We start from the raw sequence: 250,290 nt of genomic DNA, 5'->3' as shown, positions 1-250,290 counted from the left end.
TCAAAGAACCTTCAGTGAAGCCCTGTATTACTTTAAAACGATTTGGAGAGGGGTTTCTGCTAAAATGTATGGAGCATTTAGCAATTCTCACCATCTCGTTGAATCCTGTGAATCAGAGGCTGGTAGTAACCTCATGTTACAGGACAAAAATGAGACTCTCAGAGAGGTTAGTACACTTGCCCAAGCTCCCACAGCCAGTTTAAGCGATAAAGCCTGTTGGAAACTCAGACGCTCGACTCCAAGGCCAAACACCTCTAGAGGAAAAACATTTCAGGGTTTCTTGAAATGCGCCCCCCCCCCCCGCCAATAGGAAAATCTTTGGCTTTGAACAGAGACCAACGGGGTCAAAGTCTGAAAAAGGTGAAAAACAGAGTATGCCATATTTATTCACCAAGGTTATTCTAGGATGTAATCCTTCAATTTGTTCTATACAACTGTCTTAATGTTTCCTGTTTCTTTGTAGCTTCATTACCTGATTAAACAAAATTAAAATAAATAGATACATACAAATAAAAAAAAGGCAACAAGTTGGGGTATGAGAATATGCACAGGAAACAGTGCTTCTGGACAGATGTGAGATCCATGTGACTTAGGACGAAGCTGGGAGCCCAGATAAGCGTTTCTAATATTGAGAATATGAGGATGCATGTGGCTTTCCAAAGGGATTCCTCAAGAACCTCAAGGATCTGCTTTAATTAGAGCTGCTTAAAAGGTCACCGGTTGCCCAGAGAAATAAAAGCATGGGTTCACACAAAAACCGGCACGTGGACGTTCGAAGCAGCTTTATTTGTAATTCCAGCTCTCCCCAAAAAGCTGGAATCTGTTCAGATGTCCTTCAGTGGGCAAAGGGTTAGATAAAGGGTGGTGCATCCATACTATGGAATATTCTCCAGCAATAAAAAGGAAGAAACTACAGGCATTTGGGTGGTTCCATCGGGTAAGCGGCCAACTCTGGATTTTAGCTCAGGTCACGATCCTGGGGTCCTGGGATTGAGCCTTGCATCCAACTCCATGCTGGGTGGGGAGTCTGCTTGATGGTTCTCTCTCTGCTTCTGTCCCTCCCCCCCACCAAATGCTTGCTTGCTTTCTCCAAAATAAATAAATAAATCTTAAAAAGAAAAAAGAACAAATTAATTGCAACTAATTGGATGAGTCTCCGGGAAAATATGATTCTTCATAGGTTCATAGGTCAGATCCCTGTTGTGCCAGAACTCTATCTGTACTGTGACGGCAGATACAGGGACCCACAAAGGTGTTGAAGCTGCACATGTACAGATATAAAGGGTAGGTAGAAATAGGGGGATTAAACAGATCATGGCTTGTATCGATGCCAGTGTCCCAGTTGTTCCATTAGACTATACTTCTGCAAAATGTTACCATTGCGGGAAACCAGGAAAAGCAGGGATCTCTCTCTATTGTTTGTTACAAATGCATGTAAATCTACTATTATGTCAATCAAAATCTCTTGTTTTTAGAGTTCCTGTGGCTCGATCTGTTAAGCATCCACCTTTGGCTCGGGTCATGATCCCAGGGTTCTAGGATGGGGCCCCATATCAGGCTCCCTGCATAGCAGAGAGCCTGCTTCTCCCTCCCTCTCTGCTGCTCCCCCTGCTTGCTCTCCTGCTCTCTCTCCATTAAATAAATAGTAAATAAATAATACTTTTTTTTTTTTTTTTTAATGGACCAGGTCCCTGTCACTGAAGTATTCAAGCTCTGGCTGACTGTTGTGATGCAGTTGTTGGAGGATGACAGCATTTGGTGGCCCCTCTGGCCTCCAACCCTCCAATTCCCCTGAGGTCTTATGGGGAGTGACACCCTTCAAGCTGAACGTTATGTGAAAATCCTCTTTCTGCTGCTCCCACAGGCGCAGAGTGAATCAAGGAGAACCAGAATGTCCTCCTCAAAGAGGCTCATTCTCTTGTTCCACGAGGAAGAGGTGATCTGAGCTGCTCTGAAGGCGTTTGGCAAGACCGCGTCTCTGTCACCATCTGCTTCTCCCTGAGGCGGGAGCTGCCCTGGGAGCTATAGGTTCAGGCCATTCCACTGACAGAAATAAAACATGAATTTTCACGCTGCTACTTAGAACCTGGAAACAACTTGGAAATCCTTCCCCAGGGCGACAAAGAGCAAACATGCTCCGAATAAAGGGACATCCCGGGCGTAAAGTGAACAGAAACATTTTGAGACCTAGGAAAGATCTTGGATGTTCAAAGAGGTAAAGGAGGGTTTTTGAACATGATTCTAGAGATGCACTGAAATGCCCCAGCTCCTAAGTGGAACATTTCCCTCCCAGATAATTTCATGACCAGGAAATTATCCTCATTTGGCTCTCTGAAACAGGGAAATGGAAAAATACGAGGTATCCTTGGGCCCCTCTTCCCCTATAGGATGAAGCCAAGGAGGCACCCCTTTGGCTGGCTTACGGATGTCCCTGAAGTTGGCCAAAACTGACCCGTACCGCCAGAGAGGGGCCCGTTGAACCTGGCCGTGTCTCAAGACTTCCTGGCCAAGGGAGCTTCCTTCACTGTATCTGGGATCCCCACTTACCATGTGTCCTGGGTCCTCACATCCAGGATTTGGCACAGCATGTGCGATGGCAGGCCCAATGTGCTCTGACCCAGGCACTGGCTTCTCAAGAGTAGCCTGAGTGCTGGGCCAACTCCAGGTGAGCCAGCTCTCACCAGACCCCAGCTGACAACCTTTGAAACTCACATGAATGGGGAAGTGACTGGTGATGACACAGGGTGCCTGCCCCTTGAGTGCCAACCGTGGGCCCTTTTCATCTCCCCTCCTTCGCATCTGCAGCCTTATCCTCCCAGCCACAGACTTCCCTTGGGGGTCTCCACAAACAGGTGGGCCCTGCCCTTGCAGAAGGCTTTGCCCACACAAAGGGACGTTGAGTTGAAGTTTTCAGGCCCCCTAACACGATGCTACCTGCGACTGTCTGCAAATCCATTTTTGAAAACTTTCCTAGCTAGGAAAGCTAAAGGAAGGGGAAAAGCAGGGCCCCGGTTCAGCCCCAGAGGCCTTATTGTTCTCTGGTTCTCTGGCTGCCACTTACCCAGAAGGCCCCCCACACCCCCCACCCCCTGGGGAATCAAATGAGATTGTTTTTCCCAAGATCCAGCTCTTCAGGTGTGAGCTGCCGTTCTTGGACAACAGTGACTGGGGCATTTCTGCAACAGGAAAGAGGAAGGAACTTGTGAACTGTGAGCCATGGCATCAACAATGTGCGCCCCCAACCAGCCGCCAGCAAAGAGGAAAAGAGCTCAGTTTCCATAGCGATAAATCACGAGGAAGCCAGTGAAGGAGAGTAGGGCAGGAGGAATTTTTTCCTTCCCCCAGTTCCCTGCAAACACGCTCCCAGCTCCTGAGCTGGTTGGATGCCTGGCGCCTCGCCAAGCTGAGCCTCCAGTACCACACAGGTAGAGGAAGCAAGAGGAGGTCTCTGCCAGATGGAAATCCACACCGAAAACCCTCTGCTCCTAAGAGCACTGGGGAAGGGGGTTGGGCTCTTCTTAAAGACCTTAACGGGTGTGTGGGCCACCCAGCAGGCCCAGCACAGTCTCACCCGTGGGTGGCTGGGCACCATCTTGAAGGCTCCTCAGTATACGACCTTCTGTCATGCCCTGCACGAAACCATGATAGTAACGGTGAAAATCAGCCTTTTTACAGCAGAAGAACAGGCCTGGTGAGGGAGAGAGACTGGCCAGAGATAACTTATCCAGTTAAAACAGTTGGCTGGAATGCCAACTTAACTGAATGTCCTGCTTTGGGTTTTTTGCTGAATTTCAGCTATATTTATATTTATGTACATATTTGCTCTATTTTCTAATAGGGAGAGTTGTGCAACTGCCATCATAATCTGGTCTTAAGAGGCTTCCAGAACCCCAAAAGATTCCTCTTGCCTATTTTCAGTCAATCCCCGATCCCTCCCCCAAGTCCCGGGCAACCACCCATCTGCATTCTGACTCTCTAGACTTAAGGGAGGCTGTTTTTCAGTGGAAGGACTCGGCGGCTCCACAACTTAGTTTAAAATCTAAGTATTTGCATGAAGAGTTTGGTTTCATTTTTCAAGTGAAACCACAGGAGAGACTGGCAGCCCACCGGGGGGTTTGGTTTGTCTTTTGTCCTCTGAGCAGCCTGTGGGTTACAGGTAATAGGTGTTCTGGAATCTGTCACTGTTTACAGACTGCATGGATCACGCAGGTCTGGTAAGGCTGAGGGCCTCCCGGCCTAGCGCCGAGAAGGCAGACACTTCCCAGGCCTGGCCAGGACAGGGCAGGGGGTTGGGAAGGGCTCTCAGGCAACCCTAGGGAGCTATTCAAGGACACTGCCTGCTACACCGGCCAAATGCTGGTCCTTGGCCACCTGGACCCTGTCATGGCATGACCTGACTGAAACATCATGGGTCAAGGTGCCTAACCTTTACGGCTGCTGCATAAATGGTAGCTGGAAAACAGCCTTCCGCGCGTGAAGTCAGAGTTCATTGGACACACAGAGCTGAGCATCTTGATCTGAGGACAAGCATGAAGGATGGCCCTGCTTTAAGAGAGTTAATTCTGCACTAGCTAACATTTACTGAGCACTAATTGTATGCCAGCATTTTCTAAGCGCTTTATTTGTGTTAATATTTAATTATCACAAACACTATAAGGCATATGCTGTTATTCTCCCCAGCTTGGATATGAGGAAGTGGAGGCTCAGAGAAGTAAGTCCCCCAAGGTCACATAGCTAGTCTGGGCCTAGAAGAGCCTTTTCTTACCACCACTGCATTGCCTACATGATATGGTATGTGTAGTAAGTTCTGTGGGAACCCAGAGAGCAAGTGTCTGAACCAATGAGAAGGAGGGGTCAGGCATCTGTACTGGGGAGTCCGCTGACCAAAGAATCAGGGAACAGCATTCCAAGCAGAGGGAATAGCATATGCAAAGGTAAGAGGTAAGAGAACACAGCACAATGAAGAGTGACCAATGAGGCTCAGGACAAATGACATTTCAAAAAACCTGGAATTTTCCTTGGGAAAAACTGTCTGATTTTGGCAAGGGGAATGAGTCTCTGATGAGAGCCCTGAAGACCTTAAATTTGAATTTCAGATAAGTAACAAATAATGTTTTTTAGTGTACGTATGCCCCAAATATTGCATGGAATACACTCACACCAAAAAAAAAAAAAAAAAAAAAAAAAGCTGTTTATCTGGAATTCAGATTTAACGGAGCATCCCATATTTTATCTGGCAATCCTAACTAAAAGTCATTGAAGTGTACATTTCTAATAGGTGAATTTTATGGCATGTAAATTACACTTCATTGAAAATTTAGCACAGGGCCTAGATAACATGACTGCTTAAAGAAAAATGAAGCTTTTCCTTCTGCACACTCTCTCCACTCTCTTTCTACACTGGCTCCTGGCAAAATACGATTATAAAAACCACCAGCAACCCAGGCACCCATAGAGGTCACCAGTGCAAATTCAAACCGTTGCCATGGGTTTGTTTTCTTGGGACTCAGGGCTTGCAGAGGACAGACCCCAAGGTCGGAAACACCACAATGCAAACGAGGGAGTTTGGAGCAGTCCTCGGTTTGCTAAGCGCTCCCAACACTAAAATCATCCCCGCCCTACCCGTTGCTAATTTCTGCCCTGCAGTTCAATTCTTATAGGGTGGGAGAGCTACAAATATGAGTCCATACTTCCCTGCTCCTAAGGAGGCACCATCTTTTTTTTTTTTTTAAGATTTTATTTATTTGACAGACAGAGATCACAAGTAGGCAGAGAGGCAGACAGAGAGAGAGAGAGAGAGAGAGAGAGAGGAGGAAGCAGGCTCCCTGCTGAGCAGAGAGCCCAATGTGGGGCTTGATCCCAGGACCCTGGGATCATGACCCGAGCTGAAGGCAGAGGCTTTAACCCACTGAGCCACCCAGGTGCCCCAAGGAAGCACCATCTTAAGAATGGCACACCTAGGGGTTGGTTAAGTGACTGCCTTCTGCTCAGGTCATGATCCTGGAGTCCTGGGACCAAATCCTGCATCAGGCTCCCTGCTCAGCAGGGAGTCTGCTTCTCCTTCAGACTCTCCCTCCCTTCATGCTCTCTCTCTCTCTTATTCTCTCTCTCTCTCTCAAATAAATAAATATGTTTTTAAAAATGGCACACATAGTTTATGCCCACCTGCCAACACACACACTCACACATCATCAGCACTGGATTCAAAAACAAAGGGAAAAATTCCTCCTCTGACCTTTCTACAGGAGAGAAACTTTTTCACCTCCTCCAATCAAATGAGCTTTCCTGTATCTGTGGAGTTCGCTCATAGAATTGCATTTTGTAATTAATGGTAGAATATTACCTTTTTAGAATTAGGAGAACGGCACTTGTGGTAAACACAAAACCACCTGCTGGGAAGCCTGGCTCTTGAGCCATCCAATTACCAAATTCTGACCCGCTGTCAAAATTCTGATAATCTGTTCTTTCCGTGCGCCTCATCTGAGATCTGCGAACTGATTTTCTTGAAGGAAAAGGACTTCTCAATATTCCACTCCGTACTCTTTACTTTCGTGGTAACATTTCCGTCCCAGAGGATTTCACAAAAACTGCCCCCAAACAGTGGGGCAGAGGCAATTTGTACACCGATAAACCTAAGAATCCCATTCCTTAGCTCACCAACTATATAAACAGGGTGATAGGCATTTTCAGTAGGAGAGGGAAGCTCTCGTGGGCATTCTCGTTATCCCGTGGCTGCCTGTGGATGAGGTGGTTCTTGCCGAAGAAACAGATGATAGTAACTGGCCTTTACGGGGGTGCGCTAAGTGGTTTTTCATGCACCGTGGCTCAGTCCTATGTCAGCGCAGCTACAGTAACTCGCCTGTGCTGCTATGGCTCGTCAGGGGCCAACCCCAGGACCTTTGTTTTTACCACACGGTTCAAGTTCCTTCTGCTTTTAGCTGGAGTTACATCAATTTAGCAAGGCTGTTCCTTGTCCATTAGGAACTTTAATCAGTCAAATCCATACACACATACATATAAAATAGAAAAATCATTAACGACTTCGTTAATGCTGTTTTGGGTAAAATTATCCCAATAGTGAGATTTGAGAAATAAGAATATTTGGAGGGATTGTTGATGGGTGAAAAGGTAGGAAACCCAGCCTGCTCAGAATTAAGAGAATTCTGAAGCAGCAAACAGCATTTTGCACTTCTGATAATAGGGTATGAGTGGTGAATTTTTACAGGACTGGGGGAGAGTAACTAGCTAGCTGCCTATTGTCAGTCTTTACATGTCTTTGGCTGTATTTTCCTTCTAATGACTAAATTCCTTTACTAAGCATTCATTTCATTTACCCCGGGGGCTTGAAATAGTAGGGTGTTTCTGAAGGGAGATTTAACTTGTCCCCTCACTCCCACCCCCACCCCATGACTTAAAAGAAAAGCAAACAGTAATAAAAACGATTGGTTACAGGCAGAAACAGTTAATGCGGTCCACCTGTCTATCCCCCGCCCGTTTGAAACTACAGAAATTTGACAATGGCGCCATCTAGTGAAATATTAGGTTAGCTACAAAATCTTTTCTTGCTTTCAAATTTATTCCCAGCAGCTTCTAAGGATCTCTGTATCAGCTTTGGACACCCCCGTTGCTTATTTCACTTTTGGTTGTTATTCCCACTAACAATATATCATTGATGTAAAAAATTATATGAAATATGTAGCGTGAAAATAGTATACAGAAGTGCCTGGCTGGCTCAGTTGGAGGAGCATGAGGCTCTTGGTCTCTGGGTAGTGATTTTGAGCGCTGCTCCCCTCCATGAGGTACAGAGATCACGTAAATAAAAATTTTTTTTTAAGATTTTTATTTATTTATTTGACAGACAAGAGATCACAATAGGCAGAGAGGCAGGCAGAGAGAGAGGAGAGGCTTTAACCCACTGAGCCACCCAGGCGCCCCACGTAAATAAAAATTTTAAAAAATAGCCTATAAAAACGTATTTAAAATAAAACTCCCAGGGGCACCTAGGTGGCTCAGTCAGTTAAGTGTCTGCCTTTGGCTCGGGTCATGATCCCAGGGTCTTGGGATTGAGCCCCACATAGGCTCCTTGTTCATCAGGGAGTCTGCTTCTCCCTCTCCCTCTGCCTGCCACTCCTTCTGCTTGTGCTCTTTGTCAAATGAATGAATAAAATCTTTAAAAAATAAAATAAGGGGCGCCTGGGTGGCTCAGTGGGTTAAAGCCTCTGCCTTTGGCTCAGGTCATGACCTCAGGGTCCTGGGATCGAGCCCCTCATCAGGCTCTCTTCTCAGTGGGGAGCCTGCTCCCCCCACCCCACCTGCCTCTCTGCCTACTTGTGATCTCTGTCAAATAAATAAATAAAATCTTAAAAAAATAAGTAAAATAAAATAAAATAAAACTTCCAGATATAGTACTCTATGCATATACAAGTAAATCGAATAAATACATAAACACAAATTTATAGAGAAATGTATGCTCATATATTCTGTTGTAAATAAATAGGATAATTTGTTATAAATTTCTGCAACGTGTTTTTTTGCACCTTTTGCCCCTCATGAATATATTTCCATTTACATAGAACCACCTTATTTAAAAAAATTTTTAATTAATTAATTAATTAGAGAGCACAGGGGGAGAGGAAAAGAGAGAGAGAATCTCTCAAGCAGACTCCATGCAGAGCACGCTGAGCATGGAGCCTGAGTCGGGCTCAGTCTCTTGACCCCGAGATCATAACTTGAGCTGAAATCAAGATTTGGACACTCAGATTTGAACCACCCAGGCGCCCCTAGCACTACCTCATTTTTATTTTTTTTAAAGATTTTTAAAGATTTTTTTTATTTATTTGAGAGAGAGACCACAGAAGGAGAGGGAGAGGAAGTAGCAGACCCCTCACTGAGTGGAGAGCCCAATGTGGGGCTCGATCCCAGAACCTTGAGATTATGACCTGAGCTGAAGACAGACGCTTAACCGACTGAGCCACCCAGGCGCCCCGAACTACCTCATTTTTTTAAAAATGTCTCCAAAAATTCTCATCATGTATGGGAATTATTCTCAGGGTAGTAAAATTGTTCTAAAGTTAGATTGTGGTGATGGTTGTAGAGCTTAGTGGTTATACTAAAAACCACCTAACTAGCATACTTTTAATTTTATGATATGTATATTTCAATAAAACTATTTAATAAAAGAACCAGATGTCAAAAGAATACCATTATAAGAAGTGCCTGAATTTAAATAACTAGTTTCCAATCGATGAGCACATAAGTATTTGCAGTTTTTTGTGATGACCAGCAAAAGAGCAGGGATGCCCTGTGCCTCTCTTTGCACACTTGTAGATCTAGAGGGAAAATTCCAGGTCTCGAAGACACAGCTCTGGATGCAGGGATTCTGACGTTAGCTGGTGTGGTAGAAGCCACTTCAAATTTCTTCCAAGAATTATAAAGCTTTTAACACATGCTAAAGTAAATTTTTGGTTGAAGGTGGACCTGTGTTCCCCAGTGATTGCAGGTAGCAGAGGAGGGAGATGTGGTTTCTTTTTCTCATGACAAGCTCCTATCGCTAGGTAGGGCTAGGCATCCTGGTTATCCCAGATCTGCTGTACATCAGCTGAATCCCTCTCTTTCCTTTGTTCCTTCCCTTGTCCTGCCCTACTTCTCAGGCCCTTTCCCTTCTCCTTCTGTCACTCCCCCATAGGTCATATACTCATGAAACTCATATGAGGCCCTGTGGCTTAGGAACCCATCCTCGGGCAGGTGGGGGGGGGTGTCTAACTCTTCAGAGTCATTTCTGGGTGATGTCATTAAGGATGTGAATCGTGCTGAAACCTTCATGTGTGTGCCCAAGGAATTCTGTTTTTACCACCTTTCATCAAATAAACATCAGAGACAGTTAAGTAAGTATCTCAAAACTTGGGAATGAAGATGGTGAAAACTGGAAGGTTCTTGGACCTGTGCAGGCTGGTAGTGCCTACAGCACAAACAATTTGGGAACTACGGAATCTTGCATATTCATGTTAACAGAGATGGTGAAGTCTTTGGAAAATGAGACCTTGTTGGGAGCTCTATCCTTAGTGATATTCTAACTGAGATACTACTTTTAGATTTACAAGATTAATTTGATGAAAGACAAATAGAAGATACTAGAGAAATGTAGAAAACATGGCACACCACCTGTGTGTGTGTACAAAACAAAATAAAGTATCGATTCCCAGAAGAAAATTGTGGTATTTTTTAAAAAAATTATTATATGAAAATGCATTTGCTGTCTGGGGGCAGAAGTGAAAATAAATGAATTCTACAGTCACTCAAATGTGTTGAATCCTGTTACTTTACCAAATGGTATTTGTAAAGTTCTATGGAAGGATAAATATTATACTAACAGATTAAATGACTTTTGTGATTTAGAAATATAAGATGATAGAAATACCAGATTTAGAAAAATTACAAACATTTTTATAAGGGCTGGAATGCTTTAAAATTTTGTAATTATTATTGCTCATTGACGGTTGAAGATTTAACACCACGAACAATGTTCTTTTAAAAAATTTTTATTTAGGGGTGCCTGGGTGGCTCAATGGGTTAAAGCCTCTGCCTTTGGCTCAGGTCATGATCCCAGGGAGCCTGCTTCTTTCTCTCTCTCTGCCTGCCTCTCTGCCTACTTGTGATCTCTGTCAAATAAATTTTTTTAAAAATCTTTAAAAATTTTTTTTAATTTAAACTCAGTTGGTAAAAATATAACGTTTTATTAGTTTCAGAGGTAGAGGTCAGTGATTCATCAGTCTTATATAACACCCAGTGCCCATTACATCAAGTGCCCTCCCCAATGTCCATCACCCAGTCACCCCATCCCTCCCACTCCCATCCCCTCCAGCAACCCTCAGTTTGTTTCCTATGAGTAAGAGTCTCTTATGGTTTGTGTCCTTCTCTGATTTTGTCTTGTTTTATTTTTTCCTCTTTCCCCTATGATCCTCTCTTTTGTTTCTTAAATTCCACATATGAGTGAAATCATATGACAATTTCTTTCTCTGATTGACTTAGTTTGCTCAGCATAATACCCTCTAGCTCCATCCACGTCGTTGCAAATGTCAAGATTTCATTTTTTTTTTAAGATTTTATTTATTTATTTGAGAGAGAGACAGTGAGAGAGAGCATGAGCGAGGAGAAGGTCAGAGGGAGAAGCAGACTCCCCATGGAGCTGGGAGCCTGATGTGGGACTCGATCCCGGGACCCCGGGACCATGACCTGAGCTGAAGGCAGTCGTCCAACCAACTGAGCCACCCAGGCATCCCAAGATTTCATTTTTTGATGGCTGAGTAATATTCCATTGTGTATATATACACCACATCTTCTTTATCCATTCTGTGGATGGACATCTGGGCTCTTTCCATAGTTTAGCTATCGTGGACATCGCTGCTATAAACATTGGGGTGCACATGCCCCTTCAGATCACTACATTTGTATCTTTGGGGTAAATACCTAGCAGTGCAATTGCTGGGTCATAGGGTAGCTCTATTTTCAACTTTTAGAGGAACCTCCATAGTGCTTTTCAGAGTGGCTGCACCAGCTTGTATTCCCACCAACAGTGTAGGAGGGTTCCCCTTTCTCTGCATCCTCGCCAACATCTGTCATTTCCTGACTTATTAATTTTAGCCATTCTGACTGGTGTGAGGTGGTATCCCATTGTGGTTTTGATTTGTATTTCCCTGATGCTGAGTGATGTTGAGCACTTTTTCATGTGTCTGTTGGCCATTTGGATGTTTTCTTTGGAGAAATGTCTACCATGAATAATATCCTTTTTTTTTTTTAAGATTTTATTTATTTATTTGACAGAGAGAGATCACAAGTAGACGGAAAGGCAGGCAGAGAGAGAGAGAGAGGGAAGCAGGCTCCCTGCTGAGCAGAGAGCCCAATGCGGGACTCGATCCCAGGACCCCGAGATCATGACCTGAGCTGAAGGCAGCAGCTTAACCCACTGAACCACCCAGGAGCCCCATGAACAATATTCTTGATGTGAAGAGAAATTCTCTATTTATCTGAGACTACACATTGTCCAAAGGCCATCTATTTCAAGGAATTCATTGGAAAAGATCAAGGTAGTTCCCCATATCAAGTCATCCCAGCGAGCTCTGTATCGAAAGACCACACCAACTATTTCTAAACATCAACAAAATTTTGGAAATTATGAGAATGATTTGTTTAACAACTGGCATACAAACTTACATCACTAGTTAAGTAGCTTAGTTTATTTAGAGATAAAAGAGGGGGTGGTGAAGGGATATATTTTTAAATTTTTGATCTGTGCATTGAGTTATGTATTTCCATTACTCTGCTGGTTGTTAGTTTTTTTTTTTCCCCTGTGTGTTTTGTTTTATTTGATTGTTAAATATTTTTAATACCTCTGCATACCTCATAGAGATTTTATAAGGATTAAATGAAATTATCAGTGTAAAGCTCTTAGACAACAGAAAGGAATATACTAACTTTACTTTAGTAAATGTGAGAGGTCCATGGATAAACTTTTCCTTTTTCCATTTGAGACTTCACTCTTGATTTATTCTGTAACCCTAGACAAATTACTTTCCTTTCCTGGGGCCCCACTAAAGCACTCCTAGCAACCAGTGTTTGCTAACAGCTGTAAGTAGCACTTCCTCTGGTTTCCTCAGCTGTCTTTGTGTCCAAGCTGTGGTCTATAAGTTTCCTGACCCAGCTGAGTTTCACATGGAGAAAATGCCCCCGACACATCAGCTTCTCTGAAAGTATCACCCCCTTCCCAGTTCCTCCTGGTCATGAAAGTTCCCAGGAATTAGCCCCACCACCCATACCCCCACCCCCAGGCCAGGCAAGGATGCATGAGATGTTGGTGGGAAAGTGTCAAAACAGCAATGCCTGTAAAAACTTCTGTAAAAACCCTTTGGCAAAAATTCTGACATAAAGGATCATCCCACCAGAGATTAAATTTGTGAGGTTCTTTCCCTCCCTCTCTTTAGTGAGAGAAATGACCACCAGTATCCCTAAATGGAAAATCACTGTCAGGCACTGAGGGTCATGTTTTTTTGAAGAGTAGGTGCTGAAGGAGTAACTTTTACTGTCAGAAGGGAATAAAGGCCTCCCAGGCACTGAGAGATAACTCATGTTGGCTTGCAGATGGTGGTGGCCAGGAGGCAGACCCTGGCTTTGCTCGGTCCCCCGGTGATGGCCAGGTGTGGGACCTGGAATGACTGACTGCCACTGGATGGGACCTGGGGAACCCAAGCAAGGATCACCTAGAGTGACTGAACACAGGAGTTTGGGCAGTGTCCCAGAAGAACGTGTACCTGGGCAGGGAACTGGCTTCCCCAAAGAGAGGGCCATTTGTCCACAGGAAAGTACCAGACCTATAGGGCAAGCCCGGTAGTGGCAAGAGAAATCACTACCAAAGGGGCCCGGCCAGGTCACAGCTCCATCCAGCTGGGAAGTCCCTCAACACTTCCCACTCCCCACCTCAGACTGGTGACACTGGAATATGGGGTTTTACTCCTGAGTCCAATTCACAGAGCCAGGAGAATTCTAGATCAAATCAAAGTGAGTCACAAGCTCCTCTGGGTTGTAAGATAGAGACTGTGAGACTGCTGGCCCTTCTAACTCAGAGGCCCAGGTTTTATCCCTAGGAAGTCTGGAGCAGGGCCCAGGGAATTAGCATGTAGCATAATCAGGCATTACTGATGCTTTTTTTGTGTGTATCTACCCCAGACAGAATATTTGCTTCCCAAGACTAAACCAAACTTCCATCAAATCCTTTTGCTGTAGGCCGAATCCAGAGAGAGAGAGATCAGGTGGGTTTTTGCAAAAACGAAATCATAATCATATTTTCCCTTTTCCTTCCCATTGTCCAGCTTCCCAGGCAGCCAGAGTTAGGGCGACCTGCCACATCATTCTCTTTGTACAAGAACTCATCTGGGAAACACAGTCACACCCACCAGTCCTATTCTCTCAAGCTCGTCCCAGCAATTCTAATTTCTCTAATTTGGTCAAAAAAAGGAGGAAGTCCCTAAATGACTCAGAGTTTCCATATGGGCAACACGCCTCCTTTGCCCTCCTTTCCGATTTCTTCTGAGAGAATGTGGAGACTTCTCAACAAACTGTTCTTTTGGGGCATTTTTTCTTCTCTGACATGTAAGGCTCATTCGCCATTCTGAAGCTTGCCTCTCCAAGCCAAAACATGATGTGGAAAAAGGGTTTTCTCACGTTCCTTTTCTCTCTTTCAGTACAAAAAGCTTCCCTGGATTGTGACAACAGAAGAACAAACAGTAAGTTTCATTTACTTCCTTCTCTCTTTTACCAAAGCCTTTTTTTTAACCGACACAGTGGGGATGGTCAGCTTTCAGCGCAACCGTTCAGGATCAAGTCTTTCTATGCCTTCAGATGAGCAACCAAAGAGTCAAGTCTTTGGTTTACAGTTTATAAAGTCTACAGTTTAAAATGAAGCCATGTGAGGCCTGGACTTGAAGCCTCTTTCCTGAGACTTAGAGATAAAATATTGAGATTCTTTTTACAATGAAAATTTTTTTTAAGATTTATTTATTTTAGAGAGAAAGTATATATGAACAGGGAGAGGGGCAGGAAGAGAGGGAGAGGAAGAATGTCAAGCAGACACCCTGCCCCACTGAGTGCAGAGCCAGCCGCAAGGCTCCATCCCAGGACCCCCAAGATCCTGACCTGAGCCAAAATCGAGAGTAAGCAGCTTAACCGACTGAGCCATTCAGGCGTTCCTGTTGCCTTTTATTTTTTTTTATGTAGAAAATCATTTACATAATGATTATAGAACAATTTAAGCAACAAAATAAAAATATATATTGAGAGGCAGTTTATTATCATAGAGCTAGACCTGCTAGGGTCATGGTCCTAACCCTGGTTCCTCTGTTTACCAGCAGACAGCTTGGGTACATGAAGAAACACCACTTAGTCTCTTGACACTTAATCTCTTTCCTCTGTGATGTGGGGATAATAAAAGCACCTACAGGGGTGGGGGACTTCTAATGAGGACTGAGTGAGACAAGCCATGTCCCTCAGCAGAGTGCCTGGAGTATGGAGAACCGTCAATAAATGCTAGGCCAGGTTATTTGGGGAGGAAAAAATGCCTTTTCTATGAAGTCCGAAGTACAATTTTTTTTTAAGATTTTATTTATTTATTTGACAGACAGAGATCACAAGTAGGCAGAGAGGCAGGCAGAGAGAGAGGTGGATGGGCGGGGGTGGAGGGAGAGCAGGCCCCCTGCTGAGCAGAGAGCCCCATGTGGGGCTCGATCCAAAGACCCTGGGATCATGACCAGAGCTGAAGGCAGAGGTTTTAACCCACTGAGCCACCCAGGCGCCCCGAAGTCCAATTTATCCAGTTAACCGACCCAGCCTAAGCCCATAAACAGACATAAGATCATCTAAACTTTTTCACAGAGGAAAAGCACTTGTCAGCTTTTGTTTGACCCAAATACCAGGATATAATGAATGATCTCTACCACTGTTACTACATGGAATAGGAAAGTGCTGTTATGCCCTCCAGTTCTCTTCCACTTCCATGAGCTATCAACAGCCGTTCTCTAGACGGTTCTAGAGTAAACAAACTCTTCCATAACTTGTCCTTTTTTTTTTTTTTTAGATAATAGTAATCACAGACATCCTTGTAAGCAGTAGATGCAGACCCTGTTCCCTTTTTATAACAGCTGCATGGTGTTGCCTAATATGGCTCAGCCGTGGTTCATGTAACCATCCCCTTTACTGACTGTTCCACTTTTTTCTTTGTAATGTAAACAACACTACTATAAACGTCCTTGCAGGAAACACTTGCGGATGCATGAAAGGTTGAGAGCATCTCTGGAGGATAAAATCCTAGAGGGCACCTGGGTGTCTCAGTCGGTTAAGTGCCTGCCTTCAGCTCAGGTCCTGATCCCAGGGTCCTGGGATGGAGCCCTGAATCGGGCTCCCTGCTTGGCAAAAAGCCTACTTCTCTCTCTCCCACTCTCCCTGCTTGTGTTCCCTCTCTCACTGTATCTCTTTTTGTCAAATAAATAAAATCTTTTAAAAATAAACAAATAAATAGAAGACAGAAGAAACATATCAACTAACTACAGTGGGCCATTTTGTATCCAAAAACAACAGCAACAGACAACTAGGGAAATTTGAACACTAATTAGATGTTTGATGACATTTTATTTTTAAAGACATTTTATTTATTTATATGAGAGAGAGAGAGAGAGCAGTGCAGGGGGAGCAGCAGAGGCAGAGGGAGAAGCAGACTCCTGCAGAGGAGGGAGCCCAATGTGGGGCTTGATCCCAAGATCATTTTAAAAACATTAATTTTTTGATGACATTTTAAAAACATTAATTTTTAGGTGTGATAAGGGTACTGTTATGTTAACCAAAAAAGCCTCATCTTTTAGAGATACAAGCCATCAATCACTATCTCTAAGTCAGCATAGCCAGGGTTAAGAGTGCACATCACTAAATTGTATATCTGAAACTAACATTACACTGTGTGTCAATTAACTTGAAATTAATTTGAAATAGGGAAAAAAAATCAGAGTGTCCTTTCAAGCTCTCAGGGGCAGAAGAAGTGGCAAGCATCAGAGAGCTTGTCAAGGCCCCCCGTGCATCACTGGAAGGAGCTTCTGTAGGTGCAGACGCCTCCTCACACACAGGTCGGCCTGGCTGTGCAGCAAGTAAGTTTTCCAGGAACCAGTGTCTCTACAACCTTGACCCACAAGCAGTGGCCAGATTACCGTTCAGTTATTAAGGGACATTCACAAAGGCTTTTTCTTGTTTTACTCTGTTTTCCAGAATTCCATTCTCCAAGTTTGGACTCAGAAACGAAAGTGGTCACGAGGGGTCAAAATGTATCCCTCACCTGTTCCAACCAGAATGAGTCACTACAGATCACCTATTTTTTGTTTCGGCGCGAAAAACACCTGAGAACCCATGCTGGAAAAGGTGAACCCATGATTTTTAACCTGAGCATCTCAGAAGCCCATGAGCTGGGCCCTTACAAATGCAAAGCCCAAGTTTCTAACTGTTCAATGGTCAAATACAGTCGCGAGTTCAACTTCACATTTGTGGGTAAGTAGAGCACTTGTTCCTGGGGGTCCCTGTGATTTGTGGGACTCTTTCCTGTTCTACAGTGGGCTCTCTGCTCCCCTGCAAATACTCAGGAGCCTGAAGAGTATGTCACTGAGATCTTTATTCTCTCTCTTTTTTTTAAATTTTAAAGATTTTATTTATTTATTTGACAGAGATCACAAGTAGGCAGAGAGGCAGGCAGAGAGAGAGGTGGGTGGGCGGGGCGGGGAGAGCAGGCCCCCTGCTGAGCAGAGAGGCTGATTCGGGGCTCCATCCCAGGACCCTGGGATCATGACCTGAGCCGAAGGCAGAGGCTTTAACTCACTGACTCTTAGTAAGTCCATTTTACTTTCTCTTCTAAAGACTTTTAAAAAATGATTAATAGAAGATTTATTTAAATAATAATACATAGAGTCATCATTGCCAGACTTAATATGAAACATTAAATGTCCATTCCAATTTTCCTTTCTGGATAAGTTGTTCCCCGCCCCCCTCTGTCAGTTTTAAAAACATAATACCAGAAGAAGAGGGGCCCGATTTCAAACAGAGCTCCAAAGAGTGAGGTCCTGGGAGGGGATTTGAAATTGAGATAGATATTTGCTGATCATGCATAGGTCTAACAAATCAAGGCAGGATGTTTGTGGAGCCCCCTGTGACTGGGGTTGTTGACTGAACCAAGTACTCCTGTTTAAGGGGAAAGGATCATGACCAACCGCTGAGCTTGTGCCTTCTCGGCTTCCAGAGATAAGTCGTATTCAGCTGGGTGCAGGGTAGCAGGTAGAGGGGCCAAACACAGTGGCTGGCACTTGAGGAACAACATCTTGGCAGTCCCGCATACCTCTTCCAAAGACTTCTCTCCCTATTTCAGATAAGAGTAGCCTGATTGCCTTAGACAAAAAGTTTTACACGAACAATTTGGGAAATTGTTGAGATCTTTTCTAGATCCTTTACTCTAGGATTCCCATCATGTAGGCAAAAATTACTTTTTCCTCTGAAGATTCAAGGAGTCTTAGAATCAGTAGTGGACACTGCAGCAAGGGTCTTCAAAGTGCCAGACCTTTCCCACCTTCTCCCTTCTGCAGGGACCACCTACCAGGTACCCTGTCAACCAGCACCCATCTTGCCTAACTACATCTTATTACGGCTATATTTTTCTCTCCCATCTTCCCACCCTAAGCCTCTCACAACCTAGCATTAATGGTCTCATTTTTAAAGGTGACCTTGATAGTGGATTCCTGGGAGAGGGAGAGAGGGTTTCCAGCTAATATGTGTGCACTGTACCTGGAGGCTTTTAAACACAGAAACTCTGACTTACTGATCAAATCTTTGACTGATCCCTGGGTCTGTGTTCTCTAGCATAGTAGCCACTACCCACATGGGGTTATTTACATTTAAATCCAAATTAATTAAAATTAAATGAAATAAAATCTTCAGTTCCTTAGTCTTACTAGTCACATTTCAAGTTTTCAATAGCCACAGCCGGCCAGTAGCTGCTGTTTTAGACAATGTAGACATAGAATATTTCCATCATTACAGAAAGTTCTATTGGGCACCACTGCTCTAGCTCAATGGTTCTTAGCTTTTTAGGTTATAACCATCTTAACCATCATTGATAGGGGAACCTAGGTGGCTCAGTCAGTTAAGCGCCTGCGTTTGGCTCAGGTCATAATCCCAGGGTCCCGGGATCGAGCCCCATGTCAGACTCCTTGCTCCACAGGGAACCTGCTTCTCCCTTTGTCCCCTGCTTGTGCTCGCTCTCTCGATCTCTCAAATAAATAAAATCTTTAAAAAAAATCAGTGATAGTCGGGGTGCCTGCGTGGGGCTCAGTCAGTTAAGTGTCCAACTATCCCCCAGCTGATAATATTCTCTTATGGTCAGTGTAGGCTGCCCCGGGCTGGACGGGGCAGCCTGATATTGCAGAAAGAGCAATGGGGTGAGCACTGGGGGACCTGTGTACCACGAGCTCCCTGTGCAACCTAAGACCTTCCCTTTGGCTACACCTTTGATATATCTCCAGTCCTCAATCCTTCAAATATGAGTTGAGAAGATAAGCAGTACAATCCTAACATTGGCTTTAACTCTACTGTGGGCAGAATGGGGTGAGGAGAGAAGGTACTCATTGGCAGGTAAAGCATCTGAATGCCCTTCAAATCACTGAGGTTCATTGTGAGAAAGGATGGCAAGACCCATCACTGGTGTAGGTTTCCTCTGTTTGAATAAGAGAGGCCTACGCTCCTGCAAGGAATAGGCCCTGTTGTAGATGACTGATGAACTCAATGGCTGAAGCCATTAATTAATGATTAAAAAACCCCAAGTCTTCATTTGCTGAGCTTCTGTCCCACAGAGGTGTATAAAATCTCCCCACATCCTGTCTTCCAAGTAGATGCACACGTTTCCTGCAACTTGTTACAGCAGTCACCCTGTCCTGTAGAACAGTTTTGACAGATTATAAAACTGTTTCCTCTTCACTTAGATCAGATTAGTAGGTATCTATCGAGTGCTTAGCCTGTACAAGTAATTATGTTGGGTGTTGCTGGATTTTCAGTGATGCCAAAGACATGTTCTTGTCCCCAGCCCAGCAGGGATTCAAATTCATTGATCGTTGGTTCACTCATCAAATATTAATGACATCCCAAATGGGCCAAGTCCTGGCTCTACACTCTGCCCTGGCAGAGCTTACAGTCTAGTTGGGGAGACACAAAACCCAAGTACCCAGACAAATTCATAATCACAAACTTTGTTGACTGTTATGAAGGAAAAACAAACTGGCCCAGTGAAGGACAGAAGAAGCAGGGGATGGTGGGGCATTCTGCTTAGGGTAGTTAGGTAAAGCTTTTCAAAGGGGATGATATTTAAGTAGAGCCCTGAAGAATGAGAAGGAATTAGCTAGGTGAGGAGACAGGGAAAGATGGCTCTAGTCAAGGGTCAATAGCCTGTGCGAGGGCTCCAACTTGGGAAAGAACTTGGCTGGTTGGGAAGGACCCAGCAGGAGGCTGGTATGGCTGATGGTCAGATGAGGGGACTATGTTCCCAGCTGAGACTGGAGAGGGAAGGGGCCAAGTCAGGCTGGGCCTGTGACCCAATCATCCTCTTCAAAGTTATTCCATTCTAGATGAGGTGGGACAAGAGTAAAAGTTGGGGATGGTTGGGAGGCTCTTGCAGTCATCTAGGAGACAATGGTGAGGATGGACAGAGGTGGGTGGATTCAAGATATATTTTGGAGGAAGAAAGAGCAGGACTTGTTAGATGATCAGATTTGGATTCAAAGTTCGTGAAGGTGAGGAAGGAATCAAGAATGACTTCCAGATATCTAATGTGATCAGCTGATGAGGAAAGGTAGGTTTATTGAGATGGGGAAAATTGGAGGAATGGGGAGTTGGAGAAAATGGAAAGTTGTTTAATGGGTATAAAGTTTTGGGTATGCCAGATGTGTAAGTTCTCCAGATCTTGCTGTACAACATTGTGCTTACAGTTAATTATACTGTATTGAGCACTTAAAATTTTAAGAAAACAGATCTCATGTTAACTCTTCTTACCATGATAAAATAAGTGAATGGTTGGGTGGATGGATGGAAGGACGAATGAAAATGTAAATAAAAACATTTCTTGAACAATGGGGTTTTACTATATGCTTATCTACCTATTGATTATTCAATAATTAGTAGAGTAGCTAGTGTTCAGTTTCAAACGGGTTCTATTTGAGGGCACCATGAGACATCCCGGTGGATCATATAATGAGGATGGGAGGCAGAAGAGGAAATGCATCAGTTTAGAGGATTTAGGAAAGGTCTTACGAGAAGGTGGCAGCTGAATGAGTCTTAAAAGGGATCTTTGAAATTTGTAAAAATATACCTGGTTTAGTGACAAGTAAGTACTCCCTTACTCTGATCACTGTGATGCTGTGATGCCCTTTACCAGTCTTTATACAGACTCTCAGGGAAGTGTGTATTTTCCCAATTGCTTGAGATACCAATCCTTGGTCTCGTTTGGATCATCCCATCTGAGAGAGGAATCTGTGCTCTCTGCCTCCTCATGAATGTTTCACCTGCCCCTTCCCAAAAATTACAGGGTAGAGTTCCATTGGAAGAATGTCCTGTTGGTGCTATTCCCCAGGTTGCTTTCTGAGGCCACCATTATTATTCCCAAAGTCGTTCTTGGAGGCCACTGTTCCAGGTGCTGCTCTGTGAAGGATGTTTCCCCAAGGATTCCTGCTCAGGGGTGGGAGGGTGGAGTAAGGAGACTCTAAACTATTTTCTATGATTTTACTCATACTTTGATCCCTGTATTTCACTGTTTCTGTTTAAACTGATACTGTTTAAAGAAAAAATCTGCTGGGGAGTTGGTCCAAGCCAACTGGATCCACTGTTAAGGAGCTGAGGGACCCTGGGCAAGCTTCTTAACCTCTCTGAATCACAGTTTGCTCATCTGTGGAATGGGCATGAAACTATCTTCCTTGTAGTACTATTGTCAAGTGAAATGAGGTAATGTGAATAGAAAGCCTGGCACATGAGGGATACTCAACAATTTTCCTTCCTTTCCTGTAGTTCTGCTTTATTAATGAATCAGTTCTTTTTTTATTTGAGAGTGAGTGAGTGAAAGGGTGAGAATGAGCAGGTGGGGGGGTGTGGGGAGGGGCAGAGGGAGAGGGAGAAGCAGTCTCCCCACTGAGCAGGAAGCCCACAAAGGGCTCAATCCCAGGACCCCGGAATCAGGACCTGAGCCAAAGACAGACACATAACCAACTGAGCCACTCAGGCCCCCTATTAATGAATTATAAAATACATAATATAGCTGGATTCTCCCACAAAATAGGGTATGACCTGACAGAATCTAGCAGGCCCACATACTTCCTGTTGAAAAGTTCCCTTGAATCTATTTATCAGGGTTACTTCCTGTTTATGGGAGGAAGTAGAAGATAATTGTACAGCTGAATTCTATAAATAAAAATATAGTTAGAAAAGATGATATTTTTAGATTTCTTTGATTTAAAAAAAAACCCACTGTAGTCTTATAAAGATTAGGAATAAAAGCACCTCCAAACTTCACACTTTGAACTAGATCTTTGATAAAATTATACTCATTCTCAACAATGACCAGAGTGTGACTTCTGATGAAAGGCAAGTTTGTGCTCTGATTCCTCAAAGCATAGAGACACCCTCCACCCTCTGGCATTCTCAGCACCTGGCTTGTGCCGCACTGAGTGGAGCTAACCACACACCATCGGTCTTTCTTAATAGGCTGCCAGCTTCTTGATGTCTCAAGACAGGTCTCATTCATCTTTGGGTCCACGGTTGGGAACAGAGTAGGGGTTCAATCCATGTTTGTGGACTGAGTGAGTGAATCCAATCTGCTTATCACATTAACACAAACATTCATTTTTCTAGACCCAGTGATCACACCAGTGTTGAGCATTCGTGTCGTTAACTCAGAAACAGACCAACATTTAATACTACGTTGTATCTCATTCAATGGCTCTTTGCCCATCAGTTATACTTTCTTTGAGAAAGATATTGCCATATCACCACCTATATCCAAGCATGTAAGGGAACCTGCTGAATTCAACATAACCAAGAACAGTGCTGGAGAAAGGGAAGAATATAGATGCAAAGCTAAAAACGAGTTGCTTGACCACGAAAGATACAGTCAGCCAGTCTCCATCAATCCCCCACCAGGTAAGGGCTACCTGAGCTTTTTCCACAGGCTTTGGATTTGCTTCCAGAAACTACAGCTTCTCCTCTGCCCACCTACTTCCCATGTTGGCCATCTGCATCCAAATGCCTTTCCTTTGGGAGATTCCACACAAACCCTGATGGGGTTTCTTTCTGCCAATAAAAGGAAGAAGACAAGCCTAGAAGCTAAGTCAGGAAGCGACCTTGTAGGGAGACTTCCTAACTTGACCCTTGTTCCTGCCTTGATTTTCCACTGCCCAGTTCTAAGCAATCACATCAGAATCCGCATCTCAGAGCTGCTGGGTTTTGATTCTCCCTTGCTTTTCCATTGACCTCTAACACCTGCGCCCACCTGTTTGGCTGTTTACTGCCCACTGCCAAAGGTTGGAGAGTGTAAACCTCCAGGATTCCCCTGGGGGTGAGAAGTGCTCCTGTCCCAATGTTGTTTTGGAGGGCACTGTTCTAGTGTTTGGGGACCGTGCAGCTTTCCATTGGCTGAGGAGTTCAGGGGGAAACATGAGAATGTCCCCACCTGGAGCCTATATTCCCACTTTCCTAAACCATATCCTGGGCACCTGGACCTGAATTCCCTACCCAATCAGGTGAGAACCCACCTTCCAGGGCCTACACAAATCTCATTCTCGGCTCATCCTCCCAAGGCTGTACCACAGAAAGGAACTGAGCATCCCCAGCCCCGAATGAAGGGGGCTGTTTGTGGGGGCATGGACAACGTTTGTACACGCAGGCTGGAGGGTCCGTGTGCACACAAGACCCCGTATGGTGCAGGTCAGAGCCTGAGTGGAAAGGTGGGTAGGGCTGGGGCTGGGACTGGGGCTGGCTTTCTCCATGCTGCCATGTTCTAGTGCAGAACTCTAAGGAGTTTGAGAATTCGAGATTCAAACCTACCTTTCCAGGTCTTTATGAAGAGACACTCGTTGAGGTAGGAGAAGGATAGAATGAAAAAGAGGTTAGCTAAGGCAGTAAAGCATGCTGGGCTGTGAACACTTCACCCAGCCTCATCCTCAGAACAGAGCCCACACCCTGGTGGTCAGTAAGTTCTAACAAATGAGGCAGCCTGTAAGACTCAGGCCCCAGAATCAAGCTTTTGCCTACAGTCACAGCCCTTCCATTTACTAGCTGTGTGACCGCAGGAAAGTCATTTAAGCCCTCTGAGCCTTACTTTACTCATCTGTAAAATGGGAGTGATAACAATGAGATAAATAAGGCAATGCATGTAAAGTGCTTAACACAGTGTCTGGGGTGTGGTTAATAATGAATGGTAGCTCTTTAGGGGACATAAATCATGCCAATGTGACTAAGGGCTTTGCCCAATAAATGACCAGGTTCTTCTGAGCCTTATGATCCTAACAATGCTGCCAGGAATCCATCTGTTAAATGCTGTGCTGTTTTTCTCTTCCTTGTATGACCCCGTGTGGAAGATGTACTTGGTCGTGACTTCCAGAACTTAGCACTAACAACTTAACTCTCAAGAGTGGCAGATGTCCATAGCAGTCTGGGGACTGGGGTGCACCGTACATTAGTTAGCTTGGGAGACAGTGGTGACTGCCTTTTCCAGAACATTCCAACAGTTCAATGTCATTGGAAAAGAAAGCTGGGTGGTGACCAGTGAATGTTGTCTTCTTCCAGGTGGAGAGAGCTGTCCTTTCTGCCTGCTGCTACTGCTTCTGGGGTTATTGCTGGTGCTAATTGTAATAATCTCAATTCTGGCATTTTGGATACTACCAAAGTACAAAGCAAGTAAGTTCTTCAGTGGCTTTTGCTTTGTTTGCTATGGGAGTTGGGTACAGAAAGCAGAAGAGAAGGTGAAGAAGAAGAAGGGAAAGGGAAATACAAAATGGGATATGAGGGAAACGAAGAGAGAAGGAAAAGATGCAAAGGGCGAAGGTAAATGAAACCAACTTCCTGCATGGCTTAAACCTAGGCTTGTTCTCATTTCTCTAGTGAAAGCCTTCTTGTTTTGATGGCTTGGAGGTATGTGACCTGTACGGTCACACAAGGCCCCTGCACTGAGAAGAGCCCTACACTGGGTTTTGTGCTCTGTTGTCACTGTCTTCCAAATCTGAATACTTTTTTTTTTTTACTCTCTTTAAAATTATTTTTTAATTTGTAAAATACACATACCAATATAATTTGCCCTCTTGACCACTGTCAAGTATACAGCTCAATGACATTGGGTGTGGCGTTGCCATGCAACTGTCCTCACCACCCACGCACGGACCTTTTCTTATCTTGCAAAACTGAAACTCTGTCCACATTAACCCTCCCCCATCAGTCCCCCCACCCCCTAGCCCCTGCCAACCTCTACTCTCCCTTCTGTCTCTATGAATTTGGCTACTAGGGGACCTTGATGATGGACTCCTACGGTATCTCCCCTTCTGTGACTGGCTCATATCACTCAGCAGAATGTCCTCGAGATTCATCCACGTTGGGCATGTGTCAGAATCTCTTCCATTTCTAGAGCTGAAGGATCTTCTGCTACAGACAGACCCATAGATACATACACTAAGTTTAACCGCTCATCTGGCAATACGCCCTTGGCTGGCTTCCACCTTTTGGCTACGGCAAATACTGCTGTCACGAACATGGGTGCACAGATCTTCATAATTTTTTAACAAGAGGCCCCGCATTTTCGCTGTGCACCTGGCCCTGCAAACGAGGTAGTGGGTTCTGAGTGCCAGCTCCGTAAAGGCTAGAGCCTTGCCTTATACTTGTCAATGTGCTGGCTGGCTCTGCCCCTCTGAGGAAGCTCAGTCAATGAAGGCCAACAAGAGCGCTACTGCCCTCTGCCTACCTTCAGGGCTGTATCACGTCTTACTTAGCCACTGCTCTTCGCTCTTCAACTCTTAAGATCACCTCTACTTAAGATTTCAAAATGGCCTTTTCAGTTGGCATGCAAGTGTGGAGGAATATCAAGATATGCATACATAACAGTGTGTCTCAGCACCAGCCCGCAGCAGTGAGCACCAGCCTCCTTCACTTGCCTGAGCCTCAGCATTCTGACCTGTAGAACGGGCAGATACTGTCATAGCTAGGGAGAGAACCAAGTGATACTCTTGAACTTCCTGTGCCTCCCCCCGGGGCCTCCTCTAAAGAGTTATCATTCAGAGAAGTCAGGAACTCAGTTGACACAAGACTGGAAAAGAGATGTCAAAATGTATATATCTTACACATTTTTTTTTTTTTTTAAAAACCTGTCTTCCCTCCCTACAAAAAGTCTTGCAAAAGTAGAATTAGTATTCTTGACTACTGGCCAGGGCTGAATAGAACTCAGTTGGGTAATTTACTGTCCTTTGCAGATATTACAAAGCTTTTTACAGACTGTTCTTTTCAGTGAAGGAAAGAAAATGTGTCTCTGGCCACCTCAAGTGTAATCTGATAAATAAAGGATGTTCCTCCCAGACCCAGAAAAATAAATCAGAAGGGCTTCTGGTTTGGAGAAGTGGGTGCTATGGATTCCTTGCTGAGTCCATGGTTTTCCTTCAGTGGACAACAGGCAGGCCATCCGAGCAGGGTACTCTTTGTTTCAGAACTTTGGGGGGGATTCCGCTCCTTGGCAGAGGAAATGAGAAAAAAGCGGTTGAATCGGTTTAATTTAATGAGTCTACATAAATGATTCCATTTATGTAGGAAAAGCTATGAGAAATAAGAGACCTGGAGACTATAGAAATATGGCCACGGAAGTTGGAATATATGCAAATATCTGTGAAAATCAAGCAGGTAAGAGAACTTGGTTGTGTATTTTGATTGGTGTGGTTGGTTGGTGTCCGGTTTTTGTCTATTTATTTATTTTTTAAGGTTGTACAGACACATGGGTAAAAAAAAAGAAAAGGAAGAAAAGGAATCAGAATACAATGTCTTCCTCCTACACCTGATATCCAGTCCCACGTTACAGGGGCAACAACCAGCTTTTTAAAATCCTCTCACAGATCGTCTGTGTGGAGACTAGCATCTGCACAAACAGTAGCAGGTCACAGATGCGCCATTCTACACTTTGATTTTTTTTACTTAACAATGTATCTTGGAGATTTTTAATGTCTGTTGGAACGATCACACTGTGTTCCAGAGCCTCTTAGGATCCCCTCTTAAGGCAGGCATCGTTCGCTCCTTTATGGTAAACAGACTTAGGGCCTTGATAACAATGAGAACAAACCCAGCCAACACTGACTAAGGGCCGGCCCTGTTCCCGGCATGGTGCCAAGCAATTTACCTGTCCTGTCCTACGCAAACACCACTAACTCCCAATTTATGTTGTTCCCATTTTACAGGTAAGGAATCTGTGCCAGGCTTGGAACCAAGGCAGTGTGTCCCCACAGCCCAAGATGGTAAGTGTGCTCTGTGAAGTCCAGAGGCTGCATACCAGATCAAGGGGGACTGGTAAACTAAACCACTGCCCTCAAGTGATCAGAGATTCAGATTATGGGCCCAGTAATTCTGTTGCTTGCTTTTTGCCCAGGAACCCAACACTCCCAGGAGATACAATATGCTACCCCTGTGTTCCAGAAGGGGGCACCAGGAGTTCATGGTGAGCCACACTTTGGGATAAAAGGACCCTATCAAAATGAGACCACGGTCCCTGTAAGGCCATCCTACTCTGGGGCTTTAGAAGCCTAAGGATGGGGTAGATGGAGGCAACATGCCCTCCCAAGGGAGCCAATAACAACCAATACCACAGCTCCTAACAAATCTCACCAGGAGATGGGGGAGGGTGGGAGGGAAGGATGTGACACTGAGAGTACTGTATTAAAAAAATCCAGAGAGGAGGAAGCAGAGGTACTTCGAAACCATTTTCGAGAATAAATTATTGGGGCACCTGGGTGCCCCAGTTAAGCGTCTACCTTCGGCTCAGGTCATGATCCCAGAGTCTTGGGATCAAGTCCTGCATTGGGCTCCCTGTTCAGCAGGGAGTCTGCTTCTTCCTCTCCCTCAGCCTCTCTCAACTGCTCATGCCCTCTCTTGCTTGCTCTAATAAATAAAAATCTTTAAAAAAATGATCTTTCCAAAAAAAGAATTATTCTTATATAGTCTAGGAAAAAAAAAAAACAAAACCCAGTTAATACATGGTTCTTTCAGACTACCCAGCTACTAAAATGAGTTTTTTGGGGGCGGGGGGTGGTTTTTAGAGTCTCTATGGATATATATCCTAATTTTACTGAATTATTTTCTCTCTTATATTTCAGAAGCCCGTAATGATTGTAAAACTGGATGTATCTATTCTGAACTCATCTTCTGAAATTTAAAGATACAAGCTACATCTCAAAGTAAGTTCCTTTTTATAAAGCTAATTTACATGAAGAAAAAGCAAATGTGATCAATACTTAAAAATATCTCACTGGCAACTTAAAGTGAATTACTGTTTTTCATGATTGAACACTATTCCTTTGGCCTATTTGGGTACATTCAATCCTGTCATCAGACAAGTTTTGTCACGTGGGATCCTGACTGGTGACAGTTTTTATAAATGCTTCTGCCATTTTTAGGCATGGACCAAAAGTTCAGAAGAAAAAAACCATGTCTAAAGTCTAAAACAAAAAGTGGTGAACTTGAAAATGTGTCTGAAGAAAAGAGTCCCTGTGGTTACTGAGAGAGGAAAGCAAAATTATTCACCAAGTACCCATTTATTATCCATTGTTGTTTCAATTTGCTCTCAGATTTAGGAAGTCTGCAAAAATATTTATATTGATTTTTGTGGATATTCTCAGTCCTCAAGATTTAGCCAATGTCAGAGGTGTGCCTTTATGTGCTGCATTTCCCATCAGTGTTCTGTAGAGAGAATACTGTTCTGTGGGAGTTAGGAAAATGGATTACTTGGACTGTCTTAACAAATCACCACAAATTGGTGGCTTAAGACAACATAGATCTATTTTCTCATAGTTCTGGAGGCCAGAAATCCAAAATCAAGATGTCAGCAGAGCTGTGCTCCCTCTGAAGACTGTAGGGGAGAATCCTTGCTTGTCTCTTTCAGTTTCTTTCCTGGCGTTCTTTGGTTTGTGGCAAGATCTCTCTAATTTCTGCCTCTGTCTTTATATGGCCTTCTCTTCCTTTGCCTTTCTCATATAAGGACATTGATCATTGGATTTAGGACCCCCCAGGATGACCTCATCTCAAGATCCTGAATTATATCTACAAAGACCCTTTTTTATTTTTGTTTTTTTTTTTTTAAGATTTTATTTATTTATTTGAGAGAGAGAGCAGGAAGAAGCAGAGGAGGAGGGAGAGGGACAAGAAGACTCCATGCTGAGCATGGAGCCTGACACAGGGCTTGATTCCAGCACCCCAAGATTGACCTGAGCGAAAACCAAGAGTCAGATGCCCAACCGATTGAGCCACCCAGTACCTCTTCTATATTTATTTCTTTCTCTTTCTGCCTGCCTTCCTTCCTTTCTTTCTTTCTGATTTATTTATGAGAGAGAGAGAGAGAGAGAGCGAGAGAGCACGTGAGTGAGCTGGGGGAGGGGCAGAGGGAGAGAGAGATAGTCCTCAAGCAGCCTCCCCACTGAATACAGAGCCTGACACAGGGCTCGATCCCAGGACCCTGAGATCATGACCTGAGCTGAAATCAAGAGTCAGCTATTTAATCAACTGAGCCACCTAGGTGCCCTGTGAAGACCATTTTTTAAAAAAATAAGGTGATGCTCAGGTTGCAGGAGTTAGGACGTGGACTAATCTTTTTGGGGAGCCATCATTCAGACCACTACAGGGGTGGGTCAAGATGATACCTGGTTTAAATCTCTCATCCTAGGCGTTATTAGTAAAGCCCAATAAAGCCAAGAGGCATTTGTAGGGTACTAGACAAACAAAACAACTTGACCAAAATTTTTCTGCTCTGTTCTTCTTCTGGGGGTTGTTTGAATCCCAGCCTTAATTGTTCCCAACAGTGGACCTCTGGCTAGAAAAATCATAGCTACCAGTTATTAGACACTAACTGTCTAGCATCCTACAAGGGTAATATTACTGGTTTGCTCTTACAGGTAAGGAAACGGACTTAGATGCGGTAAGTCATTTTACAAGGTCACTCATAGCTTAGCAGTGGTTGAACTGGGAGTTAAATCCTAGCAAAGATCAGCAGAAGCAGTGGTCATGGGAATGCCTCCCCAGTGTGGGAAGGGATGCTGCGCACACAAGTCCAGATTAATTTGAGGATTTTGTTGCCCTAAAGCAGCATTCATGAGCATAATTTCTGCCCTTTCTATGTTGACACTTTCATTCGGGGAGAAATCAGTGTGTCATAGAGGTTAAGAGAGTAAGTGTTCCAGAGTCAGACAGACTGAGCATAATTCAGGCTCAGTCGTGTCTTAACTGTGTGACTCTGGATAAGTTATGGGCTTCCGTTTTATTCACTTGGGGGGACAGAGAAAGGGAGGGGGCAAATAAGACCCACATTATGGAGCTGCCATGAGAATTAACTCAGGCAATGCATGTAAAGGGCTTGGAACAGGGCCAAGCATATGAGAACTCAAAAAAAAGTTAGCTATGAGGTATGATGCTTACTCGGAGTCCTACTAATTGGCTGCTCCCCTTAGAAATCTTTAAGTCTTTGAGGCCTTAAACTTGGTAACTTGGTCACCATTGGTTGCTGTTCTGTCTTGAGCTCCCTCCAGAAACAGAGCCTGAGACAAGGATTTGGATACAGGTAGCCTATATGGCAGGTGACCTCAGACAGCAGGAGTGAGGGAGCAGGGCAGAGAAACAGAGGAGGAAAAGTCAACACTGGGGTGTGGGGAGGGGCTAGCAAGCTCCAGACCATAATGATAATTGGATTTGATCCAGTTAAGATCTTCTGAAGTTTTGAAGTCCGGATTGCCTCTGGGTTTCACAGCGTGCCCTGAATCAATAGTCTCTCATTTTCTCCTTGCAAAGCTTTTAAAGCAGTTAGTAGAAGCCAACCAACAACACAATCCATATAATTACCATTGCCTGTGCCTTTCAAGCACTGCATAGCCTAGTGCTTCACTTTCTACCTCTGCCTCCTTCCCCACTGCAGAGGAAGGTCTGAATGACTGTACAGTAATTGTGAAGCTATGGTGTGTAAGGATTATCACCACCCTCCTTACCAATCCCTTACAACATCACCTGTTGCTATCCATCCAAGGAGTAATTTCATTTCCCAGGGCTGCTTTCTAGGGCCTTCTGACACCCTGTCTTTTCCTGGACTGGCCCTGAAAGCAGAGCCTGAGATAAAGATTCTAATTTATCTGGGAGGTGACCCAAGGGAACAAACATTAAGGGACCAGAGAAAAAGCGAGTACCAGCGTGTACTGTTGAGCTGGGCACTTCTATGGACAACTGGGGCTTGATTCTACTGGAACCTTCTGAGGAACAAGAAAATGTCCCTCAGAAATGTCTGCTTGAGGACCTATCAGTTGGCTTCTCTCCCTGATTGGCTGAGGGTTGTCCAAGGAGGTGATGCCTCCCTCCCCCACTTCGAGGCTATGCATGTGGACATTTCCAAGGGGGCTTCCACTGGCATCTCACCCAGGGCGCTGCAAAGCACCAGGGCAGAAAATGGGGGCACATGTTGTCCACTTGAAGCAAGACACTGTCGACACAAAGTGAATGGAGTCTCAGTGGCAGCTGGAATCAGAGGTGAGGCCCAGGGGATGTGACATAAGATATAGGAGTGATGGGTACGCCATCTCCCAAGAATTCCTGTCACAACAATAACTGCCACATGTGGCGCACGTACCAGGGCGCAGGTGCTGTGAAGGTCTTTGTCTGCTAAGGCTCAAGCAGTCCTCACAACTCCCTCCTCGCCCAGCTGCGACTTCCTGTGGCTTCTCTCTCTACCTGATGCCCCCCGCACAGATGTTCAGGCTTTCAGACTGGATTGTTCAGGAAGAGGAAAAGGAAAGGGAAAAGGTCTACTGAGTTTTCATTTCAATAGCTACATTTTTGTCATGTCTATTTCAGCTTCACTTTGGGTCTTTTTCAAATCCATAGATTCTTGACATTTTTTTGTTGTTGTGAAATAGAGCACACATTATAAGAAAATGCATTAAAATAGACATGTACAGGTTGGTAAGTTACACCGAGTGAACACTGCCCGCGGCACAGACGCCCTCTACATGCTTCTCCCCGCTCACAAACGCACCTCCCCGCCTTCACTACTCATTTAGGGGACTCAGTTCTTTGCTTTTCTTTATAGTTTTGCCACCAAGTTCGCATTCCTGAACAACATCTTTAGTTTTGCCTGGTTTGGAATTTCAAGTAAATAGAATCATATAGCATTTATTCTTGTGTCGGGTTTCTTTTGCTCAACATTACATTTGCGAGATTTATCCTTGTTGGTACATGTAGTTGTAATTACATCTTCTATTACTAAATAGTATTCCACTGTTTGAATATACCATAATTTATCCATTCTACAACTCACAGACATTTGGACTGTGGAAACTTTAGGGCTATTACAGTTATGCTGCTATGACCACTCTTAATGCTATGAACATGTCTGCTGCTTCCCAAGTGCATGCAATTATGTGAATATGTGTAGGGATACAATGACAGGGTCATGGAGTTGATCCCCAATCTAAGTAGACGATGCCATAATATTGTCCCAAGGGGTCCTATCCCCTCTTCATTCCCTTGAGCAGTGAGTTTCCATCCCCCTACATTCTCTCTCAACACTGGCACTGTCATTTTAATGTAACCATTCTTGTGGGCATATAGGATATCTCATTGTGATTTCAATTTGCACTTCCCTGAGACTAATAAGGTTGAACACATTTTCCTACATTTATAGATCATTTGGATTTCTTTTTTAATGAAATACCTGTTTGAGGCGCTCTGCCTGTTTTTCTAGGAGGTGTTTTGACTTTTTATTTATTAATAGTTGTTCTCGTACTCTGATACTTAATTTTTTACTGTCTTAATGTTGCCTTCTGATAAAAAGTAGTTTTAATTTTAAGAACTTAATTTGTCTACCTCTTCCTTTTGGTGTTTTTTTGGGTGTATGTGTGTCCAGGTGAAGAAATATTTCCTCAGCCTAAAGTCATATAAGTATTATCCTATATTACTATCTACTAAAGATTTTTCTCATTTACTTTTGTATTTTGGTTTACAATCACCCAGAATCATTTGTGTGTGTGGTATGAAATGAGCATCCTATCTCTCCCCACTCCCATGCATGAACATCACCAGCTCTAGCACTCTCTACTGAAAAGCTGTTCTTTCCCCCACTAAACTGCTATATCCTCTTTGTTACAAATCAAATGTCCATATACATGTGGGTTTCCTTCTGGGATTTAGATTCTGTTTCATTGTTCTACTTTTCTCTTTTGTGTCAGTAGCATACTCGTTTTAATAAGTTTTGATAACTGGAAAAGCAGATTTTCCAATCTTGTTCTTTTTAAGAATGTTTTAGCTATTCTTGATCTTTTGTATTTCCAGTTGAATTTTAGAGGCAGCTTAAAAAAAAAAGAGTCAGCTTGTTATTTTCTTAAAGAAAAAAAAAATCCTGAACATGATAGGGATATCAGTTGATTGATATTGCGCTGAATTTATAGATCAATTTGGGGAGTATTCCAAACAACAAATATCTCACTGTGTCTTCTTCAATTCTCTCAAGAGTGTTTTGTTATGGGGCGACTGGGTGGCTCAGGGGGTTAAGCCTCTGCCTTTGGCTCAGGTCATGAACTCAGGGTCCTGTGATCGAGCCCCACATTGGGCTCTCTCCTCAGCGGGGAGCCTGCTTCCCCTACTCTCTCTGCCTACTTGTGATTTCTCTCTGTCCATTAAATAAAATCTTTAAGAAAAAAAAAAAGAGTGTCTTGTTATTTCCTGCATGAACATCTCACACATCTTTTGTTAGATTTATTCCTAGGTCCTTGATAATTTGATGCCATGATAAGTTGTATTTTTATTTCATGTTGTTGATATACAGAAACAAAATCAATATTATTGTGTTTGATGTTATATCCCTTAGCGACCTTGCTAAACTCTCTCTTCAACTTTAATAATTTATCTGAAGATTTTCTTACAATCTGGAGACCAGAGGGCTACCACTGCTACTGTTACCATTGTCGCCTCTGCCACCAGAACCTCAGGCTCAAAACTGGAGGCCAGACACAGAACGTGGAACTCTCCCATGGAAGACACCTGCTTTTCAGCGACCATCAACACCTCCCTTTTACTTTCCAGATCCCGTGCACACGTATCTAACTGGAAGATATTCACCACCATACATTCCCCAGCAATAAGGGAACTGTAATGTTTTTAGGTTTCCAGCCCCACCATATAGGACAGAGGGTTATGATGAGGTTTAAGAGAGCCACTCAAAATATCTTCTACATGAGCCAAAATTTCAGTTGAGAGTGAGGGTGAAATAAAAACATTTTAGGACAAAGACGGAGAAAGAGGTTTTTCCATTTGCGTTTTCACTGAAAGAACTACACGATGTACTGAGAGAAGAAAAGTGAACTACAGATAAAGAGTGTAGGATTCAAGAAGCATATAGAAAATATAAATGACACAAGGTGGGGGAGAGGGAGAGGAATGTGTCCATAAGATTTGGAACCATTATAAAGCTAACATGATGTTTAAAGTGTGGTTAAACAAGTAGAACAATGGAATAGGACAGAAAGTCTAGCTATAAATCTGAACACACATGGGAATTCAGTATATGAAAAATACGGCATTTTAAACCAGTGGGGAGGGGCGCCTAGGTGCTCAGTGGGTTAAAGCCTTTGTCTTTGGCTCAGGTCATAATCTCAGTGTCCTGGGATCAAGCCCTGCATCAGGCTCTCTGCTCGGCAGGGATCCTGCTTTCCCCTTTCTCTCTGCCTGCCTCTCTGCCTACTTTTGATCTGTCAAATAAATTTAAAAAAATAAAATAAAATAAACCAGTGGGGAAAAGATGAATCATTCAATATATTGTAAAAATTGAGAATCACATTAAAAAAAGTTGGACCCCCTACTTTATTCTCTACAGTGAAATAAAGTCAGATAGGTCAAATGTTAAAATATCTCAAAATAAAGCCATAGAAGTGATAGAAGAAAATAGGAGGAACTTGAAAATAATCTTTAAAAATAATCTTTAAAAATAAAAAATAAACTTAAAAAAAAGAGGGGAAGGCTTTTCTAGGTATGACTCACAATTCAAAGACATCAAGGATTGTTAAATTTAATTAGATGACTCATTTTAAAATTACATTTAAAAATCGTAAGTTAAGCCAAAAGAATTAGTAGGGGAAATATTTTTAACCCACATCTCACATAAAGTTTGAAGTTCCATAATATATAACAAGCTCTTACAAATTATTGAAAAAGCAAACAAACAAACAAAAAACCCAAGCCACCAGTAACTCAATAGAAAACTGGGAAAAGGTGGTACCTGCAGGGTAACATGAGGCAGCACAAAGCCTTGCGGGGAGGACCAGCTGCCCCTTCTGCTCCCAGAGCTGATGGATTACAACCGAAGGAGACTGCCTTCTCTCAGCGATGCTTCTCAGGAAGGATGCAAAGGAGACCTAACCAGAGGAATGATCAACAGTTCTGTGATGCCTGAAACTCACTGTTTACTCATTTCTCCTTTTCACCCTCGAGGGACATGGACTATGCCCTCAGCCCTTCCCCGATACACCACACCAGAGGTTGTAACTGATTTACAGGTTAGAAAAATTAAACACCTAAGGACTACAATGATCTCCAAGCATGCCTCTGTGGCCCCTCAAACATCCTGGGGGGAAGGATGCAGATGGAGAAGGGCCAGAGTAAGATGCTCAAAGACCAGACCCAGTGCAGGGGCTCCTCTTGCTGGGTCTAAGAAGGGTACTGCGACCTATCTTGTCCTGGCTGCCATCACCTGTCAGAGCTCCTTAACAGGCCTCCCTGCTTGCCTTCTGTTCCTCTGCCTCCCATTCCCATGGTAATCTTTTCAAAATAACAGTATGTCCCTTCTCTACTCAAAACATTCTCTCCTGCCCCAGTGGCTTCCAGAAGACTTGCTGTGCCCACCATGGCTCTAAGTGATGTGGGTCCTGACCACCTCTCTGACCTCATCTTCTACTCATCTCCCCTCTGCTCACCTGCTCCAGCCCCCCACCCCCCGGCCTTTCTGCTCCTTGGTCACTCCACACCTTTTCCCTCCTAAGGGCCTTGGCACTTCTTGTCCCTCTGTCCAGGATGCTCTGCCCCAGATCTTAACACATCTGGCTCCTTTGTATCGTTCAGCCTCAATGTGAAGGTCACATGCTCTGAGCTTCCTGACCACTTAGGCAAAGCACACAATCTCAGCCATGATCTAGCACATCAACCTGTCTAGTACCTACAACACTATCACTATTTGAAATTACCTGAAATTGTCCATGTGCCTACCTGCTTAGTGTCTGTTCCCACCTATCTACCCCCTAGAAAGGCCTATCTTGTTCACCACTACATCCTCAGTACCTACAGTCCCTGGGACTTAGGTGCTCAAAAAGGCCTTTTGGAATGAACAAAATGAACAAATATATAACACATACAATAACAGGCCAGGAGCAGCTATCTGAAAGAAATTTCTCCCATGCTTCCTTACAGGAAGACGTGGTATATAACATAGCCACCAAATGCCTTCAAGAACTCTCTTGTGGTGGGGTGCCTGGGTGGCTCAGTCGGTAAAGCCTCCGACTCTTGGAGAGAAGAAAACTATCCTATATTTCTATATTTTGCTCATTAATGATCATTAATTATGTGGACAAGAGACAGAGAAGGAGGTGCCACCACAAATTCCCAAGAACAAAGGGCACAAGTCTGTTCTTTCTACTGTCTGTGTCTGAGGTACCATCCCTAAGACCCCCTATCAAAGAGTGAAAGGTAGCTACAGGGACTCGATTTGCTTCTGGACCTTTTCCAGAGCTTTTCTGTCCAGCTGCCCCTGATGAACGATGACAAGGCAAGCCAAGACCAAGGCAAGCCAAGACCAAGGCCACACCCACGACTGGTCCCTTCAAATTTTCAGAATTAAGTGTTGTTCCGTCAGAGCTGAGAGGCAGCTTTTGAATTCATTCCTCGTAGATGAGCTGCCTGTGATTTTCTCCACATACCTGGTCCACTCAGGGGTGGTTTTAGCCTGGGAACCAGAGCATGGCGCACATTCTCCTGCTGCCACAAACTCTCCACCGGCCAGCACGGCCAATCTGAGGTGCACACTGACAGCTTCTCCCTGCGCACAGGAGCCTCGGCTTGGCAGAGAGAGTAGGAGAAAGCGCAGAGCAGCCGCCAGAGGTGGCAGCCCTGGGGGCAGCCACGCCTCCCTCCGCGGGCAGGCACACAGCGCTCCCGGTCGCGCGGTCCGCACAGAGGGACTTGTGAGGCCGGTCTCGAGCTTTGCTTCCACTGCAGCCTCCAGGAAGTTCCAAGTCGGCGCAAAATGCTGAGCCTGCCCATCAGGGCAAAGGCATGACTGGGACATCCCCATGGCCACGGCAAGAAAAGCCAACACGCATTCGTTGGACTGGGCTGGGAACTCCCTTCTTCAGACCATGTGGCCCTCTGGAAAGGCCACGGGGCACACGGCTTAGCGCCCCGTCACTTCCGGGCTGTCCTGGCCGCCGCCATCTTGCCGGGTGGAGGATGCCCTCTACTTTTTAAAAAAATATTTTGTTTTAGAGAGAGCGAGCAAACGAGCGAGCGAGTGAGAGCCTGTGAGCAGGGGAGGGGGGTAAAGAGCAGAGGGAGAGGGACAAGCAGACTCCCCGCTGAGCGCACAGCCTGACACGGGGCTCCATCTCAGGACCCTGAGGATCACGACCGAGATGAAATCGAGTCCGATTCTTAACCGAGTCACCCAGGCACCCCTCAAATTTAAACCTTTCAGTAAGCATATGGTGGTCATACTGGTATGGCAATTCTGAGACTGCCATAATTAAAGTGAGATCAAGCAAATGAGCAGTTGTGGGGCGTGGCTTTCTAATTTTATTATTACCCTCAATTTTTTTTTTTTTTTTTTTTAAATTTGAGAGAGTGAGGTAATGAGAGAGCACAAGCAAGGGACAGCGGGAGGGAGATGCAGGCTCCTCACTGAGCAGGGAGCCCAATGTGAGGCTCAATACCAGGACCCCGGGATCATGAGCTAGCTGAAGGCAGAAGCTTAACTGACTGAGCCACCCAGATGGCCCAGCCTCCTCAGTATTCTTGAGAACTGGGATTTTGGAATATGATAAAAGGATTTCAGTAAAAACTCTGCAGTACTAAAAGGCACGAGGGGACATTTTTAGGGTGAAGGAAATGTTCTATATTGTCACTGTGGTGGTGGTTACACATTTACTAAAACTCATAATTTGTATTGTATGTAATTGTACTTGAAATAAATAAGTCTATTAAATATATCTCAAAGCTGATTCTCATACACATACTGCAGTGCTGAATTTAAATATAAAGTACTGATGTGAATTCATGACTTTTATTTTTTTAAGATTTTTATTTATTTATTTGACAGACAGAGATCACAAGTAGGCAGAGAGGCAGGCAGAGAGAGAGGAGGAAGCAGGCTCCCCGCTGAGCAGAGAGCCAGAAGCTGGGCTTGATCCCAGGAGCCCAGATCACGACCTGAGCAGAAGGCAGAGGCCCCAACCCACTGAGCCACCCAGGCGCCCCCATGACTTTTTTACTTTAGGGGAAAACACACACACACACACACACACACACATTTCCTAGTAGTAAACAATGAAGAGGCCTAGAAACAAAGAACACCTTCTAACAATAAGCATCCCCAATAGCCAATTCAGCTTCCAAATACTATTTTCCATTAAAAGGAATCAGGGCTTTTTACAGAAATTCTGAAATATGCAAACTCTGTTTCAGACATTAGATACAAAGGAACCTATTAAATATTCCTGAAGTGGGGCGCCTGGGTGGCTCAGTGGGTTAAATTAAAGCCTCTGCCTTCGGCTTGCGTCATGATCTCAGGGTCCTGGGATTGGGCCCCGCATCGGGTTCTCTGCTCGGTGGGGAGCCCGTTTCCCCCCTTCTCTCTCAGCCTACTTGTGATCTCTCTCTCTCAAATGAATAAATAAAATCTTAAAAAAAAAAATACTCCTGAAGTTGTGTCAAAAGAACTCCAGGCCAACTTGAAGAGGCTCCCACCAGCCAAAGATAGGACAATTTGAACATCAAAGAGAACAACTTTAAAGGGGACAAATCCGCATTTATCCTACCTCTCTCATACTTCTAAGCAAGCAATAGAGGTTTATAGAAATAGAAATACTCGGGGCACCTGGGTGGCTCAGTGGGTTAAGCCTCTGCCTTCGGCTCAGGTCGTAATCTCAGGGTCCTGGGATTGAGGCCCACATCAGGCTCTCTGCTCAGCAGGGAGCCTGCTTCCCCTCTCTCTCTCTGCCTGCCTCTCTGCCTACTTGTGATCTCTCTCTCTCTGTCAAATAAATAAATAAAATCTTAAAAAAAAAAAGAAATAGAAATACTCTAGCTAATGAATGAAGAAGAGAATCAGAATATTGCTGTTTTGTTACCTCTAAAGAACCGACTGACCTAAGCATGGTCAAGGGCTGCTGGCATCCCCAAAAGAGAAACCACCAGACATGACTGCCTCCTGATAGGAGAGCATAACCTAGGAAAAATCTTGTCCCCCACAATTAAACTTGAAACTGATTAAGCCTTTGGATTCTACTTCCAAATCCATAGGTAATTATATATAGAGAGGAACAGGTTAAACTATCATGGGGGTGCAAAAAGCAAAATCCAAACAGTGACAAACCCTATAATAAGCAACCCAATTTCTTAAAGAGAGAGAGACTAAAAGACCTAATGATCAACTTCAATCAATTTTATGAAATTATGAGACAATGGAAAACCAAGTAGATATCTGATATTAAAGAACTGTTTTTTAAAAACTTTTTATTATGAAAGTTCTCAAACATGCACAAAAATAAAAAGATAATACAATGAACCCTCATGTACCCATCACCCAGCTTCAACAACTCAGAAATACTATTGTTTTTTATCTATATTCCACCACTTTTTAAAAACTGGAGAATCTTAAGGTAAATCTCAGATATCATATAATTTCACTCAAAAATATTTACATATGGGGACACCTGGGTGGCTCAGTTGGTTAAGTGGCTGCCTTCGGCTTGGGTCATGAGCCCAGCGTCCTGGGATTGAGTCCCAAATCGGGCTCCTTGCTCCACAGGGAGCCTGCTTCTCCCTCTGCCTCTGCCTGCCACTCTGCCTGCCTGTACTCTCTCTCTCTGACAGATAAATACATAAAATCTTTAGAGAAAAAAATATTTACATATGTGTCTCTTTCAGATAAGGATTAAAAAAAAAAGCCATAATACCATTATCACACATCCAAGGAAATTGTCAATAATTCCTTAATATCATCTAGCGTTAATTGTTTTAGGTGTGATAGTGGTTAACAAAAGACACTTAACTAAAATACTTACAAATGAAATGAGAGCTGCAGTCTGCTTCAAACTGATAAGGAAGGATGGCTGTTGGGTGGATGAGGCAGGATGTCCACAGGTTGATGGTTACTGGTGCTAGGTGACAGCACTTGGTATTAATTACACTATTCTTCGTATGTTTGGAATTTTTGTCAGGTGAGTAATGATAGTATAATTAACACAAACATAAGCAGCACATAAAAGTTCAAAGATTTCTTTTAAATATACCTGTTAGAACCAGACACAAAATACACTGTAATAATGCCATTTAATATTTATTTTATCTTGTTTTTAAAAAAATCAATAAATGTTCTAATTTCTTAAAGTTTAGTTTTGGGTTAATCTTCAATATTTGACTGTACACATGTGGCAGATTCTAAAAAGACTCCATCTTTCCTGATAAGAAAACCCACTTCAGAAAGGGTTAAGACACTACCAAAGCCCTAAGGCATAAGCTGTGTTTGATCCAAATAAATCATGATATTCTCATTCCCTCAGGCAGTGACTGGCCTAGGGATAACCAGGTGACCCAGTTCTGACCAATGAAATGTGAACACATCTTCTGACTGGGATGACTGAGAAAGCTTTTAGTTTCCCAGTTAAAAAAGGAAGAGTTTTGGCCAGTTAACTCTTATCTCTTTGATTTTCTTCCTAACTAGAATGTGGACAAGAAGGCTAGAAATATAGCAACCACCTTGTGACTACAAAGCAGCAAGTATAAAAATAAAAGCCAACATACCCAAGATGGTAGAACAGAAAGATATCAAGAGCCTGGGTCCCTAACTATAGAGGAAACAATTATACCAGCTCTGGACAGTCTACGCCCACCCCTCTAAGACTTCTTGTTATGAGAAAAACAAATTACAATCTGCTTAATCCAATACAGTGGGATTTTTGTTTCTTGTAGCTGAACACATTTCTGATAGAATGGAATCCATTAAGAAATATAAATAATAAAAACTGAATTAAAAAAGCACCAAAAATGTTCACTTCGTAAGAATAAAGAGGCTAAAACAAATCTAACATAAAACAATCAAATTAGGAAAGGAGAATATTTATTAGACAAATATTAAAATCTATACATTCTTAGCTGATGATATATACTTGACCAAAAAATCTTTTACTTTGGATATATGCATCATTTCCTTCATTGTGGTGTCTCTACTTCTCAGATGTATTAACCCATTCTCCAAAGTAGCTTCAGTAATCAAAACTGTGAACAGGATACTCATTTCATCATATCTAAGGAAAAAAGTAGTTGAACAAAATACATGAGCACAAATATAAACTATAAAGTCACCATATTACCAGCTTCAATTACTTTAGAATCCAGCCACTTTCCAGAGTCATAAAACTCAAAAGCAGGGCTTGAGAGTTGGACCAAAACCACTTTTTAAAAGTATCTGAACCATATACAAACTAAATTTTTCAGAAAGTTTCTCTAACTTATTGTAATAAATGAAAAGTCACCTCAACACATAATTTGGGGTAAATTGTATTATATATAATATATATATATATATTTACATATATTTAGAAGAGATTTCTGTTACTCATAAAGAAACACACCACCAAAAACTCTGAACACATGGTTTTAGTGACAAGAAAGACAATCTTACTTTGAGTAAAGTTGCTCCAATGAGGACTGCACAGTTTCCAAATAACCAGGCCACACAGAAATTCCATTTTCTAGTAATTCATTAAATAACCCTTGACAGACCTAAGGAAAAAATACAAACAATTCAAATACGAATGAAGTAAAAGTAGCCAAAATGACTACCCTGTTTTGGGGAAACCACAAATCACCTTTTTCAGTCCTTAACACAGAGCATGAATTTTTTTTAGTTGTGTGATCATACTGTTTACAATTCATACACTGGATACTTACAAATAGCATACTTCCTCTAAAAATGAAGAAATTAAGCACTGCAAAGCTACTCTATGCAAATCTTCCCTAAGAGAAAATTTTATATAACAGATATAAGCATTTTTGTCATCATCATTACCCTTCAAAACTCAAACAAAACAGATTTCATCAGAGAAAAACACTAAGTGCAAAGGGCTGTGCTAACTGTGCACTCCTCTAAGAGCTGGCAGCTGAGCCCCAGGGTTACACCCCCAGTTGGGAAGAGAAGAGCCAGCCAGTAAAGGAAACAAAGGAGGAGTAGCCAGACAAGTAGGAGGAAAATGAGGAGAGTGGTGTTCCTGAAGCCAACTAAAGAAAACGTTTCCAGAGAATGGTTTGTTTCAGTGGGAATGCTGGACACAAAACCTGACCGGAAATACAGAATAATGAGTAATATTACACAATAAACTTTACTGTTTTCTTCACACGCAATGGTGAAGCAAAATGGCAAAAATTTTAAACACCCTTAACAACCCAGAGCTAAAAGTCTAGAGCAGGTTTTCTCCCCTTCTGCACTGCTGACGCTGGGATTTGTTTAGCAGCATCGTGGCCTCCCTGAGATGCCTACAGCACTCCCCTCCCCACCCCACCTCCCCACAAAAAATGTTTCCAGATGGCCCTGCAGGGGAGGGTTGCTCCAGTGGGTGGGGGAGGGTATGCCTGAGCTACAGCACTGTTTCTCAAACTTCAGAGAATATTGGAATCCCCTCCAGGGATTGTCAAACACAGGTTGCTCTGCTGCATTACCAGAGTTTCTGATCCAGCAGCTCTGGGGTGAGGACCAACAATGTGCATTTCTAACGAGTTCCCAGGGAAAGACCAATGGGTGTGAAGGGACTTGATATTTGGGGATAGTTGAGAATATAAATATTTACACAATAAACGTTTGGTTTATTATTATTATTAAAATCATTACTTTATTATATTATATATTTGGTTCATTAGAAATATTTTATATTTATTTTTATATTTATATGTAATATAAATATATATATTAATGTGTAAATATATATTTATATTATAAATATCTGCACAATAAACTATGGTTTATTATTCAAATTATTATTATATTATATTTTTATTATATTATATTTATTATTGTTATTAAAATTATTAACAGAGAAAAATAAACATCACTGTGGATTTTAAAAAGTTAGTGGGTGACAGCAAGAACATCTGCTCTTCCTACTGGAAGGCAGAAGAGAAGTAGCTCTGGCCCAAGTAAGGAAATGGGAACCCCTACACCACGAGAATACGAACAGGGGCAGCCAATCTGGAAACAATCTCACTGACAATAGTGAAATTTAGGATACGTGTCCATTTTATCCAGAAATACCACCTCCATGTATATAACCACCAAAACCCTTATATGGCCCAGAAGGTTCTGTCCTACTACTGAGGGGAGAAAAGCTAAAAATAGAATAAGATATATAACATACTCCCTTTTGGTAAATTAAAAACACCCAAGGAACAAAATACTATTATGTTCTTATACATAAATAAAACCAAAACAAGACCTGTAATTGCAATGACAAAAATTTAGGGAGTGGAGTTCTTTTTTATCCTTCAAGCAAAAACCCCACAAAACAACAACAACAAAACCCCCCAAGGACCTTCTACCTACAAGGGTCTTCAGGAGGCTGCCACAACCCTAGGGGGAAAAGTGGAAATTAAACCACCACCTTCCCTTCCCCTGAGTGCACTATCCCCACCTTCCCAGACCTCTCCACAGGAGCCTGAGGAAGAAAGTTGGGTAGATCTGGCTAGTATCCTCACTTAGGTGCTGGGTGGCTCTGAGTCACCCAGGACCCAGGCATGACTGCTGAAGGGGTTTCTGGAAAGAAACTAAAACCACCCTCTTGGCTTCCCAAGAGTGTTTAATTAGACCAGATAGATTAGAAGAACCAAAATAAGGTATCGATCTAGAACCTGTACTGATACCAATAAGTATCAAAAAAGTGTGAGGTTAAAAATGTAAGCGGGCAAGAAATAATTCACTAGACATTTGTACAAACACTTGGATTACCAAAACTCTGCGTACTCATTTGAAAAGGCAACTATGAGTAAGCATGACTTTAACAACAAAATCACTGAGCTGTATATAGCTTCTTTTATATACTATGCTTCATATAATCTACAATAAACCAGAGTATGTATCCATAGCTATTTAATTAAATTTTTTAAAAAGCAAACGAATCAAAATTTTACAAGGTAAGTTACCAATTTATTTGAAGTAATAGTTTTATTTATTTATTTAAAAATATTATTTATTTATTTGACAGAGATCACAAGTAGGCAGAGAGAGAGAGGAGGAAACAGGCTCCCTGCTGTGCAGAGAGCCCGATGTGGGGCTCGATCCCAGGACCCTGGGATCATGACCTGAGCCAAAGGCAGAGGCTTTAACCCACTGAGCCACCCAGGAGCCCCTAAGTAATGGTTTTATTTAAAATCATGATACTAAAACTCATTTGACCCACCTGTCTTAATTCCACCGTTGGGCCTCTTCCCACATCCAAAGCAACCTTAACAGGGGCTAAACAAGGGTGAAGTTTAAGTACCTAAAGCAATTTAAAGAGAGGGGGGAAAATGGATAGCACATCTTGTTTAAATCTAACACAGGCACTATCAAACATGGAGCTTTCTAAACTGTAAAAACTGCATGTGAAAACGGAAGCTAGCTGAGGTCATAAATCGTGTAATGATGTGTTCAGCTGGCTATATCCAGCTGCTCATTGATTTCTCCACTTAGATGTTCTGCAGAAGTAAGTTCACTTGATACTCTCTCATTTCCTGATGACTCCATTTTCCCTCAATCCAAACATCCCTTCCTGGTATCATTGCTTTCCCTACCCAGCCCTAGCCAAGGGACTCGTTATTCGAACTTTCTCTTGCCAAAACCTACCACTCTTCTTACTCATCCATCCACTCAACAACTGGGTGGCTTCTTGGTGCCAGAAACAGTTCTAGGTACTAGGTTCCTAACTCCTTGCTCCTCATGGTGGGGATGGGGAGATAATAAACAAGTAAATAATATGCTTGAAGGTGGTAAGTGGTTAAAAAAAAGGTTGGTGGGGGAGGAGACAGGAAATGCTGGAGGGGCGGGCTGGAGAGGTTTTTTTTGCAATTTTAAATAAGTTGGTAAAAGGTCTGAGGTTGACAGTTGAGCAAAGACTTGAGAGGTGGTTGTGGATCCTGGAGGAAGAGCATTTCAGACAAAGGGGAGAACCATGACAAAATTCTGAGCTGGAAGCATTACTGACATTTTCTAGAAACAGCAAAGGGGTCTGCGCTGTTGGAGCAGAGAGTAAGGTGGGGGCTGGAGGAGGAGGTCAAAAGGGAATGGTTTTGTAAAACACTTTAGGGGCTTTGCCTTTTCCTCTGAATCAAACAGGAACTCAGTGGAGTGTTCTAAGCAGGGGGGCAAAGTTACATGTACCTTTTAAAAGGGCCACTCAGTGCCAGTGGAGGGGATGGTGGTGGCATTGATTAGAGTGGAAGGAGGGCAAGTGGTAAAAAATGGTCAGATTCAGGATATATTTGAAGACAGAGTCAAGTGGTTTTTGCTGATGATTTGGATGTGGGGTGTAAGAAAAGAAAGGATCCCTCATTTGCTATATATCCTATAAACCCCAACCCTAGAACGATTCTATAATGTGACCTTCTTTATGGGCATATCAGGCTAAATGAACACTGCATGATAAACTACTCAGCTATGCAAAGTGGTACTACAAATTCATGGTTTCCAAACTCAACATGTTGAAACTTTTGATTCTGGGCAGCTCCCTTTCACATTCAGGGGAATATGAACACTCTAAATTCTGGCCACTTAAACCTCTATTCCTCCACATTTTAAGCTAATCATCCTGCTTTCTAATTCCCTAAGGAGATAGAGGATATGAGGAAAACTTCCTTCAAAGGCTAACCAGCCCTAGTAGTGTATTTATATCTACACCATCATTTCTCTTCTCTGTGCTTTCTCAAATAACTCCTTTTCAGGACCAATCCCTCCACTGGTGTTCTTATTCCTGTCTTGACCCTTCATGTCTCCTCTAAAATCTCGCTCCATTAGGCATTTATCTTCTTTCCTGTGGCTTCAGTCCCTCTTCTCTCTTGATTTTGAGCCCATAAACATGTCCTTGACTCAGGCCCCAAGACAGCTCCTGTGATCTAGTGAATAGCCACTTGGGGTCAGACTAGAAGCAGAGAGGTCAATACCACAGTCTTGGTAGTCTGACATATTCCTGCTTAACACTCTGATGCAAATAAATGGAAGCCACCGAGTGAAAGGCTCAGGGGCTAAGAATCAGAGATTGCTCTCTACCTGTCTGCCAGGATCAAAGAGAAATGCCTCTGGGATTACCCAATAGGAATATCTTGCTCTATTCTGTGAGAACCTGCTTATTACTCCCGTGGCCAGGTTCTAAAAAATGAAAAATGGTAAAAGAACCTGCACTGAAAGAAATTTATTATTCACAAGTTTGTGTTAAGAAACCAAGCCCACTAACGTACGAGGAAAAAACATCTTTTTAGCTTCCCAAGTTTATCTCTGAAAATCAAAAGCACCTTTCTCTGAAGATTCTTCTTCCTTGTAAAGGAGTTCTCTGTGAGCTGGAAAGAATCGTAGAGGTAAGCCAGCACACCTCGGTCCAGATTTCCAGTAACAGATAAAACATACGGAACCACATTTTTTCGTCCATCTCGGCCCTTCACAGAAAAGTAGAACAAATATAAAGACTGTTAGCAGAGCTCTCTCTTAAAACTACAGACTCACAGAATCAGAACACAAACTTACAAATTCATTCTACAAAGCCTTCACTCTGGGCCAACCTGTGCTAGGCAGTGGACCCACAAAAATGGGTCTGACATACTCCCTGCTCTCAGGGAGATTAGGGTGTAGATCAGTGAGTCTCAACTGGCTATGTATTAGAATTGCCTTGAGTTTTAAAATGTAAAGGTTTTATGCTTGGGCCCCATTCCTAGAAATTCTGAACTACCTGGATAGGAGTGGGACCTCAGCATCACTATTTTTCCAAAGGTCCCTAGGTTAATAAAGAGGATAATATTATAAGAGTTCAGCAGGGCCCTTAGAGAAAAAAACTGGTATGTTTAAGGATAGGAGTTTGGAGTATAATCTCTGGAAATATAAAGTTTTTATAATAAGCAAACCTCTTTTAAAAACCAGGTTTGGGGTATTTACTTTAAGGCTATAATTAAGAATATAAAATATACCATAATGCACAATGTAAAACAGGGATTGATAAAAACACTTATTACTGCCTTTCTTTTAAACTGATAATCACCTAAATTTTTTTCAATGTCAATCCTAAAAATTTAAAAGGTTTTGCATATAAACAGTTCTGTCTTCATTCTTTTTTTTACTGTTATCACAGTCATCTGAACATTCATGTAATTCTCTAATACTTAAAAAAAAATTTGTCAATCCTCAACTTCTATTAATTATCCGTGATTAAGCACAGTCTTCATTAACACATATGTATTGTTTTATTATTATTATTGTTATTAAAGATTTTATTTATTTGACAGAGGGAGACAGCAAGAGAGGGAAGAGGAAGAAGCAGGCTTCCCTCTGAGCATGAAACCAGACACGCGACTTGATCCCAGGACCCTGAGATCATGACCTGAGCCGAAGGCAGACGCTTAATGACTGAGCCACCCAGGTGCCCCTGTGTTGGCATTTTAAACCCATTTTAATGGCATATGGTACTGTAAAGATTAATGTGAATTTGTCCTCAAAAGGCAGTACTCTTAAAATAAGACAAAATCAGAAAAGTAGACAAACCATGAGAGACTCTTAAACTATTGGAAACAAACCGAGGGTTGCTGGAGGGGAGGTGGGTGGGGGGATGGGGTTACTGGGTGATGGGCATTAAGGAAGGCAGCGGGTGTTACATGCAACTCACGAATCACTAAATTCTACCTCTGAAACTAATAATAACTTTATGTTAATTGATTTTAAATTTTTTAAAAAGGCCGTAGGAGATCTGGTATCAGGGTTGATCTTTGCATGAGAATGGTAGGGAGTTTGGTTACATACAAGAAATGAAAAAATCAACATACTGAAGATACTGGGAGCCAGGTTTCGGTCAAAGAACAGAATTATAAATTTGGAAAGAGGTAAAACTAGAATAAACCCTGTGGCATTAGACTAGAACTTGAAGAACTGGTAGGAACTCCTAGTTTTTAATAATAGGTAAATATAGACACAGAGTTAAGTGTGTAAATATATACATATAAGCAATCGCCTCCAAATATTTCCTAGCTGTGTCCACAGAAAGGGCCCAGGAGCAATGATACCCAGTTGCAAAGAGTACACCTAGAAGCAAAATCTCAGATTTCAAATACATTTTCCTCTAATAAGAATTAAGGTTCCTTGGAGAAATGGCTGACTGCACAGCCAGTCCAAGAAACAAGATGATCTCGGAATAATGAGTTGCTGCAAAAGATAGAAGTGCTCAGAGAATGACCGGGATATGTCAAAAGGACACTGGCCAAGTTTAGGACAATTTTAGCATCAAAACAAAAAAATGCTAGTAACAGAGTCCAACTCATGGAGAAAAATAGGAATCTGTAAGCCCATAAAAAGAAAGAGAGTGAAAAGCTCACCCCCACAGTATACTGTTGATAAATAAATCTAAAAGAAATAATGAAGTAATAATAAAATTAATAATAATAGGGAACCTGGGTGGCTCAGTTGGTTAAGTGACTGCCTCTGACTCAGGTCATGATCCTAGAATCCCGGGATCGAGTCCCACATCGGGCTCCCTGATTGGTGGGGAGTCTGCTTCTCCCTCTGACCCTCTCCCCTTTCATGCTCTCTCTCTCTCAAATAAATAAATCAAATCTTTAAAGAAAAAAAAATTAATAATAATAAAAAAAAGATACCACTTGGCAACCCTCATAGTAATCACTGATCTGCCCAAGAATCACCAAGGTATGCTGCAACTGGTAAGTTAAAATGTGGTCAGAAACAAGTTATTTACCTAGTCTTAAAATGTTTGTCACAAAAGACTTACCAATTACTTACTAATTAATAAGTACAAAAATCTGTCAACTTTACATTGGAGAAACCTGGTAGCACTATCTTAACCAAGAGATAAAAGTGAACATTGCCAGTAACAAATATGGTATCATGTGCCTCCTGATATGATGCCTGAGAAGAGGACAACACCATTTCTATGGTATTCCTAGCAAAAATACATAAACCATAAGAATACATGACAGAAACTCAAACTGAGGGACATTCCACAAATTAAGAGCAAAGGCCTACATTGTTCAAAAATGTCAAAGTCATAGGTTGCCTGGCTGGCTCAGTTCATAGAGCAGGTGACTCTTGATCTCCAGCTTGTGAGTTCGAGCCTCACATTCGGTGTAGAGATTACTTTTTTTTTTTTTTTTTAAAGATTTTATTTATTTATTTGACAGAGAGAAGGATCACAAGTAGGCAGAGAAGCAGGCAGAGAGAGAGAGAGGGAAGCAGGCTCCCTGCTGTGCAGAGAGCCCGATGCGGGGCTCGACACCAGGACCCTGGGATCATGACCTGAGCCGAAGGCAGAGGCTTTAACCCACTGAGCCAGCCAGGCGCCCCCGGTGTAGAGATTACTTAAAAATAAAATCTTTAAAAAAGAAAGTCAAGGTCATGAAAGACAAGATAAAATGAACTATTCATTTGAAGGAGACTAGAGTTATGACAACTATGTGAAATCCTAAACTGGATAATGGACCTATGAAAGGCATTATTAGGATAATCGGTTACATCTGAAGGATTATATGGATTGGATGGTAATAATGGATGACTGGCACATTCTTGATTTTGATGGCTGTGTTGTGGTTACAAAGGTGATTGTCCTTGCACTTCAGAAATATATACTACAGTATTAAGAGGTCATGGGGCCCTGTGTCTGCAACCTGTTCTCAAATGGCTTCAGAAATGATCAGTTAGAGAATCTGGGTAAATGATGGATAGGAGCTCAAGGTAAAACATACGTGTAATTGAGACTCATTTCCAGGACACGTGTGTAAAAGTTCACGGTCTCCTAGATTCCACAGGGTCTCTATTGGCTCCTTTCCCCATGGGAAGTTGTAATAAAGTTGGTTTCCTTTTCGTCCCTCTTCGTCCTGACAATCACTGCTGCTGAAGTTAGACGGACTCATAGCAAACTGGAGAAGAAAGTTTGTTTTATTAATTTATGAAACTAAAGATTAAAAAAGTAAAGTTGCCTGAGACTTTTATGTGGCAACTGAATGAAACCAGTCAGATCCCATATAAAAACTATGAAGTTCAGTTAAATATGAGCAAATGCATTGCTAAAAACAGTTTTTAGCCTGGAAGAACTACAGAGAAAAACTATTGTGAGTGATCTAGCCTTTTTTGGGCCAGTTAATAAGAAGGGAAGGTGACCATAAACTAAGAGGGATAGAGAAGAAAGTGTATACTCACCATTCTTATCCTTGAATAGTGTGACTATTTGTAATTATTCTACTTAACTGAGTGGTTGTTTGAGGATTTTAGAATTGGAAAAAGGCAAGACAATGGTGAGCCACAAATACAATACGTATTTCAACTCTTTCTTCTTCAGCAAGTACTAAAACTTGAAAATAGATCACAGAACCATTTTCCAATACAGAGAATTCATGGACAGAGGCAGGGAGCAAAGGTTGAAGCTTTAAGGGTATGCAAAGGTCAAACTCTACACCTGCCAGGAATGCCAGGGGAGGCGGCTGAACTCTATCTCAACTCCAAAGGCTTATCCACAAAAGCTTTTGAATGAGAAAGACATCAACAGATATCTTTATATTTTTATTTTTAACTTTTTATATGGAACAAAGAAAATCATTACAAAGAGGCTTTTATTCATACTTATTGATTTACTAGAGCTGTCTCTTACAAACATAACATAGCCCCACATCAAATAAAATTTCATTTACTTATTAATTTATTTATGATTTTATTTATTTGACAGAGACAGAGAGAGAGAGAGCAAGAGCAGAGGGAGCAGCAGGCAGAGGGAGCAGTAGGCAGAGGGAGGAGAAGCAGGCTCCCTGCTGAGCAGGGAGCCTGATGTGGGACTGGATCCCAGGACCCTGGGATCATGACCTGAGCTGAAGGCAGACACTTAACCAACTGAATCGCCCAGGTGCCCCAAAATTTCATTTACTGTACAGAAGTATTATCTCTGACACACTAAGACGCTTCACCTATTAATTATTAAATTAAGGGTACCTTTCTCCACCACAGGAGTCGATGACGTAACCAGAAATCAAGCCACTGGCCTGCGGTTCTTGCTGAAGTAAACCAAACCAGTGAAGCCTCAGTCTTCTCACCGATTCTTTGGATATCAGAAATATCAGACAGTTACTTACTCAAAGATTATATAATTTATCCTAAAATGAAAGTGACTGGTTCTTGATTAAATACAAGGCCAAGTTATCTGCCATTTTTTGGTACCTTTTAACACCATCAGGTGTCTGCTTAGTATCAGAAACAGGATGAAAACACACTCCAATGTGGGCAAGGCCAAAAGGTAGTCTCTTGTTTACCAGATCCAGGCAATTAACATAGTGCTCCAAAGCACCTGTCAGAAGATAAATTTGTCACTATGTAAATCTATTCTATAAACCCAAGTCATAAGGGTCAGCTTATAAACAAATTAATATTATAATAATTAACACAGCAGTACAAGTAGCACAGAACTATTCAGGCAGATCTTCACTGATTACAACTTAGTTTCCCCACAACTTTTTAGTTTGATTTTCAAATCTACAAGAAAGTTGATAGTACATAAATACCTGTACTCTTCAGCTAGATTCACCAACTGTCAACATTCGCCACATTTTCTCCTTGTTCACCCCAAAACATTTCAGCATGTGTCTCCTAAAATTATTCTCTGCATACCATTACACCATAAAATTAATCATAATACTGTAATTTTATATAACATATGGTCGATATTCTATTTTCTCCAATTGTCTCCCAAATGTCATTTGTTGTTCTCTTTTTCCCTAATTAAGGCTCCTGCTCTGCATTTTGATTACTTCTCTTTAATTGCTTTTTTTTTTTTTTAAAGATTTTATTTCTCACACAGATAGACAACCAGAGAGGAAACACAAGCAGGGGGAATGGGACAGGGAGAAAACAGGCTTCCCACTGAGCAGGGAGCCCAATGTGGGGTTCAATCCCAGGACCCCGGGATCATGACCTGAGCATGGTTAAGACAGACACTTAACCGCTAAGCCACTGAGGTGTCCCATCTTTAATCTCTTATTCTGGAACATTGCCCCTGATTCCTCCCTCCTTTTCTAACTTTTAATGACTCTGACTTGTGGTTTCAGTCCAGAACAGTCATACTCAAGATTTGGCTGATTGTTTCACTCACTTGGGTAAATCATTTTTAGCAGAAATAAATACTACATAGTTGATGTGTTTGGATTCTAACAGGAGAAAAATAATATCAAATTATTGCATATTAATGAAACTAAATTTGATTACCTGGTTAGGTAGTGAATATCCATTCCCCAACAGTATCCTGCTCAACAATCTCCCACCCAACATTTTAGAATCCACTGATCATCCTGCTTGAATCAATTACTATACTGGGGATTACAAAATCACAAAATGGTGATTTTTCTCTCTTTCCTTCCACATTTATTACACAGCTTCTGTGAAAAAAATAAAACTTTCTCCACCTCATTCCCCTACCAGCAGCCTCAACTACTTACTTTTTTGATTAACACAATAAATTTTTAATTTTAATGTGTTATGATCCATTACCATTAATACTTAATATTCAGTTTGTCTCAAATTTAGCCGGTGGAAGTCTCCCTCAGGCCAGCATCTGTGTCCTTTCGACGTGACCTCACCAGTCTTCAAATGTTTCTTTGCTTTCTAACACCATAAAATTTCCAACACCATAAAACTCATCTTGTGCTTTCCCTGCCCCAGTCCTGGGATAAGCCATTTCCCCAAGCACTGGTTCATTTTAGAAATAAAAATGTGGGTACTAGGTGTGTTCACTGCTATTGTCATTACTTATAGGACCTTTCAATGAAGAAAGTTAAGAATAATGTTATTTTTTTAATTAGGAGGTCATACTGATATTGCTGATTCAAATTTAACATTGCAAAGTTTATCCTTGTCTTCCTTCATATTTGTATCTCTTTTTTCTCACAGTGAAAATTAATTCATTTTCATTAACATTAATCCATCTATTTGCTTTATTTTACAACATATTTGAAACAGCTTCAGAATTATAATTCCAACATTTCTATTTGGAATAAATCTAAGTTCAAGATTCCATTGTGTTTCTTATGCACTTAGATTACATCCCACTAAATGACAGCATTGTGTTTAAGTTACTTGAGATTTCTGCTTCTGGTAATAGTAGATCAGCAAGATAGGAAAAGGTGGTCAAGAAACTTAAAAAAAAAAAAAAAAAATCTGCTTCAAGCCTGAGCTATCTATCAAGGCAGTAAGGACTTGAGGGTCCAAAGTATGGAGAGAAGGGAGGAGCAGAGAGGTGAGCCCAACATTTAGTGCTGCTTTTCTAAATCTCAATTAGCAGAGCTGAGAAGCTTCGTGACATCTTAAGGGACTGGGAAGTACAAAAACTATAGTTCCTGACTCCTCAAGGAGGGACCCTGGTAAACACCCCAGCCTTTCACTAGGGACACTCAAAGGGCTACAATTTAGCAGTAGGGATGAAACCCCTGAAGACCAGTCTCCAATAAACTTAATCCCAATGCTCCCACTCTATGAGGCGTCTGGTGGCTCAGTCGGCTGGATGAGTGTCTGCCTTTGGCTCAGGTCATGATCTCAGTGTCCTGGGATTGAGCCTCACATGGAGTTCCCTGCTCAGTGGGAAGTCTGCTTCTCCTTCTCCCTCTGCTCCTCCCCACCACTTGTGCTCTCTCTCTCTCAAATAAATAAAATCTTAAAAAAAGATAGCTCCCACTCTAGCTGCCTGCCAAAAGCAAAAAGTAAATCCTCCCAGGAAGAATAAACCACCACCCAGAAGCTCAATTTATCTCTACAATTTATATACAAATAACACAGAAGAGCAGGAGAGAAGTCCAAATAACCAAAGGCCCAGAGAAAAACAGAAGTATCTGAGTTATTGGATGCAGATTCTTTAAAATGTGACTGTTCAAGAAAGTTTATGGCAAGATGGGGGAAAAGTCTAACATATGTAATTTGTCACACGACAAAGGAAAATGGGACAATAACTATATCTGGAAATATAATGGCTGAGAACTTTTTAAAAAACTATTCATAAGTACAGCTTATGAGTTCAGTAGTTCAGACATGAAATAAAGAGAGCAAGGGCCTTGGGAATAGAAAGTAGTAGCAAACTGGGTAATTCTAAGCTAAAAACACTACTTAACTCAAGGATTCTAAATAAGTGGTTTTGTGTTTCCTAAAGGAAAGAAAATGTCTAATATATCAATGTGTATTTTGATGAATGGACATCTAAGCAAGCTAAGTTTCATTTGCCCCCCCCCCCTTTTTAAAAAGATTTTACTTATTTATTTCAAACAGAGAGAGCACGAGGGGCGGGGGTTGTCAGTGGCAGGAGAAGCAGACTCCTCACTGAGTAGGCAGCCCAACATGGTGTTTGATCCCAGGACCCTGAGCTGAAGGCAGATGTTTAACTGACTGAGCCACCCAGGTGCCATTAAATTTCATTTTCTAATAGGGAGGAAAAGATAGATTTGTTTTGAACATGGTAAAAAGCAGTGATTTAACTTGCCTCAAATAAAGACATCATGGAATAATTAAAATAATACAAATCAAAACTGTCACAAATATTCACCAGTTTCCTTTATTAAGGAAATTTTTAAAGAGCTATAAAGTGGGTACTAATTTTCAGAGAACCATGGACATTGGTTAAATTAGTGCCATTTAATTAACACAGTAAGGATAGCATTTTGCAAAGATGAGATGCTGTGACGGCAAGTCTGTACTATAAAGAACTTGAATTTTTTTTTTTTCTTCAGAATCTCTGCGATCGTGTTCTATTTGACTTTAAAGGCAAATGATGGGGGTGCCTGGCTGGTTCAGAGGAGCAGGTGACACTTGATCTCAGGGTTGGGAGTTCCAGCCCCAACCCGAGTGCAGAGATTACAAAAATAAACTTTAAAGGCAAATGGTGCCCTGTAACTTTCTGTGTATTCACTCAAGAATCAGTTATAAAGCTTAATTAGTCCTTTTTTTTTTTTTTTAGTTGACACAAACATCACTTAAAGGGCTCTTCAAACAAGAGTGTAGATAGATAGGTTTTCAGTATGAAAAATTGGGGGAAGGGATTTTTTTTTGCTCTAGAAGAATGAGCTCTTGATTAGCCTATTGTGTGTAAAAATTAAAGAGTAACTGTGGAAGTATTTACCAACAAATGATTCACATGATTTAATTTACCCCTAATTCTAGGGCTGCTCAATGGAACTGCAGGTTTGCCCGATGAAATTAAGAGCGTCACCTGGTCCTTCAAGCCAGATTCTTTAAGGAACAGTAACTATTCCAGAGACTTTTCTCCTTGGTAGAAACACTGTCAATATACCCAACTACTTCAAAAAGATGAGAACCAGATTTCCTTTTTACGTGAATAAAGGACCAGTTACAATCCGCGAAATCTAGCAAGTCTGCCATTCCACCCCATCTATTTTGAAGCATGAAACCGTGAAGCATACCGTGAAGAAGGTTCTCCCGTAGTTTCCCAGAAGTTTTTAATAAGTTTTCAAGAAATGCTACTAGCTGTTCCTTACTCAGCTCTTTGTCTTGCAAGATCTCCCGTAGAGTTTCTGCTGAAACTAACCTGAAGGTACTGTCCCCAGGCAGCGTAGGGCCAGGCTCGTGATGGAGGGCATCTACAGGGAAGACCTGCTCCCTGAACACCACCACCGAGGACCACCATTCTGCTGCCAGGTTCTTCCGCAACTCAATGCCCAAGGGGCCAAAGCCGGGGTGGCACCCGCTCAGAAGAGAATGTCGGTTAAGCTGCCGCTTGCTGCCACTGAAGAAATGCCTTCTCTGACAGATCTCTACCAGCTCCTCGGTCCCCTCACTGGACTCGGGGGCTTCGATCGGCTCGCTCCCCCGAGGCAGCTCCGCGTGCGACCTCACGGGCCCTCCGAAGGAACTACTCCCTTCCATTAACGGCTCAGGCTGCCCCCCATCCACTCGACCTCCAAAGCCAGACAACAGGCACCTGCACACTTTCTGGCAGGCCCTGACTGCTGCGCCAGAACGCATCGCCCTCGGGAGTTAAACAACAGTCTTCCGCTAACTGGTTGATGCCGGGAAACCGCCACAGTCGCCCGGGAGGCAACTGCGCAGGCGCGACGGAAGTGACCAAGCGAGCGGCCGGCCACACCCACGGAAGCGCGTCACCGTGTTCCGGCTGCAGCCGTCGCGGGCCGGACCCAGTTGTTAAGGCTAAAGCCGACCTCCTACCGTTTCTACCCTCCATTAAGTTTGGCCCCTCTAATTGTTAGGACTTTAGCACCCGTTGAAGGTCATTCCCTTCTCCTTTTCACGGTCATGCTGTACTGGGAGTCAGCTCTGCTTCTCAATTTTTTGCAAATACTTAAAAATACTTAAGCGTTCCCCAAATCATTTAAATACACCTTTTCAAATTTAAGTGTTCGCGAAAATAAATCAGCTCCCACTAAAGTCTTAGCCCTTTGTGGTGGTTTAAAGACCCAGGCCTTAGCTGTACCTCATCATAAACGCTGCCGCCATGTTGCCTACCTACAGGAATAGGGATGGGGCTGTGGCTGTGTGACAGCAAACAGGGATGGGCTTTACAGCGTTCTCAGACAGCAGTGCTTCTACCGCACGCCCCCCCCCCCCGCCCCGAATATTTTTATAAAGGAACCCAAAGATTTTAAGCAAGCCGCCCAGGTGAATGTGGAGGCACGTTAATAATCTCTAACATAAAGGCAATTTTCCCTACCACAGAACCCTTCTACATGACAATGTGATTACCTGTTTTTAAGACAGATCCAGGATTACCTAAGCAGGCACTTGTGACCTCACAAATTTTCATTCACACTCAACCCTCAGAACTCCCCAATTAGTGGAAAATGGCACACCCCAGAGGAAAAGCCCATGATTCCTACTCCTAGCTCCCCTTAAAGTGGTTAGGGTAACCCTGAAAAATTAATGCAGATACAAGCTACTAGATTCATTTACCAACAAGCAGTTTATGGAGGACATTCATCAATTTTAACTACTGTTAATTCATTAAGTGTAACATGTTGCAGGACAGGCTACACAAGCACGTGTGCAGGAGTTTGTAAAACAAAACAAAAACCAAAAAAAAAAACAAAAAAACCCTTTAAGACCATTTTGCCAGAGAACAATTTTGTTAAAAAAACTCTAAGTTCTAGTAAAAGCTGGGCTCTATTATCGTGTTTTCCAATCAGGAAATACACACCAGGGATGAGGCCTATACACAAATAAATAAAAGCGAGAATGGGGAGAAAAATCACATTTATTAGTTCAGACAACCACAGGCTGGACACAACACACATGCTAAAAAGTGGACTGTCTTAAAACTTACTTCAAAGGTAAATAGGTAAATGTTTTCCACAGCCCCACAATCATTTCAATAAATGTTTACAAATTAAAAGGCCGTTAGACATTAAACAGTAAAATATGTAATAAATACTCCAACCTACCCCAAAAGCTTCTTATAAGTTAAAAGTCATAATGAATTTGACTAACCATGCTATTGAAAACTGTTCGAGTCACTGGAGAGACTGAAATCAGTTTTCAATGTATTAGTCCTAAAAATACCACTTCCCCATCCCCTACCCCAAGCAAATTCTAGTTTTACATTTTAGAGATAAGGCATTGACACCAATTAAAGCCTCAGTTTAATAATCAGAATGTAAATGAAGCCTCATGAAGACCTCTCCTCTCCTGACAAAAAGGAACATATACCAGACTCTCTGGGAAGACATCCAGACCTATTTCTAGTCATTACTGAAATGAAGTATTAGAAAGGTTGGTGAGCCAAAGTTAAATCGGAAACAACACCCCCTCTTCCCATGACCTTTCTAGCAATAAAAAACCATGTTGACCAAATAAGATGACTTGTACAATAGTCACTGTGCTTTTGGTTATGGTGCTTCCTCTTGGTTAAACATTAACTTCGACAGGATTTTGTTCGAATATGAATAGACCCTCCAGTTTGAAGTCCCCTAGAGTTCCCTGAATTATCATTAAGACATTCATGATTCCCAGTGTAACTACAGTTAAGTGCCCCAAGAGCCTGAAAACTACAATCTATACAGATTCAAACTTAGCTCTTGGCCGAAGATCTTAAAAGGTGTGAAGTCTTAGCTTTGTTCACCATTTTGGTAATTTACAGTAGAGCCAAAAGCAAGAATATAAACTATTCTGAAAAAGCAAGTTATTTGGAGCTTTAATGATAAAATTTTTTGCAAAGGAATAAAGTCCATCCATGTTGCTCTCACACTTGAGCAGTTTGAGGGTGGGGCTATACAGCTGATTTCCCTATTTTAATCTCACTTCACCATTCTGCTAACCATTAGGCTATTAAATGACTCACCTGATGAGGTACGGACAGAGAGCCTTAATGCAATTTAGCCTACAACTGTAAATTTACTTAATCTCATTTTAATCCTTGCAATATAAATAGATCATTCTAAGAAGTGCCTTCTGATCTCCCCACTTCCCAAACCTAAAATTATAGAAAGGAGCAGTCAATTTAGTTTTCATGGTTAAAAAAACAGACCATCTAAGCAAAATTTTACATGACATTATATATGTAAAATAAAGTACAATTTCCACTTAATTCAGTCTTCAAATATTTTTTATTGGAAGGCCATGCATTGCCTTCATTTATTGTATTTCAAATCACTGTACATTTACTTTTGTGAAAACACTGCCTGCATTTTCTAGTACAAAAAAAACCTAAAAATTGTTTCAGGAATGTAGAGAAATATCCAACTTAAATAGCGAAAAAGTGCACCATAATTACTGCTGCACTGCAGTCATTTCTGCATTTCTCATGTTTCTTAAATAACTATCTTGTCTGATAACACACAATATAAAGAGCAATTATGAAAAACAGACATTTACATATACTTCTAAAGTCTTATTGAGAATATCCTGTTGGCATTGGATAACCAATCATAGGCGCAGCTGCAGTAGCAGGATATGCATATGCCTGTTGGTTCATACCATTGTGCATATTTGGAACGTTACTTCCATATTGCTGAGTGCTATCGTAACCATTCTGGTAAGTCCCTGTTGGATTACCAGTCCTAAAACTGGTCTGTATACCAGCAGACACAAAATTACTTCCAAAGCTCCCATTGGTGTAATTTGCAGCACTGTAAACACCATTCTGAGTTTTTGCCCCAAAATCCCTCTTAAGCAGACTAGAGTAACCTCTGTCATAATTTTCCCTGTCTCTAAAAGTATTAAATCCACCCCTTTTGCCCGCAGAGTATCTGTCCCGACGGTCATCCTTCATGCCTCCTCTACCCCTGGAACGACCTGTCAAGAAAAAAAAATTGCAAGGTAATTATTTCCATGGCACAAATCATTACGAACACAGAAGGAATCAGGAAAGCTCTATTCACTCTACAGGTGAAATGTTTTCTCAGCTTCATATTGAAGATTTTACTCACCCGCCACTCCCATTTAAAGGATTCGTGCAAGCATGTGACCCCAAATCACCAACATTTCTTAATGAAGGTTGGTCTTACCTGAACCTCTGTCTTCGACCAACTGAAGCAACTTGGGATTAATTGCTTGATTAGCTTCACGAAGCACAGAGATAAGGTCGCTCACTTGCTTTATGTTATTAGGTGTAAAGAAAGTGTATGCTGTGCCTGTTTTGGTACTGCGAGCAGTTCTTCCAATTCGATGAATATAATCCTCTGAGGAGTTAGGGTAGTCATAATTGATGACAAATTTCACATCTTCCACATCTGTAAGGTGTTGCAGTGTGGCAAAATAGCAATGTATGGAGTTTTGCACACCACAACAGCCAGACCAAAAATAAAAAGTTAGACAATTGTATTCCCAAGAAGGTACGGGCTGCAAAAAATACAGTTAAAATGGTTATCCATTCTCTGTAGGAATACCATTGATGTTGGAAGGGGGGGGGGGGGGGAAAGCACATACCATCTACCTGTCTCATTACCCCACCCAATGATAAAGAGCCTGTCAAAAGGACGTGTGTTCTCTAACGTACTCCCAAACCAGCAAGTTCCCTTACAGATCATCAAGTGACATCTGAATGCTTCTGCGCAGTAGGGCCACTTAAAGGTTCACAGCAACCTCTTCATGTGCTCATTTTGAGGACCTTTAAACAAAAATGTACGCGGTCCTTTGCGTTACACACTCATCAGAAGTTCAAAATTCTGGCCACACTGCTTGTCTTGCCAAGACCTTACAACCGCAGCTGCAAGAAAAACATACCTGTCCCCCAAAAGTTGTTTTTATGCACTGTGTCTCGTCTAGGCAAGCGCTTCCAAGAAGCCAGGATTCACTTGAGAATGTGTCTCTCTCTGGCAGGTCTCGACATGACGACTACTGTGTAGGTGAGGGAGGAACTTTGAAAGCACTGCTTTCTTTTCCCACTAAGTGTGAGAAGTTGCTCCTGCTCTAGATCTCATGTGCCAGTACTCACCAATTTGTAAAAGGCTTAGTACCTTTTAAAGCTGCTCTCTCCATTTCAAACTTGAACAAAAATTTCATTGAACATTGAAGTTTGGAAATATTTCTTCAACATTTCAGCAAACTCACTGAAACTCAAAGACCCACAGATCACAGTAAACAGTTTGAAACAATGCTGTACCATGGCAGTCATGCAAAGCATGGGACAGAAGAAATACCACGGCAGTGAACTGTGAGGATAACTTCCATTTTTTTCCCCCGGAGAGAACAGTTTACGGGGCAGAGGTGGTATGTTCTGCCTTTTGAAGATTACTGGCACACTTTCAGCTTTTCACCTCTCTAATCGACTGGAAGCAGCCAGCCGATCACTAGTCCTCCATCCCCCTCGAGTCCTCCGATTGTCATGCCTAGGCCTTGCCACAAAGACTGCACCTTTATATGAAAAAAACTTAGAAAAAATGCAGAGGTTAAAGAAAGCAATAAACTTTCTTTAAAAAAGTTATATGGAGATCTTCTGGGAAACCAAGCCATGAATTCGAGTTTTTACTAACCTAGCCCTCTGGAGGCCACATCTGTAGCAATCAGAATAGGAGCTTTTCCATGTTTGAATTCTGTGAAAGAGAAAGGATCATAAATAATCTGAGAATTCCAGGCTTAGAGAAAAGAAATTTTTCATGTGACTAACCATTTAGAACCCAGTCACGCTCCTGTTGACTCTTGTCACCATGGATACCCATGGCAGGCCACCTACATTAAAGAGAAACCATTATTAGCGGGCTCATATTTGAAACCCCGTATGTTTTAGTCTACTGCCTATCTAGTCATCAATTCCTTTAATTTCACCTAATGTACACAGTTCTATTTATACCAGATAATGGTCTTCCAGGACATTCAAATCCGTTACTCTTTATCGGTTTGCCCCTCCCCCTAAACGCAGTTCTCATACACCTGCTTCAACGAAGAAGCCCACATACCCATCTCTCCTCATTTTCCTAGTAAGCTCATCACATCTTCTTTTGGTTTCAACAAAAACAATGGTTTTATTCTCCTTCTCACTCATGATCTCTTCCATTAGACGAATAAGTCTTGGGGGAAAAAAATTGTGAATTTTAGAAGTAGTCCATGGTTATGGCCACACATTTATGGTCACTGAAGCACGACCTTCAATTTGCATGACTACAAGTAAAAACACCTGCCATGAACATTATCAAGCAACCACCCTTGGTCTTTAAGCCACAAAGCACAGTCCTTCACCTAAAGAAATACTACGAATATAGTGATAACCAATTTTGTGAATAGAGAAAAACATTTTTTTCAGGAAGACAGACTAATTTTAAACGAACAAATTCACATCCCACCCAACTAAAAGTCACTTTTAAGATAATCTACGAAAGGGTAACTCCTAAGTACGTATGGTCAGTTTTTAGAATTAAAACTTCTATAGAAAACTCACTTTTCATCCTTTTCTACATCATGACATACATCCACAATCTGAAGAATGTTGTGGTTTGCACTCAGTTCTAGTGCACCAATGTTTATATGAATGTAGTCTTTCAGAAAATCTTCAGCAAGCTGTCTTACTTCTTTTGGCCAAGTTGCACTCCACATTAGGGTTTGCCTATCAGGCTAAAGAATTTGGGATTTAAAAAAAAAGCATTTTACTTCAAGAATAAATTGTGAGCTAACTTTGAAAATAAAACATTTTTAAAGGCACTTACTCTTATTTGATCCACAATCTTCCTTATTTGGGGTTCAAAGCCCATATCAAGCATTCTATCTGCTTCATCAAGAACAAGGTAGGTAGTTCTTCTCAGATTGGTTTTCCCACACTCTAAGAAGTCAATCAGTCTTCCAGGTGTTGCAATACAAATTTCCACACCTTCAATTAAACACATAGATGTAACTATGACATCTCAAACTTCCAGCACCAACTGTGACAAATAGAATTTTTGTTACATGCCTCTCTCCAAATCACGAATCTGTGGTCCCTTGGGAGCACCACCATAGATGCAAGTGGACTTCAATCGACATGCTCTACAGTATTCAGCAGCTACTTGCTGTACCTGTTGGGCCAGTTCCCGAGTTGGTGCCAGCACCAAACACTAGAGAGAAACAAAAAGTGGGACAGGTTTTAGCAGACTCCTGGATCCTAGTTTTAAACTGATTGGCATTACACCGGTAAATCATTGATTTTGCTGTCCAATAATAAAATATGATCAAGGTAGCTTTCTCTCCAGCTAAATTAACGTGAGACAACTAACATCTCCACATAAGACCACGAGAATTACTTTATGTACTCTACAAATCCCTGCATTGTGCCCCTCGACAAAAGTTAAGAAAAAAAACATACTTACAATAGGCCCATCACCTCTCTCTAGGAATGGCTGATGGTTAATGTGGACGATAGCAGGCAGCAAATACTATTTGGGGTGGGGGAACAAAAAGAATTAAGTTAAAAGTCTTCTGGTTTCTTTATATTCCTAACCCATTTTCTCTAGCACATAATCACAGATTCCAACTACAAAATTCTCCCATACTTACAGACAATGTTTTGCCAGATCCAGTCTGTGCTACTCCAACCATATCCAATCCACTTAGAGCAACGGGCCATCCCTGAGCCTGAATAGCAGTGGGTTCAGTAAAATTCTGTCTTGCAATTACATCCATGACATTTGCTGCAATTAGGAACAATTCAGTAAAATTTAGTGAAGCCAAGAGAAAGAAGAAAAACAAAGGGCGGGGATGGGGGGGTGGGGAGGGGGACTCAAAACTAGCACTTACCAGGGAAGTTTGCTTCATAAAAATTCAGAACTGGCTTTGGGCAGTTGTGACCTCTAACCGTAATTTCCTTACTCCTTCTGTATGTCTCCACCTCTTGCTATAAAACAGATTATAATAATCTAGTAAGTACCACAACAACCTTCACTAATATGCAGCCAGGAGGCCCCTATGTTTTAAATGGTTAGTAAACCTTTAAGTCTGTGTCAAACCTATATCCACCTATGGAAAACCCACACAGCACCAAGATCCACCAATTACTCTTAATACTTAACCATTCTGAGTAGAAAAATTCTAAGCCACCTGTTTCCAAAGTACCACCTCTTAACTATGAGAAAGCGTTAATTTCCCCTAAATTTGGTCATTTCCAAGATCTCTCTGTTCATATTTTTTTGTACTAGATAAAAACAGTTATTGAGTTACAACCCAATGAAGCTATGTGAAATTACTCACTGCTGTGCGCCTAGCCAAATCAGGGTGTTCTTGATAAAAATTCTTCTCAAATTTGGGCAGCTCATCGAGATTCCACTTCTTTTTAACTAGTTTCTCCCCAGGGTTTCCAAACTTCTTTCCAGACAGGGGCCCTGCCCTACTTCCCCCAAACCGAGGTGCACCAAACCTGAAATTAAAACAAAAAAGTTACTCGTATTTTCAAACGCTTACCAAGCAGTTTATATAGACTTACTGTCCCTTGGAACACACTGCAGGTAAATGAGAGACTTTGAGGTTTAAGGCTTAGCACTGTCCTTACTGACGGCCATGATCTCAAAAGCCACAATTAGCACCATCTCTCTCACTTCCCGTTGTCCCCAGTACACACTACTGAAGCCAAGTCAACAGCCTGGGATTTATCACGTCGGAAGCTGGCTCCCCAAACGCCTGAAGTTCAGATTACAAGGATAGGCAACCGCTTGTGGCCCCTAGTCTCTCCCGTGAGCTTAAGAACTAAATGTCTGGGAGATAGACAATACAAGGAAAATGCTTAACAGCGACGCTATTTATCAGCTGTTTTCAAGCAAAACAGCTTTGGTTTTAAAGAATAATGGGACAGCACCAGCAATAAGACCAGAACAAGGACGGTGGTCTCAAAGACACTTATGCAAGCCTATCGAATTGGGATCCCGCGGAAGCGCTCCCGATCAAGATAGCAAAATTATATAACGCAAAGAAAAAACGGAGGAGGAGCTGGCAACTACCGGGGGAGGAGTCCCGGACCGGGCGGCGTTCCCGCTGGGGCGGCGCTTCCCCCTTTGTCTCGCATTTCTCTCTGCGCCACATTTTCTCGACGCTGCCATTTTGAGCTCCTCCGCCGGGCGGGGTAACAAAGGCGCCGCCGCCATGTCCGACGCCGGCATTTTGTACCCGAGACTCAGCCACATGGCCGATTCCCGCGGTGCCGGCCGCCCTCCTGCCCCCGCCGCATCAATGGCTTCGGAGGCGACCCCCTCGGCTACCACAGAACTCCCGGGGCCCCTAAAACACCTCCCGAAAAGATGCACCGAACAGCGGTGACTTCGTTCTCCTGGAAGCGTCGTGCTTCCCTTCCCTCGAAATACGCTCCCCCGAGTTCTTTCCAACAGCTGCACTATCGTCGGGGGGGGGCGGGGGGCTTCGACACCCTCCCCCTCCCCCCCCGCCAACAAAAGGCGAGCTTGGAGACCGTTAACAGGAAAACATCCCTCACTCAGTTTTGGACAGGTATCAAAATGTCAAAAACCTTCGATTAATAAAGCCTAACAATAGACCAAAAAAGGCAAATTCCCGCCGCCCCCGCCCGCCCCCTTCATCGGCCTCCCATCCCCCACTGCCAGGCCTGACAAGTCCGTTCCCATACTCACCCTCGATCCCGGCCGCGGTCTCGGTCACTCGAATAACCCGACATGGCGTCAATGGTTGCGGTTGGTGGGGAACAAAGTGGAGAGAATCGGGTGCGACAAGTCGCTGCAGGTGGCTTTGGCGATGGCAAAGCCTTGCGGGGGAGGCAGCGGTGGAGGGGCAGCGATGACAGGAGCCGGAGCTGCTCGACAAGAGACCGGTGGAAATGAATGAGGTGCCGGCCGCGTCCCGGCAGCCGGTTTTATAGCCTGGACCGCCTCCTCCGCCGCAGAGAATGCTGGGAGCCGCTCTATGACCTAATCACCCCGCCCCTGCGCAGAGGCCGCAACGCCCGCCGGCGTTCAGGGATCCGCCATGTTCTCGCCCACCTCCCCTCCCCCTCCTTCAGAGTAGCCCGGTTTGAGGTCCCTTTCATAGCTGGGCCCACCTACATTGAGATGCCTCAGCCTACACACTCTTCTTCACCTTTTTTTCGTCTTTCCACCCCTCAAGGAAGCCACCCGCCCTTTCCCAGGTCCAGCCCAGCCGACAAAATGGCCAGCACAGGCCAACCCACTCTGCCCACTTGGAGATGTTTACGTCTCCAAAGAGCCTTCACGCCCCTAAGTGAGGCGGGAAGGCGGAGCCTGACATTGTCACGTGGCTGCTCCCGCCCATCGGCGAAGCGAACCGCACTACTTCGCCACTTGGCGTCGGCGGAGGAATACGAAACAAATAGCTCACCGGAAGTGCCGTACTAATGCCCCGGGGAGACCGCCCAGGGCTGCTGAGTGACCCGCACTGTCAAACCCACCCACCTGAGAATCCCTTAGCGGGATCTTGCCCGCGGAGAATGGTATCCAGAGCCCACAAACCGCCGCCTCGGCGCGAGCTGCGATAGGAAGTGTTCCCGTGATGACCAATCAGCAGCGACAAGCCGTTTTAACGTCCCTCCCCCTTTCACCCATTGCCCTTTAGTTTCATCCCCCTCCCCCCCCCTTAGCAGTGCGTCTGCGCTTTGAGGCCCTTCCGGGACTCCGTCCCCCGCGCGCCCAGCTTGGGGTCCGGCGGTGACCCGCCTCCATGACATGGCTGGCTCAGAGGCTGGTGAGTCTCGGCTCGGAGCCCCGGTGTGTGTGGACTGAAGCCGTTTAAGTCCCCGAACGTCCCTACCCCTTTTATATTGAGTCATCTGGCTGGACTTCCTGGAGTCTGGGCTGCCCGCGGGGCTGGTGACAGACACCCCGTCGTAGTGAGCGGCTTCTGTGGGTGTTTTAGCCTCACTGTCGCTCAGCTTAGAGGCTGTGGAGCGCGATTGTGGGGTGTGGAGAGAAGGACCCGGTGGCGAGGTGCGCACCGCGCCTACAACCTGGCTGCAAAAAGGGCAGTCAAAAAGCTTCTTCTTGGGACTTGTATTTCTCTGGGGAACGCAGCCGCTGTTAGCGCGCGCTCTGGTTCTTGAACTGTGGAGACTGAGGCCATACCTGCATGTGCATTGTGCATTGAACTTTTGGGGAACGGCAGTCTGAAGATCTGCCAACGCTCCTGCCAAAGTAGACTAGTGGTAGATTTTTCTCCTCAGTGCCCTCTGGAGTTACAGGCTTTGTCTAGCAACCGCTTTTGGAAGAGCGAGTGGGTTGGGTTGTCTGGGACGCTTTCCTTTCCTCAGGACACCGTTCAAACCGCTTGTCGTGGTTTGGTCAGCTGTGAGAACTGGGCCTGGGGAGAGGGAGATAGCGTGCCTTGACCCCACACATCGTTATTTCTAGAACATGCTGTATATGTCAAATATAGAATAAAAAGACTTTCTCCTTAATCGCCAGGTATATCAGGGATCGAATAAGTCAGACTTCCTAAATTACCTTAGTTTGAGAAAGTCTTGAAGTAACCTTGCTAATTCCTACCGTATCTGGGGTGAGGTGCGGTGGTACACAGGAAACTTCAATAGTGTTGGTAATGTGCTAGTTCTGAATTTAGGGGCGTTTTTATGCATGTTCTGTGTTTTATTTCTTATTCATTAAATGTAATTTTAAAAAAAACTAACATGTACTGTTGGTGTCATTATTTCAGATTTTAACAGCCTAAGTTAATCACCACCTATTTGGGCACCAGAGAAATTCAGATTTGTACGAGATAATTGGGTAAAAACATGACTAATACCATTGGGAATTTGAAGCAGCATCTACTAATTAGTGTCTGATAACCTCAGACTGTCGTTAACAAACTGTCTCGTTTATGACATATATTCCCGTTGACTTGTATGTTTTAAATAAAAACAGCTAGGTGTAGCTGGTAAAATAAGAAAAGCGGTAAAAATAAAGATCCAGTAAAAGCTGGACTTGCAGCATGGTTTTGACCACATTAAAATTCTGGTACTCTGGAAGTCATCCCAAGAAATTAAGTATTTTCAAAAATCGTGCCTCAGAGGGTCTTTGAACTTCTACAGTAATCAGATATTTTATCTTCTACGTCATTCAATGTCTATCTTCCTGGGGGTTGACTTTTTCTAGTGCTATTTAAGTCTGATCTTTTTCCTTTCCTGACAGAGTGGATAATCGTTGCCAATAACCTTCTTTTGAAATGTCATATACACCTAAGGATACGAGAACTAGAAGATTGTGATGCTAATGTTTTTATTGCCCTTTACCAATCCATTTTGGGAGAAAAGGTACCAGGTAAGGGTACTAAAAAGTGGGAGTAATAGTGACTGCATCTTGGGCCAGGAGTTTTGAGAGCCTTCAGTTAGATCTTATGGTAGTTCTAAAATCTTGAGTTTCTTTCTTTGTTTATATCTTTATTTCTAAATATTGCATTCATTACCTTAAGTACCTTAATGAGACCCAGACATAGTAATAGCCTTGGTCAAATCATGTTTGCGTGGTCTGGGTCATTTCTATTTAATTATGCCTAATACTTTATGAAAGTGACACATTTTCTGTAAATGTATCTTCAAAGGTTCTAAAATTGAGTGGAACTTGGAAACTTGTTGAGTCTTGTTATTTAACCAGTATTACAGATACAAATTGATGTTTGTCCTGCATCCCTGGTTAAGTATTCATCTTCCTCAATACTAGTGGAGAAATTCCAAATATAAGTTGATGTTAATATCTTTCCTCAGTGTGGTGTATACTGACCTTTTAAATCATTAGGCCGGTAATTCCTACTAGGCTGCTTTAACAAAATGTACAAGAACTCTCCTTTTGTACCTGTTGTGGGTTTTTTCTCTCTCATGAAAAGCAGCCCACGATTATGGGTTAAAGTCTCACTTCATGTATTGCTTCCCTTATTAGAGTATTAGCATCTCCTTGAATTTAGGGATCTCTTTATCTTTCTGTAGTTCGGTGCTTCTTGTAGAGCATGTTCATTTATATGTTGATTGACTAAGTATTCAGCTAAGAGAGGTACTATATAGATAGAAATCAGGCTCTGTTAGTTTTATCTGTACTTTATAAAAGCCTGTTCTGTTTGAGTGGAGCTTGCTCTTGTAGCAGTTAACCTCACTTAGAAGCCTGGTCAAAGACCATGACAACTTGGGCCCTCAGATGAAAAATTATGTAACTTTTTTTCCACAGACCTCATAGCTATTCCCAGGAGTCAAGAGGATGAAGCTCACAATGTACAAGCAGTAATTGATTCACTGGCCTTGGATTACCTACAAGTCAGCTTGTCTCACATAACAGGTTGGTATATACTTAACCATTAAATAATTTTGCATTTTACTAAAATAATTTATTAGGTAGAATTCTATACATGGTTTAGTTAACCAAATGAGTAAGCTTATAAAATAGACCAAATGGCAACACTGAGCCAAGACAATTGACTGGTAGAATTACGGCACCCATCCTTGAGAGTTTTTTTTAAGGACAGTCAAACATTGAGTTGTGATGGACCTGTGAGTACCCTAGCTGGTCATCTGAAGTATGTTTGTTGTTGTTGTTGTTTAAGATTTTATTTATTTGGGAGAGAGAGAGAGAGAACGTGAGAAGAGGGAGGGTCCGAGGGAGAAGCAAACTCCCTGCCAAGCAAGGAGCCTGATGCAGTCCTCTCGATCCTGGGACAAAGGCAGTTGCTTAACCTACTGAGCCACTGAGGCACCCCATTGTTTTGTTATTATATTTTTTTGTTTTGCTATTTCTTTTGGAGCCCAATGTGGGGCTTGAACTCATGACTCTGATATCAAGACCTGAGCTGAGATCAAGTTGGACTCTAAACTAACTGAGCCACCCAGGTGCCCTGTTATTTAGTTATTTTAAAGCTAATATGCTGCTTGTTTGTAGTAGGTAAAAATCAGCAACATCTAAATGTCCACTAAATAGGGACAGGTTAAATACGTTATGGTTGCTCCATACATGGAATTACACTGCCACTGTGAAAGATTTTTGATGATGCTATTATGTAAAATGTTCCATGTTAGTGCAACAGTTTTCAGTGTATATAGTGTCAGAAGAATGTGCAGAGTATGGTGCTACTTTAGAAAACAAAGGTGAGGAGAGTAAATATGCAGTTGATTGCTTGCAAAAGGACTCTTTCAAAGTGTGTGCAAGAAACCTATAATACTGATTGCTTCCAATAAGAGGAACTTCAGGGCTACAGGATGAGGGTGGGATGAGATTTCATTATATATCTTTTGCACTTTTGAATTTTAATTTTTGTTTTAGTTCATTTTTGCAAGAGACAAAAAATGTGTGCGTACAAATGCAAAGGAGGGGCAGAGGGAGAGGAGAGAAAGTCTTAAGCATGTTCCACGCCCAGTGTGGAGCCTGATGTGGAGCTTGATCTCAAAACCTGAGATCAGTACCTGAGCCAAAATCAGGAATCATGCTTAACTGACAGAGCCACCTAGACACCCTGCACTTTCTGAATTTTAAATCCCATTAATATATTGTCTATTCAAAATAAGTAAAACTAAATTGTGAACTTTTTTTCCAAAATAAAGGATATCATACTTGTGTTCTAAAGCCAAATTTACTAAATATATTTATAAATCTTTATATTTTATATAATAAGACAGGATTATTTCAGTAAATTATTCCAGGCTAAGGAAGAGAGGGAATCTGTGGGTTTGAAACTATATTTGAATCCCTAAGAGAAGGCTTACACTATTGGTTTGTTCTTTGACAGTTAAGAGAAATGTTAATCAGGATAGGTCATTTACATCTCTCAATTTAATATTGATGACGAACTTTTAGGAAAATACTCTGGCTTAAATTTTTGAGTGCAGTTCTGGGTGACTGTGGTAAATTTGTTTGGAGATAATTCATTTTGAAGGATAATCCAAGGGTTTTCCTGTTCTTTTGCAATTTGGAATTGCTTTATCACTTGAATAGGGCAATTTCTGGTATTTGTGCTTTTTAAACCTGCTGTAGCAAGGTTGTATCTGCATATATAACTTTTTAATGCAGAGCTACTCCTGACAACTCAAACCTGCCCCATGAAAAGTTGCAAAACTGCTTACCTCTTCTGGTATACGGCAAAGCATCTTTTTACTCCTTGTGTTCTGTTTAAAGCAATATCTCCTGTACCATGAAGCACTGCATTCTGGCGGGCGGTCTTAGTTGCTGGGTTGGCAGAGGATGCTCCCCATCCTGGCAACTGAGAAGTTCTGAGTGTGCCCTTGGGGTATACTTGTGTATCTTGTTAAGTCAGAAAAACATAAGGCTTAAGAACAAGATTTTTGTTTGCTTTAAACAGAAAAAAAAATTGTCAAATGTTGTCCATCTGTACTAGTAGTTTTGTTGACCATCACATTTCTGGTTTAGGTTTGTTTTGCATCATGAAGTTTTGAATGGCTAGATTCTCTCAAATGCCAAATTTCCATTTTGACTCTCCCTTTCTGGTTTGAACTTCTGGTTTGAACTGAGAATGCAGGCATGTTCTCCCGAAGGACAATCCAAGTGTCTCAAGTTAAATTCCGTCCATACCTTATGTTGATTAGAGTCCATTTTAGGTGACACTAAGCATGCCAGGTTTCCATGCTTTTACCAACCCTTTTCTTGTCAATATTTCAATTTAGCGTTTATTAAAAATTTATTATGGGTCAAGTATTGTGCTAAGGATTGTTTAAAGATTAACTTCTGGGTGTAAAGTGGATGTGGTGGGAGATTAGACTAGAGAAGTGGGGGGTGCGGTGAGATTGAAAAGGGTTTTATAGGGGCACCTGGGTGGCTCAGTGGGTTAAAAAGCCTCTGCCTTTGGCTCAGGTCATGATCTCAGGATCCTGGGATTGAGCCCTGCATTGGGCTCTCTGCTCAGTAGGGAGCCTGCTTCCTCCTCTCTGCCTGCCTCTCTGCCTACCTGTGATCTCTGTCTGTCAAATAAATAAAATCTTTTTTAAAAAAGGGTTTTATATGCATGGATAGTCTATTTATTATTGAAGTATTTGTTTCAGTATTATTATTGAAGTGTAGTTGACTTGCAAAGTTATGTTGGTTTCACGTGTACAACATAGTGATCCAACAGTTCTGTGTATTATACAGTATTCACTGTTGATTAGTGTAGTTACCATCTGTCACCATACAATGCTAATTACAGTATTATTGACATTATTTCCTTTGCATTACTTTTTCTCTGTGACTTGTTTTATAACTGGAAGTTACACAAACTGTATATAGAGTTATACAAACTGGAAGTTTGTATGCACTGGCAATTTCTAATTAAGAAAATGACATGATGCATACAAAATGAACAGAAGTTAACAAATAGAAAAAAATGAGGGATTCCTGGCAAAAGTATCCCAACAAGTTTTTTATATTACTCTGCTACTATTATCTTCAGAACAAGCTACCATCTAGAAGTAGGATCTCACAATCTGAAACTGTGTTCTCTCCTGGCATTTTTTTTTGCTAGCCTAATAAAGTTCTGCTTAGATGCTTTCTATATTGGTATAAATGTTACTAGGGGATGTTTTCTTAAGTCCACTTGCTTTGTTTTTTGATAAAGGAAAGGATATGCCAGTTATCAAAGGTTATATTCAAGGCTGCTTCTTTTGTTTCTTCAAATATAATCAGGCCTCAGAAAATTTATGTTTTTGGGTGCCTGGATGGCTCAATCAGTTAAGCGTCTTCCTTTGGCTCAGATCATGATACTAGGGTCCTGGGATAGAAGCCTACATCCCTCCATCAGCAAGGAGTCTGCTCCTCCCTCTGCCCCTCACCCTGCTTTTGTGCTCTCTTTCACTCTCTCAAGTGAGTAAATAAAATCTTCTAAAAAAAAAAAAAAAAAAGAAAAAGAAAATTCATGTTTTTATTATTTATATTATTGTTTTTCCTGACTTTATAATTCTTTTATCTTGAACAGTACATGGTGGTATATTCATTTCAAAATTATGAGGCTTTCAATTTCTTGGTTAATATTTTTAATTAGCTCTTTATCCTGTGTTTAGGAGAAAATATAGTGAGAGGAGATAAAGAATCTATTAAGAATCTGCTAGAAATATTTGATGGGTTGCTGGAGTATCTTACAGAACACATCAGTGAGATATCTCATGAGAAAAGTAAGTTTAAAAATAGAAATTTGATTTGGTTTATATTCTACATTCTACATCCTGTCCCTTTTTGCCTTTTTTCTTTTTGCCTGTTTTTCTTCATAGGAATTGGAAACACTGATGCGTATACCTGGTAAATTTAATCATAAATTAAATCTCAATCCTTACTGTTCTTTGTGGTTGAGAAAAACTCTCCTAGACTGCCACCATGTCCTTTGTCAATTTGGTTATTGCTTATAAATTACTTTAAAGCTAATCTATGGTAGCTAAATTCTGGCCAAAATTGCGTATTGTCCTATTATTGCATGACATTATTGACTATAATTTCTTCTGTCAGAACTGCTATTTTTGCTACAAATTTGGATTTTGCTAAAGCATTAGCAGGAATTTTAATGTGTGGTTTTTTGTTTTTGTTTTTGTTTTTGTCTTTAACCTATGTTTAGGTTTGTGACAGCCTGAACATTTTATTTTAGTCTTCCGGTAATCCAGTTTCCCAAATTGTAACAATTTGTTGTGTGAAGTTTTTATTTTATGGTTTTTAATGGTAATATAAAGATTAATAGTGCCATTTTATTTTCCAAAAGGCTTATGGTTATTTAAAGTGGATCAGCAATATATAAAAGCTCTTTATTATCTTTGGCTCAATTTATTTAATTCCTAAGAATTTATCCTAAGGAAGTATAATATAAAAGAAAGGTGCTTAAAGGTCTTTACTGCAATGTTAATGAAAAGAAAACAAAGAACCGTAGTGGTTTGAGATTGGTTGAGTGAAAAATGCTCTATCTCATCATTAGAGTAATATATGGCCCATGTAAGAATGGATTTATTATTTTGAAGTTATCCAGCATGTTTTCAGCAGCAGTAGCAACCAACATAAATTCTAATATGAATGAAGACAAAAATTTGGGTAGGCTTATCATTCTTCTCACATGGTTGATGGTGAGACTTGTACTGTGATTATAACATTTGAAATTAACCTTAAACTCTTTAGAGATAGTTTTCTACCTTTTATCTCTATTGCTGAAAAGATTTAAAAGTATATGTAGGAAGGAAAAATTGCCACACAAGATACTTATTTCAGAAACTTTGAGTGTTCTAAATGTGGAGTATTTTGAGTGTTTAATGTATGTTCAATATGTACCAGCCCACGTACTCTGGGAGGATTCAAAATTGCATGCCATGTGTATTGCTTTCAAACCTATACTCAAGTCAGGAAGACAGCCATAAATACATAGAATAGACCCCCCAGATTACTTTCTGCAGTTTCAGTTACTTGCAGTCATCTTCTGTCCAGAAGCAGATGATCCTCCTGACATATTGTCAGAAGGTCATAATAGCCAAATGCTGTATCGCAGTGCCTCGTCATTTACTCACTTCATCTCATCACGTAGGTATTTTATCATCCCACATCTTCACAAGAAGGGTGAGTACAGTACAATAAGATATTTTGACAGAGAGGCCACATTTTTTTTTTTTTTAAGAGACTGGAGAGTGAGAGCATGAGAGCAGAGAAGGTCAGAGGGAGAAGAAGACTCCCCACAGAGCTGGGAGCCCAATGCAGGACTTGATCTCAGGACTCGGAGATTATGACCTGAGCTGAAGGCAGTGGCTTAACCAACTGAGCCACCCAGGCGCCCGACATATTTTTTTTTTTTTTTAAGATTTTATTTATTCGTTTGACAGAGAGATCACAAGTAGGGAGAGCAGTAGGCAGAGAGAGAGGGGGGGAAACAGGCTCCCTGCTGAGCAGAGAGCCCGATGGGCTTGATCCCAGGACCCTGAGATCATGATCTGAGCCAAAGGCAAGGCTTAACCCACTGAGCCACTCAGGCACCCCAAGCGACCACATTTTTATAACTACTGTTGTAGTATATTGTTGTAATTGCTCTATTTTATTATTAGCTATTGTTTATCTTAATGTGCCTAATTTAGAAGCTAAACTTGTTACAGGTGCAGGAAAAAGTGTATATATAGTGTTCAGTACTATCCATGGTTTTGGCATTCTCTGGGGATCTTGGAACATATCCTCTATGGATAAATAGGGACTCTTCTACAATAAAAACATTATAGGAGAATTGAGGGAGAGTGAAAGACATGTGAAACTCACCTAATTCAAGGTTATCAATAGGTATTTTGATGCTCTGTGACTGTCATTTTAGCAGCAAGATTAAGAGGTAGAAAACTACCTTTAGGTGGAGATTAATTTAAAATTTTACACTGACAGCAGCAGTTTTTCCAATGCAGTACTTGATTGTAAGTAGGAGAGGGACGATAATGGCTTGGTCATGGATAGGGCTGTGGGGATGGAGAGAGGAGCACAGAACTGAAAGATACATGTGAATCTGGTAATAGTGAAATGCTGAGGCAGGGGGAGAGAAGGGATATTTCAAGGGGAGGTCAGTAGAATGCAGTGAACTTAGGGCTGCTAGGAGGGAGTTGCACAGATGGGGCCTCCCTGTGTGGTAGTACCTGAGTTGGGCAGTGTTTTCTAAAGTCTGATTCTCACCTTTGCAGGTCCAAGTTGATATGGCAATATTACCTAGAGCTGAGCAGATTCTTCAAAATGCCAGTTAATAATGGGAAGTAAATCTTTATTATCATGAGTCTCATCAGGTATACAGAGCAACTTTTTCCTGTTACCTGAGCTAGCATTATCGCTTACTTAAACTGTAAGGACAAAAAATTTGAAGGGAGGTCTTGAGTCAGTGCTGCATTATGCCCCTCATTGTTTGAAGCTCTCAAAGCCTCAGTTTTCTCATGTGAAATTCTTTCATGACTATAGTTGAAGATCGAATAAGTAGATATGCATAAATTTAGCCCTCAGTTTAGCACTGAGCCAAGCTTGAGTAATTGAGTAAATGCACAGTGAATGTTAACTAATATTATTAAAACGTTTGTTGAATATAGCAATAGAAAAAAATGAAGGTGGATGTTCAAAGAAGGAATCTCTAGAAATGTATCATAGGAGGTTCACCCACATACCTCCTGAAATTACCTTGCTAGTGAGTTCCTGCCACTGGTGAAAGTCTGTTTCCCTGATATGTTGGGGTAGAAGAAAAGAGTGATCATCTTAAGGAAAATTCTGTCAAATCCTTGAAGTAGTCTTACTCTTAGGTTAGGGGAGTGATAGTTTTGGAGCCCGAGGTAGGCTAACACAGTCATGTTGTTCTGAAGCCGCAACCTAGTCCTCTTACCTCAGACATTCCTTACTGATAGAAAGGTGTTTACAAACAATAGAGAGTGAACCTACCACCTAGCTTAAAAATAAAACACTGCTAATACAACTGCAGACCCTGCTTTTAAAGAAACACTTTTGTTGTTTCTTTGTTACCCAAGTAATATGCTCATCACAGGTGATGATTTGGTTCTTTCTAATTTCATGTTCACAAGAGCCCAGTTTACCAGGAGAGAATGAGGGTGCCTTACTGTTCTTACCTACCTACCGCAGTATAAAAATAGCATTATTAATTTGGGGGATTTTGATACTGTTTTTGTCTGTTCTAAACAGGTGAAACTGGACAGAGTTTTAAAGAATCCCATCAAGGAGAACTTTTGGAAGAGCCAGAAAGTACTAAAGAATCCAAGTCATCATGGAAAAGGGTTTCTTTTGAGAGGTAGCACTCAGTGTCTATGAATTTAATGATAGCAAATTATGCTTTTTTTCTACTAAGAATTGAAGTGGCACACAATATACCAGAATAGCAGCAACAAAACAAAAAACAAAAAACTAGTGTAAAAATTTTACTACCTTCTTATATTTTAAACCTTCCTGAGGGAGTTTTAAGAACCATGAGTTGTATGTACTTAATTCTCAGTATTAAGCACCTGCTTATTTTTAAATTTTTCCCTAGGTCATCAAAACAGTTTATGTTCCTTATAGAAAACTTGGAAAGTACAGAGAAATAAAAAACAAGCAGAAAAAAAAAAGATGAACTCTGCTATTCAAAACTGAATAAGTACTGTTGATGTTTTGTTATACTTTAGGTTTTGGTTTTTTTTTTACTATTTTGGGGTTTTTTTGGATTTAGTCATATTGTTTATATAATTTTTGCTTTTTGCATTTTAAAGTTTTACACATCAGTAGTCTTCAAGTTGTTAAAATTTTTGTAATAATTTTTGATCACCATATAACAGACCATTCATCTGTGTGCTTCATAATTGTCTAAAGCACTCCTCTAAATTGGAGGTAGTTGTTCCTGTGTTTTTTATGGTTTTTAAAAATGTGATACATACTTTTATCTATTCTGTAATCTATCTATTCTTTACTCTTCATGCTATTCTTTAAACTCAAAGAGAATGAATATTATAAGGCTATTAAAAGCAGTCGCTTTCCAGAATGTGATGGTTTATACACTCACTGGCAGTATAAAATTATTGGGTTACTGCACCCTCAAATCAGTATTGTTAACAAATATCAGAGTTTGTTTTATTTATTTATTCATTCATTTATTTATTTTTTAAGGTTTTATTTATTTGACATGGAGATAGAGAGTATAAGTAGGCAGGGCAGCAGGGAGAAGGAGAGGGAGAAGCAGGCTTGATCCCAGGACTCTGGAATCACGACTGGAGCCAAAAGCAGCCACTTAACCAACTGAGCCACCCATGCGCCCCAGCAAATATCAGTTTTAAAATTTCTGTGACTTTTATAGAAAAAATACAATGTCATTACAGGTTTGATGGTAGTTATAACTAGAGGTTGAATATGATGGTATGACTTTGTTTTAAATATCTGATTCTCCTTTTTTTTTTTTAATGGAGTTGCTCTGATTTGAAAATCACAGGCAGCACTTTCCTTTTACATATAGTACATTGTGGAAAATATGTCTTGAAGGAGACCACCAAAAGATGAATTTCCTGACTTTATTATTATTATTATTATTATTATTATTATTCTTAAAGATTTATTTATTTATTTATTTGACAGAAATCACAAGTAGGCAGAGAGGCAGGCAGAGAGAGAGGAGGAAGCAGGCTCCCTGCCAAGCAGAGAGCCCGATGCAGGACTCGATCCCAGGATCCTGAGATCATGACCTGAGCCAAAGGCAGAGGCTTAACCCACTGAGCCACCCAGGCACCCCTGACTTTATTTTTTATTATTAGATTTTTTAAAAAAAGTGCAAAAGTGAAACAACACAAGAATATTTAGTTCAAAATTAATACCCTACCCAGACTCCACTCCCACACCCCTAGAGTATCCAATACTTATTGTTCTGTGTGTGTGTGGATTCTCCTACACATTTAATCCTTGACACTTTTAATCCTTGACTGATATACGTCAAAACGAAACAGACAAGCAGCAAGAAGTGATAAGCAGTAGAAGAGCGTGTCTTGCCCTTCTGTACATAACAGTGAGCAGTCTAAACACCCGTAGGCAGACTGTTTGGAGGAGCTCTCGGGGTCCTTCTCGGGAGGGGCCCTCTGTGTTTAGGCTGGGCCCCAAGTAAGTAAGGGAACTCTTTCAGGTGCTCCTTGTCATCTGAGGCTTTGGGCCCCTCTTGGGATGGAGATGAAACAGAATCCACCGGTGAAATAATTAGACTGGGAGACACGGCACACACCTTTTCTCTCAGAAGTAATGGTAAGTTGTTAGATGACAGTTATTGTTACTCAACATATAACTATGAAAATATAAATAGTTATACTTAGGAATGTTTATAGTTGAGGAGAATAGAGAGAGCTGTAACTCGATAGAATTGAATTTCCAAGAGCATACCACCATTATCCTAACTGTGAGCGGTTACCTGAAATCAGTCAAGTAGGAGTCATAGGCACATGGGCAAACAGGTGGATGCAAGTTTGTCATGTAATATGTGGGACTTGATACTCTAGGAAGAGACTTCTGGATGCAACATTCAGATTACCTAAGTGTAGTTTCTTAAACTGGGTGACACACTCCTTTCATGGTTTCAGCCAGCAGGTCTGTATATCCGGCGGCAATTTTTCTGCCAGGCATCAGGCCACATTTCTAACAGTCTGCTGCTCGTATACAATAAATCTGAATATCTCTTAGACCCCTTTTGAGCCTCCCACTTTGCTGTCCTCACAACATTCCCTGTCCTGCCTACCTTAGTTGACATGCTCTTTTTCTGGCATCATTTTGTTTCTTCTACTGGGGTGCTCTTCCTTCCTTTCTATTCCTGGCAAATTCACCCTACAAAGCCCAGCCTCCCCCATGTGTCTCACTCAGGTTCTAAGGTTCTGTATTTCTACGGTGCGGCCCTGTGTCCTTATTTTGGTAATAGCATTCCCATGTTGCATTGTTAACTTTGAGTATGTATATTAGGTACACTGCGTTTCAGGGACAGTAGCCACATTATATTCATTTAGCAAATATTTAGTGCCTTCCCTGTGTTAGAGTGGTAACCAAAAGAGACACAAATCCCTTCCCTTGTGGAGCTTACATTCTACTTGTGAGGCAGCCAACAAATAAGACAAATAAGTGAAGTATATAGTAAAATCATTCATATTTATCTTAGTATTCCAAAACTTTGCAAAACACCAGGCACACAATAAGTTGGGGGGGGGTTTAATGGTAGAATAGGAATGCTAGAGAGGAACTAATTATATTAAGTTGGGAATCAAGTGGCCAAATTTTTATGCAGACTTTGCTACTGGCTGTGTGACTTTGGACAAGGCCCTTGTCTTTCTTGAGCCTTAGTTTCTTAATGTGTTAAATCAGAGAATTCAACAAACCATCTCTGAAATCCCTTTCAGCATTAATACTTTTATTCCAAAGAGTAAACACTGAATTCCAAGGAATCAATGCTCAAAGAACCTATGTCTGGAAGGTTAGACAGTAGACTAAAGACGTACTTGCTACTGGGAGGAGCAAAGTAAGGGAATGACCAGAGTGAAGTGTAGGTGATAATGTTTCTGGAAGGAAGAGAGTCCGATGGATTGACAGAAGGTGGAAGGGATGGTGATTTTAGAAATGGTGTGTTCTGTGATAGCAACTACCACATAAAAAGGTTGCATCTGTAAAAAGTGAATTATTTTCAGATTTTAACTATTCAGAGTATAATGCAATTAAGGCAAAAGGAAAGGGTGAAAGAAAAGCTAGGATAAGGTATTTGGGTTTGAGGTCATAAAGGGCTATGGTAACTTCCTCTTATATTTGGATCTAAGTTATCAGGTAACTGTCACCATATACATTCATGGGTGTCTATTTAGACTTCAATTCCTAGGCTGTGAATCATTTTTTTAATTCAGGTAAAATTGACATGTAACATTCTTAGTTTCAGATGTACAACCTGATGATTTTATGTTTACATATATTGTGAAGTGATCATGACATAGGTCTAGTTAACATTTGTCACCAGGGAGTTGAAATTCTTTTTTTCTTGAGATGATAACCTTTTTTTTTTTTTTAAAGATTTTATTTATTTATTTGTCAGAGAGAGAGAGCGCGAGAGTGAGAGCGAGCACAGGCAGACAGAGTGGCAGGCAGAGTCAGAGGGAGAAGCAGGCTCCCCGCCGAGCAAGGAGCCCGATGCGGGACTCGATCCCAGGACGGTGGGATCATGACCTGAGCCGAAGGCAGCTGCTTAACCAACTGAGCCACCCAGGCGTCCCGAGATGATAACTTTTAAGATCTGTCCTACTTGTATACTGTGTTCCCCTTACCTATTTAACTAGAAATTTGTACCTTTTGACCATCTTCAGCCATTTTTTCCTACCAGGGCCACCCCCCCCTTTTTAATGAAATGTTACATACATTTATCATATAGGTATACTTATATAATTGAATTTTATTAATGCTTACAGTAGACAAGTTCAGAATCTTCCCAGTAATAAAGCACTATGTCCTTAAAACAATCTAAAAATTATAGGGAGAGATTTGAGTGTGTCATTTTCAGTCTGACAAAAGTTGCAGATGGTAACTAAGCATGAGATTTTAGGAGAAATTTCATCAGAAATAAAGAGATTGAGTTTCTTGGTCATCCAAGAAACTAAAGAAAAAGTGGACCTAGGTAAGAGTGAATTAGCCTGGGGTCAAGCTGATGACAAATTCATTTTGGGTAGTAGAGAAATTGTGGACAATGTTAATGAATTTTGAACATTAGATCTCAGATGCTCTTCATGTGAAATAAGAAGTTATGGAGGGAGATGGACATATTTTAAACATTTTGATGTGAAAATGCCATGTTGCACTGGATTGTGGAAAAGCAAAGCCCAAAACGATGTCTTTGCTGGTTTTTAAAAGACAAAATGAATGTCAGAAATTTTAAAATACACAGTGTCTTGGAATAAATTGCATGGAGTTTGGGATCTGTGCAAGGTGAATATTTCTGTTTGTAGTGATTATGTCTGTTGTTCATTTGGTAACAGTGAGATTGGAGAGTACACATACCTTCAAAGTGAGGAATAAGTTTATGGTGAAGTCTTTCATTAAATTGAAGAAGACATAAATAGTCATTTGGAGAGGGGGCAGTCCTAAATCCATTTTGTTAGTGAAGAGTACGTGTACTGTATAGTTTCCGAAGGAACAAAGTGGATATTCAGAAATATTTTAATACAGCTCTGTGTGTAATACTATAAAGCTGATTAAAAATATTAAGCATTTAAAAATTAGACAAAACAATTTGACCTATAAATCTTTTTATGATGGTATCAGCCAAGATTCCTAGCTCAGAGATGTATTCCCCATAACAGTGTCCTGCAATTCTAGCACCTCTTTGTATGTGAGTGTGTTCCAGTAACGCTATTTACAGTGGTTCCTGACTGGCTCAGTCAGTAGTGTGTGTGACTCTTGATCTTGGGGTTGTGAGTTCAAGCCTCACATTGGATGTAGAGATTACTTAAAATCTTGAAACAACTTTTTTTTTTTTTTTTTTACAAAAACAGTTGGTGGGTCAGATTTGGACGTTGGCCCATGGTTTGCCAACCCCTGACCTACAGAAAACCACTGTTAACATTTTGATTTCTTTCCTTACAGATAAATAAATGTGTATCTCATGTGTGTATCTTTTCAAATGTAATCATAGAGTACATATTAGTAATTTTTTTTTAAAGATTTTATTTATTTATTTGACAGAGATCACAAGCAGGCAGAGAGGCAGGCAGAGAGAGAGGAGGAAGCAGACTCCCTGCTGAGCAGAGAGCCCGATGCGGGGCTCGATCCCAGGACCCTGAGATCATGACCTGAGCCGAAGGCAGAGGCTTAACCCACTGAGCCACTCAGGCGCCCCCATATTAGTAATTTTTTTAATTGAAGCATAGTTGACATACAGTATTACATTAGTTTCAGTTGTACAACATAGTGATTTGGCTACTACATGTTATGCTATTCTCACCACAAGTATAGCTACCATTTGTCATCACACATTATTATAATACCATTGACTATATTCCTTCTGTTGTACCTTTCATCCCTGTGACTTAGTCATTCCATAACTGGAAGCCTGTATACCTTTCACTCTACTTTACCCATTTACCCATTCTCCCTACTTCCTCCTGTATAGAAACCATCAGTTCTCTGTGTTTGTGGATCTGTTTCTTTTGTTGCTGTTGTTCATTTGCTTTGTTTTTTAGATTCCATATGTACGTGAAATTGTACTTGTCTTTCTCTGACTTATTTCACTTAGCATCATACTCCCTAAGTCTCTCCATGTTGTAAATGGCAAGGTCTCATTCTTTTCTATGATGAAGTAATATGTGTGTGTGTGTGTGTGTGTGTGTGCGCGCGCGTGTGCGCGCGTGCGTGTACGCATACGTGTACACCACATCTTCATTTATCAGTGGACACTTGGGTTATTTCCCTATCTTGGCTATTGTAAGTACTGCAATTGGGATGCACATGTCTTTTCAAATTAGTGGGGGTTTTTTTTTTTGGGTAAATACACAGTAGTGGAATTACTGAATCATGTGGTATTTCTATTTTTACTTTGTTGAGGAACCTTCATACTGTTTTCCGTAGTGGCTGTACCAATTTCCGTTTCCATCAACAGTGCACAAGAGTTCCTTTCTCTTTACATCTTTGTCAGTGCTTGTTATTTCTTGTCTTTGTCAGTATAGCCATTCTGACAGTTATAAGGTGGTATCTCATTGCGATTTTGATTTGCATTTCTCTTGATAATTAGTGATGTTGAGCACCTTTTCTTGTGTCTGTTGGCCATCTGTATGTTTTCTGTGGGAAAACGTCTATTCAGGGCCTGTGCCCATTTTTTAATCTGGGTTTTTCTGGTGTGTTGAGTTACATCATTTTTTTAAAAATATATTTTGGGTATTAATCCTTTATCAGACATATAACTCGCAAGTGTCTTCTTCTTTTCAGTAGTTTGCCTTTTCACTTTGTTGATGGTTTCCTTCGCTGTGCAGAAGCTTTTTATTTTGGTATAGTCTCAATAGTTTATTTTTGCTTTTGTTTTCCTTGCCTGAGGAGACCTGTCGGAAAAATGTTACTAAAGCTGATGTCAAAAAGATTACTTGCCTGTGTTTTCTTGGGGAAGTTTCATAATTTCATGTCTCACATTTAGTTGTATAATACATTTTGTGGTAATTTTTGTGTATGGTGTGTTGAAGTACTCCGGTTTCACTCTTTTGCATGTAGCTGTCTACTTTCCTACATCATTCATTGAAGAGACTCTTTTCCCATCGTATATTCTTACCTCCTTTGTTGTAGATTAATTGACCATATAAGCATGGGTTTATTTCTGGGCTCTCTGTTCCGTTCTTTTGATCTTTTTTCTGTTTTTGTGGCACTTGTTTTTCTAAAGAAAAGTAGTGTGATATGAATCTTCTAATTTGTATTAGTGGTTCTGGATCTTCCCTCTCATAGTTACTAAAAGTAATGGGTAGTTTGAGCAATCAGACACAGTTCAGTGATTGTCATTTGTGAGATTTTTATCCTCTGGGTACAGAACTCTTGGTTTTTAGTATAATAATTCAGCAACAAAAAAATTCTACCTTTAATATTTTCTTTTCTAGGTGCCGAAGGCCCTAATGAAATGCAGACCCAAAAATCCTCAGCCGTATCGTATGAAGAAGCGTTGCACCCTCCCTTATCTAGTTTTTTGTCCAAGAACAGAACATCCTTTGTTGAAGACAGTGAGTAGTAGTAGTGTGTTGTTAGTGAGTTAGAAACAATAGTTAGTTCCTGGAACAATTTCTGTTGCTATTAGCCTTTTTACAACTAAATGTTGTAAACATAAAAATGTTGTTGCTCTATACTTTATATGATTCTTTTTGGTTTTACATGATCATATCTGTAAATGTTTGCTATTAGTTATAAGCTCTGATTCCTTAAAATGTTTTTTGGTTGCATGTTTTACATACATTGTTTTATTATCTAATGTTTTCTTAAAGACTTTAGTACAGTATGAGTCTCTAATACATTAATATATGAGTTGGTGGTCTTCAGATTATTAAGGAATGATAAAATACAGTAATTTGAAAAATATTCTCATTTCTTACTGTTCTCTCTGGTATTTTACTTAGTATTACATAAAATCATTGTTAATGTCTAACAAGTTTTATAACCTTGGACGAACCATAATTTATGTAGCTATTCTTCAAATCAGTTAGGTTTTTAGTATCTATAGGTATGTGTATATATTAAATGATGTATTTATTAGAGTTTCATCTTATTGTCCACTTTATTTTTGCCAACCAGTGGAAATTCCTTCTGTGGATGTGATTCCAAGTGCTAGGAAGCTAGGGGAGCCTATTCGATCAGCTATTCCTTTACATCCACCCTACCACCCTTCAGAGCCTCGAGCACCCTGTCCCATAGGAAAGGAATACTTGCGTTCAAGTCACATCTTCCCTGCCATGAATTCTACTGGAGAGGACACAGCATTTTCTGTGGTAAGTGGAAAAGCTTGCTTATAATTAGATAGAAGTCTCTAGATTTAAGGAGGTCTCTGCTAGAATAGTAGTGAGGGATACCCCACTAATTAGAACACCGTACTTCTGAAATTTTACCTCTGCATATATCTACATGTTCTGACTCTAAGGCAGTAGGGATGATTGTATAAAAAGGCTAATATTAAAAGCTAATGTGCATTATGTGTTTATTTTGTGTCATGCACAGTTGCAGATATTATACAGGTATTAAATAATTTACTCCTCACAGTAGCTATGGGGTAGGTATGATTTTTATTTCCCATGGGCAAGTTGATATAAAGAGATTAAATATTTTGTCTCAGGTCGTACACAGCAACTGTAGAGTCAGGATTTGAACTTGGTATTCTGGTTTTAGAACCCATATTCTATGTCCTTAGTTAAATCACTTAAACTTTTGTAAGTATAAGAAACTATAGGGGCACCTGAATGGCTCAGTTGGTAAGTGTCTGCCTTCAGCTTGGGTCATAGTCTCAGAGTTCTGAGATCGAGCCCCATGTCCAGCTCCTTGTTCAGTGGAGAGTCTGCTTCTCCCTTTCTCTCTCCCTCTGCCTCTGTCCCTGCTTGTGCATTCTCTCTCTCTCTCAAATAAATAAATAAAATCTTTAAAAAAAAAAAAAAACAAGGGAAGGGATGCCTGGGTCAGTTAAGTGTCTGCCTTTGGTTCAGGTCATGATCCTAGGGTCCTCAGATCAAGTCCTGCGTCAGGCTCCTTGCCCAGCAGGGAGCCTGCTTCTCCCTCTGCCTGCTAATCCCCCCTGCTTGTGCACACGTACATACTCTGTCTCTGTCTCACCCTAACAAATAAATAAAATCTTAAGAAAAAAAAAGTATGAGGAACACTCATTCATATTCCTATTACAGTGTGGACTGCTATTAATACCTTAGCCTATTTGCTTCCACTATTCTTTGAAAAAAAAAAAAAAATCCCTTTTTGGTTTTTTTGTTTGTTTGTTTTGTATTGTTTTGTTTTTAAGATTTTATTTATTTATTTGACAGATAGAGAGTACAAGTAGTCAGAGCAGCAGGCAGAGGGAGAGGGAGAAGCAGACTCTCCGCTGAGCAGGGAGCCCTATGCGGGGCTCGATCCCAGGATCGTGACCCGAGCCGAAGGCAGCCGCATAACCAACTGAGCCACCCAGGCGCCCCAAAAATCCCTTTTTGTAAAGTTATCCTGTCCCTATCCTAGAAATGAACAGCTAGGGATATGCAAAAGGTAAATTTGTAAACAATAATACATTTGCGTTATTAAAAATTCAAACAGTGCATAAAAAGTGCAAAGATGAAATAAAGATCATTAGCATTAGGTGGCTATATTCTTTGAAACATTCTGTGCATCTATTTCAGATAGGAGGGTGGATAGATAAAAGGGATCATAGGTTAATGGTTACACTTGGGAGAGTTTTAGGGGAGGATGGTAGAGCTTTTGATTGCTGATAATATTCTATTTCCTAAACTGAGTGGCATGTAAGTGGGAATATTCATTTTGAAATAATACTTGACCAGGACATTTAAACTTCAATAAAAATTTTTAAAATGTGATTGTATTATAGTTGTTACTTACTAAAAAGTGTTTAATTTTACTTTGGTAGAAGAGAAACGTAAGTGAAATTGAGAGATTCTTAAACACCAAATGCTTCTTCATAAGATTTCCTCTGAGATTAAGAAATAAATTATTAAATGAGGCGCCTGGGTGGCTCGTCTGCCTTCAGTTCAGATCATCATCTTGGGGCCTAGGATCAAGCCCCACATTGGGCTCTGCACTCAGTGGGGAGTCTGCTTGGGGATTTCTCTCCCTTTCCCTCTGTCCCTTCCCCACTGCATCCCCCCACCCCCTGCACACTTGCACCCTGCTCTCTCTCAAATAAATAAATAAAATAAATTTTTGAAAAAGAAATTGTTAAAACCATTGAGTTTATATTCATATTTTAGAAGATTTTATCTTTATTTCAATTTTGGACAGTTTCTGCTGACTTCTTAATACCAAAGAGAATGATTTTAATACACTTGTGATTTATTCATTTTTTTCATTGTCCACGTGTAGCTGTAGCCCCTAAATTTTCATATTTGAGAACACCTCACCTGCCTTTATATTTGAATGGCTTCCTGACCCAAAGTTTTTAACTGAGTACAAGTTTAGAAACATTTCTCTTCCGTTCCTTTGGTATTAAGGATCAAGAGAGTATTTTGACAATTTTTTTTTTTTTTTTTTTTGAGAGCGAGTGAACATGAGCAAGGTGTGGAGGGGGAGGAGCAGAGGAAGAGGGAGAGAGAGCAGCTTAAGCAGGCTCCAGGCCCAGTGTGGAACCTAAAGCGGGGCTCAGTCTCCTGACCCTGAGATGATTTGAGCCAAAATCAAGAGTCAGACACCTAACCAACTGAGCCAAGCCAGGCACCCTGACAAATGTGTGTTTTTGTTTTTTTTTTAAGATTTTATTTATTTATTTGACAGACAGAGATCACAAGTAGAGAGGCAGGCAGAGAGACGGGGAGGCAGGCTCCCTGCTGAGCAGAGAGCCCGATGCAGGGCTTGATCCCAGGATCCTGGGATCATGACCTGAGCTGAAAGTAGAGGCCTTAACCCACTGAGCCACCCAGGCGCCCCACAAATGTGTTTTTAAAAAAGTAAAACAGGGGTGGAAGAGCATGCAACTCTTGATCTGAGTGTTGTGAGTTTGAGCCCTGCCTCAGGCTCAAATGTTGGGTGTAGAGATTACTTAAATAAATGAAAAAACTTAAAAAAAAAAAAAAAGTTAAACATGGAGAATAAAGGGACTGAGCTTTGTGCCACAGGTCCTCCACCCCCCCCAATGTTTCTATGTGCCATCTTTTGTAGCTTTTTCAAATCAACTCTCTTTTTTGTTTTTAATAGGAATCATATAATAAAGTTCTCTTAACTTCTAAGTTGCCTAAAGATAGCAAACAGGAAATGTGTTCAGCTCAGATCCAAGGCCCTAGGACAAGGAAGTTTCCCAAAGGAAAAAGGTAACATTATTGCAGTCTGTTTTCAGTCCCTTTGCAAAGGCATTTGAAGAAGGGAGTATACTCTCCAGATTTAGCTCTGAAGACCAGTATGAAATATTTGTTAAAAGCATGCATTACAGCACATTTGGCTACTTAAATGTCACATGGTCATTTTATTACAGATATGAAAGCAGACCTGCAGTCTCATCCTGGGATTCAGTCCTCTCCCAGAGGCCAAGAAAGAGGTTAACAGAACAAGAATTACATTCAGTTTCCGAGAAACTCTCTCAACGGCTCTCTGAACTAGATTGGGCAAGTCTTATTTTTTATCTATATTGAGTTTGCCATAGTTGGTGAATATTTAAGTGATCTAATTGAAGATGAACGCTAAGCTAAGGCACTAAAATTAGTTATGTCTTAGTTACTGTGAAATGTTCCATAAATCAGGCAGGTAGGACATAGGATGAGAAGTCATCTCTTACTTAGCCTTTCATGATATAACCAAATTTGGTATGGATTTATGCTGATTTTTACTTAATTCTGATGAAAACTAATCATTTAAGTGATTACATTAAAATCTTTATTTTAGATACACCTGAGACAGATTTGGTATAAAATTAGATTTTGTGTAAAATTAGATCTCTTGATCCTCACAAATCCAGTATTACAGTTTGGGGGTATCATTGAATAAATGTATTAAATCCTTTTGTGATTTACTATAAAGTTTATTGAAACTGAATAGTCATAACACTGATATATACCTTCAAAAACTAAATATGCATAAGCATCTGAAAGTTATTAGTACCTAATTATGAGAAGAAGCTTTTTAAAGATTCTACTTTTCCAACTTGTATTCTGCTGAAATCAGTGAAAGATGTTGAAAAGTATTTTCTCAATAGATGTTAAAAAGTGCCCTGGGTGATCGAATTAAAGATAAGACTGACTATGAAGAAGACGGTATTGGAAACGAAGAGATGGAGAGTAGGAAGGATGAAACCCTGTCTCAGCACAGTGACAGCATCATGGAGTATGGGCCGAAGAAGCGAAGGCCAGGTACTTATCCCAGAGAAGCCAGGATAAGGATGTCCGAGGGATCCGTTTAGGGACTTCTATTTGTTTATGACTGGGTTTCTTATTTTAAATATTTCAGAAATAAATAAAAGGTGCAAAAATAATACCTATATCTTCACCACCTAAAAGCAGATGCTAGTAATTATATATGCTTTACACCTTTTGAATTTAAAAATAAGAGTTGAAATCCCCTCTGTCCTCCCCACAGTCCATTTTTCCCCACCTTCAAAGAAACAACTCTCTCAAAGTTTATATCTTTTATCCCTGTTTTTATTTTGTTATTTTATTCAGATACAATTGACATACAACATCGTATTCACTGAAGGTGTACAGTATAATGATTTATTTATAGGTTGATTGATATTGATATAAATGATTGCCTCAGTACGTTAGTTAACATTTATCACTTCACATAGTTACAAATTTTTTTCTTAAAATTTTTAAGATGGGATTTTTTGCAACTTCCAAATATGCAATATGTTAACCATAGTCACCACACTGGATATTATATCCCCAGAACTTATTTATAATTGAAAGTTTGTACCTTTTGACCACTTTCACGCCCACCTCTGGCAACCACCAGTCTGTTCTCTGTATCTATGAGTTTGGTTTTTTTAGATTCCACATATATATGAGATCATACATTATTTGTCTTTTTCTGTCCAACTTAATGTCACTTAGCATAAGGCCCTCAAGGCCCATCCATATTGTCACAGATGGCAGGATTTCCTTTTTTTCCTATGGCTGAATAATATTCTTTTAAGTATTCTTCTTTATCCATTTATCTGTAGATGAGCATTTAGGCTGCTTCTCTATCTTGGCTATTGTAAATAATCCTGCAGTGAACATGGGGGTGCATGTATCTTTTAGAGGTAGTGATTTCTTTTCACTACTGGGTACCCAGAAGTAGTGTCACTGGATCTGTACTATACTACATAGTGGCTGCACCAATTTACATTCCCCCTACCAGTGCACAAGGGTTCCCTTTTCTCTCCATTCTCTCCAACTCTTGGTATCTCTCGTCTTTTTTATCATAGCCATTATTCTAAACCTGTAAGATGACATCTCACTGTGATTTTGATTTTGATTTCCATGATGACTAGTGATGTTGAGCCTCTTCATGTACCTTTTTTTTTTTTTAAAGATTGATTTATTTATTTGACAGAGATCACAAGCAGGCAGAGAGGCAGGCTGAGAGAGAAGGTGGGGAAGCAGACTCTGCCGAGCAGAGAGCCCTGCAGGGCTCGATCCCAGGACCCTGGGATCATGACCTGAGCCAAAGGCAGAGGCTTTAACCCACTGAGGCACCCAGGAGCCCCTTCATGTACCTTTTGACCCTTTGTAGGTCGTCTGGGGGAAACTATCCAGTTTCTCTGCCCAATTTTTAATTGGATAGTTTTGGGGTTTTGTTGTTGTTTTGCTATTGAGTTGTAGGAGTTCTTTATGTATTTTGGATATTAATTCTATATCAGATACCTGATTTGCAGATATTTTCTCCTGTTAGGTTGCCTTTTCATTTTGTTGATAGTTTCCTATGCTGTGCAGAAGCTTAATATTGTCCCATTTGTTGATTTTTGCTTTTGTTGCCTTTGCTTTTGGTATCAAATCCAAAAAAATCATTGCCAAGAGCAATGTCAAGTAGCTTACCTCCTGTCTTCTAGGAGTTTATGGTTTCAAAGATCTTACTTTCAGATCTCTAATTCATTTTGGTTGATTTTTGCATACGGTATAAGATAGGTTATAGTTTCATTCTTTTGCATGTGGCTGTCCAGTTTTCCCAGTCCCATTTATTGAAGAGACTCTCTTTTCCCCATTGTATATTTTTGGCTCACTTGTTGTAAATTAATTGACCATATACATGTGGGTTTATTTCTGGGCTCTGTATTCTGTTCCGTTGATCCTATGTGTCTTTTGTGCTAGTACTATATTGTTTTGACCATATAGCTTTGTAATACAGATTGAAATCAGAAAGTGTGATGCCTTCAGCTTTGTTCTTTTTCAGGATCACTTTGGCTATTTGGTGTGTTTTATGGTTCCATACCAATTCTGTGATTGTTCTCTTTCTGTGAAAATACCATTGGAATTTTGAAGGGATCACACTGAGTCTAGATGAATTTGGGTAGTTTGGGCATTTTAACAATATTAATTCTTTAAATCCTTGAGCATGGAATATCTTCCCATTTATTAGTGTCTTCTTTCATCAATGTCTTAAACAGTTTCAGTATATAGGGCTTTTATATTCTTGATTAAATTTATTTGTAGGTATTCTATTCTTTGTTAAATTATCATGCAAGTATAGTTAACATATAGTGTTAATTACTTTAAGGTATATAGTATAATGATTCAGTAATAATGCTGTACATTTCTCAGTGCTTATCAAGATAAGTATACTCTTAATCTCCTCTGTTTTACCCATCCTCCACCCACCTCCCCTCTGGCAACCACCAGATCTATGTATTTGAGTCTGGGTTTTTTTTTTGTTGTTGTTTCTTTTTTTGTTTCTAAATTCCACATGTGGGTGAAATCATTTCTCTTTTTGATTTTTTTTAAGTTTGCATTCTACTCTAGGTCATCCATGTTGCAAATGAGATTTCTTTTATTTTTTATGGCTGAGTATCTTTTAAGCAATTGTAAATGGGATTGTTTTCTCTTAGCATATAGTTCTTAGCATATAAAAAGTAACTGATTTTTGTATACAGATTTTTATATCCTGCAACTTTACTGAGTTCGTTCATTCTAACAGTTTTTGGGTAGGGTCTTTAGCGTTTTCTATAACTACTGTAGTGTCATCTGCAAATACAGTTTTATTTTTTCTTTTTCAATTTCAATGCCTTTTTTTTTTTTTTAAGACTTTATTTTTAAGTAATCTCTGCACTCAACATGGGGCTCAAACTCACATCAAGTCACATGCTCCACAACTGAGCCTGCCAGGTGGCCCTGAATGCCTTTCATTTCTTTTTCTTACCTAATTGCTCTGGCTAGGACTTCCTCTACTGTGTTGGATAAGAGCAGTAAGAGAAGGTAGGCATCCTTGTTATGTTCCTGAAATTAGAAGAAACACTTTCAGCTTTTCACCATTAAGCATAATGTTAGCTGTGGGCTTATCAAATATGGCCTTTATTATGTTGAGGTATATTCCCTTTATACCCAGTTTATTGAAAGTGTTTACCCTGAATGGATGTTGAATTTTGTTAAATGCTTTCTCTACATCTGTTGAGATGATCATATGTTTATTCTTCATTTTGTTAATGTGGCAAATCACACTGATTTGTAGATGTTGAACCATCTTTGCATTGGAATAAATTCCACTTCATGATGGTGTTCATGATTCTTTCACTATACGGTTGAATTCACGGGAGTTTCGGTGGCTCAGTTGGTTAAGTGTCCAACTCTTGCTTTTGGCTCAGGTCATGATCTCAGGCTAGTGAGATCAACCCAGGCATTGGGCTGCATGCTCAGCAGAGTCTGCTTCTCTCCCTCTGCCTCTCCCCCTGCTCATGCACCTCCACATCCACATACTTTCTCTCTCTAAAATAAATGTTTAAATATATACATATACACACACATGTACACACAGTTAGATTCATTTGCTAATATTTTGTTGAGATGTTTGCATCTATGTTCATCCATATTTATTTTGCATCAGTATTCCTCATTATGCCTATAATTTTGTTGTGCTGTCCTGTCTAGTTTGGTATCAGGGTAATGCTGGCCTTCTAAAATGGAGTTTGGAGCTATTCCCTCCTCTTCCATTTTTTTGGAAGAATTTTAGAAGGATTGGTATTAATCCTTCATTTCTTTTTAAAAGATTTTTATTTATTTATTTATGACAGAGAGATCATAAGTAGGCAGAGAGGCAGGCAGAGGCAGGGGTTGGGTAGGGAGCAGGCTCCCTGCTGAATAGAGAGCCCGATGCGGGGCTCGATCCCAGGACCCTGAGATCATGACCTGAGCCAAAGGCAGAGGCTTAACCCACTAAGCCACCTAGGCACTCCAGGTATTAATTCTTCTTTAAATGTTTGGTAGAATTTACCAGTGAAGCTGTCTGGTCCTGGACGTTTTAGTTTGTTGGGTGGTTTTTGACTACTGACATAATCTTATTTGTAATTAGTCTGTTCAGATTTCTGTTTCTTCATGATTAATTCTTGGTAGGTTTGATGTTTTTAGGAATTAACCCATTTCTTATAGGTTGTCCGATTTGTTGGCATAAAATTGTTCATAGTAGCTTATGATCCTTTGTATTTCTGTGGTATTTATTAGTTGTAATGTCTCCTTTTTAATTTCTAGTTTTACTTATTTGAGTAAAATTTTTCCATGATTAAGTCTAGCCAAAGATTTATCTCTATTTTGTCTTTTAAAAACAAGCTGTTAGTTTCATTGGTCTTTTCCCCTTTTTTGGTGTTTGTTTCACATATTTCTGTTCTGATCATTGTTACTTCCTTTCTTACAACTTTGGGCTTCTTTTGCTTTTTTTTTTTTTTTCCCCCTAGTCCCCTTAAGGAGTAAAGTTGGGTTGTTTGAGATCTTGTTTCTCTTTTTTTCTTCCAATTTTATTGAGATAGAGTTGACATACAGCACTGTGTATGTGTACGTATGATGACTGGATTTACATATCTTGTGAAATGATTACCAATAACTAATTAACATCCATTATCTACAGATACAAGAAAAAGCCAAAGTTTATTTTTCCCTTGTGTTGAGAACTCCAAAGATCTACCATAACTTTCAAATATGGCAGAGTTACCTATAGTCATCATGTTGTACACTATATTCCTAGTACTAATTCATCTTATAACTAAAATTTTTTACCTTTTGACCACCTTCATCAAATTCCTCCCCTCACCTTCCTCTGGTAACCAGTAATCCAATATTTTTTTGTATGAGTTTGCCCCCCCCTCTTTTTTTTTAAGATTCCAATAAGTGGTTTCTTATAGGTCTCATGTAGACCCTACATATAAGTGAGATGATACAGTAATTCTCTCAAGGTCCATATCCATGTTGTCACAAATGACAGATTTTCTTCTTTTTTTTTAATTGAATTTATTTATTTGCCAGAGAGCACAAACAGGGGGAGCAGCAGGTAGAGGGAGAAGTAAGCTCCCCACTGAGCAAGGGGCCTGATGCGGGACTCAATCTGAGGACTGGGATCATGATCTGAGCCGAAGGTAACCAACTGAGCCACCCAGGCACCCCACATTTTCTTCCTTTTTAATGACTGAATAATTCATCCATCGTTAGACACTTAATGTGTTCATATCTTGAGTATTGTAAATTCTTTTATGAACACGGGATAGCAGATAATCTGTACCCCAGTGTTTTTGTTTTCCTTGAATATATTCCAGGAGATAAAATTGCTGTATCATATGATAAATTATATTTTTAATTTTTTGAGGAACTTCCATACTCTTTTCTATGGTGCCTGTACCAATTTACATTTCTACCAACAGTGCACAAGGATTTTCTTTACTCCATAGCCTCTCCAACTCTTTTTATTTCTAGTCTTTTGGTGATAGCCATTCTAACATTCTAATAAAGTGGTATTCCACTGTAGCTTTAGTTTGCATTTCTGTAATGATGAGTGGTGTTGAGCACTTCATGTATCTGTTGGCTACTTGTAAATCTTTTAGGGAAAAATGTCTATTCCATTCCTCTGTCCGTTTTTAAATTTGATTATTTGGCTTTTAGCTATTGAGTTGTAGGAGTTCTTTATATATTTTGGATATATATTTGGATATTAACCCTTTATCAGATCTGTAATTTACAAATATTTTTTCACATTCCTGAAGCTTTCTAGTTTGATGTAGTCACACTAATTTTTTTTATTTTGTTGCTTGTACTTTAGGTGTCATATATCTTGTTTTTTAATATATGCATTTATCTTAGAACTGCTTTTGCTACATCCCATAGGTGGGTTTTTTTTTTTTTTTTTGGCCTGTTTTATTAAACAAATGGGTTCTGTTTTATTTTAGAGCAGGCTTGTGTGAATAGGGGGTGGTGGGAGAGGGAAAGAGGGGAGAGAGCATTCCAAACAGGCTCCACACCCAGCATGGAGCCCTATGCAGGGTTTGATCCCACAACCCTGAGATCATGACCTGAGCTGAAATCAAGAGTTGGACACTTAACTGACTGAGACACCCAGGTGCCCACTACATCCCATAGTTTTTGATATGTTTTATTTCCTTTTCCATCTGAAGATTTTTTAAAATTTCTCCTTTGATTTTTTTTCTTTGACTTTCTAGTTGTTCAATAGTATATTGTTTAATCCTTATATATTTGTGAATTTCCCAGTTTTCTTGTAAATGCTTTCTAATTTTATGCCATTGTGTCAGAAAAGATGCTTGATATGATTTCAGTCTTCTTAACTTTATTAAGATTTGTTTGATGGCCTAACATATGATTGGTCCTGGAGAATGTTCCTGTATGCTTGTGAAGAATGTATATTCTGCTGCTTTGGGATAGAATGTTCTGTAAATGTCTATAAGTGTCTGTTAAGTGTTGTATTACTATTTCTCCTTTCTATTTTAGATTTATTAATATTCACTTTACATATCTACATACTCCTGTGTTTTGTGCATACTTAGAAATGTTACATACTCTTTATGATTTGTCCCTTTTATTATATAATGATCTTTGTTTCTTGTTACAATCTCTGTCTTAAAGTCTGTTTTGTCTGATAGAAGTATAGCTACCATAGCTTGCTTTTGGTTTCCATTTGTGTGAAATACCTACTTCACTTTCAAAGTGTGTGTGTCCTTAAAGTTTGAATCTTGCAGTCAGCATGTAGTCGTGTCTGTTTTTTTATCCATTTAGCCACTCTCTTTTGATTGAAAAATTTAGTCCATTGACTTTTAAAATAAGTGTCAGCTTAGTGTTGCTGTTTTGTAATTCCTCTGTTCTCTTGCTTCGTGATTTGATGATCTCCTCTATGCTTAGTCTTCTTTATCTTTTGTGTATCTGTTAAAGGTTTTTGCAAACCTTTAGTAGGTTTGCAAACCTAAAGCCTATATAAAACGTCTTCTAGTATTCTAAGTTGATAACAAATTAGAATGCATACTGGAGTTCTATATTTTTACTCTTCCTGCTCCCATACTTAATTCTTAATGTCATAATTTACATCATTTTACCTTGTGTAGCCATTAAAAAATTGTTATTTTTGCTACTTTTGTCTTTTAACTTTCATGCTCGATTTATACGTGATATACCCGCCAGTTACAACATTAGACTTCTCTGAATCTAACTATATATATTTACCTTTGCCAGTGAGATTTGTACTTTCATATGCTTTCCTATTACTAAATAGCACCCTCTTATTTAAAGAAGCATCTTAAAAATTTCTTGTAAGGCTGTTCTAGGGTAAATGAATTCTGCTTCAGCTTTTGCTTGTGTGGAAAACTATTTCTCCAGTTCCAAAGGACAATTTTGCTGAGTCAAATAGCTTTTCTTGGCAGTTTTTCTCTTTCAGCACTTTGAATATATTGTGCTGTTCCTTTGGGCCTGAAAGCTTCACCTGAAAAATCTAAGGATAGTGGTATGGGGGTTCCCTTGTACATGACAAGTTGTTTTTCTCTTGTTACTTAAAAGATTCTCTCAAATTAAATTTGACTATTTATTTATAGTGAATGTTAGTGTGGGATCTTTGGATTCATCTTATTTGAAAGTTTCTGGGCTTCCTGGATCCGGATGTCTGTTTCCTTTATCCAGGTTAGGGGAGTTTCCGGCCGTTATTTCTTTGAATTGGCTTTCTGGCTTTGTTTGCTCTCTTCTCCTCCTGGGACCCTTATAGTATATGTATTGGTCCACTTGCTGGTGTCCCACAAATCCCTTAAGCTATCTTCACTCTTTTTTATTCATTTTTCTTTTTGCTCCTCTGTCTAGATAAGTTCCACAGTTCTGTCTTTGAGTTTGCTAATCTTTTCTTCTGCTTCATCTAGTCTGTTGATCCCCTGTATTGAATTTTTCAGTTTAGTTACTATATTTTTTAATTATGTGACTGTTTGATACTTTATGTTTTCTCTTTGTTGAGATTCTCATTTTGCACACAGATGGTTCTCCTGATCTTGGTGAGCATGTTTATGACCACCATTTTAAAGTCTTCATCAAGTTGGAGTCCTTATCTCTGTTCCACTAAGGTTTATCTGACTTTATCTCATTCTTTTGTTTAGAATGCGTTCTTCTTTTTCTTCGTTTTTCTGTCTCTGTTGGCCTCTGTGCACTAAGTAAAACAGCCACTCTTCCAGGCTTGAAGGAGTCGTGCCTGTCCCTAGCTCTAGGGTGTCTGAAACCTTTGTGATAGTCCAAACGGCCGCCTTTGTTCCAGCTCCCGACATGTGCCACGGCCCATTTCGGTGTCACTTTGTTTCTCGTTTGCCTGAGGTATAGGAGTCTTCCAGCTAGTTTCTGGATTCCCTTCTGAGGGAATTGTTCCATGTATAGCTATAGATTCAGTGTGTCTGTGGGAGGAGGTGCATTCAGGAGCCTTTGTATTGCCATCTTAAACTGGAACCTTCTCATTTCTGTTTTTACATGGGAACAGCTCATATTTACTTACAAATGATACTGTGTTATTCTGCAACTTCTTTCTGTTAATGTTTTAAAAATCTGTGTTGATATTTACAGATCCAGTTCATTCATTTTTATTAAGTTCCCCTTGTATGAAAATATGTATCACCGTTTCCTCTATTATAGGACATATAGGTTGCAAAAGTGTAGTTATGAAAAGTAGAAACAATGAACAACCTGTAACATGGGCAAAGATTTCTCTAGAATTTTAGGCCACCTGGCTGGCTTAGTTGTAGAGCATGGGACTCTGGATCTCAGGGTTGTAGAGAGCACGGGATTCTTGATCTCAGGGTTGTGGGTTGTTAAGTTCGAGCCCCATGTAGGGAATAGAGCTTACTTTAAAAAAAAGAAAAGAAAAAAGTTTCCATAGGCTCTACATCTAGTAGAACTGCTTTTTACTACAAAAATATATTTTTTTCTCTTGATTGTTTCATCTTCCTCCCCTTAAACTTTCCCAAGTAATTGCTAGGTAAGCCTCACCTAGTAACCTACATGTTTCCCTTCTATACACATAAACATATCCCATCTTAAAAACTCACCGTAAGTCAAAATGTTATTTTCATTGGATCTTCAATGAAAAGAATACATTATGAATGTCATAAAAACATCATTTAAAATCAGTTGTGCAAGTCCGTTTTTCTTAAGATCTTACTTTTTTTATGATTTGTCTATTTTAGAGAGAGAGGAGGTAAGCAAGCCAGTAAAAGGGCTGAGGGAGAGGGAGAAAGCATCTTAAGCAGACTCCCCACTGAGCCTGGAGCAGGACACCAGCTTCCTCTTAGGACCCTGAGATCCTGACCTGAGCCAAAACCAAAAGTTGGATGTCCAAGGGACTGAACCCCACAGATGCCCCAGTCTTATTATTTTTTTAAGTAATCTCAGTGCCCAACATGGGGTTCAAACTCATGACCCCAAGATCAAGAGTTGCATGCTCCACTGACAGACCAATCAGGTACCCCCTTAATATCTTATATTTGAAACGAATTCGAAAGATTTGAATTAAAAGAGTGAAAAAATAAAAAGCTTAGGGAAATTTGAATTCTATGGGAAGGTTTATCTATAAAGATATCAAACTAATTTTCTTAACCTTAGGATTACTCACTTTTCTGAAAAGGCATGGAGTCTCCCTCTACACAACTAGCAGATGCCCAAGTACAACTAAAAACAGTGGAACATAAAACTGTTTATGAAGTGACTTGTTAGATCTCTTAGGCAGTATGGAATTAGGGGTAACTTAACTCCATAAGGAAAAATTGGGACTACTTAGAAAATGCTGAATTATGTTAACCTTTTCTTCTAAGCATGCTGCTTATAAGGGTAAGATGTAGATATACTTATATCCTACCTCCTCAGGACCTAGGTAGGTGTAAAAGGAGAGCAGACATACGGCTTCGATGATTTAACATTTTCTTTCTCCAGCACCACTTCCTTCCACTTAATTCCAATGTTGCTCCATTTTCAACCCAAAGTTGAAAAGAACCTAAGTGCTTTTTTGAGACTGTATACCTTTGTGTGTATTGGTCAGACTAAACATTACAAATAAATACAAATTAGTTAGGGGCACCTGGGTGACTCAGTCATTAAGTGTCTGCCTTCAGCTCAGGTCATGCGATCCCAGGGTCTTGAGATTGAGCCCCACGTCTGGCTCAGCAGGGAGTCTGCGTCTCTCTCTGCCCCTACCCCCACTCGCGTGCATGCTCTCTCAAAATTTTTTTTGAAGATTTTATATGTATTTATTTGATACAGAGAGAGAGAGATCACAAGTAGGCAGAGCAGCAGGCAGAGAGAGAGGGGAAAGCAGACTCCCTGCTGAGCAGAGAGCCCAATGCGTGGCTCAATTCCAGGACCCTGAGATCATGACCTGAGCCAAAGGCAGAGGCTTATTAACCCAATGAACCACTCAGGCGCCCCTCTTCTCAAAATTTTTTTTAAAAAATACAAATTAGTTACAGGAAAGAGTACGTTTAGCACATTCACAGTCATTCTTTTTGGATTTGTTAATTTTACTATTTGATTTCCAACTTAACATTTCTGGCTCTATAGGAACTAATGGTACATGTCTCTTCCATGTTTTAGGACTTTCCACGCATAGAAAGCCACCCTACAGATCTCATTCGCTCTCTCCATCTCCAGCTAACAAAAATACACCGTTCCATATAGAGAGAAAACATCAGCGAAAGCCAAAAGAAACAGATATTCGCCAATTCCAAGCAAAGGTACATCCCATCTTTGACTATGATTGGAAAGCAGGCAATGCCGTTTACCTTCAACCAAATACTACAGTGAATGTCCTGCTGATTAAAGGCTTCAGGTGCATTTAATATTCTCGAACTGAGTGGATGGTAGGAGATTATGTGACATAGTTTTTATGTCCCCCCTCCCACCTTTATGGAACATAAGATTTATACTTGTGATACTCTAAGAAAACTAACCTTGTCAGATATAACCCAGTACTCAGCGGATTCAAAAAGAGTAGATCAGTGTGGGGTGATATTTTCAGAGAGTGCTTCAGAAAGGATGAGAATTGGAGGTGGATTAAAAGTGATAGGCTAGTTGAGTTTCAGGTAGGATTAAAGTGCCAAGACAGGAATGAGAGGAGGTGGTTAAGATTCAATATGGAGAATGTATGATTACCAAGGAAGGCTTTCTGCTGTGGAATAGGGATTTTGAAATGCAGATTAATTTAGAACATGTACATTGTTTGCTATAGTATGTTTTATGATAGTGAAATAGTGAAAAACTGAAATTAATTCAAATGTCTTATAATAACATGTAACTTCCATTCAAGGGACTATGAAAGTAATAAAACCGGAGAACAAAAAAATGGGTTGTGTCCCATTTTTGGGTTATGTCCCAATTACATGTTTGTTAAATATGTTTATAATGTTTATAATATAATATTAAATATATTTAGGATAACAGGGACCCAAAAGGAACTTTAAAAAAAAAAATGGAATGACAGAATCTTAGGTTAATTTTTTCCCCTACATTTTCATTTTTATATGCTTTTATTAACCGTTATGTCATATGGCTTTCTCTGCTCTAGGCACTAACTGAAGCATTTGAAAGGGAACTAAGAAGAAATAAAGTTCAAGAGAATATTGGATCTCTAGGAATAAATGAGGAGGAAACAGTGGGTAAAAGTCTCTACTATAATAAATGCAACTTGATCAGATCAGTGGAAGTACAGAGATCTTTTTAATTTTTTTTTATTTGAAGAAAAACTTTTTAAAAAGATTTTATTTGTCAGAGAGAGCACACGCAAGCAGGGGTAGTGGCAGAGGGAAAGGGAAAAGCAGACTCCCCGCCTAGCAAGGAGCCCCATGTGGGACTCGATCTCAGAACCCTGGGATCATGACCCAAGTTGAAGCAGATGCTTGGTACCAAAAGATACCAAACACTTTTCCTTCCTGCCCAAAACGCCCATCAGTTTTTAAGAGGTTCTGTTCATCAAGGGTTTAAAAGATAGTTGGGGGACACCTGGGTGGCTCAGTTGGTTAAGACGTTCGGCTCAAGTCATGAGCATAGGGTTCTGGGATCAAGTCCCGCATCAGGCTCCTTGCTCTGCGGGGAGCCTGCTTCTCTCTCCACCTCTGCCTGCCACTCTTCCTACTTGTCCATGCACACACGCGCTCTCTCTCTCTCTCTCTCTGACAAACAAATAAAAATCTTTAAAAGATAGTTGGGGCTGACAGGTTAAAGGGGAGTGAGGAGATCCCACTTACTCTGTGCCTGGGTAGAAGAAGCACAAAGCAGACATGTCCATTGCCTTTTCAAAAGGATGGTTACAGAAACTAAGTGAAAATAGGAAAAATGCTTGTGCTGGAATGTTCATGAACAAAACAGGATATAAGATACAGTATGGTTATAATAAACATTATTTAAGAACCTTTTTAGTTTACATGGAAAAAGTTGCCAAAGAAGCCAGTACATCAAAACATTATTAGTGGTTGTATTTAGGGTGTGGGACTACAGTGACTCTGAAACTCAAAAAGGATTCATTGCTTTTTAACATTCCAAAGGGTGCCAAAAGCCAAAAGATGCTTTTAACTCAGATAAACACTAACCAGATTTTAGAAATTGGAAGTAAGGTGTTTGGTTGGGGATTAGTTAGCTATTTTTTTCCATGTGTAATATTTAAGATAATGTATGAGAGAGTTATTAGACTTTTATTTGTATTCTGTTTTATGTCTGCTCCTAAGGAAAAAATATACAGAGAAGCTGCTCATAAAGGAACTCCAAAACGTAGTCAGCCCTGGAAGACTTACTCTAGAAAAACCACAACTCCAAGTCCAAGAGGTGGCTTGCCAAAGCCAAATAAAGCAGTTCCAAGTAAGAACCACAAAATTGTACTTTATGGAAAACTGGCATTCTTTGAAAGTGTGTGCTACATTCCAAGGACACAGCACTGAAAACTTAACATCCACCAGTTAGCTGGAGAAAGTTCCTCTTTTATCACTGCCATATGCTAGATTTCTATAAAGAGAAAGATAAAAGTTGTAAATAAGGCATTTATTTAAAACTCTTAATAACCTTTGGAGGCCCATATATGGGTACCGGAGGCACAAATGGGCAGGACTACCCGCTGCTCCGGCTGCAGCTTCACTCTGCTCACTCACACTAGTTGCTTCTTCGTTTCTGGGAAGTTGGTAGAACCCAAGGGTTGCTCCAAAGCAAGCAGATGTCCCGTCCAGCCCTATTATATTGACAGCTGGTGCTAGGGAGTGTTCGAGTCCTGTTACAAGGAAAACGAGGTCATGCGAAATGCCAGGGTTGCATTTCAAACACTGCTGGCCTTCTAACAACATCCCACCAGACAGAGACTTTGCCTCCAGTAGGGCTGAGGAGTGTTCGGCCACACATACAGCGTCCACCCCAGTCGCTGAGTCAGCTGAGCAGTTAGGATGGACTTCACCAGAACAGCATGTCATCAGTCAGAATGTTGAGCTGATTTTCATCCTTACTGGTAGTTGGTGTACTCGGATCAAAGGAGTGCAGAAGTTAATGACATATGTTTACATTTAGTCTCCAGGATCAGAACTGCATCACTTATAAAGCTTTGCTCTACCAGGAAGGTAGAATGAGAGTGCTTATTAAAAGCTATCAGCAAGTCTCTCAGATTAAAGGGTTCTGTGCTTGTTTTGTTTTACCTTGCAGTGAAAGTAAATGAACACAGTCTCCTGCCCCTCATGCTGGAGCAGTTTCCATTTCTCTATGTTTCTGGCCAAACACTAAGCAAAATGTGGAAACAGCAAATTACACAGGTTGAACAGCTCAAAAAAGATGCGTATAGAGAAAATCGATCAAAGAAAAAACTCCAGGATGAAGTAAGTTAACTGTCAATTACAAGCTTAGGAATACAAACCAGAAAGGGGAAGAGCTTATCCTTCAGAATTTAGTGAATAGCAGTATTAACCTTCTTCCTTTCTGTCCCTCTTAAAGATAGAAGAAGCCTTAAAAAGGCATGACCTCCTTACTGCACTTGTCAAGAAAGAATATGAACATAACAAGAGACTGGTATGTTAAGAGCAGGTTGAGTATTACAGTTTTGAGTTTGTAAGTTACATTAATTACTTGTATTTATACAGCTGGGTAACAGATCCACAGACGTCTGTCTTTAACACTTGCCTGTGGAAGCATCTGAGGCTGTAACCAAAACTGATGAGGGGCAAAGGTGCTAAGTACTTTATACAGTTTCCTTTGGTTTTTATAGTAACATAATGGACATGTTTTCTCTTAGAATGCTAACTTCTATTCGGTCCCACTTTCTCAGCAAGGGGCAAGGTTGAGATCTTAATTCAGGTCTGTCTCTGCCTCCACAACAACTTCAAGGTACCAGGTGGTTGTAAGCTAGTGTGGTTTGTCCTCTCTGATCTAAGCTCGCAAGTAGAGAACTGAGCTAGTTTAACACCCTCCCTTCTGCTTTGGATTGAGAATTCTACAGAGCACAGCATCTTCTGTTGAGTATGATGGAGAGGACAGAGGTCAAAGACAGTATGTTGGAAGAAGGGATTTTAAAATTCTTGGTTGAGATAAGCAGTGAGAAGTATACTACTAAACAATTTCAGACCTTTAAAGAAGGGGAAGCTCTCTGAAAATCTGCATCTGGTACTTTCGGGGAAAAGAAAACAAGCATCTGCCTGGATACCTTGTTGAGGGGCTTTATGCACATGGCCTTGTTTCATTTTCACTACTTTGTAAGATACTAATTTCCTTAGTTTTGACATAAATACTCTTGGTATAACTCAAACTTTGCTTGAAAGTCAGAATGGCTTTTTTCTACTCCTTTTAAGCTTGCATCTGGGTGTGGCTTTAGGCGACCCCCTAGGGGACACGGGAGATGAGATGTGCAAGTCCACCAAGATTGTGTACAGCAGTCATGGCTCATTGGGGCAGCCTTCTGGACTGGTGATGACCCTACCAACGGCTGGAAGGCTTCTGGGGGCTGACATTTTGTCAGAGTCTCTGCCCATGTATTAGGCCACTGGCCCCGCATGCTTGGCTCACTCCTCGAAGACTTTGTGATGGGGAGTGGGGCAGCTAAGAATGCCATAGTCTGTCTTCCTCTTGTCCTTACTACCTCTTTTTCACTTTCCCTTTCTCAGCAAGACTTCAAGGACCGCATTCATAGGCAGAAGTTGGCACAGTCAAAGATTACAGAAAATCGGCAGCAGATCGTCCGTGCCCGAAAATACTACGATGATTACAGAGTTCAGCTGCGTGCAAAAATGATGCGAATGAGGACCCGGGAAGAAATGGTAAATACAGGTTTCTTTTGTTTTGAAGATCGATTGATCTATTTTAGAGAGAGAGGGTGAGGGAGTGAGCGAGGGGGAGGGGCAGAGGGAGAGAGAATCTCAAGCAGACTCCCCACTGAGCTCCGAGCCCGACGTGGGGCTCCATCTCATGACCCCAAGATCATGACCTGAGCCAAAAATCAGAGGTCAGATGCTTAACCAACAGCCACCCAGGTGCCCCATAAATACAGCTTTTTATGTAACCCTGTCAAAAGGGTGAATTTTATCTGTTAGCTTTCAGGACTACCTTCTTTGTGACTCCTGTCCCAATTTGCATCCATAACCCAAATGTAAGTCCTGAAGTGCCGGCTGCGAGAGTTTCAACTTGTCCATGCCTCATTTTGTTATCTGCATGGTACATCCCAGTCTGCTCCCAGTCTCTGGTGCCCTCATTCCCTCTAACCTCCTATATGTGTCCTCCAGTGCAACTGCTTCTAGGGGTTTGAGAATGTGTTAGAAGGGACAGGGATTTAAAGTGTGACTAGATGACCTGGATTCCACATAAAACCGGGAAAGGAGTGTAGGACGAATGCTCAGTGAAGTATTTCCCCACAGTATTTGTTCTCCCACCCTAATCAGGCTGAAATGCTTAATCTTTTGGGATTCCAAACTGGCAGTAAATTACATCTCTAGAGTAAAACATTAAGGTAATTGCAGTTAACAGGCATACTACTGTCATCCTCATTTCTAGAGGATACTGAGGCTTTGAGAGGTTATATAACTTGACTAAGGTAACACCGCTGACTAATGACAGCATGGCTGTAAGGACAGTGGGCATATCTACCTTCTGTGAGTAATTTGTTTTCCTCCAGCCCTGTTCGAGGATAACCACCTCACCTCGGTTGTGCACATGTGTAAATGCACCATTTGTTTTTTCTCTGGCTCAGGTTCTTTCACTGTATATGTGGCTGCTTGAGAATTGAATTTTGGGAATACAGGAAAGGATGCTAAACACCACTGGTTATTAAGGAAGTACAAATAAAAACCACAATGGGAAACCACTCACTAAAATGGTTAAAAAAAAAAAAAAAAAGTCAGGTGTTGGCAAGGATACAGAGAAGTTACAGCCGTCATGCAAGGCTGGCAGAATGGTGCAGCCACTTTCGATCGCAGTCTGCCAGTTCGTCAGAACATTAGCCTGGCTACCCTGTGACCGTAATTTCACTTTTAGGCATACAGCCACACAAATAACCTGTGTACAGTAACCTATAGCAGCTTTATTTATAAAACGCAAAAAGAGGAAAAAAACCCTCAAAGGCTCATCAACTGATGGATAAACAAAATGTGATAGTCCCATATCAAGGTATTATGTGGCCATAAAAACGAATGAACCTTGAAAACATGGCAAGTGAAAGAAGCCAGATACAAAAGGCCACATATTTTGTGATTTTAAGAAATAATCCAGATTAGGCAAATTTAGAGATACAGAAAGTATTTTAGTGGTTGCAGTGGGTGGGTGAGTGACTTCTGATGGGTATAGGGCTTCTTTCTGAAGTGATGGTGATGGTTGCACAATTCTGAATATATAAAAATCTGTTGAATTCTACCTCTTAAAAGTGTGAATTTTGTGGTATGTGGATTATAGCTCAGTAAAGCTGTTACTTAAAACTGTGAAATAGAGGGACACCTGGGTGGCTCAGCCGTTAAACGTCTGCCTTCGGCTCAGGTCGTGGGATCCCAGGGTCGTGGGATCCCAGGGTCGTGGGATCGAGCCCCGCATCAGGCTCCCTGCTCTGCGGGAAGCCTGCTTCTCCCTCTCCCACTCCCCCTGCTTGTGTTCCCTCTGGCTTTTCTCTCTGTCAAATGAATAAAATTTAAAAAAAAAAACACAAAACTTTGTGAAATACAGTCAGTATAATTGGACAAAATGCTTCTAATTCCTCTATGAAAGTTCAGCATAACTTTATTTTTCTAACTAAACGACAGATATTTAAGAAATTGTTTGAAGAAGGTTTACAAATTCAAAAGCAAAGATTACGAGACCTAAGAAACTATGCCAGAGAAAAACGAGCTGAACAGAAGATACAGCACCAGAATGAACTAGACTCGATGGAGAACTACTATAAAGACCAGGTGAGCTCACAGTTGCTGGTTCACATTCTCATGTGCTGCATCCTGACCACCTTGTGTCAAAAATCAGCTTACTCTATTTTATGAAAAACCTCCACAGAGTAACTCAGCCTGTCACTACACTGGTCAGACTGACCATTCATGATAAGGTAGTACTTGGCCACAGTACACACTCTATTACCCTATTTCTTTTAAAATAAAGATTTTAAGTCTGAACATTATATATCATAATTGTTAAATTTGGGCTACAGGATAAACATTCGGGTTTTTTTCCTTTCTACCCACAGTTTTCATTGCTGGCAGAAGCCATATCACAAGAACGTCAGGAACTCAAAGCCAGAGAGAAATCCCAGGCCCAGGTAATAATTAACAAGATAGAAATCATTGATTTACATTTTTAAGAACTAGAAAACAACTGTATTACATCTGTGATCCCAAACATTTATTCTATGGTTAATCCTGTAAGTAAGATTTATCGTGTGTTAACTTGACTTGTTCAGTCTCTGTAAGAAGGACTGCTAAGTTATTAAAATTGCAGAAGCTTGAGGAGCTGGAAGGTAAAGGGGGAATAAAAATGGACCGGGCGGGTGGGGGGCAGTGCCTGGGTGGCTCAGTGGGTTAAGCCTCTGCCTTCAGCTCAGGTCATGATCTCAGGGTTCTGGGATCGAGCCCCGCATCGGGCTCTCTGCTCAGCGGGGAGCCTGCTTCCCCCTCTCTCTCTGCCTGCCTCTCTGCCTACTTGTGATCTCTCTCTGTCAAATAAATAAATAAAATCTTTACAAAAAAAAATGGACAGGGGCCTGGACAAATGTTGTTACTAGCAGGATGACCCGAGTTCTCTTTTAGACATTGTATAAGGTGAAGAGGGAGCTGAGATCGAAGATGGAGAAGGAAATTCAGCAACTACAGCACATGATAACCCAGAACGACGAGGACTCTTTCTTCCGGGAATTAGAAGCTGAGCGCTTCAGAGCTCGGCTTCATCTGGCTTCTTTTCAGTACAGTAAGAATCCCTTCCTCTGAGGCCCAATTTTATAAGTGCTTTCTGGAAGCCTTGACTAGGAGAGAGCTAGAGCTGAGCCAGTAAAGAGTCTAAACCAGGACACTCATTTCTATATGCCTTACTTATATATTCACTCCAATACTTTTTATGACGTAATTTTTTTAAATAAAAATCATTTTCTCCAAGTATACCACTTTGAATTTATGACTTAGGAGGGGGGATAAGGCACACATTCACTGGTCGGAGTTGCACTAGAGTAACAAGCCTTGCTTGAGCAGCCAGCTCCTGAAGCCTGTTGCTGTAGTTCAGTAAAAACTATAAAAATCTCTAATTCAGAGAAGCGCTAGGTGTGGGCTTGTCATCAGAGGTGGGAGCTGGGGTTAAATCTTTTAAGATACTGTGTAAATGGGTGGAGATGTTTCATCTGGTGGCGGGAGGATGAGAAATCGTGTCTATGGCTTCTGTTGGCCAAGGACTGCGTGAGAAGAGGCAGAGAGTGGCAGGCCAGAAGGTACAGGCCTCAGGAAGCACTAGCGCTTTGCGGGTGGAAAGGAGGCACAGTGGACTGGACGTGAACGAGTACACTGGCCCTGTTTCTGCTCTGAAGGAGTGTGAGGGGGAGAAACACCCAAACCCAGCAGGGTGTGACACCTTCCATGGAAAGGGAGACTTCAGCTTTAGTGAAGGCCAAGAGTAGCTGAGGATATGGGGGCTTTGCTGATCAAAGCCAGAGAGTGGCACAGGACACCAGGGAAGGACTGGAGGGGAGAAGAGAGGCTCCCATTAGGGCACGTAGACAGTAGCACGGTGATGAGCATATGTGCATGTTTCATCTCGCATTTCAAGCCGTTCAGACTACATGACCCGGCTAATTTGATTGCTATGACCAGTTCTTGTCTTAAAAAAAGATTAAACCCAAACTGCCTTTAAAACTTTGCCCTCTGGGGGCACCTGGGTGGCTCAGTGGGTTAAAGCCTCTGCCTTCGGCTCAGGTCATGATCCCGGGGTCCTGAGATCAAGCCTCGAATCGGGCTCTCTGCTCAGCGGGGAGCCTGCTTCTTCCCCTCTCTTTCTGCCTGCCCCTCTGCCTACTGTGCTGTCAAATAAATAAAAATCTTAAAATAAAACTTTGCCCTCTGGAGAAGAGAGAGGGAGGCAAACCATAAGAGACTCTTAAGGATAGAAAGTTGCTGGAGGGGAGGTGGGTGGAGGGATGGGCTACAAATGGGTGGAGGGTATTAAGGAGGGCACTTGTTACATATGATGAGTACTGGGTGTTATGTGTGAGGAATCACTAAATTCTACTGAAATGATTATATTACTATATGTTAACTAGAATATAAATAAAAACGTGGAAGAAAAATAATTTTAAAGTAAAATAAAACGTTGCCCTCTGAAGAGCAAAGCTGTAAGCATCATGCTCCCCGATTTCAAACTGTACGACAAAGCTGTAATAAAACGGTATGGTATCAGCACAGAAGCACACACAGTTCAGCGGAACAGAAGAGAGCCCAGAAATAAACCTACACATACAAGGTTGATTAATTTACAGGTGAGCCAAGAACATACAATAGGGAAAGGAGAGTCTCTTCAACAAACGGTGTTGGGAAAACAGGACAGCCACCTGTGAAAGATGATACTGAACCACTATCTTATACACAAAAATTAACTTCCAAGGATTTAAAAACTTCAAAGCTTCTAGAAGAAAACATAGGTGGTAAGTTCCTTGACATTGGTCTTACTGATGATTTTTTTGGATTTGATACTAAAAGTAAAAATAACAAGTGGGAGGGACTCTACCGAACTCAACACTTCTGCATGACAAAGGAAACCATCAATGAAATGAAAAGATAACCTATGGAATAGGGATAAAATCTCAGCAAATGAGCTACTAACAAGGGGTTAAGAGCCAAGATATATTAAGAATTCATATACCTTGGAACACCTTTGTGGCTCAGTTGGTTAAGCGTCCGACTCTTGATTTTAGCTCCGGTCATAATCTCAGGGTTGTGAGATCGAGCCCCGAGTCAGGCTCTGTGCTGGGCATGAAGCCTGCTTAAGATTCTCTCCCTCCTTGCCTCTGTCCCTCTCCCCACCTCATTCATAAATATAAATAAAAATAAAGTACAACTCAATAGCAAAACAAAAAAACCCACAAAACCTATTCAATTAAATGGGCAGAGGAACTGAATAGTCATTTTTCCAAAGATGACACACAAAACGGCCAACAGGTACATGAAAAAGTGCTCAGCATCACTAATCAACAGGGAAATGTGAATCAAAACCACCTCACACCTGTTAAAATGGCTATTATCAAAAACAGGTGTTGGGAAGAGGTAGATGAAAGGGAACCCTTTGTGCATTGTTTGTGGGAATGTAAGCTGGGGCGATCACACTGGAAAACAATATGGAGGTTCTTGAAAAAAATTCAAAGTAGACGGGGCCCCTGGGTGGCTCAGTCAAGTGTCTGACTTGGTTTCAGCTCAGGTAGGATGTCAGGGTCCCGGGACCGAGAACCAAGTGGGACTCCATGCTCAGTGGGGAGTCTGCTTGAGGATCTTTCTCTCTCTCCCTCTGTCCCTCCCCAGCTCACTCTCTAAAATAAGTCTTTAAAAAAAAATCTTTAAAAAAGTTTTTAAAACGAGAATTAGTATATGTCTCAGCAATTCCACTTCTGAAAACACTAACTGGAAAAGATACATGCGCCCCCATGTTCATTGCATTATTTACAATAGCCAAGATAAGAAAACTTCAGTGTCCATAAGAAAGCATATACAGGGGCGCCTGGGTGGCTCAGTGGGTTAAAGCCTCTGCCTTCGGCTCAGGTCATGATCCCAGGATCCTGGGATCGAGCCCCGCATCGGGCTCTCTGCTCAGCGGGGAGCCTGCTTCCTCCTCTCTCTCTCTGCCTGCCTCTCTGCCTACTTGTGATCTCTGTCAAATAAATAACTAAATAAATAACTAAATAAAATCTTTAAAAAAAAAAGCATATACAATGCAGTATTACTCAGCCATTCAACAACAACAACAACAAAATGCCGTAAGGGTGTTGTGCTAAGAGAAGTATGGCAGAGAAAGACTAATACCATTATCTCACATGTGGAATCTAAAAACGGAGCTCGCAGAGAAAAAAGATAGGCAGTTGTGAAGTGGGCGGAAGGGGCCAAAAGGTACAAACTCAGAGTTACAAAGAAGTCACAGGGCTGTAATGTACGGCGCGGCGTCTACGGTTCGTACTGCACTGCATATCTGAGAGCGGCTACTAGAGTAGATCTTCCAAGTTCTCATCACATGAAAAAAATGTTCTAACTGTACATGGTGATGGCTGTTACACTAGACCTTACTGTGGTGGTCAGCCTGCAACATCTACGCGTACCAAATCATTAACTTGCACAACTGCAACGGAGTATGTCAGACACACCTCAATTTTTAAAAAAAAACGTTGCCCTTCGGTCTCGATGGTTCTCCACCTCCTTGCCATGCCAGCATCGTGTCTGGGAGAAGCGAGTGGTCTGAAGGGTTGAGTCTGATGCGCGTTTCCGTCTTTCTCCTGTACTGAAAGAACATCATAAGGAGAAGTATCCTGGGGGGTCCCTCACCCACCCGATGAACCGCTACAGCTGGCCCCCCCTTTCTTCACTTACAAAACACTTCAAGGGAGACAGAAGTGGGGTTTACAGCTCATAGACCAATTGTTAACCTAGATAAGTCACAGCCCAAATATGCACAAAAGTAGGCTAACAGCAAGAATGAGTGCTTCAGCTCCTTTCCCTCACCGCCAGAAAATCCTCACCTTGGAAATGCAGCCACTGCATAATGAACACAAGCACGAGGAAGAAGCCATATCCCTAGCAACTAGGCCCATCCCTAGTACAGAGCCTGACACACAGTAGGAGCACAGTAGGTATCTGCTGAATGAACAAAAGTCATAGGGCAAAGACCTAATAAAACGGAACTTTAAAATCTGGCTTGTTGGGGCACCTAACTGGCTCAGTCAGTAGAGCATGTGACTTCATTTCTGGGTTGGGAGTTTAAGCGCCACACTGAGTAAAAAGATTACTTTAAAAAATAAATTACTAAAGAAAAAAAAAATTTAACCTTGGGGCACCTGGCAGGCTCAGAAGAGCATGTGACTCTCAATCTCGGAATTTTAAGTTCGAGCCCCATGCTGGGTGTACAGATTACTTAAAAACAAAAAATCTCTGGGTGCCTGGGTGGCACAGTCAGTTAAGCATCCAGCTCTTGTGTGATCAAGGCCCCACTGGGCTCCCCACACAGTGTGGAGTCTGCTCAGGATTCTTCATTCCTCTCCCTCTGCCCCTCCCTCCCATGCTCGCCTCTCTAATCTGTTAAAAAAAAAAAAGAAAAAAAAACTTTAAAAAATTAAAGTCTGGCTTGTCTGGTTTGCTAAGAGTGTTAACGTAGGAATGTAAGCCTTTTCCCTGTATAATTCTCTTCATCCTGTTAACAAGTCTCCTGCTCTGTTGTATTATCCTAACTGTAAGCGTCTGGGACACACGGTACAAATGAGCACAGCGGCTACCAAATTAATCTACATTAGAACAAAGAGCCAGACCTTTCAGGCAGCCACACAGCAGGAAAACAACATATCAAATCAAAACTTCGGGCAATTCATAGATTATAAAAATACTAAAATCCATAATGTACTAACACTACAAATTTCAGGTAATAACCAGTAAATACGGCAACGTGAGACCAAGCAAAAAATATTTCAAAAGGCTATAAAAAACACTTCCTGGGTTTTATTCCGCTGCTACCTCCTCCCAGCGGTCCCCGACATTCTGCGCGGCCTGTGCCGCAGGACAGACTGACACAGGCTGTGCTCTGGATGAAGAAACATCGCAGCCAGTCCTTTTTCTACTGCATTTAGCTGCACTTTCGTCCACCATCACTTACAGAGCTGTGAATCATGGACCCTGAAGTCTTGGTTTCTTGGAAAAACCTAACGGGTTTCTCCTTTTGAGGATTTTACGGCTCGACAGCAAGGTAGCAGAGGCGGCCCCCCCGCTGCTCGGGCCACCGGAGCCCCGATGGACACCGTCTGGCCAGCACGCCGCCCCCGGGGAGCCCTTCAGGGAGCCTGGAGCAGCCCCCCCCATCCCTCCCCACAGGCCTCCCAGCAGCCCCCAGCGGCCAACCAACCTGCTCTGCCGGGGGACAGGGGGCTGCTGGAGCGCTCTGGGGCTCTGCAGTGGGACGGAGGCGACCCCTGAGGCAGGCAGGTGAATCTTCATAAACTTCTCGCCTGATGGCTCACCTGCCGTCACTCTCAATAAAGCCAGTCGCGACGTTTTATCAGAACAATTAATTCATTATAAACTCAATATTCTTTAAAAACTTTGATGCTGTGACAGTGCAAACAGCATTCATTTTATTGCTCAACTGCGGCATGGGCACATACATAGTTAATTTTTAAAAACCATTTATACAGATGTTATTGATAAAGCTCATGTAACAACTGAGTGAAAATACAAAGAATATCAAAGCTAAAACACTCTGTAATAAATACAAATACAATGAAAATGATAAAACTTTGTTTTTAAAGTCGGTTTGAGAGAAAGGAGAATATTACATGAAGTGAACTAATTACATCCAGAAAGAAAACAACTCAGCATTTGGTACAATCATCACCCGAACAGAAGACCGTCAGGCCCCACGCAGCCGCTTAAACACCGACGCGGGGGCCGCTGCGCTGGCAAACCACAGAGGACTGGAATTGTCTCTGATTCCCAACAATGCCACCAGTTCGACGCCTGGAAGTTCAAAGCGGACTTAGTGTTGTGAAATAAAGCAAATTACATTGTACTTAAAGGAATTTTTGTGCTCTGAACCGTAAATGCTAACAATTGAAAAAAAAAAAAAAGTAAAAATAAAACCCATTCAGGGCAACAAACTATGTGCAAAACAAAATGTACACTATACACAGCACTGATTAAAAACTCTTTACACCAAGAGATTAGACCCTCCGGAACAGAACTCACCTCCGTACTGCATGTGAGCGCTACAAGTAACCACTGTTCGTAACTACGCATTCGGGATGGCGAGGCGCTGTATGGAAACGTGACATCACGTATCTGAAATAACGCGACTAGAGGGAGGGATGAGAAAGAACCCGGCTAAGAGGGACGTGTGGAAATAAATATTCACATTACACATGAGGTGCGAGTCCCAGATTCAACGACACGGTGGGGGTTTTGCTTGCTTCTTAGCACCTGTTTGGACGTCATCGGGGAACATAATTTTGAAAATGAAATCTAAATCATGTCTTTTAAATCATGTTAGTGATACCACAGACTGTTAGGGTAGATTTCTTTTAAAGCTCTATTAAGTCATTATTATAAAGTTAAAAAGGCACTCAAAAGCGATGGTGTCAGCCTGCTTTACTGTACATTAGGATAGTAGCATTTACTACTGCAGCCGTCAGTTATGACTTCGCTAAAGTGTTCATCATGTCCTTACTTTTTGGAAGATTCTAAGAGTAGGCACGATGACATTGCACTAGTACTTTAAATGATATAAAAGAGATGGATCTGCAACCAGTAAGGTACTATCATGAAAGCTGATTCCGAATAGTTTAGAAACCTCTTCTGTACATTTCAAGATGTTCTGAGGTACTACTAAGAATGCAGCAGGAAAACACAAAGTGTCTGCGAAGGAAAGGGTCAGCAGAAGCACGTTACCACTGCACGGCAGGACTATGACCAGCTTGCAAGGAGCAGTCCAATTTGGCTGAATGAAATAAATTCAAATATTTAGAAAAGTACACAAGTAGTTCTCGACTTTTTTTTTTTTTAAACAGCAAAATTTCCACTTCTTCTATATCCCCTCCCCAAACCTCCCACCCCATGACAGCTTACTTGGAATTCCAATACACAAAAGAGAGAAACTGGGAGCTGCTCTGGTAAAGGGGGTGGGGGCGGCAGTTAGAGGCTGCTGCTCCTGCTCAAATACCGACTAGGCCTTTCCTCTCCCTCTCTGCCCCTCCTCTCTTAGACCATTACTTCTGAGGCACCTCTGAGGAACCCCTTGGCTCACAAACACAGACTGAAAACCAATCCACCAAACAAAAGGACACCAAGGGCCTATTTACTTGATAATTAAGCTGCAAAATTTCAACAGAGCTAGCTCATCCAAACTTGCCCTTCCTGATTCACATCAGTGTAAGGGGGGGGGGGGAATATATATATACACATATATACATATGTGTATATATATATATATGCAGATTTCTGATAGTTTAATTTCAAAATCCATCCATGAGTTCAGAGTTTTTCAATCCCTTACTCCAGAATTTTGGTTGCCTTCTGGACTATGCAACATGCCACACACCTTGCAAGCTAAATCTGGATATTCCAAAATCAGATGCTGATCAACACCAAGCGAACTGAGCTGCCCTTACCTCCAAAATGAATTCTTCACTTCTAAAGTAATTTATACCAGAGATTCAGAATCACTATTTCTTCAGTAATCCTACCCCCCTGCCCTACCCCTACCCACCCCCACCTTCATTTTATTAGGTAAAAGCAGGATTTTCTAAACTGGCTGAATAAAATGTTTCCTTTGTCATAATTTTAGCTCCTGAGCAGCTAAACAAAGGTTCTGGATGGTTTTACTTGATAGAAACTTAGACCGTAATTAAAACATAAATTAGGTGCACTTGTCATAGGAGACTTTGGTTTACAGAAAGAGTATATATATTAAAGATAAGCTGACCCAGCAAAAGAATGAAAATCCCATCCCATCTACACTATCTGAGGAGCTATAAAAATGCAGTATTTCCATTTAAGATGAAAAGTAAATCCAAAATACCTGATCATATTCATTCAAGATAAAAAATTAGGATTTTTTTTAAAGTTTCTTAAAAACAAGGAGCCCCTGAATGCATCTTACTGTATCCAATAAGCTAGTTTAGACTAAATGGTTGCATTAGGAATCTGACAACCAAAACAATGTGGCTGTATTCCAGAAAGTTAGTACTTGAAAAATATACAAAAGACTCACTCAAGCTAGGTTGGAACATATAATGCTTTTAAAATATAATGCTTTGCTATAGAAAAATGTAATTAAATGTGTAAATGGCTTAATTTTTTAAAGATAATGATTCCTTTAGCCAATTGTTTACAAAGGTAGAATAATTCAAAATAATTTTATTTTTTTACAAAGAGCAAGTACAGGAGCTATTCAAAATCATGTATTCAATCAAAATGAAATGTGACGTGTGTACCGACTGCTGAAGTTGTCTTGATGTTTGAGAGACTTGAAATCTGTGGAGCGATTTGAATAGATTACCTTTTATAAAAATAGTAGTAGTCTTTAAGTGTAGAATACTGCCTAACTCTGGAAATGTAGGAAAAGTCAGCATTCTTTAGGTTCAAGATATTAATTTTAAATAGCAGCTGAGTGTGGCCTCATGGCAAAGCATAAAGACCCTTTTTTTTTTCCCTTGAAAAGGAATTTCAAACTTGTCCTTTCCCCTCACAGTGTCCTAAAAAAATTTTAAGGGGCGGGGGGTTTCCTGTATTTCCGCATTCTGCGAAACTTTGCTGAAAGGAGGCTGGCGGTCGGGGTATAAATAGAGTCCTGGGGAAATCCTTGAAGTCTGTCATTCCACAGCAAACCCACATGTTTCTTCGATGGCTGTTAGCAGCTTTTCATATAACTTTTCATAGCTCTCATAGGGCGGAATGTCTATTCGATTAAAGCTGTAAAGAAGCAAGTCAGATGGACACAGTTCGTTGAGAGAAAGTCATCCGGCCTAGCCTAGCAAGCACAGTATTATATGAATTCAGGCACATCGCTTCTCACAACACACAGAAAATTAAAAGTTATATTTCTCTAAAGCTGAGGCTGCCACTTTCAGGCTTCCCTACCAATTTCTGAGTAATCTTAAATCACTTAAAAGTTGCTTATTCCTGGGGCGCCTGGGTGGCTCAGTGGGTTAAGCCTCTGCCTTCAGCTCAGGTCATGATCTTGGGGTCCTGGGATCGAGCCCCACATCGAGCTCTCTGCTCAGTGGGGAGCCTGCTTCCCCCCCCCCTCTACCTGCCTCTCTGCCTACTTGTGATCTCTGTCAAATAAATAAATAAAATCTTAAAAAAAAAAAAAGTTGCTTATTCCTTTTAGAGGTCCTTTCAGTACTAAGAACAGCAAATGAAACCGCAAATCGGTTTAAAACTAACACCCAGGGACATGGGGGAAGCCCCCAAAACAACTCACCAGGTGTGGGCTTTGGGCAGGTTGTTGGAGCAGGCATCGATCTGGTGAATGGTGAAGAGTCGTGGGCCCGCAGCACCTGCCAGGAAGTCAGTGTGGGTCACGTGACTGTGTTAGTCTCTGAAATCTCAGAATAAATCTGGTACGTAAACCGCGGGGCCTAGGGATGGGAATACTGCTGACTTCACCACAAACTGCCAAGGGCAGGAGGAAAAGAATCTGGGTTTTGAAAACTGGAATCGACCTTGGAGAACACTGGATTCCTTCATACGCTAGCATTTCAATTTGAGCAAAATTCCAGGATTGAAATCCTTTGCCAACTTCTATCTTCTACCAAAAAAAATAAATAAATAAAAAAATCGATGTGCCAAAAGTATAAGAAGAAAAGTAAATGGACAAATCCAAGATCAAATATATACACACACTCAAAAAGAGAACCACCTAAATGCAAATTTAGGTTTCGTGCCTCAAAACTGGCTGACAGCAAAAGATCAGCAGTTTCAGTGGAAGAAATCTCAGCGACCACACGACGCTCCGGCCGGTGCGCGCAGAAACACAGCTTCCCGGCACACATCTGGGGCGTCTAGCGAGGGCCCCAAACAGGGAACGTAAGCACAGCGCAAAGTGCGCGCTCCGGGGACGCGCCCCCGTCGCGGCAGCGGCTCCACGCGGGAAGAGCTTCAGTGCGAAAGGAAGCAACTGCCACCCAGGGAAGCGCCACAGTCCTTAGTGGTGATACAACCCATCCCCAAACTGGACAGCGATGCCACAGAAAACAAGTCGTAAAAATGGAAGATGTTTGTAAGCAAATGGTCTGACGCCGCGCAGCAAGGAACGTGCTTGGACCCGACCAAGAAACGGCTTCCACAAACTCGTGCTGCCTCTTTCTCTTAAAAGAATAAAAACGGGGGCGCCTGGGTGGGTCAGTGGGTTAAGCCTCTGCCTTTGGTCATGATCTCAGGGTCCTGGGATCGAGCCCCGCATCGGGCTCTCTGCTCAGCGGGGAGCCTGCTTCCCTCTCTCTCTGTCTCTCTGCCCGCTTGTGATCTCTGTCAAATAAATAAATAAAATCTTAAAAACAAACAAACAAACAAACAAAGCTTTAAAAAAAAAAGAAGAAGAAGAAGAAGAAAGCAGAGTGAGGAGGTGTCCTGAGTGGGTGCGGTCAGGCCGGTTGTGACCGGAAGGTGGAAGCAGACGTGCTTCTCCCGCAGAAGGCGCGCCCCAGGCTAAAAGCAAGGGGCTGGGAAAAGGCAGAGCCGCACCCACAGCCTCCCGCGTGCCGCACCCACCATGAACCCAGGAGCCCAGTGATCACTGTGGTCGCAGCGACCTGAACCCCAGCGGAAAAGGCGCTCGGGAGGGGAACAAAGGAAAGGAAGGAGACGAAGCTATCAAGATGAGAGAGTTACCCACAGAAACAGAATGAAGCCCAACCGGATACTGACTGACGCCCCCCGCCAGCCCGCCCTGGAGGCCGACCCGTGCTCTACCTTGTAAAGCTTTGAAGCCCTGCAGAGGCACTCGAGATGATCCTGTCACAAACTGAAGTAACCGTGCTCTTCGCTCTTCATCAAAAAACTCCACGGCCTTCCAGAACCACTTGACGACATTGCTGTCTGGTGTGCAGTGTTTTAACCGGGTGTTCACCTTCCAGTCATTAACGTCTATCTTTCCAAGTCCACAAATAATGAGCTGTTAAAATATCGCACAAATCATGAGCCAGTGGAAATCCCCATTAAGCCAAAACCCCTCAAACGGAGCTTTAGGTCTGTAGTGTTGGCTCTCTTATGATGGTTCTTAATCACAGATCTAGAAAGTTTTTTCAAAACACACAAACTATCAGGTCCTGTGTTCAGCGATTCTGATTCTGTGAGTCTGAGCTGAGAGCGGGGTTCGTATTTCAAAGGCTCCCTGGACCTGCCAACCGCAGGCTCCCTACCCCGGGGTCTGAGACCCCCCACTGTGGTGAACGTGAGCTTCAGAGGGAAAAGGAAGTTCCATGTTTTCTAGGAGAATGCTGAATCTTGTTTAACGGACGGCAAACGGAGTCAACAGTTCCTACTGCCTTCCGTAATACCTGCGTCATGCTGGGTTTCAACACTTGCCAGCTTTGGGATTCGGGCAACTCGGTCCACCTCGCTGGGCCAGCTGTCTCCCCCGCTGGGATACCTCAGTAACATCTACCTCACTCGGTCCTGTGCGAGCACCATGCGGCTCACGACTCAGGAAACGAGTACTGAATAGGCGAGAGCGATCTGTCTGATGGTCTTTAAGTTCTAGCACAGTACGAAATACAGGACGGCGTGCCCTGCTGGACATCTGGCTGCTTGGCCTGCACAAATGAGCCACATCAAAATCGCTCGGATACCATTACTACATCTCCTTGGGCTCCAAGACTAACTTGCCTCAATGAAGTGTTTCCAACAGTGAATTATAACAGTGTGTAGTGTAAAGACAGTGCAGCTTGCAAATCCCACGTTTTATAATTAGCTCTATTAATCCCACAGAACTCTAAAATAAATTGTGCCTTTTTTCATTAAAAGTTCAATTTCATTACCAATAGAAACTATGTAAAATAAACCCTAACCCTACTGAATAAAATCTCCCCCAAAGCTTCAACAGGTTCTGGAAAGATTACTAAATCACAGCCACACTGAACAGGGAAGTGGTTATCCAAATAGGATCACAGAAGTATTATTAACACAAAAGATATCTCCGCAATTCTTTTCGTCAGAGGGGTAATTACAGGCCAAATTCCTCACTCATTTCGTAAACAGAGGAACATGCACTGTATTTCAGCATTCCTGCCATTCCTGCCGTGTTTTCTTCCTTCTCCTGACCACCTCCTCCGGCCATTTCACTACTGAAGAGTCGAATCACAAAAGGAATGGGGGATGGTACTGGGTGAAACCAGTCGGTTTAGATTCACGAGCAGGTCTGTTAACAGATTTAGTTGGGAAGGACACTGAGGGGGCATCTGGCTGGCTCAGGTGGAAGAGCATGTGACTCTCAGTCCTGGGGTTGTGAGTTCAAGCCCGACGCTGGGTGGAGAGACCACTTAAATAATTTTTTTAAAAGATTTTATTTATTCATCTGAGAGAGCGAGCGAGCACAAGCAGGGTAGTGGAGGGGCAGTGGAAGAGGGAGAAGCAGACTCCCTCCCGTGCAGGGAACCCGGTGCAGGACTCCATCCCAGGACCCCAAGATCATGACCTGAGCAGAAGGCAGACACTCAACTGACTGAGCCACCCAGATGCCCCAATAAATTTTTTTTTAAAAGAAAGGTAACTGATGTTAATGAATAAAATGTTTTACATTTATTTGTAGATTTCAAATATTTATGCTATTCCTAGCCACTAATTAAATTTGGGACCTCTAGTAGAATAAAACGTCATTGTTTTTTCAAAGTAGCCCAGAAATTCGGATGTATTTATTTAAAGGACTTAATTATAAAACCAGACTAAAGGTGCTTTAACAACCAGCTTTAAAGGAAAACAATAACAACAAAAAAAAAATGGTTGACTATTTATTACTGGTACTGTTAGTAATGAGTATTTCCAAAGAGAGGAAAGATGTTTAGATACAGTTTATCCTAAGTGTTGTAATTATTTCTCTATGATCTTGTCTATCAAATGCTTTCTTGCAAAGCTCAGTGGAAATCCAATTGAAGCTAGGCTTTTAATTCCAATAAATTTCAATAAGGTGGAGACAAAGTAATAAAATTTAATTAAATCAGCAACTACTTAATTAGGGAATAGAAAACAACATGTACACACAGAAGAATGTACACGTAAGATGTGAAATCTGTTGAAAACCAGAAAGGGTAATATGGAAAAATAAGTAAAGAGCATTCACAATATAAGAGAGATGGCTTACTTATAGAAATTCCAAAGCAGGAAAGACTTTTCCTGTGAATAAGAATTCTCGGAGCACTGCACCATAAAACTTCAAAAGCACCAGCAATGTGACTTTCCTCTAAAACGTAGTTTACAGAAAATTCCCAGCCTTTCCTCAGGACACTAAATGATGTCATGACAGTAATACACTGACCTCTAGCTCCTTCTCATCAAATGTCTTCAGCAGGTGCTGGGGGATTACTTCATTAAATCCCTTCTGCAGAGCCAGGAATTGAGCCTCAATGCCTCGTAAAAATCTCCAGTTCACATACAGCCTGTAAACATCGGGCGGGGGTTTCATACGATCAAATATATTCAGATTTGGTAACTACTGTGAATCTCTACTTCAGCATCATCACACTTCCTGGCACCCGGCATTAAGAATTTAGTCTACAGTCCGGGGCACCTGGGTGGCTCAGTGGGTTAAGGGTCCGACTCTTGGTTTCAGCTCAGGTCATGATCTCAGGGTCAAGAGACGAAGCCCCGCGTCAGGCTCCGCACTCAGGAGAGAGTCTGCTTGGGATCTTTTCCTCTTCCTCTCCCTCCTCTTCTGCCCATTTCCAACCACCCCCGTTCTCCCTCTCAAATAAATAAATAAAATCCTAAAAAAGAATTCAGTCCATAGTCTAAAAGAATCTCAGATCCTTAAAGGTGCTGGACCCTGAGCTGTGAGATGGTTCACTGGAAATTAAAAAGTGGTGAGCTTCCACAAACAAAAGCAGTAAGAATGAAGCAACTCGGCCAATCAGAGAAACTCTCAGTAAACTGGAAGGCAGCCAGGGATCTGGTGGGTCTGAAGCTAAAATCTAGATGAAACTTCTTTCTGAACTTCTAGCATGCATGCCAACAACCAGAAAAAAAGAGCCCATTCAGCCAAAACAGACTACTTTTCTGATTTCACTTCAAAGTATAATCTCAATGTGGCAGGTGTTTTTATATTTTTGGAGGTCGTATATAGGGAAGGAAGAGGTAAAGAGGCTCTTCAAATCCAGAATGAGAACAGGAAAAGCCAACAGTAAACACTTTTTTATTAAATACTCATTGTTTCCTGGAGGCCTTAAAAAAAAAAAAACAAACCTGGAAGGGGGCACCTGGGTGGCTCAGTGGGTTAAGCCTCTGCCTTCGGTTCAGGTCATGATCTCAGGGTCCTGGGATCAAGCCTCGAATTGGGCTCTCTACTCAGTGGGGAGCCTGCTTTCCCCGTCTCTCTGCCTGACTCTCTGCCTACTGGTGATCTCTGTCAAATAAACAAAATCTTGGGGCACCTGGGTGGCTCAGTGGGTTAGGCCTCTGCCTTCAGCTCAGGTTATGATCTCGGCATCCTGGGATCGAGCCCCGCATCGGGCTCTCTGCTCAGTGGGGAGCCTGCTTCCCTCTCTCTCTGCCTGCCTTTCTGCCTACTTGTGATCTTTCAGTCAAATAAATAAATAAAATCTTTAAAAATAAATAAATAAATAAATAAAATCTTAAAAAAAAAAAACCTGAAAGATGTAATTTTACCAACAAAAAGTATACCAAACTACATCCAACGTGTAGCCTTATTTATATTTTTGACTTGGACTTATAACTGAATTGCCTTAAAAAAAAAAATCTATCTACTTGGGAAAACTTCTCCATCTCAAAAATCTCAGAACTATTCACCTTCCAAATATGCCAGTACTTCCTCTTCCAAACATGGGGAAACCAATCTCTACTCTGAGAAGTTACTTAACATCAGCTCCTTTGGCAGAACTCATTTTTGTTTGCTCGTTTAAGAGGACAGCAAAATTGTGCATCTTTGCAAAAGTTTTTCCTCTGTAACTTTTTTTCTTTTTAAGATTTTATTTATTTGAGACAGAGAGACACAGCCAGAGAGAGAGAGAGCACAAGCAGGGGAAGCAGCAGAGGGACAGGGAGAAGCAGAGGGACAGGGAGAAGCAGGCTCCCTCAGCAGGGAGCCTGGGATCATGACCTGAGCTGAAGGCAGCTGATTTGACCAACTGAGCCACCCAGGCGCCCCTCTGTAACTTTTTTCTGTCAAAACTGTATCCATTAGGAGATATGACTATGTCCTGAACACATGACTGAATCCTGGCAAGTGGGGTCTAGGAACTGAGTAGGCCATGCTAGACGGTCCATTCTATTAACTCGCTCCTCCCTGTCTACTTCCAGGCCCAGCACCAGCACTCCCTCATCCCAGCCTAACACTTTATCTGGTACGCAGACTTCCTGGACATCTTCCAAATAATTAAAACAACACCAACTTTGTTCCCATATAATTCCTAAAACTTGCCTTTTTTAAAAAGATTTTTATTATTTGACAGAGAGAGAAAAAGAGAGGCAGGCAGAGGGAGAAGGAGCAGGCTCCCCAGTGAACAAAGTCCAACAGCGACTCGATTCCAGGACCCTGGGATCATGACCTGAGCCCAAGGCAGGTGCTTAACCAACTGAGCCACCCAGGTGCCCCTAAAACTTCCCTTTAAAAAAAAATTTTTTTTTTACTTATTAATTTTTTTTAGTAATCTCCATACCCAATGTGGGTCTCAAACTCATGATCTTGATATCAAGAATTACATGTTCTTCCAACTGAGCCAGCCTGGTGCCCCTAAAACTTTTTTTTAACTCTGACAACTTATATAGTCTTTTAATACATCCATATAATATTCTGTTGAATGTATGTATGTAAATCGTTCTCTAAAAACATTTCATCAGTTTTCAGTTGCTTTTACAAATAGTATTTAACTGAACATCCATATTTGTAGTTCTTTAACTACATGTGTTTCCACAGAATAGATTCTTCAAAACAGAGCTGCTAGTTGAAAGGCATACGCATTTTCATTTTGATAGCCATTATCAAACTGCTTTCCAAAAAAGCTATTCCAGTGCTCACGCCCGTGAACAGTCTGTGAGAACGATGGGCCTCACTTGTCAACCAGGACAGTTTAAGCCAGTAAGACTTAGGGACATATCTACACCAAGTACAGTGTGTACATTTCTATGTCCACGTGGTCAAGTTCAAATGCCTACATTTGACTACCATTTAAAAGAACTTTAGTTACCATAGGCCAAATGATCTAACCTGATACTTCTAAATTTCTCAATCATCAGGGGATGACAGAAAATCTGAAGAACGTTTTCTAGTGCTCACAGACGTGCTTGCTCACAGACGAGGCGGGTGCTGGTCACGGAGCACGGCCGCGGCCTGTACGGATATAGCTGTGGCGCTACGACCAGCCCCACGCACCCGGTGTCCTGCTATCCGCGCATTCGTGCAACCCCTCGTCCACACTGAGCCTGGGCTGGCTTGGGACTCACTTTAACAGAAAGAACACAACAGAGGTGATCTGGCCGGTTCCAGGCTTAGTTAGGCCTTCAAAAGGTCTGACAACCTCTGCTTGTGTGCTCTGGGAAATGAGCTGCCCCACAGGAAGTCCAGCTATGCTGGGAAGAGAATGGCTGTGGGGAGAATTCTGACAGGGCCCGGTACCACCTGGGGATAACCAAGGAGCCCAACCAACAGTGAGAACTGGACCCCAAACGGTAACTCAGGGGCCATCTAGCCAGCCCCTGGCCATCTGAGCCACCCTCACTGAGTAAGAGGCCATCCTGGCGCCAGTCCCCGTTGACACCACATACAGGGCAGAATGTCTCTCTGCTGTTCTCCATCTGAGTTACTGACCTACAGAATTGTGAGAAAAAAGAAAACGGTGGTGGTTTTTAAAGCCACTCAGTTCTGCAGAAGCCTATTTTGTAGCAATAAGTGACACGACCTAAATACTTCAGTGTTTTGCTGTATGGCCATTCTAGAGCCTTGAAACAATTGTCAGGCGTGAGAACATAGAGGTATTTACCTAACATATTCTTTTTTATTTTCTTCAGTAACAGGGATACTCTTGCCGTTCGGTTTAAGTTCATGCTGAATGATCTCACCATATGCATTATGTTCGACACAGAAAGTATGGTCCAAAACACCTGTGATATCATTCTCACTAGAAAGGAAAAGAAAGAAAGATATTTAACTGGAAAATCTAAAATACGGATCCTACAGATGTCTTAACTGGTAAGACAGATAAAACTAAGACAGTTCGGCCAGTTACCAGAGGCGGCGGGGCAGCAACAGCGGTGAGCAGGTCCTTGTGGCCTAGAAAAATCCTGCAAAAATGTCTCTGTACCCATCTCTTGAAGACCTGAAGGTAGACAAAGTTATTCAGGCTCAAACTGCCTTTTCCGCAAACCCTGGCAACCCAGCAATTTTGTCTGAAGCTTCTGCTCCCATCTCTCAAGATGGAAATCTCTATCCTAAATTGTATCCGGAGCTCTCCCAGTACATGGGCCTGAGTTTAAATGAAGAAGAAATCCGTGCAAATATGGCTGTGGCCCCTGGAGTACCAGTTCAGGGGTTGGTAGCAAGACCTTCCAGTATGAACTATATGGTGGCTCCTGTAACTGGTAATGATGTTGGAACTCGTAGAGCAGAAATTAAGCAAGGGATTCGTGAAATCATTTTGTGTAAGGATCAAGATGGAAAAATTGGGCTCAGGCTTAAATCAATAGATAATGGCATATTTGTTCAGCTGGTCCAGGCAAATTCTCCAGCCTCATTGGTTGGTCTGAGATTTGGGGACCAAGTACTCCAGATCGATGGGGAAAACTGTGCAGGCTGGAGCTCTGATAAAGCACACAAGGTACTCAAACAGGCTTTTGGAGAGAAGATTACTATGACTGTTCGTGACAGGCCCTTTGAACGGACAGTTACCATGCATAAGGATAGTACTGGACATGTTGGCTTTATCTTTAAAAATGGAAAGATAACATCCATAGTGAAAGATAGTTCTGCAGCCAGAAATGGTCTTCTCACAGAACATAACATCTGTGAAGTCAATGGGCAGAATGTCATTGGGCTGAAGGATTCTCAAATTGCAGACATACTGTCAATATCTGAGACTGTAGTTACTATTACAATCATGCCTGCTTTTATTTTTGAACATATTATTAAACGGATGGCACCAAGCATTATGAAAAGCCTGATGGATCATACCATTCCTGAGGTTTAAAAGTCATGGCACAATGGAAACGTCACTGAACTCCAGTTTACTTCTTGGGCAACTTAACTTTCTATTATGCACATGAAGCTTTCTAGGAGCCAGAGAGCATATGCTGCATGAAGACCTTTCTGTCTTACATTATGGCTGGGAATCTTACTGTCTTGATTGGATATCTTGTTCACACTTCAAGATTGTTGTAGCCTTATCCTGGTTTTACTGATGTGAAACTTTGGACAGATTTTAACTGATTTTCATTGAGTAGTTTCTCTACTGGAAACCCGATGCTTTTACAAGCCATTATGATTAGAATGACTGATACAGGCTTAGCTCTGTGTTAGAACCAATCACCTTTATCTAAAATATCAAGTAGTGCTGTTCATATTACTTTAGTTCTATGGTGTAATTGCATTTTTAATGTGTAACCACAGTACATGTAGAATGACTGCTTTTGTTGTTTTTTTAGTTCTGTGTGTGTGTGTAAAATACCAATTAAGTACACTGGTTTCATTCCATGTAAGCATTATACAGTGTATGTAGGTTGCTAGAGATTGTGTTGATCATCATTTAATTGTAACTACCTTTACTTAATATGCTTCAACTGTCGCCTTAACCGTGTTAAGCATCTAGAATAAAAGCCAAAATATAACTATTGCTGCCTTTCTAAAACCCAAAATGCAGTTCTGTGTTAAACTGAAATGTACACTAGCCCAGAACAATGTAATGGTACATACTGAGCTATACCATAGCTGCTTAGTTGCATTTGAGATTTTCTAGTCAATTGTATAATGGAAATTTCTTTCTTCTAAAACTTACCGGTATTACTTTCTGAGAAATGATTCACTATATATTAAATGTAAAAATTCTTATACCACATAGGATAAAGTTTTGACTCTTTTTATTCATTTGTAGATTAAGTGGAATAATACCTAATTTTGTCTTTAACATTCTGTAACCTCACTGCTTTGGGGTGGTCTTAGGATGTTTCCCAGGTAATCTGTTCCATTTCCTGACCCCTCCCTACAAAATGGAAGTGACACTTTATCCCGATTTTTTTCTTTACGGTTTATGCCTATTTCTTCTTAATTAAATATGTATTAAAAAAAAAAAAACTAAGACAGTTCTATGACACGACAAATGTAAGATCAGATTCCTTTTGCTAGTCCTTACGCCACCATACCTCCTAGTTCTTGGGCAGAAAGGTCAAAGGGCTTTCACCTTCATAAACACAGGAAACATTTCACTTTCTGAGTAATGACAAAGCCCCCTGGCCAAACCTGGGCTTTACACAGGGAAAAACTTCAATTATGTTTGGCTTTTAGGTAAGACACTCTATTTGAATCTGGGTACCCCCACGCAACCGAACGCCTGAGTGTCCCATGAGAAAGCTACTTGTGTATTTGGTAAAAATAAGTATGGCCTATGTATATTCATAAACAAACAACCTCTGACAAAATGGAACTGATTCTTACAGATACCCTTTCCAAAATGTGGTTTCTACAATCACTACTTCAGCAGGAATCAGCTGTTCTCACACATGCAGGATTGGAATAGCACCTACTGGAATAATAGCATGCTGAGGAAATCACTACACGTGGTACTTTTAAAAATAGAATATACTAGATTTTTTTCTTTTCCTTTTTAAAGTAGTAGCACGAACTTTCAGGAATCTGAAATATACGGGAAAGCAGCAGAAAGAGCGAAAGTTTTATGTGGTCCTAACACTTGGATAATCTCTCTCAATAGTCTCTGTGCGTTAGTTTTTTGAAAAAGTACATCCGTTTTGAAACGTGCACTGTTTTTAAGGCTCAGATTCGAACTATAATGAACAGATACAAGACTCAATACGTACAGGATCCACACCAAACTGTTATGAAGATCTGGATCAACTAATTCCATGTCGTCCAAAGTGATTGACTTCCCGAGCAACTGCTTGTAAAAAGGCAACGTGAAACCACCGTCAATGTAATGTCCATGAAACACAGCCATTCCCATTATTCGTCCAACGAAGTGGAAATAGGATAAATGTTCCTGAAATTGAGAAAAATTTACATAAGTACTCAAGTCAGATACTATACAGGGGATTTTTAATAAAAATTAAGCGAGAGCCATCTTTTTTATAACTGTCAATTTATACTCTACGATTTATTTAAGTGGAAAAGGCCATTGTATCAAAGGTCAATAATCAATAGGGAGAGTTTCTATAGGGCACGTTCAAAATTCTCTCCACTGCTAAAATATTACACCAGAGACAAGCTTCTCCCAGAGGGTAAAGGCACTTTGTAAAAATTATCTTTAGAAATTAAGTTCAGGGGCGCTGGGGTGGCTCAGTGGGTTAAGCCTCTGCCTTCGGCTCAGGTCAGGATCTCATGATCTCCCCGCATCGGGCTCTCTGTTTGGCGGGGAGCCTGCTTCCTCCTCTCTCTCTGCCTGCCTCTCTGCCTACTTGTGATCTCTGTCAAATAAATAAAATCTTAAAAAGAAAGAAAGAAAGAAAGAAAGAAAGAAAGAAAGAAAGAAAGAAAGAAAGAAAGAAAGAGGGAAAGAAAGAAATTAAGTCCAAACTTCACTCCCACTGTAGCTTCATGAAACCACTCACAGGTCCTATTCTCTTCCTCTCCTTTTCGTCACCTGCTGAGCCTTTACAATCCTGACTCTGTCATGGAAAAAAAAAAAGCTTTCAATACTAAACCTCCCTATTTCCTTGACCTAACCAGAATCTGAACTTCAGAACACCACAAATTAAAGAGGACAGATTTCATGTCTAACTTGGACCAGAGCCCTAATTCTGCCAGTTACTAGCCATGCATATTTGGGCAAATTACTTCACTCCTATAGGATTCATTTTCCACATGTGGAAAGATGAAGGTAGTAACAGAACTCTGCGAGGAGTAAAATGTGATGATGAAGCTCATGGCACTGGACAGGCACACAGTAAACATTCAGCAAACACAAGCTATTATTAATCCAATGGCAGAAATGGACTCCCCAAGAAGAGCCTTCACCTAAAAATCTTCCCTTTATAAAACTTCTCTGCAATGAACCTATCATTTCTACCATGTTTGGATATATTTGGTCTTTCATGATAAACTGTTATTGGCATTTAAAATTTTCTTTCTTCTCTAGTTAATAAGTAATCTTTAAGCTCATCTTTAAACCTCTCTTTTATCTTAAAAAAAGGTTTTTTAAAAAAAAATTTAGAAAATAGACAAGCAAAACAAAAAATCACCCATAATATAACACCTAGAGATAACCTCTGTCAGTATCATACTGTAGGGTCTCTCAGTGTTTACATATATATGTATTTACCAAAATTGTATCATCTTATTTTGTAACTTTCTTTCCACTTACTGTATCATGAACACTTTATCCATCATTAACTACTATCCTACAGTGTCATTTTAGTGTCTATAGAGTATGCCCTTGTATGGAAAGCTAACAGACATAATATAAAAACCGATTAGTAACAGCTACTAGCTTTTGTTGAGTGCTTAATAATGCACAGTAGGGTTAACAATGTACATCGCTATGCTAAATACTTACTGAGCAGGGTCCCACTTAATTGTCACAGTCCTTCAGAGGTTCAAATTATGCTTATTCTTATTAACAATGATAAAACTGAGGCTTAACCATAAAGCTAGTAAGTAACAGGACCAGGATGTATGATCTCATGTCTTTCTAATTCCGGAACCTAAACTCTTAACCATGTACATAATTTTGCTTCATATCATAATTTATCCAATCCCTCGCTTACGGACAATGATGTTGTTTCCAATTAGGGCTCCTTGAAGTGATGCAGTGCGCATCCTGGAGCACAGATTACTGCATCTATCCATACCAATTTCCTTGATTTTCTAAAGGAGGACTTGCTAGGTAGCTTCTGACTCGAACAGGGACAGTGATCCTAAACTACACTGACATTTCAAATAAAAAGCATTACAGGTCCCAAGTTAATTCACCTCTTCATAACCACCAACCTTACCGGATTAACGGCAGAATCAGGATTGATCTGCAATGTATAGATATCATCTCTTGAATACTGGAAGAGGCCGTAGTAAGGATTCAACATTTCATGGGACAAGAGATACAACCACTCCCTAGAAAGCAAGATAAGATACAGGAATTGTTTTGTTAATGAATATTTTTATTAAGATATGCTCTTAATTATTTCAGCAAGGAATTTTTTAAATAAAAGAAAATAAAGCAACACTAACTAGTTCTATAAAATGACATTGGAAAACTCTACCATGCCCCAAAAAAAACTCTTGTTTTGTTATACTGAAGTCACGTCTCACTCTGTTTATGGTAATTTTATGACATTTCAGTACCAGAGAGTATAAAGGTATTATCCCGAAGTGCCAATGACTCATTAGATGCTGCAGCCCAGTGGCCTGTTACCTACTTAATCACTAAGTAAGTTTCTAATCCAGGATAAACATAAAATGAAGGGAAGATTTTTTTTTTTCCCCCAAAACATCCGTGTGGTCTATACTATTCTGGTCCATTCCTATCATGGCCCATTTATACTGGTTTATACTAATAAATAGTATAGCAGTGATTTACTCTCACTTTTGGACAAGGTTCTGTTTTGTCGTTGATGTTGTTTAGTAAGGAAATTATCCCATTTCATCATCTTTTGTGTAAACCTTAAAATACATCATAATCAAGTATGAAGTGATCAGGAACTGCAAGGCATTCGGTATAGGTAGGAACACAAGAGCAAGCCTGCATTTGGGGGGTAGGTTTCATAGTAATTGGTTTCAAGTGTACATCAGTGTTTTAAAAACCACATAATAAATAGTACTATCACCTGAAACCTAACAAATTCTTTGTTTTTCATAGTATGAAAGGTAACTTGTTACTTATCTCGGTAAAACAAAATCAGTAGTCTAGGACTTAAAGAGATGTTGTTCTAGTCTCAATTCTTGTCATTCTTTCACTAGGAAAGATATCTTTATATGTTCCAATATTATGGATTAAACAGACTGAGCAGCCCCTGAGTGGCTCAATTGGTTAAGCATCTGCCTTCGGCTCAGGTCATGATCCCAGCATCCTGGGATCAAGCCCTGGCATCACATCGGGCTCCCTGCTTCTCCCTCTGCCCCTACCCCGCTCATGCTCTTGCTCATTGTCTCTCTTTCCAATAAACAAATAAAACCTTAAAAAAAAAAAAATTGAATGATGTTTTTAGGAAATGCAGTGAAACACTATTGACAAGTAGTTAAAAATGTTTCAAAGTTCTGTAAGTGATTTAGTCTAAATCAAATCACTACCATTTATGTAATACTAGAAAAACTCGAGATTAAAAAAGTGAGGACGGTCTCCACATAAACAATGTGCCAACACACTTAACAAGCTCACCTGACATGTCTTCTATGCTTTCTTATGCATTATTTTAAAGAAAATCGAAATATTTGTTTTGTTTTACCAAGTACTTTGAACACACATGTAAGCAGACCCCAGCTACTCTGGCGTTCCACTATGCAATAAAGAGCAGATAAAGCATTTCATTGCCACATAGCATTTAGTCTGCCCAAACCCTGACAATAGCGAGGTTAAGAAATAAACAACAAAAAACTGACTAGTTTCTTGACTATACATATAATTACAGCATTTAGATTCCATCAACAGATATTAACAGGTTTTCCCAAGAAGCATTCAAATCTAGTTATGAGCAAATTGTAAGAATTCCACAGAAACTCTCAAGCCCTAAGTATGATGTACATGTGATGAATTCTAAAATTCCAAACTAAAGAAATTATCCATTTATCGGTAAAAAGGCCACAGAATAAAAATAAGCCTACAGGTGACAACCAGTAATGCGACTCGGTGGAAACACAAGTTTAATTTAGGCTGATTGAGATGAGGGATAGCAGAATTATTATGATGGTCCTTAGGACATTTCAGTACAGAAGCTATACTGTTTCTGCTACATCTACATAAAGTAAATTTTCACACTTATAAAGAAATGTATATTTGAAAGTAGCATAAACATCACAGCTTCCGTACTGAAACATTTTAAAGACTACTTGAAACACACACATATGTACACCCGCGCTTCTCTACTTACATGCACACACAGACATTACTTTAACAAGGTTAAAAAGCATGGCACCGGGAGCAAAGGAAAACAGCACTCAGTTTAGAATATACGTCATTAAAATCTCCAGACCGTTCCTAACAATGTAAAGCAGAGGGAATAACACATACTGAAGGAGGGAGATGGAGAGCATGCGGGGCCTGTGGGGCCCACCACTGCCCATGTAGGGGTGCAGCTAGTTTTCAGAGGCAGTCTCGCTGGGCTGGATAATCCATAGGGAGCTCTCAATTACTCTGTGGTGGCAGTCCTGCTCCAACCTCATCACGAACATATCTATTAGGAAATCCACTGTACTGCAAAAATTAGGGTATGTTACACTAGAAAATAAATATCAGTGAGAAGGTTCACCAGAGGAAGTATCTTAAACTTATAAATACAACCATACGTCATTTACTCATGAGCAAGTCTTTACCTGGCAACCCCTCCATAGTCAAGGCCTTCTTCTCCACGAAATTTTATCATTAATCGCTTCCACAGATCTTTGGGTCTCATTTTCATGACCTGCCGATAGGATTCCTGAAAAAAAAATTAACATACTATTGTTACTAGGTGCTTTAAACTTGTTATTTAAACTCTCCCTTGCATTTTACCTACAAAACATACATTTATTGAAATAAGATGAAATTTGTTCAACAATCAAATCAATGGATAAAGTCCAAGTGTTTGAAACTTCATGGAACTTATAATAGCAAGATGGATATAGTTAAATACTATTGAAATTAATTCATTTGATAAATGTTATATTAACAGCCTAAGTACAAAACTCCGTATTTAAGTTCTATGAACCACAGCAATGACTACACAACTCACATTACAGAATTTGATACAAGTACCAAATTTTTAAAAGTTCGTTGACCTAATTCTAGGTCACAGGCACCAACAGAAAGATGAGAAAAAGAAAGTTCTAAAGAATATAAGTAATCATTTATTTGTCATTAAACCAGCATCTTCATATTATTTTAAAATATAAAACTGACTTACAAACAAGGTTAGAACTGTCCTGAGAGAAGAAAAGTTCATCCTTCAGGAAAAACGTTATCAAATCCCCAAACATCAAACCCATGAATTTTCCAATGAGTGGGAAAACCCTGCCTTGGACCTCTGCCACTTATTACAGAACTTTGAAGGTGATAGCAGGGCTATAAAGTCCAAAAATAAAAATATATGAGGAAGGAACATTTTCAATAAATTAAGGAAGTAGTTCAAAAAGAATTAAACAAAATGACTTTTGGACTTTAGAGTCACTCATCCTTTGGAAGAATTAGAAACTAAGGGATGGATAATATTTGTGGCCTTTTAAAACTCAGTAACAGGGCAGGGCCACCTGGCTGGCGATGGAGCATGTGCACCTTGATCTTGGGGTTGTGAGGTCAAGCCCCACTCCGGGTATAAAGTTTACTTTAAAAAAAAAAAAAGTAGGGGCGCCTGGGTGGCTAAGTGGGTTAAAGCCCCTGCCTTCAGCTCAGGTCATGATCCCAGGGTCCTAGGATCAAGGCCCACATCAGGCTCTCTGCTCTGTGGTGAGTCTGCTTCCCCTTCTCTCTCTCTGTGTGCCTCTCTGCCTACTTGTGATCTCTGTCAAATAAATAAATAAATAATCTTGGTTTTTTTTAAGTATATATAGATATATACCTATATATAAAAATTCATTAACAAGTGGTGAGTCTGCTTCCCCCTCTCTCTGTCTGCCTCTCTGCCTACTTGTGATCTCTGTCAAATAAATAAATAAATAATCTTGGTTTTTTAAAGTATATATAGATATATACCTATATATAAAAATTCATTAACAAGTAAGTATTTGCAATGCAGAGACCAAGCTGAACCAACTGGAATATTTCACACTCTTCATCCCATTTAAATGTTTACCTTCTAGATCAAATCTCTGATATTATTGCCTTTATTTCCCACAATTAAGAAAGAACTTAATGAAAACTCTCCCATTCGAGATAGGAATTTCAGAAAGTATTCTTAGAAAATAGCGAACACTGAAATTTAACTTTTCTCTATTTTAAGGCTTGTAAATTTACCTCAAAAATCTCTTCCCTGGAAACCTCAATGCGGCAATGACCAGCTTGAGGCTGTTGTTGGGAAAGTTCCTGCCGCAAAATTTTTAGTTTCTGAACCAGGTCTCGCTTGTACCGTGGGACTGTCAGACACTCTGCATCATCAGGGCATAACGATACCACTTGCTGCTGCTGCTGGTCTTTCAACTGGTTCTGCCGACTAAAAGTAAACAGAAATGCTATTATTTTAAATAAAAGAGATTGCAATTATACATTTTAAAAAGAGCATCATACTAGAAAGTAAGTCTACCTGCATAATTTTCAGGACTTGTGATATTCTTGGCTTGACATTTTTGATGACGTTAAACTACCTCCAAAATTTATTTCTCAGAATCCACACGAAATTATAAAACTGAACAACAGAGTTTTCGTTCAGCTTTATACAGCTGCTGAGAATAAATTTCTCAAATACCATTCTCCATTTTCTTCTGCATGCCTGAATTTTAAAATTCAGGCATATGCCAAAAACCCTGTGCCCGTTATCTAGAGTCCATCTCTCTGGAAGAAACAGCTTGAGCCAGTGGTTTGGCAGGAGCCCCTTTTCCTCTATGCGCTACGTCTAGACCACAAGAATGTGAAAGGTCACGTGGAAGTTACTGGCACAGAGAAATGAACACATTACAAACATGTCTAAATGCCTTATAAAATTACTTTTCTTTTTATTGTGATAAAATATATAACACATAAAATTTACCATTTTAACCTTTTTCTAATATAGTCAGTGGCATTAAATATATTCACATTGTTGTGCTAAAGTGACTTCTACGTGTGCACACACATGGTTTGCCACAAAATACGTGACAGTAACCTCCCAAGCACAGCAGAAATATAATAGTTTTAAAAGGGCACATTGCCTACAAATATTTTTATTCTCGCAGCAAAAATATTGTAGGTTACACCTAAGAATTTTTTTTAAAGAACCTGATGATATAATGAACTACTTAATTCCAATAAACTATCAGGAAGTAAAAAACCCAGTAATTCACTACTGATGCCATGCAGAAAACTGAATCATTTTGTTTTTGAGTTTTAGATTTTATCTATTTGACAAAGAGAGAGCCAGCAAGAGAAGGAACATAAGCAGGGGGGGTTGGAGAGGGAGAAGCAGGCTTCCTGCTGAGCAGGGAGCCCGACACAAGGGGCTTGACGCCAGGACCCTGGACTCATGACCTGAGCCAAAGACAGTCACTTAATAACTGAGCCACCCTGGTGCCCCTTCAATGAATTTCTGTGTTTTAAACCACCTGTGTGTGACACTTTGTTACAGCAGCCCCAGGAAACTAATACAGGGGGAAGCCTGACAGGATGAGGACTTAACAAAGAAGCACAAGGAAATTTGGGAGGATGATGGATATGTTCACTATCTATACTTTGGTGATGGTTTCACAGGTGTATAATATGTCAAAACTTAAATTGTACACTTTAAGTATGCGGTTTATTATAGGTCACCTACACTTCAATAAAGGTGATTAAGAGAGAGAAAAAAAAAAGCCCTCCGGGATGGGTTTAGCTATCCTAGAGCTATTTCTGATGCACTCACAGTTAAAGCTAAAAAGCATCTACCCGGGAAAGCATCCTGTCTCTTCAAGTGTGTACGATGTGCCTTTGGTGCATACCCTTTCCTTAACACTCCAGGACAGGTTTCTACTTAAGCACAGTGGGATTAAACTACTCATGTATCAAATAAAACATGTCATACTCTTACATAAAATTTCATCCAACAAAAGTAATTTATAATTAAAGAGAACAGACATTCTACCACATTACAAAAAGCATCTTCAGTCTTTTCTTATTCAGGCTTGCAATTTAACATGTATTGTTTCAAAAACTTACTTTAAAACTAAATGCAAGTTAGCAGAGAGCCGAGGATCTGTAAACTGTGTTGTTCTGTTGTTATGGTCAACGAAATAAACTCTGCCTGTTGCAGTATTACGGATCTCCCATCCAGGAGGCAATGGACCAAGCTCTTCACAATTGATGTTGCTAAGATCCCTGCAAAAACAAATATAAAATAAAAAATACCTCATTGCTGGGCCAGGCAAGTGTAAATGACACAAAACAATTCCATGAAGTCTGAGAAAATGTATTGTTTCAGAAACTTGAGATGTCCAGCTAGAATCTTTAATTCCCAATGGTTTAACAAACTTGCATATTCAAAACCCAATTCATAAATGGCTCAGGAACTTATCACATAATCCACATTTTTAGTAAGTTCATTCCTGGGCTTTAATGTAATACAGATTTTAAATTAATATAAAAGCAATCACAACATTTGCCAACATAAACTGTGCTTCAATACTTGTCTGACAAAATAGTTTTACAAATGTCAGTGACATAAGGAAAAAAAAAAATTTCCCTTCAGTTATTACTTTCATTACTACACCGTAAGATTTGTATAAATAAATGTTCACTCCATAATAATCTTAAACTCTCCAACAAAGCAACACTGGGAATGTTACTGAATTTAGAGACCCTGAAAATATTCACAGTATGTATTTTAAAGGAAAACTGCTCCACTTTGAATTTTGAAAACTATAAAGCTAGTGAATGAAGAACCTTTTTAAGACACCTAAAGAAGAATGCTATCAAGCTTACTGCTGCAATAAAATAAGCAAAAAGACTTTTAATGGCTCAAAGACCACTGTTGTTGTATTACACATTCTTAAAACACTGACAAAGATTGACAGGACCTTAACGAATAAAAGAAAAGCATGTCTAATGTAAACTTAAACTGTAACAGATAATTGTAATGATTAATCTCGTGTTTTAAAAGTTAAACGAGAGGGGCGCCTGGGTGGCTCAGTGGGTTAAAGCCTCTGCCTTCAGCTCAGGTCATGATCCCAGGGTCCTGGGATCAAGCCCCCCATCGGGCTCTCTGCTTGGCAGGGAGCCTGCTTCTCTTCCTCTCTCTCTGCCTGCCTCTGCCTACTTGTGATCTCTCTGTCAAATAAATAAAAAAATATATTTAAAAAAAAAAGTTAAACGAGAAAAAGATTTTCCAGAAATAACCTCTTCTTGGTCACGGGGAAGCTTAATGACGGACACGTCTAAGCGCGCACAGATTCCGGGGACGATAATGGTCTGACTTCTGCCTTTAGGTGCCCCAAGATACTGAAATCTCCAGAACAACTAAAGCTCAGAAAACACATGGCTAGTCTCAAAAGAGGAGAAAGAAAAGTTCCAAGAATCCTCTTCAAGTTAAAAACAAAAACAAACCACCATGGCTACAGCGGAAGCCAGAGCTGGCGGCAGGCAGGCAGGCAGAGGGGCAGGGCGAACAGAGTAGTTGTTAGGGGGAAACGCAGCCCCAGGCCGGCTGCAAGTTTGGAAAAGGAAATCTGGAACTTCCCCACTAGGCTGAGAACGCAATGGGAAGATTAAATGATTCCGGGAATACTTCCTGAATTCCCACTTTGGGTTCACAGAACTCCAACCAATTAAGATCAGACAAACTCTCAAAGATCACCACACACTCCAGAAAGAAAAGTCATGACTGAGAGTTAGTGGAAACAATAAACCACAGAATTAGATCCCTAAATACAGTCAGAGATCAAACAGAACCGCTATGATATGCAATGTTAAAAAAAAGCAGGGAGAGGGAAATAATTACAAACTATCAATGAGATATTATTAAGAATGAAGAGATGGATTTTTTAAATGGAGCTTTCAAAAAGGAAAAGCGATTACTGAAATCAAAGAATGAATAATTCTTTTGATATAACGCAGAATTTGGTTTTATATCATTTTATTTAGAATGTTTTAAATCTATAGTCATATGTGGGAGAGCTCTAAGGAATGGGTTAAAAGAGCGGAAAACTGGAATGTTTTCATGTCCCATTAGGAAATGATTAAAGAAAAATGGAATGTTATACAGCCATAAAAATACAGATCTGTACCACAAGACTACATAGGACGAAATGTAATGAATAACAAGGCATTAATCACTGTTTTAAAGAGAAATACAAAAGATGGCAAAATGGGACTTCACAGATAATTCTAAGTTTACCGGACATCTTACAAAATTAAAGCGTCTGACTATTTTATAAATGTCTTTGAACAGTGATGCTATCTTAATATAATCTAAATATTCATGGTCTGCTTTGACAGAAGATCCTCCACACAAAGGCACCTTTACTTCAAGGATCCTCCAAAACAAAAGACACAATACACATTTTTACAGGAACAATTCGGAACACAGAGACTAAAGGAAAATAATCCAGACTTTAAAATTAAAGTCATTATTCAATACTCAACATAAAATAGTCTTAAACCTTTGGGGCACCTGGGTGGCTCAGTGGGTTAGGCCTCTGCCTTCGGCTCAGGTCATGATCTCAGGGTTCTGGGATTGAGCCCCGCATCGGGCTCTCTGCTCAGCAGGGAGCCTGCTTCCTCCTCTCTCTCTCTGCCTGCCTCTCTGCCTACTTGTGATCTCTGTCAAATAAATAAATAAAATCTTAAAAAAAATAGTCTTAAACCTTTATAGAAACCCTTTACTCATGAATGAAAAACTGACATGTTTCCTTAGGAATAACCAATGGTGATGCCAAAATCTCTCCCAATTTCAACTTCTGATACCAGTTTAGATACTATTCTTTCAACAGATAACTCAAGATCAACTTTCTCACTATTGTAAATCACTTGTTGTTTTTTTTTTTTAATAATTTTCTATTTCCCGCCAATGGTTTTAAATTATTTTACAGAAAAGGTCATTATTGACCTACAATTTGATAAACAGAATCCAAAACACTTCTTTTCCTAATTTACACTAAAAGTTATTTTTCAGTAAGCTTATTAATAAACAAAAAATTTCCTCCCCTCTGCCTTTTAAACAGTTTACATTATCAAGAAATGGCAACCCTGGTACAATAATGAATGATCCACACGTTCCTTGGCTGCCACCCTCAAAAAATTTTAATTAAGCTGCATCACAAAGTAAAACATTTACATTATAATAGCTTCATTTCTAAATATCAGTTGGCCCTTGAATAATCCAAGCTTAAAGTGCGTAGGTCCACTTATATGCAGATGTTTTACAGAACAGTACTTAACTATAAATGTGTTTACCATTCCTAAGGATTTCCTTAACCTTTTTTCTGTAGCTTAGTTTACTGTGAGAACACATATGTGATAAATATACAACGTATGTGTTAATCAACCGTTTATGTTATCGGTAGGGCTTATGGTCAACAGTGGGCTCTTAGCAAAGTTTTGGGGGAGTCAAAAGTTACACAGATAATCGACTGTGCGGGTGGTCGGTGCCCCAAACCCTGCATTGTTCAAGGGTCAACTGTAAATAGAGTATCAAAGCAATCCGAGATCAGCTAGTCACATCTGGTTTTGATTCAAATGCAAGACTCTTGACAAGTAGAGCTCTGAGTATAAGCTTGAGGCAGAAGAAGATCTCTTCACCTGCCCTGGTCTTTTTTTTTTTTTTTTTTTTTTTTTTTTTGAGAAGAATGGTGCATTTAGAATATAAAATATCTTCGTCTCACAAAGGTTTACATCCAGTTTACCAAGTTAAGATTAAGAATTTAGAGCTCACTCTGCTCAGCAGGGAGCCTGCTTCCTCCTCTCTCTCTGCCTGCTTCTCTGCCTACTTGTGATCTCCGTCTGTCAAATAAATTAAAATTAAAAAAAAAAAAAAGAATTTAGAGCTCACCCTTTTTTGTAGCTTCAACAACTGAACTTGAATATTTGCTCTGTTTAATAACTCAAAAGAGCTAAACAGTGTTTGAAAAACTTACTTGATATTAAAATGCATCAAAAATTATGTTAAATAACTAAATCGATTTATGTGTCATTCCATCTTCTTCAAGTTAAAAGACAGCTGACATCTGGGTTAGTAAATGCATTGGCTTGGGTCATTGCCCTAAGGACCTGGGATGGAGCCCCACATCAGGTTTCCTGCTTCGCAGGAAGCCTGCTTCTCTCTCCCTCTCCCCCTGCTTGTGTTCCCTCTCACTGTGTCTTTCTCTGTCAAATAAATAAATAAAAATATTTTAAAATAAATAAATAAACAAACAGATAGATAAGGTACAAGTACTGGTATTTAAAAGAAATTTAGGGGCACCTGGGTGGCTCAGTGGGTTAAAACCTCTGCCTTCGGCTCAGGTCATAATCCCAAGGTCCTGGGATAGAGCCCCACATTGGCTCTCTGCTCAGCAGGGAGCCTGCTTCCCTTCCTTTTTTTCTGCCTGCCTCTCTGCCTAATTGTGATCTCTGTCAAATAAATAAATAAAATCTTTAAAAAAATAAAAATAAAGATAAAAAAGTAAAAGAAATTTAGTTCATGAAGACACCACAATCAAGTGACATTTATTACAAGGCTCTAAGACTGATTCAGTATTTGAAAACTGATTAATGTAATATCATATTAATGGAATAAAAGAGAAAAATCACATGATAGTACTACTTGATACAAAAAAAAGTGGCAAAATAAATAAATAAATAAATTTTAATTAGGTCATTTCTTTTTATATTAAAATGAAACTTTATTGAGGAATACATAAAAATACATAAAAAACACTGAATTCTCTCACATTAGGTTAAAATAAATAAATCTTTTTTTAAAAAAGCCTAGCCAAAAATTAAAATATCTACTTATTATCCTTAAAAAAAGTTGGGGAGGGAAATGTATATTTTGCAACGTTTTTTATGCTCTTCTCTGGGTCAATTTTCAAATTCCTAAAGGACCCATGTTTTCACCCTGATTTTTTTTTCTTAAAGGTGAGAGGACAGAAGGGCTGGGGGCTGGTTGGGGGCAGGACACTGGGGTGACACTGCAGAGAAACAGGAAGGCCCTTCTACTAAATGTCAACTGAAATGACTGTCACAAAGAACCTAACTTTTACATAAACCATGTTAAGTTGAAGATTAAACAATCGAAGAAATCCTAAGTAAAACAGGTATCTAGTGGTATGAAGAGTATATGGATATGTTCTTACCTAGGCACTCTTGGATCATGCCATGTGCTCACACCAGTCTGAGTATGTAAGAAATACACCTGACCTTGTTGTGTTGTCCTCTGTTCTGTAAAATTAAGAAACACTAATAATAAAAACATATTCAGAATGCTCAAATCAAAGACAGCTACAGACACTAGGATATTACATCAATAGTTAAATTTTCCAAATTACCAATCTACTCTATTACCAAAAAATGTTTTATAAATCATTCTTTTTCAACTCAATACATTTTCTCCTGGAAACAATCTTATAAATGGTGATGAGGGCAAGAGGCCACCTATCTGAAAGCCAACAACACTTACAATGTGGCTTAAATACTAAACATGTTGCTATGGAAAAGAGAAAACAAGATTGTAGCAGTACCAATATTTCAATAGAACAAACAAGAAGATATGATCTCTTGTTTGCCTTAAAGTGGAGCCTGAGGGGGAATAAAAGAAAGCTCAGAGGAAGAGGCTAGCCAACTGTGGGGGGATTCTCCAAGGACTTGCAAAAACTTTCAAAGGGTTTGCAGGCTGGTAATGCTTGTTTATTACGCCTAATTTTATAACAAAACTTAAGTTTTTTTCTTGAGAGAGGTGTTTCCTCAAGACTACCATTTAAACTCAAATGAAGGAAAAATAGACGGAATATGCCATTTTAAAGGGGGAGACACTCTATAGTCAAAAACAGACAAAGATGCAAAAATAAGCAAGTTAGAAAGAGGAAGACCAGAGAACAAGCATGCATTCTGGGGAGAAAAAGTCAAAGGCAAAATTAACTCCAAGGCCCTGGGAAGAGAGTAAGGAAGCCAGGACAAAAGGGAAGGAATCTGTGGAAAAGTTTCTTCAATAGTGGTTTTTAGTCTTAATTGTGTTTTTAAGCAATAGAAGAACCACTTATCTTTAAACAAAATCTAATGAAAAATTCCAACATGTAAAACAACTATTGCTAATATGTATTAGTATAAACTTGTTTATACACCTATAATAAAGTCAATTTAAACTTTAAGCTTCTTAAAATCATAAACACGAAAATGTTTAAAATTGGTGACAGATGAAAGCTGAGATACTTTCAGCCTTGGTACCCACTTTACTCCTAGGTTTTGGTTGTACAAATTTCTTTTTAATCCAAATCACACGTACTATTGTAAAATATAACCACCCCCACTCCGAACTGCTTGCCTTATAACCTCAATTAAAGAGAAATGACAGAAAATACTTCATTCTAAGGTCTGAACATTAATAGTAACAGGCAAAGTTTCCTAAGTGCTTTCTGTGCTGAAACCATCACTTGGAATCATCACTAATTTCCCCATTTTATGGAAGATAAAACTGAGGCTCGAGAAATTAAATACTGTGCCCAATGTCACACATCTAATGTGCAGCAAAGGCAGGATATAACCCAGGTCTGTCTGTCTCCCAAGGCCACGCTCTCATCACTGTGCTACTCAGGTTAACCTGCGCAGCACAGCACAGTTAATGGACAAATTGGTTTCTTTTCTTTTTTTTTTTTTTAATTAAAGAGTTAAAACATATTTAAAAAAATCAAAGCTAGAATCATGCATTTGCAGAACAGGTTAAAACATACTGTAGAGGAAAAACAAAACTCAGGTTAGATCAGGCGATTCCCAGTGTTGGTCATTAGGTGTCACCATAAGCCCAGATAATGGCTTATCTACAGGCTGCTGGGAGGGTAAGGCTGTAATTATTTCGGCTAACTTTTAGCAAGAAAGAAGACAGCTGAGTTAATAGTATCTACAAGAGTATTCACAGGTTGTGATTTAGAAAGTTCTGTACCAACTAGAAGACTCAAGTCCTCTTCCACATGAAATTCTACAATTTAGAAAATTATATAAGATTATAATAATTTTACACAAACATAAAAGTGACTAAATCATTTACAACAATAACCCAAATCATGCAGATAATCCAAAATTATAGACAATACGAAGATATAAATAACTTCAAAGCGTATTTCTGATGGCACTTCTAAATATGCAGGTCTAGAAAATTGCGTCGCAGGTCTGACGTCAGATTACTGTTATCTGTAACAACAATACCACCTTACCTTTACAGACTGCCCATTTGCAAGTAACCTCACATTGTTACATATGCTCTTCCGGATACCTCTGAGACAAGGAGAGGCATCATTCATCTCATTTCATTATCAAAGAGCAAAAGGACTGAGGTTAAACGACTAGCCCAAGTCAAACTGCCGGTTAGGTAGTCTTCTACCACTTCAAAGACTTTTCAGATTGGGAGATTTTACACATTCATTTTCATGTAGAATCCCTAAACTCAGATTAATAACTTCTTTAAAGCTGATTTTCTGGCTTTCTTAGCAAGCTGAAATCAGTAAGCCACACTTCGTTTTTCCTCTGCTAGTCATACCATAGCCTTCCGGTAGGTCTGGAGGAGTATGTAAATGTGTCCTGCTCATGTAATTTCTATGTCGCTGTGACCGGACTCTCCTCTCAGCCAGTCTGGGATCTGAAGACTGTCCACATGTTGCACCATTTGTTCCACTAATGGGAGTGTTCTCATCAACAAAGCAGCTAAGAGGTCGGCCAGGACTTGAATATTCAGATGCTGGTCTATTGAAAAGTAACAGGGATAAAAAGTTACTCAACTGAGGCATCAAAGGTGGAGTTCTCTAGACAATGTCTGTACTGCAGGAATGATCACAAGGAAACGGAACGATCAACCCAAATATAATGATTTCAAGAACTGAATAAAAGCAAGCGTGACGCCTCTAAACACCGAGCAAACTCACGTTACAGGCACACTGTCAGTTATGGATTTAAGTCATTTTAAACTGATTTTAATTACATTTTATATGAAATCCACATATATCTGTACATGTGAGAACTACCGACTTAGCCTCAGCCTACCTCTCGGACCTGACTTCCCATCTTTCTCCCACTCCACTCTGGCCATACTGACATTCCTCCTATTCCTTGAATTTGCCAAGACTGTTTTACCTTTAGGGCTAGAAGGGAGTTCTCCCTCCCATCCAGAAAGCCCTTTTCTCCTACTCTCCCTAGGCCAGGCTCCTTTTTGTCATTTAAATCATAGTTTAAGCTTAATTGTCTGAGAGGTCCTTCCTGACCTTCAATTCTAAGGCAGTCACCCAGGCTTTTGGTAAGTACCTCACCTTACTTTCTCAGCACAGCAATTATTTGATCATTTTTTATCTGCATCCTTGTTTTCCCTTACTAGTATGTTTCTTTACTGAGAGAAGAAAGTTCACCTAGTTTGTTTCCCACTATATATATCCCCTGCACCTAGAACAGTGCTTGGCGTATATAAGAGTATCTCAGTAAATATTTACTGAATGAATAAAGACAACGGTGTCTCTTCAAAGAACTTCCGGTATACTGATAGGTCATCAAAAATATAAAAGGATAATCAAGAGTTAATTTTTAAACTAACATTTACAACCACAATCAACTTTATATCCGTGGAAATTAAAGTCCGGTTCATCAGTTAAATGAGTTAGAAGGAAATGGGACTTCACTAAAGCACTGACAAAAGTACACATTCATTTACGCTCAGATACAGTAAAAATGGGTTCACTTCAATATATCATTGGCAGTTTAATACTAGAAATACAACTCTCGAACAAGCATTTTTTAAAATGGCAACATGAGCTAAGCTTTTACCTGAGAATTGTAAGGTAAGAGGGAAACTATGACTTAATGAGTTAAGCAACTAATTCCCAATAAATAAGAGTAGGTAAAACTTAAGAGAAGCATTTGATGTTCTGTGTCTGGTGCCATTCCTGCTCAGGAAAAGGGGGGATGGAGGGCAAAACAAACACTCAGGAGAGGCAGCAAAAAAATGTTCTTACTTAAACAAAACAAACAAACAAGAAAAGGAAATTCAGCCACTTATCCTATTCATTTTCAGTTACTTAAAAAAAAAAAGTACTTCCATGGTGCCAGGGTGGTTCCATTGGTTAAACGTCTGACTGTTGATTTCGATTCAAGTCATGATCTTAGGGTCACAAGATTGAGCCCCAAGTCTGGCTCCGAGCTGAGCATGGGGCCTGCTTGAGATTTTGTCTCTGTCTCTCCCTCTCCTGCTGTCCCTCCACCCTGTCTGGGGCACATGCAAGCTCTCTCTCACACACACATAAATAAATAAATAAATTTTTTTTTTTTAACATCTTATTTACTTGACAGAGAGAGAGAGAGAGAGAGAGAGCGAGCACGCACACAAGCAGGGAGGCTACAGAGGGAGAGGGAGAGGCAGGCTCCCCACCGAGCAGGGAGCCTGGATCTGTGACCTGAGCCAAAGGCAGACGCTTAATCAACTGAGTCACCCAGGCACCCCAAATAAATAAAATCTTTAAAAATGAAAAGAAAAATAAAAAGTGCTTCCTTGGGAATTTCTAAAAATTATCTTGCATCCCCATGCCTTTATACAGCAAGCTCCATGAAGGCCCTTCTGCCTTGTTTACTGTTACAGCATCAATGTTGAGCACAGTAACTGGCATATAACCATTTGGTGAACTGAATGATAGCTGTTACCACTACTCTCAATACTTTTCATCACCTTCCCCTATCTGATAAATTCTAACATTCTTAAAGATTAAGTTCAGAAATTCTCCTTCAGAGTTTTCCTTTTCAGGTTCTAACATCCCCTTACCCTGCCGTCCATATGGTCTCAGAAGATCTGGTTCTTATCTTAATCACAGACCTTACTGGATGCAATATAACATAATCATACCCAAACATGACTGAACAAATAAAGATCCAGTATCTATATTTTGTTACAGCCATTCAATAACTGAATTAAAAAAATTTTCAAAGTTTTGAAAAAAATTTTCAAGAGTGTTTCTTATTCTTGAAAAATAAGAAATAAGAGGACTGCTCAATTTATTGTTAACTCATTTAATAAATATTTATTAAGTAACATCATTGGCCCTGAGCTACAATAACAGGATGACCTGCTAAACAATCTTTATTGAAAATGACTTTTGGAAATAATAGTGGCACTTGCTGTAAGATCTACTGATCTTCAGCAGTATAAACCAAGAAAGGAAATCTGGTAAAGCTGACAGATAAACAGAAAGTGGCAATTTCAGGAAGGCAAAAAAGCAGAGACCACGGGAAGACATTTGTATGTTCTTACCGTGTTGGGCGTTCCCACTGTGTAGTTCTTGTTATGTGGTTCAGATACTGAATTCTTCCAGAGGCAGTTCTCCTTTCCTCCCAGCTTAAATAAAAATTGAGAGATAAGGCATCAATAGGAAGGTAGATACAGAATGTTTTTAGTGCAAAATTGAGCCAGGAAGACATCTGCTATGATAAATCAGGAATTACAACTAAAAAATCAATAGAATACTGGAATTTTTTTCAGCTTATATTAAAACTGTACAATGTATCTTCTGGAATTCTGAAGCTTCTAAAATGTTTGCACTGTGGTGTGGCTAATAGTCTCCATCAGCCTAACTCAGAATTCTCCAATAATGTCAACACTCAATTAAATTATACTAATTTCTCCAGAATTTGCGGGGGGGCCATACTAAAAATAAAAATCACACCTAATTTTTAAAATTAACATAAAAGTATATAAAACCTTTTTATTTTTTTTTAAGATTTTATTTATTTATTTGACAGAGATCACAAGTAGGCGGAAAGGTAGGCAGAGGAGGGGTGGGGGAAGCAGGCTCCCTGCTGAGCATAGAGCCCAATGTGGGGCTCGATTCCAGGACGCTGGATCATGACCTGAGCCGAAGGCGGAGGCTTTAACTCACTGAGCCACACAGGTGCCCCTATAAAAGCTTTTTAAAGCATTTAGCCTACCCAAACTATTTTTTAAAAAACAATGATACTTCCTCCTCGGTAATTTTTTAATTCATGTAACGACAACAACAAAATATGTGTGTGTGTGTGTGTGTGTGTGTGTGTGTATATATATATATATATATGTGTGTGTGTGTGTGTGTGTAAAAATATATCGGTGAATGACCTCAGAAATGTGGTAATGTTAGTATTTCCACCAAAACCCTCGCAGAGGTTTGGGAGCCATAAAAAATAGGAAATGAAGAGATGCTTAAAAGGTCTTTTGCCCTGTGATAACAAAGCACAAAATGTAGTGCTTATCAATTAATATATAAATTATATACATGTACGACTATATTATAAAATGTAGACCAAACTGGAATTTTTAAAGTCTGTGATATAAAACAAATGGGGAAGAAAGTACTATAAAGTACTATAAAGTGTAGAATAAGCCTTAAATTTTGTAATCTCTTAATACTGATAAGTTATTTCATACTAAACTTCCCCTTCAAAATTACCATAACCTACTTCAGCCATAAGAGTTAATATATGTATCAAGGAACTACAGTGATTTATAAACAGACTTAAATTATGGCGATTTTTAAGAGTTTAAATAAAATGAGCGAATACCCTGGCTTGGATGTAAAATTTCGGATCAAAAATAATTTAAGTCAAAACCCAACCAATTACATACTTTAAATAACTTATTGTATATAAACTACACCTCACTGGTGTTAATTAAACATATTTTGAAAGTTAAAAATAAAGTCAGAACAGTGTCAGCGCTGGTTTCAAAGACAGAACAGTAATCAAAAGTATGAGCTTTGGAACCCAGGCTTACATGTCTGCCTTCCAGCTCTACCATTCACTATGAGACCTTCAAGGCAAGTTTACTTAACTTCTCTGAGTCCCAGTGTTTTTAATCTGACAACAGTACAGCAAGAGTAATAATAGCAGCTAATTATTTACTAAGCACTTAGTATATGCAAAACATTGTGCTAAGTGCTTTATATGAATGATTTCATTTAATCCTCACACTTTATGGCATAAATACTATTATCACAATCCTCTTCTATTATATAAACCAATGCTTACAGAAGTTAAATAAACTAACTAAATTCACAAAGCTTGTAAATCAGAAGACTAAGGATTAGAACTCAGACAGTCTAATTCCAGAATCACACATGTGAGTTAAATGATCTAACGTATCACGGAAAGTGCTTCTAACAGTACCTGACACACACAGGTTCATAAATGTTTCTTTTCCTTTTTTTTTTTTTTTTAAGATTTTACTTATTTAACAGAGAGAGACACAGGGAGAGAGGGAACACAAGCAGGGAGAGTGGAAGAGGGAGAAGCAGACTTCCCGCTGAGCAGGGAACCTGATGTGGGGCTCGATCCCAGGACCCTGGGATCATGACCCGAACTGAAGGCAGACACCTAACGATTGAGCCACCCAACCGCCCAACAATAAATGTTTCTATGTTGTTAAAATTTTTTACTTCACAAATCTCTATCCCATTCCTCCAAATGGAGTAATGTCTCAGATTCAGCACTTTAATGCCTGGTTTTGAATAATTTAATCAAACAAGAAAGTTGTTCTTTTACTTTTTAAAATTTCCTAAGATTATTTTTTAAGATTTTACTTATTTATTTATTTGGCAGAGAGAGAGAGAGAGAGACAGAGAGAGAGAGAGAACACAAGCAGGGAGAGTGGGAGAGGGAGAAGCAGGCTTCCTGCAGAGCAGGGAGCCCAATGTGGGGCTCAATCCCAGGACCCTGGGATCATGACCTGAGCCAAAGGCAGACACTTAACGATTAAACCAATCAGCTACCCCCAAATTTAATGTATCTAATTAATGGCTTATTTTATAAATTTGTCTTGACAAGATTCCTTGCTATTTTTCCAAGTATAAGAAAAATCGAGGGGCGCCTGGGTGGCTCAGTGGGTTAAAGCCTCTGCCTTCGGCTCCGGTCATGATCCCAGGTCCTGGGATCGAGCTCCACATCGGGCTCTCTGCTCAGCAGGGAGCCTGCTTCCCCCTCTCTCTCCACCTGCCTCTCTGCCTACTTGTGATTTCTATTAAATAAATAAACAAAATCTTAAAAAAAAATAAGAAAAATCTAGATTCTGGAACTGTTCGGCAAATTTCTAAAGTTAAGCATACAATAAATACCAATTTATTTGTCATTATTTGAAGGATGTTATCAACATATTTCTCTACTGATCTCAGCTTACCCATCTGGTAAATCATTATCAAATAAACGACTGCAGTCCACAACTTGTCCTCCTGTGCCTATTCGGTCTCTGGACTGAAGACTTACTGTAAGACAATGAAAAAATCACTAAGAGTTGGAAAACTAGAAAGATTTATTGCAATTTAAAATATATATCTTTAAAAGACATCTAGCTTATTTAATACTCCAGAATGAAATCTTCAGCTTTTAATAAATCCGTAATTTCTTTTTCCATTTAGGAGTGACATTAAAATTTTATGATTTTGTATCTTTTATTGTGGTCATGGAGGAGAGTTTAAATCCTTTTCAACCATTGTAATGGTGCAAGGCAAGGCCTCTACTATACTCAAAACAGGCATAACACATAAAAGGTATATTCACATACAGAGGAACTGGAAAAGTTATTAATTTGGGTTTAATTCTTAACACACCTTTAAAAAAACAAAGAGGGGCTTCTGAGTGGCACAGTCAGTTTAGCGTCCAACTCTTGTTTGGACTTAGGTTGTGATCTCAGGGTTGTGAGATTAAGTCTGCTTGAGATTCTCTCCCGGCCTCCTTCTGCCCCTCCTGCTCTTGCTCTCTAAAGTCTTTATTTTTTTTTTTAAGATTTTATTTATTTATTTTCGTGAGAGAAAGAGAGAGCAAGCATGAGTAGCGGGGAGAGGGAGAGGGAGAAGCAGACTCCCCACTGAGCATGAAGCCGGCGGTGGGACTAGATCCCAGGACACTAGGATCATGACCTGAGCCAAAGGCAGACACTTAAACAACTGAGCCACCTTGGTGCCCTCTAAAATAAATCTTAAAAATAAATAAATAAATAAATCTTGGAAAAAAAAAAAAAACCAAAAAACAAAACCTAAGAAACTGGATTCTGGCAATCAGGTAATACTAAGATTCCATGAGTTAAAACAGTACATAATCACGTAGTGTGGTGTAAAACTACTACTATAAATTTGGAAGCAAGAGATGTAAGCTCTAGATCAGGCTCTAATGCTTAGTTTGGTAAATGACCTTCAACAAAACACTTAACATTCTTGAAGTTTAGATAATCTAAATTATGAGGAAGTTAGGCTAACTGATATGTCTGTCCCCTTGCTGCTCTAATATTCTTTAATTCTATTTTTGGCAATTCTCCCAAAAGATAAAACCTGTTCGAACAGGCAAATGTGACTATAATCCAACTTTTATTTTTTTATCTTTTAAGATTTTTATTTATTTCTTGACAGAGAGAAAGAGACAGCGAGAGAGGGAACACAAGCAGGGGGAGAGGAAGAGAGAAGCAGGCTTCCCACTGAGCAGGGAGCCCTGTGTGGGGCTCCATCCCAGGACCCTGGGATCATGAGCTGAAGGCAGACGCTTAAAGACTGAGCCACCCAGGTACCCCAACCCAACTTTTAAAGAATTAACCAGTTACTATATAAAGTATGACATCTAAGGACCCTTCATTCTAGGAAGGGTTCCAAAATTCTGAAATCTTCCAGCTCTGCAAAAATTTTGAAAAATCAGAAAGTTCAGTATGTTACACCTTTATATGAATTTCATTTATAGGTGACATTGTAACATACCTTTCCTCAGTGAATGTAAACATAATGTTATATGGAAATTGCACTAATAACAGTATTAACCAGTTTTTATACAGAAAAGCTAAGCAAAATGCTTACCCAAATATAATCCCTGCAAAAACTATGTATTTTTTCATTAGCGAGTTTAGAATAATATTAAGTCTCAAAATTAAGGATTTCATAAGCTTCAACTCCAGACTGCTGTATTACAAAACACCTAAGCAATTTTTAGGTGAGTTTGTGTTTTTAAATGGCCTAATCCTAGCAAAATGTAAAATGAACCATAGAACTATCATGTTTTTGAGAACACTGTTCCTAACATTAAAACATCAGAAACAATCTAAATATCCAGCAATAACACACAGCTGAATTAATTATGTGTCCACCATGGACTGCTATACAACATTAAAATGCATCCATGAACAAACAACAAAAGATGTTTAGGACAGATTAAATCAGGTTATTTAAAATTCTGCACAGTGTAACATTATATTAAAAAAAGGTACAGGGCGCTGGGTGGCTCAGTGGGTTAAGCCTCTGCCTTGGGATCAGGTTATGATCTCTGGGCCCCCGAATCAGGCTCTTATCTCAACAGGGAGCCTGCTCCCCTCCACACTGCCCGGCCTGCTGCTCTGCCTACTTGTGATCTCTCTGTCAAATAAATAAATAAAATCTTTAAAAATAAATAAAAATAAATAAAAAATTTTAAAAAGGTATATACATCAAGGTAATGACCATGATGGCATATTATGGTTGCTCCTTATGTTCTCTGTCTATATTTTTATTTGATTTTATAACAAAAAAAGAAAAACCTCACAAGAGATGCAAAGAATTGAGTAACAGATTCAAAAACAAGGGAGAGGATTTATAACCTTGTATCAGTTGTCTCAATTTGGGAGATTTTTCTCTATGGTAATACTCCAAAAATAGGATAAAGCTAAATGTCCAAAAATGCTTGCAAGTTTCAATGTTACAATAGCAAAAAAAAAAAAAAAACAAAAAAAACAAAACCTTAAAAGTCTAGTAATTAAGTTATGACATATTAATATAATTCAGCCTCTAAAATCACTAACTATAAACACTAATAATGGTTACAGTAAGTGAAAACAAAAATTTTATATTCAATGAACAAAAATCATAAAAAATATACACATATAAATGTATATAAAATTATTAGAAAGGGATATGTATTTTTTTAAAGTTAGTATTCTAGTGTACTTTTCTCCATTTCCCAAAGGATGTTATATACATCTATGCATGATTATTTGTAAAGGTCTAATTCAGTAAGAACTAGAACTCATTCTGGTTTTGATTTTTGTTTTTTAATTTATTCCATTTTTAAATGGCAAGACAATAAAGCATAATGTTTGAGTCCAACATATCTCTACTATGATAACCAAATTCACACAAAAGCTTCAAATTTAAACACACACACATTTTAAAGAAAAGCTTTCCTTTTTTATATAATACACTCCATAGGTTTATTTCTAATTACTGACAAAGGAAAGTCTGCTGTTTTTATAAATGCCATCTACACCTCGTGGAACTATTTTGTTACTACTGGACATTAGTTGGCAAAAATTACATAACATACCAGATCAAATAAAGTAAGAACAATCACATTTAAGTCTTATATATCGCTTCTTGGCCTTTTGGCTGAGATCAAGTCTTTTATATGTTGGGGTGCCCGGGTGGCTCAGTCGTTAAGCGTCTGCCCTCGGCTGGGGTCATGACCCTGGGGTCCTTGTATGGAGCCCTGCATCAGACTTCCTGCTCCACAGGAAGCCTTCTTCTCCCTCTCCCACTCAACCCTGCCTGTGCTCCCTGTCTCGCTGTGTCTCTGTCAAATAAATAAATAAAATCTTTAAAAAAAAAAGTCTTACATGCCAGCATTTGAGTTTTTTTACTCCCTTCTCAATCCAAGAATGACAGGAATTCCCAGGTAGGCTGTAGTGCAGACATTTCCCCACGGTAACCACCATAGGGCTTTGCCATGTTGCTACTCCGGCGATTCACTATGAACCCAATTCATTCCCTTGCGAAACGAAGCCCTTCAAAAGTAAGTTCAGTAACTAAAACCTCTCTGATAAGTTCATAATGCAATCAACTTATTTTAAATTCTGCTCTATACTGAAGTGGTAAGAGTCCAGTTATGTCTTCTTCTTTAAGAAGCCTCAAAGGAGCCCACCTTAGTGTCCTACCACACTATGTGTCTTATTTTTGGTTTATTTATTTATTTATTTTAAAGATTTTTTTATTTAGTCATTTGAGAGAGACAGAAAGAGCATAAACAGGGGGAGAGGCAGAGGAAGAGGGAGAAGCAGACTCCCTGCTGAGCTGGGAACCCATTCCAGGACTTGGAGATCATGACCTGAGCCAAAGGCAGACGTCCAACCATCTAAGCCACTCAGGAGCCCCACACACTATGTATCTTGATCGAAGATCAATCCATCAATTCTTGAGTCTCAGGAAATTTTGTATAAAGCCCTTCCTCTGGGGCACCTGGGTAGCTCAGTCGTTAAGCATCTGCCTTCGGCTCGGGTCATGATCCCAGAGTCCTGGGATCAACTCACCCATCAGGCTCCCTGCTCCAAAGGAAGCCTGCTTCTCCCTCTCCCACTCCCCCTGCTTGTGTTCCCTCTCTTGCTGTGTCTGTGTCAAATAAATATATAAAATCTTTAAAACAAAAAACCCTTCCTCTGAGTCAATTCAAGATAGCCCACTGAGTGTCTTACGAGTAAGATAGCAACCTCTCCCTTTTTCCAATCAGTATTCTATCATTCCTTATATTCTTTTCAATTAGCACTGATTATTTTAAAACTGTAAAGTGATTTTTTTGGTAAATATTTTGTTTATTTATTTATTTGACAGAGAGTGAGCGATCACAAGTAGGCAGAGAGGCAGGCAGAGAGAGAGGGGGAAGCAGGCTCCCTGCTCAGCAGAAAGCACAATGCAGGGCTCAATCCCAGGACTGAGATCATGATCTGAGCCAAAAGCAGAGGCCTAACCCACTGAGCCACCCACGCGTTCCTTAAAACTGTAAAGTTTAAACAAAGTTCAATAAAATATTCTTACTCAAAAACCAGTTAAGAACTATTTTTAGAAAAGTTTCAGACCATGTATAAAGTCTGTCTTTAAAAGAATGTCTAAAGGAGCAATAGTTTTTCACATTAGGAGCCTCCTTTTCTTTCTTTCTTTTTTTTTTTTTTAAACATTATTTATAGTTCGAGGGTTTGGTTTTTTAAAATTCTTTAAATTAACGTAGCCTGGAACCTGGATCCACTGTTTGAAACTTTTTATGTGACTCATTTAATTCAAGCCAATACAATGAAGCTGTAGTTAGTGCACTTGGATTTAAAAGATATTTAGAATTTCGGTCAGTCTGAATGATGCCAAAATTTCACATGACTTTATAAATTCCACTTACCTACTATCTGTCCTCTAACCGTATCATTGTCATTTGGCCCAAGTTTGCACAGATCCAACCTCTGATCTATTTCAAATCAACAAAAAAAGCAATTAAAAAATAAGCTGGTATCAGAGCTTCTAACATCTATAGAGTGATGGTAAACTTCCATAATCCAATGGCAATCAGGCCTATCATTTAAATAATAATGTTTTAAAGATGAAGCCAATGTTTAAAATTTCTAACTGCATATATAATTAGTAAAAATGTCTTAACAAAGTTTTGATAAATCCAGATTTCAAAAACTGTAAGGCACTGGTGTATACATTGCCAAGAGGCAATTACTTTTTCTCCAAAGATTTCAGACCGCTTTGTCTGACTCTTGGCTTGTCACTTAATAGTTATTGTTCTTAAGCAATTTATCCAAGTCTTGATTTTCTCACATATAACTGTAGTACCCAGCTCATATCTTTTAAGGATCAAATTAGGTAATTATGTAAAACTTGTAGCACAGTTCCTGGCATATAAGTGTTCAATAAATGTTAGTTATTATCACTGTTATTTTTTATCTAACCATTTCAAATGAGCTCCACTTACACAAAGTAAGTATTAATAAGAAGCTGAGTATAAACTGTAAGATAAGGATTTGAGTCAGTTCGGCTACTACCTCATTTAGGGGCAACTCATTTACTCTCTCATGCCTCATCTATAGAACAGGCATCACAATGACCTGGTCAGTCATAGTACGGAACAGTGTCACCCACAACACGTTGCTTTTGATTATAGCACTTAAAACTGAATTCTTGTACAGCTATATGCCATCTGTCTATTTAAAGAAGTTATGAATTGATAAGAGGAGAAGATCGTACATTAGTCTTTGTATTTTCCACTCCAAACTGGTAGAACACTGTATCAGGGTGCTCAATAAGTGTTTGATAAATGAAATATTATAGCACATCAAAGGGGTCAAGTGAATTAATTCAATGAAACATAGACAGCAGAAAGAAAAATCTGTGTCCCAAAACTACAGCGCCTGGCTATCCAGCCAAAAACAGACATTTTTCCCTTTGCGAAATAAATGGACACTGATAAATTCACTACATAGTGGACTTCTGCAAAGCAATTTCTCTTCTCTTGTTCAGTCTCTCCAGTGAGTCCTTCTCCCTTTGCCAGCAGGCCCTTGCCCTTGCTTCTTAAGGGGACAGGATCCATGCCTTTTTCACCTTTTATCACCAGGGTTTTGTATAGTACTTGGCTCATTAAAGGTTCAATAAATGTTGGCTAAATGGAAGCAGAGATAAGGCCATACATATGGCCTGTAAGTCTTCAGTTTGCCTGCTGGGTTGAGTCATAAAACAGTTCGTTTTTATGTGCTAGACCTTTACCAATCCCAAAGTCCTCTACTTCCTGCTGGGTCACCCTGTCAACTCAGAGATACAAGAAATTCTCAGGTGCCTTTAAATTCCCCCAACTCAGGACTTCTGGCACAATTTTCTCCCTTTTTAACAGATCAATATTTATGTATCTGGACTATGATATCATACTACATTAAAAGGGGTCATCTCAATATATCTAATATTCAAAGCTAAATTTGCTCTATTTTTCATTAATTTCTTCAGCTAGATTCTAGGTGAATTTTTGTTTGGCAGAGACATCTGGGCTAAAATCCCATGATAATAACTAGCAATATTTTTTATATTATATAAAAAAGAATCCCGTAGAAACAACAAAAAATTTTGTTGAAAAAGACATTTTCATCTATGTCCCAATGGAAATAATCCCCCAAAAAACGCTTGTCTCCTGGTTACATGAATTATGCACATGCTAATTAAACCTGTCAATCCAATATGGAAATCATTTCTAATGTGTTGATCTTGGCCTGATCTTCTAAACACCCAGGTTGGTGGAAGACTAAGCTATAATTAAGTTGTTAATACAGCTGTTTTACACTCAATGTTTTACCTTTCCAGAACTTTAAATTTTTTTTACCATCATATATCACTCTTACTCAATAATATTTCCCCTTAAACATTCCAATCACCTAAATAAAACTCACTTTGTCTCATAAATCCACCAAAACCAGAGATGAGTACTAAGAAAAAAAGGCATACATAATTTGACACCTTTCTTTTCACTCTTGGATATCAAACTTTTCCTAACACTAATAAATTCACTAGATACTAAGCAGCAGCTCTGATGCAGTTCAAGTTTCACATATTTTAAATGTTTCATTCTTTTTATAAAGTCCATAAAATAAATTTAACCAAGAATTTCTACCAATGTTTCAAACATACAGAGGAAGTTAAGTTTCTGGATCACTGCCTCCCCCAAAAACCATGTGTGGGGATATGAGTGTGTGTATATGTGTGTGTGTGTGTGTGTGTGTGTTTTACACAAATAATATATATAATTTTTTTTTTAATTTTAAAAAGCACTAGTATCTACTCACAACCAGTGTCTTTGAGGCGGTTGATGGCATTGGAAAGAAGTCGAACACAACCAAGAAATCCAGCACCTTGTTTTTTATGGATCTTCTTATGATTCCACACACTGATCGTAACCGAATCAGACTTTCCAATATACCTAAAACACAACATGACTGAATGGGTAACTTGGCAACTACAAGTAGTTAGTGTGAAATTTTTCTTTTGTTTTTATAGTCTAAAGCTACAAATGCTTCAGAGTATGGCTAAATAATGCAAACTATGTTTTGAGTTCAATCGATCCCACAGGATTGAATTTAAATTAAAAAAAAAAATCTTAAAAGTAAAATCCAAAAAGAATTTTTATTATCTCTTTCATCATATCTACCACTCTCAGGCTGGGTAACAATTTTTGTTAGTAAAAAACTATTTTAGTAGCTAGTGTCAAATAACACTAAAGGAGTTTCTAACATTTCTTTCCAAGAACAAAAATGTTACAGGAACTTTTATCAGTCACATTTTAAAAACACTGCAATGGCATGCCCTATCATCTCAGAGTACTCAGTTAGGTTTCAAAGGGCATCGTCAAGGCTGACAGACCAAAAATCTGACATACCTGTTATGTTTTTAAATGCTGTAGAACAAAAGCTGATTGTAACGCTTTTCCCCTGCTTCTTCCCTATATGCAGGCCTTGAGCGAGCAGGACTCTTGCAGATTTCACTTCACTGCCTGCAGACAAGCAGAGCAGGGAAAAGCGTTACTACACTTGTCTGTGCATATACCTGCAAGTATGTAAAAGCTCTACCACAGCCAATTGGTTCACATGGTGCCATCCCATGCAAAAATATAATCAAATAACGTAAGTGTATCAGTAGAACCCTAACCCTATTTCATTGCCTCTAAGTGGTCAAATTTTTGGTCCAGCAACCTTGACCTTAAAGTGTAATTTGGTAAAGCAGTAACATCAGAAAAATTCACCTAGTATGTAAAAAAGCCAAACCACTTAAGTGAGACCTAAAACTTTTAAATGAGAAATAGGGAAGCCACACTTGGATCCAGCTGTGCTTAAAAGCATGACTTCCCCCCTTCCCCGGACTTTTAATTATACAAACCAATACATTCCCTTTTTAAAAATTAAGCCAATTTGAGTTTCATTTCTGTTGCTTCAAATGACAAACTCTGGACTAAACTATCCAGGATGCCTGCACCAATTTTTAACTATACCTAACAGACCTAACTTGGCAAGTATCTGCTGCGTGATAGGTCAAAATTCTAGAACCAGAATCAATTATTAAACAGCTAAACCACCCCAAACCAACATTAAAAGAAAAAAATCACATTAAATCACTTTCCCAACTGGTAAGCTTGATGTACAAGTATGATAAAATATTGATCAATCCCCCTCATGCCTTAACCCACCGCTGGCATAAACATCCTGTCGGGAGACTGGCTGTCAACGCCCAGAGACAGGAGATGCTGTCAGTTTGTGTCCTCGAACAACCTAAGACAGTGAATCACCACCCTCCACCCCCAGCTAAGTGAAACTTTTATACAAAATACACTGCTACTGCATGAAGTCACTGAAAACTGGAGTTGCCTATTATATCAGTTAGTCTGCTCTAACCAATACAGAAGGCAAATCATAAAGGGCCTTGTCAGCCACAGTATGAACTCTGGCCTTTACTCCAAGTAAGGCTGGAAACCAGAAGATGTGCAGCAGAGGAGTAACAAGATTTGAAATATGTTTTAATAAGATCATCCTAGCTGCTGTATTGAGAAAGACTGTAGAAGCAAGGCTAGAAAAGCAAGGAGTCTAAGGCAGAGTTCAGCAAACCACAGCTTGTGTGAGACATATCCAGCAAAGCACAGGATATAGTGTGATTTCATTTTCTTCAAGGACAATTTTTTTTTTTAAGTTTTAAGGCCATATTATAAATATTTAGAAAGTCTACACATCTCTTCATTCACATTACTACTTTTCTAACAAAGTCCACATTTCTATGTGCTGGATCCAACAACTCCACATACAAATGATGACTCAACAGGGATTCCAGCCCATACCACTGCAGAACCTCCACCCCCTAAATTCCATGGACCTGGCCACCAGGGAATCTCACTCAAACTACCTATTACTAGCACATTAGTATAATATCAAGCTCTGGTCTGTAACTTGCACAGAACCCCTGAAACAGACAAATTTAGGTAGGTATACTCTCTCCCCCAGGTCCAGCATGAAACAGTTACTAAAGAGAAGATCTCTGCCCAAATACCCCAAAGATTTGTCATTGTCAATCTCAGGGGGGAATGTAGAGGTTACTTCTGGGCAACAGAGCAATGGAAACCTGAGTAATGTCAAAGGGGCCACAGTGACCACAGGCTGAATGCAAACAAGCTCATACAGTGACCCACCACCTCAAAATATCCATAGGCCTTAGCTGACCAATGGGCTACTTACGACCAGCACAGGTACCAGAAAAGGAAAATTTCCTATGTTCCCATACTTCCTCACTCCCCACTTAACAATAGCCGCCCCCCGCCCGGCCTCCTTGTGGCCAGTCTCTCCTTTGCTGTCCTGCCCAATGTTCCCTTGCAGTGTATTCAGTAAACTTCTATCTCTTTTGTTCTGCCTTGGGGGAATCCTCTCACCACTGGCTCCACGGGCCTCCAACCAACCAGGCTCCTACACACTCCAGTGCGGGAACTAGTCTCCTGGACATCATTGCCTCCCTCCAAGCCGTTCTTCACATTACAGTCCAAGTGTTCACTCCTGGATATAAACCTGATTATAGCACCTCCCCCACTTAAAACCCTTTCATTGCTCTCCACTGATTTTAGGAGAGGATTCAAATTACTAATAGGCTTTCAAGGACCCTCATGAGCTGGCTCCTGCTTGCCTCTCTTTGCTTGTCCTATACCATACTCCCCTTACGTGAACTCGTTAATGCTGCCCCTCCAAACTGCTTTCAAAGCCATGATCTTTTTCCCCTCTGGTCTTCACACATACACTTTTGCTTAGAGCCAACCCACTTTTCCTTTTTCAAGAAAACTCCTACTTAAGGTCTAAGCCTAAATGTCACTTTTTCTAGTAAGCTGTCCTTAACTCTTAAATTCATATAAAGAAGTTCTGCATATTTCCAGAGCACCCTATATTTTTGCATTTTCTTATCACACTATTTATAATTTTCTATTTACTTGTGTTGATACACCACTTGGCTGTACACTTGGAGGACTAGGCCTTGTTCACATTGTACCTGGGTCTCTGGCTGAATTTATTTATTTATTTATTTATTTATTTATTTATTTATTTATTTTTAAGATTTTATTTATTTATTTGACAGAGAGAGATCACAAGTAGACGGAGAGGCAGGCAGAGAGAGAGAGGGAAGCAGGATTCTTGCTGAGCAGAGAGCCCGATGCGGGACTCGATCCCAGGACCCTGAGATCATGACCTGAGCCGAAGGCAGCGGCTTAACCCACTGAGCCACCCAGGTGCCCCTCTCTGGCTGAATTTAAATATGAAGCTTAAAGACATGGCTTAAAACAATCTGACTAAGAACTCAAAAGTTTAGTCAGTTACACAGATAGTAGCTTATTGGGGCTGTGATTTTAAATTCACTGTAGGCCAAATCAAATAAAAAAAATGTGAGACCTAATACAATAATACAATACATTTACTGAAAGCATCTAACATTTGAGAATTACCTGTCAGGTACTAGTCTAAGCACTTTACCGGTATTATCTGTCTCACTTTTCCTATCAGTCTTGTAAAGTAGGCATTGTTGCTGTTGTCAATGGAAACCAACGCACAAGGGGTTAAACATTACCACATAAGCAAGCGGTGGAGGCGAGAGCGGGTACTCTCACTTCTCTCTATTGCCTACTTTTTTGGTTCCTATTTATCTGCATACTAACTTGGGAGTGACTGAGCCATAGCACTGAGGGGCATACACAAAAGCCTTATTCTGAGTTGTCTCTAGGTATATCTCAGTGTTTTAGTAGTACAGACAGGACGTTTGTTCACATGTGGTTTAGAAAATCAAATTTAAGTAACTGACCAGAGTCCTGGCTCTAGGGTAGTTCTAGAACTATTTGTCTAGAAGTAAGTAGCAGAGATGTCAGGCATACAGGTTTGATGGGAGATCTAAAATTCATTTTTGTAGGTAAGTGAAGTGGAACACTTTGAAAAAGAATCTCAAACTGATGAAGGGTGAAGTCTAAAGCTTAAAAAGCTTAAAAGACCAAACACTTGAAAGTCAGGATGTCAAGGCAGTTAACATGTTTATAACATGAGATACGCTGACAAAATGGTAGTGGTGTACAAAGCATGTGATAATGGAATTAACAACCTAAAGAAAACTGCAACCTATACCTGGTTTCAGGGAGGAACAAATAAGAAACAAGACTACTACTGCCATCAAATCCTTAAAATATTCAAAAACTTTTTTTTTTTTTGAAGATTTTATTTATTTACTTGACAGAGGGAGATCACAAGTAGGCAGAGAAGCAGGCAGAGAGAAAGAGGAGGAAGCAGGCTGCCCGCCGAGCAGAAAGCCCAATGCGGGGCTCGATCCCAGGACCCCGGGATCATGACCTGAGCCGAAGGCAGAGGCTCAACCCACTGAGCCACCCAGGCGCCCCTAAAATATTCACAAACTTCTAAGCCCGATACTCTGACGGTGATGGTGGGGCTAAAACAGAAGGACTGGTGAAGTACAAAAAGGCATGGAAAGCCCTCCTGAATCCCCTCCCCCTTTCCAGTTCATCCTCAACCCTGGCAGGAGACCTAAGGTTTATACTCGGAAAAATTCTCTGAAGGACACTAGGCACAGCTCACGAAGGAGATAAAAGTCCTTAATAAAAGCAGGGATATTAAGAAGAGGTTAATACAGGCAAAAGAGACACCCCCTAGCATCCTTACGGTCTTCAGCTCCAAGAACAATAGCATCCAAGAATATATGGCCCCCAAGTAGGAAATGGGAGAACTGTCACGTCGTACCTGATTACCCTAGTGAGTGGACCAGCTCTACTCATGGGCACAGATTTTCCAATCAACATTTAAATGCCTCCCCTTAAAGATAAAACCAAAGAAACCCAAGTCAAACTAACAGAAAATAAGGAACTCTGACAAAAGAGAGGCAATACAAGCAACAGAAGGAAACTAACTTCTCTTATTAGAGAAGATACTGCATCCAAGAAATAAGAGGAAATTATGAAAAAAAAAGTAAAAAACCAAAGTGATCTTGGAAGCTAAAAATGTGAAAGCAGAAATGACAATAAAAGGAATGTTTGAAAATTAAATTGGGGAAACAGTCCAGACAGTTCATCACAGTTTTTAATTTTTTACTAAAATAAAAATAGTTTATTAAAACAGAGAAGGTGCTCAGTTGGTTAAGCAACTGACCGGCTCAGGTGATGAGCTTAGAGTCCTGGGATAAGAGGGTGTCAGGCTCCCTGCTCAGCAGGGAGTCTTCCTATTACACGCTCTCTCACTCTCTCTCTCAGCCCCTCCCCTCACTTGTACACTCCTTTCTCTCTCAAATAAAATCTTTAAAAAAAGAGAAAATATGAGAGGAAAAAAGAACAACTAAATGATGATCAGTTCAGAAGGGATAACATCCACGGGGCGCCTGGGTGGCTCAGTGGGTTAAGCCACTGCCTTCGGCTCAGGTCATGATCTCAAGGTCCTGGGATCGAGTCCCGCATCGGGATCTCTGCTCAGCGGGGAGTCTGCTTCCCTCTCTCTCTCTCTCTCTCTCTCTCTGCCTGCCTTTCTGTCTACTTGTGATCTCTCTCTGTCAAATCAATAAATAAAAATTAAAAAAACAAAACAAAACAAAAAAACAAACAAACAAACAAACAAAAACAAACAAACAAAAAGAACAGAAGGGATAACATCCAAAGTAACAGGAGTTCCAGAAAAGAAGAAAGAGAGAAGGAGAAAATGGAGAGGAAATTATCCATAAATAAACAAAGACAGGGGCACCTGGCTGGCTTAGTTAGTGGAACATGCAATTCTTGATCTCAGGGTTGTAAGTTCAAGTCCCATGTCGAGTGTAGAGATTAAAAATAACATCTTGTGGTGGGGGTGGGGGGCACGCCCAGATGGCTTAGTCAGTTAAGGGTCTGCCTTCTGCTCAGGTTGTGATCCCAGAGTCCTGGGATCAGAGAGCCCCACGTCAGGCTCTCTGTTCAGTACAGAGCCAAAAAACACCCTCTCCCTCTGCCTCTACCTGTTGCTCCCCCTGCTTGTGCTCTCCTTTTCTGTCAAGTAAATAAATAAAATCTTAAAAAAATAAAAATTTTAAATTTTTTTATAAATAAAAAATAAGATCTTTTAATTACTCTTACTAAATAAATAAATAAATAATTTTCTATTAACTAAAGAGTTAAGTATCCAGAAGAGACCACAGGCAGTAATTTCTCTGACATCAGCCATAATAACATCTTCCTAGATATGTCACCAGAGGCTAGGGAAACAAAAGCAAAAATAAACTATTGGGAGTACATCAAAATAAAAAGCTTCTGCACAGAAAAGGACAAAAAGAACTAATGGACAATCTATTGAATGGGAGAAAATACTTGCAAGTGACATATCCAGTAAAGGGTTAGTATCCAATATACATAAAGAACTTAAACAACTCAACACAAAAAAATCAGCAAATAATCCAATTAAAAAACACACAGAAGATATGAACAGACATCTCTCCAAAGAAGACAAACAGATGGCCAAGAGACACATGAAAAGATGCTCACATTCATCATCAGGAAAATGCAAATCAAAACCATAAGACATCACCTCACACACCTGTCAGAAAGGCTAAAATCATAAACTCGAAAAACAAGTGTTGTTGAGGATGTGGAGAAAAAGGAACCTTCATGCACCATTGGTGGGAATGTAAACTGGTACAGCCACTATGGAAGACATATGGAAGTTCCTCAAAAAAAATTAAAAATAGTGGGGTGCCTGGTTGGCTCAGTTAGTTAAGCATATGACTCTTGATTTCAGCTCAGGTCATGATCTCAGGGTCCTGAGATCGAGCCCCATGTTGGGCTCTAAGCTAAGTGCAGAGTCTGTCTTTCTCCAGCCCCCCTGCTAGCTCTCACGCACTTGCTCTACTCTCTAAAAATAAAGAAAATATATATATATTTTTAAGATTTATTTATTTGACAGAGAGAGAGAGAGAGAGAGAGATCACAAGTAGTCAGAGAGACAGGCAGAGAAAGAGGGGGAAGCAGGTTCCCCGCCAAGCAGAGAGCCCCATGCGGGGCTTGATCTCAGGACCTTGAGAGTATGACCTGAGCCGAAGGCAGAGGCTTAACCAACTGAGCCACCCAGGTGCCCCAAAATAAATAAAATATTTTTAAAAAATTAAAAACAGAGGGGCATTTGGATGGCTCAGTTAAGTGTCTGACTCTTGATTTCTGTTTGGATTTTGACCTTGGTTGGAGTCATCATGACCCAATGAGCCCCATGTTCAGCTCTACCCTCAGTGTGGAGTCTGCTTGAGATTCTCCCTCTCCCTCTGCCCTACCCCCGGTTCGCTCGCTCTCTCTCAAAAGAATAAAATAAAACTAGAACTACCCTACGATCTAGTAATCACACTACTGGATATTTACCCAAAGAATACGAGAATACTAATTTGAAAGGATATGTACACCCCTATGTTTACTGCAGCATTATTTACAATAGCCAAATTATGGAAACAGCCCACATGTCCATTCAGACAAGAATGGATAAAGAATGGAATATTATTCAACCATAATAAAGAATGAAATCTTGCTATCTGAAACAACACGGATGGATCTAGAGAGCATAATGCTACAAAATAAGCCAGTCAGAGACAAATACCACATGATTTCATTCATATGTGGAATTTAAGAAATAAAACAAATGAACAAAGGGGAAAAAATTAATCAAAAAAACAGACTCTTAACTATAGAGAACACAGATGGCTACAGGAGGGAGACAGGTGAAAAAGCTAAAGGAGATTAAGAGTACACTTAGCTATTTTTGGGTTGGGGGGACTCAGTGAGGGAGTGGGATGGAGGGGGAGCAGAGTGAAAGGGAGAAAGAATCTTAAGCAGGCTCCATGCCCAGCACAGAGCCCAACGCTCAATCTCACAACACTGAGATCATAACCTAAGCTGAAACCAAGAGACAGATGCTTGACTCACTGAGCCACCCAGGTGCTCCAAGAGTTCACTTATCTTGATGAACACTGAGTAATATATGCAACTGTTGAATCACTATATTGAACGCCTGAAACTAATATAACACCGCATGTTAACTATACTGAAACAAAAAAAAAATTTTTAAAGATTTTACTTATTTATTTGACAGACAGAGATCACAAGTAGGCAGAGAGGCAGGCAGAGAGAGAGAGAGAGAGAGAGAGAGAGAAGGGAAGCAGGGGCTCAATCCCAGGACCCTGGGGTCATGACCGGAGCCGAAGGCAGAGGTTTTAACCCAATGAGCCACCCAGGCACCCCTGAAATTAACATTTTTAAAAAAGAGTTTCATTATCCAGATTAAAAGTTTCTAATAAGTATCTAGCACTATGTAACAATAATATATACTAAAACCATCATCAAAAAATGTAGTATCAAGCATAAAGAGAATACCCTGGAATCTTCCAGTGGGAAACAATAATCAAGAAAGACCAAAATCAGGATGCCATTAGTAATGGCTCTAAAACTGCACTGTTCCAAAGGGCAGTCACCAGCCACATGAAGCTACTAAGTACTAGAGGCTCATCCAAACTGAGGCACTCTGTAAGTGCAAAACAGACTCCTCTAAGATCTCAAAGACCTAATTTTAAAATGCTTTTTTAAAAACTTCTATTTATAAAAAAATTTATGTTGATTATACGTTGAAATGAGAATATTTTAAATCTACTGAACAAAATAAAATATATTTATGAAAACATTTTTTAATTGAATTTTTAAAATGTGGCTTCTAGCAAATTTAAAATTGCAGATGCGCTCCCATTTGTGACTCCCATTGTATTTCTCTTCAGCAGTGCTGATCTAGACCTGCAAGACAATGGAGCACTGTATTCACAATCTGGAAAGAAAGTGCTGTCTTACCTAGAAGTTTATATGCAGACAAACAATCAAGTGAGAAGACAAAGTATATTTTCAGATAAAATATCAAAGAAATTTTCCCTATCTTTGTACTCTTTCTCAGTGAAAGACAGACTACACCAAAACAGGGAATAAACAAAAAATGGGAAGTCACTGAACCTAGAAGAGACAAAGGAAATCCCCAATGTAATGATAAAGGCAAGTTCCCAGACAACTGCACAGCAGATCTCAGACCAGTTTAGACTACCAGACCAGACTGGAGGAAGAGGACAGAGGTCACAGGAGGGATAGCTCCAAGAAGAGAACAAAGCCAATGGAATTGCTTGTGTGGCTTAATATATGGAGAAATGTTCAGTCCTGTGGGAGACTGGAAATTAACCAACAAGACAGAGAGAAAACTAAGCAAATGGCAAAGTAAGACAGTTGTAACTCCAGAAAAACAAAAGTTATCAAGAAAGGAAATGTAACCATTGCACACCACAAGACTCAATTATGAATATTTACATGATCATAGTAATGTAAATACAGAACAATGATTTAACCAAAAAGGTTCACATAACTATACTGGGGACTGGGAGAAAGAAGTGCTACTTGGGCGTTGTGAATATTGTGGGAGTAGGGATGAGAGAGATCAGATGTAAAAGCTTAATTTTTTTTACATGGTAGGAAATGTAAAAGTAATACCTAAAATTAAAAGTATATATATACTAAATCTCTCTCTGCATCTCTCCTCCCACACCCACCCCCACATAAAGATGTATAAAATAAGCATGAACAGAAGAAAATACCAGAATAACCAGTCAAAGTTACTCAAAGTAGTTACCTTGAGAATGGGAATCAGGGATAAGAATGGGACAGCAAACTGCATCTTCCCATTTTTAAAAGCCTTACAGTATTATGCGCCTTTTTAGGAAGTTACATATACTACTGTGATTAAAATAAAAGCAACCTGCGAAAGCAAAAAGAATGCCTACGAGTGCATCCCAATTATGACTTCTTGTTTATTACTCATAATTGGCCAAAAGTAAATTAATACCTTTACTTAACTGAAAAAAGATGGGGTGGGGTGCTAAGCCGCACATGCATTTTGTTCTCCATAGGCTCATTAGCAGCACTTAGTCTTTCAAAACCAACCAGCTATCAATAAGACAAAGAACCTTTCCATTAGGTTTTGTGTCCCTCTGTGAAGACCAAATTATACCACAGATCAAACTCTGATCACTTTCAGAGATTCTTTTCAAAGACTATATCAAATAATATTGATTCTAAGTTTCATTGCAAATGAATCATTTAAACCTACAGGTCATAATGCTGATTCCACTTTGGATCAAGGGTATTCTTCACAGTATCTGTAGAATGGCATTGCCCAGATCCATCAACCACCACCTTAGCAAATGGATCAGGAAGTCCTGTGAAAAAAGGGGAAAATTTTTTTTTATTAAAGTATATTCTGGCATCGAAAATAGAAGATTAATTGTATAAAGCTCACTACCTACTACAAAACAAAAGATTATTCCATTCTTTATAAAAAGTTGAACATTTAGCTATAAATGAAAATGGTCCATTTTAAAATTAAGATTAAAGTTAATTCTATATTAAATACCAAAAGCTACATTTTTTTTTCTTGCTCCTATCTCAAAATATTCTCAGCTTAAACTACCAAAGCCTACAGGTTACCTCAAAATGTGGACATTTTTATAGATCTTTACCAGCACCTTGACCCCAGGAAGCTTAAAACATTCCTTGCTCTCTGAGAGCCTTCCCATGGTCTCTCTTAGTAGCATTTATTTTATTTTTTTTTTAAGATTTTATTTATTTATTTACAGACAGAGATCACAAGTAGGCAGAGAGGCAGGCAGAGATTAAGAGAGGAGGAAGCAGGCTCCCCGCTAAGCAGAGAGCCCGATGCGGGGCTCAATCCAGGATCCTGGGATCATGACCCCAGCTGAAGGCAGAGGCTTCAACCCACTGAGCCACCCAGGCGCCCCTCTTGGTAGCATTTAAAGAAAGAGCTTACTAAAGATCTTCACATAAGAACATGGGCTACAGAGAAATCAAATTAGCCAGAAAGTTTTGATAGCTACCATGAGTGATGAGAAACTGAGTTAAAAAATCTGATACTCCACCTTAAAAGATCTTACTATCTAACTGAGGAGGTAGGAATATGCCGGGGTTACAGGGAGGATGGCAGGTGGCGGGGGGGTTAGTGTATGGGTTGGCGAACCTGGGTGGCTCAGTGGGTCAGGCCTCTAACTCTTGGTTTCAGCTCAGGTCATGATCTCATGGGTTGTGAGACTGAGCCCTGCATCTGGCTCTGCACTCAGCAGGAAGTCCGCCCGAGACTCTCTTTCGCCTTCTGCCCCTCCCCCAACTCATGTTCACTCTCGCTCTCTCCCTCTCACATGAATAAATATATCTTTTTTTAAAAAACGCTATGGGGTGGGGCACCTGGGTGGCTCAGTCATTAAGCATCTGCCTTCAGATCAAGTCAGGATCCCAGGGTCCCAGATCAAGTCCCACATCAGGCTCACTACTCAGCGGGGAGCCTGCTTCTCCCTCTCCAGCTCCCCTGCGCTTGTGTTCCCTCTCTGACTCTCTCTGTCACAAATAAAATCTTAAAAAAAAAAAAAAAAAAAAAGTTGTGTGGGAAAGGTGAACCTGAGAATAAACAAGTGTTTGTAATGACTATGAAGAAAACACTTTAAACACTATGTCAGGCACTATTCTAAATGCTTTACTTACATTCAATCTCTTATTCTTCACAATAATCCAATGGGGTAAATACCACTATAATCTCTTCTGATAAGGAAACTGAGGCACAAGAGGATTAATTAACTAGTCCAAGGACAAATAGCACATGACAGAGCCAGGGTCTAAAGTTCAGATTTTTAAAGCCATGCAGCACATATAATCTGATTCTTGATTTCATGCTCTTAACCACTATGCTATGTTATACTCTCATCTACTATGTAGTTCAACAGTAAGTACAAGTAAGAGCTCAGAAAAACAAGAGAACAGTTGGAGTTTGAACAGTTAATCAAAGTGGGGGGGAGTATATGGAGATGGGACTCACTAGTGCTTTAAAGGACAAACAGGAAGATTGCCAAGAAAGGTATGACAATACTGACAATATCTGAAGGGCTCTGAGGAGTCTAACCAAATCGTCTATGCTAATGTGTAAAAGCAAATACTGCTGGTAAGAGAGGCTTGAAAGTCAGAAAATGACTGAAACAGATAACAGGGAGCCACTTTAGGTTCTTAAGCATGGCTGTAAACACATGGTCCTGTTTTTTCACTAGTGGTATTCGGGTAGACCGGGAGAAGGAAAGATTGGTGCAGAGAACATCTATGAAGCTGTTGGAAGTTCCACAGAGTAGGATAAAAGAATAGTAAGGTAAGTAAACTCTGCACTAGTGAAGTCACATGAAAAGGAAAGTGACAGTGAAATAAGCTACTCTGAAAGATCTAATGAGTATATAAGAAACTAAAGTAAAAAATGACACTAGGGTTTTCAGCCCTAATTAACAATGAGAAGAGTGGTCTTTTGGGGAGAAAGAAAAATGAGAAGGTAGAACTATTTTTTTTTTAAGATTTTATTTATCTATTTGACAGACATAGATCACAAGCAGGCAGAGAGGCAGGTGGGGGTGGGGGGGGCAGGCTCCCCACTGAGCAGAGAGCCCAATGCAGAGCCCAATGGGTTAGCCTCTGCCTTCCGCTCAGGTCATGATCTCAGGGTCCTAGAATCAAGCCCAGCATCGGACTCTCTGCTCAGCGGGGAGCCTGCTTCCCTCCCTCTCTCTGCCTGCCACTCTGCCTACTTGTGATCTCTCTCTGTCAAAATAAATAAATAAAATATTTTTTAAAAATGACAATTTAGGCATTAAACATATTTGGGGATAGCAAAGATTTCCTATGGACAGCTGAAAATACTAGAACAAAATGTTGATAAGTCTTGATAACTAAAGAACTTGTACACCTTGATATCTACATTCTGATATCCTTTTTTTTTTAAGTCAAGATACCAATGTGCCAAGAGTCAAGGCCAGCCAGAAACTGTGTTGTCAGTTCCCCAATTCTTATGATTCTGTGATCTGTAAACTTCAAATAAGAGAAGACCAAAATTAATGAGTGTCAAGTATTTAAGAAGATACTTGGGAAGTTAGGGTATTGATGTATTTAACTATATATATTTTTTGAAGATTTACTTATTTATTTATTTGACACAGAGATAGAGCACAAGCAGGGGAAGCAGCTGGCAGAGGAAGAAGGCTCCCTACTAAGCAGGGAGCCCAGTGTGGGCTCAATCCCAGGAACCTGGGATCATAACCTCAGCTGAAGGCAGATGCTTAACGACTGAGCCACCCAGGCACCCCTTTTTAGTTTTTTTTAAATCATGTACAAGACATACTCATAGTATTTCAATAATACCTAATCATTTTTAACTGTGTTTAATGGAAAAGTACTTTTCCCTCTGCCCTCGATAACATTAAGTATTTTCTCTTGAAGGAATCCATTCTATCTTGTTTTGATTCTACTATCTCAAAAAACACATAAATGTATGTTTGTAAGCAAAACAAAACAAAAACCACATTTCAAGCTTTCCTTTTAGATGTTTAACCAGTTATACAATTATAGACTAAGGAAAACTTTTCCACACAAACCACTACATATGGCTTCCAAATCCTTAAGTATAAAATTCTCAGTCCCAGACTCCTACATTTCTCTTCTGTTCAGTAATACAAAATACAAGCTCTATACCGTAACAACAACAACAAAAATACCTAAATTTCAACTTACCTGGTTATATTACTCCACAAAAACTTAACTTGAGAGCGAAGTTACTATAAAGTAGTCAAAAGCTATCAAGCTTTCTGGCGTGAGTGAGACCCCTAGTGGTAAATATAAAGCGGCTAAAGTAGTTTCTGTATTTTTAAAAATTTCTCAATTATCCCCTTCACTTCTGAGTCATGTAAAAATAGCTAAAGCTCAAGACTTTTTCGATATACAAATGTATTTGGACTGCAAATAATAATGAAACAAAATCTTCAACTTAGAAGTGTGCTACTTTCCAGAGAAAACAAAGTTGTTGCTGTTGTTTTTTAAGTAGGCTCCATGGCCAGCACGAAGCTCAGTCTCAGGGCTTGAACTCATGACCGTAAGATCAAGATCTGAGATCAAGAGTCTAACACTCAACCAAGTGAGCCATCCAGGTGCCCCTATAGCTTTAATTTTTGATTGGGGGGGGGGGGATCACCAACCATCTTGGTTTCAAGTGACTTCAATTTGGCCCTTACATACAGCACCTTAACACAATAGCTTACACACAAATCTTTTATTTAAATGTTGCATAAAAGAGAAAAAAATATACAAATGAAAACATTCTTGGGGCACCTGGGTGGCTGAGTCTGCTAAGTGTCTGCCTTAGGCTCAGGTCATGATCTCATGATGCTGGGATCCAGCCCTGCATCAGGCTCTCTGCTCACCAAGGAGTCTGTTTCTCTCTCTCCCTCTCAATCTCTCTCTCTCTCAAATAAATAAATAAATAAATAAAATCTTTTAAAAAAGAAAACCTACTTTAAAAAACAGATAATGGATAAACAGGTATGTGACAAACTTAATGGTAGAATCCAGATGGTGGATATTCACTATAAAACTCTCTACATGTTCCTATATGTTGAGAAACTTTTCCTTCTAAAATTGTGGGGGAAGGGGAAGGAACTTCTTTTTTTTTAAGACTTTATTTATTTGACAGACAGAGATCAAAGTAGGCAGAGAGGCAGGCAGAGAGAGGGAGAAGCAGGCTCCCTGCCGAGCAGAGAGCCCGATGCGGGACTTGATCCCAGGACCCTGAGATCATGACCTGAGCCAAAGGCAGAGGCTTAACCCACTGAGCCACTCAGGCACCCAAGGAACTTATTTTTTAAAGCCAATAAGCTTGCAAACAATTCTAAAAAACGAATTAGCAAAAACTTTTTTTTAGCAAGGGTAGATACCCAAGATAAATAGTATTATCTCAAATTATACAAATTACAACACTTGGCTTTGTATTTTTTTCCTATAATTAAATATATACACACATACATAGTTCATCAGTCTATATAGTCAAGCTTGATATTAAAATTTACTCTTCTCATTCAACATGATTTAAACCTCATTACAAACACTTTACATTTTGGTGTCAATGATAATTGCACTCTGATCAATAGACACTCCCACTCAAATTTCAAGAGATTTAGGGAGTATCATAATTCTTTCTCTGGAATTAATGTGGGCAACCCTCAACTTATAAACAGACCAAAGATGTAAATCTACCACAGCAGAGGCTGTTCCCACTGTGAACCCGAGAGATGGCCCACCCCTGGCTGAGTGTCTTCTGAAGGCCTCAGGATTGGCTTTCCTATTTCCCTTTCCAGAACCATCAAGTGTTTCTTCCATTCTGGTTTTAAATGTAATCACATAGTTTCCCCTAATTTTCTTATCCCTGGAGCAAATTCACAATTCTTTATGAATTTTTATTAACATTTACACCTATACCAATGAAAAAGAGAAAGAATTCAAGAAGGAACTCCTTCTTCTTTCCCTACCTACAACTTAAGGGCAGATAAAGATCAAATAAGTGATAATAATTGGCTCTCCGAGGTTTATCAAAAATTAAAGCAAGATTCCTCTAGATTTTCTCAGAAAACTGAGACAAGGTTATCTGGATAGTTATTGGAGAAGATGTGTCTTGGGACTTTGGAAGAAAGAACAAACTTGGGAAGGAAGGTTGGGAGACAAAACAGATTTTATCTTTAAAACCAGAGCAGATGTCTCGGAGAGTGCAGAAGCAACTGTAAGCGTAGGCAATTCCTCACTCTCCTCCCTTTTTTCCTTGTCACTTGCCTATCTGATCCTATTTGCCACTCTGCAGTCCTACTAGAATAAATCCTACCTCAAACCAACCTTTAAGAAGAGTAAAAAAGAGAGTTGCCTGGGTGGCACAGTCAGTTAAGCGGATGCCTTTGGCTCAGGTCATGATCCCAGGGTCCTGGAATCCAGCCCCATAGCAGGCTCCTTGCTCAGCAGGGAGCCCACTACCTACCATTCCCCCTGCTTGTGCTTGTTTTCTCTCTCTCTCTGTCAAATAAATAAATAAAATCTTAAAAAGAAAAAAAGGGTATAAAAGAGGATACATAGGTTGCTACGTTATTAGTGACAGGGATGAAATAGGTAGTTCAGCAAAAGCCTGCGAATGTATTATGTGGTGGCAGCATGGAGAGAGGCCAGTGGTCTCTGCTGCTGGGACATGCAGTAGTGTGGAGGGCACATGGTGCATAAATTGGAGACTACTTAAAACTTTCTTAACTATGTCCCAAATTATCCTATTTAACTCCTTTTCCATATAAACACAGACACCAGAAAATTTTCTAATGACAGAAAGGTTTATAAGATGTTCTTTTACAAACTTTAATTCTGGTTTTCTCTAGAAATTTTAAAAGAAAATTTCAAGTGAAATGAATTAAGTATGATTTTAAAATGCATCAAGAGCTTATTAATTCTTTTAATCAAACCCCTGAAAATTAAGTAGTATCATATTAAATTAGCACATATAGCTAGTTTTTGCTGGATGGTAGAATTTGAATTTTAAAATTTAATGAAACTTCTCAATTTGTAATTTCAAATATTTTACATATAAAATTTTATTGGCTTAGAGTTCTTTACTAAAAATTGTATAATTTTTACTCATTTATATATTTTTGAATTTTCTTTACTCGGTAATTTAAAGCTATTATGAAATATGGTATTATACAGGGTAAAGATTCTAAACACATGGGAGGGGTTCTTCCCAATCCTCCCTCACAAAACTTAATCCTAAATAAAGCCACCAAAAAAATTTGACAACTTATTGGCAAAGAGACTTGCAAATATGGGAACCAAATGTCTGCTTTGGAGTCTGAGACACAGAGCATCTATGATCGAATGTGGCAGAGATTTCTTTCCTACACACTCTGGAAATTCCAAGCAGGCTGAATGACTTCTCTACTTTCCAAGGAATGACTGTCTGAATAAAATTTCCTATAAAATGTTAGAAAAGAAAAAGAAGTGTTTACAAAACAATCTCTACTTTTCTAGAAACCTAGTACTATATGCACACCTTCAATATTCTTTACACATACCTCATAGACACACTTACACATATTTCACACAAATATGTGGGAGGGTAGATAAAAGGAAAGGGACTAAAAGCTAAAAAAGGCACAAAATCCTCTTTAAAAAAAAAAAAAAAAAGTATTGCCAAAAGGCTCTGAACCAAAGCATTCATAAAACAGTACTGAGTAGATTTCTTAATAGAGAACTCACTAAGCCAGACAATTCTGAAAATGTTATCCAAAAAGTCTACATACAACATACAAGATTTAAAGTTAATTTACTTACGGAAAAAATCCTTTTTCACCAAGTTTTTTGCACAGAGTACTGTAAAGGAAACAAAAAAATACATGGAAAGAATTAAAATGGTTAAGACTGCACTGTGAAAAGGTTCATTTTAAAACACTAAAAACACCAGTGAACAATAATTAAACACTAACTACAGCAAAGTATGAAATATGATCACAAATTTTTATTAAAGACTAGCAAAAGACAGCTGAACCAGGGTTGCAACTTCAGCAATGATCACCAGTAACAGCTGAGGGCCAGAAAGTTTTTAATCTGATATTCTGATAAAGATCGACTTCCAATCAATCTTCCATCAAGATTTATCTCAGAGGAGCTCAGTGAAAGGGGAAAACAGTTCTAAGAAGGAAATATGTAAATTCAGGTTGACATATTTTTAAAATGAAATGATTCTGTACTGATCATAATTTTGTATGTACCATAAATAAGATAGAGCTTTCTTGATATGAGATTTTTTTAAAATAACATTCTGTGATTTACTCTTCATCTAACTCCACAGAAATTTTACAGGAGATAAATTACCTTCTCCTAAATCATCAGCTAGTGACAAGACAGATTATTATATCTACCAAAAATTGAAAGTTAATATATTGAGCTAGATATCCCAAATTCACATTCTCTGTATTACCTTGTATTATTATTTTTATGGAGATGGACGCACAACCTTGTCAATATATTAAAAGCACTGAACTGCACACTCTAAAGGGGTGAATTTTATTGTATGTGATTATGTTAATTAAAAATTCCTGCTTATGTTGAATCAAACTTAACTTCTTTAATTCAAGCTTATTACAAGTGAAGGGAAAATATCAATTTCCACATGTTTCTAATTTATAAAATATCTGTAAATATAATGTTTGGTTAACTTCTACCCACTTCTACTCAGTTTAAATGGTCTGTTCAATAAATTACAACTATTTAAAGTTTAGTATATAAAGGTCATTTAACATAACAAACCGGCAATAAGTCAAAATATAATCACTTTAAAAGTTCAAATAAAAATCATTTTGAAGACAGATCTCAGTGGCAAATGAAAAAAATTATTAAGTAAGCACAAGATACTGCTTTACTAGTCAGAGTTTCTTGGACCCTGTCTTAGAAACAGTTTTATTTTTTAAAAACGTAAAAATTCAATCATGAAAACTAAGGGCCATAACTAAGAGTACCAAATCACAAACTGGATTTAAAAGAACTTCTCCCTGAGCCTTCGTTATCATCACATAAACTGAATAGAATACTCAGGATCAATACATATACAACACATCCATGAATCCAAATTATAATCTTCAGGACTGATGAGGTAATAGTTTTTTTAACCAAGATCCTATGATTCCAGAAATGAAATGATTTCACATCCTACTTTAGAGAAACAGAAAAAAATGTGAATTCTCCAACTTCTTATCACTAACCCTACAAACATGTTTTGATACTCATTCTTTTTGTCTTGCTTCCACTTACAATGTCCACCCTCCTGTCTAACACTGTCCTTCCTCCTCCTGTGCTCTGGATCTCATATTCAACCCACCACTTTCTCAGGGACCTGGTCTCTCATCTCCTCTACTGACAAATCCTTGTCAGCATTTAAACATCCCTCCAGACATCATCCTATCTCTTCTCCTTCATAATGAAACTACTTAAAGAACTGTCTATATTTTGTGACTCCATTTTTCTTTTGGATCCAGAACTTTTATTATCACAGTATTATTTAAATGTTAACTACCAATATATATTAATATATATTTCATATTATTTTTAAAGTATTGTTTTTTATTTTATTTCCATTTATACCTGCATTAATTATTTTTTTAAATGGAAGTATAACAACATACAGCGTTATCTTTGTTTCAGGTGAATATAATGATTCAGTGGTCATCAGGATCACTCTTAATCCCCTTTATCTATTTCCTTTCCCCACCTACCTCCCCTCAGGCAACCACCAGTTTGTTAAGAATCTGATTGGGTTTTTCTTTTTTCTGTTTGTTCATTTATTTATTTCTTAAATTCTACATGAGTGAAATCATGGTATCTTTCTCTGGCTTATTTCATTTAGCATTAAACCTTCCAGGTCCATCCATGTTGTTGCAGATGGCAAGAGCTCATTCTTTTTTATGGCTGAGTAATATTCCATCATGCATCTTTATCTGTTCATCTATCAATGAACACTTGGGTTGCTTCCATATCTTAGCTATTGTAAATAATGCTGTAATAAACATAGGTGTGCATATGTCTTTTCAAATTAGTATTTCCATTTTCTTTGGGTAAATACCCAGTTGTGGAATTACCAGATCATATGGTAATTCTATTTTTAATTTTTTTGAGAAACTTCCATACTGTTTTCTATAGTGGCTGCATTCTACCAACAAAGCATGAGGATTCCTTTTTCTCCACATCCTCACCAACACTCGTTATTTCTTGTCCTTTTGATTCCAGCCATTCTGACAGGTATTAGGTGATATCTCATTATGGTTTTCATTTACATTTCCCTGATGGTTAGGGATACTGAGCATCTTTTCATGTATCTATTGGCCATCTGCATGTCTTCTTTGGAAAAATGTCTATTCAGGTCCTCTGCCCATTGAACAGAATTATTTGTGGTTTTTTGCATGTTGAGTTGTATAAGTTTTTTATATATTTTACATATTAACCCTTATCAAATCTGTCATTTGCAAATATTTTCTCCCATTCAGTAGGATGCCTTTTTGTTTTGCTGATGGTTTCTGTGGCTGGGCAAAAGCTTTTTATTTTGGTATACTCCCACAAATTTAACTTTGCTTTTCTTTCCCTTGCCTGAGAAGACATACCTAGAAAAAATGTTTTTCATGGTCAGTGTCAAAATTACTGTCTATGTTTTCTTCCAGGAGTTTTATGGTTTCTGGTCTCACATTTAGGGTCTGTAATCCACTCTATTTTTGAATGTGGTATTAGAAAGCGGCCCAGTTTCATTCTTTTGCATGTGGCTGTCCAGTTTTCCTAGCACCATTTGTTAAAGAGACTGTCACAAATTAGTTGACCATTATCAGTGTGAGTTTATTTCAGGGCTCTCTATTCTGTTCCTTTTATCTATGTGTCTATCTTGTGGTACCATACTGTTTTAATTATTACAGCTTTGTAGTATATTTATCTTGAAATCTGGGACTGTAATACCCCCTCCATTTTTATTCTTCTTTCTCAAGATTGCTTTGACTATTCAGGGTCTTTTGCGGTTCCGCAAAAATTTTAGTATCATTTGTTCTAGTTCTATGAAAAATGTTGGTATTTTAATAGAGATTGCAAAAAACCTTTGGATTGCTTTGGGTAGTATGCATATATATTCTTTTAATATCAGTTCTTACAATCCATGAACATGGAATATCTTTCCATTTTGTTGTGTCATTTTCAATTTCTTCCACCAGTGTTTTTCAGTTTCGGGGAATACAGGTCTTTCACCTCCTTGGTTAAGTTTATTCATAGGTATTTTATTCTTCTTGGTACAATTATAAATGGGATTATTTTACTAATTTCTCTTTCTCCTACTTCATCATTACTGTATAGAAATGCAATGGATTTCTGTATATTGGTTTTTATCCTGCAACTTTACTGAATTCATTTATCAGTTCTAGGAGTTTTTTGGTGGAATCCTTAGGATTTTCTGCATATAGTATCATGTCATCTGCAAATAGCCAAAGTTTTACTTTTTCCTTACCAATTTACCTTTTATTCCTTTTTCTTGTCTGATTGCTGCAGCAAGGAGCTAGGACCTTCAGTGCTAATACTGAATAAAAGTGGTAGGAGTAGACATCTTTGTCTTTTCCTGATTTTAGAGGAAAAGCTCTTAATTTTCCCCCCCTCAGGACCAGAGGGACCTAATAGGTATACACAGAACATTTCATTTGAATACACATGCCTTCCAGTACACATGGAACATTCTCCAGGACAGATCACAAGTTAGGTCACAAAACAGGGCTCAAGAAATTCAAAAAGACTGAAATCATATGTATTTTTTCCTAACACAACAGCAATCAATCACAAGAAAAAAGTCTGGAAAGAACACAAAAATATGGAGGCCAAATAATATGCTACTAAATAATTAATGGGTCAACCAAGAAATCAAAGAGGAAATTAAAAAATACATGGAGACAAATTAAAGTGAAAATACACAGTCCAAAACTTTGGGATGCAACAAAAGATGTTCTAAGAGGGAAGTTTATAGCAATACAGGCCGATCTCCAGAAATAAGAAAAGTAAACATACAACCTAACCTTATATGTAAAGGAACTAGAAAAGAAGAACAAAGTCCAAAGTCTACCAAAAGAAGGAAATAAAGAGCAGAAATCAATGAAATAGAAACTAAAAAACAAACAACAACAACAAAAAACAAGAGAAAAGCTCAAGGAAACTGGGAGCTAGTTCTTTGAAAAAAATAAGCAAAATTTTATTTTATTTTGTCTGGATAAAACTTTAACCAGATTCATCAAGAAAAAGAGAAGATTCAAATAAATAAAATAAGAAATCCTGGAGTTAGATAACAACAAACACCAGAGAAACACAAAGGATTATAAGAGAATATTACGAAATCTGTTATGCCAACAAACCGGACAACCTAGAAGAAATGGATAAATTCCTGGAAACAAAGAAGCTTCCAACACCGAATCAGGAAGAAACAGAAAATCTGAACAGATGAAGTACTGATAAAATTAACAACAATCAAAATAATCAAATTTTGATGATAATCTAAAAGCTTCCAACGAACAGAAATCCAGGACAAGACAGCTTCACGGGTGAATTCTATCTATTTATTTATACATACCAAACCCCAGTTGTCTTCTTTTTTTTTTTTAAGATTTTTATTTATTTGACAGATATACAGTGAGAGAGGGAACACAAGCAAGGGGAGTAGGAGAGGGAGAAGCAGGCTTCCTGCCGAGCAGGGAGCCCAACACGGGGCCGGATCCCAGGATTCTGGGATCATGACCTGAGCCAAAGGCAGACACTTAACAACAGAGCCACCCAGGCACCCCTCTATCAAACATTTTAAGAAAAGTTCTTCTCGAACTATTCCAAAAAACAAAAGGAAAGCTACCAAATTCATTCTGTAAGGCTGGTGTTATCCTGGTACTAAAACCAGACAAAAACACTATATAAAAAGAATACCATAGGCCAATATCTCTGAAGAACAGAGATGCAAAAATCCCCAACAACATATTAGGAAACCCAATCCAACATTGTATTTAAAAAAATCATTTACCACAATCAAGTGGGATTTATCCCAGGGATACAAGGGGCAGGCAGTTCAATATTCACAAATCAATCAATAGGATTAATCACATTAACAAGAGAAAGGATCAAAACCATATGATCACCTCAACAGATGCAGAAAAAGCACCTGACAAAGTACAACATCCATACATAAGAACTCTGAACAAGTAAATTTAGAGAGACTTCACTTATTCACTTCCCACTAATGCCTTAATTCACTGCAATTTCGCTTTCTCGCTCACCATTTCCCCTACATGGCTTTTCCATTACTAAATCCATCCGATGGACAACTTTCATTCATTATCACCCCTGACCTCTGAGAAGAAGTTGCCATCACTCCTGCTTCTGGAACCCCTCTTTTCTTTTGGTTTCTGTTCAACAGCACATTCACCTGGTTTTATACCAGGCATAAAATTCATTCTCAAACCTCTTTGTTTAATCTTTTTCCTATACTCCGCCCATGGAAATTGAGGTTCGTCAGGATTTTTGGCCTAAGATCCTCTTCTTTTACTCTATAACCTGAGGAGCACAGAAGCCCATCTTTGGAATTATACATAAACTGTTATATGCATGTGTACTTTTCTGGGGAAAGAACCCACATTTTTCCTAGGAGAAAACTCACAGCCTAACAGACTGACAAAGCTCTTCTTCCCCTCTCAAAAAATAAATATGAAGAGCTACCTTTCATACGTTATACCTGGCCTTTAGCATTCTGGTGACACCTAAATTTAAAGTTAGGATTGACAACAATCTTAACTCTCTCCTAAACTTCACATCCACACAGGGCCCCAAAATAAAATCACCATCGCGTCCTCCCCAAAAACTGCTCTTCCAGTTTACTTTCTTTCCATAAATAACCTTGCTTTTCACTCCACTGCTCCAGTCAAAAACCTCCACAGCCACTTTCACTACTCCTCCCCCTTCCCACCTCCTGGCAAATACCAATTCTAATCAAATCTGCCTCTCAAATATCCTTCATCTGTCCACTTCTATTAACAATGCCACCACCCTCGTCCAGCCCACCATCAACTAATCTAGGCCACCACAACCAGTCCCCAAATCAGTCCCCTGCCTCAAGCCTCAACACTCCAGTCAGTTCTCCACAATGGATCCAATGTGATCTTTTTACAAATATGATTAAGTCTTCCCATATATTTCCTCTCCTCCTAATACCATTCCAGAATATCCTTAAAACATTCCTCAGAACTATCCTTCCACCTGAGTTCTAGATTGGCCTCTAAGTTCATCATTGTTTTTTGTTTTGTTTTGTTTAAGATTTTACTTATTTATGGGGCGCCTGGGTGGCTCAGTGGGTTAAAGCCTCTGACTTCGGCTCAGGTCATGATCCCAGGGTCCTGGGATGGAGCCCCGCATCAGGCTCTCTGCTCAGTGGTTCCTCCTCTCTCTCTCTGCCTGCCTCTCTGCCTACTTGTGAGGTCTGTCAAATAAATAAATCTTTAAAAAAAAAAAAAAAGATTTTACTTCTTTATTTGAGAGAGGGAGAAAAAGCACAAGCAGGGGGAGCAGCGGCAGAGGGAGAAGCAGGCTCCCTGCTGAGCAAGGAGCCCAATGCAGGAAGGACTCAATCCCAGGACCGTGGGATCCTGACCTGAGCTGAAGGCAGACACTTAACCAAATAAGCCACTCAGGCATCCCCCTAAATCATTCACTCTTTCACCATTTTCTAAGGAACTACTTTGAGCCAAGTGCTAGGACAGATTCTGCAGATATAAGGATAAATACTCTGTACTTAAATAGTATTTAAATGGTACTCTGTATTTAAATACTATTTAAATAATCCTTAGTATTTAAACAGTACTTTGCCCTCAGAGCTTGCAGGTCAGGTATAATTCAAATATTATGCCATCAATGATCCTTTTTTGTTGTTTTCTCAAGAAACAATTTTAAATTTTGCAAAAATCTCCGTTAGTATCTTTGACTTGAGGCGACCAATTTGAAGTGATTGGAGAGAACCATTTGCAGAAGTGCAGATGCAATAAATATTAACATTTCAGTCAATAATTTCTTTTTATGGTTGGATTAGAGTAATCTACATGCAACACACAATGTAGCATATCAGAGAAAATCCCAGCTGTAGAAACAGAATGGTATTGCTGTTCTTACTGAGTTGTACTCATAATGAATGGCTGTCTATGCTTAATCTGAATAAAACTCCCAACTGTTCAGTATCTTCTTGCCAAAAATTCCCCTTCCTCCTCCAGATTGGAGCTGCATTCCAATTACACTGCTGATTGGAATGAGACTGCTTGAGAGAAAGAAAAAAACCACTCAGACATCCCGTCTTCTGTCGCCCCATGAAAACAGATTTTATAATACTGTTCCTGCAACTCAAAAGTTGTATTGACTATTTTTGAAAACAGTAGATTCCTTTGGATTTTCTTTGAACTTACATTATCACAGTAAAATAAAACTGAAGTTCAGGATAACACTCCTATACATATTCCAACAAAAAGGCCTAGTGCTTTAAAAATGTTTACTAATATGCACTCTTCCTAATCGCTGGCACATGATGACAATTTAGATCTTTCTGCTCTAAGAAACAACTACTACTTCAACTCCTACACATGGGATGAAAATGAAATTTAAGACCCACAAAAAACTCACACACAAATTTTGGTAAGTACACATTTTAGTTACTGTGGCTTGAAACAGGAGCACTAAACAATTCACAAACAAGAGCATTATTACAAAATGTTGCAATGAGCAGAAGCATCAACTACAACCCTCTGAGCATAATAATGAAACAGTTAAGGACGACAAGTAGAATGTTGAAATATTATTACACATCCATTAAAATTACGCAAATATATTTATTGACAAGAAAACATTTCTTCAAACACTAAAAGTCCATTTACAAATAATACATTTAATAAAATGTAATTTTAGTAAATAATATAAGAAGACTGGAGAAATTACTGAATATTTACTAGCACACGTGTACGCCAACTACTCTGTGAAGTAAGTGGTATTAATACCTACATTTTAGAGATGCAGAAATGGTGATTCAGGCATAAAGACTGCCAGAGATTACAGTGTAAGTACTAGAGTTGAGATGCCAACTCAAACAGACTAATTACAGAGTCCAAACTTTGAACCATCATATATATAAAACAGTCTCTCAGGTTAGCTCTTCCTATATAAAGGAACTTAAGCTGGTTAAAGCAATTATTGGTCTGATAAAAGTTCACAAAATGGTCAGTAGAAACCTACGATGCAAAAGGGACTTCTACAAAAAATGAGCAATTTTCCCCTTTCAGTAGCTGTAACAGTTTACAATCGTGTTAGAACTGCTTTTAACTAAGTATCTTACCACAGTGCCATTTAATCAAGGAATTTGGGGCCATCTGTTTTATGCATATTACAAAACAAAGTGGGCCGCAAAATTTAACTTAATATATTTAATATCTGGCAGGCAGTTAATTAAATTAGCTTATTAGAGGATATACTTAAAGATACAGGATCTATCACAATGAGGTAAATATTCTTACTAAAAAAAAAAAAAAAAAAAAACCAAGCTATCAGCATTTAAATATTTCACCAAAGGTAAAATGGGTTCTCCAGTTAATCAATTAAAAGTGACCTTTCTAGCTCACTCATACCAAACAACTTTTAAGTAACTACATTTTTCTTTTAACTTAAAATGTAAGATTTTGGTCAAAAAATTTTCCTCAAAAAGTATATGTTAACAGAATAAAATTGAAACAAGATTAGGGTGTACAAATAAGCTTTTAAAAATATAAGTGCAGGGGCGCCTGGGTGGCTCAGTGGGTTAAAGCCTCTGCCTTCGGCTCAGGTCATGAGCCCAGGGTCCTGGGATCCAGCCCCGCATCGGGGCTCTCTGCTCAGCAGGGAGTCTGCTTCCTCCTCTCTCTCTCTGCCTGCTTCTCTGCCTACTTGTGATCTCTGTCTGTCAAATAAATAAATAAAAATCTTTAAAAAAAATAAAAATATAAGTGCAGGTTTGTTAACTTCAGTACAAAAACAATGATTTACTCTGACAACAAATGCAGATACAATACTTGCTTTAGCCACAACTGTAAACATCTGCCTTATAGTAAGGTAATTTTATTTTACTTTTTAAGATTTTATCTATTTATTTGACAGAGAGAGAGAGAGAGACAGCACAAGCAGGAGGAGTGGCAGGCAGAGGGAGAGGGAAAAAGCAGGCTCCCCACCGAGCAGGGAGCACAATCCCAGAACCCTGGGATCATGACCTGAGCCCAAGGCAGCCACTTAACCAACTGAGCCACCCAGACACCCCTAGTGAGGTAATTTTAAAGTAAAACCCCTCTTACAAACACACTAATCAAACTCTGGTGTACGTTTACATGTTAAAAAAAAATGAAAGGCTCAGCTAAAGCCAAGCAGCACGTTCAGAAATGTAAAGCATGTAGTCTGGGCTCCCAGCACATAACAGGCACACGGCAGAAGGTAGCACTGTAAGAATCACTCTGAAAGCATTTCGGCCCTATATTTTAAATCATTCTTTCCACAAAATTCTTTTCACCAATTTGGAGATGAAAATACATAAAAGTACTGGATCCTCTTATAAGGATGGGAAATTCACCATGACCTAAGGACCTCCTACGCTGTCTGTAGACTGAACACTCGCTGGGCTGGTGTCACTGGACATGCAGCCACTGCCTCCTCTCTACTGAACACCTTCATTCAAACAGACACAGCGGAGGGCTGCTCAAAGTGATGGATAGGATTATGTCTAAATTTAACCACATGATAATTTACTTCTTCATCAGAACACCAAGAGGAGAAAACCTTATTATAAAATACAAGTATATAGTGCAATGAAGCCTGAATACTATTCTATATGTTGGGAAAAGTTGTATCACTTTCTGCCCACTCCCAAGTTTCTCTTATTTACTTTTTCTAGACACACTCACAGAGACAGCATAGTATAGCGTTAAGCTATAAGCACTATATGAATTTGAATCTGGAGCTATTACTTACTAACTTGTGACCCCAAACAACTACTTAATGTGTCTTCACTTCATATCCTACCTGTAAAAAGAAGGCTACTAGGAGCCACCCTGAAGTGGTGTTTTAAAGATTAAATAAATTGAAACACATAAAGCATTTGGTACAGCACCTAGTACACAGCAAGTACTCAATACATGTTAGCTATTATTGTCACTTCTACTCTAAACTTTCTAATAAAATTAAGCCACCAAGTTGCAAACATCTTAAAGAGCAAGAAAGGAGGGGCGCCTGGGTGGCTCAGGCGTTAAGTGCCTGCCTTTGGCTTCGGGTCACAATCCCGGGGTCCTGGGATAGCCCCACACTGGGCTTCCTGCCTCCCTCTCCCACTCCCCCCTGCTTGTATTCCCTCTCTCACCATTTCTCTGTCAAATAAAAATCTTTAAAAAAGAAGGGGAGAGAGAACAAGAAAGGGGTCTTCTGATAACCTGATCTGGAACCCTAGTTTGCATTGCTGTAACAAATCCCATACACTGGGTGGCATAAACATTTATTTTGCACAGTTCTGAAGGCCGGGAAGTCAAGATCAAGGGGCCAATAGATCTGATGTCTGGTAAGGACCGTCTGTCTTCCTGTTTTGCAGACAGCCACCTTCTTGCTGCATGGTCACATGGCCAATAGAAGGATCATCTTTCTTCAGTCTCTTTAAGTGTACTAATCCCAATCATGAGGGCTCTACCCTCATGACTTAATTACCTCCCAAATGCCCCTCCCTCAAATGCCATCAAATTGGGAATTAGGGCTTCAACATATAAAATTCAGGTAGGGGGCAGACACAAGCATTCAGTCAGTAACAAAGTTCATGTACTTAGCTTTTTTTTTTTTTTTCCACATAAAGGAGTATGTTTATCCAGCTGTCTTCCATGAACTCAGTTTTAGCTAGACTATCACAGTGGGGCAGAGTAAAGCGCAGACACGCGTGGCCGGAGGCGGGCTAGGAGAAGGCCGGGATGAAGTACTGCAGGGACACGTCTTCATGGAGCAAATCAAAATGGACAAGCTTGTTGCTGACAATGTTGCACACGGCCCGCGTGGGGTTCACTTGCTGCCCAGCGAGGAACTGCAGGAGCTTCCGGATGTCTATGCACACTTCAGCCATCTGCGCTGGGTCTCGATCCTGGGAGGCGTCCTCAGAGGCCAATGGAGGGTTCCCCAGGTCTTTAAAGTGAGTTGTAACACACACTAGTTCTGTTTCTTTTTTCAAGTTCAAGTCTCCACTTAGGTTTGCTTCGATAATAAGGTGATTGCTGAGGTTCCTCATTTTCTCCACGACGCTCTTCATCGTCTTCAAGACCGGAAGACAGACGCTGACGTCGGAGTCCGGGACTGTAGGTTCTTGCAAATCCTTCCACAATTTTCTAGGAATAACCTTAACGGGGATGTCGTGTGTCACCATGCGGCTACTGATCGACACAGACAACAGCTCTACGGACACGGTGAGGCAGGGGAAGTGTTTGTTCGTCAGCTTGACCTTCAGGGCTCTGGCATTCTGGGCCGTCTTCAACGCCCGAGACAGATTTTCCGAGGTCAGCTCTAGGTAGATGGCGTTGTTTTCTGCAGAGACGCCCTCCACCTGGAATTCACTGAAGAAGTTCTCCTGCTCCAGCTCACACCACACGCTCACGCCCCCGCTGGCCACTTTGTCGGAGAGGACGAAGTTCAGCTTCTGCGGGCTGATGCAGAGCGCGCACGTCTTGGCCGGCTTGGCTCTCCCGGCACTGACCCGCGTGAAGTGGTTCAGACACGCCGCGTCCACGATCGTGGCCCGAAACTTCACGAGTCTCAATGCGCAGGTCTAGTGTCACTCTTCTCTCAACCTCCAAGCCCACATTTCAACTGTCTAACCCACACACCCACCTGAATACCTCCCCAGCACTTCAAATTTTATTAATTCTAAATTGAATCAGACAGCTTTCCTCTCGAACCAGATGTTCTTCTTTCTGACCTTCCTAGTTCTGTGCACTGCACCACATGCTTCCTTCCAATCATCTAGAAAGCAAATGCCTCTTACCTCTCCCTGACCACTCCACACATCTAAGGCAGTTGCCAGATAGTATCAGGTATCATATACCTATCTCTCTGCCTATTTCCATTTTCGATGTTCACACTTAAACAATGCATCTAGAGTATTTTATAATGTGCCAAAAAAACTTCCACACACAGTCCCTTGCTTGATCCTTACAAAAGTTTCTGAGTTATGTTCTAATATCCATAGAAAAGGAAACTACAACTAAGAGTTATGGCTTGCCCTAACGTGTCATCTAGTAAGTGAGCTTATTAAGCATTCTGAATGCAGGCTCTATTCTCTTTTTCTGTAGATTGCTCACTCACACCAGCCTTCCCTCTCCTTCACCCCTAGACTTAAAATACCAGCCTCTTTGTCCCCTGATGTAAACCCAGGACTTGCCTGCCCTGCCTTCACTCATAATATTCCTCCCACCTCAAGTATTATTATTCTAACCAATGACCCTCAAAATCTCATCCATTCAAATCTCATCTCCATGTGAAATGTTTTCTGATCTCCTCCTTTCTCTGTTCCTATGCACTTTCAACACCACTTTGACTCTACTTGTTTTCCATGTCCCTTCTCACTGAGCTTGTATTAAAGTTATTCACCTGATATCTGATCTGTCCTTCAATGTGTCACTAAGCTATACATTTCTTAAAAATGAAGTCATGACTTACTTTTATCTCTCCTACAGTTTATTATATGTATATCTTGAACATAATATGTACTCAAATACTTGTTGAAATCAATGAAAATCCTCAGAAAACCAAGACAAGGCACAATCAAACGAAAAGGTAATTAATAAAATTCACTCTTTTGCTTTCTTTAACTTAGCAAGTCTATTTGTTCAAATCAGGGTGGCTTTTTCAACTATCTGTAAACACTCTGCTTATCCAACTACCTACCTATTGGAGCCCTTTCTTAAAACCAGATCTCATTGAGCTGGCTAAATCAGTAGAATATGACTTGATATCAGGTAGTGAGTTCAAGCCCCACACTGGATATACAGATTACTTAAAAACCTTAAAAGAAAAAAAAAAAAAAACTAAACAGGGGTGAGTGGGTGGCTTGGTCAGTTAAGCATCTGCCTTCGGCTCAGGTCATAATCTCAGGGTCCTGGGATGGAGCCCCACATGGGGGGGGTTCCCTGCTCACCGGGGAGTCTGCTTCTCCTTCCCCTCATCCTTGTTCTCTGTCTCTCAAATAAATGAAATCTTTAAAAAATAAAAAAATCTCACTGAACCTTCTCTCATACATAATAAAAAGGCATATTATCACCTTTTATTGTCACCAATTATATTAACATTATTTCTACAACAGTGCAACCAAGGATAAGCTCTCGGGCATTCTGCATCCTTCCAGACTCTAAAAACTATAGTCACTCAAATACCTGATGATCTACTCTAATAGAGCAAAGTGCCCAAGATACTTAGTTTTCAAAACAGACCCTATTTGTAAATACAAGCCACTAGTACAAATAGGAAAGAAGACTGCAACTATTAAAAAAAAAAAAAAAGCACTATGATTTATAACAATACTTCTATTGTTACTTTATAACAATACTGCATGCTTTTGAGATAGTTCCTGGGTTGACAGGGAACTACTAAATTTAATAGACTTATTTTAGATTCATTTTCAATTTCCAGAAAAGTTACAAAGATACATAGTGTTCCCATATGCCCCATAGCCATTTAACCTATTACTCATAACATCTTACATTAGTATGGTACATCTGTCACAATTTAATGAACCAATATACATTATCATTAACTAAAGTTCATGTTTTACTCAGATTTTCTTAGTTTTCATGCAAGGTCTTTATTTATTTTTTTTTTTAAAGATTTTATTTATTTATTTGACAGAGAGATCACAAGTAGGCAGAGAGGCAGGCAGAGAGAGAGGAGGAAGCAGGCTCCCTGCTGAGCAGAGAGCCCGATGCGGGGCTCGATCCCAGGATTCTGAGATCATGACCTGAGCCGAAGGCAGTGGCTTAACCCACTGAGCCACCCAGGCACCCCGTTCATGCAAGGTCTTTAATCTGTTCCAAGATCCCACTGAGGAAGCCCTATTACATTTAGTCATCATGTCTCCTTAGGCTCCTCTTGGCTATGACAAGCTGTTATTGTTTCTCAGACTTATATTCACAGCCTAGTTTAGAGGAATACTGGTCAGGTATTTCACAGAATGCCCCTCAAGTGAACTATCTGATTTCTCATGATTATTCTGGGTTTATGAGTCGTTGGGAAAAAGACCACAAAGGTAAAGGTGCCACTCTCACGATATCACTTCAAGGGTGAGTTATCAGTGTTATTAACCTTGACCCAGCTGAAGTAGTGTTTGTAGGGTTTTTCAACTCCAGAGGTACTCTTTTATCCTCTTTTCCATACTGTACTCTTTGGAAGGAAATCACTATGTGCATCCCACACTTAAGAACCAGAGAGTTATTTTCCCCCTCCTTAACTATGGAATGTGCACATAAATTATTTGGAATTCTGCATGGGAGATTTGTCTATCCTTCTCCATTTATCTATTTATTCAATCATTTATTTATTTATACCAGTATAGACTCATAAATATTTATTTTATACTTTGGGTTATAATCCAGTATTACTTTACTCTGTTGCTCAAACTGTTCCAGCTTTGGCCATTGGGAGTTTTTTCAGTTGGTTCCTGTGTTCCTTTGACATATGCACATAATTGTGGGGAGAGGTGGCACACCTGCATAATTTGTGACACTAGAAAATGCTCTAGGCTCATCTTTTGTGTTCCCTGCCCTGTCCTAGATACTCCAAGGAGCCCTGGGAATTACCAGTTTTTTGTGGGTTTTTTTTTTTCCCCAAAGATTTTATTTATTTATTTGACAGAGAGAGACACAGTGAGAGAGGGAACACAAGCAAGGAGAGTGGGAGAGGGAGAAGCAGGCTTCCCGCTGAGCAGGGAGCCAGATGCAGGGCTTGATCCCAGGACCCTGGGATCATGACCCAAGCCAAAGGCAGACGCTTAACAACTGAGCCATCCAGGTACCCCAGGAATTATCAGTTTTAAACATCCATAAAGACCCACATTTTTCAAACATAAACAGCTAAGCCAATTAACGCTTGAGTTCCTCAGATCTTTCCCCACTAGAACATTAAACTCCATGAGGTCAAGAACTTACTGATCCCCACCACATCCCCAGGGCTTAGAAAATTGTGCAAAGTATGCCTTCAATAACTACCACAAATACTAAAGTCATACAAACTCTGAAGCTCCACAGGAGGGCTCAGGATTGAGTCACAACCTAACTCACCATTCCAATGGAATCTGCCTAGATGTGTCATGTTTAGACTCCTGTTCTAACATCACTATGGCTAATTCACGGCTTTGTTTTACAGTAAACAAAAGGCTTCCTTTTTCACTGTTCCTCCCTCTTATTCCACTGCAAGCCAAAAGTTTAAGTATGTCCCAGTAAAATTTCCAGTGCAAAGGACTAATGCATCACATTTCCTGGATTCTTTCTATAATGGCATAGTGCCATTTGCATCACCCTCTCCAAGTTCTATTCAAATGATCATTTTTAACTTTGTAGAATTTAAATGAAAGGCATAATGCCAAATCCTTACCAACAGTGGCAGAAGAAAAATTACTGACAATGAAAGGGCCAAAAATCTATGGATACTTGTTTATACACAATGCCCCTTCAAACACTCAGATAATATATATGTAAAATAAAGCATCTGAAATCTACCAAAATCTTTTAATGTAACATACAAATTTTTATAGATTTATAAATAAACAAATGTAAAAGGAAAAAGCATAAACTAAATATATACTGTCTCATGTTTAAATGGTTTGATTATAAGGTGAAGACATTTTCCTGTACCCTATTCAAAACATGCAAAAATAAGCCAAGATTATAATGGGATGATTCTACTAAACAACTTTACAATATTCACTAAATATAATTTGTAATGCCTTTTTTTTAAAAAAGATTTTATTTATTTATTTGCAAGACAGCACAAGCAGGGGAGCACCAGGCAGAGGGAGAGGTAGAAGCAGACTCCCCACTGAGCAGGGAGCCCAATGCAGGACTGGATCCCAGGACCCTGGGATCATGACCTGAGCTGAAGGCAGACACTTAACTAACTGAGCCACCCAGGTGTCCCCCCTGTAATGCCTCATGTTTTAAAGAGAGTTACTATAAGGAAAAAGAAAGCTACTCATTACTAAAAGGCAAATCAGGTAGCCTTACTTTAACCTTAACAGGATATCAAAATGCTCTAAGTTACTCTACCCTCAATAAAATGTAATCTATAGCTACAACATGAACTATAGAGGTATCCACGGCTGTATTTACAGTGTGAACCCGATCCATGGACGCAGCTGACTGGATGAGCAGCCACCAGACCCAATGACCCAGTCAGATCCACTCTCCTACAAAACTAGCAGTAGGAGTCAGAGCTATTAAAATTAGGAAGCACTCTGAGACAGAGTTCTAAATGGCCCTAGTAGGCCACTGGGATTCGCTGTGTCAGTTCCTGAAGCTTTTCATTTCCTGGATCCTGCCTCATCTAAAGTTAGACAGGACTTTCCCACCTGGGTGCCAAAACTATATCCTTCCAATAATGTCTCTTTTTACTTTAGTCTGAATGGGTTGTTTTCCTGTTACCTGTAACCAAAAATGTCTTAAAATAGGGCCACATGGATGGCTCAGTTGGTTAAGTGTTGGCCTTTGGCTCAGGTTATGGTCCCAGGGTCCTAAGATTGAGCATCGCATCAGGCTTCCTGCTCAGTGGGGAATCTGCTTCTCCCTCTCCCTTGCCCCTCTCCCCTGATCACGCTCTCTCTCTTGCTCATTTGCTCTAATAAATAAAATCTTTAAAAGAAAAAAAAAAAGTCTTAAGATAAAGGTAATCCACAATGCTTGCCAAAGCACTATCATAGACGAAAATGTACTTCACCAAAAGTCATTAACATTCTACCACTAAGATGTTTTCAAATGTTAGTTCTAATCTTAAATCTCAACAAAGACAGTATTTGTGTTCAAAAAACTGCTATGCAGACAAGAACGTACGAACATGCTTATAACACAGAATCTTGTGTTCAACAGGTTCTGTATCACATCAGCAAATTAACATTAGTGTAGATTAGTACAGATTATAGGATAACATATAAAACTACAATACTCCGTATTTATCCACAGGGGATACATTTCCGAGACCCCCAGTGGATGCCTGAAATGGTAGACAGTCCCCAACCCTGTATATTCAAGATTTTTCTTATACACACGAATCTATGATAAAGTTTATCAATTATGCACAGTAAGAAATTAACAATAACTAAAAATAAAATAGAACAATTATAATAAATTGTAATAAAACTTATTGGGATGTGTTCTCTCTCAAAATATCTTACTGTACCTACCCTTCTCCTTATGATAATGTGTGATAAAATGCCTACATGATGAGATGGAAGTCAGGTGAACCATGTAGGCAATGTGAAATAGTGTTAGGTTACTAATGACCTTCTGATGATAGGTCAGACACAGGATTATCTGCTTCCAGACTGCACCAGACACAATAATGGGACAAAAGGGTCTACGGCAGTATTTGAGTATATCTACTCTATCACCTTAAAGTGATTGTAGCATGCATCACATCATTTGGAGTGCTTATTAAAAATAGATGGGGGGGCAGACACAGGTGTACCTTCAGAGTTCCTAATTCAGCTGGTTTGGAGTAGGGTCCCAGGACTAAGTTCCCAGGTGTGCTGATGCTGTTAGTCTGATGAAAACTATGTACTTATACACACACATACTTTTAAATGATTTATAGAAATTCAGAAGGTCATCCATATCCTCTTCCAGATAATTCTCGGTTAAGAATCTCATTAAAATAGTAACAAAGGATCTTATACACTTACATTTTTCAGGTACAGTTGAAAGTTTTACCTAATGTTTTTTCATATTCATCTTGTTAGGCTTTTTTTTTTTAAGTTTTTTTTTGTTTTTGTTTTTTTTTAATTTGTCGGAGAGAGAGTGTACAAGCAGGGAGAGCAGGCAGGGGGAGAAGCAGGCTCCCTGCTGAGGAAGGAGCCCGATGTGGACTCCATCCCAGGACCCTGGGATCATGACCTGAGCCCACAGGCAGACACTTAACTGATTGAGCCACACAGATGTCCCTCATTTTGTTTGTTTGTTTGTTTGTTTGTTTGTTTGTTTTAAAGAGCCAGGCTTGGGACATCTGGGTGGCTCAGTCAGTTAAGCGTCTGTTTTGGGTCCAGGTCATGGTCCCAGGGTCCTAGGATTGAGCCCCACTTTGGGCTCCACACTCAGTAGGGAGTCTGCTTCTCCCTCTCCCTCTGCCCCTCCCCTTGCTTGTACTCCCTCACTTTCTCTCTCTCTCTCTCTGTCAATAAATAAAAAAAATCTTAAAAAAAGGGAGAGGCACCTGGGTGGCTCAGTTGGTTAATCATCTGCTTCAGTGGGAGTCTGCTCAGGGGGAGCCTACTTCTCCCTCTCCGCCCGCACCCCCCGCTTGTGTTCTCTCTGGCTCACTTTCTCTCAAATAAATAAATAAAATCTTAAAAAAAAAAAAAAAGAAAGAAAGAAAGAGAGCCAGGCTTTTTCATTCAAATTACTAATTAACAAAGATTGTTTGAAAAACGTAACTGAAAACAACTGCACCTTGTCACAAAAAATAGACAAAATTTTATCTTCAAAATAGACAAAATCTGTTATCTAGATTTAATTAAACAGGGAAAAACCATTTAGGAGTAAGAGATTAAGACCTTAATTATCACATGAAAGACATACCTGCATTCCCTTAAGAAAAAAAACAAAACTCTAGAGTAGAGCTAACCTACACATTTTCTGCTATGAAGAGTCACTCTAAAAAGCAAGTTGTCCACTGAGACCTACACATAAGTTCCACCGTATCTGAAAAACCTGAGAAACTCATTCTCTGAAAGCTCTCTGGGCCACTAGCAAAATTCAGACACATCACACTTTTACACAATGATCTGAGTATCACTTACCCTGCAAGGACAGAATTTTTAGGATTTTTGTTTCAAAAAGTTATTAGGTTCTTGTATCCTCAAGAATACCTATTGTAGCAACAATGTGACAGGCCCTGTAATAAGATCTGTGAAAAATGAAGTAAAAATCTATAAAAAATGTTTCATTGTTTGTAGTTCATAAACCTTTATTTCTACATTTGGGGAAATCTCAGATAATGTTTTATTTTCACTGATGTGTTCTTTTATGGAAATTAAGGTATATAATTTTGATATAGTTGGAAAATAAGTATGCTATAGACTGAATATTTGTGTCCTTCCAAAATTCGTATGTTGAAACCTAATCCCCAATGTATAATATTTGGAAGTGATTTGGTTCTCTAAGTACTCACCTTGGAACTGACCAAGGCCACATAGAGACCCCTTGTAGGAATTTCAGCTGAGAGCTCCAGCTAAGGTCCCAGCTGGCAGCCCGCTGAGCTGCCAGTGAGTATTAGTGAGTCTTCAGATAACACAGGTCCCAGCCTTTGAGCCACCCCAGTTGACAATGAGCGGAAGGGAAACGAACCGAGCCGGTCGTGTCCTGTATAAACTGCAGTTTCTCAAATAAAATAAATGTGGTTTTAACATAAGTTTTGGGGTGATTTATTGTACATCGACAGGTAATTAGAACACTACTACATAAGAACAGATTAAGATCCATTAAAGCTGGTCTTTTTCTGTACTAGACCACATTTCAAGGTATATAGCTATAGAACCATACCCAGACCTTTCTCCTAAAATCCATCCCCTCATAACCGAAGCTAAACTCTTGATAAACCCTGACCTGGCCACCCAGCCTGCTGATGCCAATGAAGCAGACGGCTGTCCTATTCCTAATTCATACAGATTATGTACAAAATAGAGGCAGCTAGACATAATTCTGTACCACACATATGCTACAGACTATCTCCAGCCAGTCCAGTGCCAATCAACCAACAAACCCAGGTATCACCAGTCAATCAGCAACACTCTAAGATTAGGCTCTTCTAATATGAAATAAAGATAATTCATGGTCTTCCGGCTTTAAAACACCCACCCACCCCATTTCTCCTGCCCTGAACTTCATCTTTGAGAGCCTCCTTAGACCCTTGGCTGGATCCGGTTCCAGACTTAGCAATAAAGCTTTTTCACTTAGTGCTCAGTCTGGTCTCTAAGAGTCGTTACTGCTTTAACAGCTTGGAAGTCCCAGAGAGATTGTGCGGCCGCACCACCAGTGAAGCGGACAGACACTGACTCGTAGGAACCACCTGAACCCTGGATTTAGCAGGCTTTGGGCGTCTCTGACAGTGATTCAGCGGAGCTCGGCTCTGAATTTGCTCTGTTCCGTCCCACAAGTTTCTGCTTATCCCGGCTCAGAGCCACCTGGTATCTCACGGGTAGAGATGGAGAGGAAATTCCGTCTCTTTCTTGAGTGACACAAAGAGAGGGGAGCCATCCTGTCAAGGTCTGTTGTCAGTCACCTATGTCTTGTTGAAGAGATTCCTCAGAAAACTCATGGTTTGGGCCACATTCGAGGACTACAGGCACTCGACTATGGGCTCCCTCTCAAGTGCCTAGGAACTCTTGTGTATACATTTGTCTCACACACAGTAAAGGAATCTTTTTTTTTTTTTTAAGATTTTTATGTATTTATTTGACAGACAGAGGTCACGAGCAGGCAGAGAGGCAGGCAGAGAGAGAAGGAGAGGAAGCAGGCTCCCTGCTGAGCAGAGAGCCTGATGCGGGGCTCGATCCCAGGACCCTGGGATCATGACCTGAGCCGAAGGCAGAGGCTTTAACCCACTGAGCCACCCAGGCACCCCAGGAATCTACTTTCTGATATTTGTTGTAGGGGCTATCAATTCAAAGAATCAAGTATATGTATATTCATTAGAGTCCGAGTTCATATACATTTCTAATAATATGGTATAATTACACCACGGATAGTTTATAATTGCAGTAGCCACTCGGGAAATCATGATTTCAGTAATGACTTCTACTTCTGCAATACTTTAGAACCAAAGGAGGCAAAACCCCCAAGACAATAGTCTACCTTCTTAAACTGGTACACCAAGACATCTAAATGCCTCAATATCTCATAACTAAATTCCTTGAAGGACTCCCTGGCAAAAGCTAAAGAAGAGGCAGCTTAATCTCGGTGCCTAACTTCCTGCCTCCAAAGCTTAGCCTTTACCCAGTGTTCTAGAATCCCAGTGTTCTGATTCTTCAGATGAAGACCTCATACTTTTCTCAGTGTATCATCACAGGCTTCCCTAACATCTTCCTCCCTTAAATATAATGGTCCGATCTCCTCCCTTGTTGCTAAGCACCCACACAGTGAGGAACAGACAGTCATGCAATCTCCATTAAGGACGTATCACTCTTCAAAAGTAGGTCATGCTGTTGTTTTTAAATTTAGTACCTGAGGGAATCTCCAAGCCCACGAAGAACCAAAAGTTCTCTGAGGAACTTAGAAAGTTTTTAGACATCTATACTCCCAGGCCTTCCAGAACTTCACAAGCTCATACAGACTACTAATTTCCCCAACAGAATGTCAAAGATGATTCAAAAAAACAAGGCAGGATCCTAATTCAGATCACATATCCCAAATCAGAAGAAAGTTTAAAGAAAGCTAAAGACACAGGAAGTGCTTCTGGCCATCCCAGAAGCCTTTCTGACCTAAGTAGAGTGGACCGAAATCTAAAATTGCAAGCAAAATCATTCATAATTAGAAGATTTTAGAAAATTTTAGGAAATATTTGGATACAGACCTGGAGGCAGACCACCACAAGGTCTTTTCAGCTCCTTAACAAATTAAAACCAACACTAACGAGATTGGCAAACAGATTATTTAGGTGAATTATAACAGAATATTATCAAAGAACTTTGAAACAATGAGAAGGGGAGGGAAGGCCCACATGTCCCTTTAAATTAAAGAACTTAAAGTCCAACCTTTCCTCCTATGACAGATACAGAACTGGGGAGATGCTACATCTATGAAAAATTCAGGTACTAGAAAAGTGACCGTGCCTTAAAAATCAAGAAAGGAATCCAAGAATCTAAATTAGAGACAGAGTACAGACACACCTCTGAGGATATTCATAATACTCTATTATGTTCTCTGTTGTTACCAGACAAGATGAATATAATTTTCTGTCCAAGAACAGACCTATAAATTCCTAGTGGGCATAGGGTCTTCCGTTTCTACTTTAAATTCCTTTCTACTCTTCCTCACTGTACTAAAAGAATAATAGTGGTGGTATCACCAATAACTCTATTATCCTCCCAGTCTCCCAACTTTTACCAATTTCTTTTAGTCCATTAGCATGGCCTCTCCTCGGTATAATTTACTAGGCTGAGGCTGTTCTGTAGACCGCACTGTCTGCAGAAGGCATATATTTAGAGACCCCAAATGAAAAGTGTGCCCAAAACCAAATTACTGCAGCTCTAGACACCCTGTTGTCTTGTGCCTTCTGGCCTCTCCTAACCCACTGTTAGATGAGACCTGTACTCTTTGAACTAAAAATTTTACTGGCACAGGCAGAATATATGGTGCTCACCCCATTAAGAATTCAAATTGATCCTTACAAAACTCTGCTTCAGTCACTCCAATAGTTAAACCTGAAGTGATTATCAAGAATAAATCTCATATTGAGCCTTCATTAGAACAAAGATGTATTGTCTTTTGTAATACTCCCCTATTGCTCCTTGAGAAAACGAATGGAAAGGACTACAGATTTGTTAAAGATCTCAGGGCATCAATGGAATTATGATCCTTAGAATCACAGTGGCTCTTAATGAAACACTGGACTTTCCTCCTTCCGTAAGTAATCTAACAGCACTGTTCACACCAGAAGCACACTGCTTATCTTGCTAAGACATACAGACCCTGTCTGCATTTGGGGACACTTTCTCTACGTACTCGATCGGCCCCACATGCTACCCAATTCTTATTACTTCCAAGCAACATTTGACACTTCTGTCAATCATCTTACCTCTTACGAAATACCTTTTTGTTCACTTTTTAATATCCCCCTTCAACTGTTCAAAACTTACTCTTGCAACATCAATTCCTCCTCAGATAATGGGGAACTATGTAACTGCTGAGCAATAATTCAAAAATTAATTATGCCCAGCTCTGATCCTACAGATACCCACTTTTGTCAATTCTGATTTAATACTGTTTGTGGAATGACTTATCTCAAAAATGACAAAGGCATTCCCCTACAGGGTATGCTGCTACCAATGAACATGTAGGCACTGAAGCAGGTTCACTGCTTAGTGAAACATGAAGACCCCCCACCTTCCTGTCAGATGATCAAGGAATTCATTTCATTAGAGAAGTTAAACAGAAGCTCTGTAATGTATTTTTTTTTTAACTAAAAACTCCACTGTTCATATTATCCCTATTGCTTCAGAAACCCTTGATTCTTCCTAGCCTAAAGTTTTACCATTAGCATCAGTGGCCATGGAGTTGTTTCCTCAGAGCACACACAGACTTTCTCCATATGAAATCATTACAACGTGCCCAACACAACTGGGCCCCAAATCCACTAAAAACTTATTCTTACATGCAAATCTAGCTAAATACTGAGAGAGACTAACCTGAATTACTCAGTCTTATCCCCAATAAGTGTAAGTGACTTTCCTCTGGAAAGGACCTCAACTCAAGGGACCATTTCAAGTCCACCGGTCAATAGCTACAATGGTCAAACTTTAAGGTGTTGATGCAAGGGTTTACGTGTCACAGTGAAAACAAGCTACCAATCCAGACGAGTGGATTTATTAAAATAACTCCAGAAGCAGATGACTCCAAGAAACACACAACTTGCCCCAGAACCATAGATCAAGCCAATGACTGCACATATAGACAACTTCTGAACAAGATACTGGAGGAAAACATAGAATGGTATGTTCTTTAAAAAAAAAAAAAAAAAAGATTGCTCTAGTATTTTTTTTCTGGGGATTTAAATCAAATACCAAGTGATCATTGTGTTCTCTTGGCATAGTGAGACCACGTTTAACTATGTTTAATTCCTTGTACAATCAAAACATATGTTTACAGGCCAGCCTATGCATTGGCAGCTAGCTATACACCATAATCTCAAAACAGGAACATCCATATACACTCAAGACAAGTACACAGGTCACTTCTGGCCAGTCAAAGGCTTATCTGACCAACAAATCCATATGTCACCAGCCTACCAACAGCACTTTGCTTTCCTAATATGGAACAGAGATTGTCTCACAGTCTTTGGGTTTAAAAGGTCTTCATTTCTCACTCCTCAAATGACTCACTCTCACTCCTCCCTAGACTCTGCGCTAGATCAGGTTCCCTGCTTAGCAATAAAAGTTCTTCATTCAATGCTCCAATTTGGATCTCTAATAGCCTTTATTTTTCTCTTTGGTAATGGTTTTTAGGGTTCTCCCCACTATCAAATTTTATCTTTCCCTCTCCCCCTCAAGTTTAACAGTATCACCAATCCACACAGTCATCAAGAAAGCTTGGAAATTAACCTCTATCCATCATCTATACAACCACCAGAGTAAACTTTCTAAAACAGAACTCATACTGTATCACTTACTTGCTTAAAATCCTTCAAGGGCTTGCCAAAACAGCATAGCACACATGGCACTTTATAATTTGGTCCCTGAACACCATCTTCTCCAGCCTAATCTCACTATACTCCTTCAATATAGAATATCTCCTTCATTCTTACCCAGCTTATAGACCTAGCTAAATCCTAACAATCCTTAAAAATTGAGCACAATCATCACTTCCCAGTGGAAAGTGATCCTTAACATCTACTGAGTTACCCGCCAAGTTTGATTTTTCTTTCTCAGCCTCTCATGGTAATGTGTTTATTCTACCACAGCATTTACCAAAATAAACTGAAATATCAGACTTTAAGCTACCTTAGAAAGAAAGATGTCTTAACACCTCTTCTCCTACCATAGCGCCTGACACAGATCAAATGCTCAATAAATAAATATTTCTTTACTGAATGAATGATGATCTCAGTATGTTGGACTTCATTACTTAATGGTCTCAGAGGGCTGTTTCTTTTTTTACCCCCCAGCTTTATTAAGAAATAACTGACCCATAACACTGTGTAAATGTAAGGTGCACAACTGATGATTTTCTTTTCAAGATTTATCTGTTTGAAAGAGAGAAAAAAAGAGAGCGCGCACACAAAGGGAGGGGCAGAGGGAGAGGGAGAGAGAAACTTCTGCAGACTCCTTGCTGAGACTGGAGTATGAATGCCACAGGGCTCCATCTCACAACCCTGAGATCATGACGTTAGCCAAAATCAAGAGTCAGACAACCAACTACACCACCCAGGGGCCCCACAACTGATGATTATACAGACTGCAAAATGATTAGCACAATAAGGTTAGTTAACTGAGGTCTTACTCCTTAAGTGGAAAAAAACTTTGGTATATAAATACTCTCTTCTAGGTATCATCGTTTATTGAAACTGACCTTTTAGTCTTACAACAATCTTAGGAGGTGGATATAATTTTACTGATGAGGAGAAGACGACTCAGAGCCTTAAAAATACCACACAGGGCACCAGGGTGGCTCTGTTGGGTAAGTGTCCAGATCTTGATTTCGGCTCAGGTCACAATCTCAGGGTTATGAGATCAAGCCCCTGCGTTGGTTAAGCATGGAGCCTGCTTCAGGTTCTTCTTCTCCCTCTTCCCGTCTCCCCCTCCCCCCACAGCTACCCCCAGCTCTCACTCTTAAAAAAAAAAAAATACCAAGCAGAAAAGGAAGATTTAAAATCCAAATTCTTTTCACTTCAAAATTCATACTCTTTCTACCACATTTTGCTGTTTACTTATGGATAAAATAAAATCTAAAGAGAAAATAGCCTCCTGTCATCTACTGTGGCAACTTCATCCCTCCCCAAGCATGATTATAAACTGTAGAGTATTTAAGAATCCTTAAGTCTGAGCAATTTTCACTGCACTAGAATTAAAGGGACAACCAGACCAGCATAAGCCACAAATTTCTAAACAGATAAAATTTCCAAAGGAACCAAGTGAGGTCCTGAAAAAGAATCTTGGAGACTGGGACTAGGTCAGAATCTTAAAGATTTTTCAGTTACACAGCAGGAGAAAGAAAGGCTAGAAAGAATGACAAGTAAAATCTTAAGAAAAGAAGCTAAGAAGGGCAATGTTAATGAATTTTTAAAATAACATAGCAAAAGCGAGACAGAAAACAAACAGAACTAAGAGAACAGAAGCCAGGAAAAACAATCATGATAATAAACAGGTAAACTATTCAAAACCAAAGAAAGGCTATTCAGAAACCTCCTACAGGAAGAGCCTAGAAGAACACCCACCAAAGAAGGCTGCTTTGAGACAACAGTTTTACCTAAAGTCTACAGGAAATGAATCTGGTGGCCTGAGTGCAGAAAACAAAAACAAAAACAAAAACTCATCCTAAAACATAGGCTCCTGGTGGAGAAAATAAAGGATTAGATACAGAAGACGCAGAGAAAACCTATAAAACAATAACCCTAAGCATTACTGAGGTTTAGAAGAATGACCTGGGAAATCACGAAAAGATTCCTGGAAGGAGCTGTTTAATATTTTAAACAAGTTTCAAGCTGAGAGACATGAAACTACTTGTGTTTCAACTATATGTCGTCTGAACCCAGAAATGTTCTCATAATACATGTGTGAAGATTAGCTATAAACCTGAACCCAGTGAACAGGGTGGTTTTACAAAAGGAGACAATGAATGACCAGGAAAGACTAGCCACTTGAGGTGACTAGAGGAAATAACCAACTGCTTTCGCCCCTAGGTTGTGAAATAGAAAGTTAATGCAGATTAAGTAGTTACCAAAGATCCTATCAGTTTTGTTTTTACAAGAGGCTTCCAAAGCCATGTCTGCATCGAGTAGAAAACCACTTCATTTGAGAGATTATTAGCCAACTGGGAATTTCTAAAATTATATGATCCTGCTCAAATTAAATGCCACAGAAGAAAGGGAACCTGTTACTCTGCAAGCCTGCAGAGAACACAAGAAGTTGTTAGTTCCTGCCACCGCACCCAAACTGGTACAACAGGTTGGTGTAAGCAGTAAAGCAAGAGAACTGTTAATAGTATCAGATCTAAAAATTTCTATTTAAAGGCTCTAGGACAACCACAGGGGGCAGAAAAAAATAAATGACGGTCCATCCAGAGTTGAAACAAATTTACCCCAAATATGTTTTTTAAACTGTCCTTAGAAAACCATAAGGAAGAGCCTGAGTTTGCCGCTCAGTAGCTAAACTGATGAAGAACAAGCTGCTTTTACGAACTTCTTGAAAGCTCCAGCTAAGAGCTTTCCTTGGATAGGACTGAAGAGAACTTAAACATCCCCTGAGGCCCTACTTTCACCAGCACTCAACCAGATCGAGGGTCTCCTTAAAATTACCTCCTTCAGGGGCGCCTGGGTGGCTCAGTGGGTTAAAGCCTCTGCCTTCGGCTCAGGTCATGATCCCAGGGTCCTGGGATCGAGCCCCATATCGGGCTCTCTGCTCAGCAGGGAGCCTGCTTCCTCCTCTCTCTCTCTCTCTGCCTGCCTCTCTGCCTACTTGTGATCTCTATCTGTCAAATAAATAAATAAAATCTTTAAAAAAAAAATTACCTCCTTCAACTGAATTTGTGAGGTCAAGAAAGCTAAAACAGAAAAGTCTCCATTAGTTTTATCAATGAGGGCACGAGTCTCCTCACCAGGAGCAAAGACTGGACTAGCACGGAATGGAAGGTGAAAATGTGAACAGTAATGAGAGAAGGCTATTCTTACCTAAAAGTCAAACTTTTTGGAAGAATATAGGAATTAAAGGAAAAGGGCTAAAGAAAAGCTTTTTAACATGAAAGGCACATATGGATATTTAAATTCTGAAAGAAGTATAAAAGGGGACTTGAGGGGCGCCTGGGTGGCTCAGTTGTTAAGCATCTACCTTCCTCTCAGGTCATGATCCCAGGGTCCTGGAATCAAGCCCCACCTCAGACTCCCTGCTCAACAGGAAGCCTGCATCTCCCTCTCCCACTCCCCCTGCTTGTGTTCTCTCTCTGGCTGTGCCTCTGTCAAATAAATAAACAAGATCTCTAATTTTAAAAAGGGCAGGGGACGACTTGACAGGGCAAAGTTTCAGATCCCAAAAAGAAAATTAACTGGCCTTGATAAATGAGGAACACACCCTGATGGGTCTTCAAACACCAGCTCCTCGATCTACTGTTTCAGGAGACAAAATGCATTTAACCAATGCCCACCCCTACCCGCAAACAACAACAAAATGGTGAAATGTGACAAGATCCCAAGCTCTACTTCTGATCACATTTTCACAGCCTCTTTATGGGTGTAAAAATATTTACACAATGACTACTATCCACTGAGTGTTTACTATTTCTCAGGCACTGGGCTAAGCACTTACATGAACCAGCTCATTAAACTCTCTAGATTAATACTGTTCCTGTTTTACAGAAGAAAATGAAAGTTTAGAGAAAATCAACATACAGCCACCCTGTGAAGTTGCATTCCACTATCATATATTGCCTCTGGGATCATCCGTTAGCCAGCCATCACTGGTGTTCTAAGCCTCTCTTTTTAAAAACAGGAAAAAAGGGTGGGGCACCTGTATGGCTCAGTCAGTTAAGCATCTGCCCATGATCTCAGGGTCCTGGGATTGAGTTCTGGGCAAGGCTCCCTACTCAGCAAGGAGTCTGATTTTCCCTCTCCCTATGCCCCTCCCCAGTGCTTGTGCACTCTGTCTCAAATAAGTAAATAAAATCTTTTAAAAGGGGGGAGAGGATTTCAATCTCCAAAAGTTTTGACTTAATTAACTTTTGACAAATTGATCACAAATTTCTCCATTAGTCCATATGTCTGAAGGTAAAATGGCCAAAATGTCCTCTCTAATCCACACCACATGGTTTTAAGTCACTGTGTCCCAACACACTCCTAACATCAATCCTCCCAGGGAATGTTCGCCGATTAAATGAAATGAATCACCAATTGATTACACTCAGTCAGCTGTCAAAAAGAGACGTGGGCAGAAAAAAACATCTTCTTAATTCAAAACACTCACTTGGCCTATTTGACCTAAAACCTGGTTCTAAAGGAACTTACAAATGCTTCTGTGTGCGCCTCCACACCCCGCTTTTTTTGGGGGGGGGCTCAAGGGAAAAGACGAAAAGGAACTGCCTGGGGAAGGGGCGGGGGTGGGGGGAATGTGGTGGGAAGACTGTTCAAAGGCCTCCAGAACTGCCAAGAGATCTAAACAGTTTTGGAAAACAGTTTTGGAAAACAGTATAACACAGAATCTTGAGTAAAACCCATCTGTGTTCAAATTCTATCTCCCCCATACTTACTAGCTTTGAGCCCTTATACAAATGACTTAACCATCATCAGTGTCTTCTGAGGACGATATATTTATAATATTTATACCCATGTACTTGATAAGATTACTTTGAGAATTAGATAAAAGGATTTAGGTAAAGAATTTCTTAATACAGTTTTCCTCCACTATCTCCAAGTTTGCTTTACGTCACTTCACTCTTAGGACAGACGTGTATCAGTGCCTGTTTTCATTAAACCAAAAGAAATCTTGAAGAAGAGAATTTCGATTCTACAAAATGATAATCACTTCTTTGCTATACGCAATTTCAGCTTACAAAAGGTTTCATAGCAACGCTCTACTTTTGAATAAGCAGAGGAAACCTTACTAGGCAACACAGGTACATGGTATTTAATATTACAATAAAAGACAGAATCGCTAACAAGAGATTCCTCTATAACCAGGATGTTGGGAGTTGATCGGAATCCCTCAAAATCAGAAGGAACAACAACTTCAAAGAGAAAGTGCAGTATAAAAACAGAAGCAGAGGCAAAAAATGCCCTTTCCACTGACTCCTCCACACCCACTCCAGTATCATTCCATCTCAGGTGAAATGTTTGTATTAGCTAGTAAAATAGTTAGTCATTAACATAAACCCCTTTTACCAAACAACGTAAGAATAACCATTAAGTGGGTCATATTCCCTGTATGGCAAGCCTAAATTCCAGGATTAAACCACCCTCATTGGTTTGTTGTTCACATAACATAAATGATTTCACAATTTCAATTAATTAGAGGTATCACGGGTATCAGTAAAATTCTCATCTCTACAATTCTGCGGTATCAATAGTATGCTTAAAACATTGTACATGGCTCTCAATACTATACGTGATTTAGAGGTAGCAAAAAAAAAAACTATGAAGAATTTTATATAAAGATACTATATAAACACAGAAAATGGAACCAAAACACTTCAGCTGATAAAAACTGACCCCCTGTAAAAAAAAAAAAAAAGAATGATAAAAAAACCCCTGACAAACACTCCTAGTTGAATTAAATATGCTCAAACAAGAGCTCAGAGATGTACAAAAATGAACAATAGAAAGGGAAGAAGGAAAAGGAGAGGCAGAAAAGAATCCGGAAGAGGAGGAGGAAAAAAGCAACAATAATTGACCAAACTCAGGACAGAAACTGAAGATAAAACTACTGCAGAAATGGAAGAAAAAAAAAAAATCACGAAGTGTTCATGGAAGAGGATCAAATGAAAAGCTGATAAGGATCACTGAAGAAAGGCAGGAAGACAACAAAGAGAATAAAAAGGAGTTAAACGGAGGCAGAAAGAGACTGAAATGAAAGGGAAAAAAGAAGGTCAATACACATACATATAATTGGGAGTCTCTAAGGAGGAAAAACAAAATAATAAAAGATTTTTAGAACTAGTATTTAAAGTCACAATACAAAACAACTACCTCATAAATAAGAGAAAGGAAATCTACATCTTGAAAAGGGCCTGTCATATACCTGGGAAAACAGATGCAAATAATAAACTCTGCTAGTAAAACTAGACTCAAAGAGAAATCCCCAGAGCTTCCAGGCAAGATCAAATTAGTACTCCTAAGAAAACAAACTTCTCCAGAACACATAGGAAGGCAACTGTGGAGAAGCATTATCAACAACTTTAAGGCAATTGGGGCGCCTGGGTGGCTCAGTGGGTTAAGCTTCTGCCTTGGGCTCAGGTCATGATCCCAGGGTCCGGGGATCCAGCCCCGCATCAGGCTCTCTGCTCTGCAGGGAGCCTGCTTCCCCCTCCCCCTCTGCCTGCCTCTCTACCTACTTGTGATCTCTCTCTCTCTCTGTGTGTCAAATAAATAAAATCTTAAAAAAAAAAAAAGAAATTTAAGGCAAGAAAGTATACACCAAAGGTTTCACATCAAGCAAAACGATCTTTCAAGTATCAAGACTTAAAAAAAAAAAACAATTGTTTTCAAATGTACAAGAACTCAAGAAATATTCTATCCATGGACCCTTCTGAGGAGTCTAACTGCAGGATGAACTTCATCCAAGTAATAAAATAACTGAGGCAACCTAAATAAAAGAATTAGGGATGAGCATTTTATCTACTTAAAGAATTACAAAGAAGACAGGACACACGTAAAAGCACAGTATACAAATACTGTATGTTCTGACAGATTTTATATATAACACCCTGATAACAGGGAATATTAAGCACATATACACATAGAACCATAATAAAAACTGATAACTAGGACTACTCTCCTGCAAAAAATCAGAATGTTTATATATATTCTTTAAGATTTTATTTACTTATTTTAGAGAGAGGGCACATGCACGAGTGAGGAGACAGGCAAAGGGTGCAGAGAGGGGAAGGGAGAGAATCCCAAGCAGACTCCCCACTGAGTGAGGAGCCCAATGTGGGGCTCAATCTCAGGATTTGGAGATCATGACCTAAGCCAAAACCAAGAGTTGGATAATTAACCAAATGACTGAGCCACCCAGGCACCCCCAGAATGTTTTATAAGTAGAAACATTACACTCTCTGATCTCTGAAAAACAATGTCATCAATGAAATGAAATTCTTTATTACTGATTAGAAGTTTTCACTCAGCAGGGCACAGTGGGAGCCATTTCACTCTGGGCAGGAAGACCTGGGATATGAACACATGAAACAACTGCTTACAGGGTTTTTGTCACTGAAGCTCTAACTGATCTCCTCATTGTGCCTCATTCCCCTTTCCATCCATCCATATAGCAGCAATACCACTTTCAGGGCTAACAAAGCAGGCAATAGAATGAATGAATTTGCACAGACGATGAGGATAATGTACCTCAGAATCAACTGAGAACTACAAATTCACCAAACACTGTGAATACCAATATGAAAGCTTTTCTGCCAAGAAAGTGTAATGACATCCTGAAGTAATCGCAGAAATTTGCAGCTTGCTCTGCTTAACCCTAAAAATGACCATCCTAGACACAAAAGGACTCATTGGAGCTTTATTCCCCAAATGAGGCAAATAACTTTTGAGGCTTTATTAAAAGTAAATGAAAAACTTCAAATTGTCAAGTACAGTAGCAGAAATAGGTTTATCACATTTAAATTTAAAAATTAGCTCAGTGCAACTCTTGTTGGGTCCTTTATTCTCCCTTAAACATGGTGGTAATTAAAGCAGGGTATTGTCTCTAGCCCTAGGTTTTTACGCCATTTCTGTTTTGTTTTCTTTTTTAAAGATTTATTTATTTACTTATTTGAGAGAGAGGGAGAGAGAGAGAGGGAGGGAGGGGCAGAGGGAGAGGGAGAAACTTAGGCAGACTCCATGATGAGCCCAACACAGGGCTCCATCTTGAGACCCTGAGATCACCACCTGGGCCAAAACCAAGAGTTCGTTGCTCAACAGACTGTGCCACTCACGTGCCCCCGGCCATTTTAGATTTTATGTTTTCCTTTCTAATTCTTATATTTATTCTTGTCTTGTAAGTACTTCCTATTATAATGATGCAATGACGAATAAAAGCAGTAATACTCTTTGAACTTATTCCTTACCCTAAAGAGAATATTCTGCCATTTGATCATTCAGTATGATTTTTCCTTTATGATTTTTTTAAAGATTTTATTTATTCATTTGACAGAAAGAGAGAGAGATCACAAGTAGGCAGAGAAGCAGGCAGAGAGAGAGGGGAAAGAGGCTCCCTGCTGAGTAGAGAGGCTGATGTGGGGCTCCATCCCAGGACCCTGAGATCATGACCTGAGCCAAAGGCAGAGGCTTAACCCACTGAGCCACCCAGATGCCCCTCCTTCATGATTTTAGTAAATAATCCACTATCAAGTTAAGAAAGTTTCTTCTAAGCTTCTTTTTCTAATCACTTTTTAACATAAGTTAAACTCTGTTCCTGCATCAATTATGATGAATATTTGCTCTTGCCATTTCGTTCTATTAATCGGTGATCACTTAGCATGTCTTCTACAGTTAAATAACTTTGCATTTTAGGAAAATGTCTGTTGGTCGAGATAAATTTTGTCATTTTTTTAATTATTTCATATTTTGAAAGGGGTTAAACATTATTAGAATCAGTTTACTAATCACTTTATCGTGAAAGAATTTCTCCAGCATACACTTACAGAAAGTATGCTCAAAACTGTTGGAGATCACAAATTCTATATGTATAAATGCTTAGAATCAATCTCTTATTCAAGTGCCATAATTACAGGCTTATTAAACATCAAAGCAGAGACTTCAGTCCAAAGTGATACAAGATTTCACTTTTTTCTTTAAACAAAATAAACAGGTTTACTAGGCTTTCATTTCTTAGGAAAATGTATCAGTTCTAAAAGAAATCAACTGTGTGGGAAAAGAAGTCAAAAAAAAAAAAGAAAAAGCTATCTAGAAACTACTGCCTTGAAAGTTAAGTCATTCTGGCGGCGCCTGGATGGCTCAACCAGTTAAGCACCTTCCTTCGGCTCCGGTCATGATCCCAGATTCCTGGGATCAAGTCCCGCATCGTGCTCCTTGCTCAGCAGCGTGCCTGCTTCTGCCTCTGTCTGCTCTTCTCCCTCTCTTTCTGGCAAATAAATAATAAAAATAAATAAAATCTTTAAAAAAAAGAAATAAAATAGAATGTAACAAAGGATTAATATCCAGAACATATAAAGAGCTTCTACAAATCAATCAAAAAAATTCAGAATCTTAAAAAAAAAAAAAGAACACTTTTTACTCTACACACCTATATATATTGTTTGAAATTTTTATTGAGAATGTACTTATAATACTTGTATAATTAAATAATGAAAATTAAAATGCTTAACATTCACTACTTCCTGGGTTTTTAAGTAATTTAGATTTCAAAAATTTGCTTTATAGAGAATATATCTGTAGTTTTTAAAAGGAATAAGAGTCAAGGTTATTTTTAATCTAAGCTTTATTGTAGTTGACATATATTAGTTTTCTAAATTATTATATATGTACAAAATTGTTTCACTTTTGTTCTCTGAATACTTTTAAAGCCTCTGAATTGAATACAAACTGCCAAATTCCACTTCAAAAGCAGATGATGTTTGCAATTTTACCTCATATTAACACTTGTCTGTTACAAAGCCAGAGACCACACAATCTAAGAACCTTGTCAAAGGTTCTTATGTATTTATGTTTTTATTTCATTTATGTATTCATTTTCAAATACTCCAAGATGACTGGCCTAAAAGTACATGAAAGATACTGATTTTTCGGGGTGCCTGGGTGGCTCAGTGGGTTAAAGCCACTGCCTTCGGCTCAGGTCATGATCCCAGGGTTCTGGGATCGAGCCCCGCATCGGGCTCTCTGATCGGCGGGGAGCCTGCTTCCTCCTCTCTCTCTGCCTGCCTCTCTGCCTACTTGTGATCACTGTCGGTCAAATAAATAAATAAAATATTAAAAAAAAAAAAAAGATACTGATTTTTCTGAAGAAGAATCACTGGGCAAAAATAAAGTCAAGAATATACAATATTATTAAACTCAATTGCCATTAGTATATAAATATAATTCTCAAACATATATACATATATCCCCTCAAAGATAAAAAATATATTAAAATTATACTAGGTAGCAACTATATAGAACACTTCATAACAAACTGTCCACACAAAATAAGAGTTGTTGTATATAGGGAACGAGACGGAAAAAAATGAAACAAGATGAAACCACAGAGGGAGACAAACCCTAAGGGACTCTTAATCTCAGAAAACAGATTGGGGGTTGCTGGAAGGGATGGGGGTGGGGAGATGGGTTGGCTGGGTGATAGACACTGGAGAGGCTATGTGTTGTGGTAAGAGCTGGGAATTGTATTAAGACTGATGAATTACAGACCTGTACCCTGACACACACATTATATGTTAATTTTTAAAAAAAGAATTAACAACAAAAAAAGAGTTGTTATAAAATCTCATCAAATATCAGACACAGAAAAAGACACTCATCACAAATTCCTATAGAACAACCATTCAAGTAGATAAGCTTTTGATTATTTGCACAGAGGAAAATATATAGAAAATTACAGATTATATTTCTAGGGGTGCCTGGGTGGCTCAGTTGTCAAGTGCCGGCCTTCGGCTTAGGTTGTGATCTCAGGGTCCCGGGATCAAGCCCCACATCGGGCTCCCTGCTCAGCGGGAAGCCTGCTTCCCCCTCTCTCTCTGCTTGCTGCTCTGCCTACTTGTGATCTTTCTCTGTCAAATAAATAAAATCTTAAAAAAAAAAAAAAGAAAATTACAGATTATATTTCTAGAAAATATAAATTATAGAAAAGGGCATCACCCTGTATATGTGCCCCCCCAAAAAGGCTACCTAAACGTGCTTCCTTAAAATATAACCTAATCTAAAGCTATAGAAATTCCATATTTGTGTTTGTCATACAAATATGTTTCAGAAACATGTTCTGAGAAACACTTTAAAATTTTCTCCATTATTAAAAAAATTAAGTCCTTTCACCAGTTGTCAAATATTTCATGCCAGACAAAAGCATCTAAGCACTATTTTTAAAAAACGAGAAACATCATACATACATTATGAAAGGATTCTGGAAGTTCAGATTAGACATATTTCCTACCCTGAAGTCGAGTTGGGAAACCATGACTAAGAAACATAAAACAACTACTATCAAATTAGTGCTAAACAATTAGTGCTAAACTGATTTACTAAAACACATCAGCACAAAAGGCAGCCCAAAATAGGAAAATCCAATTAACAGAACAAATATTTATCAAGCACAGAAGTATATGGAGGCACTGTGTGTGGAAAATAAACACTGTAACAAAGTTCAATCATCTAGCAAGGCAGTTAAGACAAGCACAGTAGAAAGCATTAAGTAACAAGTGTCTCAAATGCAAGCAAAGAATTCTGAGATTTCAGAGGAAAGAACTCAAACTACCTTATCAATTATCTGAAGAAGCTCTACAAGAGAGGTATAATTTTAACTTAACTCTAGAGATGGGTATGATTTTTCATGAGTAGAGATGAGACTGGAGAAGAGACAACCCAGGAGGAAGAAAAAAACAAAGACAAAATTTAAAAGGGAGGGGCAAGATAAACAAGAGGGTAAAAATGAACATTCCAAATTCTCTAGAACCTAGGTTAAATGAAGGAAAAAAGGAAGTCTGAAGACATAAACTTGAGTTAATGTCTGGATTTTACCCTGTCAACAAGAGGGAGATACTAAAGGTTTCTGAGCAGGAAAAAATACATCACCAAAGTAAAGCTCTAGTTAAGATTAATCTGATAGTGACGTCCAGAATGGACTGCAGGACAAAAGACTCAAAGCAGAGAAACCATTTATTTGTTAACTACAGCAACAACCTCAGTCTGATATAATAAAGACTGACTTACGGTGGTGGAATGAGTAAGGATGGAAAAGGAAGGGATGGGTCTAGAGAGAGTCCAAAGAGGAAAGGCAGGGCTTTACAGTTAGGGTTGGGAGGAATGCAGAATTAATTATAAATCCAAAATTTCTCCCTTGTTTGAAATCTTTATTAACTTCTGAGTCCCTACTAGATAAAACCCAGACTCCTTAGCCTATCATTTAAGTCACTGTACAATCTGACCTCAGGTGTTCCTTTCCTTCCCCTCCCTACCCTACTCCACACATATAACTTAACATTTCATATCCTTTGCTTTTGCTCATGCTTCTTTTTCTAGCTGAAGACTGGCACAGCTTCAGACCAGAGATGGGCTCAGCACACTGGAATTACGGGCACTGAGAGCAGGACAAAAGAGGATCCCAAAAGGAATAGCAGGATAAGTTACCGAGAGAAGGGGACAAAACTGCAACCATCCTCTACTTCAGCAGTAGGCAATTCACAAACTAGATAAAACAGGTAACTGATTGGGACACCTGGGTGGCTCAGTGGGTTAAGTCTCTGCCTTTGGCTCAGGTCATGATCTCGGGATCCTAGGATCGAGCCCCACATTGGGCTCTCTGCTCAGCGGGGAGCCTGCTTCCCCCTCTCCCTCTTCCTGACTCTCTGCCTTCTTATGATCTCTTGATCTCTGTCAAATAAATAAATGATCTTTAAAAATAAAAAAATGAAAATAAAAAAAAGAAAACTAACTTAAAAACAAACAAAAAAAACTGGTAACTGATTACATCTGGAGGAGCCACATTAAGAAAGTAGGAAGTGAATGGAAATTAATCTTTTCACTGTATAATCTTCTATACAATCTAAATTTGCCATGCATACATGCATATATATTTAACTCATTCATTTTGTTAGTTTTTTATTTTTATTTTTTTAAGATGTTATTTATTTATTTGACAGAGACAAAACAAGAGAGGGAACACAAGCTAGCGGAGTAGGAGAGGCAGAAGCAGGCTTCCTACTGAGCAGGGAGCCCATGTGGGCTCGATCCCAGGGCCCTGGGATCATGACCTGAGCCCAAGGCAGACGCTTAACGACTGAGCCACCTAGACGCCCCTTTTTAGTGTTTTTAAATCATGTACAAAATATACAAAAACCAGGTAACTCATCTCAAGTCAATTGCAATAGCGGAACAAGTACCAAGTCGTCTTCACAGTTCAAGCTGACTACCCACATCAAGGCAACTCTGATCTTTCCCCTTCTCACTATATAGCAAAGTTAAAAACTTTTAAAGTACACTAATTCAGAAGTCTGCAGACAGCATGACATAACAGGGGAATGCACACCAAAACAGGAGTCAGTAGACCACTGCTGAGTAAGCCACTTAACCTAAGATACTTTTTTTATAATATGAAACTGGACCTAATGCCAGGGGCGGGGCGGGGTGGGGGGGGAAGTATCCACAGGGGCACCTGGGTGGCTCAGTGGGTTAGGCCTCTCCCTTCGGCTCTAGGTCATGATCTCAGGGTTCTGGGATCGAGCCCCGCATCGGGCTCTCTGCTTGGCGGGGAGCCTGCTTCCTCCTCTCTCTCTGCCTGCCTCTCTGCCTACTGTGATCTCTGTCAAATAAATAAAGTCTTTAAAAAAATTTAAAAAAAAAGTATCCACATATACAATTTTACATACAACCTAAGGGATTCACAGTACTCACCTGGAACCAATCCACAGACTTCTTAAAGATCCACATATCCCAGGTTAAGGTAATTACTTGCTTCCCAGCCAGCTTTAAAACTTGAGTGTTTCTATTAGCAAATATTTTAGCAATAAAGCCATAATGTAAATGACAAAAGCAGGAAAAAAAAAACCCTCTTTTTACAGTAAAAGTAATTAACTTGACTAATAAAAAAGACTTTCAAGGGCACCTGGGTGGTGCAGTTAGTTAAGCATCCCGACTCTTAGTTTCAGCTCAGGTTGTGAGCCCCATGGTGGACTTCAAACTCAGTACAGAATCGACTTAAGTTGCTTTCTCCCTCTCACTTGCCCCACACATGCACACACTTGCTCTGTCTCTTATACATCTTTTTTTTTTTTTAAGTTTAAAAAAAGACTTTCAAACTCAAAAATTTTTAAACATACCATCTCACCTACAGATTTATTAAACACTAAAAACGTGATAATGTTCATGGCTAGCAATGCATTTTCACAAGTTTGGCTTTTGGTCATTTATAAACAAGGGTCTAGTATAGACCCTCTCTCAAGAAAAAAATACACCAGCTGCCGCATAAATTTCAAGGTAGTCTCCTACCCTTCACTTTAGGTTTATGGCCCTAGGACTTTCCTTCACCACCATCTGTCTTTCCCTTGACGTACAAGGGTATAATGACCCATGTCTTCCTCTTTCATGGTATGCTCCCTCATTTTTGATGGGCATATACTTTGGTATCTTCTTAAGAAGGAATAAGTGGAAAGGATTTGAGATCTGGCATGCAAAATACCTTTATTCTGCCTTCATACTTGATGGAACAAATGGCTGGGTTCTAGGCTACAAATCATCTTCCCTCAGAAAACCAAAGGCATTGCTCAACTCTTTTTGAAGTTCTGAAACTGCTGTTGAGAAGTAAGTACCATTTTAAATTCTTCATGTGAAATTAAAAGTTTAAGGACTGAGTGGTGAGACCCTCCCTCCCCCTACTGGCTACTGATACTTTCACTGTAGGCTGTCTGGCAGGGTGACCTAGTGGTTTCATTACTTAGTATTTGCGTTATCTCTGGAGCTGTCAATTTTTTCCAGAAAAGACTTCCTCATAAAGGATAAAAGATACAACAGGCTGCTAGTGTTGTTGGAGTTGAGCAGTGCAAGGGGGCTGGGAGTTTCACTGTTGAAGACGTTGCCAGTCCCCTCACTCTCAGGTGAGCACTTCTCCCTCACCTTCCACAGTGGCAGGTATCCCTGGGACAGAAGCCAGTTTGGTTAATTTTCTCCACAAAATAAGACACTTATTGTGAGGGCTGAAGAAGGGCAGTCACCTGCCTGCCTGGGATGAAGTACGTACAGAACCATTTATAGACTAAACCATCTCCCGTTTGCTGCCTCCCATCTCACCTGCAGCCTCAGAGACCTCCAATTCCTGAGGCCCTTCTAGAGATCTGTGACACGAACTAGCTGGAATACTGCAAGAAATCTGGCATACCTGTCTGCAGATACTTTATATTCTACTTTCTCAGCTAACTATTATCCTAGTCCAACCACCTTCCAGCTTCCTGAAATTTTTTCACATCACTTAATGTGCTGTCTCCTCTTCTGTTTTTTTGCTTATATATATAGTTATATGTATCCCTTTACTCTCATGAAATGGGGTTTGGGGAGAGAACAGAAATAAATAGAAACAAACAGAAATAAATGTTTGTTCAATCCCCCATATTTAAAAAGACAGTAATTCAGTATGCCTAGGTGGCTCAATTAGTCTGCCTTCAGCTCAAGTCAAGATCCCAGGGTCCTAGGATGGAGTCCAGCATCTGGCTCCTCACTCAGCAGGAAGCCTGCTTCTCCCTCTGCCTGTGGCTCCCCCTGCTTGTGCTTGCTTGCTTGCTCTCTCCCACACTCTTTGACAGATAAATAAAATATTTTTTAAAAAGACAATGGTTCTTGAATGATTATTTGATACTAACATATATACTAGGGTGCATCCAGGTTTTTCGAAGCCCAGAGTTTACACAGTTTGAGGGTCCCACTTTAAGAATATAAAATTAGGTATGAAAGCAAATAGTCAATTTACATTAGGAAAATCATAAATTTTAACAAGATGACAAAGATTTTCTGTCATTTTCAAAACAGAAAATAACATTTTTTGTTTATTGACAGCCCTATAACTTTGCTCTAATTTTCCAGTTGCATACTCTTTACCTCTTCCCATATAACAGATTTTTTGCAATTTGTTTTATTGAGATTAAAGTTGCTAACATGAAATTCACATTTTAAACTGTGCGATTCAATTCTTTTGTATACTTCCAACGCTATACAACCACCAATGCTAATTCCAGAACTTTTCCATCACTGCAAAAAGAAACTCAATACCTAGGCAACCACTAATCTACTTTATGTGTCTACAGATTTGCCAACTGGAATCATACAACATGTGATCCTTTATGTCTGGCTTCTTCCACACAGCATATTTTTGAGGTTCGTTGATATTGTAGCATGTATTAGTACTTCATTCCCTTTTATGGATGAATGATATTCCATTGTATAGATAAACCAAATTTTATCTATTAATCAGATAATGGACATTTGGGTTGTTTCCACCCAACTATTTTGGCTATTATGAATAAACTGCTATGAACATTCATGTATAAATTTTTGTGTGAACCTACATTTTCAATTACCTTAGTTAAACACCTAGGAATGAAACTGCTGAGTCAAATGGTAATTCCATGTTGAACTTTTTGAGGAACAGCCGAACTTTCTGCCACAGTGACTGAACACCATTTTCAATTCCCACCAACAGTGTATGAGAATCTTTGCCAAAAAGGCACTAAAGTTTGAATGAAGTTAAATTTGTTTTTCCTGTGCTTTTTGGTGTCATTTAACAAGTCATTTTGTATTCAGGGTCTTTTGTTTCCATCTAAAATTTTTCATGGTTTTAGTTGTTAAACTAGGTCACTAATCCATTTTGAGTTAAATTTTTTTTTAAAGATTTTATTTATTTATTTGACAGAGATCACAAGTTGGCAGAGAGTCAGGCAGAGAGAGAGGAGGAAGTAGGCCCCCTGCTGAGCAGACAGCCGGATGCGGGGCTCCATCCCAGGACCCTGGGATCATGACCTGAGCCGAAGGCAGAGGCTTTAACCCACTGAGCCACCCAGGTGCCCCATCTACGCAACCATTCTTATCCTAATATCCTCACCGCACAGGTCAGAGCACCAATGTAGGGATTCTGCCCTTTGCTAAGTGCAATATTCTGTGGCTGAAGTAAGAAACTGTGTGGCTTAAAACAACACATATTTGTTGTCCTATGGTTTTAGAGATCAGAGGTGTGAGATGGTCTCACTGAGCTAAAATCAAGGCATTGATAGGGCTGCATTTCTTTCTGGAGGCTCTAAGGGAATTCCTTCCCTTCCTTCCTTCCTTCCTTTTTTCCTTCCAAAAAAAAAGATTGGTTTTATTTTTTTTTATTTTACTTTATTTTAAAATATATTTTTTATTTATTTATTTGACAGAGAGAGATCACAAGTAGGCAGAGAGGCAGGCAGAGAGAGATAGGGAAGCAGGCTCCCTGCTGAGCAGAGAGCCTGATGTGGGGCTCCATCCCAGGACCCTGGGATCATGACCTGAGCCGAAGGCAGAGGCCTTAACCCACTGCAAATTCTTCACCCAGGCACCCCAATTTTGAGTTAATTTTTATACATGGTGTGAGGTGGCACTTCGACTTCATTCTTTTCCATGTGGATGTCCAGTTGTTTCCAACATCATTTGTTGAAAAGACTAATCTATTCCCATTGGATGGTCTTGGCACCCTTGTCAAAGATCAACTGACCACAGGTATAGGAGATTATTTCTGGACTCTCAATTCTATTCCATTGATCTGTCAATGCTTATGCCAGTACTGCACTTCCTCATGAGTTTTATGTCATTTCTACAGAGACAACACAGAAATAATTCAGTCCTTCCTCTAGCATAGTTGAACATATTTTTCTTGTTGTTGTTGTTGCTGGCCTCAAAAAGTTTCTTTTAACACAGGTCCATTATTGGTCATGTGGTCATTACCAATGATGTGGTCAAATTTGGGAAAACTCTGAAGTCTTTTTCATATGAAGATTTAGGATTTGGAAGAACTTTCACAGATTGGCTTTTGGCATCAAACCTTGCTTTTTTCCTCCACTGACCACACACTTCAGGGTGCCAGAAACCACGGGTCACATTCATATTACTGTACCATTTCTAGGTCTGCACAGTTATGTCACAATGCCAGGTGAGTTAACATAATAATATACAGCACTCCTAGAAACTATCCCTAAACTGGGATGGCTAACAATACCTTGACAATACATGGCCTATGGAACCAAATAAACGTATCCTGCTAAAACCAAATTAAATGTATCCCCAATGCTGGTGTCCCCAAAACCAGATGCCCAAAATGCCTATAGCTATTCCAGTGCCACCATATGTATACAAGCGTGATAGAAGGGAAGGTGGTGAAAAAAGAGACAATAATCTTAACTGACTATGGTTAGGATATTTGCAAATTCTTCATAAGTACATGATAATATATAGGAAATGTTCTGTTTCTTGATCTGGGTGCTGGTTATTTAGGTGTGTTAAGTTTGTGAGAAATCAAGCTGGATGCTTATAATCTTTGTATTTCCCATGTATACAATATATACCGATAAAAGATATTTTTTTTTTTTAAATTTTTTTTTTTTTTTTTTTAAGATTTTATTTATTTATTTGCCAGAGAGAGAGAGAGAGAGAGCACAGGCAGACAGAATGGCAGGCAGAGGCAGAGGGAGAAGCAGGCTCCCTGATGAGCAAGGAGCCTGATGTGGGACTCGATCCCAGGACTCTGGGATCATGACCTGAGCCGAAGGCAGCTGCTTAACCAACTGAGCCACCCAGGCGTCCCAAAAGATATTTTTTTAAGTGACCATGTGAACTCACTGCCAGGGTCCCTCCGATAGAATCCTGAAAGTTAAGCTTTATTAGTTTCAGGAATTTCACCAGCTTCATGAGTTTCCCAGTAAACTCACCCCTATATGTAGCAAATTAGATATGACAAGATATGGTTTCTACTATCGCCTTGGAGACTTGGACCTTGCAATCTAGCCATGGCTAGTAGAAAGACACGCATGATGTCCCTAAGCAAGATACTCACCTAAAATGGGAAAGAGGTTAGTCTATAAACTGAGGCATCTTTCTAACAGTCATTCTTTCAAAAAATATTTAGAGTACCTCCCAAGTGTTTACTTAGTATTACCCTAGGTGAATGAAACACACACAGTCCCTGCCCACAGGAGCTCCCAATCTAGTAGAGATGAAAGACAATGAGCAACATTAAGTAAAATCAAAGAAAATTTGAATGAAGTATGGGTTTTAGTTAATAATAATGTATTATTCAAGGCACAAGTGACTTTTTCTCTTTTTTTCTAAATTTATTTATTTGAGAGAGTGAATGAGAGAGGGAGAGGGAGAGAGAACATGAGAGGGAGGAGGGTCAGAGGGAGAAGACTCCCCACTGAGCAGGGAGCCCGATGTGGGACACAATCCTGGGGCTCCAGGATCATGACCTGAGCCAAAGGCAGTCGCTCAACCAACTGAGCCACCCAGGCACCCCTGCACAAGTGACTCTTAATGACAGAGAACAAAATGAGGGTTGATGGAGGGAGATGACTGGGAGATGATCTAGATGGGTTATGGGTCCTGAAGAGGGTACTTGTGATGAGCACTGGGTGTCGTACGTAAGTGAAGAATCACTGAATTCTACTCTAGAAACCAGTACCGCAACTTGTACACTATATGTTAAGTAACCAAAGTTAAATTAAAATAATAATGATGATGTATCATTATTGATTCATTAATTGTGACAAATGAACCATACTAGGATTAGTTAATAATAGGGGAAATTGGATATGGAATATATAGAAACTCTCTGTCCTATCTTCCCAATTTTTCTATAAATCTAAAACTAGTCTAAATGACAAGTATTTTTTTAAAAGACAATAAGTATGTAAAGAAATGAATATAAAAATGAATTGCATTGGGCACCTGGGTGGCTCAGTTGGTTAAATGGCTGCCTTCAGCTCTGGTTATGATCCTGGAGTCTCAGGATTGAGTCCCACATAGGGCTCACTGCTCAGCGGGGAGTCTGCTTCTCCCTCTGGCCCTCTCCTTTCTGTGCTCTCTCTCAAAAATAAATAAAATCTTCAAAAGGGCGCCTGGGTGGCTCAGTGGGTTAAGCCGCTGCCTTCGGCTCAAGTCATGATCTCAGGGTCCTGGGATCGAGTCCTGCATCGGGCTCTCTGCTCAGCAGGGAGCCTGCTTCCCTCTCTCTCTCTCTCTCTCTCTCTACCTGCCTCTCTGTCTACTTGTGATCTCTGTCAAATAAATAAATAAAATCTTTAAAAAACTTAGAGGCCTACGGGCTCCTGGGTGGCTCAGTGGGTTAAAGCCTCTGCCTTCGGCTCAGGTCATGATCCCAGGGTCCTGGGATCGAGCCCCGCATCGGGCTCTCTGCTCAGCAGGGAGCCTGCTTCCTCTTCTCTCTCTGTCTGCCTCTCTGTCTACTTGTGATCTCTGTCAAATAAATAAATAAAATATTAAAAAAAATGGAATTAAGTCCTCTGAAGTTAGCAGGATATTGTGATAGACAATAATGAGCCTGGAAGCTACTTCAGACAGAATATTTAGGAATTCTTTGGGATGATACTTAAACTGACACAGAAAATTAAGTAGCAACAAGATAAAAAAGATCCCCACCTCCCCACCCCACAAAAAAAAAAAACAACAACAACAAAAAAAAAACAACCCACGAGAAAAAAACCACAAAAACACATACACATCAAGTGCCTGAGATGGGAAAGAGACTGACCTTTTCAAGAAGTTAAAACAAAATTAATGTGACTGTAACAAAATGAGCAAAGGAAAGACTAGTCACCAGGGGACAGATTATACAGGATCTTGCACAAATAATGTCGACTTCATTCAAAGCATAATGGAAAGCCACTGGAGAATCTGAAACAAGGGAGCAAAATTACCCAATTCACTTTTTTTTTTTTTTAACATATGAAGCTACTCTGTGGAGGATGCGTTTAAAAAGGGTAAAAGAAAAACAACACAGATCTGATGGGGAAACACTAAAATTATTTGATTTTTAGCCCTGAACTATAATATTTTTTCAATATAAAAATCAATCCTGGGGCACCTGGGTGGCTCAGTGGATTAAAGCCTCTGCCTTCAGCTCAGGTCATGATCCCAGGGTCCTGGGATCGAGCTCCACATGGGGCTCTCTGCTCAGCAGGGAGCCTGCTTCCTCCTCTCTCTCTCTGCCTGCCTCTCTGCCTATTTGTGATCTCTCTCTCTCAAAAAAATAAAATCTTTATTAAAAAAAAAAAATCACTCCAGAGAATCAAAGAATTAAATTTTTACATTTGCATAAACTATTTTCTTCAAACTGTATTTGCCTTCTTTCTTTTCATCAGTTTGCTTGTTTCCACTGAGTATATTTTTATAATTCACCAAAATTTATGGATTTTTATACTTTTGTTCAATTTTATTTTTTTATAAACAGGTTTTTTGGGGTTTTTTTTAAGATTTTATTTATTTATTTGACAGAGAGAGAGAGATCACAAGTAGGCAGAGAGGCAAGCAGGGGTGGGGGAGGGGGGAGAAGCAGGCTCCCTGCCGAGCAGAGAGCCTGATGCGGGGCTTGATCCCAGGACCCTGGGATCATGATCTGAGCTGAAGGCAGAGGCTTTAACCCACTGAGCCACCCAGGCACTCCCAATTTTATTTTTAAGTATTCTCTACACCCAACGTGGGGCTCGAACTCACAACCCCAAGATCAAGAGTCACATACTCTACCTACTGAGACAGCCAGGTGACTCTGGATTTTTATAGTTTAAAAACAAATTATCATAACTCTTCTAGAAGCTTGAAAACTTGTATGCCACTTGTTAAGTGCTCTCTAATAAAATTCTTGTAAACTTGAAAGGCAGAACATAAATTATAAAAGCTGAAAAATGATTTCTATTAGATTAGGATACCAAAGAGTATGTAGTTCAACCCACAAACCAAGAAATAGCAGCAGCAGCCGCTTCCACTGCCACCTATGACAGTTTTTTAAATGGCTGCAAATTCTCCGATAGTTTTTCCATCAACAAATGAGGTCTATGTTCTTCCCCCTTAAATCTAGAAGAGCTTATAATGAACTAACTTGCCTGTAGCCAATAAAATGTGGCAAGGACTTCCTGGGTTACTCCAGAGAAGAAGATGTAGCTTTCACCTTATTCCCTGGACAACTCCTGCTGGTGGCCTGTGTCAGTTACACTAACAGTATAACGGCCCTAGAACCGCCATAAATTAGCCCATACAGAGAGGCAACGTGGAGAGGCTCTCTGATGACCTGAAGAGATAAATGCCCAGCTTGCCTGCAGCTATTCCAGTTTCAGACACCATCTGAATAAAACACAGGACAGACTCTGAGCCAAAACCATCCTTCCCAAACTCCTGACCTACAGAAACCATGAGACATAATAAAATTATTCTTTGTGTTTTAGGCCTCTAAGTTCTTTTTTTTTTTTTTTTAAGATTTTATTTATTTATTTGGCAGAGAGAGAGAGATCACAAGTGGGCAGAGAGGAAGGCTGGGGGTGGGGAGGAGCAGGCTCCCTGCTGAGCAGAGAGCCGGATGCAGGCCTCGATCCCAGGACACTGAGATCATGACCTGAGCTGAAGGCAGAGGCTTAACCCACTGAGCCACCCAGGAGCCCGTAGGCCTCTATGTTTTGCAGTAACTTTTTATGCAGCAATTCTAACAAGTCTTTATAGTAAATATGATAATTGGTTCAACTAATTAGGGGGAGAGAAAGAATTTGTTTGGCAAACAATAAGGAAGAATTTTGCTGATAGAGAGTAGCTTTCATATATTTAAGAGACTTGAAAAAGCTATGTCATAATGCATAGAAAGTCTAATAAGTAAGTCACCTTCTTCCTGAACTTAACATAATTAGCCTGACAGCCTCTCCAGATTTTTGCCCTGTATCATGATTCTCCTATGGCAAAATAAAGTGCACAAATATACTTATAAGGCCACCAAGCAGCCAACTCAGAGTCTTGCCTTATAGTCCTTCTAAATATAATAGCTATCTATTATGGACCAAATCAATCCCTGACCTCTCTTCAACTAAAATGAGTGAGCCAATTATTGCAGAAGCATCAGAACTGCCAAGCCAAGCAAAAATTATTAGAATTATATAAATTATATAAATATTTAAATTATATAAATATTAAATTATATAAATTTACTCTCTTTTGAACTAAGAATCACCACACATTACCACTAAGTAGGACAGACTTTTTAATTCATGTATCTTGGGATGCCTGGGTGGCTCAGTCAGTTAAGCACATGCCTTCAGCTCAGGTCATGATCCCAGGGTCCTGGGATGGAGTCTGGAGTCAGCAGGAGAGGGAGCTGCTTCTCCCTCTCCCTCTCCTTCTGTCTGCCGCTCCCCCTGCTTGTGTTCTCTCTCTCCCTCTATCCCTCTTTCTATCAAATAAATAAATAAAATCTTTTTTTTTTAAGATTTTATTTATTGTGGCACCTGGGTGGCTCAGTTGTTAAACGTCTGCCTTCAGCTCGGGTCATGATCCCAGGTCAAGCCCCACATTGGGCTCCCTGCTCAGCCGGAAGCTTGCTTCTCCCTCTCCCACTCCCCCTGCTCGTGTTCGCTCTCTCATTGTTTCTCTCTGTCAAATAAATAAAATCTTTCCAAAAAAAACTTTATTTGACAGAGAGAGAGAGAGATAGCACACAGGCACAAGCAGGGGGAATGGCAGGTAGGGGACAAGCAGGCCCGATGTGGGGCTCAATCCCAGGACCAGAGATCATGACCTGAGCCGAAGGCTGATGCTCAATAAACTGAGGCACCCAGGCGCCACAATAAATAAAGTCTTTAAAAAAATAATTTATGCACCTCATCCAGTTCTTTTTAAAACTTCTATTCATTTAATTAACAAATATCTAATGAGCACCAGGGGTATGCAAATATGAGTAAGAGTCAGTTTATAGCTACAAAGGAGTTCACAGTGCTACGAGGAAAACATCAATACAACCAATGAATTTTTAAGTCAGCACAATACACAGCACAGTGAAGTGCGCTAGGGCGCTGCAGGAGTATAAATAAGAGTATACTGGATGTTCTCTACTTGCTCCTCCAGATCCATTCTCTACCCTTTACCCAGTGCTTAGTGCCCTAGGAGGCTGACTTTTATGGATCACACAACCCAGGCTCCCTTGCTGGGTTCAGTAAACAAGAAGCAACAGCAAGGGTCTCCCTGGGTTCCTATAACTACTCTCTTCCTTCGCCCTTGCTGGCCCGAAGATGGTGCTAGTCCCCAGGTGCTGCACTGCTCCTGGGTGTATTCTCTAACCCTGTCCATTCGTTGCAAGTGAATCCCTTCATGATGTTCTCTTTCACCTGTAGTGAGAATGCTACCTGCTTCCTATGAGCACTCCAACTGCTAGAGAGAGAGAGCTACCTAAGCCTGGAGAAGTCTGGGAAGATTTCTTAAAAGAGATTATTCTTCAGCTATGCCTTCATAGGTGAGTCGATTAGGCAGGAAGAATAGGTAAGGAAGCAAAGTAAGGAAACAGCACTGGCAAAAATTTGAGAAATATGGGAAAACGTGAAAAGCATAAGAAAAGGTGGGGCGGGGTTATAGTTTAAGAAAGATATGAAACATACCAACCAAACAATGCATAGACCTTTCCTGCCTCCTGATTAGAACCAATTAGTCAAAAAAAGGGGGAGGGAAGAAGGAAGAAAAGAGGTAGAAATGCATCTCTTCATGAGATGCATGAGGTTTTATTTTCAACTGAGCGAATATCATTTATTGTAAATATTATAGTCTATTCCTACTTTGCATTTTTATAATCCTAAGTGCTAAGAAAACATCTTCACATAAGTAGATGAAAGGAGTTTCATTACAGCAATGCCATCAAATCATTTTAATTCTTTGAGTTATATTTAAAAAAAAAAACAAACCCACAATAATCTACCATGATTGTTTTTTAACTTTTTGGAAAATAATAGCATTTACTTGACATCTCTATTTTTTTATGAAAACTATCTTTAATGGTCAGGTAACAACTTTTTCACGTCCTTCAACTGTTGGAAGATAAGGAATGCGAGGGGTGGGGGGCCGCCTGGGGGGCTTAGTTGGTTAAGCGTCTGCCTTTGGCTCAAGTCATGATTCCAGGGTTCTGGGACCGAGCCCTGCATCAGGTTCCCTGCTTAGCGGGGAGTCTGCTTCTCCCTCATGTGTCCCCCATCCGCTCAGGCACACAATCGCTCTCTCCTGCGCTGTCCCCCACACCCTCATCTCCCTCTCTCTCAAATAAGTAAAATCTTAAAAAAAAAAAAAAAAAGTTAACCAAACTGGAAATCAGAAGAAATTTGAAATATCATCACCAATCCCATTTTAAAGTACTAAAAAGATTGGTTTCCTACCTAAGCTTTCTTACCTACCTCAAAGAAAAAAGAAAAATTTGGGCCCCTGGGTGGCTCAGTCAGTTAAGCAACTGCCTTTGGTTCAGGTCATGATCCCGGAGTCCCAGGATTGAGTCCCACATGGGGCTCCCTGCTCAACAGGGAGTCTGCTTCTTCCTCTGACCCTCCCCCTTCTCATGTGGGCTCTCTCTCATTTTTTCTCTCAAATAAATAAAATCTTTTTAAAAATTCAAAACTAAAAAATAGGAAATTAAAATACAGAAGAATTCATATTTGTTTTCTTTTCTTTTTTTACAGTAAGCTGTACACCCAACATGGGGCTCAAACTCAGCCCCAAGATCAAGAGTCACATGCTCCACTAACTGAGCCAGCCTGGCGCCTCTAAAAGGATTTGTAATTCATTACAAAGGACTTCTGGTTCAACTAGCCTCATTTCTATAGAACTGGAATAGCTGTACCAATTGTTTCCTCAAAAATCTATCACTATTCTCTTCATAAGATTTAAGAAAAAACCTTCATCAGATAAAGATTCTCTGTCACTGGTTCAGAATACTTACAAAGTTGGGATCTGAACAGCAGTTATATTATAAATGAGAATACTTTGAAACTGTAGGGCTCTGAAAAATTATCTCCCTAACATTGACAGGCTAGTTATACATGTGAATTTTCTAGGTGATGCTACAAAAACAGATCTTTTTGCAGTGATTACCAGACAGATCTTTACTTTGTTAAGCAGTAAATTTTGGGGGTGTCTGGCTCAGCTACTGGCGCAGTCAGTAGAACATGTGATTCTTGATGTCCAGGTTGTAAGCTGGAGCCCTACATTGGGTATAGAGATTACTTAAAAATAAAATCTCCCCCCCCCCTTTTTTTTTGAGAGAGAGAGTGGGAGAGAGAACCTTGAGCAGGTTCCACACCCAGCATGAAGCCTGACATAGGGCTCAAACTCACAACACTGAGATTCTGATCCAACCCGAAACTAAGAGTCAGACACTTAACGGACTAAGCCACCCAGGTCCCCCAAAATAAAGTAAAAAAAAAAAAAAGTAAGTTTTGCAAAGTATGGTAAGAGTTCTATTCATGAAGTCAACTATTAACTTGAATGAATACTTCAGTCCTCTATGTTTATAACTTCCGTCAAAATTACTAAGGTAAAATGTCAATTAATTCAGTAATGACATCACAAAGAGAGATCCTATTGTTTGTTTCAAATGAAGTCCTAAAGACAGGTAAGCTTTTTTTTTTCAATTTCCTCATTAAGAAAAAAAAAATATTTATTTGAGAGAGAGACAGAGAGACAGAGAGAGAGCTTGCATAAAAGAGAGCACAGGGGAGAAGGGGGCAGAGGGAGAGAGATCCCAAGCAGACTCCCCACTGAAGGGCTTGATCTCACGACCTGAGCTGAAATCAAGAGTTGGACCATTAAACCCACTGATCACCCAAATACCTCCTCAATCACTCTTTTATTCACAAATACTTACTGAACATATACTATGTATCAAGTATTACCTTAGGGATTTTGAATGTATCACATGTATCAAATGTCATCTCACTTTTCTTAAATTAAAAACATTTTCTCATCCTCTTCTTTTACAAAATTCCCAAAATTCAATTTTTAAAAAATTCAACTTTTTTGTAGTATTAAATTCATTATGATTCTGAATAATCTGACCAATCAACAACTTTTCTTTCTTCACTAGAGAAATAGTTCTTTTTTAAAGGCAGATGACATTAAGATCATATACAAAAATGAAAGAAGTAATTAGCTACTTATGTTTGCAATATTAATGAAAAGAAATTTTGTATCTACTCCTCTAACACATGTAGTATATAGTTTATATAATAAAGTTTACCCTAGGGGCGCCTGGGTGGCTCAGTGGGTTAAGCCTCTGCCTTCAGCTCAGGTAATGGTCTCAGGATCCTGGGATCAAGACCCGCATCAGGCTCTCTGCTCAGCAAGGAGCTGGCTTCCCCCTCTCTCTCTGCCTGCCTCCCTGCCTACTTGTGATCTCTCTCTATCAAATAAAATCTTAAAAAAGAAAAGAAAGTCTACCCTAAAATATGGATTTTCATTAAAAGCCAGTGTCACCTTTGATAATTCTAATTATAGTTCTAATTCTCCAACTCCATTTATTTCAAGTACACTCATTTAGACTTTTACTTTTCAGGTTTTGTTTTTTTAAGATTTTATTTATTTATTTGACAGAGAGAGAGAGAGATCAGGCAGAGAGGCTGGCGGAGAGAAAGGAGGAAGCAGGCTCTCTGCTGAGCAGAAAGCCCGATGCGGGGCTCCATCCCAGGACGCTGAGATCATGACCTGAGCCGAAGGCAGAGGCTTAACCTACTGAGCCACCCAGGTGCCCCTACTTTCCAGTTTTACAGGTCTTAACACACTCCTGACATCTACCTGTGCAGAAATATCCCCACCTACTGACAAGAGGTGAAACTACGGGCTATTCTTGAAAGTGCCAGCAAGCTACAGGGAAATGTATTAAGTCACTGAAGACTGGATTTGGATCTAAACAGTTTCACCACCTCCAAAACTGTGAGCTAATCAAACTATTCTCCAAAGCTCTTCTACTTTTCACCAAAAGTAAGGGGGAGAGGAGAGAACACAGTTAATTGTCTAATTAATCTGTTATATGAGTTAATGAAGAAAATTATAATGCAGTAGCTTATCTAACGATAAGAATTCTTTAAGATACAGTATCCCCAAAATATACATTTGCCCCTATTTTATAAGACATGATATCAATTAAACAGATACCCATATGAACCCCTATTAATATTGTACTTGCTCCTATAAATAATAGCATATAATTGGTTATGACTAACATTTAAAAGTCTTTGATCAAAAATGACAAAATACATTAAATACTTTACAGCTTGAAAAGCATTTATCACATACATTATTTTCTTGTCCAGCAGAATCTTAAAATAAATAACATTGTCATTTTAAGCGTATATTTCAAACTAAAAGCACACCCACCAAGAAAGTAAGTGATATACTTAAAGGGACAAAGCTTTACCGTGGCCTAACTAGGACCTGAACCTAAATTTTCTGCAAGTTCTATACTCTTTCCACAACATCCAAACTGCCTCCCCACAAATTGCCAAAAATACCTTACACAGTAAATAAGATCTACATTACAGATGTCCGTTTTGTGACAGTTCCTAGGAATGTACTATAGTCAGATAAAAAAGTCTGCTTAGGAGAGCCTGAGTGGCTCGGTTGTTTGAGCGACTGACTCGTGGTTTCAGCCAGGACATGATGTCAGGGTCATGAGATCAAGCCATGCTGAGCTCCCTGGGGGGCTCCATACTTGGGTGGTATCTGCTTGAGATTTTCTCTCCCTCTCTGCCCCTCCCTCTGCCCATGCTCACAGGTGCACGCATAGTCTCTCTCTCTCAAATTAAAAAAAAAAAATCAGGGCATCTGGGTGGCTCAGTTGGTTAAATGTCTGCCTTTGGCTCAAGTCATGACCCCAGTGTCCTGGGACTGAGCCCTGCATCGGGCTCCCTGCTCAGTTGGGAGCCTGCTTCTCCCTTCCCCACTCTCCGTGCTTATGCTTGCTCTCTTTCAAATAAATAAAAAATAAAAAATAATTTTTTTTAAATCTTTAAAAAAAAAAGTCTGGGGCACGTGGGCAGTAAAGTCATTTAAACATCTGACCCCCTGTTCATACTATCTCTCTCTCAAATAAATAGTCTGCTTAGATTTTTCTTTTTAAAGATTTTATTTATTTGACAGAGATCACAAGTAGGCAGAGAGGCAGGCAGAGATAGAGGAAGGGAAGCAGGCTCCCTGCTGAGCAGAGAGCCCAACATGGGCTGGATTCCAGGACCCTGGGATCATGACCTGAGCCGAAGGCAGAGGCTTTCACCTACTGGGCCACCCAGGTGCCCCGTCTGCTTAGATTTTAATAAAATTGACTTTCTTCCTTTGTCTTATAGAAAATACATGCTCATAATATAATACAACTAAAAAAATACCTATAATCCAACATACATTTAACAATTACAGTATATCCTTTCCTTCCTACTGCCACATTTTACATATGTTTACGCTTTTTATCCTACCTTTTCCCAAAAATGATCTGAGGGAGCTGAAAGCTAGTAAACAGGCAAAACTTGTTAACTCGTACCTGTTGCAATCCATTTTCATCAGTAAGAGATAAAAATAATAAATTTTTTTAAAGGTCCATAATAGAAATTTCCAAAAGAAAAATAGAGACCCCCCAATCTAGGTTTATTCTGATTTCCTGTACTTCCATTCATGGTACTATATATCATTGTTAATCAATGTCTACAAATGTCAAGAAATTGATAAGTATTTATTGGCTGAATAAATGAAATAATGGCTCCAAAGCATTAAAAAAATCCTAAATCATTACAGGATCCTAAATTACAGATTCAATTATGCTTATTAAACTTATCAAAATGTTTATGAAAAGCTTTTTAATCATTATTTGAAATCAGAAGGCTTATGTTAAAGCTACAGTTATCAAGAAAGTGTGGCTTATAAGTGATAAACTTATAATGGATAGAATTATAACTTAAAGGAACAGAATGGGGTCCAGAAATAGAACTAACTACATGTATATTGTCAACTGATTTTTCAGCCAATGTACCAAGACAATGCCATGGAAGAAACAAAAGCATGTGAACAAAATAGTGCTAGGAAAATCAGATACCCATATGGGGAAGGAAAAAAATGAAACAAACAAAAAAAAACCTTGACCCTTACCTCTCACGTTATATTAAAAAATTAACTAGAAGAGTCATAGATGTACATGTAAAAGCTAAAACTATAACAAAGAAGAAAACATAGAAGAAAACTTTTAGAACTGTGGATTAAGAAAAGATATCTTAGGACATAAGAAGCATGAATCATAAATGAAAGACTAATGAACTGGGCTAAATCAAACTTCAAAACTTCAGCTTTTTGAAACACTACTGGGGGAAAGCCCCAAATTAGAAGAAAGTATCTGCAAAACACATATCTGATAAAGGACTTGTATCCAGAACACAAAAAGAAATCTCAAAACTTGATAATAAAAAAATAAATTATGATCAAACTATTTGAACACATATTCACCAAAGATACCCAGATGGCAACTAAGACCATGAGAAGATGCTTATGACACTGTAGGTCAATAAGGGAATTAAAATTAAAGCTATAATGAGATCTCTACACAGCAATTAGAATGGCTAAAACCCAAGATGACAACAGCAATTGTTCAAGCTTCAAGAGTTAGCTAGTACTGGGAGCAACTGGAACTCTTGCTGGTAGAAATGCAGAATGGTACAACTTTGAAAAACAATTTAGCAGATATTTTTAAAGTTAAAAACATAGTTACATATTTACCATATGACCCAACAATCTCATCATTTACCCAAGTGAAATAAAAACATGTTCCCACAAAGAGAAGTATACTCGAATGTTCACAGCAGTTTTATTTGTAACGGCTAAAAACTTGAAAGCACAAATGTCTGTAGATATTTGTGACTTGATAAACAAAATGGAGCATATGTGTACAATGCAACATTCTCCAGGAATAAGGAACAAAAAACTGATACATAAGATAGATCTCAAAAGCACTATGCTGAGTGAATGAAGACTGGCCCAGAAGACTACATACTGTACAATTCCATTTACTTAAAATTCTAGAAAAGGCAAAACCATAGTGATAGAAAGTAAAGTAAAGGGTGCCTGGGTGGTTCAGTGGGTTAAGCCTGGGCCTTCGGCTCAGGTCATGATCCCAGGGTCCTGGGATGGAGCCCCGCATCAGGCTCTCTGCTCAGTGGGGAGCCTGCCTCCCCCTCTCTCTCTGCCTGCCTGTGATCTCTGTCAAATAAATAAATAAAATCTTTAAAAAAAAGAAAAGAAAGTAAAGTAGAGTTGCCAAAGACTGGGGATGGGGAGAAGGAGAATGGCTATAAAGGGGCATGAGGAAACTTTCTGGGAAAAAAGAAATAACCTTTGTGCAATCATCTATGTAGTAATTCCTACCTAACATTTTAGGTATTATTAGATTCATTATGACCAGGGTTTATCTTAAAACTTAAAAAATCAAATAAAACTTAAGTTTTATGTCTGCTGTCAATTTTTAGTAAGAGACCAAACTGCTAAACTTAAGATACCATATGTCAATACTTCTTAGTATATCAAATGTGGTTTTTAAAAAAGTACTTTATAACTTCAGAAATTATTCTAAAACTAACATGAAGTTACTCATTTTCTTAAACTAATTATACTTTAGTGGAAAAATCCAAAAGAAGAGAAATTTTTTTAATGTAAACATTCAACTATAAAAAATGCCAAAAACTGATACCTGGAAAACTAGCATCAAGTGAAATACTAGCAGGATTAGCATTCAACCAAATTGCTCTAATCAAGCAAAATTACCTATTGCTGTATTCCTAAATACAAGCAATAACTAATAAGATTAGAAAATACAATGAAAATGTCACAAGTATAAATTAGCTGGAATTACATCAAAACATAGAAAATTAGGGACCCCTGGGTGGCTCAGTTGCTTAAGTGTCTGCCTCCGGCACAGGTCAAGATCCCAGAGTCCTGGGATCAAGTCGTTCATCAGGCTCCCTGCTCTTCAGGGAGGGGAGTCTGCTTCTCCCTCTCCCCCTGCTTCCCTGCTCATGCACGCACACGTACGCTCACTCTCTCAAATAAATAAATAAAAGGTTAAAAAAAAAAAGGTAGAAAATTATTGGACTATCCTGAGCAATACAGACAAAGGCTTAAATGAAAGTAAAATCATAGTGTGCTCCTAGGAGGAAAAATTTAATACACTTAAATGCCTCTTTTTCCCAAAGTAAGGTGATTCTAATTACAATCCCAAAGACAATTCTTCTCAAACTTAACAAGTTTAGGGATTCCTTGGGTGGCTCAGTCAGTTGAGCGGCTGCCTTCGGCTCAGGTCATGATCCTGGGGTCCTGGGACTGAGTCCTGCATGTGGCTCCTTGCTCTGCAGGGAGCCTTCTTCTCCCTCTGCCTGCCGCTCCCCCTGCTTGTACACTTGTGCCTGCACGCTCTCTCTCTAGCAAATAAATAAAGAAAATGTTTAAAAAAAAAACTTAACAAGTTTTAATATTTGTGTGGAAGGGCAAATAAGCTAAAATAGCAAAAAAGAATGTCCATCACAATGAGCATATTAAACTGAATTATAAAGCTACAATAATGAAAAGAGTGTGGTACTGAACAAGATAACAGGACTCTATTATAACTAATTTAACATAACTAAAAAGATCTCCCATCACTGTGGAAAGGAAGAATGGGTTAATCAAGAATGATGAGATTACGAAGTAGAAACCATGGGGAGAAGTATCTACCGAAACGATTTTTTAAGAAACACTAAAATAAAATGTACTTAAATATTTACTAAGCCTCTTAAAGAAAAAGGCCTTCCAAGTAATAAAGTAAGAAAAACAAAAGTTGAACAGATTTGATTCCTAAAACAACAATTTCTGATGTCCAAAAATGGTCAAAAATTAAGTCAAATAAAAGACTGGGGAAAACATTTGTAGCAAATCTAACAGATTAACATTTTTAATTCTCAGGCAGATCAATAAGAAAAACACAAAGGCCCTAACAGATAAGTAGGACAAGGCCAAACAAGTCCACAGAAAGAAATATCACTAATAAACAGGAAAATATTCAACTTCACAAGTAGATGTTTAAATCCTATATTCTATGAAATTAGCAAAAAATTTTAAAACAAGACCCAGTGCTTGTAACAGTATAGTAAAAAGGTACACTTATTTATTTATTGCTGCCCTAAATAGGCACAATTCTTGTAAGAAGCAGCCTGAGGAAAATTAATAAAGAACTTATAAAAGATCCACACCCAATAATGCAATAGCACTCTTCTTTTTTAAGAAGATTTATTTATTTAAGAGAGAGAGAGAGCATGTAAGCAAAGAGAGAGGCAAAGGGAGAGAGAGACTCCTCAAGCAGACTCCCGGCTGCACACAGAGCTGGCTCAGGGCTCCATCCTAGGACCCTGAGATCATGAACTGAGCCAAAATGAAGAATCAGAAGCTTAACTGACTGAGCCATCCATGTGCCCCTGAAATAGCACTCTTTCTGTGCAAATATTCTAGAAAAATAATCCTTTTTAAAAAGTTATCTACACCAAGAAGTTTACAGCAATTATCTGTATTTAAAAATTTAGAAATACAAGTTATAACAACAAAAAAGGTAAGAACAATGGTTGTTATGTAGCATCCTCTTAACTGGTTGTCCTAAAATCAGTCTTCCCAGTTCCCATCCCAGTCCATCCTCCCTACTGCCCCAAAACTGTTTCTAAACATCAAAGATATCAAAGCTAAAAATCCTTCAATGATTCCCACCACCTTAAAAAAAGAAAAAAAAAATCTAACAGCAAAACATAAAAAGTTCCAAATTGGGTTGGTCCCTGTCTAGCTTCATCTTCTTGCCACTCATATCTAGTGCATTAGGCACAAAGAATACGTATAGAACTACAAAGAATACGTATAGAACTACAAAGAAGTACTTCTAAATCTCCAGCATTCATTCAATACAATGCCAAACCCCTTAATTTATGCTGAAACAAAGATTCTGGCTTCCTAGAGCTTACAGCATAGAAACAATAAATATCCCTCATTAAGTTAGGTCTGATACCAGAGGAAGAGTCTCTTAGTCACAGAGGAAAGGCAACTCAGGTCAAGGAAAGTTCTAAGGATAAGGGTAAGTCTTATGCAGAACCTTAAAAGATGAGCAAGAATCTCAAGGGGCAAGGGTAATTCCAAATAAGTGAAATGTATTTATTTTATTACTCCATACAAAATCTTACACATTTAACAAGCTCTTTAATAACTTGGGAGTTCTGACATGTACTTAACCTCCCCCAATTTTTCCCTACCTCCTGGAGCTACTGAGAGAATTAAGAGTGAAAATAAATACAAACTTAACACAGTGTCTGGCACTTAATAAACCTTCAAAACCTGTCAGTCATACAGAACCACAGAACAATGCTGATTACAACAGTGCATTTCAAGGGTTCAGCGTCCTTCTAACAGAGAAAGGAACAGTAAACAAAAACGACAGCAAAAAGACAAAAAGCAGTAAAAATGGGGTGAAACTACTATCACCACATAGCCAAACAATTCTCTCTATACACCATGATGATATCCTTATTCTACACACTACAACCGACAGTAATTTATATTCATTGTGATACCGAATAATAAATAAAATATTAAGTTCTGTTAGATGTGGTCTATTTGAAAAAACAGGACATAGTACATCTTTAAAAGTCTTCAAAATCTTTAACAGACATCAAAAATGTCTACAATAAAAATCCTCTGTGCCTAAAGTGTGGCCTTTTGTTTACCTTGAAAATTGGTTTTATGCTAAATATGCTAAATGGTAAGGAAAATAAGTGACATGGTAGTATATGATAGTTACAGTTCAACCAATAGGAAAAAAAGTAAAATCCATAATTAACACACACACACACACACAAAGACCCTTTACTCACCAATGAAAACCAAACTACATGAAGAACCTAACCAGGTTCCCCTGCATGTCTGAATGTTACACTAGAAGAGGCAAAACAAAAGGAAGGGGCTTAAGCCACATTAGCTTCCTCCTCAAAATCAAGAAAATAAAATGAATTGGGGACATTCAAATCGCTAATGCCCCTACTTAGAAACCTGTGAGATATAATCAAGTTGTAATTTTTAAAGCTTTGAATCAGTAAGATATACAGTAAAACATTACTCAGGTAACCAGCATATCTAAAGTGGGACTTTTAAAGTCGATTTTCCTTTAGCTTTAGACAAGATTAATCTCATGACTGCCAAGGGTTTTATAAATAAATAATATGAGGAACAGCATACAAAAATGTCTAGGTTATGAAAAGATCTGCAATAAATCTTCTGGAGAAGTAATCAGTTATTTCTCCATATCTAAGAAATTTAAATATCAGAAATTATACTAAACAGCTTTTTCAAATCTTTGGCTTTTAAAAACAATAATGATATAAAAAATTACCCCATTTTTTTACTGTAACCAAATACAAAGAATATTTTCTATCCAAAGCATTGTAAGAAAAGTCTGTATCAGATATTCATTAAGTATAATGTATACAAAGTTTATAATCAATTCCCTACAGAAATAACAGTTGAAATTGATAGCTTTACCCTATAGCCTATTTTAATGATTAAGTGTTAATGTGTCATAAGACAATCAAAGTACTTGATGGACCAAATCAGATTTTAACACCAATGGCCTGAGGAACCTCAAATGTGGGATTAAATTAACCCTGCCTCCTTAGCATTAAAAATACCAAGCAGTTCAATAGGTGATTGTGGGCTAAGGAATAATATGTGGAAAGTCTAATATCTGCTGTAGGAAGAGACCTCATGGCTCAAATATTTCTTCTTCTTCAGTATGTGTGTATGAGTGTGTGTGTGTGTGTGTGTGCGCGCGCGCGTGTGCGGGTACGCATGTGTGATCATGCAAGAATTATTTATATCTTTTGGTAAGGGGGCAACTCTATGTTAAAGGTATAACTGAGTACAGTTCATAAAGCACCATGGAATCAAAGACACTCTATAAATTTAAAATATTAGTATGGTGCTGACTTAAAGAACAATAATTTTAAAGCATCTTACAGCCCAAGTGTATTATAAACCAAATAAAAATTCACTGTGGGATGTGCCTTTTCTTTTTTTTTTTTAAGTGATTTTCCTCTATTATGGAACCCGGATCTAAATGAACTGTTAAACACTTAGTCTAAAGGTATGCCAAACATTTCTTAAGGTCTTAACAAAGAATCAACTTTTTTTTTTTTTTTTTAAACAAAACGAGGCCTAGGTTAAATATTTTATTTGGCTTCTCAAGATGGACTGAAAAGTTGGGCACCAGCTCCAGACCAATTCCTGGACGCACATCAAACACAGCCCTGTCATTTATCCAGTCAGTCAAAACAATCTTTTCCATCTAACCCTTTAATGTTTATGTCCTAAAAAGCTGCTAATTGAATCCAGCTCTTGAAATCTATTTGTTAAAATCTATACCATCTAATTTGTAAATGGACAAAAATGAAAAAATATAAGTTACTTTCTTGGCAAAATAGAATAGAATAGAAGCCACCAAATGTAACCAAAAAGGAGAGGGCAATGTTTTTTAATCTCTGAATAGTTTTTCCTTAAAATATGACAGAGACAAATACCCAATGGTTTTAAAAAATTTAGAGTACCTCAAACTGTTTTTATAATTAAGGGGACAAAGTGTATTTAATATTCCTCAGAAAAATCTAAAAATACAAAACTCACTCTATAAATTTAGTCCAGTGTTCCCTCTCCCCAGCCCCAAAAAGAAGTGTCATCTTTTCTCCTAAGTTTACTCATGAATTTTTATAATGTATCATAGGATGTAAGGAAACCACAAATAAACACTTTAAGATCTACTGAGTCACACTAAAAACTTCAAATTCGTTGTATCTGCAAAAAAAAAAAACAAAACAAAAATATTTGTTTTCTCCCTCATATTCTCATTACGCACGTAGCCTAGAAGTAAATGGCCAAAAGCCTATTTCTGATGCTTTTTGCACACCTGGAATCACAGATTCTTTCCATGATCACTGCCACAGGACTGATTGCTGAGAGGAACATCAGTAGATAATTCTAAAGCAACAAAGATCCCTTATAAAGGTTCCGTAAGAAAACAAGGAAACTGAATGGGGGCCATGTTGTTGGGGGTTCCCCAATCCTGGTTTTCCATTAAGAACCACTCAGTTCATAATTTCTATTTTCCCCAAGGAGTATTCCCCAGTTAAAACTGTCAAAAAAGTCATATTTTTAAAATCGCAGCCAATTTATAGTCAGGCGAATTTCTCAAATACCAAATTCACTGCAAGTTTTTATCTCTAAAGTTCAGCCAGTGGACTGGGATGTGACACACAAGCATTCAATTACAAAATTAGTCCATATAAATCTCATCGTCTAGTGTAAACATAATCACAGTTTATTCTCACACGCGTGTGCGCACACAGATATACACAGAACCTCTAAGGAAAATCATCTTTCTCACCATACACCCCAGCAACGACTTGGATAATTTAATAGTGAACGGTGACACTAGAATAACTACAGTGATTTCAACTCCACTTTTCAAACCAAAAACAATCTGTCCTAAAAATAAAATGTCCTTAAAACGACCATGTAAGAATACCAAACGTGACATTGTGTAAGCAAAATGTACCTGTAATGTTAAAGATTTAATGCACTTGGATTCATAAACACTTTGTAAGACAGGAGCCTTCTCCCTAGCAACCCCTCCATACATTCTTTTCCATTTAGAAAAGGAGGTGAGAGAAAACTTCGCTTGCAAGTTTGTATGAGCACATACTTAGAAATGTACCCCCCCCGCAAAAAAAAAAGTGTTCTTAAAGCAGGTCTAGAGTTAGAAGTGAGACACAAGTTCTGCGGCCTACAAGGAACAACCCCAAACATGCTACCCTACAATCAAACACTTCCAAAACACAGAGTGTACAATGAGCCGGAGTCGTCGGACTAGGAGGACACACCGGAAAAATCCACCCCGGTCTCCTCCCCTCCCGAAGACATGCGTTTCAGGTGTGTGGCACCGGCTGCTGTGGCTGGCGGCCGAGAATGAAGGTTTTTGCACGCGGGCATAAGTGGGCGAACAAGTTAACAAGCCGGGAACACACACACACACACACACACACAGACACACATACACACACCCTCCCGTTAAGCGCTCCATCTTTAAGGAGTGTTTACTGCGCGCAGTCAGCGGTCGGATTCAGTAATCCCCGCCGCAGGAGCTCTTCATCCCCTCGAAGACCCCACCTGGGCAGCAGCCCAGGGGCCGCTCCCCGAGGCCCCGGAGTGAGTCGTGCTCCTGGCCAAGGCTTTCCGACTTCAAATCCGCCTGCGAGTCCAACCGGGGCAGCCCTCCCCGCAACAAAAGACCCCCGAGACACCGTCGGCTTTTTCAACAATTTCCCAACAAGGGCGAGTGGTTTTACCATTACTGCCCCCCCCCAAACTAGGCCTTCCCACGTCCCGGACCCCTAACTCACCATTGATCCCGACCCTGGCCCTTCCCAAGGCCACAGGCACCCCCTCCAGCTCGCCCACCTCGCGGCTGCCCCAGCCCACCTCCCAACGCCCCCCTCACCTGTCAGGCGCAGCTTGACGGGCCCGTTTCTCCGGCCCCCGGGGTTAGACATGTCCCCGGCGGCGGGGGCGGCGGCTGCGGCGGCGGGGCTGCGGCCGCGGCGCGGGGCCCGGGGCCGGAGGGCGGGCGGGCGGGGCGGGGGCGAGGGCGAAGCGCGGCGGAGTCACCACAGCGGCCGGGGCTGGGGCCCGAGCAGCCGGCGCCGCGGCCGCCACGGCCGGAGGGTCCCGGATGTGCCGAGCGTCGTCGCCATGAGCCGCGGAGGGAGCGGGACGCCGAGCTCCCCCCTCCTCCTACTTCTCCTTCCTCGGCCCGGGCCGCACAACAAAGCGGCAGCCGCGGCCGACCGCGCCGCCTCCGCCCGCGCCCGCGCCCCCGCCGCCCGCACGCAGCAGCCTCCGCCTTTCCCTCCTCTCGGCTCGGCGAGGCCCAGGAACCCACGGCGCTGGTCGGCCGAGGCGGGCGGTGCTCGGCGGCGCCGGAGCAGGACTCGGGGCTCGGCCGCTTCCTCCTCCACCGGCCCTCTTGTCTGAGGGAACCGGGTTCTGGGGCCGCCGCCGCCACTCGTCGGCTCCGGGGGGCGGGGAGGAGACGGGAGGCGGGGCCGGAGGGGCGGGGCCTGGGCGGGCGCGGGCGCGCGCGCGCGCGCGCAGGGTTCCCAGGACGCGGGGGCGCGAGGTGCGGAGCCCCGGCGGGCCTGGACACTGGCGATGAAGCGGGGGAGGTTTGCTGAAGCCGAGGGTCTCACACAGAACTTGGGGAGAGAACCGGCAAAAGAGCAAAGCGGCGGCGCTGAGTTCCGTGGCACCGGGAGGGGCTTAGTGTCCAGCCCACTTGAGGGAGCTTTTGTCCGTGCGATACAGATTGCATTTATTAGACGCCCACTGCGTGCAGAGCGCTCTAAGAGGTTGGGGCGAGTAAGGCTGGAACCAAATCCGCGACCCTCTGGGAATTTAGCGTCGGTGGGGTGAGGGAAGAGACCCAGTTCCCATACCGAGGGCTCCAGGAAATCCCCTGGGGTGTTTTGCTCTTGGTATCGTCGTTGCCACCTCCATCCAGGACTCACCTGGTGGACGAGATCAGGTTACCTGCCTGCTCCGGCTCTTTTTCCTGCTGTATCTCCAAGGATAGGAGATTGATGATAATACCTTAAAGGATTATTAGCAAGATAAACCTTGGAGATCAGTGTATGAAAAACTTTTCATACAAAACCATTTCGTTATCTCAGGAGGAAAAAAATAGAAAATGAAATAAAAATAAGTGTACGTTGCCCTTTGACCCTGTAATTGCACTCTTTGGAATTTATTCTTGATATATAATAATACAAAAGATGTTCTTTGCAAAGTTCGATTAATAACAAAAGGGAGATGAGGGGCCAACCTAATGGTGAATTGTATTACATCATCCCCATCGATTTTTATGCAGCCATTTAAGTGGCAATTACGAAGATCATATAATATGGAAGAGTTAAATAAAGTTTAAGGGGTGCCTGGGTGCCTCAGTTGGTTAAGCATCTGCCTTGGGCTGGGGTCATGATCCCAGGGTTCTGGGAGCACCTCAGGCTCCCTGTTCAGTGGGGTGCCTGCTTCTTCCTCTCCCTCTGAAGTTCTACCTGCTTATGCTCTCTCCTCTCTCTGTGTCAAATAATTTTTTAAAAATGAAGTTTAAAAGCACAACAAAAAGTTTTATGCATGCAAAAGGATTTTGGACAATGAAAACCAAGAATAACAGTGTGGGGGGGGGATTTTTTTAATGTGCTTTGTTAGTTTTGCTGAAGGCTGTTATTGATGTGATTTTAAATGTTTAATGATGTCTAATACATTTTAATGCTACTTCAGTGTCAGTCATTCCTTTTAATCTATCAGTAATGTCTCTTCATTCTCCAGACAAAGTTCTTCAAGAGCATCTCATCAGGGGTGCCTGCGTGGCTCAGTAGGTTAAGGGTCTGCCTTTAGCTCGGGTCATGATCCCAGGGTCCTGGAATCCAGCTCCACCTCCGGCTCTCTGCTCAGTGGAAGCCTGCTTCTCCCTCTCCCTTCTGCTCCCCCTGCTTGTACTCTCTCTCTCTCTTTCAAATAAATAAATAAAATCTTTAAAAAAAAAAAAAAAAAAAAAAAGAACATCTCATCAGTCTGACTACAACCCTACAATTAAAGTACTCAGAAATTATAAGAAGTTCTATAAGACTAGAAATTCAAAGGACAGTGCTAGAAATTCATTCAAATTCAAATACTGAGTGCCTACTATGTACAAAGCAGTGAACAGTTTTCCTTAGAAGTGCTTCTTTGTACTAAAAGAAGCTATGAAGGGCCACTAATCACTTCGAACAATGGCTGCTACCACAATTTAAAAGACTGGATGGACAATGGCAAGAAAATTCGCAAACTGACAGATACATACGCATTTGCCTTACTCTTATGGCACATACTTTGTTCCCAACCACCCACTACATAATTTGTAGCTTTGTATTAGGCAATAGAATTTAGGATTAGAGAACAGTGGTGGGGAAGCTGGGGAGACTTACCTGTTGAGAAGTTTAAAAAGGTACCTTCAAATATGTAAGTCACAGGGCAGAAAAATATATACATGCTTAACATACAGAGGAGGACTCTGTTTAGGCTTGCCTGTGTATAGGTTTAAATCTCATTGTTTAAAACAAAAGATTCAGATCAGAATAAGATTTTAAAACCATTCATACTGGGGCGCCTGGGTGGCTCAGTTGGTTAAGAGGCCGCCTTCGGCTCAGGTCATGATCCCAGAGTCATGGGATCAAGCCCCGTGGGATCAAGCTCCTGCTCAGGGGGAAGCCTGCTTCTCCCTCTCCCACTCCCCATGCTTGTGTTCCCTCTCTCATTGTGTCTCTCTCTGTCAAATGAATAAATAAAATCTTTTTTTTCTAAATTCATACTATTAAGGAGAGCTAAACTCTTTAGATTAAATTTCAGCATTAGAGGCATAGCATTGCCTCTTCCTCATGGCAACACTTTCAGACATAAGCTTGAGAAAAAAGGGAGGAAAAACAATTCTTAGGGAATTCACTCTTTTTTCTTTCTCCCCAAAATAGAAATCCACTTCCAGTGTAAATCATACTTATGCATGTCTGTAATGGGTATGGGAATTGCAGAAAATCTTTTCAAAGCATTTTTATTCCCTTATGACTTCTAATTTGCTCTCGGTAGAATTGCGCACCTTTTATCAAATCATTATTTTAGGCATCTGTCTCAAGTTTACTAACGCCACCTATTTCATATTAATAAAATAAGTGTCTTTCCATAAATGCCACGTAGTAGAAACTTGCAGTGAAAATCCTGTAACAACAACTCATTAAATAGCATTTTGGAGTGAGAGTTTTAAAGTTTTTTATTAACATATTTTAATCACTGAAAGTTGCACTCTTTATGATGGTATCCTAGACCAGAGGTGAAAATCTACACATGGTTATAAGAATATTTAAAACCTTTTGTTTAAAACATGTTTCTGTTTTCCAAGGCTAATGTTAAATTTGATGTGACTTTGCAAGAAAATGCTTACCATCTGTAGTTGGTATTTTTCTTCTGCTCCAGCCATTAATATATTTTTTACATAGAAGCGTTGTCTCCAGTAATAAAAAATCTGTCTGAGGTAAGGCTATGTTAATAATGGCCCTCCTGTGAAGCTATTTTTGTAGGGTAAATTGCAAATTTAATACAGTTTATGCACCATGGAAAAAAGCAAACATCAGGAACTCAGCAGTTTCTACCATGGCTTAAAATTCAACTTTCTTTAATGTTTAAAATATCGTGAATTTTATTTAATTTAATACTTAGTTCTAGCTTCCTTCAGGTGGGCTTATCACTGATGAAGCACCTAACCACAGCCCCTGTGTACTTAGAGTTGTTAACCTGACCCTCCCTCCCCCATCTCCACTCATTTCCTCTCTGCCTTTGCCTGTCCTAGGTCCTCAAGTTAGGTTTACTAAAAACCCGCGTGCACAGTCCTATCCTGACAAGGTTTAGAATTAGGTCACATTCCAAGCTGTTCTCTATGACCCCTTCCCTAACCCCCGTCCCAGCAGACCTGGTTCCCACTGATGAAAACTGAGGTCACATCTGGGGCCCATGTTTCTCCAGGTCAAGTCTCCCCCAGGCCTACTCACCTCACTCTTGCCTACAATGGTAGTCCCTACCCACATCCCCTTCGGAAGAAATCTGCCCTCTCTCTACTGCTCATAGAGCTCTGTGCTTATCCCCAGAAATCCCAATTCAACAGATTAGGGTGGGACCCATGAATTTACATTTCTAATGCTACTGGTGGGGAGAACCCATGGTGAGGACCACTGCCTCACATCAGGGATAAGCCCCAGTGACCCTGTTTGTACTAGGTGAGCTTGGCCTCCTGTCTGGTTATGGGATGACTGAACAACAGGCCAATCCGATTTTCTCTCCTTCGAACATGAAATGGGGACAATGAGAGACTGAGTTAGTGCTGTGGTGCTGGGATGAGAGGCTGTAGAGTTTGCTGAGAAAGACATTTTAAGGTTCAAGTAGATAAATAAAAGAGGGAATCGGTGTGTAGAAAGAGCCTAACAAAGCAGGCAAACCAAAGTGGGAGTAAGAGGTTTCATAACCCTGAAGAGGGAGACAAAGAGAATGATTGTCTAACAGAATTCCTGCCTTTACTCCTGGCCCACGAATGACTTCTTAACAATTCATTTCCGAGGGATCTCACTGTGCCCCTCCTTAAGCAAGTTTAAGTGGGTCTCGGTCCCTTGCGTTCACTTTGTCCCCACTTGGAACACCTTTTCCTCTTCAGGCCTGTCCTAAACTCTTCTCCAAACACCCTTGATTGTCTGCTCTGCTCCTGCCAGTGTTCCTCCCCAGAAGTGAGTCCCACCTACAACCCAGACTATGGCTTGGATCCTACCGCCGAGGGGTAGCCCTTCTAGAATCCAGAGCACTCTAATACCTATGGCTATTATGCTCTTGAGATGCGGCTGGCAATGTGCTGCAAGTATAAAATTCACATTGGATTCTGCAGACTTAGTTTGGGGAAAAAAAGGAGGCAAAATGTCTTAACATTTTTCATATCAGTGGCATATGGAAATCATAATATTTTTTTAAAGATTTTATTTTTTGACAGAGAAGGATCACAAGTAGGCAGAGAGGCAGGCGGGGGGTGGGGGTGGGAAGCAGGCTCCCCACTGAGCAGAGAGCCCAATGCAGAGCTCGATCCCAAGACCCTGAGATCGTGACCTGAGCCAAAGGCAGAGGCTTAACCCACTGAGCCACCCAGGCACCCCTGGAAATCATATTTTGGACCTACTGGGTTAAATAACGTATTAAAGTTAATTTTCTCTATTTCTTTTTACTTTTTAAAATAGGACTACTGGACAGTCTGAAACCACAAATATGACTCTCTCTGTACTTCTGTTGACCAGTGGTGTTCTAGAGAGTGATGACCATCCCATTCATCTACATCCAAAATACTTCCCACCAGCTGGACTCCCCACTGCTCTGCCCAGCACGTGACTTTCCCTGGCACTGTTTTAGATTTTATCTTACCCACCCAGGTTTCCAACTGATTTCTATAGCTAGGTCAGTTCAACAGCAACTCTTGTAAGAAGGGGAAGATCTGGTGCCAAGATCCTCTTCCTGCTCCTACCCGACCTACCTGGTTTTGATTCAAACTGACGGTTGTGCATTGCACCTAAACCTGATGATGAAGCAGATCTTACACAGCAGAGTCCTATGTCCGGTAGAGACATAGACCAGATGACCCCTGTTACGGATTGAATTATTTGCCCCAAAAGACATGCTGAAGTCCTAAACTCCACCCCCTGTATCTGGGACTATAACCTTATTTGGAAATAGGGTCTTTGAAGATGTAATCAAGTTAGGAAGAGGTCACGCAAGTGGGTCTTAAATTCAATAGGACTGTTATCCTTCTAAGAAGCAGAAAATGTCATCTGAAGACAGAGACGCACAGGAAGAATGTCATGTGACAAAGGAGGCAGAGATTAGAGTGTGCAGCTGCAAGCCAAGGAATGCCAAGGATTGCCGGTCACCACCCGAAGCTGGGAAAAGGCAAGGAAAGACTCTGCCCAGAGTCTCGGAGAGAGCATGGCCTTGCTAATACCTTAATTTTGCAACTATGGGAGAAGACACGTCTGTTGCTTTCAACTACCGAGGTTGTCATACTTGTCACAGGAGCCCTACCTAGGAAACAAATATAACCTCCAAGTCCCCTCTACAACCAATTATGTTATGCACAATACAGGTAAAAAGGTACCTTGCACAGCTGACTTTCATTATTGCTGCATTTACAATACCAGGCTTTAAAAAAAAAACAGAACATCCTGTGAATCAAGACCATTTTCATGCACCCATTTGCAAATGTCTTAAGTACACAGACTGCCCTGTTATATTGTAAATTCTGAGTTAAAAGAGAATGTAATTTGAAGAGATTGCATATTTTCCAAAGCCAATTTGGTGATTTAAGCATGGAAGTATTACAATTAAATGTTTGAAAAGTTATCTGTGCATGGTTTGCTGTAAGCTGATCTCATGAAGCAATACATCTTTTGGGGATGAGGTAGCAGTCCCAACCCCGGGGGAAAGGGAGCGGGCGCATCACACGACTGCAACTACTTTGGACAAGTGAACAACATGAGAAGGCTGAAAAAAAAGTCATATCCAATCATCTTCAAAATAAAAACTGTAGTAGCTACAAAACAAGCCTCCAAGGGCGGGATGGGAGGAGGAGATGTGGAAATATTTGAATGATGCAGTCTTTATGGGTAATCCAGAGAATATGGGCCAGAATGAGATCAACATGGCTCATAAGCCAATGGGTCAATGTCAACCACTGCTTAGAAACCTTCAATGACATCTCCTTGCCTCTCGACGCCAATCCAAACAGACTTAGCGACATAAAGGAATGCTCATAATATAAACATATAAACTTTAAAAAAGAGGAAAACAAAAATATATGTGAGGAATGTTCCCTTTCCAACTTTTAAATAAATATACATTCATTCATGCAAAATGATATTTACTAAGACTGGACTAGCTGCTGAGCACTGTTCTTGGAGTCTGTAGTCCAATAAAGGAAGACAAACAACACATAAAAGGCAAAGGGCAAAAAGGAATTATCTGTTGCTATCTAGAGAGCAAATCAATCACTGTGATTCTCCAAAGTTACACTGAAAATGTTGAGAAAGACTTTACCTCTTTCCCAGTAGACATGAATTGGAAAAGATAGGCACTGCTGGGCCTCAGACACTGTCTGAGACTGGAGTCAATACAGAGAAAGCAGGGCTAAGAGATGGAGAGATGTGATCCTGAGGATGCCATTTAAGCCCCTGTAGACTGAAGCCAACACGTAGCTTGGGTCAGGTTGGCAGTCGCTTGCCTAGAAGAGTCTTAACTGATCCACCCTGGGAAACAGACTCTTTAGGGTGAAAGCTGCAATTCGCATTGTGAACTAGGGCCCCATGAGAATCATCATCCAGGAGGTGAAGAAGGGACTGCAGGACACAGGCCCAGCTTTATTTACAAAAGCAGGCTGTGGGCTTGATTTGTCTCCCTGGCCATAGTACTCACCCCTGCTCCAGATCTGGAGTCACAGGTTCTCTTAACAGCCTCTCCTTGAGAGGCTCAGTAGAAATCTGTAAAATAGGTTTCCAAGATCTGTGAAATCTGAAACCATTCAATAGTTGAGGGAAAGGAACCAATACAATTCTAAAAAGTGCTAATATTTATGGAGGGCTTACTACAGGCTAGATGCTCTGCTAAAGGGTATCTCACTGAGGATGCTTTGGTTAGCAAGAACAAACTTAAATGATACAGAGGATTTGTATTTTACACAATAAATATCTGAGATTGGGACAACTCCATGATTGGAGTCCCAGTGGTTTACTGATGTGTTCAAGGACCCAGGTTGTTCCCATCTGGTGCTTCTGCCTTCCTCAGGGTTTTGGATGTACTTTTTAAAATTTATGTGGGGCGCCTGGGTGGCTCAGTGGGTTAAGCCTCTGCCTTCACCTTGAGAAATGATCGAGCCCCGTGTCGGGCTCTCTGCTCAGCAGGGAGCCTGCTTCCTCCTCTCTCTCTGCCTGCCTCTCTGCCTGCTTGTGATCTCTGTCTGTCAAATAAATAAATAAAATCCTAAATAAATAAATAAATAAAATTTACTTGCATATTTATTTGAGAGAGAGTGAGGGTGCATGAGCACAAGCAAGGCGAGGGCAGGTGCGGGGGGGTGGTGGTGAGGGAGTGGAGAGAAGCAGACTCCCCTCTGAGCGGGGAGCCTAATGAAGCAGGGTTTGATCCCAGAACCCTGAGATCACAACCTGAGCCGAAGGCAGATGCTTAACAGCTTAACCCACTGAGCAAACCAGGTGCCCTTTGACTTTACTTTTAAGTAACCCTCCCCATGCCCACAAGATAGTTACTATAGTCCCAGGCCTCATATCCAAACCAAACAATCTTTAGGAGAAGAAACAGATCGTCTCTTCCAATACCTGCTTCTTCTTTTTTTTTTTTTTTAATTTATTTATTTGACAGACAGAGATCACAAGTAGGCAGAGAGAGAGGAAGGGAAGCAGACTCCCCGCTGAGCAGAGAGCCCAATGCGGGCCTCGATCCCAGGACTCTGGGATCATGACCTGAGCTGAAGGCAGGGCCTTTAACCCACTGAGCCACCCAGGCGCCCCCAATACCTGCTTCTTAAAAGTGAAGAAATAGGGCAGCCTGGCTAACTCAGAAGAGCTGTGACTCTTGGGGTGCCAAGAGGTCATGATCCCAGGGTCCTGGGATGGAGCCCTGCATCGGGCTCTCTGCTCAGCAGGGAACCTGCTTCCACCTCTCTCCCTGCCTGCCTCTCTGCCTACTTGTGATTTCTCTCTCCGTCAAATAAATAAATAAAATCTTAAAAAAAAAAAAAAGTGAAGAAGTGGTTTCCCAAAAATCCCTCTACAGTAGGATCTTCCCTCTCATTTCTCATTGGTCAAAATTTGACCATATGCCCACTCTTAAACTAATCATTGGCAAGGGCAATGGATTTCCAAGATTAGTTGAGACTAATTAGGAATCAGCTCCCCATCGAGGCTATGAAGAGAATGCCAAAAACCATGCAGAGCATGTATGAATAACTGAATGAAATCAGGGTTCTGTTAGGAAAGAAGTACAGGGGGCCAGGAAAAGATATTAGAGAAGGAACCACATGTGATCTCATCAGGTAATATTCTTTTCCACGTTTTACAATTGGAGAAAATTAAGTTCAGAGAGAGGAATGTGACTTGCCCAAGGTCATACAGCGAAGAAGTGGAAGAGACTGGATTCAGACCCAGGTCTACGAACACAATACCCAGCACCCCAACGACCACACTGAAGTACTACAGCCAAGCCAAGGAGGTCAGGGAAAGCCCGAGAGCTCCAAAGGTTGCTTCAAAAATCAAGTACAACTGAGCCAGTTATTAAACTCGCGATGTGACCAGACCTCTCTAGCAGGGTGTACCTCCTTGCTTTTGCTGTGTAACAAACGTCAGAATTCAGTGTGTGAAACCACAGTCGTTGATTTCACTCACAGTGATCGCGGTTGGCAATTTGGGCTTCTGGTCTCAGCCGGACTCACCTACTCATGTATCTTTAGTCAGCTGCCCATTAGCTGGCAGATCAAAGAGGGTCTGGCTGGTCCAAGACAGACTCAAGTGAGATAGCTTGCCTTTGCTTTAGGTGGTCTTTCGTTCCCTGGCAGGCCAGCCCAGTTTCTAGCAGTTTCTAATGTGCCATTTGCGATTATAGTATAGCTAAGCAATCTTTAATATACGGCTTACTTGGAAGCTGATCACAGGGCCAAGAGGGAGAGTGGAAATATGGAAGGCCTCTCAAGTGCTAGCTCAGTGCTAGCTAACTTCCTGAAGAGTTACTTTTTTAATAGGGACTGAGAGGAAAGAGGATTTTCTTTCCACATTGCACAGAAAGGCTGAAGCCATAACATTTTCTTCCTTCTTTTTTTTTTTTTTAAAGATTTTATTTATTTATTTGACAGACAGAGATCACAACTAGGCAGAGAGGCAGGCAGAGAGAGAGAGAGGAGGAAGCAGGCTCCCCGCGGAGCAGATAGCCCGATGCGGGGCTCTATCCCAGGACCCTGGGATCATGACCTGAGCCAAAGGCAGAGGCTTTAACCCACTAAGCCACCCAGGCGCCCCTGAAGCTATAACATTTTCATGCAACCATAGTATGTCCCCCTTCCAAGTTTGTAGTTTGTAGTTCAGGGAGTGTTCGATAGCTAGGCCTATTTCACGGCCAATGTGACCTAGGCTCCCGAAGGACAAGGACTCTTAACCACAGCTGACAGAAGATGTAAGAAGTGAACATGGTTTTAGTACAGGAAGCTAGAAAAGCAGCACCGTGGTCCATGGATTGAGGCTGGGCGAAGACAACACAAGGAGAGCAACTGAAAAACAAATATTTAAGCCCAAAGACAAAATTACATCCAGTCAATTTGTGTCCCTGCCAAAACATGTACCATATAAACAATCAAGAGACCAGAGCTATATTTTCTACTATCCTGGTAAAGTAAATATAAACTATACATTCATTTATCAAATCTATTATGCCAAATCCTGTCAAACTTGAAATGAACGGAATTCTTTTTTTTTTTTTTTTAAGATTTTATTTATTTGTTTGAGTGAGAGTGAGAGAGAGAGCATGAGCCGCGGGGAGGGAGAGGATATTTTTAAAGACAGTAACTTAAAAATTAAGAATTCTATTCATTTGGGGGTACCTGGGTGGCTCAGTCAGTTAAGCATCTGCCTTCAGCTCAGGTCATGATCCTGGGGTCCTGAGATCACGTCCAGCATCAGGCTCCCTGCTCAACAGGGAGCCTGCCTCTCCCTCTGTCTGCCTGCTTGTGCTCTCTCTCTCTCTCTCTTGCTCTCGCTCACATACTCACTCAAATAAATAAATAAAATCTTTAAAAAAATAGAAATAAAAAATAAAAATACCCTTTAGAATGACTTATGCTATCTTAGAGGGACCAAGGGCGTTCCCCCTCACTGTCAGAATTTCCTTATTTGCAAAAACATGTGGTCAAACCCATCTGAAAACACTTTCTTCTGAATTCATTCACTGCTGTCATGAGCAGTGACATGAGCAAATCTGTCATGAGCAAATCTATGACTGTTTGTAGGCATTTAAAACATTCTGGAATCAATCTCTAAGGAAAGACAGAGAGCACAAGTACGTTGTATTTCATCTTATGAACCCATTCAGAAATTTACTGTCTTTAGATATGAACTTACACAGCATGAAGTTTGGCCCACAGCACTTCTGAAAGTGGAATTTGGCTCATGTGGGTTCTCCTAGCAAAAGAGAGATTGCCAAAACAAGCAACTTTCTCTAAATGCAGGTGAAATAATATTCTTACAGAGTAAATCCTCACAATGTGAAAACATACAGAGTAAGTTCACTGAATGTTCTCTAAAATAGTTTTCCACAGAAATGCAACCAAGGAAAGTGATTTAGCCAATCAAGACTTAAGGGAATTCCTCTCCTGCCTCATAATGCAGGAGACACAGGAAAGAACTCTGAGTTAGCCAAGGTGAAGTGTGCCCACCCATGACAGAGAGGCCTAAAAGGAGAAGGTCTGTTGCCTTGACATATCTCAACTTGAACAAACTCGAGAGATGGCATGGATAAACAAAGTGGTAGAAAATGTTTATGAGGTGTCTGCTTTCGGCTCAGGTCATGATCCCAGGGTCCTGGGCTCGAGCCCCACATCGGGCTCCCTGCTCAGAGGGAAGCCTGCTTCTCCCTCTCCCATTTCCCTTGCTTGTGCTCCCTCTCTCACTATCTCTCTTATCTGGCAAATAAATAAATAAAATCTTAAAAAAATGTTTATGAATATTAGCATAGAACATATATGGAATATAGAAATATAGGAACTAAAAATGAAAGCTATCTACTATACTGTGTAATGTTCATCATTAATTTTCTGCTTAAATAGCAGTTTCAGGCACCTGGGTGGCTCATTGGGTTAAGCCTCTGCCTTCGGCTCAGGTCATGATCTCAGGGTCCTGGGATCAAGTCCTCATTGGGCTTTCTGCTCAGCAGGGAGCCTGCTTCCTCCTCTTTCTCTCTTTGCCTGCCTCTCTGCCTACTTGTGATCTCTGTCAAATAAAAAAACAAAATCTTAAAAAAGAATAGCAATTTCTGGGCACCTGGGTGGCTCAGTGGGTTAAAGCCTCTGCCTCCGGCTCAGGTCATGATCGCAGGGTCCTGGGATCGAGCCCCACATCCAGCTCTCTGCTCAGCAGGGAGCCTGCTTCCCTTCCCCTCTATCTGCCCGCCTCTCCACCTACTTGTAATCTCTGTCAAATAAATAAATAAAATCTTTTAAAAAAATAACAATTTCTAATGTGCCATTTGTGATTATATTATAGCTAAGAAATTGATATATTCAATTAATATAATGCCATAAAGGTCAGTAAAAATGCCAAGTAGGTGAACTATATTACAACATTGAACTGCATATTTGTAATAAAGTTAAGTCTAAAAACTGTGTAAGAACTTGAAGGAGACATCATCAAGTAGTACATATTAACAGAGAGATTAAGATCACATGATCTAGTTCAGTGATCCTGTCTAGAATAAAAAGTATGTATTCCAGTAAGAAATTTTTAACTCATACTGTCTAACCATAAAGAAGAGGTTAAATAATGATACATTCATATCATGGAACACATGTATCCATTAGAATGATATTGTAGGAATACATTCATTACATACAAGATACGTGGCATATATAACATATAAATATCAATTATTGTTAATATGTATATTTTTGACATAGGAAATGCTTTTAACATATTGTCAAGTGGGGAAAGAAGTTTTATAATATAGTATTACTGTGTAACTTCATTTCCTTTTTTTTTTAGAGATGAGTGAGGCGGAGGGAGAAGGAGAGAGAATCTTAAGCAGGTTCCACACCCAGCACAGAGTCCAGCGTGGAGCTCATCTCATGACCTGAGAGTACGATCTGAGCCAAAATCAAGAATGGGACACTTAACCGACTGACCTACCCAGGTGGCCTTGTGTAACTTCATTTCATTTTTTTATTAAAGATTTATTTATTTATTTATTTAACAGAGAGAGAGAGAGACAGCAAGTGAGGGAACATGGGAGAGGGAGAAGCAGGTTTCCCGCCCAGCAGGGAGCCCGATACGAGGCTCAATCCCAGAACTCTGGGATCATGACCTGAGCTGAAGGCAAACGGTTAACGACTGAGCCACCCTGGTGCCCCTGTAACTTCATTTCTTTCTTTTTTTTTTTTTTTTTAGATTTTATTTATTTATTTGACAGAGAGAGAGATCACAAGTAGGCAGAGAGGCAGGCAGAGAGAGAGAGGGAAGCAGGCTCCCTGCTAAGCAGAGAGCCCAATGTGGGGCTTGATCTCAGGACGCTGGGATCATGACCTGAGCCGAAGGCAGAGGCTTAACCCACTGAACCACCCAGGCGCCCCTGTAACTTCATTTCTTAACAAAAAAATGTAATTTATATACAGATTTAAACATCTTAAAGGAAACGTACCAAGATGTAACTCAAGGTTCTTTCTTTCTTTTTTTTTTTTTAAGATTTTAT

At 40.1% G+C, this 250,290-nt stretch overlaps 7 protein-coding genes and 1 pseudogene across 16 annotated transcripts; 3 read left to right on the top strand and 5 right to left on the bottom strand.

The window, feature by feature from the left end:
• Positions 1-14,040: 14,040 nt before the first annotated feature.
• Positions 14,041-34,101, top strand: MILR1 (mast cell immunoglobulin like receptor 1). 3 transcript variants are annotated; one of them, XM_032870834.1, is made up of 10 exons: positions 14,041-14,142; positions 14,235-14,276; positions 16,801-17,076; positions 22,462-22,749; positions 24,394-24,504; positions 26,395-26,484; positions 27,033-27,089; positions 27,221-27,289; positions 27,945-28,025; positions 33,731-34,101. In XM_032870834.1, the coding sequence occupies exons 1-9, from the start codon at positions 14,088-14,090 to the stop codon at positions 27,995-27,997; spliced, it is 1,041 nt and encodes a 346-aa protein (XP_032726725.1). In that variant the 5' UTR covers positions 14,041-14,087; the 3' UTR covers positions 27,998-28,025; positions 33,731-34,101. The 3 variants fall into 3 exon arrangements, with proteins under 3 accessions (XP_032726725.1, XP_032726724.1, XP_032726726.1); XM_032870833.1 differs by having other exon boundaries at positions 33,686-34,101; XM_032870835.1 differs by lacking the exon at positions 33,731-34,101 and adding an exon at positions 28,245-28,254.
• Positions 34,102-36,556: 2,455 nt separating this feature from the next.
• LOC116875474 lies at positions 36,557-37,125 on the bottom strand (annotated as a pseudogene).
• Positions 37,126-41,180: 4,055 nt separating this feature from the next.
• On the bottom strand, positions 41,181-56,365 carry POLG2 (DNA polymerase gamma 2, accessory subunit). Of its 5 annotated transcripts, XM_032870828.1 has the most exons (8): positions 55,750-56,365; positions 51,515-51,641; positions 51,290-51,395; positions 50,053-50,226; positions 46,612-46,752; positions 44,526-44,606; positions 41,762-41,862; positions 41,181-41,384 (listed from the first exon to the last, which is right to left on the bottom strand). In XM_032870828.1, the coding sequence occupies exons 1-8, from the start codon at positions 56,309-56,311 to the stop codon at positions 41,219-41,221; spliced, it is 1,458 nt and encodes a 485-aa protein (XP_032726719.1). In that variant the 5' UTR covers positions 56,312-56,365; the 3' UTR covers positions 41,181-41,218. The 5 variants fall into 5 exon arrangements, with proteins under 5 accessions (XP_032726719.1, XP_032726720.1, XP_032726721.1 ...); XM_032870829.1 differs by lacking the exon at positions 44,526-44,606; XM_032870830.1 differs by lacking the exon at positions 46,612-46,752.
• A 2,518-nt stretch (positions 56,366-58,883) lies between these two features.
• Positions 58,884-65,574, bottom strand: DDX5 (DEAD-box helicase 5). The gene is made up of 13 exons (XM_032870827.1): positions 65,335-65,574; positions 63,950-64,115; positions 63,500-63,596; positions 63,260-63,393; positions 63,073-63,138; positions 62,679-62,820; positions 62,437-62,597; positions 62,172-62,344; positions 61,693-61,803; positions 61,404-61,465; positions 61,270-61,329; positions 59,803-60,027; positions 58,884-59,590 (listed from the first exon to the last, which is right to left on the bottom strand). The coding sequence occupies exons 1-13, from the start codon at positions 65,376-65,378 to the stop codon at positions 59,187-59,189; spliced, it is 1,845 nt and encodes a 614-aa protein (XP_032726718.1). The 5' UTR covers positions 65,379-65,574; the 3' UTR covers positions 58,884-59,186.
• A 792-nt stretch (positions 65,575-66,366) lies between these two features.
• On the top strand, positions 66,367-107,287 carry CEP95 (centrosomal protein 95). 4 transcript variants are annotated; one of them, XM_032870823.1, is made up of 20 exons: positions 66,367-66,418; positions 67,858-67,986; positions 68,884-68,991; positions 72,693-72,803; positions 76,303-76,408; positions 78,257-78,372; positions 83,721-83,840; positions 84,406-84,599; positions 87,508-87,620; positions 87,782-87,911; positions 88,499-88,652; positions 99,306-99,445; positions 100,276-100,362; positions 101,432-101,561; positions 102,387-102,556; positions 102,672-102,746; positions 103,835-103,987; positions 105,953-106,099; positions 106,384-106,455; positions 106,943-107,287. In XM_032870823.1, exons 1-20 carry the CDS (start codon positions 66,400-66,402, stop codon positions 107,117-107,119), a joined length of 2,451 nt encoding a protein of 816 aa, XP_032726714.1. In that variant the 5' UTR covers positions 66,367-66,399; the 3' UTR covers positions 107,120-107,287. The 4 variants fall into 4 exon arrangements, with proteins under 4 accessions (XP_032726714.1, XP_032726715.1, XP_032726717.1 ...); XM_032870824.1 differs by lacking the exons at positions 66,367-66,418; positions 67,858-67,986; positions 68,884-68,991 and adding an exon at positions 75,309-75,373 and having other exon boundaries at positions 72,747-72,803; XM_032870826.1 differs by lacking the exons at positions 66,367-66,418; positions 67,858-67,986; positions 68,884-68,991; positions 72,693-72,803; positions 78,257-78,372 and adding an exon at positions 75,322-75,373.
• Positions 107,288-115,249: 7,962 nt separating this feature from the next.
• Positions 115,250-236,759, bottom strand: SMURF2 (SMAD specific E3 ubiquitin protein ligase 2). Its single transcript, XM_032870820.1, has 19 exons — positions 236,666-236,759; positions 173,284-173,322; positions 166,166-166,274; positions 155,807-155,940; positions 153,379-153,444; positions 148,391-148,475; positions 145,499-145,582; positions 142,754-142,956; positions 140,361-140,445; positions 135,250-135,408; positions 133,381-133,576; positions 131,766-131,869; positions 129,236-129,350; positions 127,106-127,284; positions 124,063-124,200; positions 120,387-120,507; positions 117,827-118,028; positions 116,337-116,412; positions 115,250-115,822 (listed from the first exon to the last, which is right to left on the bottom strand). The coding sequence occupies exons 1-19, from the start codon at positions 236,715-236,717 to the stop codon at positions 115,723-115,725; spliced, it is 2,247 nt and encodes a 748-aa protein (XP_032726711.1). The 5' UTR covers positions 236,718-236,759; the 3' UTR covers positions 115,250-115,722.
• LOC116875386 (syntenin-1-like) lies at positions 124,337-126,274 on the top strand. The gene has a single exon (XM_032870821.1). The coding sequence runs from the start codon at positions 124,372-124,374 to the stop codon at positions 125,263-125,265; it is 894 nt and encodes a 297-aa protein (XP_032726712.1). The 5' UTR covers positions 124,337-124,371; the 3' UTR covers positions 125,266-126,274.
• Positions 184,448-187,125, bottom strand: LOC116875480 (checkpoint protein HUS1-like). The gene is made up of 2 exons (XM_032871041.1): positions 187,108-187,125; positions 184,448-185,320 (listed from the first exon to the last, which is right to left on the bottom strand). Exons 1-2 carry the CDS (start codon positions 187,123-187,125, stop codon positions 184,484-184,486), a joined length of 855 nt encoding a protein of 284 aa, XP_032726932.1. The 3' UTR covers positions 184,448-184,483.
• Positions 236,760-250,290: the final 13,531 nt, after the last annotated feature.

This window comes from Lontra canadensis, unplaced genomic scaffold, assembly GCF_010015895.1.
Source record: "Lontra canadensis isolate GAN:19392208 unplaced genomic scaffold, GSC_riverotter_1.0 scaffold41, whole genome shotgun sequence".
NCBI lineage: Eukaryota > Metazoa > Chordata > Mammalia > Carnivora > Mustelidae > Lontra > Lontra canadensis.
Note: the sequence above shows the minus strand (reverse complement) of the source record. Positions and strands in the feature narration are given on the sequence as shown.

What these genes read in the sequence shown, in the direction of transcription:
- MILR1 (XM_032870834.1), top strand. Translation starts at nt 14,088, where the DNA reads ATGTGGAGACTTCTCAACAAACTGTTCTTTTGGGGCATTTTTTCTTCT. An exon ending in TGACAACAGAAGAACAAACA is followed by an intron (nt 14,277 to 16,800) that starts GTAAGTTTCATT and finishes TCTGTTTTCCAG; the next exon opens with AATTCCATTCTCCAAGTTTG. An exon ending in CTCCATCAATCCCCCACCAG is followed by an intron (nt 22,750 to 24,393) that starts GTAAGGGCTACC and finishes GTCTTCTTCCAG; the next exon opens with GTGGAGAGAGCTGTCCTTTC.
- POLG2 (XM_032870828.1), bottom strand. Translation starts at nt 56,311, where the DNA reads ATGCGTTCTGGCGCAGCAGTCAGGGCCTGCCAGAAAGTGTGCAGGTGC. An exon ending in ACACCTGATGGTGTTAAAAG is followed by an intron (nt 51,396 to 51,514) that starts GTACCAAAAAAT and finishes TGATATCCAAAG; the next exon opens with AATCGGTGAGAAGACTGAGG. An exon ending in GACTCCTGTGGTGGAGAAAG is followed by an intron (nt 50,227 to 51,289) that starts GTACCCTTAATT and finishes TTTCTTCTCCAG; the next exon opens with TTTGCTATGAGTCCGTCTAA.
- DDX5 (XM_032870827.1), bottom strand. Translation starts at nt 65,378, where the DNA reads ATGTCGGGTTATTCGAGTGACCGAGACCGCGGCCGGGATCGAGG. An exon ending in TTATGAAGCAAACTTCCCTG is followed by an intron (nt 63,394 to 63,499) that starts GTAAGTGCTAGT and finishes TCCTAATTGCAG; the next exon opens with CAAATGTCATGGATGTAATT. An exon ending in TGTGGCCTCCAGAGGGCTAG is followed by an intron (nt 60,028 to 61,269) that starts GTTAGTAAAAAC and finishes AACACCTTACAG; the next exon opens with ATGTGGAAGATGTGAAATTT.
- CEP95 (XM_032870823.1), top strand. An exon ending in GGCTCTCTGAACTAGATTGG is followed by an intron (nt 87,912 to 88,498) that starts GCAAGTCTTATT and finishes TTTTCTCAATAG; the next exon opens with ATGTTAAAAAGTGCCCTGGG. An exon ending in GCCGAAGAAGCGAAGGCCAG is followed by an intron (nt 88,653 to 99,305) that starts GTACTTATCCCA and finishes TCCATGTTTTAG; the next exon opens with GACTTTCCACGCATAGAAAG.
- LOC116875386 (XM_032870821.1), top strand. Translation starts at nt 124,372, where the DNA reads ATGTCTCTGTACCCATCTCTTGAAGACCTGAAGGTAGACAAAGTTATT.
- SMURF2 (XM_032870820.1), bottom strand. Translation starts at nt 236,717, where the DNA reads ATGTCTAACCCCGGGGGCCGGAGAAACGGGCCCGTCAAGCTGCGCCTG. An exon ending in GGTGAAAAAGGATTTTTTCC is followed by an intron (nt 166,275 to 173,283) that starts GTAAGTAAATTA and finishes CTTTTTTCACAG; the next exon opens with GACTTCCTGATCCATTTGCT. An exon ending in CTGATTCTGCCGTTAATCCG is followed by an intron (nt 127,285 to 129,235) that starts GTAAGGTTGGTG and finishes TCTCAATTTCAG; the next exon opens with GAACATTTATCCTATTTCCA.